Source organism: Jaculus jaculus, chromosome 1 (genome assembly GCF_020740685.1).
Source record: "Jaculus jaculus isolate mJacJac1 chromosome 1, mJacJac1.mat.Y.cur, whole genome shotgun sequence".
Lineage (NCBI taxonomy): Eukaryota > Metazoa > Chordata > Mammalia > Rodentia > Dipodidae > Jaculus > Jaculus jaculus.
Window position 1 is genome coordinate 185,940,137 of NC_059102.1, and position 288,358 is coordinate 186,228,494.

A 288,358-nucleotide genomic window follows, 5' to 3' on the forward strand; every position below is an offset into this window, starting at 1 on the left:
TAAGAACGAGTTAGAGGAAATGCCTGAGAAATATTTCAAAAGAATGATTATAAATATGTTCAAATAAGTCAAAGAAGAAATCAAAGGAATGAAAGAGGAAATCAAAGGAATCAAAGGAAACACAGGACACCAATTTAATGAAATAAAGAAATCAATACTAGAAATAAATAAGGAAATAGAAATAATAAAGAAAAACCAGACAGAGTTATTAGCAATGAAGAACACAGTTAATGAAATAAAAAAAAATTCTGTTGAAAATCTCACCAGTAGAATGGATGAAGGAGAGGTTAGAATATCTAAGCTAGAAGACCAGGTGGCAGATCTAATACAGTCCAACAAGGAGAAAGACAAACTAATAGAAAAGGATGAAGGGGAACTTCAAGATATTTGGGACACTAGGAAAAGATCAAACAAAAGAATTCAGGGCATAGTAGAAGGAGAAAAATTTCACTCCAAAGGCATAGTAGGCATCTTCAACAAAATCATGGAAGAAAACTTCCCCCACATTGGGAAAGAGATGCCAATGCAGATACAGGAATCCTTTAGAACCCCAGCCAGACAAAACCTGGAAAGAACCTCTCCTCGCCATATTATAATCAAAGTACCAAATACAAAAACCAAAGAAAAAATATTGAAATCAGTCAGAGAGAAAAATCAAGTTACCTACAAAGGCAAGCCTATCAGGATTACAGCAGATTACTCACACAAACTTTAAAAGCCAGAAGGGCTTGGAGTGATGTATTCCAAGTTCTGAAAGACAACTGTCAACCAAGGTGACTTTATCCTGCAAAGCTATCCATTCAAATAGACAGAGAAATAAGGACATTCCATGACAAAAGCAGGTTAAAGGAGTATTTGAAGACAAAACCAGCTCTCCAGAAAATACTTGATAGAATCCTCCATGCTGAAGAAAAAGAAAAGCACACATATAAGGAACGGGGATAAAACAAGCAATACTCAAATACTAGTTAACACAAAAGAGCAAAGGTAAAACTGGAAGAATTACAAAAAAAAAATGGCAAAAATGAATACATACCTTTCAATAATATCTCTTAATGTCAATGACCTCAATGCCCCAACCAAAAGACATAGGTTTGCAGACTGGCTTAACAAGCAGGATCCTTCAATTTGTTGCCTCCAAGAAACCCACCTTTCTACAAACGATGGGCACTCTCTTAGGGCAAAAGGTTGGAAAATGGTTTTTCAAGTAAATGGACCTAGAAAACAAGCACAGTTTGTTATCCTAATATCTGACAAGGTAGACTTCAGTCTAACATTAGTTAAGGAAGGTAAGGAAGGCCACTTTATATTGATTAAAGGCACCTTCAAACAGGAGGACATTACAATCCTAAAGATATATGCACCTAACATGCTGGCCCCCAAATTCACCAAGCTAGCACTGTTAGAACTAAGGTCACAGATAACACCAAACACAGTGGTAGTGGGTGACTTCAACACCCCACTCTCATCAACTGACAGGTCATCCTGGGAAAAAATGAAGAGAGGCATCTGAACTAAATGAGGTCATAGAAGGAATGGACCTAACAGATATATACAGGACATTTCATAGAAATGCTGCAGAATATACATTCTTTTCAGCAGCACATGGAACATTCTCTAAAATAGACCATATATTAGGACACATAGCAAATCTTAGCAAATACAGGAAAATTGAAATAATTCCTTGCATTCTATCTGACCACAGTGTAATCAAACTACACAGCAGTAGCAAGAAAGGCTATAGAGCATACATAAAATCATGGAAATTAAACAACACACTACTAAATGATGAATGGGTCAATGAAGGAACCAAGAAGGAAATCAAAAAATTTATAGAGTCAAACGATAATGAGAACACAATATACCAAAATATCTGGGACACAATGAAGGCAGTCCTAAGAGGTAAATTTGTAGCTTTAAGTGCCTATATTAAGAAATTATAAAATTTGCAAGTAAGTGACCTAATGCTTTACCTTAAAGCCTTGGAAAAAGAAGAAAAGGCAAACCAAAATTCTTTAGACAGGAAGAAATAATAAAGATTAGGGCAGAAATTAATGAAATAGAAACAAAAAAAAAAAAAAAAAGAAATCACTTTACATATCAGGCCATCTTCTGTGACACTTTTCTTTTTTGTAAAGACAATCTCTTATTCTTTCATTTTTTGCTATGATAAAAGATATTTTGCTATGATAAAAGACTGAATAAATTGTAAGAAAAAGGAATTTATTTCTCATGTAAATTTCAAGGTACTAGATATTTCACTGTCTGGTAAAGTTCCAGTCTCTGCTTCCAAAATGATACAGCAGCTTCTTGAATGTAGTAGTAGAAGTACGTCCTCTCATGACAGAGGGAGGAAGGGCAAAAGAGACAAAGTCTGTCCATCAAGATCTTTTATAAGGGTACTTAATCATATCACCTCAATATTGTTGCATCAGCAATGAAACTTAATTGCAGAAGCTTCCTCTTCTAATTTCTAATCTTCAACCAAGATGCTCAGTTTCCATAGAAATACTGCCTAAAAATTTCCAGAAATGATAAAAATTTGTTATCTTTTGTTCAGACTGAAATATTTCTGTCATTTTTATCTATCTGATTTCCTTAATTCTGCATTTTCTTAGGAATTTGGTATTGGGTTTCTAAACGTTTTTGGTTTTCCAAGGTACTTTTCGTATTTTAATTGATTATTATTAATAAGCATCACTCTATAAACTCAATCATTTAAACTCTGTTAAGACTTCCCTATGACTCAGTATGTGGTCCACATTGTTTACTTATAAAATATACATATCCTATCATTGTTTAATCTACACTTCAATGGGTTACTTAGTTTTTTAAGTTGTCACTTTTTTTTTAGTTTAAAGCTCAAAATAATTCATTCAGAAGCTTTTTTTTAATTTTTACTTATTTATTAAATAGAGGGAGAGAAAGAGAGATACCCAGTGCATTAGGGCCCCTAGTGAGTGCAGATGAACTCCAAACACTTGTGCTACCTTGTACATCTGGCCTATGTGGGACCTGGAGAAATGAACCTGGGTCCTTAGGCTTTGCAGGCAAATGCCTTAACTGCTAAGTCATGTCTCCACTCTAGATCCTAATTTTTGTCAAAAAAAAAAACATTTTAATATTAAAGACACAGCTTGTGGCAGTTTTTGAGGTTGGGCCTTTCTGAAGGAGGTGTGCTGCTGGAACAGGCTTTGTTGTTTTATGGCCAATACCCTTTGTGAGATCTCAACTCACTGTCTTATTTCTGTTTCTCATTTGCTGTAGCAAGGAGTGATGTACAGCCTCTGCATGCGCCATGCTGTGCCCACTGTCATGAAAGTGTCCCTCGCAACTGTATGCCAGAGTAAACCCTTCCCTCCCGTTAGCTGCTTTTAGTTAGGTGTTTTTTGTTTGTTCCCTACTCCACCCCAGCAATGGGAAGGTAACTACAAAAGTACACTCTAGAAAAATATCCTCATATTAAATACTTGTTACTTTAATAGCATGTAGTCATGAGTATTTTAACTCTGCCACCAACAGCTTCTATGCACTTTAGAGAAAACTTTTGGGTGTGAAGCTTGGAATATGTTTAACAATCTTGGAGCAGGCAGACAGCTCCCAGGCACCTTAGACAGAGCATCTTAGTGTTGGCGGCACACTTAGCTTGCCAGGCATAATATACTGAGTAAGGAAAAGCTGTTAGAAGATGAACAGTGCTGTTTTTCTTTTGCTGAATATGTATTTCTTTAATGAGAAGGGTTTGAAACACTCGCATTTTAAAGACTGTCTTCATTAGCAAACATTTATGACAATTGTTGAAATATTTTCTCCTCACTTGTAGATCTCCATAAGGATTCGCATGCTGGCAATAATGTCATTAAACATCTGAGATGGCTCTGTCAGTTTTGCATTAAGTTAAAAAAAGAGTTGTTTTTAAACAGCTAGAATATGTGCTCAAGCATGTAATCTGGAAAATGTTAAGAAATTGAAATATGAGTTAGAGCATTCAAAGTAAAGAAAGAAAGTTTCTGTTTCACATAGGAATCTTTCCAGAGCAAACATTTGTGAGAACATCCTGTTAGTGTGAGTCATGTGCTAGTTATTACAATAGGTGAGAGGAGGGAAATGATTAGCTTTTAGCGAAGTAAAATTCTTGGGTTACCAATACATACATGAATGAGGAATGAATGAACAAAAATGGTGATCTATGAGCTGGAGAGATGGCTTAACAGTTAAGCGTTTGCCTGTGAAGCCTAAGGGCCATGCTTCAAGGCTTGAGTCCCCAGGACCCACGTTAGCCAGATGAACAAGAGAATGCATGCATCTGGAGTTTGTTTGCAGTGGCTGGAGGCCCTGGCATGCCCATTCTCTCACTTTCTTTATCTGCCTCTTTCTCTCTCTGTCTGTTGCTCTCAAATACATAAATACAAATAAACAAAAAAATTTTAAAGATGAGCTATGAATAAGTATTTAAACCTAGGTTTACATGGATGTTAGTCAATCCCACATTGACTGAATGGCTGAATTCAATTCAAAGTGAAAACAATGAAAGCTGAGGCCTGCATAACTCCATCCATGATTTAGTCAATGTGCTACAATTTGGCAAATGAACAGGAGTCCAGAGGTAGAGATATGAGCTGGCCATATGGCAAGCAGATAGATAGGAACTATAATGAAGGCAGTGTAAATGTAATTCAGAATACTATGTTTGTCGGGATCAGTGCAGAGTAGAAAGCTACAGCCTATCATCCACAGAAATAAAAGTAATTTCAGGGTGGGAGAGATGACTTAGTGGTTAAGGAGCCTGTTTGCAAAGCAAAAAGGACCCAGGTTCAATACCCCAGGACCTACCTAACCCAGGCGCACAAGGTGGCACATGAATCTGGAGTTCCTTGGCAATGGCTGAAGGCCCTGGAGTTCCCATTCTCTCTCTTTCTCTCTCTTTCTCTCTCTCTCTCTCTCTCTCTCTCTCTCTCTCTCTCTCTCTCTCTCAAATAATTTGTTTTTAAAAAGTAGTTTTAACTTTTTTCTTCTTATTGATTTAAAACACTACCTGGATTACAACAAACATCATTTACATGTGTACAAAATGTTGAATCAGTTATTGCTTCAAATATACTTAAAGGTGTTTAGCTAGGTCTAGAAAATATATTGGATATTGGAAATCACAATTTATAATTATCACTATTTTCTTTAATTTATGGAGGCAACTACATTTGTTATTAGGTGACATTATTTGCATAGGCTCTATTTTTCTTTAAAATAAGATATGTTGTCAAAGTTTGCTTATTGCCTACATTGGTACACATTTTAAAGCCATAATAACAATAAATGATCATAGAATCATTTTATTCCACACACATATCAAACTTCACAGGAAACAGTAAAATCATTTAGATTGGAAGTTCACCTAAACATAAGGAAAAAAATCAAATATATTTATGACCTTGTTTTCAAATAAAACATTCACTAAATTGTATATTTGTCAGATTTTTGGACCATTTCTGAGACATTTCTTTCTGTCTGTACTACTATACCCACTAGATTGATGAGGGTTCTCCAGAGAAACAGGGTGGAGAGGAGACTGTATCCCAATACACACTCCTGGAGCTTCAGTGTAAGTCTGAAGTTTGAGACCCAGAAACTCTGATGGTGTAAATTCTATCCCAAAAGCCAACATTTTCAAGGCCATTGTAGCCACTACAGTTCATCTGAGTGTGAATGGCTGATAAAACCAGCATCCTATTTCAAACAATCAGATAGAAAGGAACCCGCTCTATTGAACCTTTAGACACTGCTGATGGGAATGTAAGTTAGGCTAGACACTATGGAAATCAGTATGGAGGTTCCTCAAAAAAGTCTGAAAATAGCTCTACCATTTGACCTAGCTATATGACTCCTGAGTACTTACTCACAGGGCTAAGGACTCCAAGTGAACATATCACAGAAATATTTGCACGTCAATGCTTATTGTGGAGTTATTTACTCTAACCAAAATGTCCATCAATACAGGCATGGATAAAGAAAATGTTCTATATATACACAATATAATCTTACTCGGCCACTGACTTCAAATACTAGACTAATAAACCTCAATTTGTCTTTTTACTCAAGGCTTCACTTGATTGCTTAAGGGACCCACACTTGTGTAGGCCAACTGCACTCCTCAGCTTATCAGTTCAAAGGTCACGTCCTCCAGAAACATCCTCACATACATACCCAGAACAGCTCTGAATGAGTGCTTCAGCACTTCATGGTGAAATCAAGGAAACATAAAATTAAAAATCAAATTTACACAATTTAAATTTTTTATAATAAGATTCAAATTTTATTGTTGAGTTTCAATGTTTATAGTGATCTAATTAATTCTAATCACTCGATGTGGTTATTTATTTTAATGAGTCAATATTGAGCAATGCAATGAAGAAAATCTAAAAACTATAAATTACATTATGAAAATGCAAAAACATGATATACATCTGTGAAGTCCAAAATATATGAACAATATAGAAAAAAAATGATCAGTATTATAAACTTCTCAACTCTCATGAGTTTATTAACACACCCAATGCGCACGCACACACACACAGACACACACACACACACACACACACACGCTTCAATTTAATGCATTTGTCAATTTAGCTAAGCTGGAACTACCTTTCCCTATATGTTATGTTATGTTATTTTAGTTTGTTATGTTCTATTAATTATATTAATTCTATATGTCTGGTTAAATATTAAAGTTTTTCATGTGTTAGATTTTGCACGACATAACAGACATCATCATGTGATCTTCAGAACATTAGTATTAGCATATTAGGAGAACTTGTCAACCTTCCACTCCTCTAGGTTCTACTTAATGTCACTGGAGTTTTCTGAAAGGCACTGCTGTATGGTAAAGTGGAGCAGACAACCCTGAAGGTGAGTCCTAGTGTCAATGGATGGAGAACATGAATGGTAACATGGCCCCACGTTGTTTGTGTGGGTGTCACTGGACCTGTGGGTTCCATGTGTCCTCCCTCATTTGTATTGTTTCGCAAGTTCTCTACTTCTACTTCAGCTCCTTCTAGTGCTACTGTGATTCTTATGGCCAGAGGCAGTCAAGCACTGTACAGTTAGAAAGAAGTCATGCTAAGACTCATATACCACCTCCCACCACTGTATATGGAATGATTGCTGCAGTGAATCCGTTACTTACGACTGTTCAGGTTCCAGAAGACAAGAGATGGATACAAGGAGGCTAGGCAACACCGCGACAAGCACTAAACCTTGTGCAAACTGGTAGGACATACTATAAAGAAAATATATTTTATATTCTAGGAAAAATGTCTAATTTTGATATAAAAACTCTCAGACGAATTTTTTAAATAGTCATGAATTAATTGGCCTGTATTATACAATTATTAAGGTCATAAGACAACAACCTTAACTTTTTCAGTACATACAGGGTTTTATGCTACAAGCGAAAGAAGAATGCAAAGATGCTACAACTAAACAATGACAGGTGTGGTGGTGCACACCTTTAATTCCAGCACTCGGCCCTTAGCACTCAGGAGGCAGAGGTAGGAGAATCGCCTTGAGTTCAAGGCCACCCTGACAATACATAGTAATTTCCAGGTCAGCCTGGGCTAGAGCAAAATCCTACCTCAAAAACCCAAAAACCAACCAAACAAACAAACAAAAAAGAACTTTAGGGAGATGGAGAGATATCTCAGTGGTTAAGGCACTTGGCTGCAGAGCCTAATGACCTGGGTTCAAATCTCCAGTGCCCACATAAAGTCAGATGCACAAAGTGATACATGTATCAGGAGTTTATGTGCAACAGCTAGAGGCCTTGCTGTGCCCATTCTCTCAGTCTGACCTTTTTTCTCTACCTTTCTCTCTGCTTTTAAATAAGAATTTTGATTAGATTCTAAGGAGAGTACAAAAATAACCATAAATGGAATTAGTGGAAAAAGTGACAAAATTACAACATAGGCTATTTATTTCATAACAGCATGTCATGATATTAAATTTTCTGATTTATATCATTGTAGTAAGGTTCAAAAAGGAATTTATCTCTGCCCCTTAGTTAATACAGAAGGAAATATTCTAGAATAAAAGTTCACCGTTGATGGGAGAAGGTACATGAGTCCCAGAGCAACAAGAGTAGCTAATGGAAGCTAGTGGTTTCTGGGAGAGGGAGAGCCATATCATGAGTGGTGTAGTCACTGTTTAAGTTCCCCATTATGAAATTAAAAAATAAAAACTTCCGCTCGTGATCGTGTAAGAAACTCTTATGCAACTCAATGGGTTAGAGTGAAAATGCATGAAAAGAGGGAGATTAATGGAGTAGATGAAGGGTGTTAATGGGACAGGGATAAGATAGAGCAACTGGGGAGAGGGAAAAACAAAAGCAAAATACATTACATGCATGTATGAAAATGTCCAATACGGAAAAACTAAAAACAGAAAAAGTTCATGCTTTGATAATTGAAACTTACTCTCCCTTTATGTTCCAATGACACAAGTGTGCATTTGTGTTTATATTTATGTAGGAAACAGAAGAGAACAAAAAAAGATCATGAGACTATAAAGACAAGGAAAGAGTGAGCAGGAGAGAGCAATGGAATAAATAGAACAAAAATTTAATGAGGAGTGAGTGTGCAAAGTTTATATGAGAAAGCCGGGCGTGGTGGCGCACGCCTTTAATCCCAGCACTCGGGAGGCAGAGGTAGGAGGATCGCCGTGAGTTCGAGGCCACCCTGAAATTACATAGTGAATTCCAGGTCAGCCTGGGCTAGAGTGAGACCCTACCTCGAAAATCCAAAAAAAAAAAAAAAAAGTTTATATGAGAAATCCTTGTGAGGCATTATTCACATAATTTTCTCCCATCAAAACACATATTTATCCATACTAAGTATATCCATAACAAATAAATAAAATTAAAAAATTACACCATAAACATGCATCTCAACTGTGATCCATAGTAACAAAAGTAAAAAGAGGCTATCCATCAGGTAAATGGAATGTGAACATGTTTATTAATTGCTGAAAGTATGTATTTAGCCAGTATTTTTAATGAATAAAACATATGTTAAAGGAAATATATATAATCAGTAAAACTCTAGGAATTTCCAAATAATTCAGCTAATTACATTGCAAATTTGCAATAATATATTATATATACATGTAAAAAGATACTGTTGGCAGATCACCTTCCTTTGTAGATCTGAACTGTGAGAACCATAAACATGTGTGTTCCTGGGTTCCTTTCCTTTGGAATGCTATCATCACTCTCAAACCGAGCCATCAAGCTTAAAGCTGAGTTATGAAGTAAAAGATGTGACTGTCTGCAGAAATGTTCATCATGATCCATTAAACTGTTAAAAGAAATGTCTCTGGATTCCAGAGGTAAGAATGCTGTGAAAATATCACACATGCTTGCTGATGTACTGTAAGAGTGTGAAATTCTAATTCACCAAGTCATATTTATTTCTGTTTTTAATTTTCAAAACTGCCTGTGTCTAATAATTTAAGTGCCTTCAATAAATTTTATGTACTCAATTATCTTAATCACTTTGAAACATAATACTAAGTTGAGAGGGAAGGGTTGAAAATTACTAATTAAGTACTGCATCATTCAGAGCCAGAAAATATTGAGAATTATAGAATATAAATGTAATGGTATACTTCAGGATAAGACAATCAAGTTAATTATATTATCTCATTAAAGATGAATATTGGGGCCACTTGTAATAGACACAAATGACATCAGCAGAACCTGACAAAATGTGATGGAAAGAGAATATCATGTTGTGAAATTTGCATCATCCATATAATGTTAACTAGATAGCATATTTTATATTTATTTGGGGATTATGACTTATTAGACATTTTTAAACAGTTACAAAAAATCACAGCAATTTAACTAATAGCATTTGAAAGTGTAAAAGATTCTATTTTTTTATTTCTCAAAAATAGATTTAACCCTTGAGGTTATGGGATAAGTAAACAAGAGTCTCTAGAAATTCCCCTTTATTTATATAATTATTTCAAATATCTCTGAAATCCCAGAGGTGACTGAAGTTAGTGTGTTGAGTAAACAGAGATAAACTGAAATTTTTGCATTTCTATTGAAAATTAGTTAAATGTATTAAATGAATTGGACAATCAAACCATGGAAAATATTAAAGAAAATTACCTTCCATTATCTTTGCTTATCATTGACCTATAGATTAAAGTTTCTGTGGACAGTCATCTTGTGTAGACTACAATCATAATGTTCTGGACACCTATGATATTAAAATCAAAGCTCTATGTAGGCTTTTATGCCCAACAAGCATAGTATCAAGGAAAAATTTTATTTAATTTTCTTTGTTATACATTCGAATTCCATTAAAAAAATCAGAGATAATATTCAAGTTTATCATGATGAGTAAGTTCTAGCTATCTGCCTTATACTATCATTCCCACAATAATACACTTAAATAAGTTAACAAGAAGCATATTCATGGCACCATGCATGGCTCATGCCAATAATCACAGTGCTCAGAAGGCTACAGGAGAATTACAAGCACCAGACCCAGCTTAGGTACACAGTGAGACTATCTCCAGAGAAGATGAATTGCGTGTTAAAGTATCTTGCCTTGAAATACCTTTTATTATTTATGATATAAAGATTTAAAACAAGACAGTTAAAATATAATACAAAAGTTATAAAGGTACAAACGTAAGATAAAATTACTGCTTGATACTGCAGCACAATATGGGGGAAATAACAAGAATTCTTTTGAAAAAAACTCTAAACTATACTAACTTAATTTCACAGCTAAACCTGGTTTTAACAATGAATCTAAGATTTTGAAATTTACATAGACAATAGCACTCTCTCTTAAGAAATAAGCTAATTGGGGCTGGAGGGATTGCTTAGTGGTTAAGGTGTTTGCCTGCAAAGCCAAAGGACCCAGATTCAATTCCCCAGGACACATGTTAGCTAGATGCACAAGGTGGCACACGTGTCTGGGTTTAATTTGCAGTGGCTGGAGGCCCTGGCACACTCTCTCTCCCCCATTTCTTTGTTAAATAAATAAATAAATTCCAATTGATCTAAAAAACAGGTTAATTTTACACTACATTTTCTAAATAACATTATTGAAACAAAATATACATTTTAAAAATAGATAAAAACCATTATATGCGTTACCAGAATATAACAAAAATGAAAATCCAATAAAAACACATAGTACCACCATTGGGATCAGTTTAATTAAGTCATATATTATACATAAGGCATATGACAATGAAAAATACATATTGCATATTCAGTCGTTACTCTTTGTAATACTAACAACTCAGTGTCATAATGATGAAGAAAAACTGCCACTATTAAATGTAAAACAAAAGAATCATATTTGCAGTAAAAGAAAATGACCTTATGATACTGAACAACATAAAATAAAAGGTCTTAAGTACTGGGTTGTTTGCTGAACTGACAGCTACTCACATTTTTTTAACATCTGAGGAGTTTCTGTTAAAAAAAAAAAATCCAAGAATTTCTTACTCAATAATGATGAAGGAGAAATTATGGAAGCAAATTTCAAAGTGTGTGTGCAATGAATCTCTCATCAGGTCTTTTAGTGTACATTTTCCTCCAATGAGTTCATGCTTCTCATACAATCAACAATCAAGAAAACGAGTGACAGAAGATGTGCTTAAAACACCACTTTGACAAATCTCTTAGAAGTTAAGCACTGGATTTTTTTTTCAGTCAATTATGACCTTATGTCCCCTTCACCACCCATTTCTCACTGATACACACACACGCATACACACAAACACGACTGGATTCTTCTCTGTCAAGAGGTTCAACCAGAAAGGAGAAATAATTATTTCTACAAAATGGACATTTCAGATGACTTTATAATCATGGCACCTGTACTTTTATTTCTGGCCCAGGCCTTATGGAAGGTCAGTAGGCACACAGTCCTGTGCTTGGCTCATCAGGACCCATTTCTTTAAATGAATAATGGCAGGTGGGGCCATGGTAGCCAATCGTGGTCTCTAGACATTTTATTATTATTATTATTATTATTATTATTATTATTATTATTATTCTAAGTAGGGCCTTGCTCTAGCACAGGCTGATGTAGAATTCACTAGGTAGTCTTAAGGTGGCCTTAAACTCATAGCAACCCTTGTACCTCTGCCTCCTGAGTGCTGAGATTAAAGGCGTGTGTCTTCATGCCTGGGTAGACTTTTAATCACATAAATTTATCTGCTGTATGACTAAGACCAGTCTATTATGTACCATCAAATATCTTTGCAGTCAGTGAATTTCTAAAGCCAAACCCAATTTGTGACATCTTCATTTAAAACAAAGAAATTAATATCTCATTAGGATATTTTAAAGACACATGTCACATTTCTTCAGTGCTGATTCAAGTTAATCTAGGTGAATACATTAACTGTTTGGATAAATTAATAGATTTATCTATTTTACACATGAGGTTATGACAAATTCCTCAAGTTCTCTGTGTCCACAGTCTACATGTGCTCTGTATTTTCAAACCTGTTTTAATGTATTATGTATACTGCAGCTGTGTTGTACTGGCATACTTTTATCTTTAGACTTCTCAGTTCCTTATATAATAGTTGCACTCACAGAAGTCTGCTTTGAGACATATTTTCTATGGTCATAAAAAAGAAAAAAGACTAAATGTTTCTCCCCTGAACTTTTTTTTGTATCTGTTTGGCTATGAAATGCATTGCAGACATTACCATGTGCATACATTGTTCCTTAGTGAATTAACTAGTCTCTGTGATCTTCAATACAGCCTAACTTTCGAGCATTTTCATCAATAAAAAACGTTTATGCCGGGCATGGTGGCACATGCCTTTAATCCCAGCACTTGGTAGGCAGAGGTAGGTGGATTGCCATGAGTTCAAGACCACCCTGAGACTACATACTGAGTTCCAGGTCAGCCTGGACTGGAGTGAGACCCTACCTAATAATAAAAAAAAAAGGTCTATATACTTCTTATTCAGCTGATTCTCACCCCCCCTCATCTGACCCATTTAGTCCAACCATCCTCTCCGACATCACCTCAAGATTAAAATTAATCGTACCTTAGCTGGGGAGATGGCTCATTGGTTAAGAGTGTCTGAGATTCCAGGAATTCAATTGCCCCAGGATCTATGTGAAAATCTGGGCATGGTCATGCATATCCATTATGGCAATCTGTGGAGAGTGGAGGTCAAACAGTCCCTGTGACTCACTGAGGAAAAAATATATATATATCAGCTTCAGGTTGAGAGAGACACATCACCTCAAGGAAGTATGCAATTGAACTATAACGAAGGCACCTTCTGGCTGCTCTTCCCACACACATGGTACATCTCTACACACACCCACCCACACACACACACACACACACACACACACACACACACAGGGTTTACACTACAAATAACAAACAACAGCAAACATAATCTACACACACAAGGGTAAAAATAACCTTCCTGGACTTCCGGTAAAGATGGCGGTGTAGGTACCATGCCAAAGCAGCCTAGCGGGGAAAAAGAACAAAAAAACTCAGCAAAATACACACTTTTACTAAAAAGTGAGGTGTATAGGAAATTAAAGCGGCAGCGGAGAAGTAGAAGAGTTATAGAGCATCCAGAGCCTGCACAGGCGGGAAAAGCGGCTCTGGCAGCTCGGCCAACTGCCGCGGCCACGGAGCAGCAGAAAACCGCCAGACTCGGCTCGAGCCGTGGGAAAAGCCAGGTGCCGGATTTTCCCCTCACACCGCGCTCTCCGCAAGTCGGGAAACGTGAGGGGAGAGCGGCAGCGAGCAACTGAGGAGCAGACAGCGAGGTAGAAGAACACGTGGAACAGCGAGACAACCAGAGCAGCCGCGGCTCCCTCCCCTCCCCCACTGCCTGAACCCAGCTCCAGTGAATAGAGCAGTGGCCCGGGACCCGGCCACGCCAACTTGGGCTGACAACGGGACCCAAGCAGGAGCAGAGTTCAGGAGCAACATCAGCGGCTCCAGCACCAGTACCAGCGGACCCAGCAGCAGCAGACCCAGGAGCGGCAGCAGCGGCAGATCCCGCAGCAGCAGCTTCAGGGGGAGCAGTGGCAGTGGACACAAGAGCAGAGCTTCAGCAGCAGTGGTGGCTCCGGCGGTGGCAGCTACAGCAGCAGCAGAGGCAGCAGCTGCGGCTCAGTTTTACCCGTAGGAAAAGCAAGTGCCCAGCTCCAGAAATCAGAACAGCAGCCTGACGACCCAGGCAGCAACTTGACTGAGACCAAAATCACCCAAAGTAACTGGGATTGCACCAGGGAAGGGTCTCACTTGGTCACAAGCTGACTTGGATCCCTCAACAGACCAGAAATCTAAACCTCTTTGTTGATAGAGGATCTGGTCATTATAATAACTACTCTTGCATACATACTCGGGGCTGTTTTTGATTGAATGTGTACAGTGTTTAGTTAAATTTTAGAATCTACCTGTATTTTATTCCACTCAGGCTGCTTGAATACTCCTACAGCAGGGAAACTCAAACGATAAGAACATCTTTGTAGATACTCTGAGAGTCTTAAGAGCCACACCTGATACCTTAAGGTCCTACCCTGAAAATATATTACATCAAATCAATGATACAGCTAAGAATACACAGCTAGCTAGAAAATCCAAGCATTAACTTAATCCAAGATGCAAAAATATATACATTATAACACAAGAAACACTAAAAAGCAAGACGATATAAATCCACCTAAAAGTATTAATGCATCAGAAATGTCCTCCAGTGAGAAAGAGTTAGAGGAAATGCCTGAGAAAGACTTCAAAAGAATAATTATAAATATGTTCAAAGAGGTCAAAGAACACATGAAAACAATCAAAGAAGAAACCAAGAGGAAATCAAAGAGGAAATCAAAGGAATCAAAGAAGAGGCAGGACACCAATTTAATGAAATAAAGAAGGCAATACAAGACATAAATAGGGAAATAGAAATAATAAAGAAAAACCAGTCAGAATTACTAGCAATGAAGAACACAGTTAATGAAATAAAAAACTCTATAGAAAATCTCGCCAGGTAGGATGGATGAGGGAGAGGACAGAATATCTAAGCTAGAAGACCAAGTGACAGACCTAATGCAGTCCAACAAGGAGAAAGACAAACTTATAGAAAAGTATGAGTGGGAATTTCAAGATATTCGGGACACTATGAAAAGATCCAATATAAGAATTCAGGGCATAGTAGAAGGAGAAGAACTCCACTCCAGAGGCATAGTAGGTGTCTTCAACAAAATCATAGAGGAAAATTTCCCCCAAATTGGGAAAGAGGTGCCAATACAGATACAGGAAGCCTTTAGAACCTCAGCCAGACAAAACTCAAAAAAACCTCTCCTCGCCATATTATACTCAAACTTCCAAACACACACACCAAAGAATATTGAAATATTGAAATATTGAAAGCAGTTAGAGAGAAAAATCAAGTTACCTACAAAAGCAAGCCCATCAGGATTACAGCAGATTATTCAACACAAACTTTTAAAGCCAGAAGGGCTTGGAGTGATATATTCCAAGTTCTGAAAGATAACAACTGTCAACCAAGGTTACTTTATCCTGCAAAGTTATCCATTCAAATAGATGGAGAAATAAAGACATTCCATGACAGAAGCAGGTTAAAGGAGTATTTGAAGACAAAAGCAGCTCTACAGAAAATACTTGATAGAATCCTCCATGCTGAACAAAAGGAAAAGCACACATATAAGGAACCTAGAAAAAACAAGCTATACTCAAATACCAGTTGAAAGAAGAGAGCACAGGTAGAACCAGAAACACACACACACACAAAAATGGCAAACATAAATACACACCTTTCAATAATATCTCTTAATATCAATGGTCTCAATGCCCCAATGAAAAGACATAGATTTGCAGACTGGGTTAAAAAGCAGGATCCTTGTAAGCATTTTTTGTTCCACTGCATTTGTAAATAAAGTTGGTAATGCATTTAAAAAAAAAAAAAAAAAAAGCAGGATCCTACAATTTGTTGTCTCCAAGAAACTCACCTTTCTACAAAGGATAGACATTATCTTAGGGTGAAAGGTTGGAAGACGGTGTTTCAAGCATAATGGGCCTAGAAAACAAGCAGGGGTTGCTATCCTAATATCAGACAGGGTAGACTTTAGTCCGACGTTAGTCAAGAAAGATAAGGAAGGTCACTTTATATTGATTAAGGGCACACTCCAACAGGAGGACATTACAATCCTAAACATATATGCACCTAACATGGGGGCTCCCAAATTCGTCAAACAAACACTATTAGAACTAAGGTCACAGATAACACCAAACACAGTGGTGGTGGGTGACTTAACACCCCACTCTCATCAATTGACAGGTCATCCAGGGAAAGAATAAACAGAGAGGCATCTGGACTAAACGAGGTCATTGAAGGAATGGACCTAACAGATATATACAGGATGCAGAATATACATTCTTTTCAGCAGCACATGGAACATTCTCTATAATAGAACATATATTAGGACACAAAGCAAATCTTAACAAATTCAGGAAAGTTGCAATAATTCCTTGCATTCTATCTGACCACAATGGAATTAAACTACAAATCAGTAGCCAGAAAGGCTATAGAGCATACACAAAATTATGGAAACTAAACAATCCACTACTAAATGATGAGTGGGTCAATGAAGAAATCAAAAAGGAAATCAAAAAATTTATAGAGTCAAATGATAATGAGAACCCAACATACCAAAATCTCTGGGACACAATGAAGGCAGTTATAAGAGGTAAATTTATAGCCTTAAGTACCTATATTAAGAAATTAGAAAGGTCGCAAGTAAACGACCTAATGCTTTGCCTTAAAGCCTTGGAAAAAGAAGAACAAGGCAAACCAAAAATCAGTAGACGGGAAGATATAATAAAGATTAGGGCAGAAATAAATGAAATAGAAACAAAAAGAACAACCCAAAGAATTAATGAAACAAAGAGTTGGTTCTTTGAAAGGATAAACAAGATTGATAAACCCTTAGCAAATCTGACCAAAAGAAAGAGAGAAGAGACACAAATTAATAACATCAGAGATGAACAAGGTAACATCACAACAGATTCCAGGGAAATTCAAAAAATCATAGGGACATACCATAAAAGCATGTTCTCCACAAAGTATGAAAATCTGAAAGAAATGGATGATTTCCTTGATCTATATGACCTACCTAAATTAAATCAAAATGAGATTAATCACTTAAATAGACCTATAACAAACATGGAGATCTGAACAGTTGTCAATAATCTCCGACTAAAAAAAGCCCAGGCCCAGATGGAATCACTGCTGAATTTTATCAGACTTTTAAGGAAGAGCTAACACCATTGCTTCTTAAGCTCTTCCAGGAAATAGAAAAAGAAGGAATTCTACCAAACTCCTTCTATGAGGCCAGCATCACCCTGATACCAAAACCAGGCAAAGATAGAACAAAAAAAGAAAATTACAGACCAATCTCCCTCATGAACATAGATGTAAAAATTCTCAACAAAATATTGGCAAACAGAATACAAGAATATATCAGAAAGATCATTCACCCTGACCAAGTAGGCTTTATCCCAGAGATGCAGGGATGGTTCAACATATGCAAATCGATAAATGTAGTACATTACATAAACAGGTTGAAGGACAAAAATCACATGATCATCTCATTAGATGCAGAGAAAGCATTTGACAAAATCCAACATCCCTTCTTGATAAAAGTCCTACAGAGACTGGGAATAGAAGGAACATATCTCAATATAATAAAGGCTATTTATGACAAGCTTATAGCCAACATATTACTAAATGGGGAAAAACTGCAAGCTTTTCCACTAAAATCAGGAACAAGACAAGGGTGTCCACTGTCCCAACTTCTATTTAATATAGTTTTGGAAGTCTTAGCCATAGCTATAAGGCAAGAGACACACATAAAAGGGATACAAATTGGAAAGGAAGAAATCAAGTTATCTTTATTTGCAGATGACATGATTCTATACATAAAGGACCCTAAAGACTACTAGCAAGCTGTTAGAGCTGATCAAAACCTACAGCAATGTAGCAGGATACAAAATAAATACACAGAAATCAGTAGCCTTCATATATGCTAACAACAAACACACAGAGTATGAAATCAGAGAATCACTCCCATTCACAATTGCATCAAAAAAAAAAAAAATACCTTGGACTAAACCTAACCAAGGAAGTAAAGAATCTATACAGTGAGAACTTTAAAACACTCAAGCGAGAAATTGCAGAAGACACCAGAAAGTGGAGAAACATCGCTTGTTCCTGGATTGGAAGAATCAATATCGTGAAAACGGCAATCTTACCTAAAGCAATCTACACATTTAATGCAATCCCTATCAAAATTCCAAAGGCTTTCTTCATGGAAATAGAAAAAACAATCCAAAAATTCATTTGGAATCACAAAAAACCTCGAATATCTAAAATAATACTGAGCAACAAAAAAGAGGCTGGTGGTATCACCATACCTGATTTTAACGTATACTACAGAGCCATAGTAACAAAGACAGCATGGTACTGGCACAAAAACAGACATGTAGATCAGTGGAACAGAATAGAGGACCCAGATGTAAGCCCAAGTAGCTATAGCCACCTGATATTTGATAAAAATGCCAAAAATACTCATTGGAGAAGAGACAGCCTCTTCAGCAAATGGTGTTTTGAAAACTGGATAAATATCTGCAGAAGGATGAAAATAGATACTTCTCTCTCACCATGCACAAGAATTAAGTCCAAATGGATTAAAGACCTTAACATCAGACCGGAAACTTTGAAACTGCTAGAGGAAAAAGTAGGGGAAACCCTTCATCAACATATTGGTCTTGGCAAAGACTTTCTGAATACAACCCCAATTGCTCAGGCAATAAAACCACAGATTAACCACTGGGACCTAATGAAATTACAAAGATTTTGCACCGCAAAGGACACAGTGAAAAAAGCAAAGAGGCAACCTACAGAATGGGAAAAAATCTTCGCCAGCTATATATCTGATAGAGGATTAATATCTAGGATATACAAAGAACTCAAAAAGTTAAATAATAAGGAATCAAACAAGCCAATCAAAACATGGGCTATGGAGCTAAATAGAGAGTTCTCAAAGGAAGAAATACGAATGGCATATAAGCATCTAAAAAATGTTCTACGTCACTAGTCATCAGGGAAATGCAGATTAAAACTACATTGAGATTCCATTTCGCTCCTGTCAGATTGGCCACCATCATGAAAACAAATGATCATAAATGTTGGTGGGGATGTGGAAAAAAAGGAACCCTTCTGCACTGCTGGTGGGAATGCAATCTGGTCCAGCCATTGTGGAAAACAGTGTGGAGGTTCCTAAAACAGCTAGAGATTGATCTACCATATGACCCAGCTATAGCACTCCTAGGCATATATCCGAAGGACTCATCTCATTTCCTTAGAAGTACATGCTCAACCATGTTTATTGCTGCTCAATTTATAATAGCTGGGAAATGGAACCAGCCTAGATGTCCCTCAACAGATGAGTGGATAATGAAGATGTGGTACATTTATACAATCGAGTTCTACTCAGTGGTAAAGAAAATTGAAGTTATGAAATTTGCAGAAAAATGGATGGACCTGGAAAGTATTATACTAAGTCAGGTAACCCAGGCCCAGAAAGCCAAGCGCCACATGTTCTCTCTCATATGTGGATCCTAGCTACAGATGACTGGGCTTCTGTGTGAGAATGAAAATACTTAGTAGCAGAGGCCAGTAAGTTGAAAAGGAGACATAAAGGGTGGAGAAAGGAAGGGAGGAGGATACTTAATAGGTTGATATTGTATATATGTAATTACAATGATTGTAATGGGGAAGTAATATGATGGAGAATGGAATTTCAAATGGGAAAGTGTGGGGGTGGTGAGGGAGGGAATTACCATGAGATATATTTTATAATCATGGAAAATGTTAATAAAAATTAAAAAAAAATAACCTTCCTTTCATACAGTATATCATTCTTAGAATCTTATTTATTCAAGGAACATAATAATTAGAAAGATCACCCACTTCTAGTATGTATAACCAATAGCCTATTCCTTTTATTGCTTCATACTATTCCATTGAATTAATGTACCATATTTGTTTATTTACACATTAATAGAAATTGTTATTATTTCCAATTTTTGGTTACTGTAAGTAACCTTCTATGAAAACAGATAACATGTTTGTGTTTACTTAGACATTTTTATTGTTTGCTAGGAAGATAGATAGGCACAGAATTTTTGAATTGCAAAATACATATTTAACTTTTGGTGAGAACTACTAAACTGTTTCCAAAGTAGCTGACCCATTTAATATTCCTGCCATCAATGTTAACAATTTCCAATTTTCCCATATCCTCATCAATTTTTGTTATTGACATGCCATCTTTGAAGAAGACCATTTATTTTTTTCTACAGTCGAGGCAAAATCTTCATCTCAGTGTTGACAGGAATTCTCCCAACCTTAGGAAGAAAGTAGTAAGACCCTATTGCTGAAGATACCAAATGCTTCAGATGCAGGACACTAAGAAATTGGACTAGAACTGAGCTGGAGAGCTCCTTTCTGCTGACTAGATGTCATAGTGCTAGAAAATGCTATGCAACCTGCTGAGGGAGCAATGCCATAACTGGTTTTAACCAGCAGTATGCCATTCAAGTTACACAACTCGCCGACTTGGCAAGATGTGCCCACAAGTGTAAAGGCCCATGTGAGAGTGCTTCTCTGAATTTTGGTTAGAGAAATTTCTCTTTTCAGATGGTAGTGACTGCTGTGGAAATTCAAACTCATCAACGTGTTGAGAAGAAATAACAGTGGTGTATTCAGCATTGGGACATCTCTATCACACCCTCCAAGACTCAGGGACTAAATAAGAAGAGGCAGTGGGAAGACTGTAAGAACTGAATTACGGGGAAAGGCATTTTGAATACTGTCTTCTAGACCCAAAACTTGACTTGGTTGTTTCATTCATGACCTCAGAGCAGCTATCATTACCTGCACAAGACCGGCATAACATTGAGCCCATCAACACGTTGACATAAATGATAAGGACAGCAAAAGTAGGACATCAAAATAGAAGACAGAAGAGTAGGAAAGGAGAAGGGTTCAGTGTATAGAAAAGGGGACAGGGGAATATATAGATTTTTTGATAAAATTTTTGATTTTAATTAAAAAATAAGAAATACTAGCTTTAATTAGTGACAAAAGTGATCCTGTACCAACTTAAAAAAAAAAAAAACTGGAAAGCAGCCTTTCATTGTTAAGTGTGACATTATCTATAGTGTTTTCATAGATGACCATTATAAGCTTGAGAAAATTCCCTTTGATCCTTAGTTTGCTGAAAATTTCAGTACATATGTGTTCATTATAATGTTCAGTGATGATCATGTAGCTTTGCTCCTTATTTTGTTAATATGGTACATTAATTATTTTTTTCTGTTTTAAGCTAATATTTACTTTCTATTCTACTTCCCTTTTGGCTATCACATGTAATTTTATAATATATTTGTGTAATAGAATTTCTTCTATTTTGTTGAGAAATGTGCATTTGTACTTATGAATGATATAAGCCCATAATGGTAATGAGATATTATTTGACAGTTTGGATATTATTAGCATCATAATATAATAATTGAGAAGGAATTTCTCTATCTATTTTCTGAGAGACTTTGTGAAACACTGAAATGATTTCTCTTTTAAGGATTTCATAGAATAATTTACTGCTTAATTTCTCTCAAATATTGATGTCACCCTGGGAACCTATCTATTCCAGTTCTCTTTTCATAATGTTCTATATACTACCCTATAATCTAACCCACATCAACTTGTAAGATGAGGATGTTTAAATCCATATATCCAATTCAAACACTCCTCTTGATATCTATATTTCTCTTCCTACCCACCTACTGGTGATTTTTTTTTCCTAACTGTTCACTAGCATTTCAAATAACCAAATCATCCAACCTGTGCTAATGGACTAAAAGCACCCACAGTTATGACATATACTTTGTGCTACCACATATCTAATAACTTCAGACGTAAAAAAAAAAAAAAAACAGCTCCATAATATTTCTTGGATCTTTCTGCCCTTCTGCTTTGACGCATTCACTTCTTATCATTTAACCTGTTCAAGTCCTGAGGATGCTCCTTCCTGTTTTTGAGCCAACCACAATTGTTTGAGCCAGGAAGTATCGATTAGAATATGAGAGTTGATTATAGGAAACCCTAGTTTGAGTATGAAACCTTTAGAGTATGAAAACAATAATCATAAATGTAAAGAGACTTTATAGTTATGGATAATAGTCAGAAAGAATAATAACAGTAACTCACTCTGTTGGTTTCTACTCTGTTGTTCAGATTCATTGATAAGATAAAAGTTTTCTATATGATTAATGGTATGCCTTTCTCTATCAAAAGACCATCTTAAGGGAGGCCATGCAATTCAGTGGCGGAATGCTGACCTATCATGCACAATACCCTGTGTTCAAGTCCTAGCACTGAGAAAAGCAATGCATCCATCCCTTCCTTAGTTATTTTTCTCAAGATATTTGCAATAATTTACCCCACAAGTCTTTGACATACAAGGAGAATGTCGAAAACATAAGCTGTAAATAAATTTAATAACTTGATGACTACCCATACCATTTCCCTGGAATACTCTGTAAAAGTGCTTTAATGTTCACCCAATTTCACTGGAATTCAAACCCTTCTTTCTTGAATTGCCAAGAAGGTGGGCATCTCCCTTCTAGAACACTTGGTGATATGCAAATATGTGGTAGACCTAGGTACACTTATTAATTCTGTATAACTAACTTGGGAATCAACCCTTAGATAGGATAACCATTTATTTACTGCTTTGAGAGCATTATAAAGAAGGTATATGTCTATTTTTAGGGATAGTTGTATGGTAGTTTTTCTCCCATTAGGTTAAACTATTAGGAAGAAGAGAGAGACAGGAAGAGAGAAACAGAGACAAAAAGATAGAAACAAACACAGAGAGAAGGAGAGGAAAAAGAAGGACAAAGCCACCCCACAGTTATGTGTGTGAGTATATGTGGGAGACACACAGACAGAGAGAGAGATACAGAGAGAAAGGGAAGAAAAAAAAAGAAGGAAAGAGAGAAAGAAAGGCTGCAGAAGATAAAAATTAATATCAAAGAAGAATGAGAAATTATGTTTGAATCATTAATCCTCAGAAACTATAGAGCAATATATTTTTTTAATGAATAGACATTAGAGTTAAAATCACAAAAAGCGATTACAATATATTTTATGCCATCTGCATGTACAGTATCAATTGGGCTGAGATGTTCACAATATATACTCCAACTAACTGCTGTTAATAAAAGTGCCTGCTTAAAAAGAAAGGCAATTTACTGTACAAATGAAACAACACTTAATACCAATTTCCAGTTGTCAAGGTAACAGCTGACTACAAAAGGTAAGGATTTTGCTCCTTCAGTTTATTTAGTCTGTACCTACATGGGGAATAAGTGGCAAAGTTAAACATCTATGAGATTACAATGCTAGGATCACATTTTTCCCTTGGCATTTATATACTACCATTAAAGTTATACTGCAACACCATTAATGAGCCTTGAATGTCTTCTTCTCTAGCTCTGAAAGCAAATAATTGCAGAGCATTTAGATTCCAAAACTTTCATATAGTGCTCTTCAGAATAATATTCTTTTAAATATTGTGAGATTTTTTTTCCTGTTTCAAAAGAAGTCACTTACTTCACAGTTAAAAGAAGGCTCTGTACAACCATCTCATGTGCATATAAATCCCATATAAAATTTTGAAAACTAAAATCAGTGTTACCTATGAAACCTTAAAAGAAGCACTCTGTGGTTTTGTGTCCTGATTTTCTGAACTTTAAAAGTATTTTTATAAGAAAAATGCTGGGGCTGAGGAGATTGCTCAGTGGTTAAAGGCACTTGATTGTACAGCTTGTCAGCCCAAGGTCAAGTTTTCTAAAGCCCATGTAAAGCCTGATACACAAAATGAAACATGTGTCTGGAGTTCATTTGCTGTGGCAAGAAACCCTACTGCAACCATATGTCTTCTCTCTTCTTCCTCACTCTTTCTCTCTCTCTCTGTTTGCAAATAAGTTTTAAAAATGTAAAGAAAAACATGAGATATGACCTATCTTATATGCTGTTATTCTTTTATTGTCTTGAATTATGTAAATGGTAAGTTTGTACCTACCATATAGCAAAACCTAGTTTCCTCTTATTAGCTACTAGTTGAATACCCTATATCAACAGGCTTTTAAAATCTGATTCTCTGGACCTAGGGAGATAACTGAGACAGTACAGGCCTTGCAAGTATAAGAACCTGAGTCAGTTTGATCCCCAGAACCCACATACTAAAGAAAACAAAACAAAACAAAGAAGTAGACATGGGGGTGCATGTCTCTAATCCCAGCAATGGGGAGGTAGAAATAGGCAGATCCCTATGGTTCATTGACACCAAATCTAGCCTAGTTGGCAAGCACCAGGCCAAGAAGAAAGTCAGTTTGGGGGGTTAAAAAAAAGGTGGAGAGATGGTTTAAAAGTTAAGCAATTGCTTGTGATGCCTAAGGACCACAGTTAGAGGCTCGATTCCCCAGGACCCACATTAGCAAGATGCACAAGGGGGTGCATGCATATGGAGTTCGTTTGCAGTGGCTGGAGGCCCTGGCATACTCATTCTCTCTATCTGCCTCTTTCTCTCTCTCTCTGTCTATCACTCTCAAATAAATAAATAAAAATGAAAAAGAAAGGTGGATGACACGCCTGAGAAACAACACCGAACATTGTCCTACGGACTCCACATATACATTCAAACATGCCCACACATACATGTGAACATACAAACATAATAATAAATAGTGTCTAAAAGATTCAGTAGGTATAACTGTTTCAGTCATGGATGAGAATTTCTGTTGTAGGCCTACAGTTTTTCATCATAATTATCTGTACAAGTCAGGATAGGCATAAATATTTGTTCAGTGAAGATGTGAGCTAGACTTGTAGTCCTGGAGGCATATACCACAAGAAGTAGTCAAAGCATGTCATGGGAACACATAGAAATGCAAACTCTTAGATTCAACCAGACCATTAGAGTAAGGTCACACCTTTTGTAAGTAGGCCAAAAGCCTGATTGCTTAAATCCTACTTGCTATAAACGTCTGCAAAGTTCAGAACCACAAATCTAGATTAGTGCTACCCAGACACATGTCTATTGGATGTTAAGAAAAGCAGGGCTGGAGAGATGGCTTAGCGGTTAAGCACTTGCCTCTGAAGCCTAATGACCCCAGTTCAAGGCTCGATTCCCCAGGACCCACTTTAGCCAGATGCACAAGGGGGCACATGCATCTGGAGTTCGTTTGCAGTGACTAGAGGCCCTGGCACATCCATTCTCTCTCTCTCTCTCTCTCTCCCTCTCTCTCTCTCTCTCTCTCTCTCTCTCTCTCCCTCTTTCCCTGTTTGCTGCTCTCAAATAAATAATAAAAATGAACAAATTAAAAAAAAAAACATTACAACCAGTAGTAATATATTAGGATATTTCAAATTTCATGACGATATTTAATCAGCATTTTACTCATGCTCTATTAAATGATGGCAATAGTAAATCTCTTTTTAAGATCTTTTAACAGCAAAATCAAAATCTGTAACTTAATGTTCATTCTTAATTATTTTTGTATGTTCCATGAAGATGACAGAGGGCTACTGACTTGATTAGTGAGCAAGCAACTAGTCAATATAAACCCTTTAGTCATAAGTAGAAAACTGACCCACAAGTAGAAAACTGACCCACAAGACTGAAGAAGTTTCTCTTAACTGAATTGGTGTAGGTAGAATTGAACATAATCTAAAATCTCTCTCTCTTTCTTTATCTCTCGATTCCACTGCTATTTTAACATATTACATCATTTCTCATGAATGACTGGACCATATTTGAAATCCTATGATTTTATAGGAGTCAAATAGAAATGTGTTCTTGAAACAGAGTTAGCAATGCAGAGTACAGAAAAGAGTTGGTCAGAAGGAAAGGATAAACAGAGCTGACAAGGTCTTGCAGATCCAATAGTCCTATACTGAGTAATGAGAACACTAAGAGGGATGTAATTGCTCAGAGGCCTTCATTAACATACATCTTCACTTAGCTGCCTTCTTTTAAAGACCAAATTTCCTTTCTCTGCATATGGTGCTGATCAACTACATGCAGTTTACATTGAATGCTATTTCTATTTGTAGAACATCATTTTTCTTAGTTTAGATGCACTTGATTATAGCTATGGAAAACTGACCAAATTAGGAAGATATTTAAAGTATGATGTTGAGTTATAGGATGAAAAGACACAGCATGAATTTAAAAAAAGCTGGCTGATTCAAAACAGCAAATACTATCTTCTTTATGACTTAATTCAAATGATTTTATGCATAAACAGAGCTTTTATAGCTGATGACATATTCTGATGAAGTTAAAAGAATCTAAGTATGAGGTAGAAGTAATAATAAAAGGGATACAGTATAGTTCACTGGAAGAGCATTTGCCCAGTGTTCAAAAGGACCTGGATTTGGTCACTAGAATGGCAAAATGTATATCCACAGGAGTAAATACTACAAATCAATGTGAGAACTCAAACAATAACCATTGTTCATGACAGTTTTGCTTCACAGTTATATGTTACTAGATTTCTCCCCCTTCACAAACTCCAGAGACTTATCTCAATGTGATGTTAAATGGAAAAGATGTCTGAAACTGATCGAAATAAGACAAGGAAGGTTTACAACATGATCAACTCATTTTATTTAGACATTTTTTAAACTTTATTTGACAACTTCCATACATATAGACAACTTTCCATGATCAAAATCTCCTCCCGCTACACCCCTTTCCCTTCTTCTGAAAACCCTCTTAACCAAATCCCTTCTTATTCGTCTTCTATTTTGGCTTCATCATTTTTCCTTCTTACTATGTAAGTCTTCTGTATGTAGCATCAGCCACTGTGAGGTCACAGCAGAAGCTACATAGTGAATGCCAGGTCAGCCTGGGCTAGAGTGAGCCCCTACATCAAAAAAAAAAAAAAAAAAAGAAGAAGAAGAAGAAGAAATAGCTCTCATATCAAGCTAAAAAATTCCTTCTATATGTCCATAAATGTTTCAACATACAAGTTCAAGGATATCTTGGGCTATGTAAAAGGGTTGTTTCAATAAATAAATAAATAAGTAAATTTAAAGGAGTGTTTTTCTTGATTTATTTATGTATGCATTCAACTCCTGTTAAATTAGCAAATACAGACTATTAATATGTGTCCATATTGTCTCTAGGGCTCTGAATTTAACCAGATTAAAAGAGCCATTTGTACACTTTAATGGAAGTGATGTTGAGGGAAAAGTGGAAAATGGCATTTAAGTAAGGATTGCCTATAGATTTCCCAGAAGAATAGGCAAACACTGATGTAAGCTAATGAGCAAAAAGAATTAAGGTTAATCAATTAGAGCACAAAAGGACACCAGAATATTTTCATGCAGAGAATGATTACTATTTTATTTTTCCCTCAAGCCAAACAAAATTAAATTTGAACCATATAAAATCCTCTTTAATTTCTTAAAAATAGTTTTCCTTAATTTGTTTAGTGGTGATGATTTCAAAACATTTGGGTTTATGTCTACCACAAATGCACAGAGTCATCACAGGGCAGCTTCCATAATTCATTTGCCCTTTCCATATTCCTTTTCATGCTCGATAAAGATAATTCATATAAAGTTGCTTTACAAATAACAACATGTTGTATAAATAGATGACCACCCACGAGGTCATGAGAAACTGTATTTCAATGTAGAAGGACCTCGGTTTATATAGACACTTCAAATTACAGAAGGTTAGATTTATTAAAGAGTGTTATTTTAAAAGGCAAAAGAGGGCTGGAGAGATGGCTTAGTGGTTAAGCGCTTGCCTGTGAAGCCTAAGGACCCTGGTTCAAGGCTCGATTCCCCATGACCCACATTAGCCAGATGCACAAGGGGGCACACACATCTGGAGTTCGTCTGCAGTAGCTAGAAGCCCTGGCGTGCCCATTCTCTCTCTCTCTCTCTCTCTCTCTCTCTCTCTCTCTCTCTCTCTCTCTCTCTTTCTCTCTCTCTCTCTCCCTCTTTCTCTGTCACTCTCAAATAAAAATAAAAATAAACCAAAAAATTAAAAGACAAAAGAGCATTTTTTTACTATATAGGTACACAGTAGTGCACTGTAAAGATTTAGATAACGAAATTTAGAGATGATAAATCATATGGACAAAAACATGCCAACAGTAAGTAGCTGCAGAATTGCACAGCTCCTACAGACAGGACGTTGATCAACAATGTCCTTGCCATCTGTCACTTCCCAACAATTCTTGGAGAGGCTGAGATGGTCAGGTGAAATTACAGATTTTGTGGATACTATAAACTTAAACTTCCTATTCTTCCTCAGCCTGATTTTACTTAAATATTTTATCTTTATTTATTTGAGAGGAAAGAGAGAGAGAGAGAGAGAGAGAGAGAGAGAGAGAGAGAGTTAGCAAACAAATTCCAGACACATGCACCACCTTATGCATCTGGTTTATGTGGATCCTGGGGAATCAAACATGAGTCCTTTGACTTTGTAGGCAAGTGCCTTAACCACTAACCAATCTCTCCAGCTCCCTTGACCCCGTTTTAACTTGCTTTTGCTTGAGAACAAATGCTACTTCATGAACCCAGAGTCAACTTCAAGCTCTTATTCCTGATTTACAATAACAAATCCACTCCTCTCTCCCCCAATACATCTCCACCACTGACTGTGAAACAACTACACTAGTTCATAGCATACAAGTTCAGGAGGGAAAGAAGACTCTAAGAAGAGATGCAGATTGGGAAAAATGTAGAAATAAGAAACAAAGAGCAGATTTTCTTTAATCATTAATAACTGCCTCTCACAGTTATTTAAGGGAGAGACTACTGCAGGTTATTTAAAGATAGGATTCTTAGGCTGGAGAAATGGCTTAAGCAGATAAGGTGATTGCCTATGATGTCTAAGGACCTAGGATTCTCCAGTACCCACATCACCCAGATGTGCAAGATGGCACATGTGTCTGGAGTTTGTATGTAGTGGATAGAGTCCCTGGTGTGCCTGTTCTTGCTCTATCTGGCCCTTTACTCTCAAACAAACAAACAAATATATAGATAAATAAAAATATTTTTAAAGGTGTGATGCATTAGGGTCATTTGAAGAGCTGTTTGAAAGAATGATAGTTCAGCACTGTCCCTAAAATTGACTGAGTGTATTTGAGATGCATCGAGAATGTTCTGCATGTCTAATAATATATCACATGCTGCTACTAGTAGTTATCCAAGGATCACTATTTTACGATTCTATTTTGTTTTCATTATAGGACTTCTTTTATCAACCCAATCTATTTATCTTAGGATTGTGTTGTTCCAGGACTTTTCCTGTTTTCATGGAAATGAAAGGAAATATTTACATGCTCGTGGTACACATCTTGTTGCAAAATTTAAATATATGCTGGACTGGAAATGAATGTTAAATTATTTGCTTCTGCTTGGTTGTTGTAAACCTTCTATATTCTCTTAGAAAATTTACTTAGTAGTAGAAATAACTGGGGAAAAGTACTCAACCATGCATTCAGAAATAATAATTACATAATAATAATAACACTATTGCATTGTGTATTTATTCATTTTTAAAATGACATAATACCTTGACACCACGGATATTGTTTTACAAAGGTAAAAGACTGTTGTGCTAAGATAAACCTTCAACATATTTGGCATAGCCTCAAAAAGGTAACGATTAGTCTTGGCTGTGCTCATGCAGCTATATCTCATCAGACTCATCTGAGCACATGAGAATATTTTATTGAGGAAAAAAGACCCCAATCATAGCAGATTTGTTTCAGAAGTTTATATAAACTTCAAATTCGCTGCAGGACTATTACTGTATACAGGCTGAGCAGAAAATTAAGCAGCAAGTAGAAAAGCTTTAAGAAAATGAATTGTCTAAGCCTCTTTCGTTTGGAATCCAGGCAGCTACATGCTCCTTCCTACTTCAAAATCAACTGTAGATAACCATTCTGACTGATCTACCTTAGTGGGATGGTTTGAGTCATGTATTTGTGATTAAATTCCTACTTAGTCCTGGGCTAGTTGAACCTTTGGGAGCTGGAGCCTTCCTGGAGGAGGAACATCATCACTAGGGGTGGGCCTTGAGGTTTATAAATCTGGTCTACAGGGTGTACAGAGCCTGTTCACTCTGACTGTTCTGTCACTGATGCATGACAATGTGAGCTGGTTACTTTTTTCTATCGTAACAAAATTTACCCTCGAAACTGTAAACAAGAAATAAACTCTTTCCTCCACTAGCAGCTTCTAGTCCGGTGTTTTGTCTCAGCAGTGAGAAGCTAACGGCTACAGTAGAAAGCTGGCAGCTTTACTATGTCTTGCACTGCGATTAGCCTGCAAGTCTGGACACCAATTAAGCAGCCATGCAGATTAAATAGGGTACGGCAGGACCCTATATCTTTTCAGTTTCTTGGCTCTGAGCTATGTGGCAAGTTGAAGTTGATATTAAATGTGTTCAAATATGCATGAATAATAAATCTCAAATTTTTATAAATTTCATGGATACATTTTAGTATGTTATCAAAATTCTTTATCAACATCCTGTTCTATGAAGAAGAATCCCATTTAATATGATCCACATAGTTACTAGTAGAAGAGATTACAGATATAATAATGTCCAAACGCATAATTTTTGTAGTGAACCTCTTAATCTTTGTGGATTTCTTAGTGCCTGAGTTTCTTCTGTGAAATGGGAGAAATGGTATAGCAAGTCCCAGACCAGATATGAACAGAAGACCACCCAAATAAATAAAAATTAAAAAGAAATTTTGCAGTTAGCACCAGGTGTGAAGCAGATACCAAATATTGGGACAACTTGACCTCAGGGTGAGAGCAAACCCCCAGATGCCTTTACTGGAACCCCGTCCTCATGCTTATAATTAATGCTCTGGGCTAATCTTTAATCTTATGGCTCCTTGGGAATGTCAAGATGGCTGAGTGGCCTAAGATGGCTTCCCTTAGGTCTGTTCACCAGAGGTTGTTTCAGTCCCCACTGGTCTTAGTAACTGAGTCAAATCATAGACTTACCAGAGCCTCATACTTGGTCCTAAGAACCATTAATTTTACTGAGGAAATTTTCTGTTGGATAAACTTGATTAGAACGTTTAAAGCACAGGGGTATACTCAATTCTAAAAGTAACAGAATGATGGTTTCATAGGTGGCAGTAATCAGTGTGGGGAACCAGGGTGACCAAGAAAACAAATTTTAATACAAGCAAGTGGGCAGCTGGATTGCAGAGGCAGAACATGACAACTTGTGCAGTCTATGTAATTTAAAACAATCTTTTCAAAACATATATATATGAACCTACATGCACATGAATCATGTAGTTGGGTCACCCTAACCATGGGTATGGGCCCAATTCCCTGAGTGTGGGTTCTCTTGTGTTACAAATTTTAAGGGAGCACCAGCAATGGCAGGTGAATATGGTTTACCTCTGTAAATCTGAACAAAGAGACACCTTCAAACAACCAGCACCACCCACATCAGCAAGTAAAAACAGCTAGAACTCTAAATCACTATTACATGTTAAGATGAGGAACTGAGATCTGTCCTTAGTGGTATACCTTCTTTAATAGATATATCAATGATAAATTGGATTAATACAGATCAATAACTATCAGGTAAACATAACCATTGAGAACTATTTTTGGATTTTCTTTATTTAAAGTCAGCAGTGGCTGACTACTCAGGGACAGGCAGAGGCAGAAGGCATGAGTTAATGTTAGAGTTTAGTATTGTAAGCCAGCATCAGATAGAAAAACCTATTAGTCTGGTTCTTTGTTTATATTGTAATATTTTATAGTTGTATTTTCTTATAGGTGACTAAGACCATGCAGGCTGCCAAGTTTAACTATGTGTTTTTGAGGTCAATATTGGCTCTGTAGGAGAGACTTTTAGGGAGCTGTGAGGAGTTCTATGACTCTCAGCATTGTCATCTGCTACGATAAATCAAGGCCATGCTCAGAAAGTGGCCCTCCCTCTCTTTTTTCCTCAGATATGACTCTCCTGTTGCAGATACATTGATTTGGAGTCCATCTCTGGGTCTCTATATCCTCCCTGATCAAGAAATAGGTAATTTACCAATAGCTAGAAGTTAGCAAGTATCCCGTTATCTCCTGTGGCCTTCTGACCTGGAAACAGGATCCAAAATATTGGTTATTCTTTTAACTCTGATGTTTTCAGTTGACTTTGGCTTCTACATATATAGACTTACCAGAGCCTCATACTTGGTCCTAAGAACCATTAAGAGATACTGTACATATCTGATTTGCAAAAGGTATTTAGTTTAAAATGTGCAGGATATATCTGGTTAGCAAAGCAGATCTGGACAGAGAATTATGCAATAGTATAAAATCCCATTTGGATTAGTATTTAAATTTAGTTGTCAGGTGACAGTTTAATCTATGTGTGGAACATAGAAAACATACACATTTTACATTTTAAGTATCTGTTAATTATACATACATGTAGAACATTTTAGTAGTCCTGTAAACAACATTTTACCAATTGTTTTATAAATAACTTTAAGCCAATTGATTTAATCTAGAAATTATACTTCAGGAAAAGAAAAGACAGTATAAAAACTTGCTATCTGTGTTTGAAAACAACTTTGGCTGCTCTATATACCTTTGTAGGTAACAATTGCCCCTAAAACTGGAAGCAGAGTAGCACAGTTTAAGATTATTTTTCTAAAGCAGGAAACATGTCTTAAGTATCAATACATCTATAAGCAATGAATTTGAGATACTAGAAATGAGAATAATTACTAGAGTAAAACCTTGACTATGACTGATTATATATAGCTTAAGAACAAAGTCAGGCCTGGTCATTGCTGAGCTAAACTAGCTTTATTTTAAACATACATTAGAGACATTTTGACAGACACAAAGTATTTTCTTAAGCAATTACCTTTTACCATTGAACAACTTTATAGCTTAACATAAATGTTAGAATATATAAAGCTTAGACAAACTATGTTAATGTCGGGCCAGTTACAAGCCCCAACCAACTGGGGGCTAAAGTAAGCCTAAGCTGTCAGGCAAGACTAAGGAGCCCAGGACACAAGAGGTCTCAGCAGACCTAGACCCCAATAATCTCTCCTTGAGACTGGTACAAATGGGGCCACTCCTTCCCTGCCCCTGGGACACTTGGACATCCTGATAAGACTTAGGTTTATGTTTCCCTGTGGCCATGTGACCTTTTATCACTCACCCAGGAGGTTCCTATATGGTAATGAGGTATCAGCCAGCAGCCTTCACATAGCCAATTCCCCTATGACCAGTATCCTATATCTTTTCAGGCCACTACATGAATATTTATAAGCCCATTCCCCCAACAAATAAATGAGCTGACCGCTGACACAGTCTCCCTGGTGTTTTTTCTGGTAACAGTCAAGACCTTGCTCCAAAGTTGCCTAGATGCCCCTGAGAAACCAATATGCAGCAGCCCCAGGGCAACCAGGAACCACATATGAACATTGTTTTTGTTCTGTTTTATTTTTTCGAGGTAGGGTCTCACTCTGGCCCAGGCTGACCTGGAATTCACTATGTAGTCTCAGAGTGGCCTCGAACTATGGAGATCCTCCTACCTCTGCTTCCCAAGTGGTGGGACTAAAGGCGTGCGCCACCATGCCCAGCTAACATTGCTTTTATATAATAGATTTCCCTTAGACATGGGGAGCTTCCTCAATTTTCCTAAGAACAAAGTCACACTGACTAAATCTCTTTTTATAAGACTTAGATTATAACCTCAGTGACAACCACCCAGTAAAACTAGCATGAACAAGACAGGAAACCATCTTAAAAGTATAGGGTTTTAGCCAGGCATGGTGGCACATGCCTTTAACCCCACCACTTGGGAGGCAGAGGTGGGATCACTCTAAGTGTGAGCTGACCTGGGACTACAGAGTGAGTTTCGAGCCTGCCTGCACTACAGTGAGACTCCTACCTTGAAAGGAAGTAAGTAAATAAAAACTACCCTAGCCTTTAACTTTTTCAAGAGAAAAGAACACATTAAGAAAAACTTTAGATAGTTTTCAAGGCTCTTCAATGATCTGACTGAGAAAAATAACATTAAGCAAATGAAATATAAGATCTAAAAGTTTCCACTTTCTTTTATATTCCATTACTACTTATTGGTTCAGCTGAATAGTTTTATTTATTCATAGGCAAACATCATGGACTTTGTATGAACCAAATTACAATATTCTGATATCTATAATAGTCTGATATTGACAAAAAGTATAGTTCACATATTTAAGGCACATGAGGATACAGACAGTAAACTATGAACAAAAGATCTGCTAACATAATTTGAAATAAGCAAGAAATTGATATTATGTAGTAACATTTTTGGCTTAAAGATGAAGACATGAAAAACTTTACAATTTCTAAAACTCATCAGACTCCCAAATACATTTATACAATATTTTCTTATTTTTATGAGGAGGTTTATCAAGTGCACTTTTCATACAGAATCCAGACAACCATCTCCCCCTCACACATTCATTCATTCAGAAGCTATGCTTTCCCATTTTAAATTCCTATTCTATTTACAACTCTGGAGATCAAAACCAAACCTCAAATTACTTCAAATATAATTTCAAACTTCACATTGAGGATTGTCCAAACCAAAATTTGACTAGTCTCAATTCTAATTTTCAATTTCCAATTTCCTACTTCCCCTGGGGTGATCAGGGTGTCCAGGTCACCCTAGGACTGTGCATTCAACTCGTTATGCAGTAGGGAGGTCAAAGGTTCCCTCTGGTGGCCATCCCACATCAAAGGATGGCCAGTATAATTCACAGAACTTCCTCAAATAAAAGGCATGTCCTGAAGCACCTAAGTCAGACACCCACTGTTGGAAGAGTAAGGAGTTAGTAAGGACGCATGGCAATGGACTAGATGTGGAGATTATCTGTCTCATGGCAGATTTTTGATTCTGCAGCTGGGTTCCTGGAAGATGCAAAGATTAAGTACTAAAGGACAAAACAAGCACTAAACAGAAAGACAAGGACATGTGGCCACACAAAATTGAAACTGACAGGGGTTGCCACCACCTGGGATTGAGGAAGTAGTGCTGCACTCAGCCTTCCACTGAATTCCCCTTACCTCCGGAGACTTGCAGGCCCGGTGACTCTCCGCTCACAGTGGTGTTGATGGACTCTGACTGCTATTCCTTTCAGACAGGGCCTGGAGAATGTCCCTGGGGCTGAGGAATGTCTCTCAGCTGCAGCCCCCTAGAGCCTCAAGAAATCAAAACTCTGGGAGAGCAGATTCAGGGGTCAGTTTAGTGAGAAAAATATAATGTCTCACAAGCCCCAGACCAGAAATGAACAGAAGACCACCCTAATAAAAATTAAAAATGAGACCCTTTATTAAGCCAGCTTACGATTGTCCCCTCAAGGCAAGGAGGAGAGTATCCCTGTTCTACTTTTACAGTGAGATTTTAAAGGAAAATAACACATTCCTTTACAATGATCTGAAATGCTACAAGCCACCCCCTTTACAGACAATTGTCTTCAGCAACAGCAAGCAAGCAAGCATAGTTACAAAAGCAGAATTTTTGCAGTTAGCACCATGTATGAAGCAGATACCAAATATCAGGACATCTTGACCTCACGATAAGAACAGACACCAGATGACTTACTGGGACCCATCCTCACCCTTGTAATTAATGCTCTGTGCTAATTTTTAATCTCTTATGGCTCCTTGAGAATGTCAAGATGGCTCAGTGGACTAAGACGGCTTCCCTTAGGTCTATTCACCAGAGGTTGTTTCAGTATTACTATATATCTCACTGGTACTATGTTTCTATATTGATTTTATATCATGGTAGATGTTATTTAAGACCTTCATACATCCGTGTATAAATCATTATGTTACATTGCAGGTTATTGGATGGGATGTAACTTGAACACTTAAAATGTAGAAGAGAATATAATATAACAAAATCTAGTAAATACTTACACAACAATATATAAATATCAAAGTTAGGTTTTAATATTTACAGTATTTCCTATCAAATTCAGAAATGAATGAAAATTGTAAACCAGACAATTCAACATATAATTGTGTTACCTTTTCCTCTATGTATCAAATGCAGAATAATCTATGTTATAGCTAAAATCAGAGGCATCTCTGCATCATATAAACTGCCCATGTAGAAAACAGGGTCTTTAGTATTCTGAACTGACTAGCTCCACTTTCCAAAAGGAATCAGCCAGTTGAATTATTTTATGGTTTCAATGAATGCTGTGATTACAGCTGGCCCCAGAGCCTAATTTATTTGTACATTTCCTTTTTATATTCATGATAGTGAAACCAAACAGAAGCTCTTCTTCTGCATGTCCATAGTACATAACATAAAGAGAGAACATAATGCTATGTATTTTGTTTCTAGTTCAGTTAGTTTTAGTAAGTATTAGTTACCTTTAACAGGTAGACACTAGTCTACTTTGGCATCCTAAGAAGGCTATGGTATAGTTCTTGTGCACTGTAAATTCACCAAATAAGAGTTTACAGACAATTCTGATTGTGAATGATTTCATTTAATTTCACCAAGCTCCACTAGCTCAGCTCACACTAAAAGCATACTGTCAACAATGTACATCTGTGAATCAAGCATCAAATGATGTTTGTTAGGAAAAACTAGAAATGTTTTAAGGTCTAAAAAAACTGGCAGATTAGCCTTGAGAGATTACAACCAAATCTTATCAGCAGTTTCAATTTTCACAGTAATGTTTGCAATGACCCATAGCTTTGTGTAAGTTCTTAGTGCAGACAGCATCCAAATTCTGCTCATCATCACCTAGTAACTGTATAAGCAAGGTTGAGACACTGTGCTTCAGTATACCTGTGTAAAACACAGGTTATTGACAGGTGGAATAAAGCCACTGTGTTAGTCAGCTTCTGGTTTCTGGGATAATCATATCAATGTTAAAGCAGCTTGTGGCAGGAAAAGGCCTGTTTTAGCTTAGTCAGGGACAAGTGTTCATCCTGGCAGAAAAAGCCCTGCAGGAACAGACAGTTAGGGTGTCACCTTAACACCAGCATGGAGGAAGCAGAACATGAAAGAGCGCCAAGTGGGCTGTACTCTCACACCTCATAGCATCACCTCAGGGACCCACTTCTTCCAGCAAGGCTCTACCTCCTAACAGTGCCCCCAACTGGGGACCAAGTTTTCACACACATGAGCTTATGGAGGGCATTTTCCATCCAATTGAGTACAGTTACCCAAGGTTTCATCTTCAAAGCCAACTGGAAATTGGAACTGACTTTTGATCAAGATAAGGCAACATGGGGGTTATCACTAGAAATTTATAATGTGCCACTTAAAGCCCAAAACTCCACCCTCCCAGATCATCAAATGGGTAAAGTTAGTAATGTTTTAGCCCTGATATTTTTACACAACTTCAAATAACTAAACAGAAGTGTTTAAATCCCAATGGAAACTTGTAAGGAGGTTGCCAAAAGCTTATGACTTATGACATAAATCTTGAAGGTTCCATTTAAAGTTTCCCCAGCATAGTGAAAAAGACTCTGAAATGACAAGTCTAGAAATTCCTCCCAGACCTTTAGGCATACATTCTGTGTTCTTGCCCTTATTAAACACTCCCATGGAATCTTGTGGACCCTTTCAATCACAAAGCCTGCTGATGTCTGTAGCGTTGGGATATAAGTCTATCATTCATGCAATGGTAAAGGACAAATGCGGAGTAGTAAAAATGAGGAAGGGTGTTTGTTTAGGAAGCACATATACTAAAATTGGAAAGATATAGAGAAGATTAACATGGCCCCTGCACAAGGATGATATGCAAATTTGTGAAGCATTCCATATTTTTGCAAAAAGAAAAGAAAAATGAGGAAGGGAGGATGGGGGATGGTTCAGTGTTTAGTTATTCATGTGCAAAGCCTGCCAGCATGGGTTCAATTCCCTAACCACCCACATAAAGATGGACAGGCACTGATTTTGCAGCAGCAAAAGATGATGGCATACTCACAACACACAGTAAATTATTTAACTTTTGTTAATGAGGAAGAGAGGAAATATGAAAGCATTGTTATCAGAATATGTTTATGATCATTGTTGGCATGAAGTGTGAAGCCAGTTAAATCACTAGCATGGTTGGGAAGAAATGACTATAAGGGATGCTGGGTAGGATGCAAGCTGACTGAAGGAGTTAGAGATCACAGAGGAAATTCAAAAGGAAAAGCCAACCAAGAATGATCTGCATTGGCTTGGGCCTTCCTCTTCTAGAAACAAAGGACAGTGAAAAGAAAACCTCTAGTGATTTTCAGGGTCACAGACTAACTGTGTGTGATTCAGGGTGAAAAGTCTCATGACTGTTGAGAGGATACATATTTTAACCAAAATAGGTGCCTTTTTGGACAAAAATCATTAATTGGTTGCACAGTGCCTGGGAGAGGGGAAAAAAGACTATAGATATAAAAGAATATTCAATGAGTGGTTCTGCCACTTTCTTAGCCTCTACTGAAATCAATGCTGTGCATGGGAAATCAAAAAGCCCCTTTCTTCTGGTCAGATTCTGTCAAGTGGGCAAGGGTGTTAGTGCTAACTCAGGACACTCATTGCCTGCAGCTTTTGCAGAGATGTGGACAAATCTGAAAAGCTATAGGAAGGCAAAAGCTAATAAAATGAATCTTGAAAAAGATAAATTTTGAAGTTCACCCTTTTAAATGAGATCTTCTTGAGATAGGTAAAATATTGAGACTATCAACAATCATTATTAGTTGTAATAACTATAAAACGTCTCCTAATTATACTCTCTGGTCAACACGTGGCAGGCGCTGTGACATGAGGTGTTGAACTCTTTCTGCCTATTGTTGCAGGTAAAATAGTCAAGGAAACTTTACCAGGGAAAGCGGTTCCCAGCATCTGTCAATGATTATTCAGAAGAGGGAAATAATATAAATTAGAAAACATTTTAGTAGAAACGTAACTTAAGTTAAATATTCATATGATTGTTTGAAAATAGCATTTGAACAGAAAAGATGGATGGGAAATGCTAAAATTGTGATATGTTATGTAAAAAGAAGGAGGTCTGGATGCCTGAAGATTCTCCAAAGAATTGAGGACAAGGAAAAGTTTTCTGGCATTTCTAGATACTTTTTCCTACCCTGGCCTTCATGGATGCTTTAAAAATATGATTTGTGCACAAAAAGTAATTTATAATTCCCTCACAATCCATGCCAGTTTTATAGGACCAGTGAAAGTAGTCCAGTGAAAGTAGTGTGATTCTGGTGAGCAGAACTGTGTCTGCATGCATCTCAGTCTTTTTACACTGGTTTCAGTAGACCAAACAGAGAATGTGAAGGAATTTTAGTCAGTTTCCTGAGCTCTGGTTCCAGTATTATATCATTCAAACCTGACAATGAAAAGTTAATGAGCAATTTAATTAAAGTGGAGATATAATGAGCACCTTCACAGACTATCATGTAATGTTATCAAAAGATGTAAGAATTTATTATCAAAATTTGTATGTGTCTGTCTTACCTGCCAGAATGTATCCTTAGGATGGAGCCAAGGTTAAAATGTATGCCTATTCCCTTAACTAAATTAGTAGGGGCACGTTGTCCTGAAAATATGTTCTTCATCCTCTTTTAATGGAGTGTACCAAATAGGAAACTAGAATTCTGTAAGCTCAGTCGAGTGGCTAATTTAAAACAATTAAAGAAGAATCAAGAATGGACTAGGGGTGCAAGAGATCATTTGGATTCAGATATATCAGAACTGACAAATCTCTTGTTAAATGGTCTGGGAGAAAGGCTGATGAATCCTGGAGATTCAATCTATACTCCGGAAATATTAGCAAGAAATAAGCCCATGCTTCAAGTAATACGCAGTATTGTATTAGCTCTTCACACCAGGCAAAAACTAAAGGAGACTTATTCTGTGACCAGTTTTGTTAATGCTTTCTCTTTCATTTCTACTTATGTAGAAATCCAAAGTCAATTTGCATTCATGTGAGATGGAGGAAAAACCACACATTTACTATGCTCCCTGCTTACCCTTGTACCTGATGAAACAGACCCAATTCAATTGGAAACTACTGTTATTCAATACATTGATGATATAGTGCTTATAGTTCAATCTTAACACAAAGCTAAAACTGAATTACACAGGTTCATTAATCATATTATCCCAGAGAATGGCTGATTAACCCAACCAGAATTCAAGACTCAGAAAAAGAAAATGAGATAACTGTTAGATATTAATTGCACAGGGATTCCCTTAGCCAACCAAAAACAATTTGTTTTTCTGCTAATTTATCAAAACAAGCAACTGTGATTGTGTTTTCAGGAAAAGAAATCATATAGAAACTTTGAGATATCTATTAGTCTGGACTCACAAAATTACTCAGAAAAAATAAAAATAAAAAACTGAATTTTAGTCCAGATTTGAGCAACAGCATAAATAGAGTTTTCCTTCTTAGTGTGTCAACGAACCATGCCACAATGAACTCTTCTTTATGACGCAGCTACACCATAGTTAAATTCCCTGTGCTCAAATGAATTTGGAAGTATCCCAAGAATCCGAAATTTGGCATGAAAGTCCGTGACTGCCACCTAGCGGTAACCCGAGGCATTTTCATCAAGGACATCCTGCTGCAAAGTAAAACACAATTTGAAAGCAGTTATTGGCTTTATTGTTTGTTTTAATTTAAACTGTTTGTAGTACAGAAGTATATAAACTAATTGTACATATTAAATGTGAATTGTCCTGGATTTACACATATGAGAAATCATATGCTTCTTACATATTTGTGTTTGGCTTATTTCACTTAACATAATGATCTCCAGTTTCAATAATATCTCAAATGCCAAGACTTCATCTCTTTTAATGGTTGAATAATATATAATTGTGGCTATATACCACATTGCTTTGATTCAAGAGCACCTCACTTGACACCTCTCTTGTTTATATCTTGTCTCTTGTACAGAGTCATTTATGTAGATGTACTCCTAACTGTGCTTAGTAATAAGTAATTCTACTTTTTTACTTTTCTGAAAAGCTCTTTACTGTTTTCCACAGTGCCTGTTCAAATTTACACTGCCAGTCTAAATGTGTAAGGGTTCCTGCTTCCTTTACGACCTCACCAGTGTTTTTTTTGTTTTTTGGTTTTTTTTTTTTTCCTACTATGATTTTGTTACTAGAAGTTCTAGACTGGTATGGTGTCTTCCTGTATCTTGATTTGTATTTCCCTGATTGTTAATTATTTTGAGCAATTTTTTGAAGTAATATGCCATGTTTGTTGGTTTGTTCGTTAAACCATCCTTGAATCCTTAGAGTAAAAGCATATGATTGTGATGCATGATTTTTTAATGTACTTTTTATTCGATTTCTTAGTATTTTGTACATTAAAGACTTTGGCCTGTAGCTTCCCCTTTCTGTTGTGTCTTTGTCTGATTTTAGTATTCATGTAATACTAGCATACTGAAATCAGTTTCAAAGCATTCTTCTCTCCCATCATGCTATAGTTTAGAAGGAATCCAGCTCCACAGTGGCTGGAGCTCATAGTGCTGGACGGCTACATGAGCTGCTGAGGAAAATGGCCACCAATACTGTGACTTGTAGGGGATCTTGCCAGGTAAGAAATCAACCAGCCAGACAAGATGTACACACCTGTGCAATAGTGGCACTCACCCTAGGCAGGTAACCTATGGTTCTCTGATCAGATAAGAGACTGGGTCAGTGGGAAGGAACTCATAATTCATACTAGGAACCAAGTCAGAATCCTGTACAAATGGGGACATGGACTCCAGAGAGCAGTTCCCACTAGTTTTTGGTCAAGAAAGAGGCTACACACATCAAAATCTCTCTCAATTAACTTTGCTTATTCGCCTTAAGCCATGCTGCTCTCATGCTCCATTGGAGAATCTGTTTGCTCTTGTACAGAAGGCAGAATACCAAGGAGAACCAAAATGCATCAACATGACAAGAAAATATTGCTGACTCCCTAACGTGATGAACTGCCTTTTGCACATCAGAGAGGGTCCAGGTGAAACCACAGAGAAATTGGTGAGTTAAGCAAGAGTGCCACACCCAAGGCAGCCTGAAAACTGTGCCAGGGAGATGGCAATAGACATCAAGAACATTCAAAACATATCAAAGCATAATTCCAGAAGTTGCTGAGAACTTAGCACTAAGCAGACTTGTAATATACCCAACAAGGCTTGGGGAACACTGCAGAAGACCGGTTGAAAAGATTGTAAGAGCCACAATGCAAAGGGAGGTGATGAAAGAGGAACACTGTGGATGTTAGAGGCCAAACATAGAACAGAAAATGCTGTGGTTGAGGTTGTATAAAAATAAGGGATCCGGGCTGGAGAGATGGCTTAGCGGTTAAGTGCTTGCCTGTGAAGCCTAAGGACCCCAGTTCGAGGCTCTGTTCCCCAGGTCCCACGTTAGCCAGATGCACAAGGGGGCACACGAGTCTGGAGTTTGTTTGCGGAGGCTGGAAGCCCTGGTGCTCCCATTCTCTCTCTCCCTCTATCTGTCTTTCTCTCTGTCTGTCGCTCTCAAATAAATAAATTTAAAAAAAAATAAAATATGTAAAATCTTCTTTAAAAATCTATTTTATCTCATATATCTCTATTCCTGATTTGTTTGAATTCCATTGTGCACAGAATATCATTTTATCCCTTTTTCAGTGTCCTTACAGGGAAATTGAGTTTCTTGTGAGCAGCATGTAATTGGGTCTAATTAATTTCCATTCATGTCAACTGGAGAACATTTATACTGAGGGTGATTTTTGAAGTTTCAGGTCTTATTAATACCATTTTGTTTACTTGTTTTCTAGCTTTGCTTAGTTTCTGTTTGCTTTCTCCTCTCATGATATTCTTTTGTGGTTAAGTGGCTTTCTCTAGTGGTATATTTTGATACATTGTTTATTTTTTGTGTTGGTCAGTTACAGATTTATATTTTGTGGTTACCATATGGTTTATAAAACATCTTAAAGTGGCAAACAATTTTGAAATTACAATTCACATAGTCCATAAAGACAGAAGAAATAAAAGAAAGATAAAATATGCATAAAAACTTGATATATATGTCATCCCTCCCTAAAACTTGAATTTGTGATGACCCTGCACTGGGATTACAAGTACACATCATCATGTCAAGCGTTTTTTTAAGGTGGGTTCTGGGGATACAATAGAGGTCCTCATGATTGTAAGGCAAGCACTTTACCAGTTGAGCTATCTCCCAGACAATTAAAGTAATTATTTTTAGTTGCCTTTATGTTCTTCCTATTAAAAACATAGTTTCTCCATAATGTTTATATTAACACATTCTTTATATTCTCACTCTTACCAGTGAATTTTCTGCATTTGGATGTTTCCTTCTTACTAGTTAGGGAGTTTTTCATTCCATTTGAAGAATTCCCACTAGTATTTCTTGTAGCATAGAGCCAGGAGTGTATGTTCTCTCAACTTCGCAGGGTTGTTCAAAAGAATAAACTAAATCATTTAAGATATGTAACTCAGAACAGGCACATTCAGTGCTTAAAAGAATATGTATGAAGGGCAGTGCATACTTGATTATAGAAATCTAATATAGTTGTTATTATCTTATAGTCATCACACACCATAATTGAATTTTGAATTACATTGAAAAAATGTTTCTTATCAAATAAAATTAAGATATGTGAGGCTGGAGAGATGACTAGCCATTAAGCACTTGCCTGTGAATCCTAAGGGCCCCTGTTCAAGGCTCAATTCCCCAGAACCTATTTAAGCCAGATGCACAAGGTGGTGCATTCATCTGGAGTTTGTTTGCAGTGGCTGGAGGCCCTGGTGCGCCCATTCTTTATCTATCTGCCTCTTTCTCTCTGTCTTCACTCTCAGATAAATAAATAAAAACTAAACAAAAAACTTTAAAAAAATGTATATGTTGAATACATATTGTTTTCTAATGTGATATAAACTTTATTCATAGATTCCAAGGTAATTTAATCAAGTTTAAGATTTTTCTTATGACCACATTTTCTTGGTAAGGACATATTTTTCCTTATTGCCAGGTTAATAATATTGAAGGTAAGATTCATATGTAGTTGTTACAAAACAAAAGAAAAAAAAGCATGCATAAAGCAAATGGTAAATATGATAAACATTTGATACTGTTTTCTAATATGCCTTGATTTAAATCCTAACATCATCCAAAGATCAATAATATTCAGAAGAGATCAAGTTAGCAACACAAATGTTCATTTTGCCTTAATAATTACAGTTCTATGGCTCCAAATTTCTATGAAATTACTATTCTACATATGTGAACTTTGTTTCAAGTTAATACACATGACTAAAACGCTTGAATTTAATTTTCTATGTGCTGAAAATAATTTTATAGCAGGTTACTTTTTCTGTTGACTTTTAATTAAATTTGTGCTGCAAGGATTTAGAGGTTTGATTTGACCAATAATTAAATAATGGTTTATTTTTATTCATAACTTCTATTGTTTCAAAATGGGAACTATTGATGAAGATTTCCAATTAGAGTTTTAAATACACCTCAGAATTTCACAATATGGTCAAATTTCAGAAATAAATATAATTTTTAAAATTATATATGTTTCATTTACTTAATATATGAACATATATTATGCCTTTTATATGGATTTATCTGATAGGCTGATTAATATTTGAACATTATTCTTTTTGCCAACCCATGAAAAGTAATACTGATATTTTGAGTAAGACAATGTGAAACATATACTGAAAGGTCTACTGCTATGTGTGATAGATAATCACAGTCAAGATTATCTTGTGTACAAAGACTGAGACTAAAATGATCAGCAGGTATAGTGTTAATAACACATTGTCAGTTTGTTGTGTGTGTGCAGCTGCAAATGTATCTGAAGGACAGTGATCAATGTCATGTGTCTCAAAAACATTCCATTTTATTTTTTTTAATTTTTATTGATTTACTTGAGTGAGATAGAGATAGACAGACAGAGAGGGAGGGATAAACTGGACACACCAGGACCTCTGACTGCTTTAAACGAACTCCAGACACATGCACCAACTTGTACATCTGGTTTACATGAGTACTGGAAAATCTGAGTATTGGAGAATGAAACACGGGTCCTTAGGCCTTTCAGTTAAATGTCCTTAACTGCTAAGCCATCTCTCTAGCACAAGTAGATGATAGACAGATAGATAGATAGATAGATAGATAGATAGATAGATAGATAGATAGATAGATAGATAGATAGAAAAAAAAATATATATATATACAGGATCTCTCATTGAACCTGGAGCTTATCAATTTGGCTATAATGACTTGCCAATGGTCGCCAGGGATCTGTTTGTCTCCATCTTCCTAATGTGAGATTAATACTACTTTGAAAGATTTTTTTTGTTTGTTTGTTTGATGTTTGTGTATGTGGGCATGCATGTGTCTCTGTGTGGGGTATATGCATGTGGGTACATGTGTTAGGGGGTACATAGGCATGTTCTGAGTCCAGACATTGATGTTGTTGAGTGCCTTCCCCAATATTTCCTCTTTATTCACTGAGGCAGGATCTTTTACTTGGACCCAGAGCTTGGTGCTTCAGCAGTTAAAGCTATCTAACTTGCCACTGGAATTCCTTATCATTCACATTGGAATTAAAGATGGATGTCACACCCACAAGGCTGTTAGATGGTTACTAGGGATATAAATTTTGGCTCTTATATTTGCACAGCAAAGGTTTTACAAGTGAAACAACTCCATAGCCTTAGGTTTTTTTTTTAATTTAATTTATTAGTTTTCAGCAAATACAGGCAGTTTGGTACCATTGTTTAGGCTCATCCATGATCTACCCCCTCCCAATGGACCCTCCTTGTTGATGTAAATGGGTCATGCATTGTGGAGTTAGCCCACAGTTATTGGTATGATAAACGTCTCTGCATATCATGACCCAACATGTGACTCTGACATTCTTTCGGCCCCCTCTTCTGCAAAATTTCCCGGAGCCATCTTGGGTTCATTTTTGATCTGCTTCAGTGCTGAGGTGTTGGGGGCCTCTGAGGCTCTGACTCTCTGATTTGGGAGGAGTTGATTTTTCTCTGTGTTGGTCTCCTTCCCCTTTGTGCTGGTATCATCAGGAAAACAGCATCCTTGTTTGTTTAGCCAATTATCCTTAGTTTCAGTCAGGCCCCTTTTGAGGTATGTTGGGGCAACTCTCTCCTTAGGATCTGCATCTATCTGAAAAAGAGAAGCAGATTCTCCAAGGGAGAGCAAGTTAGCACCTGGAAAATTGAGATAACACTTACTTTTTTGATAGAGAGTTTAATAGGTGTAGGCCCTCTTGTACCCCATGATTGATGGTAGCTTGATATTGGAGAGTGGACTTATGTTTGGGTATGGTTCTGACTTGTTTCCCAGCTCTAGCTATGGGTCTCATACCACTGAGGGGATCAGTTAGCCAAATCAAGAGCAGTTGGTTCCCCACCATGGCTGTGTGCCACTATTGCACTTGTGTGGGCATCACATCAGGTTATTTGTTGCTAATTAGGTTAGACCATGCTTGGACAGATATTGGTCATTTCTCCCAGTCGCCCATATAGCACCTTCTGGCACCAGACAAAACCTCCTCAGGGTGAAAGTGTGGAAAACAATATTCCATAGCCTTAGTTTTTAAAACTCTTATTTCTTTTTACTTTTGTGTGTGTACATATATATGTGTGGTATGTTTTATGTGTGTTATAGGGGGGTGTATGTATATATGTATACAGATGTATCTACCTGAGCATATGTATGGAGACCAGAGAAGAACACTGGATGCCCCCATCCATCACATATCTGCTTGTCTTGAGATTGAGTCTCTCACTGATTCCAAACTTGCCATTTTCTTACAAGCCTCCCTGACTCTCCAGTCTGCTCCCCAGATGACTGGAGTCACAGACATATGAAGCCCTGCACAGCTGTTTAGGAAGGTCTGAGTAATTGAATTCAGGCAGTTTCAGGCCATCTGAGGCCCTCAGGCTTGTACAGTAAGAGCTAATTGCTAACCTATCCCCTGGACTCTTAAGTTTCCTTAAAGGAAAAAAAATGCAGTGACGTATCACTGATCTTCAAGCTAACAAATGATGTGTGTGGTACGTAACTTATAAGGACTGTACTTTCAGTGACAGGACTTATTTTATAATTATTAATTCCCACAAAATAAACGGATTTGCATTCTAAGAAAATATCAACTTGCACACATATATATGACTTTAGTACTAAAATGTTCTTTGCTATTTCCTGAGATAGTGTCTAGAACTTTGGAAAACAAGCTTCATTTAACTAGGGTCAATTACTCTTTCAGAGGTTGATAGGCTACTCTATTTCTGTAAGTCAGAAATAAATTTGGGACTGGAGACAAAGATTAGCAGTTAAGGAACTTGCCTGTGAAGACTAAGGACCTACATTCGATAGCCCAGTACCCACATAAACCATATGCACAAGGTGGCACATGAATCTGGAGTTAGTTTTTTAATGTAAAATAATTATAAATTTGATTGTTTTTCAACTTGAAATTAAGACATTAATAAATCTCCATAATAGTTCTAAAGTGTCTACATCTGTCTACTTGCCAAGTCTTTTCAGTATACTTCAACATAATCAAAAATAAAATATTGGTATTATTATATTCAGGTTTGTTACCAAAAAAAATCTGAATGATAAATTTCCTGTTTATGTGGTTGCTAGTCTCAACTTACATTTTTTTTTTAACTCTAATGAGATGAAGTAAAGACTAAACCAAAATGACTTGGTCATTTGAGAAGTCTTTTTTTTTTTTTTGACCAGATATTAATTTCTTGATTGGTTGAGCAATTTAATAACTAATCATTCTAAAGCCAATTAATTTGTACCAGTGGTAAATTGATATTTTGGTGATGAATCATATTTGGTGCTGGTGAGATGGTTTAGTGGTTAAGTCACTTGTCTGCAAAGCCAAAGAATTGAGGTTCAATTCCCTAGGACCCATGTATGCCAGATGCACAAGGTGGCACATGCGTCTGGAGTTCATTTGAAGCTGTTGAAGGCCCTGGCTCACTCACTCTTTCTTTCTCTCTTTTTGTTGCTTTCTACCTCTTTCCAAAATTCTCATTAATAAATCTTTTAAAAATCACAGGTTTGTGTCACTCAGAACTTCACAATATTGAGTTCCTATGTTCCTATCAAAGCACTTGTGTTTGCTTTATGTTTGTATTTGTGTTATGCTCTTCATAACTTGCATCTATTAAAAGCCAGAAACCAGAATGTAAGCTGAACTTTTCCTTTATAGTCATACTCATGTTCTTAGCATACAAATTGAGAAAAATATTCAAGACAGCTTGATTTATTTGAAAAAATATTTATTAAAAAATGGCTGTTAATGTGTTTTATAAAGAAAAACACAGTAAGAGGGCACTAATTTCACACCTAGAGGCTTATGTATACAGATTTTTTTTTAAGTTGTGTAAAGGGAACTTACAGGAATTGTGTTCGATGTGAATCTTACCATAAATAATAAACATAAAATCTGATAAAAATAAGTTAACTTGGGACTGGGATAATGGTTCAATCAGTAAAGTTCTTGACACATAAGAATGAGGGCCTGAGTGTAGGTACACTGGGCATGTGTGGTGGCCTTCCTGTAATTCCAGTGCTCATTTGACAGGGACTGGTAGGGAAAACTGGCAAGCTAGACTAGGGAGGGCTGTGCTGAAGAGAGAGGCTCTGTCCCAAGAAATTAGGAGAGTGATGACAAAGATACTGGACAGCAACTTCTTCTGTCCACATACATGTGCACATGCACACACACACATTATGCATACTACATGCCACAAACACAAAACTGAAGTACCTCAAAGCACTAGAAACTATTCAATGTCACACAGAAACTGCTGAAAAACTTATTTTCTGTAAACCTGCTACAGTACTCCGAAATATTAAGTGTCATCTGTGTGGCTTTTACAATGGGAACCTAATCAACCTCCAAAGCGACAATGCAACAGAAACTATAACCTTGAGAGTTCAAGATTAAAACATGATGTAGAAAGTTAGAGGTAAGATGCTGGTAGCAAGAGAACTGGACAGAGAGAGAGAGAGAGAGATGACTCTTTGGTTGACAGGAGTATGCATTTGTTTAACATAACCAAAGTGTAAAAGGAAGGTAGAAATAAGAACCTTTCACACTTAAAAGACTGTGGCTTTGCTCCTTATTTAACTGCATGTATCTTGGGCCACATACAGATGAAGTCGCAGAAACAACAGCCTGGTTGCATCAAGTATCAAATGAAAGCTTGGGGCCAGAAATGTAGTGGGAACCTGTATGCGTTGCTAGAAACAGGTAAAACACAGACATGGCAGTGATGCGTCTCTGAATATAATCTCTGGACAGACTGTAGTGGAGTACTGAAGGCAGACAAAAGAAACCGGCCACAAGGAACAAGACAAGCAAAACTACAACTAGTAAAAATCAGAGAGCAAGAACAAAAGAGCTACAACATAATACAGAGAAGGCAAAGCTTCTGAGTGTGAGAAAGTCAACTGCTTATCAGAACAAAATTGTCAGTCCTCAGAGAGATGGAATCCTATCGAGTTTCTTGAGTGTATTTCCAAATATTCTTAGGCTTTAAAAATCTAAAGTCTCCGGTGCCATACAAAGGAATTTCAGTTGGTTCCACAAACAAATTTCAGATGAATTTTAAAAGCTCTCTTCAAAATCATCAAGGAACTGCAAATTAGAAGGACAATGATTCATCAGCACAATTTAGTGGCTAAAATCTTAAAGGGTGATGATGCTTCTTTTAGCATCGAGTCATTCTTACTAACAACAGTTAGCATCTTTAACATGTAAGTAAATATGTGGTACATCATGCATTGGATTAGTACTAAGTCACAAATAACAATAATAATAATAATATTAAAATTCTTGAGGCATACAACATGAAAAGGGATTTAACATATTGGGTGGAAATAATTCAAACAGAAAGAGTACGTATTTCATTATTCAAATTGCATAGTGCAATGCAGTCTATAGTGACAGATCGGCAGCTGCCTGGGATAAGAGGTGGAGGAAAGATTAAACTATGACAGGAAATGGAAAAATCATTTTGTGTGATGGAAATGGGAATCCTAGGTTGTGTTGTCAGTTTCATGGATGTGCATAACGAGGGAGGGGGATCCAGGAGAACCCAAAGCTCATGGATCAGGCAGCCTGACCTTTGTTTGCAGTCTGGCAGTTCCTTTGCAGTAGCAATTGACCCTGTGTTAGAGAAGGCGGACTACAGTCACCTTGAAAATACACTGTGACCTTCACATGTACACCATGGCATGCATACCCACACAGAGAGAGAGAAAGAGAGAGAGAGAAAGCATTTGTTAAAGCTGTGGCATATAAATGCTCTAGAAGAAAACATAGGGAGAGTGTCTCTGCAATGTTTGATCTAGTCAATGACTTCTCAGAGAAGCTGCCAAAATAACAGAAAATATATCTAATGAAAAAGCACAGAAAGGAAAAAAAATAGGTTAAAAGGGAAAGACAGAGTAAGAGAAAATATTGGCAAACCACACACCTGCCAAATGCAGTTACTAGTTGCATATTCCCAACACTTGCATTTTCCTATGTTGACACACCCATTTTTTAATTTTTTTTTGATTTATGTTTATTTATTTATTTGAAAGTGACAGACAGAGAAAGAGGCAGAGAAAGAGAATGGGCACCCCAGGGCCTCCAGCCACTGCAAATGAACTCCAGACGCATGTGCCCCTTGTGCAACTGGCTAATTGGGTCCTGAGGAATCGAGCCTTGAACTTGGGTCCTCAGGCTTCACAGGCAAGTGCTTACCCGCTAAGCCATCTCCCCAGCCCCACCCACCTTTTTAAATGAAGCATTAACTAGACAATTTATTGTATCTAATGGTCCAAAACTCATGCTTTAGATTCACCATTTCTCCTATTTGTTTTGATAGATGTTGATTTATGACTAGAGGAAATACTAATTTAGTATAGTAGCTGTTGTTATATTCCTCCATCATTGAAGTTGAATTCCACATTGAAATTTAATGCAAAATAAGCTATGTCCAAAGAGCAACATAGAATGAAATTTAAAATTAAGACAATTATAACAGATACATGCCTCTCCCACAACTCATCTTTGCTTGCTTCAACTTTTGGGCTTTTCTACCTGGAAGGCTCTTTCTTCCATTCTAAGTCACATTTCAAATACCAGTCCATCTGTGAAGACATCTTCATTTATTTACTGCCTGAGGTAACTAAATGGCTGTGCAATTGTCCATAACTTTGTATGTGATTTGCTCATGGCGCTTACTTTCTCATCTAGTATTCTATTAATTTCACTACCTCTTGAGCTATAAATCTTTTTGAATAAAGAAGTATCCATTTTTTTTTTCTCTTTAATGGTTACTATATCTTATTCTTTGACACAGCATGTATGTAACATGTTGAGATCATAGGTTCTGTCTCAGGAGCAGGTTCAGATAATGTTCAGAGGCAGGGATGTTTGGCAGATGTCTGGAACACATGCCTCCTCAATTATCTCTTCACCACAATGTGCTTCTCACAACCCAGTCCACAGAGCTGTCTTGGAGATTAACTTTATTCCTATAGAAATATGCGCATGCAACTGCCTGGGATATAGGAACATCTCAATTACTATTGTCATTTACAATTCTACAGAAAGTAGACACTCAAGACTTTGTAAAATATGAGTAAGTTCATCCCAAACATTTTAAAAATTATTATAAATATCCAAATCCACATAAAAATGGAATTATTTAATAAACAACCATTTCTTTAAGTTTTCAAAATTTTGCCATTTGGGCTTCATGCTTCATATGACATTTGTCTGGAAATGTAACAAAGCAAATCCGAGAAGTCATAGTTTCAACTAAGGATTTCTTCATTATTTGTCTTTGAAAGAGAGAGAGAGAGAGAGAGAGAGAGAGAGAGAGAGAGAGAGAGAGAGAAAATAGGTATGCCAGGGCTCAGCCTCTGCAAATGAACTCCAGATGTGTGTGCCCCCTTGTGCACATGTTTGACATTGCATCACTGTGTGGCTGGCTATGTGGGGCATGGCGATTCAAACATAAGTTCTTAGGCTTCACAGGAAAGCACCTCAACCACTAAGCCAGATTTCTAACCATCAACTAGGGATATTTTTGAATAATTAGACCTTAAATAACCACGAATAAATATGTATTCTAACTAACTATTGTCTGGTATAATCTGTGTGAATCTTGTCTGATCCCTTCCTCTAATGTACCTACCTACTAATATAAGAAAACTATGTCAGTCTCAATATTTTGGCCATTATCATTTTTATTGATACATTAACTCAGTAATTAAAACATAAGGTTCTCAACTTTTGAAAATAATCATAGGAAGGGTAATAATAGTTCAAAATTTATTTTATTAAGTTCCTAATTCTAAATGTTATGTTTTGTAATTGTATTATTTAATAATTACTAGATACTCAAGATGTACATGGAAAACATAAAACTGCTTTGGATACAAATACAGACATAACCACATATATAGTATGAACTCATAGATTGTAAAATCTTTGCAAACAGGTGGAAAAATCCTTTAAAGCTCCCACAATAACAAGAATATTCAGATTCTATTATATTTAATGCTGGGGAATTTAGATATTTTATAGATATTTTACTACTCATCATATATATGTGTGTGTATTCACATATGTGTATACATATCATATTAAATATCCTGCTTAATGATTTTTATTCATATTCTATATCATAATTATTTTGAGTAAAGTGTTGATAGAATTACAGATGCTGATCAGTTGATCTTGTTGTTTTAACAAAAAGTGAATGAGAGATGTGTTTTTCTTTCAGCCAAAAACGAATGGCCCAAGGAAAAACCACTTGCTGTGCATGAGTACCTGAATTATATCTCCAGAATCCACATACAAACCAGACACTGTGGTTCTTCTATAAACTCAAAACACACATTCATGCATCAATCAATAAAGGGCAAGTAGCAGTAAAATTCCATAAAGTTATTTTTAGAATGATGCATGAAAATTCACAAGGATAGACAGTTTCTAACATTTTGCAGGTCTTTGAAGGTTTCTTTTTTACTATGTTTCCTTAAGATGTGATAAAATAAAACATATACTTGACTTTGAAGTAAGAAAAATAATTGCAAATACATTTCTTCAAAGATTACTATTACTGGGTAATTATGTCCTAAATATATTATGTTGTAACAAGACAAAACATAAAATTGAAATAATCAAAGAATGGTCTAGATGCACATTGAACTTGAAATATGAACTAAGGCTGGGCCTGATGGTGCACAGCATGAATCTCAGCACTTGGGAAGCAGAGGTAGGAGGATCACCATTCAAGGCCACCCTGATATTACATAGTGAATTTCAGGTCATCCTGGGCTAGAGTAAGACACTACCTCAGGAAAAAAAAAAAAAAGAAAGGAAAGAAGGAAGGAAGGAAAAGAAATATGAACTAAAGCTAGGGCAGTGCAGAGTCAAATAATAAATCATTAACTCTGTAGTTAATCAACTTACCTTTCCATGAGTCATCACCTTTGTAAAAAGGTTACATTTCTTTCACTGTTTAACTAATATATATTTCTTAAATCAACACACAAGCAGGGGTTAGGCTAATGGGTCTATTTATTTTGTGCAATATTAATGCCTATTTACTTATGATTGATCACTAAGTATAAATATGGTATCTGGGTCATGCTATACTAGAATTCCCCCTACATCTCCTTGCCTCAGAGTGTGAGGGGAAATTTAACACTTGAAAGAACTTCAGCTCTTTCTGGCATCACAGGGAAACAACTCTGTGAAGCTGGTCACTTATTGAAACTCTTGTGATAGACAGTGAAGTTATTCATAATTGCCAAAATGTTTGGTGGGGAATATGTGAGTATAAATTACTTCTGTAAAACTTTCTTGTCTTTAGAGATTTGAATCACTTGGCATTGTAAAGAAGAAATATTGGTTTTAATTTGTCTTCATTAAAATGTTAATTAATGTTCAATGTAGCTATTAAATGAAGTTAATATTAAGTCTCAAATACATGTTAATGTATTATCCCACAGAGGCAATTTAAAAGTCACCTTTACTTTTATAAGTAACATGATTCAACATCATGACTGGCTATACTAAGGTTTTCATCTCCATATTTATTTCTAAATGTAAGACATTAAAATAATTTCAATGGCTATGCTCTCTTCAGGCACATTTGTTGAATGTAAGTAATGTATAATGAATTTACTTATTCCATTTTTTCTTATATGAATCATTTCAATATAAGTCCTCTGATAGTCTGCTAACTTTTGAAGAAATACCAATTAAGCAAATGTATGGTAAGAAAAGGTAACCATTGTGTATATGATTGTGGTAATTTTATATAAATGTACATGATGACAATGATTTTTTAATCTATACTATAAACCAAGACAGCCCTGAAAGGGTTTACAAAAAATGACATTTATTAAAAAATTTTGGCAGAAAAAATGAATTTGTTTACTCATTCACAGGTCATTAATTCCTATAAAAATGTATTTATTGGCAAACATTCAGGGGCAAAGGCATGAGTTAAAGACCACTCTGAGACTACATAGTAAGTTCCAGGTCACCCTGGCCTAGAACAAGACCCTACCATGAAATTATATATATATATATGCTTCATGTTTCAAGATAAATATTTAATGAGAATTTAAAATGGGGCTACTTTCTATCATTGGTAGTTTAACAATGTTACAATCATCGTAGATTTTTAGATGTCATTTGACATGAAAATTGTCATTGTTTCATTAATTGTGAGGCATCATATTTTACTATAAAGAAAAAATATCAGGTATCATAAGCCAACATAATAGATAATTCAATTTTCAAAATCCTGTGACTCTCCCTCTTTATTTTTAAATATTTTATTTATTTGTTTGTTTGTTTGGTTGGTTATTTATTTATTTAGAAAGAAAGAGGCAGAGAAAGAGAATGGGCACACCAGGGCCTCAAGCCACTGCAAACAAATTCCAGATGCATGTGCCACCTTCCTTTATACTGGTACTGGAGAATGAACCTGGATCCTTTGGCTTAGCAGACAAATACCTTAATTACCAAGCCATCTCTCCAGGTCTTTCCTCCTTTATATTTGGGTAAAATTATTTGAAACCATGCAGTACACAGTCTGATACTATTATTTACAATATTTTATCAAAAGAAGCTTTTAAACTATTTAAATTGTATGCTAGTGATTACTGAAAGTTATCTTAACACAAAAATTTTAAGAAATGTTATGATTTGCTCTTATACCAGAGGAGATAGAAAATGAAGATTAAAGACCTGGATTAAAACAAACATAAAAATTTGTTTTAAATATTTTATTAGCTATGTTAAAAATGAATGTTCTGTTTTGTTTTTTTGTATAATATCAGCAAGTATGGATAATAAAATAGTATTACATCTTCAATGTCAATCATATTGTGCCCAATTTTCTGTATTCAGATATATAGCCCATGTGGTTAGGATGAGATGTTAAAGTACTTACTACTTTTTTTGTAATTTTTATTAACATTTTCCATGATTATAAAATATATCCCATGGTAATTCCCTCCCTCACCACCCCCACACTTTCCCATTTGAAATTCCATTCTCCATCATATTACCTCCCCATTACAATCATTGTAATTACATATAAACGATATCAACCTATTAAGTATCCTCCACCCTTCCTTCCTCTACCCTTGCTGTCTCCTTTTTACCTTACTGGCCTCTGCTACTAAGTATTTTCTTTCTCACGCAGAAGCCCAATCATCTGTAGCTAGGATCCACATATGAGAGAGAACATGTGGCGCTTGGCTTTCTGGGCCTGGGTTACCTGACTTAGTATAATACTTTCCAGGTCCATCCATTTTTCTGCAAATTTCATAACTTCATGTTTCTTTACCGCTGAGTAGAACTCCATTGTATAAATGTGCCACATCTTCATTATCCACTCATCTGTTAAGGGACATCTAGGCCGGTTCCATTTCCCAGCTATTATAAGTTGAGCAGCAATAAACATGGTTGAGCATGTACTTCTAAGGAAATGAGATGAGTCCTTTGGATATATGCCTAGGAGTGCTATAGCTGGGTCATATGGTAGATCAATCTTTAGCTGTTTTAGGAACCTCCACCCTGTTTTCCACAATGGCTAGACCAGATTGCATTCCCACCAGCAGTGTAGAAGGGTTCCTTTTTTTCCACATCCCCGCCAACATTTATGATCATTTGTTTTCATGATGGTGGCCAATCTGACAGGAGTGAGATGGAATCTCAATGTAGTTTTAATCTGCATTTCCCTGGTGACTCATGATGTAGAACATTTTTTTAGATGCTTATATGCCATTCGTATTTCTTCCTTTGAGAACTCTATATTTAACTCCATAGGCCATTTTTTGATTGGCTTGTTTGATTCCTTATTATTTAACTTTTTGAGTTCTTTGTATATCCTAGATATTAATCCTCTATCAGATATATAGCTGACAAAGATTTTTTTCCCATTCTGTAGGTTGCCTCTTTGCTTTTTTCACTGTGTCCTTTGCAGTGCAAAATCTTTGTAATTTAATGAGGTCCCAGTGATTAATCTGTGGTTTTATTGCCTGAGCAATTGGGGTTGTATTCAGAAAGTCTTTGCCAAGACCAATATGTTGAAGGGTTTCCCCTACTTTTTCCTATAGCAGTTTCAGAGTTTCAGGTCTGATGTTAAGGTCTTTAATCCATTTGGACTTAATTCTTGTGCATGGCAAGAGAGAAGAATCTAATTTCATCCTTCTGCAGATATATATCCAGTTTTCAAAAACACCATTTGCTGAAGAGGCTGTCTCTGCTCCAATGAGTATTTTTGGCATTTTTATCGAATATCAGGTGGCTATAGCTACTTGGGCTTACATCTGGGTCCTCTATTCTGTTCCACTGATCTACATGTCTGTTTTTGTGCCAGTACCATGCTGATTTTGTTACTATGGCTCTGTAGTATAGGTTAAAATCAGGTATGGTGATACCACCAGCCTCTTTTTTGTTGCTCAGTATTATTTTAGATATTCTAGTTTTTTTGTGATTCCAAATGAATTTTTGGATTGTTTTTTCTATTTCCATGAAGAAAGCCTTTGGAATTTTGATAGGGATTGCATTAAATGTGTAGATTGCTTTAGGTAAGATTGACAATATTGATTCTTCCAATCCAGGAACAAGGGATGTTTCTCCACTTTCTAGTGTCTTCTGCAATTTCTCACTTGAGTGTTTTAAAGTTCTCATTGTAGAGATTCTTTACGTCCTTGGTTAGGTTTATTCCAAGGTACTTTATTTTTTTTTGATGCAATTGTGAATGGGAGTAATTCTCGGATTTCATCCTCTCTGTGTCTGTTGTTAGCATATATGAAGGCTACTGATTTCTGTGTATTTATTTTGTATCCTGCTACATTGCTGTAGGTTTTGATCAGCTCTAACAGTTTGCTAGTAGAGTCTTTAGGGTCCTTTATGTATAGAATCATGTCATCTGCAAATAATGATAACTTGATCTCTTCCTTTCCAATTTGTATCCCTTTTATGTGTGTCTCTTGCCTTATGGCTATGGCTAAGACTTCCAAAACTATATTAAATAGAAGTGGGGACAGTGGACACCCTTGTCTTGTTCCTGATTTTAGGGGGAAAGCTTGCAGTTTTTCCCCATTTAGTAATATGTTGGCTGTAAGCTTGTCATAAATAGCCTTTATTATATTGAGATATGTTCCTTCTGTTCCCAGTCTCTGTAGGACTTTTATCATGAAGGGATGTTGGATTTTGCCAAATGCTTTCTCTGCATCTAATGAGATGATCATGTGATTTTTGTCCTTCAACCCGTTTATGTAATGTATTACATTTATCAATTTGCGTATGTTGAACCATCCCTGCATCTCTGGGATAAAGCCTACTTGGTCAGGGTGAATGATCTTTCTGATATATTCTTGTATTCTGTTTGTCAATATTTCGTTGAGAATTTTTACATCTATGTTCATGAGGGAGATTGGTCTGTAATTTTCTTTTTTTGTTCTATCTTTGCCTGGTTTTGGTATCAGGGTGATGCTGGCCTCATAGAAGGAGTTTGGTAGAATTCCTTCTTTTTCTATTTCCTGGAAGAGCTTAAGAAGCAATGGTGTTAGCTCTTCCTTAAAAGTCTGATAAAATTCAGCAGTGATTCCATCTGGGCCTGGGCTTTTTTTAGTGGGAGATTATTGACAACTGTTCAGATCTCCATATTTGTTATAGGTCTATTTAAGTGATTAATCTCATTTTGATTTAATTTAGGTAGGTCATATGGATCAAGGAAATCATCCATTTCTTTCAGATTTTCATACTTTGTGGAGTATATGCTTTTATGGTATGTCCCTATGATTTTTTGAATTTCCCTGGAATCTGTTGTGATGTTACCTTGTTCATCTCTGATTTTATTAATTTGTGTCTCTTCTCTCTTTCTTTTGGTCAGATTTGATAAGGGTTTATCAATCTTGTTTATCCTTTCAAAGAACCAACTCTTTGTTTCATTAATTCTTTGGATTGTTCTTTTTGTTTCTATTTCATTAATTTCTGCCCTAATCTTTATTATTTCTTCCCGTCTACTGATTTTTGGTTTGCCTTGTTCTTCTTTTTCCAAGGCTTTAAGGCGAAGCATTAGGTCGTTTACTTGCGACCTTTCCAATTTCTTAATATAGGCACTTAAGGCTATAAATTTACCTCTTAGAACTGCCTTCATTGTGTCCCAGAGATTTTGGTATGTTGTGTTCTCATTATCATTTGACTCTATAAATTTTTTGATTTCCTTTTTGATTACTTCAATGACCCATTCATCATTTAGTATAGTATTGTTTAGTTTCCATGATTTTGTGTATGCTCTATAGCCTTTCTTGCTACTAATTTGTAGTTTAATTCCATTGTGGTCAGATAGAATGCAAGGAATTATTTCAATTTTCCTGAATTTGTTAAGATTTGCTTTGTGTCCTAATATATGGTCTATTTTGGAGAATGTTCCATGTGCTGCTGAAAAGAATGTATATTCTGCCGCCTTTGGATGAAATGTCCTGTTAAGTCCATTCCTTCTATGACCTCATTTAGTCCAGATGCCTCTCTGTTTATTTTTTCCTGGGATGACCTGTCAATTGATGAGAGTGGGTTGTTAAAGTTACCCACCACCACTGTGTTTGGTGTTATTTGTGACCTTAGTTCTAATAGTGTTTGTTTAACGAATTTGGGAGCCCCCATGTTAGGTGCATATATGTTTAGGATTGTAATGTCCTCCTGTTGGAGTGTGCCCTTAATCAATAAAAGTGACTTTCCTTATCTTTCTTTTTTTTTTTTTTTTTTAATTTTTTTTTTTTTTTATTTATTTGAGAGCGACAGACAGAGAGAGAAAGAGGCAGAGAGAGAGAGAGAGAGAGAGAGAATGGGCACGCCAGGTCCTCCAGCCACTGCAAACGAACTCCAGACGCGTGCGCCCCCTTGTGCATCTGGCTAACGTGGGTCCTGGGGAATTGAGCCCTGAACCGGGATCCTTAGGCTTCACAGGCAAGCGCTTAACCACTAAGCCATTTCTCCAGCCCCCTTATCTTTCTTGACTAACGTTGGACTAAAGTCTACCCTGTCTGATATTAGGATAGCAACCCCTGCTTGTTTTCTAGGCCCATTTGCTTGAAACACCATCTTCCAACCTTTCACATAAGATAATGTCTATCCTTTGTAGAAAGGTGAGTTTCTTGGAGACAACAAATTGTAGGATCCTGCTTTTTAACACAGTCTGCAAATCTATGTCTTTTTGTTGGGGCATTGAGGCCGTTGATATTAAGAGATATTATTGAAAGGTGTGTATTTATGTTTGCCTTTTTTTTTTTTGTGGTTCTGGTTCTACCTGTGCTCTCTTCTGTTAACTAGTATTTGAGTATTGCTTGTTTTTTCTAGGTTCCTTATATGTGTGCATTTCCTTTTCTTCAGCATGGAGGATTCTATCAAGTATTTTCTGTAGAGCTGCTTTTGTCTTCAAATACTCCTTTAACTTGCTTTTGTCATGGAATGTCCTTATTTCTCCATCTATTTGAATGGATAACTTTGCAGGATAAAGTAACCTTGGTTGACAGTTGTTATCTCTCAGTACTTGGAATATATCACCTCAAGCCCTTCTGGCTTTAAAAGTTTGTGTTGAATAATCTGCTGTAATCCTGATGGGCTTGCTTTTGTAGGTAACTTGATTTTTCTCTCTAACTGCTTTCAATATTTTTTCTTTGGTGTGTGTGTTTGGAAGTTTGATTATAATATGGCGAGGAGAGGTTCTTTCCAGGTTTTGTCTGGCTGGGGTTCTAAAGGCTTCCTGTATCTGTATTGGCACCTCTTTCCCAATTTGGGGGAAATTTTCTTCTATGATTTTGTTGAAGACACCTACTATGCCTCTGGAGTGGAGTTCTTCTCCTTCTACTATGCCCTGCATTCTAATATTTGATCTTTTCATAGTGTCCCGAATATCTTGAAATTCCCACTCATACTTTTCTATAAGTTTGTCTTTCTCTTTGTTGGCCTGTATTAGATCTGCCACCTGGTCTTCTAGCTTAGCTATTCTGTCCTCTCCTTCATCCATTCTACTGGTGAGATTTTCTACAGGGTTTTTTAGTTCATTAACTGTGTTCTTCATTGCTAGTAATTCTGACTGGTTTTTCTTTATTATTTCTATTTCCTTACTTATGTCTTGTATTGCCTGCTTTATTTCATGAAATTGGTGTCCTGCATCTTCTTTGATTCCTTTGATTTCCTCTTTAAGTTCCTCTTTGACTCCTTTGATTTGTTCTCTGACTTCTTTGAACATATTTACAATCATTCTTTTGAAATCTTTTTCAGGCATGTCCTCTAACTCATTCTCACTGGAGGTCATTTCTGATGCATTAATACTTTTAGGTGGATTTATATCATCTTGCTTTTTAGTGTTTCTTGTGTTATAATGTATATATTTTTGCATCTTGGATTAAGTTAATGGTTGGATTTTTCTAGCTATCTGGGTATTCTTAGCTGTATCAATTGATTTGATGTTATATATTTTCAGAGTGGGAGCTTAAGGTGTTAGATGTGGCTCTTAAGACTCTGAGAGTATCTACAAAGGTGCTCCTAGGGGTTGAGTTTCCCTGCTATGGGAGTATTCAAGTAGGCTGAGTGGAATAAAACACAGGTAGATTCTAAAAGTTAACTAAACACTGTACCCATTCAGTCAAAAACAGCCCCAAGTATGTATGCCAGAGTAGTTATTATAACAACCAGATCCTCTATCAACATAGAGATAAGATTTCTGGTCTGTTGAGGAATCCCAGACAGCTTGTGACCAAGTGAGACCCTTCCCTGGTGCAAACTCAGTTACCTTGGATGAGTTTGGTCTCGGTCAAGTTGCTGCCTGGGTTGTCGGGCTGCTGTTCTGATTTCTGGAGCTGGGCACTGGCTTTTCCTGTGGGGCAAACCAAGCCTGGCAACTGTGGCCCTGCAGATCAGCACCCCCGCTGCTGGAACTGCTGCTGCTTCTGGGTCTTCTGTTGTTGGTGCTCCTGGATCTTCTTCCGCTGGGGCCGCTGGTACCGTATCCGGAGCTGCTGATGTTGCTGCCAAACTCTGCTCCTGCTTGGGTCCCACTGTCGGCTCAAGTTGTCGTGGCCGGGTCCAGGGACGCTGCTCTGTTCGCTGGAGCTGGGCTCAGGCGTTTGGGGAGGGGAGAGAGCCGCAGCTGCTCTGGTTCTCTCGCTGCTCCACGTGTTCTTCTACCTCGCAGTCTGCTCTTCCGCTGCTCACTGCCGCTCTTCCTTCACGTTTCCTGAGTTGCCGAGAGCGCGGGGTGAGGGGAAGCTCCCGCATCTGGCTTTTCCCATGGCTGGAGCTGAGCCTGGCGGCTTTCTGCTGCGCCCTGTCGCCGCCACGGTTGGCGGAGCTGCCGGGGCCACTTTTGCCAGCCTGTGCGGTCTCTGGATGATCTGGATCTCTCTTACTTCTCTGCTGCCACTTCAATTTCCTATACACCTCACTTTTTTGTAAAAGTGTTTATTTTGCTGATGTTTTTTTGGTCTTTATTCCCCCCAGGCTGCTTTGGCATGGTACCTACACCGCCATCTTAACCGGAAGTTACCATATCTTACTACTTTTTTATTAGCTTTTTACTCAGTGAATACAATCAAGTTGGTACCATTGTTAGTCTCCTCCCTGATGGTGCCCCTTTTCAGGGACCCTCCTTGTTGTGGAATATGGGTTGTGCATTGTGGGGTTAGCCATCAATTATAAGTAGGAGGCAATGTCTCTGTGTATAATGACCCAACAGGTGGCTCTGACATTCTTTCTTCCCCCTCTTCCACAAATTTTCCTGAGCTATGTTGGATTCATTTTAGGTCTGCTTCAGTGATGAGGTCTTGGTAGCGTCTGTGTCTCTGGATATCTGGTTTCGTGGGAGTTGAGTGTTCTCTGTGTCTATCTCCTTCACTGTTGTGCTGGTACCAGTTTCACCAAGAAAACAGCACTCTTGCTTGTTTCCCCAATTATTCTTAGTTTCAGTTGGGGCCCTTTTAAGGTATGATGGAGTGGTTCTCTTCTTGGGATCTGTGTCTGTTGCAGTCCGGTTCGCATTGCTGGTAGAAATCACCCAACCAAGAGTAGCTTCTGGGAAAAAGAGGTTTATTTTGGCTCACAGGATCAAGGGGAAGCTTCACGATGGCAGGGGAAAACGATGGCATGAGCAGAGAGTGGACATCACCCCCTGGCAAACATAAGATGGACCACAGCAACAGAAGGGTGTGCCAAACACTGGCATGGGGAAACTGGCTATAAAGCCCTTAAGCCCGCCCCCAACAATACACTCCCTCTAGGAGGCATTAATTCCCAAATATCCATCAGCTGGGAACCTAGCATTCACAACACCTAGGTTTATAGGGGACACCTGAATCAAACCACCACAGTGTCTATCTGAAAAAGAGAAGCAAATTCTCTGACAGAGAGTAAAGTAGGCACCAGATAAATGAGATGTCCCTTGTTTGTTTTTTTGTTTGTTTTTTAGAGAGAATGTAACATGTGTAGACCCTCTTGTAGCCCATGATTGGTGGGAGCTTGACAATGGAGAGCAGGCTCATTTTTGGATATGATTCTGACTTGTTTCCTCGCTCTAGCTAAGGTACTTAATACATTAGCTAATTTCATTACTTAACCTCCATTTTACATCAGGTGTCCTCCAGCAATAGTCATGCATTCACCCAGTATATATTCCTAGAAAGTTTTATTTATTATTTCATTTTCCAAGGTAAATACTGAATGTGGACTTCAAATGGGGCTACTTTACTTCCCTGTCAATTACATAGTTTTAAGTTCATTCGGGATTTTAAGATCTCTATAGGCAAGAGAGTTCTTGTGTAATAATAAAAATAATTACTGACAGAGTTTCTGCTTAAAAATAGACTTCTAGACCCTTTAGTTAGAAGTTCTGGTTCAGGATATATGACATGTGAACATAATTATTTGATACATACACATTACCATTTCTGAGAACCACAAAGTAGTACAACACTGTCAGTTACAAAATAAAGATAGTTTAAATATATGTTAAGCGAGAGCCATAAAAAAGTGCCTACATGCCTATTAGAAAGAAATGTGTGGGCTGGAGAGATGGCTTAGCGGTTAAGTGCTCGCCTGTGAAGCCTAAGGACCCCGGTTCGAGGCTCGGTTCGCCAGGTCCCACGTTAGCCAGATGCACAAGGGGGCGCACGCGTCTGGAGTTCGTTTGCAGAGGCTGGAAGCCCTGGCGCACCCATTCTCTCTCTCTCCCTCTATCTGTCTTTCTCTCTATGTCTGTTGCTCTCAAATAAATAAATAAAAAATGAACAAAAAAAATAAAAAAAAAAAGAAAGAAAGAAATGTGTGATATTTTCACATTCCTACAATTCAGAAAAGTTCCTGTGTTACAATAAGTGCTTTTTTATTTAATAGCTATAGAAAATTGTTTCACTAGAATAGCATTTAAACATAAAAACGCTTGATAGTCAGTGATTTTACCTAGAGTGCTTTAGTCCTCATCACCTTCAATGAAAATACCATCATCCCCACTTTCCAAACTTCCTAAAAGCCAGGAAGTTGTCATGCAGAATCTTGTCTAATGTCAAAATCGGAAAAGACAGAGAGGGCCGGAGAGTTGGCTTAGTAGTTAATGTACTTGCCTATACGTCCAAAGGGCCCATGTTCAATTCTGCAGAACCCACATAAGCCAGATGTTCACGGTGGCACCTGCATCTGGAATTTGTTTGTAGCAGCTGGAGGCCCTGGCATGCCCATTCTTCTCTATCTGCCTCTTTCTTCTATCTAAAATAATTTTTTAATAATAATAATAATAAAAGAAAGAGACTGGCAAGGTGTTACAAAGCAAAAATGTTTCTTAATTTTTAAATTTACTGACCTATATTTTTGTGTTACTGTAGAATGATCCCAGGAATACTAGGCCACATCCTCTGCTATTCTTTTTTTTTTTTTTTCTTTCATTTCATTCTCAAATTCTCACTAAATTTCCCAGGCTAACCTCAAATTTGTGATCCTCTATCTCCAGTCTCCTGAAAAAATGGAATATGTTTGTAAACATACCAGCAAACAGGAGTACCAGTATCAAGTATCAACAAGTCGGACAATATCTGTTACTCACAATGAGATGCACAGCATTTCATCAAACTAGACTAGAATCTATGCATTAGACTTTATAGTGAATTAAATGTGGTGACAGAAAATTCCTCCATAAGTCAGGATCAAATTCTGGGCCTATTGTCCAAGAGTGAAAGACACAGGTGACATCACACAGGAGGCTGTTGATAAGGCAAGCTTATTTTCAAAGCAGAACTTTGCTGTACAAAGGTATTCCTGTGAGAAAAGTTTCTCTCCAACATATCTTTGATTGCTTATCTGTAATATGACTTGCTGAACAAATACTATTAAAAGGTTAGTCATATTTTAGATTGCTTTCACTATCACAAAACTACATTGTCTGAACTTTACACATTTGATTCAACAAAAGTTGGGAGTCACATGGGTTATGGCTTCAACCTTTACTGAAGCTTTGGTGGAACTAATAAGCATTGGGGTAGAAACAGTAACTGGAGTAACTTTTTCTGGAAGATATTTATAAGCATGCTATTTTTTCAGTATTGACAAAAATTGAATATTGTTATAACAAACTGTAGATACCTTTTAATGTAAGGGCTGGACAAACATGAGAATAGTGATTACCCATTATCAAACTCAGCCTTCAGCCTTACTATGTAGAATCTGTGTGACTGAGAATAATTTTTTTAAATATTTTATTTATTTGTTTATTTATTTATGTATGAGAGAGAGAGAGCTCCAGAGACTCTAGCCACTGCAAACAAACTCCAGATGCATGCATCACTTTGGGCATCTAGATTTACATGGGTACTGGGAAACTGAACCTGGGTCCTTTGCCTTTGCTGGCAAGCACCTTAACCACTAAGCCATCTCTCCAGCTCCAACTTTTTTTTCAAATCTTTAGCATTTAAAGTTTCCTGACTATTAAAAAGGTTTGAGTTACACATGGTGAAAAATAATTGGTATCACAGCACATCATAGGTACAGGCAGGATGATCAGGAGTTCAAGGTCATCCTCACCTACATAGTGAATTGGATGCCAGCCTGGAATACATGTGACTTCTAAAAAAAGATGGCACTGACCTTGGGGTGACTTAGAAGGCACCATGGTGCTCATAAGTGACAGAGGAATGCTCAACACTGAAATATTTCTATCACACCTTCCAAAGCTCAGGGTCCACTGCAGAAGATATGGTAGAAAGAATGTAAGAGCCAAAGGGAGGGTAGGACTGCTTACAACATGCTCCTCCAGGCACAAAATGGCCTGGATATCCATGACCTCACAGTGCCTGACACTACCCACACAAGATCATCACAATAGGAGAAAAATATCATGACATCAAAATAGAGACTGATTGAGAAGGGGAGGGATATGATGGAGAGCGGAGTTTCAAAGGGGAAAGTTGGGGGAGGGAGGGAATTACCATGGGATATTATTTACAATCATGAAAGTTGTCAATAATTTTTCTTTAATGGCTGGAGAGATAGGGCAGTTATTAAAGTGTTTGCTTTGCAAGCAAAAAGTCCAAAATTAAATCCCCAGAACGCTGTGAGGAAAAAAAAAAGCCAGACATGATGGTATGTGCTTGTAATCACAGTACTGGGCAGGCAGAGACATGAGAACTAGAGCTCCCTGGCCAGCCCACCTCATCTAATTAGGCTAAGTCCAAGGCAATGAGAGACTCTGTCTCAAAAAATTAAAAGAAAGAAAGAAAGAAAGAAAGAAAGAAAGAAAGAAGGGAGGGAGGGAGGGAGGGAGGGAGGGAGGGAGGGAGGGAGGGAGGGAGGGAGGGAGGGAGGGAGGGAGGGAGGGAGGGAGGGAGGGAGGGAGGGAGGGAAGGAAGGAAGGAAGGAAGGAAGGAAGGAAGGAAGGAAGGAAGGAAGGAAGGAAGGAAGGAAGGAAGGAAGGAAGGAAGGAAGGAAGAAAAGAAAAGCAGGTTCCTCCTCAAATGACTCCCAACATTGTTCTTGGGCTTACACATGCATGGGAAAACACATGTATCCCCCTCTCCTCAAATACACATAAAACACACATACAAAGTTATAATAATAACATAAATCTTTTAAGTTTCTTCATAATTAATCAGTAGATAAACACACAGAGGAGGAACCAGAACATAAAGGAACATTTCCAGGGCTGGAGAGATGGCTTAGTGGTTAAGCGCTTGCCTGTGAAGCCTAAGGACCCCGGTTTGAGGCTCGATTCCCCAGGACCCAGTTAGCCAGATGCACAATGGGGCACATGCGTCTGGAGTTCGTTTGCAGTGGCTGCAGGCCCTGGTGCGCCCATTCTCTGTCTACCTCCCTCTCTCTCTCCCTCTTTCTCTCTCTCCCTTTCTCCCTCTCTCCCTCCTTCTCTCTCTCTCTCTCTCTCTCCCCTCTGTCTGTTGCTCTCAAATAAATAAATAAAAATAAACAAACAAAAGACATTTCCAAAGGTAAGCTGCTCTTGAGTTTTATCAAATATTAGTGTCAAAGCCTGACTCCATCTCTGCTAACTCAAATTTTCTTCTTTTCAACAATCCAACATACTGCTTTTAAGCTGAAGTTTCTGTTTGTATCTATTAGTAGTGAATATATGCATGCATGTGATTATACCAAATTGTGTGCTCAAATCTGACACCATTGGAAGTTTCATGAGTGAAAGTACATTTTCTCTTAAACTCAGCAGAATCTTTATTTGTAAAGAACTTCTACCATGCAAAAACAAAAAATTCCTAGATTTACTCTCCAATTGCTACCAGCTTCTCCTTTTATGGCAAAACTTGACTAAAGTGTTTGCTGTAATGATATCCACTTCCTTTCCTCCCATTCTCTCTGAATCCACTGTAATCAGATTTCTCTCATAAAATGCCTTAACTGCTCTTAGTAAAGACAACATCAGCCTCCATCTGCTCCATCTGCCTGAACCCTGTGTCCAGTCGGTCCTCTTTAGCTTACTTGGTATGGGGTGTTGTCTTTGCTGGGAGTATGACTCCCCATTGCGCTATTCTTTAGTTCATAACTTCCAAAATCAGAGATTTATTTTCCATCTACTTGCATGGCCGTTTGGGAATTTATATCTCAATTTAACTCCTGTGCTTGAGCCTCAAATTCATGTACTCATTTCTGCTCATAAGTCTCTTATTAATTCAAGTAAAAATAAATAAATAAGTAACCAAACAAATGTCAAAAATCAGGGACTGGAATGAGGGCTGAATCTACCCCTTCCTCCCGCATTACTCAGTCATGACCCCTTCTTCATACCTTACCTGCTCCCTTGTCTTCTGCAGCCACCCCTACCTCTTCCATCTTAGAAATGCAGCATGGCCCCTTAATTCACAGGCATCGTCATCATTTTGAGGTGAGATAAATAACTGGGGTAGATAGGAAAATCATTATGAGAGGGTTTAAAAAATAACTTTGGTCTAGGCTTAGAGTAATTGCCAGCATATGAACAATAGTAATCAAGATGAAATCTATAAAAGCATTTGCATAGCTCTGTTTTCAGTATAGAGATCATATCTCTAATAGAACATAGTATCCACTTCTCTACATAAAATATTTTTTCTGGAATTCTAGCACTTTTAGATAAGCTAGATGTATTATTTTTATTTTTCACAATGCTGATATTTTTAGATAAAACTATCTGGAAAATGCATTTCAAAACTATACTTCCACTATTAATAGTAATACATGGAGACATTTAAATGTTAGCTTTTACCTATAAGCCTCATTTCAATTTAAGCTACATAATAATACCAAATCCTCCAAATAAATACAGAAAAGATGAGTAACTATACCGTGATTTTATTTGTCATAATTAACCATCCCATTTAACAAGCAGTACAGAAGGAAGTTATTAGATTATCACAAATCATGAACTTGTAAAAACACTTAAGTTGTAAGATAAAAGTCTTAAGAAATTATGTTTGAGAAATGAGTCATAGGTATTTTAATGAGTCATGTATTTCAGTAATTGGGTGGAGTGAAAAAAGCAGAATAGAAGGGAGTCTAGGGCTGGAGAGATGGTTAAGGAGCTTCCCTGCAAAGCCAAACGACCCAGGTTCAATTCCACAGGACTCATGTAAGCCAAATGCATAAGGTGGTGCATGTATCTGGAGTTCGTTTGCAGTGGCTAGAAGCCGTGGCACATCAATTCTCTCTCTCTATCTTTCTTTCTCTTCCCCTCTCTCTCTCTTCTCTCTCCCTACCTCAAATATGTATATAAAAGAAACTTTCAAAACAGGAACCTACTGCAGTAGACTACTACTGTTTTTATTATTATTATTATTATTCTGTAGTACAACCTCGCACCCAGAACAACACCCAAACTTCTATGCCCCATAGAATTCTATCAAAAAAAAAAATGTTATGTTCAGGAGTAAGTCAGGGTGATTAACTAAAAACAAAGAAATTACAGCAATTTTTAAGAAATTTTAGAGTTCATGCTGTCAATTTTCAAATCTCAGTCTCATTTTATTTATCTTTAATGATTCACATAACTTTGCTTTCCATTTGTGAACATGCATTTCTCCTCTATGGAGGAATTAAAAAAACTGAAAACTCTAAAAACCATTTTTTTCTCCAGCATCATATGTATTACAGCCTCTAGTTATGAATATTTTCTTTCTTAATTATAGTGTTAAAGTCCTTCATACATTTTGGTAATTTTCCTAGAAGAAAATTGAAAAGGAACAGACAATAGCAAGTATCATGTAGGAAAGTCATTTGCACATGAGAGTGTGGATTAAATGTGCTACAGTTATCGATAAAATGTGAATCAACTTTAGATTGGATATTCATCTTTATATTGTTGTTAATTTATAATGAAAAAATAGGATGCCTTAGTGCATCTTACCATGCTATTTTTTTTTTTTTTATCTTTTAAAAGCAAGAATTGAAATCCTTGTGGTGATACTTTGTAAGTTGTAGAGAAGGAAAGCATTTTAACCCAGGCAGACACACTAGTCCCAACACTAAGTAGAAGTAATGTTTTGAAAAGGGATGTAAATAATATTGTATTCTATAGCTCGTTCATTCTTCTGTTATTGCCATTGTTGTAATAGGAACCCTGAATTATTGTTTGATTCTTCAGCAATATAGAATATATGTACATGCTAGTTTAAGCATTCATTTATCGGCTAGGCTTAGAATGTCACTGTTTTAAAGAGGAAAAGAAAACAGACAAGGGTGGTTAAAAAAAAAAAAAAAGAGAAAGGTGTTAGTTCCTGGGGCACAGGTACCTTCTGTGTACCTTTCATCAGCTATTATGATGACTGGGAGGTGTTTAACCAGGCATGAGCTTGTATCTAGAAAAGCAAATATTCACTGTGAATTGAGTAGTTCCTTCCCAACAAAAGGGGTCAGATTCATGAACTCTCAATGATAGAGGGATTCGTAGTTTTGGTATGAGAATTGGGGTTGGAAAAAAGTTACAATTGAGCCTATCCCATTCTTCATTGTTCCACTCCATACATTCTTATTTATGCTCATCCCAGATATTATAAATATCAATATTAATGTTTGTACATGTTCCATACCTTTCCTCAAGATATGCAACTATTTCTACTTTTGTTATTTAGTAGACTGGTGCTTTTTCCTATGTAAAATACTAACATGGAGGAAAGGGACTGTTTCAGAAATAGGATAGAAATGCCTTCCAGAAAATGAAATTAGGGAGCAAATAAGACTCCTCAAAACAACAGGATGATATATAACGTGTGTGCCCTTGTTCAAAGAGAATCCAGTTTACCCCTCTCAGCTATGAGACACCATTTCTTTCTCCTATGAAATGCAGGAGAAGTAAAAATTTAGAATCTAATTTTTCTTCCTTTCTTTTCTTCCGTAATTCTCTTTGTATTTTGAGAAAATGTTCATAAGAAAACTCATATTGTCTAAAATTTTATATAGGTACTAATAGGATAGGTATCATAAACTCAACAGCATAATGAAATGGTATACTGGTATTAAAGCTATCTGGTTAACTTTTGCTGAATTTGGTTATATCTTTAATTGACATGTTATATTTTCTCTATGGTATTTTTTAAATGACATATTTTTCTCTTTGGTTTACATGGGCATGTAGATTAGATAAATTGTTTGCAAATGATATCCAGCACCCACATAAATGTAGGATGTGGCAGGATACCTCTGTGGTCCCAGCACTCAAAAAGAAAAGAAAGAAGGATATTGGGTTTGGAACAAGCTTGTCAATTTGAGCTATTATTTCTAGATTTTGGTATTAATAGAATTGAACTATTGCTTTTTATCTCTTCTGTCAACTGATTCATCTTTCACTTGACTGAAATCAGTTATGAATGTTAATGATTAGACAGAATGCATGAATGGTATGTTTCCTTTCACTGCCTTTTAAGTTACCATTTTGCTGGGTTGAAAACTTTTGAGGCCTAAACTGTTTCTGGATTCTAGAAGGAATCAAGTGGCTTCTCACCTTTTATTTTAAGCAAGAGAATTACTTTTGAGGGCAATTTGTGAATTTTTAAAGTGATCTGAATATGTTTAAATGTCATGCTGAGAATGTTAATTTTGTTCTTTTCATTACTAGTCACCAATATGAGATGAGCTAAATTTAGTTAAAGTTGTGATGTTTTATTATCTGATTTTTTCTGTATTTTCTTTAGTATTGACTTCTTTTCATTACTCTGTCATTCCATATGGACAGACATCATCTGATGAGGATACAAGGGGGTATTTAGGACAAATTTGTGAGATGAGGTGGACACAAATGAAAAAGTGGATCTATTAATATTCTATGCTCTGATAACAAATGATCACAAACTCAACTACTTAAGTTTGCAGAAGTTCATGCTCTTAAAGTCCTGGAGCTCCAAACGTTCACTAATTTCACTAAGATAAAGTTAGGTTATCATCAGGATTGGGACCTTCTTGGGAGTCTAGGCAAGATATGGTTTCCATGTGCTTTCTAGCTTTGAGGGATCACCTATATTCCTCAGTCATCCTTCCTTCATCAAGGATATCAACACAAAATGGTGTTTTTGTTACCTCATTTCCTTTTTCTTCTCTATTCAAAGCTCCTTCTGACCCACTTGTATGAAGACAGATGGAATTATATTTAGAACATCTTTAAATAATCCAAAACACATTTTCCATCTTGAGATACATAATGTTTTTGATATGCATGATTTAATAGTATCTGTAGGGACTGGAGAGATGGCCCAGCAGTAAAAGTCACTTGTCTGCAAAGCCTCCTGGACCAAGGTTCAATCCCCCAGCCAGCTATATAAAGCTGGACAGGCACAGCAAGAGGCCTTGGCATACATTCATACATGTGTAAGAGCACAGTGTCTATAATATATGTATAATATAATAATATATTTATTCACATATGCAATATATTTATGTGAGAACACAAAATAGATATATTTTGAGGAGAGTTAGTTACAAATTCCAGGTATTAGAAATTGCCTACCATGACCATGAACTTTGCATGGTCAGTAGCATTTGATACTTTCTTTTTTACTCTAAATGTTAAGTTTAGTAATCTATTAAGTTAAAGTTATTTTCAATTACATCTTCATGGAAATTGCTTCCCAAAATAGTAAAAGCACTTAGCTGAAACACTTTATGTCTTAATTGAAAGAGGATACCTGGGTGAAATAGCATCTTCTCTGCCTGTTTTATGCCTTGACATTCAAATTATAAGATTTTTAAACTCACTAATTTAGCAAATTAGATAATGTCTATAAATACTTTTGCATCAATTTATGATTAACCCTGTCTAAATATCACTAGTTGTGCTGGTACTTATAAATTAGGTATCTCCTAATTAAATTTTACTTTGATTAGTCTATATACATATTTATTTTCTTTGCATAAATGAGAATATAAGCTGAAGCCACAAGATTCTTTTAGACAGAAATTAAGATCAAAAAAGCTCTAGCCCTTCTCTGTCTCCCTAAAATCCTTCTTAAGCTAGGGAAATAAAGAATAAAGCTACAGAAAATCAAGGCTAATGGTCTTGTTAATTGCAGTTGTGTTTGTTTCCCTGGATTAATTAGTTTAGGAACTATTCAGCCAGTTCTGGTCTTCCTGAGTCAGATAACCCAGCAACAGTACAACCTGATTTCTTTACCCACCCAAATGCCATAACCAAATGAACAAACAAAAGCAGAAAAGAAAAGAAGAGAAAAAAGAAAGGACAAGAAAAATAAAAAAGAGACAAAACAACTTCTACTGGGGATTCAGGAGACAGGAGACCAGAAGGATTTACAGTGTGGTTCTCTGAACATAACTTGCAATTGAATACTAGATATCTTTCCAATGCATGCGAAAATTTTTGGATATCTTTCTTTCAGTACTTCCCTCTAAAACATACACAAACGCACTCCTTTCCTCTTCTCTTTAAACTGCCATAAAAATAAGAGCTTTTGCTTGTGGAAATTTGTCTATACCTGCAGAATCCTTTGGAAATAGATGGGATTTTTTTTTTCTTTTCAGAATCAAAGAGCTCAATACCACATGTTATTTGGTTTTCCATCAGTTACAGATATAGTGGAAAGGCAGTAGCCATGGAGTTGAGTGTTAGCTTCATGACACATCATCCCTGTGCTTTTAAACAACTTAGTATGTTTGAAATAAGATTTGTAATATCAGTCTCACAGAATTGTTCACACAATTACCAAGGAAATGCAAATTTAAAAGAAGTTTGAAGTATAGCCTGCTTATGTGAATAATTTAAATAAAATATTACTGTGTAAGCTATAGATTTCATTGTGGGACATGGATTTTTATCCTTTATAAAAATTCTTTGAGAGAGGCAAGACGCCTTTAATCACAGTAGTTGGTAGGCAAAGGTAGGAGAATTATTGTCAATTTGAGGCCACCTTGAGACTACATAGTGAATTCCAGGTCAGCCTGGGCTAAAACAAGACCCTGATTTGGAAAAAAAAAAATCATTAAGTCTATATTACACATCAAGCTATATATTCACTGCTTGGAAAAGCAAGGAGAAAAAAAAAAATTTCACCTGCCCTCTGGAAGTTTAAAACTTAAATATGAAGACAAATGCAAAACTGAAAGGCTGCATGTAATAGACACAAAGTGAAAAGTGCCACAAAACAAAATTAGTGAAAGTGTCATAATGACAATGCTTAAACTGAATTTGGAACTTTGGGTAGGACATATTCAACATTTCATGTAAATGAAACAGGTGAACAAAATAAAAGAATTAAGTTTTCCAAATTCATGTTAAAAACTACTATGAAACAGTCTCTGGCACATATGAATAAAATTCAGTGGCTGCTGGTGACAGAGCAGGCATGGAATCTCTCCCTCTTCTGAAAATTCTGTTTCCCGTGTTCCCCTTAGCAAGTTATATAACATGTCGGCCCCAACACTAGATATGTGCTATGTTTTATAGCCTCTTCTAATACAAAATCTTAATATCTCTAAATCCTTCTCAAAAAATAACTGAAACTTTCATTGCCTAAGTTACTGAATTAGAAATACCTGACAGTTTTAACTTTAACAGAAGACACTAAAGTATGTTTCATTTATAATTATTATATATGAAATTGTATGGATATATGTTACTTATTCTAAAAACCTATGAACATCCATTACATTAAAAAGGTGAAACCTGAGCATAATGGTACAAGCTTTTAATCCCAGCACTCCAGAGGTTGAGGTGGGAGGATCACTGTAAGTTCAAGACCAGCCTGAGACTACATAGTGAATTCCAGGTCAGCCTGAGCTGGAGTGAGACCATACCTCAAAACAAAAAACAAAAAAAAAAAAAAAAAAAAAAAAAAGTATATTCAAAGGTATTCTTTATATTGAATGATAACTGAGAATGGTGTAAGGCAAATGATTTTCCAACAGTAAACATAGGTTCAGACAAACCCATCATTATTTTTTGAATATTCACTTATCATTTTATTTGTGTGTATGTGTTTGGACAGTACACATACCCCATCACATGTGTACAGAGGACAGAGATCAACTTTGAGGTACATGTAGTCAGTTTTAAAAGGCTCTCTTATTGCTGAAAATGAACTTCCAGGCTGCAACAGAATGTCAAACTAATTATGCTGTGACCTTCAGATTTTCCTGTTCCCACATCCCATTGTAGGTTCATTGGAGTCACAGAAGTGTGTACCACCTTACATCCAGCTTTTATGTGGGTGCTAGGGACTTGAACCCAGACCATCAAACTTTGCAAGCAAGTGCTTCTAACCATCGAGACATATCCATAGGCATCCATCCATATTTTAAATCCATGCTCTTAGTGATGTTTGATTAATTGAATTCATAGTATGATGAAACAATATGAAATTTACTGATTTTTTTGTTTAAAATTTCATCTCCAATTTAATTAATGTCATCATACTTTTAATTATTTATTTATTTTGTGAGACAGAGAGAGAGAGAGATTGGGCACACCAGGGCCTTCAGCTACTGTGAACAAACTCCAGATGCATGCGCCCCCTTGTGTGCATGTGCAACATTGTGTGCTTGCATCACTGTGCATCTGGCGTGTGTGGGATCTAGAGATTTGAACATGAGTCCTTAGGTTTCTCAGGCAAGCACCCTAACCATTAAGCCATCTCCCCAACCCTCAACATACATTTTTAACATACAAATATACTTGTGTTGAACAGCTCTACTACTCCACATATCATAAGTCCTAGGTTTGGCTAACTGCAGATTTCAAATCCTTTGTTAATTTATAAATATCCAAATGTCTTCAAAGGCAATTCTGAAATAGTTGTCCCAGAATCATATGGGAGCAGCTGGTATAGATCTTCCACGATAACTGCTTTTAAAAATGTAACTTGCAGGGGCTGCGAAAATGAATTAGTGATTAAAGGCATTTGGTCTGCAAGCCTGCTAACGAGAGTCAGAACCCCAGCCCCCATCTAAAGCAAGAGGCAAAATGGTGCATGTATCTGTATTGCCAATGGATTTAGGGCTATGGGAGGAGGGGCCAGTAGGATCCCAGAGGCCAGGTATTATGGCATTCCCAATGGCAAACAACAAGAACAATCAAGTCTCAAACAAGATGGAAGGCAAGGATCTATATCTTGAAGTTATCCTGTGCCCTCCATTTGTGTGTCCTGGCATGCCCATGCATACGCACACAAGCACATACGAGCACACCAAAAAAAGAAAAAAAAGAATACATCTGGAAATTAAATACATAACTGTGGGTCTCATTCTTTTAATTTTTAGCAGAAATAAATCACATCATTTCATAGTTTATTATTACATTCTTGACATTACCAGCTATATATTGAAGTTCTTGTGATACTCTGCAGTTCTGCCATTGTACTCAAATTAGGGGGCATTGTAAAGCAACGAAAAAAGACAAAGGAGGATCATGCCCTTCCCTCTATGGACATGGGCACTAAGCAATGGAGGGACATGGCCTCCCTCTACGGACATGGACACTCAACAGCCCAGTGAGTGAAAATACTAGTGTGGCCAGAAGATCTTCACAGCTAAATCTGTGGGGTTTTGGACTTATAACTCAACATATATAATCTTTCCTTCCTCCCTTTCTATCTTATCTAGGGATATTGGCTGAAATCCTAAGCATGCTTGCACTGAAACATGGGGCTTTTTCACTATTTTCTCAATAAATCTCCCCAGCTTTACTTACAAAAAAACTCATGCATCCCCTTAGAGCTGAAATGATTATGTAGAATACCATCTGATGTTCAGTCAGGCAGTGGGAGGCCCCAGCAGGTGTATTCCACTCCAGGGAGGAAGCAACAATAATTCTGCAGGGTTTTGATCCCTTTGATATACACTGTGCTCACAGCTCCCCAAACTCCATAGGTAGGAACCAGTCTGCGGGATGGAGAAGTAATTGTAATGTGATTGCTCTCCAGAAGCCCTGGAGGTTCCATCTCAGCAGTGTCCTGTCTTTTCTAATATGCCATACTAAGGAATGGAGAACTCTTCCAAATTATTGAGAACCTGGCTGATATTTATTCAAAGGAAAGCCCTTAAGTCCTTACAAAATATGTGCCATACTAGAATGACTCCTTCCAGGCCATTTTTTTAGGTCTTATATTTTTAGAGTTTTGCTTACTTAAAAGTATATACATATATGTACATATATCTTAACAGAAAAAAATAGAAAATGTTAAAATGTGTAACAATTTTATTTATTTATTTATTTAGTTAGTTAGTTAGTTAGTTAGTTAGTTAGTTTTTTGAGGTAGGATCTCATTCTAGCCCAAGCTGACCTGCAGTTCACTACGTAGTCTCGGGCTGGCCTTGAACTCACAGTGATTCCTACCTCTGCCCACTGAGTGCTGGGAGTAAAGCCATGCACCACCATGCCTTGCTTGATTATTCTTTATTTAAGAAATATGTGATATCCAGTAGTAAAAAAAATTATAATTATTCATAGTTTTCTGCTTTTCATGGTTTATCACATAATCTTTAATATATAATAGAAAATAATATTATATTTGTACAAATAGTCAGAAATAATAGAAATTCTACTACTCACTACTCAAAATATTTCATGTTTATAATACTTGAATGTATTTATAGTTATTAGTAGATTATTTTATCTAATGTTTCTCTACAAACATTTTTTCATATAATGTGTGGGTCTCTCTCACTGGTATTGTGTTCTTAGTTCTAGTCATTTAGTACAAAAGGGAGTTAATGTGTCAGCTAATAAAACTATGTCAGGTAGAATTGCATTTTAGATGACCCATCCTAGGCTATGTTTACTCCCACAAGGCATGCCGTTCTGAACACATCAATATTTTGACATTGATGACAAAAACAATGGGAAAATAAAATAGAGGAAGGACTAGCTAGGAAGAGGAGGGTCCTCCGTGAAATGGGGGACAGGGTAGAGGGTACTAAAAAGGGTAATGGAAATATGATCAAATTACAGTATGCTCATAAAATTCGAGTTTTCAATTTAAAAACAAAAGAAATTTTAAAAAATATATCAGAGACCCCAAGAAGAGATTTTAAAAAAATCTGTCTCACACATCCACATAATTGGAAACTGTCTGTAACAGAAAATATGCCATCTTGCTTGCAGATGAGCTTGCCTTCAGAACTGCCTTTGTAATATAGCAGATTCTTCTCACACACAGCTGTGGTGACACAGTTGTTCTGCAATCACAAACTTTCAGATTTTCAACAGAGTTTATAGCTCTTCGGAAACATCTGCTCTTCTAGGGACCACATTTACGTGTGGATCATCCCTTCTCCAGGTGCCTGGGTTTAACATGTACACCTAGCTTTGCACTTTGAAAGAATATACCCCGGTAAGTTTACAGGAAGAACATCTTTTACTAAAAGACCTTTACCTGCCTCTTGGGTTAATGAATGAATTAACTTTGAAATATTTTATATATTTCCAACCATTCATTAGGAACTCAAAATGCTGGCTTTGAGAAACAGGAAGTACTGTCTAACAAATAATTCTTAACTGAAAAGGTACAGACAAATTAGTTGAGCATTAAAATGAGACTATAGAAGGGATGACATCCACCAGCTTAAGTCCTACAAGGAATTTGCAGAATTTAAATGTTTCATGCTGGCCTCCAAGAAGATTAGGAAGCAAGTCTCTGTCACTAAGCACTAATGTTGGTACAGTAGTTCCTGACCGTCATAGTGCCTCATCCTTTTTTATTTGCAAAATATGGACAATGCTACTTTAATATCAGAGTGTCCTTGGAGATGAAATATAATTCTGGGAAATACAACTTTGTGAGATATTTAAGTTTTTGTAAATTGCAGTGATTATAACAATTACAGCAATTCATGAAAGAAAAATTTTAGTGTAGTTATCAGAAAATTACTTATAGGAGATGAGACTTGAGTAGAACATTGAAATATATGTAGGAATTTTAATATATATGAAATTCATTTTTTTCTTTTTTTATTAGTTTTCTATTCTGCAAGTACAGGAAGTTTGGTACCATTACCAGGCTCATCCGTGACCTACCCCTTCCCCATTGGCCCCTCCTTGTTGATGTAAATGGGTTGTGCATTGTGGAGTTAGCCCACAGTTATTGGTACGATAAATGTCTCTGCATATCATGACCCAACACGTAGCTCTGACATTCTTTCCGCCCCCTCTTCCGCAAAATTTCCCTGAGCCATGTTTGGTTCATTTTTGGTCTGCTTCAGTGCTGAGGTGTTGGGGGCCTCTGAGGCTCTGGCTCTCTGATTTGGTAGGCGTGGATTTTTCTCTGTGTTGGTCTCCTTGCCCCTTGTGCTCAAAGAAATCTAGATAGGAAACTGTAGAGGCATTCCTGAATGTGCATACTTATAAAAAAGTTGTTCTTATTTTAACCTTGTTTCTAAGATACATGAAATTTCTAAGCAAATCTATATCACCAGTCAAAATCTAATTAAACATGAGATATTTTCACTTCAAAGAAAATACTATTTATATGCACTTCTTGAAAAAAAGTGCATTTACAAAATTCAATTAAGAAAATACTAATGCTTCAGAATAGGTAAAATAATTGCTTCCTAAGTCCACATATATTGTAATAGTCAAAAATGTGAGCTGTTACAGTGATAGCAGAGTATAAGTGTTATAGATTTTGATGGTATAATAATAATGTCTGTGACAATGTTGGAAGCAAGAAGAAAGGTATGAAAAACAATATGGGAGTTTGAATGTCCTCTTTTCTGTCACATTTGTATTTGAATCTATCTGAAAGTAGAACATTGTTTATAAAGTGTAATGACTCTGTTTTCTCATGTTGTTATGTCTTAGTTTAGCAGAAGAATGGGAGTTCTAAAATTAATATGCTGTGCTGTTTAACTAACTTTCAGTGATCTTGGATATTAAGTACTGTGTTCACATTCTAGGATACACACTGAATATTTTTCTGTATTTTATAAATGTGCATTTTTCTTCTTAAATATACTTTTTCACACATGTTTTAATTACTCGGCTTTTTCATGCTCTAGTGTCACTTTCTACTAATAAAATCCACTCCCTAAAATCCACATCATTAGTCTCTTCTGAACAGAAGCATATTGATATTGTGTCCAAACTTCCCAGTCTTATTAGAAATCAAAGGGTGAGAATATGATAAAAGGTGTTTCTGATATAGGTCACTTACTTATGATGTAATCATCTTTTCATTGGATTATCAAATAAGTAACTTAACCTGGAAATACACACTTAATATTATATCCAACCATAACATTATATATCATAGAAATAAGTTCAATTTGTATGAATCATAAATACTGAGAGACAATACCTAAAGCTGAAGTTAATGTATCCAAATTTCAAATTAAGTTTTCAATGGAACCTGTATAGTCAACATTCTCATAGTCTGTGAAAACAGGAAAAGGTGAAATCAGCAATTATTTTGCTTTCTTTTGTATTTATTTATTTACTTATTTGCATGCGTACATGTGTACATGTATGTGTGTATGAATGCCTGGTTCCCTGGTTCCCACAAACAAATGGGCCTCTGGCTTTACATGGGCTCCTTAGGACCTAAACTCAGGTCAGCAGGATTGGCAAACCGGTATTTTTAAACTGTGAATATCTCCCCAGCCCACAACAATTATTTTGAATTAAATTTGTCACTACTAATAATATCACACAAAACCTAACGTTTTGGCAACACATAGAGTAAGGATCAAGAAGACATTTGAAAAACATTCTCTGTGGGATCTTCATGTAAGATTGTTTTCAGTGCCCTAAGTTTGTGAAATGGAGATCAAGATGATGCAATAAGAAAATCAATCATGCAATCCAAATGACAACATCAGTAAAAGAGAATATTTCAAAAGAAGATTTTCCTGTGTGGACAATTATGGTGTAGATTGATTGCTGGCATTATTTCAAAAATATTTTAATGTATTGTATTTAGGCCAATACCATTTTAAATAGGGCCCTAAGATGATGACTCAGCAGTTAAAGATGTTTGGCTTATAAAGTCTGCTGGCCTGGATGGAATTGCCAAGTACCCCACATAAGAGAGACATAAAAATTGATTCAAGTGTCTGGTGTTCATTTGCAGTGGCAAGAGACCCTGGTGCACCTATGCATGCACTACATGTTGTATGTGCACACACACACACACACACACACACACACACACACACACAATTAAATAAGAGAAAGAAGAAAACAAGTAAAATTGAAACTATAACAATAAAAAAGAAAAAGAAGGGCTGGAGAGATGGCTTAGCGGTTAAGCGATTGCCTGTGAAGCCTAAGGACCCCGGTTCGAGGCTCAGTTCCCCAGGTCCCATGTTAGCCAGATGCACAAGGGGGCGCACGCGTCTGGAGTTCGTTTGCAGAGGCTGGAAGCCCTGGCGCGCCCATTCTCTCTCTCTCCCTACCTGTCTTTCTCTCTGTGTCTGTCTCTCTCAAATCAATAAATAAAAAATTTAAATAAAAAAGAATTACATCATCATATAATAATACATTATACTAATAACCTGTACAGATTTTTTTGATAACCACAAAAACATATAAACTACAGATTGGCAGATAACTGACTATGGACATCCCCAAACTTTCTTGGCTGCTGCTTTCAGAGTCTTCTTCTTTTCCCCAAAAGGAATATACTTTGGCTTTAGAGCACATACTCCAGCTGACTCTCAGTGATCCATTACTCCTCTAATGAAGTGGTTTCTGGGGATATTGGTTTAGTCTGTGCTTGAAATTGCCACGATAACATATACCTAATTCATAAATATATCTTATTGTTTTCTCCAAATACATTTTCTCTTTGGAAGCTCAAAGCTCTGATCTGCCAGTAGCTGATAGCACTCAGCACAATGAAGGCCATTAAAGTAAGTAGTAAGTGGTAATGTTTAAGTGGAACATTCATTCCCAACTCTTATTTCTCAAAACTCCTTAAATGGAGTGGAGGTGGGAGCATAATAGTTAATGCACAGAGGATTCTCAGAGCATTAAAACTACTCTGCATGATATTATAATGGTGGCTATAATAAGGATCACACGTCCTTATAAGCTTGTCCAAACCAGAAGCATATGCAAGCTCATTAGTGAGTATTAATGTAAAGGATGAACTCTGTGGGACTACTGTGCCCAGCAGGCTCATGTAACAATTACACCACTCTGGAGGAAGATGTTTTAATGGCAAGGGCTGTGCATGAGTGGAGAGAGAGGCATGAGGAGAACCCCAGCCCATTCCGTCCAATGTTACTATGAACCTAAAACCCCTCTAAAATAATAGTCTCAGTGAGTCCTCAATGAAAGAAATACATAGATATAAACGATTTCTTAAAGGGCACTGACAAATAGCAGAATTTCACATTTAAAGGTAGATGGCTAGTATTTCACAGATTGAAATCTCCTCCAGGACCACAGCATTGAAAAGGAAATGTGTGGTGTGGACAGGACTCGAATGAGAAATTTACATTAGAATATGTTACCTGAACATAATTTAATAAATGAAAGAATACTCAGTAAGACTAACAGAGTTTAATAGTTTGGTAAATAAAAGGCATAACTCCCACTGTCTACTAATAAGTACCTTCTGGGAGTAGAGGATTGACTCACAAGTGCTTTCTTTCTAGACAGTGTTCCAATAATCTGAGAACTCAGTGGCAAACTAATTTTTTAAATATTTTTTTTTGATTCTTTTTGTGGGATTTTTTTTTTAGACAATATTTCACTCTGTAGACCAGGCTATGTAGTTCTGGCTGATCTTGAACTAATGACAATCCTCCTGTCTCAGCCTCTAAAATACTGGGATTACAAGCTTGGACCATCACACCTGGCCATCTTAATTTCAATTACATGCATCTGTCCATGTGGACATTGGAGAAGCACATTCCACAAAGGCAGATATACTTCAAAGAATGCAAAATTAGCTCCACCATGACTATTATATGGTTTGGGGTCAACTTGCAGTGTGTAATTTCATGTTTATTTTTATCAATAAATGAGATCTCAGATGAGAGTTAATGCTTAAATATAATTCAAGAAAACAAGTTCCTAATGCTCCAAAATCCTTTCATAAATATTTCAGCAATGCCATATTAATATTCACTTAATAAGAAATGATGGCCTAGCCTTGTTCTGTTTAATAAACTAACAACAGGTTCTAGAAAGCTATATCTTCACCTAGATCACTCTACTGAAACACCAGCTCAATGAATGAGGTCTAGTAAGCTCATTCACCACGAGATAGCATTTTTATTTATTCAGAGCACACTGACAACAATTGTGGAGAGCTGCCCTTCACATTCATTAATTTTAATGGACAGCTCTCTGGTGTTGATGTGGTTATATGCATCCAGTCCTGGAAGTTCTAGTTGAAACAATGAACCATGTGGAACAAAAGTCTACCTTAAATGACAAAAGACAGAAGTTAAGTAGAATATCCATCAAGGCTTTGTTTCTTCTGAAGCTACAGTCTTCAAGTAAATCATCTCTATCCTATCTACACACTTCAGAGTTTTAGGAATCCCATAACCCACATCCAAACATTTTAATTTTCTCTCATATGATTTTAGGGCTTCTTGTGTGCAAAATAAATAAATAAATAAATGGCAGTGAGTGTCATTTCTAATTCATATGAATAACATGGGTCTTCCAAGTTCATTTCTCCTTTCAGTTTGTGCAAAATAGTCCCTAGCCCTTTTGTTTGTTAAGAAAACAGCTGTATTTAATTTGGTTCTTACATCTATCTGCTATTGGTTCTAGCATCTCAGCTTCCTATTTCAATAATAGACACCAACATGCAGAGACCACTGGATAAAATAAACTAAAATCTCTTCTCTACATTTAACATCCAATTAGAACAACTGTTTAACATACTTGTGCATGTGACCTAGAGTAATTTAAACATATAGAATATCTTCTGTATGCATTTGTGGAAACATTGAAGTCTTTCATGTGAGTTCATACAATTTCTTATGTTTTGACTTTCCCCACTAGGTCCAAGGAACCATCTTCCCAGCTCCTAATTTCAACCCTGTAATGGATGCCCAAATGCTCGGGGGGGCGCTCCAAGGATTTGGTAAGTTGAAAGGATTTCTACTTTTTATTATATTATTCCTTACTTTACCTTGTTTTAACTTTAGACTGTGGCTATAGTATAGCTCATGCCTTATAAAACACAAATTAAACAAATAACATGCTAGTTTGAGAAAAAAAAAAAAAGGAAAAGACTGTAAGGGTGCAGATAGCAGCACTGAGAAACTGCAAATCTCAACATGAAATGAGCTCCTCACATCTTTATGTGCTTCACTATGGACCAAAGGCCCTTACTTAAAATAAGACATCCATCCTGACCTATGCATTGCTTGGTTTTCTAGCCTGGTTCTATCGCTGCTGACAAAACCAGCCAAGTCAATACCATTGCCCCTAATGCTCTGTTGGTTCACACCTCATTAATTAGGCCAATAATCTTCTTGCCTGGAAAGCTATTTTCTCTCTTATCTACTTTTAGTCCAAATTCTCCAAAGAAGCCTTTGCCTTTGCCTCGCTCTCTGAGCACTCCAAGCTCTCCAACCAAGCATCCCCAGTTACTTTGCATTTGAGTTCCTTCGTCCTTGAAAGACCATTTGTTCTGGCCAGCCCGTCTCACCCACAGACAGGCCAAGTAAGGTCCTAGCACTTGGAGTTTAGCTTAATAAATGAACATCCATCCTAGAAGCCTAGAGTTTAGGAAAAAAAAAATGTAGAAAGGGGAAAATATGTTTAATTCCTTCTTGTAAATTTAATATTTAAGATATGACATGGAATTGTTAAGTATTCATATAATTTTCTTAACACCTATTTTGAAAAGACTTCTGGTAAGCAGGAATGGGGCATAAACAATGTGAAAGAAAGGATTATATAAAACATGCAAGGCTTTACATAAAAAAGCCGGCTCCTGACTTTAAAGACAAGGTTGCCTTTGTAGGAACTGTCTCTTTATGTAGGTGCATGGTGGTGTGTGTGTGTATGTGTGTAACATCTGTATCTTTTATTCACTAGTGACAACTCATAGGATAATAATGAAAGACTTTAAATATGCTCTTTACAGCTGGCTTTAGAAGTTGGTAATCTTTACATTCCTTTTAAAATATCCTCACTAGGAAAAGTGTAGAGACAAAGCAACTTTTTCTTAATGAGGATGAATTTTACTTTAAAATTACAAAAAAATAACCTTCCGTGGTAAAAATGTATTCATTTTAACCATCATAACATTTTGCTTATCATGTTATGGGCTGAAGAATTTCAGGTGGTTTGCGTATTAATGCACAGCATCTAGGGCAGCATGCCAGAGCACTGCTGATTCACATGTATAAGAGTCTGTCTACCATGATAACTTTGGGGAAGTAACTGAGCATGGCAATTAGCAATATTTCCACAAGCTATCCTGATTATATAAATCTAAAAGCAAAAAATAAATGGATTCTAAAACAAATGAAAATTAAGTAGTCTTTGCAAAAATTGTCTAAAGTTGCATATAAATTATTTATTTCAAAAGTCATGCTTAATTTAATTTTAATTAACACATTCAAAAAGTTTGATGTTCACTTGAAATTACTTTGGAGTACTTTAGTAAAGGAAAGTGAATAAGGGCTGCTATGGAAACTGAAAATTACAGAGTGATTCAGATACGTAGGTTGTGGGGATCTCAAGAGACCCACCAAAGCAGACAGCTAGCATGAATCAACAAATGTGGTCATTGTAAGGAAAACATCATGGAAGCAATTGAAAAATCTTCAATTTATCACTAAAATAATGTTCACTTTGAAATGCCTATGATACACTTACAGAGTTTTCTATAGTGACTTCTTTTCCTATATGCTCATGACTTACCTAGGTTAGCCCCAGACACAATGATGTGGCTCTATTCATATTTGGAGTATGCTGCCTTTCCTCTCAGAAGCCTCTCTCAGGAGATGTTGCTGATTCTATGCCTTCTTGCTAAATAAGATAGCTTTCAGACCATTTCTGTTCCTTGCATAAAATACTTTGATGTCTCTTCTATTTACGGGTGATGCAATCACCTACACAATGGTTGTTTATGACTCATAGTTTTCCTGTGATCCTAAGACCACTCGGAGTAGATTTAGTTTCCAAAAAGATGGTTGCTTAAAATTATTCTAAATGTGCATACAATTCATTTTTCCTGACCTACATTAAATACCTTCTCCTGTCAAACTAAAAATTATATTATATATTATTCAATATAGATCAAAACCAATACAAGAGAGGGGAGAAATGGAACTAGACTTCTCTGAAACAGAAAGAGGGAACAGCACAGAGCCAGCTATTGGTTAAGGTTGTTTTGTTTTGTTTTGTTTTGTTTTGTTTTGTTTTGTTTTGTTTTGTTTTTTCTTGGTCTTTGGAGGTAAGGTCTAGATCTAGTTCAGGCTGACCTGGAGTTCACTTTGTAGAGTCAGGGTGGCCTTGAACTCATGGCAATCCTCCTACCTCTGCATCCCAAGTGCTAGGATTAAATATATTTATTTATTTACTTATTTATTTGTTTATGTGAGAGAGAAAGAGGCAGAGAGAGAAAGAAAGAGAATGGGTTGCCAGGGCCTACACCTGATGCAAAGGAATGCCAGATGCATGTGCATCTGGTTTATGTGAGTACTGGAGAATCAAACCTGGGTTCCTTTGGCTTTGACAGCCAAACCTTAACTACTAAATCATCTCTCTAGCCTGTGTAAGCCAGCTATTGGAAGAGCACCTGGAGTGTTGGCATGAGGATGGTGCTTGACCAAAGTGCTCAGGCCACCTGTGATCACTGCTTAGCTCTTTTCGAGGTTGGGCTCCTCACACAGACAACAGTAGATAGAAACTCGATCATTCTTGACAGTGACACCTGAAAGGATGATTCTGATATTTTTAAAGAGATTTTTTTAAATGTTTGTTTATTTGAGAGTGAGAGAGTTAGATAGAGAGAGAGAAAATGGGCATACTAGGGCCTGCAGCTGACCCAAACGAATTCCAGATGCACTTGCCACCTTCTGCATCTGGCTTATGTGGATCCTAGATAATATAAATTAGGTCCTTTGGCCTTGCAGGCAATTGCCTTAAGTGCTAATCCATCTCTCCATCCCAAGTTCCAAGATTCTTTTTCTTTCAATTCACATATATGTTGAATAAAATGGCAAGTTTCATAATGACGTATTCATATATGTGCATCATGTACTCAGTTTATATCCACCTCCCTATTACCTTGTCTTGCCCCCTTCCCCCATCTGATCTCCTTCTTGAAATTTCCAAATAATCCAACTTCAACTTTCTTTATGTGTGTGTCAAATATCAGTGCTTGAGGAACATTCCCAGATTATAAAACTGACAAGAAGCTAGAAGAAAATTTACATCTCTCAAGAGCACAAAAAGCATTTACAATTTTGAGTTTTCTAAGAAAAATATCTGAAAAAAAAGTGGGTCAAGGGGCTAACCTTAGAAACCAGTCTGAATTATAGTCACACTAATGGAAAAATGAAGGTCATCTTGGCCACTCTACTATGACACAATGAGATATGATGATTGGATACAACATGATATGATATAGAAGTAGATACACAGTGTAGAAACAGGACTGGGTTATGGGTGTGAGAAACCATGTTCCATGATGTGTTCCCCCATGCCTGAGGTGTACACAAGTACCTTATGCTTCCATGATTTCCTTGTGAGGGCTGTGACAAGAGCAGCCACACCTCTTGACTAAACATCGAGAGACATATGGTTCCGACTTATCCCCAGCAGCTTGAAAGTTAGGGAAGCTCTTTTGTGGCAAAGTAGAATAAATGTCTGAAGAAACACTGCATTTCTTATGGGGTTTATCTATTAGTAGGTAGACAGTGTATAGTAATTGCATGAAAATGAGATTGAAAGTTATCTAGGAGTCATGAAGCATGGCTGTGTGATTTCTAATTTTTTAAAATTACTTTTTTTTTTCTTTTGGTTTTTCAAGGTAGGGTCTCACTCTAGCTCAGGCTGTCCTGGAGTTCACTGTGTATTTATAGGGTGGCCTGTAACTCACAGTGATTCTCCTACATCTGCCTTCTAGTGCTGGGATTAAAGGCATGTGCCACCACACCCAGCTAAAATTACTTTAAAAAGCCAGATGTGGTGGTGCATACCTTTAATACCAGCACTTGGGAAGCAGAGGTATGAGGATTGCCATGAGTTCAAGGCCACCCTGAGACTACAGAGTGGATTCCAGGTCAGCCTGGACTAGAGTGAAACCCTACCTCAAAAAATAATAATAATTACTTTAAAATACCATGAGAGATAGCACCTGCTCACTGGTTTTGATTCCTAGATGATGATCTCTTCCTCTCTACTGAAAAGTAACTTGACTCATCTTGAAATCTTGTTTCTTTCCAGAATGTGACAAAGACATGCTGATTGACATCCTAACGCAACGCAGCAATGCTCAGAGGCAGATGATTGCAGAGGCCTACCAGAGCATGTATGGCCGGGTAGGGACTCGCCCTTGACATGCTTCTAGAACAAACTCCTTGAAGCTAACTACCTCTCTTTGAGAACCTGAATAATTGATTTCCTCAATCTTACAGACCATAAACACTTCTGACTTCTGTTTTAATTAGAAACAGCCCATATTCCTGGGGACTGTTTCAAGACATAAGAGATATAAAATAAAATGAACATAGCTAGGAGTATGTTCACACACCCAGTTGACCATGTGTCCCTTTCAAAGTCCATTATAGCATCCTTCAAAGGAAAGTTTGAAAACCTTACACCGCCACTTGTTCCAACTCACTACACGTGTGCTGATAACACCTATGTGGGCATCAGTGGAGGTATGCAAAGGACAAAGGATCAGTGGGTCTGAAGTAACATATCTTCCTCCAGTTCTCTGAAGGTCCTCACCAATCTCTGCACCTAAGTGAATTCTCTAATATCTTTCCTTCTCTATAGCATATGGTTATGGAGACCATTAAAACCAAGTGGCAGTTTAAAAATAGTTTAAGGCAATAAAACTATCCATTGTGTTTTAAAGTAATCACATTCTAATTTGAAAACTAGTACCATTAAAAATCTCTTGCTTCTGTTATACTTTGAAATCACAGATTCAGAACAAAAACTCTCAAGGCCAAAAGGGCCTGAAATAGCTATTACGTTGTCAAGTGAACATTATCGATGGAACATAATCATAAAACTTTCACTGTTCAGACAGTCCACATAAATTGACAACTGTCTGTAACGCTCAGTCTTTGAATGGCTGTAACACATGCAATAAAAGGCAGTTCTGTGTTTTAGAATGAATTAATGACCCAAAAGGCTGCTACAAGTAGAGGCATGAATTGAATTAAGCCAAAGAAGCTGACTATTTTCCCCACACAAAACTGTTACCTCAGCATACGACTCCAAAACAACAATGCTTGTTTTCTTTAGGCTGCTAAGAGCTCATCACTGAAGTAGACTTAAAATTCACCCACCACGGCTCAGGGAATTTTGAAGAAGAGGCAGAAAAATTGTAAGAGCCACAGGTTGAAACATCATGCCCAGAGGTATCCCTCCTCCACAAAATATAGCTGACTGCTGCTCCCACAATGCATAAACTACAACCCCATGGGGAATACCTGAAACCCCACTGAAGAAGGTCCCCAATCATCGAATGGGGTCAGGAACAAGGAAAAAGAGGGTACAATACATGGTGCATCCAGACCAAATATATTGTTAATAATAATAATTTTTAAATGAGAAAGAAAAAATAGTTCAAAAATGTTAAAAGTTGTATAGTTGTATAGTAATATAAGGGATGCTATTTTTCAGGATTTTTTAAAAACTGTGTACATATGTGGAGTCAGAGTGTAATAGCATGCCAGGGCTTCTTCCCTCCAAATGGACACCCACCAGACACTCGCATCACTTATACCATCCGGACTACATGGTTGGCTTGGGACTTGAACTCAAGGCTGCATGGTTTACAAGCAAGCACCTTCAACTATTGAAACATCTTCCTAGCTCCCAGGAATATTTTTAAATATTCTCTTTATTTATTTACAAGCCGAGAGAGATAAACTGAGAGACATACAGAGAAAGAGAAAGAGAAAGAGTAGGAGTATGCCAGGGTCTCTAGCCACTGCAAGCAAACTCCAGATGTGTGCATGACTTTCTGCCTCTGGCTTACATGGAAGTTGGGGAATTTAACACAGATTGTTAGGTTTTGCAGACAAGCACTTTAATGCCGAGCAATCTCTCCAGCCCATGAAAATTATTTTTAATCCAAAGGTTTACATAGATATTAGCTTTGTATATGTCAAGTTAATTTAGGCTAAAGAACTTCTGTGTCAGGGTCTATAAAATTTTATCAAAGCAGACTAAAATAATCAAGAGATAAGATACTTAAACTCAATGTATTTAAAACCCACTGAAAAGCATATGCTGGAGCAAAGCACTTTCAGTATTCATAGAAGGTCATAGAAGTTTTGAAGACTTCAATTTGGTTGAACAATCCACATGCTTGGGTTGATCACTAAATTACAGAAGATAAGGAAAACACAGAACCAGATTTGTCTGTCACTTGTGAAATACTGTTATAATTAAATCAGTTCTTAAGACTTGCCATTTATGTTTCCTCTCACACACTTCTATTTTTCTTCACTTGCATGGTCTTGCCTCAGATCTCCAAGCTTTCCTTTTTTTAAAATTCTTTTTACTTATTTATTTATTCATTGACTTAAGAGAGAGAAAAGGAGAGGGAAAATGGACACACTAGGGCCTCTAACCACTGCAAATGAACTCCAGCCATGTGCAACACCTTGTGCATCTGGCTTAAATGGGTTCTGGGGAATTGAACCTGGGTCCTTAGACTTCATAGGTAAATACCTTAACCACTAAGACATCTCTCCAGCCCCTCTTAGCTTTTTTGTCTACACTACTGGTATAATTCTCAACTGATACACTAAGTTACTGCTTGGGACAGCTCACTACTTTGTCTGAATACAGAATAACTCAAAGTCTAAATGTTTCCTAAATGTCTATTCTATTCCTGCCACATATATATCCACTTGTGTCTTCACTCTGCAGGTAAAGCTTTCATGACTTTATTTCCACTGTCTGTCTTGATCCCTGTCTCTCTTCTTTATGCTTCCTCAACTATAGCCAAGAAGAAGTGTTCATGGTTATCTGCATCTCCCTGCCTGTTTCCTCACCATTCCTCTTATCACTGCATCTGTCTTCAGTGGCCCAATTCTCACTGCATGTGCTCTCTACTGCATCACCTTCCCACACACTAGACACAACACTCAGTGCACTCCCCTCAAATCCAGAAGAATAGACCCATACTGTTAACACAGCCTTCTGATACTTCTTCACAGTAGCTGTGTCAGTTACCTTTTGCCTTCTCATTGCTGAGACAAACATGGTTTGATGGAGGAAGGGTTAGTTTCCACATATAGTTCCAGGTAATAGTATATCATGGCAGCGGAAGCTTGAGAAAGTGAGCCACACTCAGCTCACAGTAAGGAAGCAGAGAGAGAAGGATGCCCACCATCATCAGCCAGGTCACTCCTTTTTATACAGTCCAGGACCATAGCCCATATAATTGGTGCTGCGCACAGATAAGGTGGGTCTTCCTGACTAAGTCGATGTAATCAATATAATCCTTCACAGGAATTTCCAGAGGCTAACGTAATCTAAGTAATCCTTCATGCTCTGGGTCCTGTCAATTTGACAATCAGCACAAACCACCACTGTACGTAATGGCATACCCATGAGCTTACTTATATGTGCTTCACATCACCAGCATCTAAAGTCTTGAAAACTGGCATCGTTTTGTTCATCCTGGAGCTTAGCTCAGATTTTTACTTAAGTCACTGTAGTTTCATAGTTTCATTGAGCTTTGAAAATAAATCCATTTTTTTTTACTCATGGTAATACAATACTTTAGGTAATCAACTTACAAAATGAAAAGGTTTATACTGGCTCACATGTTTGGGGGTTCCAGTGCATGATCTGTTGACTCTGTTGATTTTGGACCTGGGATGAGCCAGTACATTGCAGCAGGATCATGTTGGAGAACAAAATTTCTCACCACATTGCCTGGATGCAAAAGGAGAGGGAGAAGGGATGTACTGGTGCCTTACTGGCTCCTCCAAGGGCATGTCCCAAGGATTTAAGGAGCTCTTACTAGGCCCCACTTTTCAAAGGCTCCTCAACCTCCCAACAGTGATGCCCTGGGGACCAAGCATTTGACACATGGGCCTTAGAGGGACTTTGAAGATGCACACTACAGCACTTTTAATAATTTATGTTTTTTTCTTGAATACCAACGTATTTTCAAACAAAAATGAACAACCTAAGTCCTGAATAAAAATTGAAGCATTGGATTCTGGAAAGATTGTTCAATGGTTAAAGTCACTTGCTTGCAAAGCCTGCCAAACAAGGTTCAGTTCTGTAGTCCCTTTGCATTAGCAAGAGGTCGTGGCATGCCCTGGCATGTCCTCTCTCTCTCTCTCTCTCTCTCTCTCTCTCTCTGTTTCTCACTCTCCCTCTCCTTCTCCCTTCATAAATAAATATTTTTAATTGGACTGTTAAATAAATTGTGAAAATACCTGGAATGTAGCTGCTTGAAGAAATATTCACTAACTACTGCAAAGTATCAGTATATTTATAACTTGTACCTGTATCTACACAGTGACTTCTCTGGTGAGTAGAAATTAAGAAGTTTCTCTTTATAAAGGCTTGCATCAATGAGGACCTAAATAGCAAGCATTCTTTCTTATGGTAATAGAAAAAAGAAACTTAGACTTTAAAAGCAAATAAAATGGTTCCCTTGAGCATATTTAGACAACCAAAATGTTAGCCATACTTAATACTTCTTACCTGCCACTCATGCACAGTAAGATGAGGAGAAGAGAGATAAGGAATGGGAAACTGCCCTTTTGTTTTTAATTGCTTCCTAGCGGTCAAAACACTGCAGCACAGGTAATCTGCAGTTCCACAGGCAGCACCGAACAGCTCAATTTGCAAAGCAAGTCCTCATTAGCTTAATGTCAGGCCAAGCTGTGATTGCGGCTGAGCCTGCTGCAAAAGGCAAGTTTTCTTGGGAAAATAGGAAACCAGAGGCAGCGAGCCTGGGCAAAGTCACACTCCAAAGGTTGCATCTGAAAAGTTATTTATGTAACTCTCAGTGAGAATTTAAAGCTCTCATTAGGAAGTCTCTTTGAATGCTCCTCTTTGAACTTGCAAAGTTTAGTTATTTAAACATACAATTCAATATTTATCTTCCTGGCTGAAAGCACACTCTTCTTCCTACTGCCTTGTTAATACTCTACTACTCCCTTTTCTATATCCTCTGCCTCATGTTACATTCTAACCTAATTATCATTCCTGACTTCTTACAGTTTATGCAAAGAAATTGCTTGAGGACAGAGAACCTTTTATTTATTAGCCTATGAATTACCAAGAGTTACTACAAACAAGTAATTGGAGATTTACACTGGTTCATTCATTCATTCATTTTGTGTCTGTTGTGTAAGTACTTACTAGTTACCTGGAACAGTTCCATGGGCTGAAGAAACAGCATTGAATAGAACAGGCCAGAAGTTCAGCAGTGATGGAACTATGGCCTACTTGAGTGAGAAGGACCACAAATTGGAGAACTATGTCATCTTCATGTAGGCAATCAGTACTATGGGATTAAAAAGGAAGTGTGATGAGAAATAAGGAAGTGTTGAAGGTCTGGGTGAACTAAATGACTGTGAAAAGACAGAGAGGAATGGGCCACTGGGGTAGCATGAAGGGTGAAGTGGATTATGGGAGATGTGCTCATACAAGACTAGGGAACAAGGAGAATGCTAGCGAAGAGGAAATCATGAGAGCAATGAAGTGACTAGTTTCGTGTGTGCTGTTACAAGATGGCATTGTCCATTTGTTGAGAGAATTCAAGATTCAAGCACAGAAGGGGTAACTCTTATGTTACCATGGGAGAATGATGATGGTGACCTGGACGAGCCTTATAGCAGCAAAAGTGACAATTCTAGTCAGTTTCTGGAAATGCCGGTATGCTCTTCCTAAAGGCAGAAGTCATGGTCTGAGAAGAGCATTGTTAACTGGTTTTCTGGTTGTGCAAACATCACAGAGCACTAGTTCCCAGAGGCAAGAAAGTTGTCACTAGGCAATAGGAATTGCTCAACTCCATTTTGTTATTCTGGGATCACTATAATATATGTGGCCTTCAGAGAAAGACTGTATTTCTAAGTTAGAAACCATCAAATTGACTAATAATCAAATATAGCAAATATTAGAATAAATACAATATAATAGATAAAATTCCAAGCTGGGGACGCAGAATTGTCACAATGAGAGGAGGAGAAGGGAAGCCACTTTATATTGGGGTTACTGGGAGCTATCCATATTTTAATTGAAAGCAATTATGTAATATTTGGGGGTGGTGACATTTTTTAGAGTGATTGTCTTGTGTCAGACAATATTTTAAAGATTCCTCCTAAGTTATGTGCTTTGACTTTCTTTCCAGAGAGGGGAGAGAGAATATAAAGTTCAGAAGATTCTTGAGATCTTATAGATAATCCTTATATAGGATTTAAAAACTTGCAGTGAGAGTAGAGGTTTTCTGGTACATTTTCTCTCAGTAATGTTATGTTATTTCTATGAACTTTTTGCCAAGAGTTGGTAGACCTATGTACTCATATATACAACTATGCCTGCTACAAAATACAGTTGTTCATCGCCACCTAGTGGTAGTACTAATCTCAGTAGATAGTATTCAGTAGTTATGTGGAATGTTGTGAAAAGATGTTGCTATACATGTATGAAATGAGAGTAGTGATCAAGCAGATAAGATGAAATATTAAATACAAGATTTCTTATGCTCAAGTCATTGTTAACTTCAACATTTCTCTTATTATTTACATTTTTAACATTTTACTCTTTCTACACACATTTATTCATTCTTTTGTTTTTTTTGCAGATTCAGCTAAATATTTCACTTATTAATATACATATTAAATTTCTTCATATAAAGTTACATTCATCTACATACTACATTTCCATATATACACTTGGTATTCTCAACACCATCATAGAATTTAGGAAAAAAATATTTTTTAAAAAACTATAGATAGGGAAAATATGCTCATACAAAATGTTCATCTTATACTATTATTGTTAAAATATATCAAAATCACTTCAAAACTTCCAAATGACAGTGGTGTCAAGTAATTAAGCAACTAAGGGTTAGGGGAAGGTTCATAGGGTGGGTGCTGATACTAAATGTTTCACCTTTCTGTCAACTGCCTCAGTGCCAAGATCTTTTCACAATAATGGTGTATTGAATGAGTGTATTTGCACTCAAAGGCAAGCTTGGGCTACATATTGAAACTCTGTCAAAAACAAAAAGGAAAATGATCACATTCAGATTCCATCTGTTTGCAAATTCTGCCGAGCTAGTTACATAACTGTGCACAGATCTCTCATCTGCACAGTGAGGAGGAGGTCAAAGATCTTAGTTCATATGTTCACTGCATGGAAGGATTTCAGTTGCTCACATTTTCATAATAGGTTCTGGCAAGTACTGTATGATCAGCGGTGGTTATTGTAACCTTCACTGTCTTCTTCCAGATTCCCATGTCTGGAATCTTTTCCCTCCAACCTTGAAAGGAGGTTAGACTGACTGACATCTGAAGTCTCTATGAACACTTAGATTTAAAATAATATAATATCAATTATTTAATTAATTATTTCTTGTTTTTTTGCTAGGGCATTTCATATGCACATTCTACTTTTACTCAAACCAGTGTCGACTTTGTCTTCAATATCTCTTTTGATATCAATGCTGTCTAAATAAAATATGAATGATGGCAATATTGTTATTCTGAATTTATTATGATTTTTGGTGTCCTTTATAAACTTCAATTCCATTATTGAGTTACCTCAGAATCAAACTACTATTGTGTGGTTTTATTAGAAGTATAAGTGCTTTACCAATTTTAGCAACATACAGAAAGGTTTAAATATCATTCAGTTGATACAATTACTGAAAAGTAAGTTGACATTTTGAAAGAGTCTGTATATAACCTGAGTGTGATGGTACATGCCTTTAATTCCTGCACTCAAGAGGCAGAAATAGGAGGATTGCTGTGAGTTCAAGGTCAGCCTGGGAGTAAAAGTGAGTTCCAGTTCAGTCTGGGCTAGAATAAGAGCCTACCTCAAAAAAAAAAAAAAAATTCCTTTGCACTGGAGAGATGACTCAGTAGCTAAAGGCACTTACTTTGCAAAGTCTGACTGCCCAGTTTGATCCCCAGTCCACACAAAGCCAGAGGCACAAAGTGGTGCATGTACCTTGAGTTAAATTTGTTTGCAATGGCAGAGGCACTTGTACACCCATTCATCTTCTCTCTCTCTCTTTCCCTCTCTCTCTTTCTTCAAATAAATAATTTTTATATCTATGTACTATAAAAATAAGAAACAAAAATTTAAAATATCTTTTTAAAAAAAATTTATTTATTTATTTGAGAGAGAGAAGAAAAGGCAGATAGAGAGAATGGGCACACTAGGGCCTCTAGCCACTGCAAGAAAACTTCAGAACGTGCATCTGGCTTACATGGGTACTGGAGAAGTAAACCTGGGTCTCCAAGCTTCGCAGGCAAGCACCTTAACTGCTAAGCCATCCTTCCAGCCCTAATTTTTTTTAAATATTTTGTACCCATATTTTAAAACATAAAATTCAACACTCATTAAGTGTTTAAATTTCAATATCTTAAATAATGTGGCTATCAATTAAATGTCTGTGATTATTTAATTAGTTCACATCAGATTTTTGTTCAAAGCATAACCAAGAGCAAAAGAGATTTCTTAATGATGAAAACACTGCTAAAAGAGATTGCTGCAGTTGTAAAATCAAGTAAAATGCATATTGTCTTTAAGGCTTGGTCAAAAAATAAAAACAATCTCCCAACTAAAAGGACTTTGAGTTTAACATTTAAATATTTTCATTTGGAAATAAAAAGAGGGGTTGGATTTGGGGACTGTAGAAAGAAACTCCTTCTGTATTAGTATGACTAATAATATGTCCATGTGCACAGATCCTATCAGTCATTTTCAAACTCTCAAGTCCATTGTCTAGTGTGATGCAAAGATAGGTATGAGAAGCAAAACAACATGTCTTGTTATATGAAATGGCATATAAAGAAAGTTGTCATAGACTTCTTGCAATTACCCAATTTCTGTTGTCAGTTTGGCATGTGACAGTATAAAAGATGTTGGCTTCTTCGTCCACAGAACCTGGTTGGGGATCTGAAGGAACAGCTTTCGTCTCACTTCAAGGACGTCATGGTGGGCCTCATGTACCCACCGCCTTTGTATGATGCTCATGAACTTTGGCATGCCATGAAGGTAGTCACTGGATATAATAATATACCTGCAACAGACACAGGCTGACCTAACAATTAATAATAATAATACCTGTGACAGGTACAGAAAGGAGTCTTCCCTATGTTGCTCCTGTGTATTTATATGACTGGTGGAGATCTGAGAGTTATCTGAACTATGATGTAAGAATGGAAATGCTGTGCTCAGGGACTCTTAGGAAGACAGAGTCCCCGAGCCCTGTGGCTGGAATCAGCCTGCTCTTTGGTTGGACCAACTCTGACATAGGAACCATCCTCAAATTGAGCTAACAAAAGGAAAGAGTAAAATGCTATTCAAACAGTCTTTCCTCAATGTGTACTCATATGTTGAGGGAGATATGCTCACAATCATAGGAATCTTCAGACTCAAAATACTGAATCAAATGATGCTGTGATTTATTTTAATGACTTTAAATTAGTCCCCTATAAAAATGATTGCTCATGGGTAGCAGGATTTTTCTTCTAAAAAATTAATATTATTGTTTCCTAAAAGTTATTTTCATGAAATAACTAGACTGCAGCTTTGTTATAGCTTCTGTGATATAGGGACATGGGAGAGAAAGAGAGAACACTTTACTTCTCTGAGGCCAGCACTGAACACTGGTAGGACTGTTTGACTCATTCCAGTAAAATGCTGGGCAATGACCAGACGACCCAACTCTGTGAACCATGTGTGATAGGAATGAGGCAATAGACAAAAAATGAACTTAAACTATCACACTTACTGATTAGAATATCCATGGTGTAAAACTCATATGAATTTTAACTCATTGTGTTCTAAAATATTGTCAATCCCTAGTTCTTGCAAAATTATGTGAAAAAATTGTGAAAATGATGTTCTTTGTTCCTGTAGAGATGATGCTGAGTTGCTTTTTCAGTACTTCCTAGAATAAAAAAGTCCTCAGGCTTCTCTGGAAAAAGCTGTGTTGTCTGTAATATGTTTGCTGCAGGAAAACGCATCATATATACTAGAGACCACAACAAGCATACAGTTTAAATACTTAGAGAAACTGTCCTAAATTCCACATCTAAAGAGATGCAAGCACAGGTCCCCAAAAGATCCCTGGCCAATTGTAAGATCCAGGATCCAATTTCAGAACTGACATTCCAGCAACTTACAACTGATATTCCCTCAGCACAAGGAATACCAAGTTCCATTCCAGACACAAGTAGAAATAGTATCTTTTCCCACATTGTGTAGTCATAACCCATAATGTGTTGTTCTAAATAAAGTAACAGAAATTTTTGAAGATAATATTATCTTGCCAGGTGATCAACTAGTTAGGAAATGGCAGACCCTGATCAGAAATGAAGCCAATTTTTTGTATTCCAAATATACTTCCTATTTCCTCTGATACCTCTCAACACACTAGGAATGTCTTACTCCTTTGTTATACTTACAGTTAATAAGTATTCAAAATAAAAATGCCCTCATATTTCTCTCTGGCTCTCTAGGGAGCAGGTACTGATGAGAATTGTCTCATTGAAATATTAGCTTCAAGAACAAGTGGAGAAATTTTCCAGCTAAGAGAAGCCTACTGTTTGCGTAAGAAAAAATATATAGATATATTTATATTGTACAGACATATGAGTGTCATATTTTCCAAATAAAACCCAAAATGAGGGTGGGGAGATAACTTGTCAGTTAAAGGCATAAAGACAGATGCACAAAGTGGCTCATGAATCTGGAGTTTGTTTGCAGTGGCAAGAGCCCTTAACATGCTCAATCACTCTTTCTTCCTCTGACTCTCACTGTGCCTCACTCTCATTATAAATAAATAAAAATACTTTTCAAAGAAAGATAGATATTCAAAAACCCACAAATGTTTAAGTTTATGTATTTTGAATACTTTTCTAGAGATACTCATATGTTGGAATTAAGTCTCACTGTACTAAAGTAGGTAGTGATTTTCAGAGACTAAGGACTAGGAGAGAGGAAGAATGGGGAGAGGCCAACCAGCTCATACACAGATAAGAAGAGGAGGTTCTGACGTCTGCTTACATGGTAGATTGAGCCTAGCTGATAATAATATTTTGAAATGGATAACAGAGGGAATTTTAATGTACTTGTAAAGAAATAATAAAAACTGAATTTGGTAGATATCATTACACAATGTATTCATAGATTGAAACATCATATTGTACCCTAGGCAAATATACAATTACCATGTGTCAATCTAGAGTATGAAAATAGCAAACAAAAAAATTGGAAGAAGTATGACTTGGTCAAAACTAATTTGTTCATTATGAATTACTGATTGTTGCCATGTTGAAAATACAACAGTACCCTGGAGAATTGAGAAAGTCTTCCAGGAATATAATTAAAATTCCCTATGGGTTGGATGCCTTCATATGACAGGGATGGAAATGTCTAGAAACTTGCTTCAGAGGTGTGCATTTAGCTTGGAACTACATGGAACATAGACAAAATAAAGCAAAAGGCAGCCATTGCTCCACAGCTTCTGTAAACATATGTGTTCACTTTACATCAATTTCAATCTTTGCAAACTACCTCAAACTCAGATTTTCACACATCAAAATAAAAAGGGTAATTGTTTTTATTTTCAAAATGGCTTAGTGCCTTAATTTCCATTTCATTATGTATTATGCAACATTGAATGTCAAAAAAATGTTTCTCACAGTCACCTATGTTGCATCTGAACAAAAGCAAGACTTTCCCAAGGAGAATGAAGTCAGAATCTTCACTTAAATTATTAAAATGAGATGAAGCACTGGCGAAAAGTGCCAGCCTGGGCAGCAGTCTACAGGAATAGAATGCATAATTCTTGAGATCTAAAGCATGTGAAGTGACTCTAAATACTATTTGTCAATTTTAGAGCAAAATACTTTTAAGGCAATAGTTTCCATTAGTCGGGAAATTTCTTTGGCAAATAATTTGCAACCAAAAAAAAATGTGATAGGTTAATAGATTGATGGCTTTCCCTATGCTTTACACTCAGTGGCATTCACTTATGTAGAGCATATTGGTAGGTGGTTCTAGAATAAATAACATTTTAACATGGATAATTCTTTGCCCAGAATACAGTAGTAACCTTCAAGAGGACATTTATTCAGAGACCTCCGGACACTTCAGAGACACTCTCATGAACTTGGTCCAGGTATGGTATTTCAAAATTCATACCACTTTTTACTCTCTAAAAAAGACATTGCATTTTCCTTCAAATAGTGCATAAAATCCCTGTATATTATAGTTCTAAATTCTGTATTAACCTTTTCTTGCATATCGGTTATGATCAAAGCACTCAATTCAAACCTTAACATGGGGAATAAGTATGTTCCCCTATCACCTCTACTCTAAAGAGTTCTAGATCTATTCCAAATGATTATAAGTGCAAAAACATGTACAGATGTACATGTGTCTCCTGATAGTTAAAAAATAAACAGGGTTAATGTATAAGTCAAATTAGAATTGTATTTAATTTTTTAAATTCCTGAGTGGATTGGGAACTTATGTTGTTAAGGTTCAGCTTTATATTTAGCATTGTGTTATAAGTGAAACATATTTATTACAATAATACTGTGATATAGGCCTGGAGAGAGAGCTCTGCAGTTCATGTGCTTACCTGCAAAGCCTAAAGATACAGGTTTGATTCCCCAGTATACATGTAAATCCAGATGTAATAGGTGGCACATGCATCTGGAATTTGTTTTCAGTGGCTAGAAGCCCTGGCAAGCCTATTCACTCTCTATGACTCTCTCTCTTATAAATAAATAAATAAAGTATTTTTAAAATACTATGATATAAACTTTATTACATACATTTTACAAATGAAGAAGAGAAAATAGTAAGGTTTGGGGTTAAGAACATAGCTCAGTACATAGAGTACATGTTTAGCATGGGTATGATCTTTAGCACCACAAAAAAGTCACGTGTGTGTGTGTGTGTGTGTGTGTGGTGTATGGCACATGTGCATATATGTGGATGTGCATTTACATGTGTGTATGTGGGTGTGTAAAATTTCTATCTCTTTGATTGTTCCAGGAGCCAGTAAGCCAAACTCCAGAATATAATATGCAAGTCCCAGCATAGAATCCAAGTGCTGCCTATATAAATCCTGTTACACTGTACAATGTATTAAAAATCCAATTTTAATTTGAAGTTAAAGAAATCTAATTTCAAATTAAAATTATGTTTTGCCATTTCTCTTATTTTTCCATAAAAATAATGGTTTGCAATTATTCCTACCCAATTAAAATTTCTCAAAAACATTCTGCATATTAGCATTTCTGTAGAAATAATATTTAAGGCATAATTACCTTTTGCTTTGTGCCTACATCTTAATGTGCCTATCATCCTGATGCCAAAAGCTATTCAGAAATGCATGAAGAAAAAGTTAGTGTTCAGCTTTTAATCCACAATCCTTCTCTTTCTACATCAGAAACAGCCGAGGCTGGGCATGGTGTCCCATGCCTTTAAAGTCAGCACTAGGGAGGCAGAGGTAGGAGGACTGCCATGAGTTTGAGGACACTCTGAGACACTATATAGTGAATTCCAAGTCAGCATGGACTAGAGTAAAACCCTACCTTGTAAAATTTAAAAAAAAAAAAAAAAGGAGAAGAAAGAATCAAAGAAAAAGAAACATAGCTGAGCAATTAGTAAAAACTTGCAGTTAGAATAATAGGGTTTTGTACATGGTATCTGCAATTAAGAAGACTCCACTGCCTTGAAAACATAAGAATAAACAAAAGCCTTCTACAAGAGAATGAAGGTAGACAGTGCCCAAGAACTCACATTCTTAGATTAGAAGTTAGAATCTCCATAGATGGGGAGAAGGCAAGTACTTGCTATACAAGTGTGAGGACCAGAGCTTGGCTCCTCAGCACCCATATAAAAACTGTGTGGCAAGTGCCTGTAATCCCAGCAACCCCCACTTAAGCACACTAGAGGCAATGAAGAGTTATCCCTGGGATAAGATGGCTAGTTAACTGGCTGAATGTATGAACTCTGGTCTCAAGGGGAAGACTTTGTCTCAATAAAATTAAGATGTTTGGGCAGTAGAGATGGTAAGCTGTTAGAGTGCTTGCATGGGAAATCTAAGGACCCAAGTTTGATTCCCTGTACATATGTAAGCCAGATGCAAATGGTAGTCATGCATCTGGAATTCATTTGCAGTGACTAGAAGCCCTGGATTGCCTAATCATTCATATCCCCCCCCCCCTTCTCTCAGAAATAAAATAAAAACAATAGTGACAATCAATGTGAATCTCTGGCACACACACACACACACACACACACACACAAATACACACAGAAATACCTTTTATCTGCAATACTATGCTTCCAATACTTTCAGAATTGTTTCTAGCATGAACATTCCATGGCTACCATTTGCAAATTTGGAAAGATTCTTCCTGTCCTTACTCATTTATAAGGTTGGGGATATGATCCTCTTTAAAGTTCTATCTCTTTGGTGATGATAGTTTACTTATTTTTTTTTTAATTTATTTATTTGAGAGTGACAAAGATAGAGAGAAAGACAGATAGAGGGAAAGAGACAGAATGGGCACCCAGGGCTTCCAGCCACTGCAAACGAACTCCAGATGCGTGCGCCCCCTTGTGCATCTGGCTAACGTGGGACCTGGGGAACCGAGCCTCGAACCGGGGTCCTTAGGCTTCACAGGCAAGCGCTTAACCGCTAAGCCATCTCTCCAACCCGATAGTTTACTTATAGTATGAGTGGTTCATTAGCATTTAATTTGGGTTTATATAGCATATTTAAATGACAAACTCCCTCCCAAACTTGGAAAACGGTGATCTATTTGCTTCCAGGTAGATCCATATACCACTTAACTATATTCAAAGATCTTTCTAAGATGTATGTGGTGGTTTGATTCAGGTGTGTCCCATAAACTTGGGTGTTCTGAATGCTAGATCCCCAGCTGATGAAGATTTGGTAATTAATGCCTCCTGTAGGGAGTGTATTGTTGGGGTGGGATCATGGGTGTTATAGCCAGTGTGGTGGTTTGAATAGATAGCCCCAATATATTCAGTGTTTTATTTGTTTTTGGTTTGCATTTGCAGCCACCTGGCTGGATGCAGTGTCACTGGGTAGATCTTAAGGTGTGGTGGTGGGTTTCAGATTACAATCTAAAGATATACAAAGTGTGCCTAGCTGGAGCTCCTGGAGTGTACTGTGTGGCTTTTGGCTTTTGGCACGTGCTTCTCTCTCTCCACTTGGTCCTATGAAAGCGGGCCAGCTTCTTCTGCCATTATGGAACTTCCCCTGGATCTGTAAGCTTCAATAAATCCCTTCCTCCATAAGTGTGCTTGGTCTGGAAGTTCATCTCAGCGAACCTGAAGTTGTCTGCTACAGCCAGTTCCCCCTTGCCAGTGTTTGGCACACTCTCCTGTGCCTGTTGTCCACCTTATGTGGGCCAGGGAGTGATATTTACCCTCTGCTCATGCCATCGTTTTCCTTTGCCATTGTGGAGCTTACCCTCAAGCCTGTAAGCCAAAAATAAACCTCTTCCCCCACAAACTGCTTTTGGTTGGGCTATTTCTACCAGCAATGTGAACCTGAGTGCAACAGTGTATTTGTAAAAAGGTGACTTATGTCTTTGCATCTGTGCCCCTTTATTTCATAGCTTCAGTGCTATCTCAGACAGTAAAATCAACCTGGTAGTACTGCAAGGCCATGTCATAGATTACATGGCATTTCAAACCCTCCAGACATCTCAAGACACATTGCTCAGAAACTGCAGTTTCACCTTCTATTGGAATGGCATCAAATACCTAAAGTTTCTGCCTCTCTCCTCTTTTACTTCTGTTTGCAAAGTGGCCCATTATGTATTAAATTACTTTCTTCCTTATAATACTTGAGTAAAAATGCACAGCAAATGTCATTTCTCAAGTTGTCCTGAAGCCCAGAGCAGTTGCTACTGATCATCTTCATACCTGTAAGTTCATATCTTTCCACACTGCAGAAGCAGACAATGGAGGATTGCTCATGAAAAGTTTGAGACTCCATTATGGTGCATATATTTTTTTCTCAAATTTCAATGGCTAAACCTTAATCAAATAACCCTACTTAATATGAAGGGTAGCTACAAATTTCAGCCCATTGATTTTGTCTTCAGAGAGCTTGAAGTTTAGTCATTATCTACCGGTGTGCATCCAGATTCCAACAAGTGAGTACCACAGCCAAGAAAGAGAAATAAGCAACAGGAGCAGGTAAGGCTGAGATGGATAAGATAGCATGCCAGTAAATAATAACTAAGAGAAGTCTGTATTCAGCACACACACACACAAAAAAAAAAAAAAAAAAAATCCAGAAGGTAGAAAAGATGAACAGGAAGAATAAAATGCAGTTTTCCTTTAAAGTCCTCTAAATGGGAAAAAAAAAATTTACATTTTTACCTATGATTTCATTACTGAACATACCCTTATTCTAATCCTCTTTGAGAAGGCTAAGGTTTGAAAGCTTTTCGGCTGTACCTTTAATCTTACTCTTACAGTGATGATGATGGCCATAGCATCAAAGAGGAACTAAAACAGCATGCAAAATGCAAAAATATGCTACATTGCCCTGAATATATCAGAGCTCTATGTAATTAATGCTGCCATGAAGCCAAAGATAACACTATACTTTAATCCTTAATTCCTTCTATTTCTTTTTTTTTTTTTTTTTTTTTTTGGTTTTTTGAAGTAGGGTCTTGCTCTAGCCCAAGCTGATCTGGAATTCACTATGTAGTCTCAGGGTGGCCTCAAACTCACAGTGATCCTCCTACTTCTGCCTCCCGAGTGCTGGGATTAAAGGTGTGTGTCACCATGCCTAGCTCTATTTCCTTTTTGTTATAAAATATACATTAAAAATTGGCCAAAAATTTTTGGCTAAGCATTTATCTGGTGTGTGTGTGTATAGCACGTGTCTATGTGCATGTATAATTGTAGAATCCAGGTACATCCTGAATATACGTTGAAGTGATATAAGAATGAGAAATTTCAGCCAAAAACAACATGTATTTATGCAGAAAAGGGTTATTAGTAATTCCTCTATTTTCTTGCTCAGATTCTCTTGCTAAATAACTTCCAGTGTGAGAGCTATGACAATAAATTCATGGTGTCCCAGCTTAAACTATAGAATGAAGGAGAACAAGGAAAGATTCAGGTTGTGGTAAACTACAGAATATTTTCCAATTACCCAGAAACTTAGACCCACATCAGATGTTGACTTCTCCACCTAAAACTTCAGGGTTTTTACATCAGTAGAGAGATTTCTATGTTTGTGTTTTTATTATATAAATATTGCTTGATTAGCACAAGTATGTATGCAACTCAAGGAATAAAAATATAAACTTTCTATAGGAAAAGTAAATTTACTTTCTTTAGAATTACATATCTTTCCATTAGTTCTACATCACAGCTCAGTTTTGCCCCCTGTCCACTCCTGTTCCTTGTCCCTTTCTTCCATTGGTATTTCTTGCAAACATATTTAATAATAATGCAGAACTGCAGAAAAATAAATCATAAGGAAAAAAATCAATGAACAGTGCCTTTGTTCAGGTATTGAGCCAATAAATCTTATTCATAATGATAATTCCTTATTTCTTGTTTTATTTATTTATTTTGTTTTCAAGGTAGGGTCTTGCTCTAGCCCAGGCTGTCTTAGAGTTCACTAGGTAATCTCGGGGTGGCCTTGAATTCACAGCAGTCCTCCTAGCTCTGCTTCCCAAGTGCTGTGATTAAAGGCCACACCCAGCTTTGCAACTCCTTATTTCTAAAATTCAACAGTGATGTTTTAGTATTGATAGAATGTATATGTGAATATGTTTATTTGAACATGTAATAATATTATCTGTATAACCACCCAAATATTTTGAAGTAGCACATAACAATTTATGTGTTATTGCTAAAGTCTATCAAATTTGATTATAAATATATAGAATAAATTATTACTTCATAAACTTGATGTGTGGAGTCTAAACATTATTAAGAGTGTATGTGTGCATAGTGTGGTGGTGCACACATTTAATCTCAGCACTCAGGAGGCAGAAGTAGGAGGAGTTCTAGGCCAGCCTGCGACTATATAGTGAATGCCAGGTCAGCCTGGCTTAGAGCAAGACCCTACCTTGTAAAACAAAACCAACCAACCAACAAACAAACAAACAAAAAAGAGTGTGGGTACTTTTACTTTCAGAATCAAAAGAAGGATTTTTCATGTCTTTCATCTTTTTAACAACCTTAAAATTCAGACACACCCCTTTCTGTGAATTTATAAAGACAGGGGAAATTAAAGACTAAAAGCATGAAAGTATTCATGTAATGCAAAGTGCAGAAGAACCATTGTTATAGTTTCTTGGTGGGAAGATCTTACACTTAAATTATGCAGGGATTCTTGCCAGGACTGTTTTGAATAAAGTAACAACTTAGGGGGACATGTTCTTCTTGGAAATTATGCCAGTCATTCAGCTGGCTAACCACACTTCCTGAATGCTTTCTTGCACTAAATTTGTGGAGGGTCTAATCATCTATTAAATAAAGAATGGTTAGTCTCTTAGAGATCAATTAATCAACGTGATAATTAAATCAGAGACAGATGACAAGTGCTTTCTCAAAGAAAAGAAGGGAAGTGTCCTATTTGAAATTGTATTCCTTATTCCTCCCTCTGGGTCTCAGGATTATCCTGAGTGCCCCTTCTCAAACCTGTCAGCAAAGCCTCCAGGATATTGCTGTCTTCCTCTTCAGTGATCATCTGTACCCAACGTGTCAGTTCAAATATCTTCCCTTCACATTTTTATCTTGCCCTTACTTTAGTTCTGTATTCGTTTAGGCCATTTCTGGATCATCAACATAACTGACAATGGCATGCTCCTCTCTCAGGCTCTTACGTGACAAAGTCAGCTTGACTTTTCCTCTAAGGAAAATGTTGAGTCACAAACTCTCCTAATGCCCTCTATAAAGCTTCCAGGCTGCTTAAAGTACTCTTAGTAATTAACTACCCAGGAAAATAAACAGATGGACACCATGGCAAGTTAAGTGTCCAATAATACTATATTTTAAAAACAAGAGTATAGATAAACAGAACTGCAGAAAATTCTGAAATATTTCTCACAAACTTAACAGCATATTTAAAGATCTCACTTCAATGACCTAGACAACACTGCCCATATGCTTATGGGCTTTTGAAGTCTGCCCTCTAAATGTCATTTCTTTCTAATAGGGATTTCTTTAACACCTTCCAAATGCCAAACATGATTTTGACAATTGGGAATTAGCAAAAAACAAACAAAAGACAAAGATCTCAAGTCTTAATAAAACTTACATTAGCAAGGTAAATTTTACTTGTACAGACATGATAGGGAATTTTAAAAGATAATGGAAAATCACAATGTAGAAGATATGAATGGTAGAGCTGTGCAGGGCAAATAAAGTGCATTATTTTACAGATGGACAGAAGATCTGAACAATGATATCAGTTAAGGTTAAGACAAATGAAGAAAAGAGGTGTAAGGGGCTTAAAACAAAGGGTAGAGCTAATAAAAAGGAAGGAAAGATTAAAGCAAGAAAAGAATGAATGGTTCTGAGGAATAGCAAAGAATACACTGAGTGCTATGTAAGCAAGTAAAGCAAGTGCACCATGCCAAGAGATGAGCACCTGTTGAAGAAGCTGTAAGTGGAGGGATTATACAAGCCCTGACACCACTGCACACTTTGATGTTTACTCTGAGTGCAGTCATACAGAGGTAACCCTTTCTTGGGTTTTCAGTACAGGAATGAAGTGATGTTATTCTTTAAAATATCCATGATAAATTCTGTATTAAGAACAGGCTATAGGGAGATAAGGGTAGAAAGAGAAACCTAACAGGAGGCTGTCTCAGGATCAAAGCCAAGATGTAATGTAAGCCATGATGTACATGAGAGCATTAGCAATGATGCGGAGTGCCCTATCCTGGATGTGATTTGAAAACAGTGCCCTTATTATTTCCTGAATAATTTGACGTGATTTGAAAACAAAGTAAAAAGAATCAAGTATGACTCAGTTTTGTGGTCTTAATCACAAGATTTGAATTATTATTCTGGAAGCAGTAACAGGTTTTGCTGTAGAAAGACAGTAGGAACTGGATTTTGATTTTGTAGAATTTTAGATATTTCAAATGGTAATATTAATTTGGAAAATGGAATATACACATATGAAGTTCTGATAATATATTTCAGCTAGAGATATAAATTTGAATACTATTACAACAGATAGAATTTAATGCTACATTAATAAATAAGAATAGTCACAAAGGACTGTAAATGCAAATAGATGGTGAGAAACTTGAAGGGACCTAGAAAAATTAAGAGACTGCAAAGGTGAGAGGAGCTTTTTCACAAGCTTGGGGAGTTTGTGGTGAAACAGAGGAAAAGAAAAAGAGAATTCAGGAAGGCAAGTATGATGATGAGAGATGGTTGGTAGCATCCATGGTACTTAAAGATCAAAAAAAAAAAAAATGAAAGTTAACCATTACCATGATAAATTTATGGAATTAAATAAATAAAACTCCACAGAAGAGATAACACATTAATTACTTCTAATTATTTATTTCTTGGTGCAAATTAAAACAGAATATGAAAGGAAGCCAGAGGGTACTGTCTGAAAGGAAGAGTTCCTGTGGGGAAACCAGATCTTAGAGCCAGCAAAGCCACTTCAAACTAATAATTCCTCTTTCCCAAACAGACCTGAAGCAATTCACTTAATATCCTCTAAATTTTTACTTATTTATTTGCACCTGCACCCATGCACATGCATATGTCCATGTGTGTGTGCGCACACGTGTACACATGTATGCACAGGGTCTTTTGCCACTGCAAATAAAACACCAGATGTTTGTTCCACTTTTTATATCAGTTTTTACATAGTTGGTTGAGAAACTGAACCTGGGCCAGCATGTTTTACAAGAAAGCACATTTAACAGCTGAGAATATCCCTGGTCTCCTCTTAGTATCTTTACATTCTTTCACTGTAAAATAAGGAGCTGTAAACATATTTGTAGTTTACAGGTAAAACAGCACCAGTAATCTCACCACCCAATAACATTACTTATGGTTTGGTTTTGTTTTGTTTTTGTTTTTGTTTTCCAAGGTAAGGTTTCACTCCAGCTCAGGCTGACCTTGAATTCACTATGTAGTCTCAGGGTAGCCTCAAACTCATGGTGATCCTCCTACCTCTGCCTGCCAAGTACAGGGATTAAATGTGTGTGCCACCACGCCTAGCTAATAACATTACTTTCATGCGTTAAATATTGTGTTCTTGTCCTTGTGAGCATATACAAAAACTGTACCTATCATATACCTGTTAATACAAAACTTTTGAAAGTTAGAATGACAGAAGTGCACTCTTTTGCACCCCGTGTGTTAAGTAAGCAAAAGAGATGACACCAAAGGAGGAAGAGCAAGAAGAGGAGGAGGAGGAAGAGGAACAGGAGGGGAAGCATGTCTGACAGGCTCCTTCCTGTTTACCATCACTTGCTGATGCCCAACTTCATGGTTATAATTGAACATGCTAAATTATCAAGGGTTAGAAATTTGGTCAAAGGAAAATGTGGCTTATTTATTTCTATGTAAATTTATTGGACATTCCTAGATATGGTCAGCTTTTTGATTAGGAAAGAAAGGAGGAAAGGGAGAGAGGAAGAAAAAGAAGGAAAAGAAGAAAGAAAGAAAGAAAGAAAGAAAGAAAGAAAGAAAGAAAGAAAGAAAGAAAGAAAGAAAGAAAGAAAGAAAGAGAAAGAGAGAGAGAGAGAGAGAGAGAGAGAGAGAGAGAGAGAGAGAGAGAGAGGGAGGGAGGGAGGGAGGGAGGGAGGGAGGGAGGGAGGGAGGAAGGAAGGAAGGAAGGAAGGAAAGAAAGAAAGAAAGAAAGGAAGAAAAGAAGGAAAGAAAGAAAGGAAGGATGGGGCTGAATAAATGGCTTAGCCATTAAGGCATTTGCCTGCAAAGCCAAAGGACCAGGTTCAATTCCCCAGGACACAAGGTGGTGCATGTGTCTAGAGTTCATTTGCAGTGGCTGGAGGCCCTGGAGCATCCATTCTCTCTCTCTCCACCTTTTCTCTCTCTCAAAATAAATAAATAAAATAAAATATTTAAAGAAATAAAGAGTAAGGAATTAGGGAGGGAAGGAAAATAAAGGGAATGTAAAACACCTAGTATTTAACTTAATTTGGCAAACATAACTCATGAAGTGTTTTGTGCAGTCAATGTGATAGGCACACATTCAATCTCACTTATATTGTTATTGAGTTGACTACTCAACTGTCATAATTTTGACGATTACTTCTTTGTCTTTACAAGACATCAGTTAGTTGGTAGAGAGATGAATGTGTGTCCTATAAAACGTCTTGGTGACAGGAAAATGATAATGTTCTCAGATCATTAGGACATTTTCCGCATCCTTCCAGATCTTGGCTATGGAAAGACACTTCCGGGTAGTTCTACACAGATGACACATACTTTTTTAATGTCCACATATGTATGTTTCTCAGTGTTCGCTGTCAACCTGCACTGTTGGTTAATTTGTAATGCTTCCTCCATCTCTGTTTGGTCAGTATCAGGCAACATTTCAAGGCGAATTATCTTACCTTTACTCTCCTAGGTCTTGAAGGAGCCACCGAGGGCTGGCTCTGTTTCATGCGCAGTTCTGGCCAGTGCAGTCCCATGGTAGCCCCTGAACTGCTTTTCTTGTCATTATCATACACAAGTCCCTCTCGCAAACATTCTAGTCAGGTTCTCATGCGATGTAGAGACTGAGACTAACTCAGAGAAGTCCAATTCAAAACCTCCCCATCCTGCTCCTTTTGCTGTGTCACCGTCTCAGGGAATTCACCATCACAGGTCATTTTGTTACAGGACAGGAGGCGCTGTCCCCTGAGTATTACTCATAATTCAAAAACTAAGAGAGACAGAGAAAGAGAGAGAGAGGAAGCCTCCCATCCACATCTAGGTCCCCCAAATTAACTCTGATCACATACCATTGCCAACTCTTTCACCTGTCCTGCTTGAAGAAAGCAGGGACATGGTGGCTCTTCTTGCTTTGGTTCTTCCTCCTTCCCTCTGTTGGGAACCGCTGCATGGACTGTGTCTGTTAGTCACATGACAAGTGGTGGAAGTTAAGCCAAATCACAGAATATTTTCATTCAGAAATCCTTGACTTCAGAACTATTCTGTTGTTGCATAAGTCCCTTGTTTGCCAGCCCGATCCTTCCTCTGCATTTTTGCACTAACAATGTCAAATCCTTCCACTACAATCACGGCCTGACAATGAATGGGGGAGAAATGCTACACAGAGATAGAAATGAAAAATTCCTCAGTGTCTTCCAATGGGTATCACTGTTGCAAAGAAAAGCAAAGAATGAAACAAACGAGCTTTTTAGAAAATGTACCTATATAACATTTCTTAAAGACTTGAAGAAATGGAGATTGTTATTCCAAATAATAACAGATCTTTCTCAGAAATCACCAGAATGATTGCTAGGTCAGGGACATTCGTTCCAATCATCCTATATGGCCCCTTGATTAAGAATATCTAACAGGAAACCTGTGTTTATTTTACAGGGAACAAGGGAGGAGGGCTATGAGAACCCCGCAATGGCTGCTCAGGACGCAATGGTAACTAAGCAAGACTCTTCACCAAGGTGCAGGAGATTTTAGTGAAGTGGGCCTGGCTAACTCTGATGCTCCTCCCTGGTGTGACTTTCCAGGTGCTGTGGGAAGCCTGTCAGCAGAGGACTGGGGAACACAAAACCTTGCTGCAGATGATCCTATGCAACAAGAGCTACCCGCAGCTGTGGCTGGGTAAGGAGGAGTTGGGGTCTTCCCAGCTGTTCAACTGATGACGTGCTGTCAGGTTGTTAGCTGGGATTAAAAAGAACAGTTGGGCTGGTGAGATAGCTCAGTGGATGAAATGCTTGTGGCTCAAGCCTGAGTAACCCAGGTTCAATCCCCAGACCCCACTCTCCAAACCCTCACCCAAACAGCCAAAGCCACCATAATGGGCTTCTTGTACTGGCAACATGCTGTACTACCATCGGAGAGATGGTAACAAAGACAGGAAGATTTCTCAGAAATTCAAGATATCAAAGAACAACAAGACATAAAGAGAGAGAAAGAGAGAGAACATGCTTCCAAACTAAGGTGGAAGCTAAAGATCAACTCCCAAAACTTTACCTTGACTTACACACACCTACACATATAATCCCAAACACACGTACAAATAAATGAAATAATTTTTTCAAAAAAAATAAATATTACAAGTAAATATAGAAATAGAGGACAGTTGGTTATCTCGCAGACATCTTGTATCATGTTTATGAATGATGTTTATGTGAGTATAACGTATTTAATGATATGACTAAGGAATAATTATAGCTGAATTCTGTACCTTCAAATACTGAATCTTAGAAAACATCATTTTTCTCTCTATATATCTGCCTCTTTTTCTGTCTCACTCTCTCTCTAATACTGGGGAGTTGAACCATGGTTGTTTGGCTTTGCAGGCAAGTGCCTTAACTGGTAAGCCATCTCTCTAGCCCTTTAAAAAATATTTTTTAGAGCTGGAGAAATAGCTCAGCAGTTAAGATACTTGCCTGGAAAGCATAAAGACCAGAGTTCAATTCCCCAGTATCCACGTAAAGCCAGATGCACACCATGGCACATGCATCTGGAATTTGTTTGCAGCAGCTAGATGCTCTGGCATGCCCATTCTTTCTTTCTCTCTCCCTCATGCTCTACCTGCCTCTCTCTCTCTCTCTCTCTCTCTCAAGTAAATAAATTAATTAAATATGTTTTAAAGAAGGCATCTTTGTTTTTGAGATATATTATCTATATCTAATTAGGTAGATTATATTTGTCTTTAAAAGTATTTAGTGAGCACACAGTATTCAGTCCATAATGAGTCAAAGTCATAAATACTAGCATGACTTCTCAATCATCAGTAGTGCCTGTTATTCTTTGATATGCAATCCTATTATCTTCTACTTTGTCTCTCTCCATACTCCAAATCTGTCTTTCTATTACAAAAACAAATTAAATAAAATTAAGACACAAAGGCCTACAAAAATATAAAAGACAGCCTCTCCTAATTCAAACTCAATAAATTCACCTGATATGTGAGTTAAAGATTAGTAATAAGAACAATACCTCTGTACTTCTAAATTAATCTAGAAACAAATACAAACAAACATATAGCTAACTAACATAAAGCTTGATTAATAAGTTCTTGAGATAAGGAAGTTTAATTGAACATTACTTTATGTTAGTAAATTATGCCCCTATGAGTGATTTCTTATTTCTCAAAATATTCTTCATAGACTTAATGACCACGATTTTTAATCATCGCACAGAGATTTTTCACAACTTTTATATTTGAGCTTTAATGGGATGTTTACTGTTGACATATCTGATTATTATTTATGTCCTACAGAAATAAATGGTTCATAATGAATAGTTCATAATCTGTTTTCCTCTTCTTTAAACCAACAGTGAGTCAGTGAGTCCCACGGTAGGTGACCATTGTTCCCCAGAAGACAAGAGCAGATCTTTGGATTATGCCTGCTCTGGCAATTTAGCATAACCATATTGTTTCAGAGAGCAGATATGTCAACACCATTGGAAGTAGCATTGTGAAATAGTTTAGAGATTATTTTGTTTTTATTTTAGTTATCAATATATAAACAATATTTGTACTTTTTAAGTTTATGATATTTACAAAAGACTCTCCTTTGATTTATATCAATGTGTTGAAGTTTTCCAGGAATTTAAAACCATTTCTGGTCAAGACCTTGTGGATGCCATCAATGACTGTTATGATGGATACTTTCAGGAGTTGATAGTAGCAATTGGTAAGTCACAAGTTATGTGATGGATGACAGACCTACTATTCCAAAATAATTGCTGATACTCTCTGCCTGAATTAAAGGTACATGTGTGTACTCTTTATGGAGACGTTTTCCCTTAAATGTAATAATTTGAAAGATTTGTACACTCTATAAAAGGAAAGTATGTCAGCTAGTGACATAATGCACTAAATTATCAACCTGCTGATTTTAATAAACTGGCCTCTTCCCTACAATTTCATACCAGAAAGCATGGATATCTCAGGTGCCTTATCAAAGGAACTGACTCCTCACCTGTTACAAAATCCATGTTATAGTCATTGACTTCCTTTCTCAGAGAGCTCTGATTGTGATTTTCTTCTCTCCCATATGTAAATTTTTCATTACTTTTAATAAATAAATAAATCTTACTAAAAGGAAAAATACCTGCAGTCATTAATAAGCAATCCTGAAGGCTGTTATAATGGAGTCAATCTCCACAACTTTCTAAGAAAAGATGTATCCATAGTAGAAAAAGTGGAGGTACTTATTCCTGAGAATTATTAGATAGTACTCACATTCTATCCTGCTCCTTATTGTGACTTGACAACACACACTTCAGGAACTACATATGAAGAGTCTTTGTGAAACATCCCCCTAATAGGGATTCATCAAGTAAGCATGGGTATATGTGTTGAGTGAATGAATATTGTGATTTTGCACTCCTGGAATTATATTGGACATGCATGACATGAAGCTCAGAGATCACTGAGTTATTATGATTTATCTCATATTGATATTTTAACGTAGGGCCCCTTGAAATGGTCTGGTATGTCCTGTGAATCTCCTAAAAATATTTAATATGTGGTGATTTGTATGTCTCTGTGATTTTTTTGAGAATAAGGTCCATATACTCCATCAAAATCTCCCAAAAAGTAGTAGCCATGTATCACATTAAAGCACCTCAGGTTACAAAACTTAAACAGATTAAGTACACACATAAAGCCATATGCACAAAGTGGTGCATGCATCTAGAGTTCATTTTCAATGGCTTGAGGCCCTAACATGCCCATTCTCTCTTACTGTCTCCTCACTGTCTATCTGTTTGCAAATAAATAACTAAAATATTTTTAAAATAAGTGAACAATGAAGGTATGTTCTCATAAAATGTCTTCTCACAAACTAAAATCATTACTTGAACTACACAGAAAACACTGGTAAAATGATTTTTTTGGAAATAAGTTATGGTTTCTCTTCATTCACTCATTCATGTATTAACCTAATTTTTATATAAGCACTAACATATGGTCTATAATCCTCACTTGAAATTTAGTAAGAGCTATTATACAGGATCTAAGATGTTCAAAGCCATAACAGGCTTAATTAAGTGACATTTTGAATTAGTCTGGAATCATATGATGATTAATGTTTCTCTTTAAGGGACCTCAGATCTATTCACAAGTCCATAATCCATAAATAATCTGAAGCCTACTAAAGATCAACTGGTCTAAACCAGATTCCTAAGTCATTTTAATGCATAACATTCAGGAAAGTGGATGGATTGCATATGTTCTATTTTGTATTAATGCCTCCAATAAGAAAAGGCAGGTCATAATCTAGGTTCCTTCAAAGAACTATAATTTTCAGTTAAGAAGATAATTTGTTTTCATTGTGTTATATGAAGGAAGTAACAAGAGTCCCAAGAGATAGAAATAGATGAAATAAAAATATGAATAAAACATTACAATAGTGTCAGTTTATGTGTTTCAATAAGCCATACTGTCATCATTATTCTGTCTTGAAATAATAGTATTTTTTACTGTAGCAGAATATGAAAGTGTTATATTTGATTCTCAAATCCTGCAAACATTACACCTTATCATTCAGGCATATTCTTTGTCCTTTGATCTCTCCTAGTTCGCTGTGTCCAAGACAAAGCCAGCTATTTTGCTTATAAGTTATATAATGCAATCCATGTGAGTATTGCCCACCTATGTTTAAAATTTCTTGAGAAATAATATCTATTTTCTTAAAACTGACTTATTCCCATTATGTAAATTTTGATTTGCATTTTTTAATCTATATGTAAACACATACATTACAAAGAAGATGTGTCCAAGTATAAAAGAAATGTGTTATACACCAAAAGTAGATTCATGCAGTATAAATAATATTTGCTTTCTACAGCAAATTTAGGTATACTTAATATATGATTCTCTGGGTATCTTCCCCTCCTATAGTTTAGAGTCTCGCCATTTACAAAACCTGGTAATAGAAAGGCAGCTAAACATTTTCAAAGGCCCTTAAATCATATCTGTAAAAGCACAAAACATATGGCACCTAGATGAAAGTGTCAAAACATTACAAAATATCAGACAAAAATGCTACAAAAATGTTTTTCAAGTTTAAAAACACAAAATAATGCTAGCTATTATTTTTAAACATAAAATGTTATTTTCAAAAAGCAATTAAAGAGATACATAGACAACAATGAATTCTAGAAGCAGTTTTATAATTCAATGAGTATTTTTTTCATGTATTAGAGTGGTATCCAATAACACATTATTGGAAACCTTCATTTTTAAGGCCACAAAAACTTAAGTATATCCAATAGTGCACATTATCTAAATAACATTTATAAAATATTTAAAAAAACAGGGTGAGGGGATACCCAAGCAAATGAAGGCACTTACCTGCAAAGTTTCCTATCCAAAGTTCAATTCCCCAGCACCCAAATAAAATCAGATGCAATGAAATGCATGCATGGGTGATCCCAAGTACTTACAAGAATGGGAGGTGGAAGGTGGAGTGAGGAGAATCCAAAGCTCATGGGCCAGCTACTCTGTGCTTCCTTTGGAGTGTGGTGATTTATGTGCAGATTCAAGTGCCCTGTCTAAAGAGGACAGAGCACAGACTCCTAGAGACTGACTTCTAACCTTCATACCTGCATTATGGCACACATGTGCATGTACACACACATGCTCACATGCACAAATAAAGAAAAGATCCCACATAGGTACATCTGTCAAAGCCTTAAAAAGTAAAATAGAACTTCATAAAATACAATTACTATTACAGTAATTTTAATAATCGGAGCATAAAATTTTAATGAGATTATAATATCATACTTTTTATTTTTTATTTAATTTATTTTTATTGACAATTTCCATAATTGTCTACAATAACCCATGGTAATTCCCTCCATCCCCGCACTTGCTCCTTTGAATTGTACAAAATAATAGATTTCAATGTAGCATTATGATATATGTACATAATGTATTTTCAGAGTAATTGTTACAGGCCAACTTTTTTAAAAAAATTATTAAATATGCATTTTGGTTGGCAGAGGTGTCACAGTCAATGTTAGATTTTTTTTTTTTTTTTTTTTTTTTTTGGTTTGTTGAGATAGGGTTTCACTCTAGCTCAGGCTGACCTGGAATTCACTGTGTAGCCTCAGGGTGGCCTCAAATTCATGGCAATCCTCCTACCACTGCCTCCCAAGTGCTAAGATTAAAGGCATGTGCTCCCACGCCTGGCTAAATGTTAGATTTTTTTCATGTTCCATATGAATCCAGAGAAGGTAGAATTAAATGGGAACTTGATGTCTTTTTTTTATTTTTGGAGTCAGTGAATATATTTGAGTTGGTGCCATTGTTAGCCTCCTCCCTGTCCTCCCCCATCCACAGAGATCCCCCTTGTAGGGGTATATGGGTCGTGCACTGTGGGGTTAGCCTTTAGTTTCGGGTAGGAGGGAATGTCTCTGCATGTCATGACCCAATGTGTCGCTCTGACATTCTTTCCCGCCCGTCTTCAGCAAATTTCCCTGAGCCATGTTGGGCCCATATTAGGTCTGCTTCCATGTTGAGATCATGAGTGCCTCTGTCTCTCTGACTATCTGGTTTGGTAGGGGTTGATTTTTCTCTGCGTGTATCTCCTTCACGGCTGTGCTGGTTCCTGGTTTGCCAAGAAAACAGCATTTTTGCATGTTTCCCCAATTATTCGTAGTTTCAGCTGGGGCCCTTTTGAGGTATGGTGGGGTAGTTCATTCCTTAGGATCTACGTCTATCTGAAAAAGAGAAGCAGATTCTCCAACGGAGAGTCAAGTTAGCACCAAGTAGATGTGTTAACCATTGTTTTTAGAGATAGTTCAATTGAGAGTGGGTTCATTTTTGGATATGGTTCTGACTTTTTTCCAGCTCCAGCTATGGGTTTTGTTCCACTGAGCAGATCAGTTAGCCAAATTGAGAGCAGTTGTACTATTGTACTTGTATGAGCATCACAGGTTGTTTGCTGCTAAGTAAGTTAGATCATGCGTTGCTTGGACAGATATTGGTCTTTATCCTCCAGACGCTCATGTAACACCTTCCGGCACTAGTCACGCTAACTGTCTGGAGACTGACTCTCTTCAAGCTTCCAGCCATGTCACTCCATGATACATACCAACAGTGTATGGTGTCTTCAGCAGTAGGGTCTTACCACTAACCTGTAGTGGGTCCTCAAGAGCTCTGACATAAATCTGTCTTCTTTTAGGAAACCTTGTAGGTCTCTGTGATCAAAAGCTCATTGTGGATGATTACCACCTACTGGTACCAGGAGTTACAGGTCAGCAGCCAAGAAAGAGAAGGAAGAACTGGATAAGTGATGTAAAAGAGATAGCAATATGAGAGAGAAGAAAGACAGAGAGAAGCAGAAATAGGAGGAAATAATGAACAGTTTTTGTCATACCCTCTCCAGGGCCTTGTGAATCTGGTGTTCCCTCTAAGGGCCTGGTGGAAGTTCAGCCATTTGGTCTGTCTTTTAGGATGTAGAGTTTTATGGTACCATTGTCTTTTGGGCCCAGTTTTATGTAGACCCCCTCCCTTTCTTATCCTCCCTTCCCTCCCCACCCACCCTATTGTCCAGTTCTCAAGTGGCTTGGTAGGTATATCTGAGACTTGGGTAGATTCAGGTTAGGAGCTGTAAATGAGTGAAACTATGCAGTGATTATCTTTCTGTGACTGGGTGAGTTCACTGAGAATAAGCTATTCCAGGCTCGACCATTTTTCTTCAAATTTCATTGTGTCATTTTTCCTTACTGCTATGTTGAATTTCATTGTGTACATATACCACATCTTAATTATACATTCGTCTAGTGATGGACATCTGGGTTGATTCCAGATGCTGGCTATTATGAATTGAGCAGCTACAAACATGGTTGAGCAAAAATCTCTGAGCAGAGGCATGGAGCTTTTAGGGTACATGCCCAGTAAGAGAATAACTGGGTCTGTTGGTAACTCTATAGCCAGATTTTTTTAGGAGCCTCCATATTGCTTTCCAAAGTGGTTGTACCATCTTACATTACCACCAACAGTGGATGAGGGTTCCTATTTCTCCACATCCTCACCAAATTTATTTTCATTGGATTTTCTGATGTTTGCTATCCTTACTGGGGTAAGGTAGAATTTCATAGTAGTTGTAATCTGAATTTCCCTGATGATTATAGATGATGAACATCTCTTCAGGTGTGTGTTTGCAATTTGTATTTCATCCTCTGTGAACTGCCTGTCCAGTTCCTTGCCCCATTTTGTGAGTGAGTTATTTGACGTTATATTATTTATGTTTTTGAGTTCTTTGTAGATTCTAGAAATTAGGCCTCTGTTAGTTGGATATTCAGCAAATATTTTCTCCCATTCTGTGGGTAATCTATTGGCTTTGCTTATTGTATGTTTGTGTGTGAAGAAACTTTTCAGCTTCATAAGATCCCATTGGTTGAGTGATGGTTTAAGGTCCCATGCTACTGGGATTTCATTCAGGAAGTCTTTTCTCATTCCTAGATCATGGAATATTCTTCCTAACTATTCTTCCTATAGTAGCCAAGTTTCTGGTGTTATATTGAGGTCTTTGATCCATTTGATTATTGTGCATGGTGAGATGTATGGATCAAGTTTCAATTTCATGCATATGGTCATCTAGTTTTTCCAGCACCATTTGATGAAGATGCTATATTTTTGCCAGCCTATATTGTTAGGGCCTTTGTTGAATATCAAGTAGCTGTAGTTAATAGACCCAAAGTCTTGTTCCTCAATTCTATTCCATTGGTCTATACTCCTGTTTATACACCAGTACCATGCTGATTTATTAGTATGGCGTTGTAATATAGCTTTAGATCAGGTATGGTGATGCCTCCAGAGGTGTTTCTTTTGCTGAGGATATGCTTGGATATCTGAGGACTTTTGTTTTTTCCATATGAATTTTGAGATCAATTTTTCTATCTCTGTGAAGAACGATGTTGGGCTTATGGTGGGAATTGCATTAAATCTGTAGATTGCCTTTGGAAGGATTGCCATTGTTTCAATGTTAATTCTGGCTATCCAGGAGCATGGGATTTCCATTTTCTTAAGTCCTCCTCAATTTCTTTGTTTTTATGTTTTCATTGTATAGATCTTTTAGTTCCTTGGTTAAATGTTATTCCAAGGTATTTTGTTATTTTGTTGTTGTTGTTGCTACTGAAATTGGGATAATGTCACTTATTTCTTTCTCTGCATCTTTGTCATTTTCATATAGAAAGGCTACTGATTTATGTGCACTGATTTTGTATCCTGCTACTTTGCTGAAGGAGTTTATCACCTTTAAGAGTTTTGGCTCTCGGGTCTCTTACATATAAAATCATCTCATCTGCGAATAGTGCTAACTGGACTTCTTCCTTTCCAAACTGTATCCCTTTTATTTCTTTCTCCTGTATTATTGCTTGAGTAGGACTTCCAGTACTATATAATAGAGCACAGTTGAGAGTGGACGTCCCTGTCTTGTTCGTGATCTCAATGGGAATTCCTCCAGTCTCTCTCCATTAAGTATTACTTGGGCTTTAGGAGCTTTGCATATTGCCTTTATTGTGTTAAGATATAAACTGACCATGCTGATTCTGTCCAATGTTTTGATCATGAAGTGATGTTGTATTTTGTCAAAGGCCTTTGCTGTATCTATTGAAATGATCATGTGGTTTTTGTGTTTCACCTTGTTTATGTGGTGTATTACATTGACAGATTTCTATATGTTGAACCACTTATGCATTCCTGGGATGAAACCCACTTGATCAAGGTGGATAATGGATTTGATGTGTTGCTGAATTCGGTGTGTGAAGATTTTGTTCATCAGGGAAATCGGCTTGTAATTTTCTTTTCTTGTGGCATATCTGCCTGGTTTTGTTATTAGGATGATACTAGCTTCATAGAAGGAGTTGGGAGCTTTCCTTGATCTCCAATTATGTGGCATAGTTTGATAGAATTCAGCTGAGAAACTATCTAGTCCTGGACTCTTCTTTTTGGGGAGGTTTTTTATCACTATTTCAATTTTGGTGGGTGTGATAGGTTTGTTTAGGAGATTAATCTGCTCTGAGTTTAGCTTTGGTAGATGGTATGTGTCTTGGAATTTATCCATTTCCTCTATATTTTCCAATTTTGTAGAGTAGAGGTTTTTGAAATTAGACCTGATGATTCTTCCAGTTTCACTTATGTCTGTTGTGATCTCTCCTTTTTGTTAATTTGAAGCACCTCTTTTTTTTTTTTTTTTTTTCACTTGACCAAATAGGCCAGGGAATTGTCAGACTTGTTTATTTTTTCAAAGAACCTACTTTTTGTTTTATAAATTTTCTTAATTGTTTTCTTAGTTTCGAATTGATTAATTTCTGCTCTGATCTTAATTATCTCTTTCTGTCTGGAGCTTTTTGGATTGGATTGTTCTTGCTTTTCTTTAGGTGGATGGTTAGGTTATTAACCTGGGATTTCTCTGTCTTTCTTATGAAGGCATTTAGTGCTATGAATTTTCCCCCGAGGACCACCTTCATTGTATCCCATAAGTTTTGGTACCATGTGTTCTCATTGTCATTCATTTCTAGAAATTTCTCTATTTCATTTTTTTTTATTTTGTCCACTACCCATTCATTGTTTAAAAGTGTGCTGTTCAGTTTCCAGGAGCCGATGGAATTTTTGGTGAGTGTTTTATTGTTAATTTCTAGCAATATAGCATGCAGGGGATTTTGGCAATATTCCTAAATATATGGAGGCAGGCTTTGTGACCCAGTATATGATCTATTTTAGAGAAGGTTTTGTGTGCTGCTGAGAAGATTGTGTAGTCCATGGATTTGTGGTGGAATGTTCTATAGATGTACATTAGATTTAAATGTGCTATGGTTTTGTTGAGCTCTCTCACTTTCCTGTTGAGTTTAAGTTTGGATGATCTATCTATTGCTGATAATGATGTATTGATGTCCCCAACTATGATGGTGTTGGTGGTTATTTCTGTTTTATTGTTGAGTAAGTTTTGTTTTATGAATTGTGGTGCACCTGTGTTTGGTGCATAAAGATTTATGATCATAATATCTTCTTGCTAGATTGTTCCCTTGATCAGTAGGAAGTGGCCTTATCTTTTTTGATTATTTTTGGTTTGAAGTCTATTTTATCTGATATTAGTATGGCTATGCCTGCTTGTTTCTTATTCCCATTCACTTGGAATATCGTTTTCTACCCTTTCACACTGAGGAAATGTCTGTCTTTAGTGGCGAGGTGGGTTTCTTGACAACAACAGATTGAGGGGTCTAATTTTTTGTTCCACCCTGTGTGCTTGTGTCTCTTGATGGGTGAGTTAAGGCCACCTATATTGTAGAGTAATGACTGTGAGGTTTGTTTTGATCCCTGACATATTATGTTTGTTTATGTTGTTTGGTGTTTTCATGGACTTTGAAGATTTTTGTGCCTTCTTTGAGTTAGGTTATTGTGATCTGCTTCTTATAGGTACTTGAGGTTGATTATTTGATTCTTCTTTGTGGAGAATGGGTAGAAGTTTAGGGGGTTATGCCAAGGTGGAGCAAGCTGTCATGGCAGGCAGGGAAGGAACGTGGGGGCATGTGCAGCAGGACAGAGTGTGGAGGGTCAAGACTTGCCAGGGGGCGGGGTGGGTGTAAAAGAGAAGGTCTGAATTCACATGGGGTGAGGGTGGGGCCCTAGCAGAGCTGAACAGAGCAGGTCTGAAGACATATGCTGGAGAACTGCGGAAGAAGCATGCTCAGGGGCGCAGCAGAGCAGAGGGGTCAGAATTTGCATAGGAGCTACACTGAGCAGATTGATTTGAAGTCCCTGGTCAGATGTGGGCCAAGCAGAGTTGGTAGAAGGCCAGGGGTGGGCAGGGCAGAGTGGAGCAATTCCAAAGTCAGGGTAAGCAGGGGTGGGGTGGAGAGGGACAGGAGTTGGAGGGTGAAGACATGGGAGGATGCAAATCTTTGACCTTGGGGGAGAGGGGAGGTGTGGATCTTGGCAATCTCCTGTGCCTGAGGGCACAGGTGGAACTACTGGCCTTCCTTTCCTTGCTGGAAGTTACTATGAGAATAGCCTGAGGCTGGGACTCTGGTTAGGATGGCCATTTGGGTGATTTGGGGCAGGTGGATTACCTGAGAGCCTAGGAATCAGCCAATTCCCTTTTTTGCCCCTCTGCACCCTCCCACTGGCAATCTATTAGAGATTGCTTTCCTCCAAAAGTCCCAGTGACCCCTTGATTCCTTGCCTCTCCTTCCTGGGATTTGGTGCGGTTAGGTGGACACCATCTTGACCGGAAGTCCGCAGGTCAACTTTTTTACAATGGCCAGTTTACTGGAACAACATGTTAATAGTCAAGAATATTTTATTATGTATCTTATGCATAAAAGTACTTTTAAAAAGATTTTATTTTTATTCATTAGAGATACAAGGGGAAAGAGAGAGAAAGAATGGGCACACAAGGGCCTCTAAACACTGCAAATGAACTCCAGATGCATGTGCCACCCTGCGCATCTGGCTTACTTGGGACCTGGAGAATCAAACCTGGTTCCTTAGACTTCACAGGAGGCACCTTAACCACTAAGCTATATCTCTAGCACAGAAGTACTTTTTTGCTTAACTTAAGCAAAGTACTCCTTTGCTTAACTTTTTATTCTACTTCCAAGGAGAAAAGACTAATTCAATTAAAATGTATTTTCTTAAAATAGCATGTTTGGAAGTACTATATTAAAGTTTTAGCAATTTCTTGCCCAAGATTCATGCAATCCAATGACCGAATAATGCTGCACTTGTGAATGCCTTTGGAAAATTGATCACAGCTATGCAGATTCCAACTATGTCCAGAGTTAGGACTATTTTTCTAATAATTTACAAAACTATATTCTCTCTCTCCCTCTGTGTATGTGTGTGGGGGGGTGTCACAGTGGGGGAAGGGAAGGTCTTCTAATTCAGAAATAACTTGAAGTTAAAAAATGAAAATTGTAGGGTTGGAGGGATAGCTTAACAGTTAAGGTGTTTGCCAGAAAAGGCAAAGGACCCAGGCTCGATTCCCATGAAAGCCAGATGCACAAGGGGGTGCACAGGTCTGGGGTTTGTTTGCAGTGGCTGGAGGCCATGGCGTGCCCATTCTCTCTCTCCCCCCTTTCTCTGTCTAATGAATAAATAAACATAATAAAAAATGAGAGTTGTATAATCAAATAATCAAAATTTACGTATGAGAGCCATGGATATCAAAATAAGTCAAAAAGCTCTTTCTACCAGCTTGACATCCTCTGTGATTTCCTCCAAGTTGTCTAAGTAATCTCAAATTTAAAATAGAAATCTTAACTGATCATTGATTTTAATTACTGCACATTATTTAAAAAAATTTTATTAGTAGATCTACATTCCTAACACACAGGCATCAAAAAATAGATTATACTTACAGGCCACCAGATGTCCCCATTCTTCCATGTGAAACATTTCTTAGACATTGCTGGGTCCTCTTAACACAGTTGACTTTTTTCAGTATTTTAATTTGAATCAACAAACCTTTCAAGGACCCAAAATTCTGATTTTATAATCTTTCAATAATATGCTATATAATGAAAGTGTAATTCATATCTTTTCCTCGCAATGAAAATGTTTACCTAAAAATATCTCAGGACAAGATTTTCATTTAATAATCTAATGAGAAGAAGGTAGTGTGACAATTGACAAGAATGAAATGTTGAGGGTCTGAGATCAAGCCATGACTGGAACTTAAAAAGTAAACTTAGAGGCCTGGAGATGTGATTCAATTGATAGATGATTTTCCTTGCATTTTTGAAGCCTTGTGCTTGATCCCCAACAACCCATAAAGTGGGTTTGGAGGTATACCCTGTAATTTCAGCCTTCAGGATATGGATGCAGGAGGATTAGAAGTTGAAGGTTATAGGCAGCTACATAACCAGTATGAGGCCAGCCTGGAACCCCTGGGGCCCTATCTCAAAAATGAAAGCAAGGGGCTAGAGAAATGTTCAAAGTGATTGCCTGTGAAGTCTAAGGACCCATGTTCTACTCTGCAGATCCCACATAAGCCAGACCACAAAGGTAAGGCAAGTGCAAGATCGCAAATGACCACTAGGTGGTGCAAGTCTCTCTCTCTCTCTCTCTCCCTCTCCCTCTCTCTCTCTCTCTCTCTCTCTCTCTCTCTCTCACTCACTCTCTGACTTTCTCTAAAAGTAAAATAAAATAAATAAAAGGAGAAAATATAATAAGATAGATAGAGAATAATAGCAGGGTATGGTGATGCATGTCTTTAATCTGAGCATTCTGGAGGGGAGGCAGAGATAGGAGCACTTCTGTGAGGTCAAGGGAAGTCCAAAACTGCAGAGTGGTTTCCAGGTCAGTCTGGGCTAACATAAGCCCCTACCTCCTTGAAAACAAAACAAAACAAAAAGAACAATAAATAAATGTAAATTAATTAATTAATTAATGATAAAAGTGTAGTGTGAGTACATCGTAATGGAGAAGTCATCACAGGTCTTCTCTGAGTCCCTCACTTGGGCACTCTGTGCCCTGAGATACCACTGCTTGAGACTACCAGGAAGAAGAGCAAATTGGTACAGAAATGGAGGCCAGTCTATTTGGCACAGGCATTTGCATTTTTATCTCTATCTTTTAGGACTTTGGTTTCCACAACAAAACTGTAATCAGAATCCTCATTGCCAGAAGTGAAATAGACCTGCTGACCATCAGAAAAAGATACAAAGAGAGATATGGAAAATCTCTATTCCATGATATCAGAGTAAGTCTTCTACATATGATTTACTTTAAGCCATATTCCATCCTTTCTGAAATCCAAATAAAAGGTTCAATCTAAATGACTTGATGTTGAGACATACTAGTGGCATATTCTGACACAGATAATCTATTTTAGGAATTCAGATAGCCTTCAATACATCATCAATAGCTAACCTTGAAAACCTGGTCAGTTCAAAAATAGAACCCTGTGCTCTTGATTGGTTTTAGGGAAAATTGTGGTGTTCATATAAAATACTCATTACATATGATTGTTCATTAAGAATTAAATCCTTAAGTGCGCAAAATACAGAATCAGCCAGGTATAGTGTTGCATGTCTATAGTCCTAGCACTGTGAAGGTGGAGGCAGGAAGATCAAGAGTTCAAGGTCACTATCAGCTATAACTACGTTAAGGCCAACTGGGACTAACAGGGCCATGTCTCAAAAAGCAACCAAACAAAAAATACCTACTTAGAGCTCGTGTGGTTGTTTAAACCTTTAATCCTAACACTGGGAAAGCTGAGATAGGATGATCACCATGACTTTGAGGCCAGTCTGGTTTACAGAGTGAGTTCCAGTTCAGCCTGGACTACAGTGAGACCCTGCCTCAAAACCATTAACATTCTAACATTAGTTCAGCTCATAGAGGATAGGACAGTCCATCAGATATCAACTAGTAATATTATATATCCTTATCCCTTTAGAACTCTGAGGGCAGGAAATAATGACTCAAAAGTAAACAAGCCACTGTTCTTTCCCGACTCTACACTGACTGATTTATAATAAAATAATAATAACTATACTAGTAATAATTAATCTCCTCCTAAAGTTGAAGATTTTACTTTAGTGTACACTATTATGCATATAACACATGAGGCCTCCTCCACTTTATATAAACCACAAAGAGGAATCTTTTATTAAGAACATACTTTGTATGAGTATATAATGTGTTGGTACCATCTTTTTCCTCCTCTCTGCCCCCATTTCACTGGGGGTCCCCCTCAGTGGAGTTGCTGGTATTCCTCATGAGGTTGAGGGTTATGTGTTGTGGGAGCAGCAGTCGGTAATTTGGGAGAGGCAGTGACTCTGGGCATGACTTCCCAACCTATGATTCTTACACTTTTTCTGCCCCCTCTTCTACAAAGTTCCCTGAGCCTTGGTGGGTGTACTTTAAATCTCCTTCAGTGATGAGATCTTAGAAGCTCTGGATCTCTACTTTGGCAGGTGTTGAGTATCCTCAGCTTCTACCTCCTACACCCTGGCCCTGATTATCAGGAGCAGCATGGAAGCAGCACTCTTACTCATCTCCCCATTCCTCTGTGGATTCAGCTGTGGCTTGGCTGAAATATGAGGGGTAGTTTATCTCCTTGGGTCTCGCTACCTTCTGGAAAAAAAAAAAAAAAAAAAAGAATAGAGCCTCCAAGGGAGAGGGAAGTCAGCATAGGTTAAACTAGATAAGTGTTGAAATTTATGCAGATTTTGACCCTCTTTTAGCCAAAGACTAGTGAAAACTTGACACTGGAGAGCATAATCTTTGTCTCCATAGAATTCTGACCTGGTTCTCAGTTCCAGATATGGGTTCCTTTCCACTGAGCAGATCTCTTAGCCAGTCAGAAAGCCATTGGTTACCCACCAAGGCTGTGTGCTACCATTGCACTGGGGTGTACTTCTTGTCAGGCTGGTTGCTTCTGAGTAGCTTAGACCCCTGCTTGCTCGCTGTCTGGGTCCTGGCTCTCTTCCAGATTCCAACTAGGTCTCTCTGTGTTCTGTACTGGAAATATATCGAGTGCTTTGACAGAAGCATGTTATGTTTGGGGACTGCATAGGTCTCTCCAGTCTCTCTTTCTCTGTCTCCCTCCCTCTTTTTCTCTCTGCGGTGTCACTCTCAAATAAATAAATACAAATAAACAAAAAAAAATACAAGTAATTCTCGGAAGAGTCATAGTCCATGGGTCTTTTATACTGAGGTACAGAAGAATTATAGTTGATTCTTAGAAACCCTATGGTATTTAAGTCTAAGTGTGTTCTCTTTTCGTCTTTTCAGAATTTTGCCTCAGGACATTATAAGAAAGCACTGCTTGCTCTCTGTGCAGGTGATATGGAAGATTACTGACATGAATGAGAACAGGAAGTTGAAGGACCATGCACTCCTCTTTGGAGACTCCTCAAAATATAAACTTCCTGTCAAATTCATGCTGTTGGCACTGACAAAATCTATAAAATTAGATTTTCCCTTCTATCTTTAGAACTACTCTGAGGAAAAAAAAATCTACTATTAAAAATATATAATCCTGGATTTCTACCTATTATTCAATCAGTAATTAAGTTGTATATAATGAAATAACAAGAACATTGGAATAGATTTTATTTAAATGTGAACTATCAATATCCTATATAAAGTTAGAGTAAATATTGGATATTTAAGAATAGACTTCTGAATTCACTTTAAAGAATTCAATTTACTGCTATGGCATATGATATGGTATCATTCTAATCTGCATTTGATCTCCATTTTAAAAGTTCATAATTGAGGGTGGGGTGGCTCAGTTGTGAATCACTTGCCACCTAAGTGTGAGGACCTGAGTTATATCTCCAGACCCCATGTGAATGCATGGCATGGTGGCCTATGCCTGGAATCCCAATTTGAGGGAAGCAGAAACAGGCAGATCTCAGAGAAAGATAGCTTGGTAGACCTGCTGAGTTGGCCAGATGCCAGTTCAGTGACAGACCCTGTCTCAATTAAAAAAATGATGGAAAGCTACTGAGGAACACTCCAGAGGTCAACATGTACCTCCATGTGCATCCACACTGATAAGTAAGCACCCACACACATATGAGCATGCATACAGTGTGCGCATCACATGTACATACACATGCAACAAAAAAGTAATCAACATTTCAAGCCTCGAATAATCAGAATTGTAGACATTCACTCTATATCTCTTGCCAATAAAATTCTTACAAAAGAACAATGTTGGGATTCCTGTACAGAATTTAAAAACAATGCCTCTTCACTATAATATCTTTCTGTAGCTTTTTCAAAAATTATCAAATGAGTTTCTTTAGCTAACATGTTTAATTTCTTTGGCACATCATGCTGCTATTCAATAAAAATGGGGTTGGAGGGATTGCTTAGTGGTTAAGGTGTTTGCCTGCAAAGTCAAAGGGGCCAGGTTCAATTCCCCAGGACCCACATAAGCCAGATGCACAAGGTGGCACATGCATCTAGCAGTGGCTAGAGACCCTGGCGCACCCATTCTCTCTGTCTGTCTGTCTATCTCTCTCTCTCTCTGGCTCTCTCAAATGAATAAATCAATAAACTTTAAAAAATAAAAATAAATGAATCTAAATTTGGGCTTACGAAGATTCTTCATTCAAAAATACCAGTTCTGGACTGGAGAGATAGTTCAGTGACTAATTCACTTTTCTGTGAAGCCTAAGGATCCAGTTTCAGTTCCTCAAGTACTCACATAAGCCAGGTGCACAAGATGGTGCATGTGTCTGGAGTTCATTTGCAGTGGCTAGAGTTCCTGGCACACCTACTCTCTCTTTCTATCTGCCTTTTTTTCTCTCTCATAAATAAATAAATAATTTTTAAGAATTCCAATGCTAACTCTTTTAATTTTCATATATAAAAATTGTTAATTAAAAAGCATATCACACACAATCACATCTGAATAACTGCAATATAGAGAGAATCTTAATTTATATTATAAACACTCGCAACAAGCAGAATAGGGCCATTACAGATGGGGACAAGGGCCTAATGCAATAGTAAGATGTTGCTGTTGTGATAGAAAGAATACTGTAATCATGAGATCTGCAGGGATCTAAAAGATTAGCCAAAACAGGGATTTTCTTTCAGAAGTAAGGCTGGGTAAATAAGGCTACCAAGAATCCCATGTGGGAGAGTAGGGTGCAATGTATACTTTGGCTAGAGAGTTGACCCAGGAATTTATTGGTAGATATCCCGGGTCACAAATGATCTGTGATAAGGCAGTTATTCTAAGATGGTGTATCTGAGAATGCCAGGGAGATGTCAGGAGTAGAACATGGGTGTCGGATGAGGATGCTGATCAAAGCATAACCTTAGGATCCACCAACCCTAGGAAGCTGTAAGGATGGAAGGAGTCAGCTTGAAGTTGTCAAGTGGAGTGAACTCATGTCCAGATGATCATGGTGCTGAGAAGACTGTTCAGGTAGTTTTATGATGTAATGAAGAGGAATGTAGAATGGATATCAGGCATTATCTCAGGAAAAGAAGAGTAATATTCAAGCTTTATCTAAGTCACATGAACAAGAATACTTCTTGCAAAGATGCAGAAGGTTGAGGGAATTCTTGTCCATCTCTATTTTCCAGGTACATAGTACCTAAATATAATACTTTTAATCTCTTCTTGCTTTTGAGAAGGGTTTTGGAGAATGCCTCATTAGTTGTTTGAATGTTAATGCCACATTACCATTTTCATCAGTGCATAATGGGCTGAGCAAATTCTATTTTAAAAATGTGTTTACATTGTTATCATTATAATTTATTTTTAATCCTATCTAATTGGTTAGGTAATGTCCAGATACAGGAAAGCTTATCGTACCTGATAGAATAAATAGTAAGAATTAGGATTTGATGAAGTTAAAAGTATTTTCCATATTGAACTTAAAGAATAAAACAGAGGGCTGGAGAGATGGTTTAGTGGTTGAGCCTTTGCCTGTGAAGCCTAAGGACCCTGGTTTGAGGCTCGATTCCCCAGGACCATGTTAGCCAGATGCACAAGGGGGCGCACGTGTCTGGAGTTCGTTTGCAGTGGCTGGAAACCCTGGCGTGCCCATTCTCTTTCTCTCTCTCTCTCTCTCTCTCTCTCTCTATATATATATATATATATATATATATATATGATATATATATATATATATCATATATATGTAGAGAGAGATATAATATATATATATGATATAATATATATATGATATAATATAATGATATATATATATATCATTCTCAAATAAATAAATAAAAAGAACAATAAATAAATAAATAAATAAATAAAGGCATGTGTCACCACACCCGGTGCTGCTTCAGTTTTTTAAGAGAATAAAAAAGAACAACATCTAATTTAATAGCAATTTTTATGCTCTCAGCCTCATGTAAAGGAAATAAGAAACAATCGCTGAGTTACTGGTTGCTCCAAAAATTTAAAAAAAAAAAACAAACAGTGAAATCAAGTAAAAACTGCTGGGAAATGATCCTGACGTTAGAACCCCATATTTTCTTACTGTTGGTTTACATAAAAGTTGACTAGTAAAGAGGTGAACTATTTGCCTTAAAAAGTACAACTTTTAGGGCTGGAATGCTAGCTGATCAGTTAAGGCATTGGTGCACAAACCCAAAGGACTCAGTTCGATTCCCTAGTATAGAAGTAAAGCCAGATGCATAAGGTGGCACAGTATCTGCAGTTTGTTTACAGTGACTAGAGGTCCTGGTGGGCCCATTCTCATTCTCTCTCTCTCACACACACACACACAGATGAATAAAATCATCTTTAAAAGTTATTTTTTAAATACAGCTTTTAGTCTTCCTTATATTAATACATTTATATTAACAGTCAAATATTTGATATACATTAAAACTAGGGCCAAATATGAGCAGTATATGAGGAATTGGAGATAAGGCAGCAGCAAGGTCTCATCCATTAGCTGAAATATCCAGTCTTCACTGAACTGGGGAGACTCAATGGCTAAAGGTGCTTACTTACAAAACCTACTTCCTGGGTTCAATTCCTTAGTACCCATGGAAAGCCAGATGCAGAGTCACATGCATCTGGAGTTGATTTACAGTGAAAACTGTCCCTGTGCTTTCATTCACACCCTGTCTCTCTTGCACACACAGACACACACAAACGCGCATAGACAGTTAAGTAAAAATCATTTTTCAGGGATGAAGAGATGGCTTAGTGGTTAAGCACTTGCCTGTGAAGCCTAAGGACCCCGGTTGGAGGCTTGATTCCCCAGAACCCACAAAGGGGCGTACACATCTGGAGTTCATTTGCTGTGGCTGGAGGCCCTGGCATATCCATTCTCTCCCTCTCTTTCTCTCTCTGTCTCTGCCTCTTTCGCTCTGTGACTTGCTCTCAAATAGATATATGAACAAAAACTAATTTTTCAAAATTATTTTATTTAGTTATTGTACATAGAGAAACAAACAGAAGACACAGAGAGAGATAATGGGCATGCCAGATCACTTGCCATAGTAAATAAACTCCAGACACATGCACCACTTTGAGGTTCTGGGTTCTGGGGAACTGAACCCCCATCTTTAGGTTTGAATGCAAGCACCTTAACCACTAAGCAATCTCCCCAGCCCAAGCTTCCAAAAACAAAAATACTGGTCAAGGTGTGGTTCTGGCCATCATGGACTCATCTTTTGTTTCCAGTCCCTCCTGCAAGATGGAGATGGTCTCACAAGTTTTCAGAACTATGTGAAGTTATCAGGTTTTAGCCATTTCTTCCTCTGAGCATAAGACTCAGGGAAATTCCAATTCCTTGAGCACCATTGTTTCTATAGTCTGATATCCAAAGGAAATGGCACAAGCATCTTCAGATTATCTTCACTCCTAACAGGACTGGTTACAGGTGGCAATCTTGAAGACAGCTCTCTCTATATTCCAAGCATAGCGTGCCTTGGTGCCTGAATCCAGGAGAACAGATCTTGTCTATAACAAAGAATGGGTTGGTTTATTCTGATCTGTGTGGAAGCTTCTAGAATCCCAGAGGCAAGGGATTTGACTGCCTTCACCTGAGTTGAACTCATGGAAGAAAACAATAGTCATTCTCAAAAGAAATGGAAAGAAACTACTTGCATCAGCATTTTTTTTCCAGCATAGAGATCTTTCCCCTCATTAACTGAATTTATTTCATTATTGTAGATATTTGTAGTTAGTATGAGTAGGATTTTTAAAATTTCTCCTCTTGATAGCTTGTATTAGCAGAGAGAAATGCTACTGATATTTAAATGAATTTATTTTAAGTGACCCAACCTAATTAAACATATTTAGGTAATACTGTGTGACAAATCAATATATGTATACACTGTGTCATAATCAGATCAAGATACTTGGCATATCTATCATCTTAGATATTTCTCATGTTTTGTGTTGAAAACATTCAAAGTCCCATTTGCTATATACCAAGATATAAATATACAATTAAGGGCTGGAGAGATGGCTTAGCGGTTAAGCACTTGCCTCTGAAGCCTAAGGACCCCGGTTCGAGGCTCGGTTCCCCAGGTCCCACGTTAGCCAGATGCACAAGGGTGCACACGCGTCTGGAGTTCATTTGCAGTGGCTGGAAGCCCTGGTGCACCCATCCTCTCTCTCTCCCTCTATCTGTCTTTCTCCCTGTGTCTGTCACTCTCAAATAAATAAATAAAAAAATGAACAAAAAATATTTTAAAAAAATAAATAAATAAATATACAATTAATTGTTGCCAACTATATTTATATTTATTTTTTAACTCTATTTCTTTTAAGTCAATGCTTTTAGCTACACACACATGTTAGAGCACATGGCATTTTATACTAGGTTTATTTCACTTAATATACCATACTGTACTTCTTTTCATGTTGTGAATTACAACATCATATTATTGGTGACTGCAATAACATCCCATTGTCCATATACAGAATCTTTTCTCATCACTCTTCGTTCAATGAACATGTAGTCTTATTCAGTATATGGCTTACTGTGAACAGTGCTACAGTAAACATGCACATGCAGATGTCTTAATCTTGTTTGGTTCTTTTCCTTTGGACACATAACCAGTATTGGAATTGTTGGAGAATATAGTACCAGTTTTTTCAAGAACATCCATACTTTTCTTCACAATGGCTATCATAATTTACCTTCTCACCAACATTGTTGAGAGTTCCCCATTCCCTGCAACCTCTCTGGTATTTAAGAATTTTTTTCTTCATGGAGTCACTGTAACTATAGTGAGATGATATCTAATTTGTTTCCTTAATTATAGTGGATATTGAGTATTATTTGTATATTTATTGGTCATTTGTGTATCTTTTTCATTTTTATTTATTTATGAAAGAGAGAGAGGAAACTGGCACAGCAGGGCCTCCAACCACTGCGACAAACTCCAGACACATGTGCTACCTTCTGTGTCTGGCTTACATGGGTTCTGGGGAATTGAACATGGGTCCTTAGGCTTATCAGGAAAGCACATTAACCATTAAGTCATCTCTCCAGCCTTTGTGCATCTTTTTTAAGAAATGTCTTCTGGGCTGCAGAGATGGCTTAGCAGTTAAGGTGCTTGCCTACAAAGCCTAGGGATCCAGGTTTTATTCCCAACATCCCATGCAAGCCAGATACACATGGAAGTACATGCATCTGGAGTTCATTTTCAGTGGGTAGAGGCCCTGGCATGCCCATTCTCTACTTCTCTCCCTCTCTCTCATTCTCTCTCTCTCTCTCCTTCTCTCTCTTAAATAAAAATAAAATATTAAAAAATGTCTTAAGTTCTTTTGCACATTTTAAAAGGCTTGTTTGGGAGGCATAGGTAGTGTTGTTTTTGTTTGTTTGTTTGTTTTTAGTTCCTGGCCTATCCTAGATGTTAATATTTATCCAGATGAATAGTTAAATATGTTTTCCCCAATTCTGCTCATTGCTTCCTTTACAAAACATTTTTTTTTTAATTTGACACAATCTCATTTGTCAATGTTAGGTGGTGTTGCCTTGCTTTTCAGAATGGGGGGAAATCACATCAACAACAGTCTTTCCTTAGACCAATGCAGAAGTTTGCTATGCTTCCTGTTCCATTCATTCAAGGAGACACTGGGTGGGCAGGGATGGGGAACCACTCTGCACTATGAACTCACTTTGTCCAATGTAGAAACCATTTGTGTCTGCAGTACTTTTCCCCCATCATCAGGGAAGCTCATCATGATTAAAGAAATTCATTTATTTTGGTGTCTGCTTGTGGTTTCTCTTTTCTGGAGGGGTCAAGTGATCATCATAGGCTCCATTTGGAACTCTGGGATTTTTCAGATTTTTGCCACTTGAGTAGATTTTTTGGAGGTTTTTGGTGTCACAGACTTAAAGCCAGATAATTCCATCTCTGCTCTTTGCTTATGCCTTACTCTTAAACTTTCTCCACAGAACTAGCTATTTGTTATTCTTTAAGTTTGAGAATTAAAAAGAAAGCCTCCCATTGGATTCACCACAAGGAAGCTAGTTATAATTCTGCTTTTTTAATGTGGCACAGACATGTAGGAAAAAATTATCTTCATGTCTCAATCAAATTAGTAAAGACAAGTGATAAGTGGTAATTGATGTGACAATACATTTTATATTATATAAAATTTCACTGAGTCAAGACTAAGAAGTCACAGAAATCATCATATTTTTCTAAATGTTATGGTGTTCACCATTGTTATAGTGTTTACATTCAATAATGAAAATTAGCTTTGCCTGAAGAAGCAGATTCCTAACATGCTATATGAATTGATAGATAATTTCTTGGTATTAGAGTACTATTCTACCTTCAAGAAAAAAATGAACCATATCTGCATCACTAAGCTAATATTGTCTACTTATAATGAGATAAACAGGAGGGTTATTCAATAAGATACCTGAGTGGTAGAAAAAAGTTATTTCTTTGGCTTTGAAGCCAAATGGTGTATGTTCCTGGCTAGGCTCTCACATCAACTAGCAATGTGATAAAGGCTAAAGCTAAGTTTATGAAAATGATTATATAAAAATAATTATATTTATACATATATATAGTAGATAGATGTGCGCAGATATATTATTAGATACATAGATTTCACAAAAATAATGTTTCATCATTTCAACCATCTATCTATCTTTAACATAAGAAAATCATCAGTTATGTGTTTTCTTTTAAAGCAGCACAAAATTGATATCAAAAGACTCATGTGTGATTTTACAAAGTAGCTTTTTATTAGAATATACTGTTGCAATAATCATATGCATAAGCAGTACAATATATATATATATATGTGTGTATATATATATATATATATATATATATATATATATATATATATATAGGGGTATAATATATTTTACCTTAAGGATACCACAATCATTTTTCCAGCTTCATTTTGTTTTTACAAATCTTAACTATGAGGGAAAAATATTTTAGAAATTTACAATATATTTGTTTAGGTAACACAGAGGAAAAATAATTCCGGCAGTCCTATATAAAATCCTTGCATTTTCTCAGTCAGTCCTCAATAAATCAGAAACAAAAATATTCCTCCTCAGAGATAAAAAACAAGCAGCCAAGATCCTGATCCATTCAATAATTTGTCCAGGGGTACTCATGACAGAATACAATAGGTTTGACGACAACTCTTTGACTCCAAAGTGCGTGCTCCTCCCCACTTTGTCAGGTGTGGTTTCCTGACAAGGAGCTCTTGAATGCATGGCAATACTCTGGGTGCTCTGAGTAGTCTTCATTTTCAGACTTTACTGAGCTTTTCCAAATAAGTTTCACTCAACTGTTCAAATGCTAAGACTACATTGTCCTCTTCATTTTCACACAGTTCACGCAAGGAAACACTGCAAAGGGAAATGTACATATGTATCACTCATTTTAGAAGTGTCAAGTATTATAAAAAGGGATTTCCCATACAGGATGAAATGGGACTAGAAAAATGTAAGCAATGTTGGTATAAGACAAATATATTTTAAAATCTTATACAAAGAAAAAGTGAGAAAGAAGAGATGAGCCAAGTTGTGCCAGGCAGTTTCTTTGTCACCAACAGTGCATGAAAATCCATCAAATTTCATGTAACTTGATCCCTCCTCTCTTGGATAGAACAACACAAATTCTACATATACACATATATATCCTATGAAGTCATTTTAATGTTTTTCTGCTAATGTGTAATGGCATATACGAAATCCCATGGACAGCTACACATGAGGAAAAGAAATTATTCCTTTATTTTCTTAGATATGTGACTATTTAAGAAAAATAAGATGTGGTTAGCAGAATGATGTTCCCTCAAGGATATCCTCATCTAATGGCCCAGAAACCAATGATCATGTAAGGTTACATGGCAAAGAGAAATTACAATAATGAGTAAATGCTAATTAGTTGACTTAAGGTGAGGAAATTATTATAGAGTAGCTAGTTAAGACTAATGTAACTCTAAACTATAAGAGAGAGGCAAGAAAGAGTTGATGTCAGAGTAATACAATGTGAGCAACTGGTAAATAAAGAGGCTTAATTCCCTCAACCAGCCATTAATTGTTCTGAGCCAAGAATGTGGCCAACCACTACACTTGGGGAAACATCATCAAGAAGTTTGTCCTCCAAAGTTTCCAGGTATCTAATTGCCTCCAGTAAAACACATTTTGTACTTTTGACCTCCAGAATGGTAAGATGATCAATTTTTATTGTTACGTAACCATTAAGTTTGTGACAATTTGTTTTGGTATTATTAACAAACTATTGCAGCCTGTTGAAGGATAAAAATCATCAAAAGTCTTAACCACCAGTGAACTGTGCAAGCTACATAGCTGGCCAGCCAGCCAAGATATGCCCACTGATATAATAGTGGCAGGTCTGTTATGAGGGTAACCAACTGCTCCCCAATTCAATCGGAGGCCATTTTCATGGTAAAGAATGCATGCTCACAATGAAAACATAGTCAAAACCCAATGGCTAAGAGGGGTACAAACACCAGGGGAGATGATACTGCTTTCATTTGGCTACATGAATATATTGTGCCCACCAAACTGCCCTCTAATTACTTATGTCTGTTCATTCACGCTAGTTCTACTCGCATTTTTGTTAGAGAAGTCTCTCTTTTCAGATGGTGATAGCTGCAGGGAAGACTCAAAACTCATCAAAGTGCTGAGAAGATGTGGAGTGTTCAGCACTTAATAAGCCGTCTTTATCACACCCTCCAGTTGATCAAAGACTATAGTAGAAAATGTGAGAGAAAGAATGTAAGAGCCAAATGTTGGGGAAAAATGATTTTGAATGTTATTTTCAAGACATAAAGTGCTATTTTATGATTTCGCAATGGCTGTCATTATCTACACAAGACCTGCATAATTTGGGCCATCCAACAGATTGTCAACATGATGAATAAAGGACACAAAACATCAATATAGAAGGTGGCATAGTTGGAAAAAGTGGGAGTTCAATGGAAGAGGATGGGGAAAGTAGTACAAATGAGGGTGCTAGTAGGGAATTGTGTTAGATTTTTAATAAAATTTTTTTAATAAAAACATACTGTGGTGGTTTGATTCAGGTGTCCCCCATAAACTTAGGTGTTCTGAATGCTAGGTTCCCAGCTGATAGAGATTTGGGAATTAGTGCCTCCTGGAGGGAGTGTATTGTTGGGGGCGGGCTTATGGGTATTAAAGCCAGTTTCCCCTTGCCAGTGTTTGGCACACCCTCCTGTTGCTGTGGTCCATCTTATGTTGGCCAGGGGGTGATGTCCACCCTCTGCTCATGCCATCGTTTTCCCCTGCCATCGTGGAGCTTCCCCTCGAGCCTTTAAGCCAAAATAAATCTCTTTTTCCCAGATGCTGCTCTTGGTTGGGTGATTTCTAACAGCAATGCAAACCGGACTGCAACAGTACGGTGGTACCGAGGAGTGGGATTGCTGCTAGACACCTGACTATGTGGCTTCAGCCTTTTGGAGCTGATTTTCAACAGGAATGTGGAAGGATTTGAAACCTTGGCCTAAGAGATGCCTTGCAGTGCTGTAAGTACAGCTTGATGGTCTATCCCAGTCAGAGCTGAAAGACCTGAAGGCAGTAAGAACTATGTACTGTGAAGTTTGGCTTATGAGGGAAAGAAAGAGCTTTGCTTGGACTGGGCTAGCAGTTTGTGTGAGAAGCTTGCTCTCATGCCCGTGTCCTGAGAAGTTGTGCAGGGTTGCTTTGCGTAGAAATGAACTGATGTGAGCAGAGGGATATGGCACAGAAAGAAAAATCTTTGGGTAAACCCTGCCCGTTCAGCTGCAACTGAGAAATTACAACCTTTGAGACTGGGCTAGCTGACCTGCGCTGGGGCAACAAGAAGAATGTAGACTCTTTTGAAAGGGGCCTGGGTGCTCAAGGAGTGTCCTGTTCTTTAAAGTCTGCTTTAAACCCCCCTGGATTAACAAACTGGCACCCTGCCTGGTATTGTGGAGTATAAGAAATGCAGGAAAGAGGGCTATTGAGTTTGCAACACGGTCTTGTGTTTTGAAAATGGCCATGGGCAGTGTGAAGCGGGTTTGCTGGTTGCCTGCATAGAGACCCCATGGGGCCATGAGGATGAACCGTGGCTTGCAGTGGAGACCCAGTGGAGATGCTGGGACCATGATATGGCTGCCGAGGTGCTGCCGGCCCCGATGAACTTTCCCAGGACTGTGAGTAGCCTAGCTGGAGGGGCGGAATTGGAATGCCAGAGACTTGTTGCTGGTTAGATTTATCGGACTTGAAGATTTGTCACTGGCTAGAGTTGCTGGACTTGAAGTTACAGAGTTTGATGTTTGCCCTGGTTGTTTTAAATCTTGTGTTGGTTCAATGTTTCTTTGCTATGCTCAATGCCATCTAATGCAATGTGAATATTTATTCTGTGCCATTATGGGTTTTTTGAGATTATTTTTGGTATTACGGCTCAGTTAAAAGATCTTGAACTATGGGGATGTATGAACATCATTGGAATTGATAAAAACTATGGGGACTTTTAAAGTCAGACTTAATGCATTGCATTTTACATCATGTATGATTATCAGTTTATGGGGCCAGGGGCAGAATGTGGTGGTTTGATTCAGGTGTCCCCCATAAGCTTAGGTGTTCTGAATGCTAGGTTCCCAGCTGATAGAGATTTGGGAATTAGTGCCTCCTGGAGGGAGTGTATTGTTGGGGGCAGGCTTATGGGTATTAAAGCCAGTTTCCCCTTGCCAGTGTTTGGCACACCCTCCTGTTGCTGTGGTCCATCTTATGTTGGCCAGGGGGTGATGTCCACCCTCTGCTCATGCCATCGTTTTCCCCTGCCATCGTGGAGCTTCCCCTCGAGCCTGTAAGCCAAAATAAATCTCTTTTTCCCAGAAGCTGCTCTTGATTGGGTGATTTCTAACAGCAATGTGAACCGGACTGCAACACATACCAATCTTTGAAACAAAATTCTATTAACTGCCTATCTTGGGGTAAGGCTGCTTTATGAGGTCCTTAGACTTTTGACCAAATTGATCGCATTTTTACCAGATGAGTTTTCAATTGTTTCTATTTAGTTTTGTATATGAAAAAAATTCTGCAAATAGGTCTAAAAAAGAAAGAATTCCAGTACCACTAACCCTGTTTCCTGTTTGCTCTGAAGGGTGGTAATATAGAATAGAGATAATATTCCTTTCATGTTGTTAAAGTATTTCTAATTTTTATTTACTTATTTGACAGGGAGAAAAGGGAGGGGAGAGAGAAAATGGTTGCACCAGGGCCTCCAGCTGCCACATACTAACTCCAGATGCATGTGCCACCTTGTCACCTTATGCATCTGACTTACATGGGTCCTGGGGCCTGAACCTGAATGTAGGTCCATTGGCTTTGCAGGCAAGCATCTTAACCACTAACCCTCCAGCCTAATATTTCTTTAATATAAAGATTTTTCAAATGAAATGTTCCAATATTAATCTATCACACATTATGGCCCAATCATATGTAGCCTTTCTCTGTTCTCAGCTATCACTGTACAATTTTCCAGAACTCTCATCAAAGCCTCATCAACAGAAAAGGGTATGTCCCAATTTCCTAGTACAACCTGTGGTGGTTTGAATGCCAAATACACCCCATAGCCTTATGTATTTGTGGTTAAGCCTCATGCTTAAAAAATAAAAGAACCTAATGTACAAGTGACAAAAGGAGAGAATATATATAAAAAGAAACAATGCATATAGCAAAATCAAGGACTGAAAACGTACACAACCTGACACTGTATTAGCTTTTCATTATTTGAATTCTCCTTGCCTGTTCCTAGGTTTTCATTTTTTTTCCTAGTATTTTTACTGACCTACCATCAAGAATGACCAAGTCTCTGTCTACAACACTGAATTTTCTGTGTTACAGATGAATAACTGATGTATAGATGTTTCCTCTTAAATGATGTCCTCCAGATATACCATGACAGGTACAAATACTAACTCAGTTTTGTTCTCATCCTGAAATTCAGTCTTTCTTCTCTATCTCCTATGAGTCATTAACTAAAATAGAACCCTTGGCCATGTTTACGAAGTTCACAGAATTTGGCTTTAAATTCTTTCAGTTTTACCTCATAAATATTTTTTACAGTTATTCTTCTATTTGCTTAAATATATTTCCTTAATTCACATCTCCATTCAATTGCTCCTGCATTACTATCAGAGTTTGAGGCAATGTACTATATCTGAGCTGCTCAAAAATTCCAGCCCAAACTCTGTAATGTGACAAATGAGATGCTACTGTTATAAATCCTAATTCCGTTGGTGCTTTTAACACTCCAATACCTTCTCTCATCCTTATCCTAACTCCTATATTCTACATGTGACCATAATGAGCTCAAATCCTATCCCTGGATTTGACACATCTGTTTTCTGCAATTTGATGGTCCTATTTCTTCTGGTTCCTGCTTTCAGACATAGTCAATGAAATTACTTGAAAGTCCTCTGAATCCCAGAAAAGTCTGTAACTCTCCTATCTTCCATCAAAGCATTTACTGTATGTATTATGTTGGCAAGTTTGTTTCATTCACTGCATTGGAAGGTTTTTTTTTCCTATAAAATGTAAGGACAGAGTTAACGATTGCTTATACCTTAAGTACTTAAAAGTGTTTCAAGCCATTAATACTTTAGCCTTAATTGTATAAATATACAAGGGTCTCTGCTAAGCCTGACTTCTAACACAACCCCAAGGTGTCTGATGTTTTTAGCTTTCTCTGAAAATTATAACTTAGGTAGTTATGAGCCAGGTAAGAAATACTCTAGCTAGAAATGCTACAGTTGGGCAATGCCATTTCCTTCGGCCATAGTATCCCCCAAATTTTATGCTGCATATGAAATTTTCAAATGGGCAACATCTGCAGTGTTAAGTGCATGTAGTAGATTTGTAGATTTAAGATTTTTAGCCAGGTAACATTATTAGATGGCTGACAGAGCCTAAAGATGGTAGTATCTTTATAAAGTTTTATACTGCTTGAGTCCCTACTGAAATCTGTTTAAAATGAATACAGAAAGCCAATATGAGCCTGGAGAAAGTACTGGTTAAAGCAAGAGAATCAAGAGTATGCAAGTGGGTATAAACTGGTGACCTGCTAAAGTATCAGGGGGCCTCTGGTGTATCATGGATATACATGATACTTAAACTGTGGCAACTGAGAGTTGAAGTAGAGTTGGAAAGATGTCTCAGTATGCAAGCATGAGGACCTGAATTTGGATCCACAGAACCCATGTAAAATGCTGGACAGGCTTGGTGGCCTGCCTAAAATCCAAGTACTCCAGAGGCAGAGACAAGGCATTCTGAAGACAAGCTGGCTAGCTAGAGCAGCCAAATCAGTGAGATCTAGGTAGAATGTTATTAAGAGAAACACCCATCATCAACCCTTGGCCTCCACGTGCAAGTGCTCACATGGTCATGCATATGTGCATGTACCCATACATGCGAACAAACCTACACATGCAAAAGATTAAACAGAGTATTGTCTTTGTGAGTCATTGATACTTTGGAATATTGTGTCTTAATATCACACAGTTCCTGTCTGCATGGAAATTAGTTCCAAAGAGACATTGGGATGCACTGTATAATAGAACACAGGCAAGAAGTTCTATAGACCCCCTGGGAAACTGAAATGTATAGCATGTAACAAGCTCCTGAGCCCCTTCACACACCTGGCTCATAGGAAGAGCTCAACATTTTTGAATGGCAATTAAATTGTTGAAAAGTATAAATTAAGTATTTAAATATATAACATACCTGATAGATTTAATGGTAAGTCCAAAATCTTTCAACAAGTCATAGGCTTCCCCCCCATGTATCCTAAACCACAACAATAATAGAAAAAAAAATATTGGTATCAAAACATTATTTACTAATGTGACAGCTACTTTATTCATAATAATATGTCAGGTTATAAAACAAAAAGCCCTTTATGTTTCTGAAGGCTGTTAGATTGTGTGAGTACCTGAATTTGATAAGCATTGTTTGAACTTTTATGTTGTATGTATTGAATACTTGCTGTGGTATGTCTGTCTTCACATTGTGTGTTCAGCACGTCAGTCAAATTCTCCATTCTCAGGTATACCAAAGAGTGTTTTCCCCTGCTTATGCTCCTAATAATAGGCACTTTTTTTTGTAGACATTCAAGCCTTCAGCTCCTGAAACTGTTTGTGAAGGTATTCTTTACATTGATAAGACTACTTTTGAAATACTAAATTATCTCCTGTTTCTTAGACTTACTAGTTTCCAGTGGCTGAATGGTAGAAGTCACCATCAACATCAACATACTGTGGAAGTGTTAGTTTGCACAGGAGATCTTGAACACAGACCTGATGTGCAAATTACACACTCCCAATTATATACTTCCTCCTCACAGATATACATAGCATGAAATTACTACTTAGTGTTCTAAAATACCTAATAATAGATAGAGTAGTTGAATACACAACAAAATATATCTGTGAGTATTTACAAGTAAATCCTTACAGTATACCTTCATATCAAGTCAGTTGGCCTAAATAACAATATTGTGCTGATAAGTTACAAAGAAAAATAGTAGGGAATGTGTCATTGTCTCTTGTTATTAGTGAAAGAAAGAATCTAATATGATTCACATGCATAATCTAGACTTGAAAATTATAAGGAGAGAATGACTCTAAAATTTACTGAAAGAGAGAGAGAGAGACAGAAATGAATAGCCAACCAGACATACCTATTGTCCTGGACTAATCCTACCAGCGATCCATGTTTGTAGAAGTCAAGGGCATATGCATTCAGTGGCATTTTTCTCCCAAGACTATCCAGTCTCCATGGACACAGCACAGGAGCTTGGTTGAAACTGACACCAACTGTACGCAGAATGACCTAAAAAAGTAGGTGTTACTTGCTTGGAAAGAAAGCTTCTCATGTCTTACAACTTGTTATTTTCTTTCCCCTAGTGCTTTTCAAGCAAGCTTTTCATGGTGAAAGAGGCCCCTTCTACTCTCACTAAGACATGGCATCTTAGAGGATGGCTTTTCTCTACCTTTGAAAACGACTGCTTTCATAACACACACATTGAAGGTAAGTTCCACCCTCTAGCCGCTGGAATGTAGCAAGGCTGACTTGTAAACAAATGCTCACTTAACATGTTAAGAGTATTCTAGTTGGTATAGAGTACAACCCTTCTGTAAACAAATCCTTTGTGTAAAGTTGTCTTGCTTTAAAACTCCAGCAGTCCCAAGCATAAGTGTGAAGAAGGTCATGACCTTTATTATAAATATCTTTTCTGTGCATGGTGCTTCAGGGAACTGGAGCCTTGCATGCTGCAAGGGAAAATTCAACTGAATGACTCTAATGATTTCACAGTCAATTACCATATAAAATTGGGGAGAGAAAAGGAGGTAAAAGAAAATAAAACAATAAAAAGAGGAAGATTTCTGGAGAGATGGATCAGTGGTCAAAGGCACTTGCAAATCTGACAGCCCAGGTCAATTCCCCAGAACTCAGATAAAATAAGATATACAAAGTAACATATGCATCTGGAGTTTGTTTTCAGTGGCAGGAGGCTCTGGCATACCCATTCTCTCTGTCTCTCTCAAATATTTTTCAAAAAAATAAAGAAAGCAAATAGTTTTCTATTTACACTCATTTTTGCAAACTGTCCTTTAAAGGGTTAATAGGAATTTATACTACTATACAACTAGTAATTCCATAAACTGGTCCAACTTTCTAGAAAAGTTGGTAGTAGCTGGCAGAGTTCAATATTTTACTATTTCACTAATGACACAGAAAATTCACTTAACCTGGAAGATCTATACCTAAGAGAAATTTGCACATGTGTACCAGACATTTTTAGTAGTACAATTAGTCACAGCAAAAACTAAAAACAGATCAAACATTCATCAATGGGATGAAGAGAGAGCAATAAGTTATTTTATACTAACAAGTAGAAATAGAGGAAATCAAGTTTTATGTCCCAACATGGATGATTCTTAAGCCACAGCACTGAGTACAGAACAGACCCTTTCAGAAAACTATAAAGTAAACGCCTTCACTTTTGTAAAATTCAAAAAGAAACATAAAATAGTTTTGATCTTATAATATGGATTTTTTGGAAACATGAACAAAAAGTTCAGAAAATTTTAGGTAGGGAGAGTCAAGGGGGCTAAGGAAATGAAATAAAGGAGAAACATGTGGGGTCTGCAGGGCATCCTAACGCTTTTCTTCAGTCTCTCTACTTGTTATTGAAAGAGATGTAATTGTGCATGCTTAATAATCAATGATAAAAGCAAGATACATTTGGCAAGATTACAACTTATATTAGTAAACAAATTAGTATAAAGTGAGTTGGGTAGGGCAAAAGGCATGTTATGATCAAGCAATAATCTGCAGCTACCCACAGCAGATGACAGAGAACCATCCATCTTTTTCTCAAACTTCATCAGTCACAGCTGTGAGTCTGAAGCAGGCCATGGCCTGTGCTTTATATGTTTCTCCTGACTGATGGTGTTGGCGTGTCAATTAGACATAGATGTTATATTCCAACTGTGTTGGTGCCCCTCCAAAGCCCCACAGAAAAATGAGCATATTGTAGGGAAACCAACAGGGAATGGCACATTTTATAAATTTAGTTGGCTACATAATAACTACAAAGGGAAAATGTTCTTGATACAGGATCTCACTTCCTAGCCAAGGCTCGCCCAAACTTCACTATTCAGCTCAAGCTATCCTGGAACTCATAGCAACCCTCCTGCCTCAGCTTCCAGAGTACTTGGAATATAGGCATAGGCCACCATGCTTATCCTAGAAAGGAAAATAATAATGTTTAGAAATTAATATGTCTTTTTCAATATAGTGACAACAAATATCTCACATATTCAATTAGTTCTTCATAATCATCAGTACAAAATAAAGGAAACAGAAGAGACGGTTTACTGGGTAAGAGTACTTCCTGTTCAAGCATGAGGGCAGGAGAGGGCCTGAGACCTAAGACCATGTCAGTTCAATCGCCAGCAGCCATGTGAAAATGAGGGCATGCCACATGCGCTTTAACCCCAGTTCTGTGTTGGACAAAGATAGGAGGAGCGCTGGGGCTCACTGGTCACTGAGCAGTTCTGCCTCAGGAAAACTGGGAGAGTTGTAAGGAGGCCCAGTGTTCTCCTGTGACCTCTATACATGTGATAGACATGCACACACACACACACACACACACACACACACACACACACTGCATACACGAACAAGCAAAAAAGAGATAAAAAATAAACAAACCTTTCTGAAAATGACTGTTCTCCTATATCATATAAACTATCAGCCTTTATGAATTATATACCAGAATTCCATATTCTTCAAAAGCAGTGTACTGCAAGACACCTCTCAAACTTGAATTAAAGCCTTACTAAGGTTTCCTAATAAATACCACCCTTTGCTTACATGATCTGAAACTCCTGGTTTAAGCAAGTCACCATCAAAGTTCCCAGAGAGACAGACAAATGGTGAAATGGCCACTCTTCCTTCCCGGCAGCTCATCAAGTGAGACACAAGTGGGATGTCTTCACATTCTTTCCCAGAGAATTCTGAGCATGATAAATTGGGATAGATTTATTTTAAAAATCAACCACAAGGTCAAACCTCATACACTTGCTGTAGGGAAGCCATTGGACATTCTGGGGACCACCTCAATGAAGACCAAGCAGGTGCACAACACAGCCTGACATGTGACACATATGATGAATGTTAGCTATTAACTAGCATCCTGCCACAAGTGTGTGTGTGTGTGTGTGTGTGTGTGTGTGTGTGTGTGTGTGTATGCCATATGTTAGCTGTTTTCATCAATAGGAAGAGAAAAGCATGAATTTTAACCCTTGGCACTTTTCCCTGTTGAATTTGGACTTGACCTTGGAATCTTTCAAGGCAGGGTATCCCAAGCTATTACTATTAGTAGGTTTGGAAATGGCATTTGAGAAGACATACTTTCCAGCCACAGTCTTGGAAAACTTCAGCTCCTATCATCAAGCTGGGTCTACTGTGTCACCTGGTCCTGTATCACCTGCCTGTTAGCCTCAGATGTTGCACCATTACCATCTGCCCTTACCATGCTGCTTCTTGCCTTAGTGGTCCAAAGGTCTACACCAACTTGTTTCTTTCTTCCTTTGTGGGCATGGGAAAGGCAGAAACAATCCCATTGTTCTAAGACAGAGTGACCTTCCCAGAGATCCAGCTCTCAGTGATAAAATATGTTGCCTTTTCCCATCCATTGACAATGCTGGGGATCAAAGCCCACCACTAGCTACATTACCTAGGCGTCAGATAAAATATTCTTGGTCAGGACTACTTATTTCTAGATTTTCAACAACAGAACAAAATATACTTACTTATTTTTGACAAAGGGAGTTGATATTCCTGTTTCATATCAGCCAGTTTGGACACAATTTGTAGAAATGAGGCAAAGTCTTCTGTAATTTGTATGTTATATTCATGTAAGGCAGCACTGAAGTCCTCAGGGAGGTCATCAAGAAATACCTAGAAGACAAAGGCTTTTCAGAGAGAGGCTCATTGTTTATTCTGAGTGCTTGAGTTTGATCCCTCCAAAGCCCTAGGTAAAAAGTTGGACCCTTAGGCTGGGGTTATTACTCAGTGGTTAAAGGTGCTTGCTTGCAAAGCCTGCTGACCCAGGTTCAAGTCTTAGTACCCATGTAAAGCCAAATAAGTAACAAAGTACATTCCTCTAGCATATTTTTACAGTGTCAAGGGATCCTGGTAAGTCCATACTCACTCATTCTCCTCTTTCTCTCTCTTGCAAATAAATAAGTAAATACTTCTTTTTACAAGACTTATGTCTTAAATTGGGTGATAATACCTAATGTTTTTGCTGTTTTTTTTTTTTTTTGAAACATTGGACCCAAAGTAGGCTACTATCATCCCAGCATGCTGACAGTGAGATGGGGCAAGAGAACTTTTATCATTACATTATGTTGACAGTGAGCTGTGATAAGGTTGGATTCTCTCTTCCCAATATGTCGACAGTGATATGGGACAAGGTGGGCTTCTATCATCCCAATATACTGGTAGTGGGATGGAAGGCTAAGACAGGAGAATTTCTCAGAAGTTTGTTGGGAGCATTGCAAAAGAGCAGACTAAGATCCATACAGAGAAATCCTGCCTTAAGAGTGCAATAGTGGCACACAGCCATGGTGGTTAACCAACGGGAAACAAGATAGAACCATACCCAAAAAATGAGTTTGCTCTCAATTATCAAGCTCCCACCAATCTTGAACTATAAGGCCTACACCTATTACATTCTCTCTATCCTTTTTTTCTTTTTCCTTAGGAGAGTACCACCTCCTCACACCTCGCCCCAGCTGAAACCATAGAGTAACTGGGGAAATAAGCAACAGTGCTGCTTTCTTGATCAACCTGGTTTCAGCACAAGGATAAAGGAGAGAGACACAGAGAACACTCAACTCCTACTAAACCAAATATCCAGAGACACAGAGTCTCCCAAGACCTCATTACTAAAGTAGACCTAAAATGAACCCAACATGGCTTAGGGAAATTCACAGAAGAGGGGGCAGCAAGGTTGTTAGAGCCACATGTTGGGATATTACGCACAGAGACATTGTGTCTTCCCCATAACTAATGGCTACCCCCACAATGCACAACCCATGTTCCCCCATGAGGAGGGTCCCTTCAGAGGGGGAGGATAGGAAAGAGGCTAATGATGGTACCAACATGGCTGTTTACACACTATGTACATAACTAATAAAGAAAAATATGAGATGGAATCAAAAGGACCTATCCAAACATTATCCTTTGACTACCACATTCACACCACCATAAGTATGCACATCCTTCCACACACAATATGCACACACATGAACTTGGACACATACAAAACACTGAAATCTTATAGTGTAATTCTGTACTTATCTATTTATTCAATAATGCTACTCACTATTTCAGTCTGTTCCTGATGAAACTGAGATACAAATCATTTTTGTTTCTATTTGCACATATAAAAACAATCTTAAAGCTGGAAGAAGCCATTCTGCATTCAGTTCAATGGGAGACAGAGAAATCACCAAGGAAGATACTCAGCAGTGGACACTGCAAGCCTTATATTTGGCCAGCCAAGCCAAATGAGCCAATGGGTGCAATAGTGGCACATCTGTCATGGTGGAAACCAACTCCCCTCTAATTGGACTGGAGGCCTGCTCCATGGGAAGGAATACATCCCTGGTACTGAAAACCTACAACAGGAGTAGCCATGAGCCATAGGGGTGTAAAGTCTGCTGCTGTTTAGCTAAATGTATGTACTATGCTCATCAAACTGCCAAGAAAGCACTTCTCTTAAATGTTCAAACCCATATATTAATGCTACTCTCAGTTTTGGTAAAGAATCTTCTCTTTTCAGATGGCAGTGACCTTGGGATTACTCAGAAGGCACCATGGTGCTGAGAGGAAGTGACAGAGGAGTGCTCAGCACTGTAATATCCCTATTTCACCTTCCAAGGCTCAGGGTCAATTGCAGAAGGGGTTTGACTGAAAGAATGTAAGAGCCAAAGGAAGGGTAGGACTCCTTGAAACATGCTCCTCCAGACACAAAATGGCCTGGATATCCATAACTTCATAGTACCTGACACTACATACACAAGACCATCATAATAGGAGGTAAAAGATCATGACATCAAAATAAAAAAAGATTGAGAGAGGGAGGGGATATGATGGATAAGAGGAAAAGTGAGGGGTAGGAGGACATTACCATAGAGTATTGTTTACAATCATGGAAGTTGTTAATAAAAATAAATTAGTTTCAAAATAATCTTAAACCTCTTTATGACACTACTTAATCCACTACTGTGACACTTATTTAAGTCTAAAAATAGAAGCATGCCCTCAAATAGCATTGACTTAGGAGTATTTCAAAGAACCTAGGGACTGGAGAGATTGCTTAGTGGTTAAGCTGATTTCTTGTGAAGCCTAAGGACCCAGGTTTAATTCCCCAGTACCCACTTAAGCCAGATGCACCAGATGGTACATACACATGGAGTTAGTTTCCAGTGGCTAGAGGCTTGGGCAAGCCCATTCTCTCTCTCTCTCTCTCTCTCTCTCTCATAGATAGACAGATAGATAGATAGGTAGATAGATAGATAGATAGATAGATAGATAGATAGATAGATAGATAGATAGATAAACTATTAAAAGAAAAATATCTAGATAAACATGTTGGACATCAAGTAAGAAGATAAACAGTACTCCTTAAAACAGGTTTCCACTCTGTTTTCCTGTGGTTTTCTATTTTTTTATCTTTAAGCCTTAAATAGCTTCAAACATGTCTTGAATCAAATACAAACTCATGCATGCAGAAAAATCTAGCCTCTTTACTCTGTAAGAGTTTCGATTGATAAATGATGTAATTCTTCAGGTCTTTTAAAAATCTATCTTTTAAAGCCTTTTCCTATAGGACCACAAAAGTTTATGTAAATATGTCAGAAATTTCCTATGAAAGAAACTCAGTATGTGTTTCTAGTATGCATATACAGCTCCGTATGATCTCCACAATCTTTATATGACTCTAAGTCTTGCTGGAGTGATCTGCTGCACAAAGTAAGTCCAATGCTAAATGTGTTTCCAGAACTGGCAAATGCCGTGAGACAAAACTACTACATGGGAGCTTCCTATCACACATTGGAATATAGAATGCAGAATGCAGAAGCTAGTCCATACTGTTTTCACAGCTCCCAATTGCAGGAGAACTGACACTGATCTACTTACTTTGAATTTGATCAATACATTTAGGAGAAAAGCAGAATAGGTTTGTTCAGAACGTTTTTGTCATATTGTTTTACAATGACTTTTGTTTTGTTTTTATTGAGGTGGGGTCTCACTCTAGCCCAGGTTGACCTGTAATTCACTGTGTAGCCCCAAGCTGCTGTCAAACTCATGGCATCCTCCAACTTCTGCTTCTCAAGTGCTGGGATTAAACACGAGCATGTCAAGCTGAGTTGTGCACCACCACACCCAGCATTATGACATTTTTAAGAATAGAGATGCGGGCAGGGAGAAGAAAAATTATGGTGCCAAAATCTGATATGTCCATACAAATTTTCTACTTAATAAAAAAAAGAGAGAAAATAAAAGTCAAACAGTGCCAGCAAATAAACTTGAAAACAACAGCCACAAAAGAATACAAATGATAATTTTTCTAAGTTAACTATGAAAATATTTAAACAGGATAATTAATATTTCAAGAATGTACAAACAGGGAAAAGCATAAAGACAATCGGTCTATGACTATTTACTAGTCTAAGGTGGGAGCTGTGAGGACACAATTTGTAATTCAACATTTCCACATTAGATTGTGTACTCTACCTATTCTTATTCTGCTCTTTTCACAGTGGTTGCCTAGTGTACCCAGCCAATACTTCTTTCTCAGCTCCTAGTGAGGAACACTGGTAATAGTATTTGATACTGATTTCATGATGGCGATCATGATCAAGAAAATACTTCAGCAGGGCATGGGAACCACTCTCCCGATCCCAGCATTCTGTCGGCTGGCATGGGAGGATCAGTGTGAGTAGGACGCCAGCCTGAGACTACATAGTGGATTCCAGGTCAGCCTGTGTCAAAGTGAGACACTATCTTGACCAAAAAGAAAAAGAGAAAAAGCATGCTACAAATAAAATCAGAGGATACTTTCTATGATTTCTTCTCTGTGATTTAAGGAATATTTCCTAGGTAACTGCTTCAACATTTTTCAGTGATGGCATTTTCACACATAGTCTTATCTCAAGGTAGGAATGATACCAAAGGAACTGCATATTGGACAATGGGGATGGCTCTTATACTTAAATGTTTTTTGGGTAGAATCTATTTGAAAATAATAATTAGATAATAAAATATAAAAACACTTTACCTTTGATTGATGAAATTTGATGTCAACATCTTGCAACTTTGCTGGAAGATACCTTCTTCCAAAGAGATTTGCCAACACTAACACTAGCTTTTCCATTACATCTTCAGAAAAGCGTTTTGAACCTGTAAGGATCAAAGTTTCTTGTTATAAATGTGGAAAAGGTTGGGCTGCACGGATGGCTTAGCAGTTAAGCCATCTGCCTGTAAAACTAAAGGAACCAGGCTAGATTCCCCAGGACCCATGTTAGCCAGATCCACAAGGAGGCACACATATCTGGAGTTCGTTGGCAGTGACTGGAGGCCCTGGCATGCCAGTTCTCTCTCTGTTTCTCTCCTCTCTCTCTCTCTCTCTCTCTCTCTCCATCTTTGTCAAATAAATAAATAAAATATATATATTTTTTAAATATATGAAATATATTTTATAATATTTTATAATTTCATATATGAAATATATGAAAAAGGTATCTGTTACTTTGTCATCTGTAAGTGGACACTTACATCACATATGTCATAGAAATAAAATCTATGAGACAAATATATTAACTGTGTTATAACTATACCACTAATGGTCTTCTTTTGTGCTATTATCACTCTCCTTTCTACTATAATTCAGAACTTTGTTAGCTCAAGGACTACTAGCCCAAGTCAGGCTACTTTGATTATTTTAGTGCATGGTCAGATCTCATAATTATGTCTTTCTAACCTATTCAGACATTTCTAATGACATCTCAATGCCTGATAAGTGAAAAATAATTTACTTAGCTTAACATTTATGGCTTTTCAACACTCAATGCAGAAGCAACTTTCTTTGTTGATAAAAAATATATTATTATTTTTTATTTATTTGAGAAAAAGAGAAGATAGAGAAGCAGATAGAGATAAAGAGACAGAATGGACAAGCTAAGGCCTCTAGCCACTGCAAATGAACTCCAGAAGCATGTTCCAGCTTGTGCATCTGGCTTTATGTGGGAACTAGAGAGTAGAATGTGGTTCTTTTGGCTTTGTAGGCAAGTAATCTGGACCCAAACGGCAATGGTACCATAAAATTCTACTTCCTAAAAGACAGACCAAATGGCTGAACCTTCACTAGACCCTTACAGGAAACACCTGAACCACAAGACACTGGAGAGGGTAGGATCAAAACTGACCTAAATCTCCTACATCTTCCCTCCCTCCCTCTCCCCTTCTCCCCTTCTCCCCTTCTCCCCTTCTCCCCTTTCTCTCTCTCTCCTCTCTAACTGTTCTATATTTGTTATGTTTTTCTTCAATTTCTTAGTGGGCACTGACCTGTAACCCCCACTTCCAGCTTGGGGCTACCATCCACAATGAGCTTTTGATCAGAGAAACCTACAAAGTTTCCCAAAACAATGACAGACTTCTGTCAGAGTACTTGATGACCCACCAAAGGCCCTATTGCTGAAGACTCCATACGCAGCTGACGCCTAAAATGGAATGGCATGGCTGGAAGACAGGAGAAAGTCAGTCCCTAGACAGTCAGTGTGTCTAGTGCCAGAAGGTGCTACATGGGCGACTGGGGGAAATGACCAATATCTGTCCAAGCAACTCATTGTCTAACCTAATTAGCAACAAAAATCCCCTTTAAAAAAAAAAAAAGCACCTTTCCAACCTAATCTTCTTGCAGCTCATGGAAAGATATTTTCTCATCCTTGAACTTTTTTGCTGAACATGAACATTATGCATGGTTGAAAAATTGAAAAACTGACATTTGCCACATGGGAATCTACAGTCAAACTAGTTATACTTGTATCTTGGTTCTCATATTTATGCCTCTATTTCCTCACTTACAAAATAATGTTAGACACATTATATGTCTCACAGAAGTTTTCAAATTTTTATACTCATGTTTGTAAACACATTTATCTACCCCTTTCATTGTTTATAAAAAAGCCAAACTTCATAGTTGCATACCATCTATTCTCATACAGAATGTTTTGAGGAACAAAATTTCCTGGCTCGTCTTATTTTCCCAATAAATACACATTCAGACCATAAGTGCAAGATTTATTATGCTACCAAATAATGACAGAAGATAGCTATATATATAAAAAAAATCACTGAATTCTCCATGCAGTGGAAAATAACACAAATTGAAGGGAAATATGATTAAGAGGGAAATATGTATTTTAGGGACATAATAAGGAATTTACTTTTAAAGGTATAAATCAAAATTTACATGATATGGGCCAAAATTAATATGGATAAAGAGAAAACAAGATTCTAGATTACATAATTAATGTAATATCAGATATTTAAGTATGTTATACAATTATATCTAAAAAACAGGGTTAGAAGAAAATATTCACAAATATTTATAGTGATTATTTTTGTCTAGCAGAAGTCTTTAAATTTCATTTTTAACATAATGCTTTTGTATTTTCTTGTGAAGAAAAATATTACATTTAATTACAATAAAAATATTTTCTAAATATTGTATATTACTCAATGTGTTCAGAATCCTAGAAGCAAAGAATTAACACTTTGTTGAGCTGACATCATAAAGATATAAGAAGGATTTCTGAAGTTCTAGTTTTCTACAAATTTGTTGGATAGATGTGTGTGTGTATTAAACACATATATAAACACAAATATACATAATTTTTATATTTTAAACCCTAAGCTTACCTTTTATAGTTTGCTGACAAAGATTATGGAAAAGGCCTTTTACAAGAAAACTGACAAAAACAAGATTGGAAGGTTCATGGTAATGTAGGTGTGATACCAGACCAGCAAATCCCATGGGATTACCTTCTTGATCAATATATCCCTGAAAGAGAATTATAAGTTTGACTCAACTCATAACATAGGTAACAAGTTATTTATTCATCATCCATTTGAAATAGTATTTAATGTCAATCAAAAAGAGATTAGTAACCATCACCTGACCCAACTGCAATAATTCTGTGAATTATAAGTAACATCAATCATTGGGTATTATCTTTTAAAGATAGCCAGAGTTCAGCTTGGGAAAAAAACTCTAGTAATAGAAAACTACTATTTCACAAAACATCGGAGCAGGGTCTTACCTCTTTCACGAGGAACTGCAAAGAAAACATGAAGTAAAGCTGTAACATCTCTAGGATTCTGGGTTGTTTGAAAGACATCAAGGAGTGCTTGAGCACTGACAATGCCTACAATGAATAGCACAGTGGTTCACATACTGTTGAGCATATTAAATGCATTTATGGCATTAGAGGGTCAGAATTATCAACATATATTATCTCACAGAGAGCAACAATGCATTAGATTCAATTAGATTTCCTAGCATTTAGTTTAGCATCTCCTTACAGTATACATTCTTCTTTTAACAAAGCAGAGCATTCAAAACAAACTTGTCATAAATAAAAATACATTTCCAAGCAATATAACAATGAAAACCATTCCAGTTTAAGAGCTTATCTTGCTGAAGTTGTTTGGGAGAGCCGATTAGATATCTGCCATATGGTTGCAAAAAATATTAGAACTAGCTTGATTGAAAAAAATAAATTAAAATATCATTTGGTTTCCATTGTCAAAAAGCACTGATGTCTATGTATCTTTCCACTTCCAACTGAAATCTCCAATGAAAGAAAAAGTTCCTGGTATCACCAGGAATCTGTCTGTTTTAGACCTGGAAGACTATAGAACCTTGGAAAAGTCTTTCTATAAGGCCAGTGACCTTACTTCTACTGAGGACAAAAAAGAAAAGGGGGTACATTCTGCATCTCCTTCACAGTAGGGTGACATAAAAGGCACTATCCTATCTTTTTACTTTTATGTTGCATTAGTTAGAGAAAGCAGCAGTCAAAAATAGAAGCGTTGTAAGGGGTAAGGAATGCAGTAGCTCACTGTGTCCTTACAGGCATGGCCCCTATAAATAAAGTCTTACTGACATGCTATATTTATATTTTCCTTGCTAAAAATCAAAAATCAGAGAAAAGATTTATTTTGGCTCACAGTTTCAAAAGTTACAATTCATGGTTGTCTAGTCTCATTGCATTGGCACTGTGCTGAGGTTGTGCATCTTAGGGACCGGAGCCAGAGACACCTCACCTCATGGCACCCAGGAAGCAAGGCCTCCACCTGCTTCCTGTCCTATCCTATCTGCAGCCCCAGCCTGTTGGATGGTACTGCCTACATTAAAGGTAGGTCTTTCCTCTCTGCCTTATCATTTCTAGAAATACCTTCAACAACACTCCCTAAGTGTGCTTTATAAATTTCCCAGGAACTTCATAACCCAATCAGGTTATCAAAATTAACCATCATAGATATTAAGAATCCTCAAATATTATATGTTGTATTTTAAAATAATGGGGGCTTAAGAGATGGATCAGCAGAGAAGGTGCTTGCCTGCAAAAGCAAAGGTACTAGATTCAATTCCCCAGGACCCATGCAAGTCAGATGCACAAGATGGCACATGCATTTAGAGTTCCTTTGCAGTGGCTGGAGACCCTGGCACTCCCATTCTCCCTCTCGCTGCCTCTCTTTCTCTCTTTGCTTCTCTCTCTCATAAATAAATTTGAGCAAGTATTTGAATAGCATTACATTGTACAGAGTTCACCAAAAAAATTTCATACAACCTACTGCCTAAAAAACTACATTTTTTGGATAGATGTATCTTTATTCATAAATGAGATAGATAACTTATGATAAATTAACTCGATGAGAATATTGATCAGCTTCCTAAGATTATCATCATGCCAAAAACATTTGTTAAATACCTAGAGAATAAAATATGGCAAACAAATATATCATTGGCCTTAGCATATATACTTTCTAATAGAAAATAGAGAGGAAATAAATCACATTATTAAGGCAAAGAGATGGCTATAAAGATAGATGCACACAAATGTTGCTATACAAACATTATATATAATTATGTACTACAGTGTATAATATATAATTATATGTAAATATGTATGATGTACAAATATATAATAAACAATTATATATAATTTATTGTACACTCTCCACTGATTTACTGTATAACTTAATAAGGAGTATTTTGAATGAAGCTATCAGAGGAAGTATTCACATCTTAAAAGGGATGGTGAGGGCAGATATCACTGACAGTAATGTTAGAACAAAAAACTTAGTAACTAAAGAGGCAAAGCCAAGCACAAATCTGAAAGTAGATCTTAAAGTAGAAGAATAGTGGAACCCCATGTTGGAATCCTGGAGGTTATATAAGAAGAGGGGAAAAAGGAGACAGACACATGCATGGTTTCTGTCTCTGCCATGTAGCATCCTGTACTGCCTTGGGGTCCTGCCAGCCAAAAGGCCATCACTAAACACAGCCTTTCAACATTGAACCTCAAGAATTATGAGCTAAAGAAGACCTCTTTTCTTTATAATTCACTTGATCTGTGGTAATTATATTACTACCGATAGGAAGTGGGCTAACACAGGTTCTTTTAACAATATATCTTCTTAAAAGTGGAAATCAAATCACCTAATTAAAAATTTTATGTTATTGTTCTTGGACACAAAAGTTTTTAAGTGTTTATTTATTTGCAAGAGATACAGACAGGCAGAGGTGGAAGGGGACAGGGATCGAGAGAATAAGCCTACATCAGGGCCTCTAGCTACAGCAAAGGAATTCCAGATGTATGCATTTCTTTGGTGCACAAAAATTTCTGTGATCTTAAAACATCAAGAAAAATTTAGACCATATTCTGAAGCCTAACTACATAAAACTTTATCTTTAAAAAGTTGTAGAGCTATGCCTTATAAAAATGAATGACAGAAACCAAGAGCCTTGGCAATGGCCTATAATATTTTGGGGCATCAGGTACCTCCCTGGCCAACAACTCTCTGAAAGGTTTCCCATCCTTGCCACTGAAATTTTTTTCTAGTAACAATCTATGGCTTCTGGGTGTGCCATTGTCCAAGAGTAGGTTTTCATGTAACTTATTCACACCCTCTTAGATTTTGATTGCCCTCACCCCACGTTTCTTTACTCAGTCTCTATCCCTGACCTCACTTAAGTCTTTCTACCGCCATTAAACATTGCAGGACATGGCTGAGGCTCTTGGGTTCCCACCAGAAATAGATAAAGACTCCATATACTTGTGCTGCAATGTCACTGAGAAATCCTGGTGGAGCTGAGCTGAAAACCTCCTCTGTGTAAACCCAACTGACAGAAAGATGGAAAAGGATACATTGAATGCAGTTCCATGGTGCAGAGAGAAATCTCCAGTGGAGATAAAAAAAAACAGAAGACACTGCAAGCCTTAAATTTGGCCTACCATGCCAAATGAACCAACGGGTGCAATAATCACATGTCTGTAATGGGGGAAACCAACCACTCTCTAATTGGGCTGGGAGCACACTCTACAGGAAATAATACATGCATGAATACTGAAAACTTATGATGGGGGAAGTCATGAGCCCTAGGGGCATAACGCCTGCTGGTGTCTGGCTAATGGCATATACTTTGCTCACCAAACTGCCTGGTAAGCACTTCTTTTAATGTTCATACCCATATATTAATGCTACTCTGACTTTCGGTAAAAGAATCTTCTCTTTTCAGATGTTTGTGACCTCTGGGATGACTCAACAGGCATCACAGTGCTGAAAAGAAGTGAGAGGAGTGTTCAGCACTGAAACATCTCTATCACATCTTCCAAGGCTCAGGGTTTGTTGCAGAAGAGCAGGAAGTATTTAAGAGACAAAGGAATGGTAAGACTGCTTATGATGCAGTCTTCCAGACACAAAATAGCCTAGATACCCATGCGCTTGAAGTACCAGACATTACCTACACAAGACCATCAAAATAGGAGGAAAAAGGCTGGAGAGATGGCTTAGCAGTTAATTGCTTGCCTGTGAAGCCTATGGACCCCAGATCAAGGCTCGAGGCTCCAGGACCCACATTAGCCAGATGCACAAGGGGGCGCACACATCTGGAGCTTGCTTGCAGTGGCTAGAAAACCTGGCGCACCCCTTCTCTCTCTCCCTCTCTCTCTCCCTCTCTCCCTCTTTCTATCTTTGTCACTCTCAAATAAATAAATAAAAATGAACACAAAAATTTAAAAACAAAAATATATTTTTTAAAATAGGAGGAAAAAATGATGATATCAAAATAAAAGGGAGACTGATTGAGAAGGGCAGGGATATGATGGAGAGTGGAGTTGAAAAGGGAAAGTAGGGGAAGGGAATTATCATGGTTTATTGTCTATACTTATGGAATCTGTCAATAAAATTATATATATAAGTTATATATAATTTTTATTAATTGTTATTATCATTATTATAAATTGTTGCAGTCAGGTTCACATTGCTGGCAGAAATCACCTGACCAAGAGCAGCTTTTGGAAAAAAGGGTTTATCTTGGCTTACAGGCTCAAGGGAAAGGTCCATGATGGCTGCCCAATGCCAATCATCTATCCACAAATTCTTTCCAGTGATAGAAACAAAACTAATTCCTTTCCTCAGCTTTCCCAATCTTCTCTATAGAACATTGCAAAATAATAAAAGATGATAGAAGTAGAGGGTTATTGCTATAGATTTGTAAAAAGGCAGCAGAGCCAACCTCAGCCAGTCAGCAGTAAAGGCTAAATCTTAGGCAGGGCGAACATGGTACCTTGGCCTTGCCATCCTCTGGGTCATCCGCCTTGGAAGCCAGGAGCATGAGCCGTAAGATCAGTGTTATGCTGAGGGGGAATTGTCCTCTCAGCTCAGGAACTTTGGATTTTATAAGTCTTCCTATTTTGGGCAAAGGAATGTTAAAGAAATATACATCTCCCAGCAGGTCTTGACCTCGTCTTCCAGCACGACCAGACATCTGAAAACAGGATAGAATCAGGCTGCAAATTCCTCCTCAGTACTTCTCTTATCATAGTACAAGAATGAAGCCTTTTGCATTGCCCTTGAACAAATAAAGTATGCCTATGTCCAGTCCCTAATTAACTGAAATGAATTTTCAACTCTGTAGGGCCTATAAAACTCACCATATCTGAGGAAGAGATGATAAATATGTGTTATTTTTATTCACTTATTTAATGTCTGTAATCCTACTAGGTATTTGCACAATGTTATATAGAACAAAAGTCAAAAACAAAAACATGCACCCTGATTCCACACTAAATTACATACCAATTTGTCTTCCTATTCATTTCTCTTCCCCCTCCCCCATTTCTCTCCCATCCTGTCTCTTCTGTCCTCTCACATACCTGTGTGTTGAGTAATTAAGAACAAAAGAAAATCTGTGTACCAATCAAAGAAATACATGAGTGGCATAAAATTCCTAAGTGCTACTGGTGAAATGCAAACTTTTTACAGAGGTTATATTAGTTCTATTTTGATGAGTGATTAGAGGGCGCTAGGTCCACTTCTGTTTTCATATACAGACTCAAGACACTATAGGAGGTACGTGAAGTCGCTATCCATATTCAGTAGGAAACTGGTGGGTGGGGAATTTAACAAACATGCCTATTGTTAAATACTCAGGTGTTGAAGATCTGAGACTCAAATCCTAGCATTTCAATTGCCAAGTTCATTATCCATATTTCCTAACACTCAAGCTCTAGTGACCTAAATATAAGATTCCTCAAAATAATGGAGTTCATATAGAATACAGCAATACGGGTAGAAATTAAAAACACTCAGGGTAGTAAATCCGTGGATAATTATAAAGCATTTGTATCAGGCAGAAACAAAGCTACAAGGAAAACAATAATTGTTTTTGAGAAGTAGGGAGAGTGGCCCTTTGATAAAACTTAGCTGTTAGCCAGACATGATTGTGAATAGCTATAACCCCAGAACTCAGAAGGCAAAAGCAGAAGGATTTCAAATTCAGGTACAGTTTGCACTACATAGCAAGTTCCCGGCCAGCCTAGGCTGCATTGTAAGGCTTTGTCTAAGGAATATATATATGTGTACATAATGTGTATGTATATGTGTGTGTGTGTGTGTATATATATATATATACACACACACACACATATATACATATACATACACATATACATATATATATGTGTTTTATATATATAATATATATGTTATATATAATACATAATATCTATATGTTATATATATATATATATATACACATATATATTAAAAATACTGTTCAGAGTAAATGCATACGTAAATGTTAACAAATCACCTTTTATATGTATCTGTATTTTACACATCACTTCATTTAATTTAAGTGTAACAGGATAATAATTGTCACAAGCATTCTACAGATAGGAAAGGAGTTTCAGCATTTTATCCAAGGTCATACACCTGATTATCAATAGTCACATAATCATCAAATCTGTGCCACCCATAACAAATCAGCTAAAAATCATAACTAATGAATGCCAAGGTTAGCCTTACCATTAGTTGTAGCATGTTTGTAAATTAATGATATACACTTTTCGTACTATGTTATAGTGTATGTCATTAACATATTAAGCAAGGTCGTTCACAATACAATACCTGTCTGAAATTTAAAGCATCCAGATAGACTGAGTTTTGAGCAAATACCACAGATTTACAAGGCATGTTGATTCCTAAAGCCAGTGTTCCAGTAGCTGTCACCACCTATGAAAGAAGGAAACAATGACGAAAAGAATCAGTTTGTTGAAAGTAAGAGTATGACCATGAGACAACTAGAATAAACAACTTTCAAAGTGTGTTCTCTACAACAAAGCTATCACGGTTTTCATCATAGCTTTTATACACTAAGTCATTACACAATTATTAGAAAGTGAACAACTACTATTAAACTATTTTAGGCTCATCTCTCTACCTTGCATTTTTTTCTCTTTCTTCTTCTAGTTTTCTCTATCATCTATGTATCTTTACCTATCTATCTACCTATCTATCTACCTACCTACCTACCTACCTATTTACCTCTCTGTTTCTCAGTCTATGTCAAAATTTAAGATGGCTAATCTATAAAAGCATATAATTTCATATATTACTCAAGATTCAAATTCACTAAGAAATTATCTGAACCCTCTTTGTGGATTTATCTAGACTATCATCATGTCATCTTATTGGACATACAAAAGAAAGCAAGGGATTGGTTTGAAAGCTCTTCAAGGTAATCATCCTCTTGTCTTCTCTCAACAAGAGGAGAAAGAACATTTACTAGTAAGGAAAATACAAACTCTCGGAAAATCAGATACAGGCCCCAACACAGAAAGTATTCTTGTTCTTATTTTGGCTATTACATTACAAGAGATCTGACCAAAAGTATACTATAAATGCACATCCAAATCAATGAAAGAATGTCTGGAGCCCAAACTATATAAACATCAGATAACAGTCCCTACATATAATAAACAAAAAATGTACCAAGATCAGCATAGGGATATTTTACAATAGACATATTTGGGAAAATGTCTTATATATTTTTTTATTCTTATGAAAAGGATAAATCTGATTCAAACCCTCCTCCCCAATTAAATGACATGATAGATATGCAATGACATCATAGGTGGTAACCAAAATCTACAAAACCTGAAGACATTATCATATGAAAAAGAAACTGGCTATATTTCTGTATTGCATGAACATTCACCTTTGTGTTGTCACAGCTTCAAGGATACAATGAAAAATTTACCCTTATATATCCTTTCCTGAAGAGAATTTCAACCAACTGCTTTTCTTTGGCAGTCATGGAGCTGTGGTGGTATCCAATACCCCTTTCTGCCAGTGCTTGCAGTTCTGCACCTTTTCTTTGAAATTTTACTCGATTAAATACCATCTGCAATGACTAAAAGAAGTGAGAGCTTTAGAGATCTTGACATTTCTAATCTAAATTTAATTTAAATCAATCACGAATGTTTACATGAATATAACACATATTCTCAGCTGAAGAGATGGTTTAATGGTTAAGGTGCTTGCATTTGAACCCCAAAGACCTAGGTTTGATTCTCCAGGACCCACAGAAACCAGATGCACAAGGTGGTGCATGCATCTGGAGTGCATTTGCAGTGGGTGGAGGCCCTGATGCACCCATTCTATATACTCTGCTCCCACTCTCTTCCTCTCCTTCCTTCCCTCTCTGCCTGCAAATAAATAAATATTTTAAAAAATAAACAGTACATATTCTGCATAACAGTTTGGTTAAATGAAGTTACTGTCAGACATTCACTCTACATAACAAAAAAGAATATTTTATGGTAGTCATAGTCAGTTCAAGAAAAGTCTTCCCAGGTTTTTGGGTGGGAAGACTCAGACTCACTCCACCTCTAGGGTAGAATGTTTGGAGGAAAAACAAATAACCAGGGATAGAAGATAGATAGGTAGTAAGTAGGTAGGTAGGTAGGTAGGTAGGTAGATAGGTAGATAGATAGATAGATAGATAGATAGATAGATAGATAAGACAATAGATACATAGATTGATAGATGATAGAGAAAGAAAGAAAGAAAGAAAGAAAGAAAGAAAGAAAGAAAGAAAGAAAGAAAGAAAGAAAGAAAGAAAGAAAGCAAAAAAGAAAGAAAGAAAGAGGGAGGAAGGAAGAAAGGGAAAAGAAAACCATGAACCATGGAATACAAAGCAATGCTCACAAGGAATTAGCAAAACAGAGCAGTTTATTGGTCAAAATATCTCTAAACATTCAGAAATATTCACTGTGATGGTAACTAGTTTCTCTGTAAACTGTGAAATTAAAACCCTTAATGCTCTCTGTCCTCACTACCAAACTGAACAAAACATTAGCTAGACATCAGCAGCTTGGATAGTCTCAATGTAACGAGATGATAATGGTGATACTAAAATATCAAACCTGTAGATCATAATACATTGAAATTTTAAATGGGCTCATCGATTAATACTCTGATCTAACTTGATTTAGCAATTGCACAGAGAATGCAGGTTACATAGATGTTTAATAAATATTTAGAAAGAATATATATGCATGTATGTATGTATGTATGTATATGTGTGTGTATATATAAATATAAATATATAAATATATATGTGTATATATGTGTGTGTGTGTGTATGTAAAATCTCCATCCACTTACATACATCCTTGGGTAGATGCGAAATGAAACTTAAGTCTCCAAAATCAAAATACTGGTTGGTGACTAGGTTGATGCAAGTATAGTGACCCATGTATTGGAAAGTCAAGGGCACATTAAAATCATGGTGTAAATACATGGCCGTGAAAACTGAATAGATCAGGAATTTGACAAAATAAATGGAATACATGATAAAATGAACACACACACATGTGCACATATATGTTTGTTTGTATACGTGCAGCCATAGATAAAAGGGACCAAAGGTTCATCTTGAAGGGCAGTGATTACTTCTTAGTGATGGCATTGCTTTTATTGTTACTAACTGTAATATCAAAAGTGTCTGCTGCCATAGGCTTAAGTTGTAGAACCAAAAGCTTTCAAAGGTGAAATGGCAATCAACTTTGCAATAGTCCAGTGACATTTTGGTGGAATGGAAAGCTTCTAGTGTTGAGAAATTCTTTCAATATCAAAGTATATTAATGTACATGAATCCAATTTTCCAAATAAGGCATGTAATACTGATGTCTATAATTCAGTGGAAAACATGTATACTAGAAAGAAATAGTACAAGGACAGACACTTGGGTGAGCTGTTAAGTACCAAGAAATAATCTACAAATCTTTAGCCTGTGCTTTTAGACTATGCTCTGTATAGCCTTTGATAGTTATGTGTAGCCAGAGGTTCCTATCTCCTACATGACCAAACTTACAGTATGAATCTCATCAGTTATGTTGAACACTATTATATAAAAGACTTTTTGTGGATGAGTGGCATAATCTTCTGGAGAACTGGGCCTTTCTGGGTACTGACCTCAGAGTCCATTGTATTTTGATCAGCATACGTGCAATCTATAGGGATTTCCATGTTCTTCTCCAGGCTCCTCACTAAACTGCTGTGCTGAGCTTCATGTATTAAGATTTTGTCCAGGCATCTGCTTTTTTTCTGGCCTTTTTCCTCTCTTTATAAGAATAAAATTTCAAGAAATAAGCATTCATATACAGCCACCACAGGAAGTCCAAGATTTCCCAAATCACTCTTACCAACAAGACTTTCACTACTGCATATATCTGTACTATCACAACTCAATCCCCTGCCTCTAATGGATTTACTCCTCAGACTCTGGAGCACATGACATGTTATATTCAGTTTAGTGTTGCTGGGGAAAACACCCAAATATAACCAGTTTATGGGAGGAAAGGGTTTGTTTCATGCTTTTAGATTTCAGGGATGTTCCATCAGGGCAGAAGAAGCTGGCTCACTTGCATAGATCCATAAAGAGAGATAAATAATCAAGAGCCAGCAAGTATAAACAGCCAGCAAATACCAACAGAAACCATGAACAGCCAGAGCTCAAAACTTGCTGTAAACATACCTTAGAACTGGACTACAAGCTCTGCCCCCAGTGACAGACACCTCTTCCAGCAGGATGCTGGAGACATAGGTAGGAAGCTTAGCCATAATCAAAAATCCCTGAGACTTTGGAGAACATACATTCAATTTCAAACTACTACAAGATCCTTTGAGATAATTCCATGGTGATTTATTATTTTTCTGTGATGTTTGTTTTCCTTCATTTTTCCCATATCACCTTGCTTCACATTGCTGGCATGATAATCACTTTTCCTCTTCCCAAGCCTTCTCTACACTGAATTTGAAAGAAAGACATGTTCTCCTTGCTCTGAATTGCCAGTTCTGGGCCATTCTCCTTCCTCCTTGGTATGATTTCTCAGCTTCACCCAAATGTTTACTAATAGCACTTGGCTGCACCATTCCATGAAGGATTGTCCTCAACTGCCAAATCCTTCTGAGAAATCACTATCTCTGCTTGGAGACTGACTGTGATGAAGCATAACAATTGGGGTGGGGCAATCCTGTTCTAATCCAGATTCTAGCCAAACATATGTCCTTGCTTGTCTTCTTATCACCCTGTCCTGCTTCCTTATGGCTTCCTTATGAGCACATCCTTCATCAACTCTCTCTCTCACACACACACACATACACACACACCCTCCTTGTTAGCATGTGCTACCAGGAAATCAGACCTAAAACACTCCTCCATAAACCTGACATTGATTCTGGGATCATCATTCTCTATGACCCAGTATCCCTCCATATAATTGTCTTTCATATGCAGCAGAGACAATTTTATTTATTTATATTTTTGGTTAACTGTGCACAAGAAGCATATCTAAACATGAGAAAATGAGCTAATTTATGTTACACCATCCACTGTTCTCATCTCCAACTCGCATTATCCTTACCTGGAGGGAGAATACCATGACTATAGAAAGGCCTAGCCCTATTTGCAAAGATTGGATTAAACCACTTGTAGAGAACAAACATTGTTTGCTAACTCAGTGTTTAAAACTTTTGAGACATATTTGTGAAATAAAGTCCATAGAACACAGTTGCACCTACTCTGAATACCCTGAAAAACTAGCGGCTGATTAGAATTTCAATGTAGAGCATTTTGATGTAGAATTGCAATGGTGCAGGTCCACAGCCAAGTTATCTCGGGTTATCTCATCCCCTTTTATGGTCGTTTAATATCTAGCTCAGTATCACTCTAAAATCCTGTAACCAAATATATCATGTTGTAATGTACTACCAGATCATTAGCTTCCATCAATCCAAAGGCTGAGAGTGTTATCAGATAGTATCAGAAGCCTACGAGACCTCCATACATTACTATAATCCATCCATCTGAAGTTTCTACCAATGTATTTGAAAAGTGTTTTGGTTTATGACCTTCTTATGTTCTGTAACTATAAAAATGTATACTAAAGCTGGATGTGGTGACACACACCTTTAATACCACCACTAGGGAGGCAGAGGTAGGGGTATTGCTGTGAGTTTGAGACCATTGTGAGAATATAGAGTGAATTCCAGGTCAGCCTGGGCTCGAGTGATACTCTACCTTGAAAAACAAAAAAAAAAAAAAAAAAAAAAAAGTTGACTACACGGGGACATAGAATTTGAGGTAATCTGAATGTGTTCTCAAGCCACAGTCACTAATTTGGCTCCAGAATAAACAATTATTCTCACTGAGGTGAGACCTGCATGTTTTGTGTCAATGTATTCTATCCATCAATCTGGACAAATATAGTCCCATAAGAGTCAGTTCTGGGTGTATCTATCTCCTTTGCTCGACTGTATCCTTCTCTTATGCAAATGAATGCAAATGAGAAAGGGTAAGAGTGATACTCCCTAATTCAGAAGGCCAGAAGCAAAGACAACCCCCACCCTCATTATAATTAGTGTTGAACAAGACACTAGACACTCTTCATTTTGATAGCTTGAATCATTGGTCACTAACCCAACTTGAGGTAAATCAGTACTCAAAAAGGTTACATCCTGCACATTGTTTACCACAGAGCTCATCACCTCCCATATTCCACTGAGGACAACAGCAAAGATGGCAAAGACAAAATAAGCAGAAAGATCCACACACATTCTAGTTTGTTCTTGAATGTGGAATACCTGAATTAGAGACATAACAAATGTTTCTTTGAACTTCATGGGAAATACCTATGATTCACATAAATTTTTCTGAAACAATTATAATCTGCCAGTTTATAGATAAGAAAATGCATGCTTCCTGTCATATAGAAACAATCTGTCTGAACATTATCTTCTGGTCTGTGGATTTCATTCTTCAAATTCATAGGACAAGGATCCTTGAAAACCCTAAATTATCAGTGCATTGGTGTACAAGGAACCCAACATTCCTGTATCATTGTGGAAACATTAATGAAGATATAAGCGAGTTCATGCAAAGAAATAGATCGAAATGCAAGCCATGGGAGCTCAGTTAATGTCAGTGGCAGGATATGAAAACAAAGAAATGAAATCAAGATCATCACATGCCTGTTAGTCAGGGAGTTAGACTTCATCAGTGAAATAAAAGAAATGAGCTGGAGCAGGCAGTTAAAGTAACTAGGCTCCTGAACATACAAAAAGATAGGAAACTGCACTTGCTACAGATCAAAGGATGACATGGATTCTTACCTCTTTCCTAGTTGCCTAAGCCTATTTTTCCACATGAAATTTGGGCTACTCTTGGGAGAGGGGTCGATATGTTGTGGTTGGTCAAATCTAGACCCCAGAACTTGGCTAGCCTCTTCCTGAGACATCCTCTAGCCCTTACCCATCAGCTGTCCCTCTGGTTCACTTGCAACAGAAAGCAAGGCCCACTACTATAAGGTTATAAATACCTTTGCAAGAGGAGGGAACATGCTCAGAGCTGCCTCATCACTTGGAAACTTTCAGCTGCTGATCAGTTTTTCCTCTGCTGGGTCTGGGCTCAGCAGAGCTGAATTGAAGGGAGAGTCCCTAGCTCTTCCTCTCCACATGGAATCTTTATTCCCTCCATCTCCCCACAGGGCAGGAGCTCTTTAAGCATTTTTTTTTCTCTCTCTTTTCTTTCCACAGATTATCCAGGACCTCCACATGGTATTTCTAGCCATGTAGGTGTCTTACCTTGGCTCTGTACTTCCCTCAATAAATATAATGACTTAATAATTATCCTTCTCAGTCTTTTTATTCAATTCCTGGATTAAAATTAGAAACAAACATAGGGTTTGGGGTTCAAGGATTTTCCTTAATCCTGAATACCCCATTACAGGAGAAAGAAAAACAATGAGCATGGGGTAATGTAATCAATTGGAAAGTTTATGAGAACCCTTTGCTAGATTGGTGAATAGTGAACCTCAGAGTTTTATCTGGAAGACCTTGGCAACCATGGTCCATGAAAGAGATAACAAATTTCCAACCCAGACAGCAACTAAATAAAGATGAACAGGACCACGAAAGAGAACAGTTTGCCCCAAGTTGACAGAATTACACCCTGAGATCAAGGAAGAGGAGACATGATACCAAAGCCCTTCTAATCATAAAATCAGCACTATACTCCCATCCCTAGCTCATTCTACAAATCATGCTGTGATAGTATGTCATAAGCCAAGACAATGTGTGTGGACAATGTTGAAACCTTCTGAGGGCTGACAGAATAATAGTTCACATATAAATCACCATAATGATTACTTTTTAGGAGACTATGTCAAGTTGCATGATCTATCTATACTAAAATACTTTGAACTGCCTCTGCCAATCTTAAATAAATCTGACCTATGGACAAGGAGTGTGTAGTGCTGGTCATTTCCTCTTATCCTATTCTCCATCAAATTTGCAAAACAATCCAAGAAATACTAATGACTTCTTTAGAGAACATATTCAGTGTATATTTTCCACTAGGACACATGAGGAGTTCTAACCCTTAAATGAGCAGTTACTTACATTATCTTGTGTTTCTCCAAGGATTTTTTAACTTTTTGAAGTTTGCTCTCCATGTCATGGGCTACTTTATCAGCTTTGGGTGGTCTTTTTGTCTCCTGTTTTTTCTCCAGATAAGTAAATGTATCATTAGCACATTTTTCTACATCGTGTATTTTGAATCTGGAAATGAATGAATTTTTTTAATATCATAATGATTCCATCTATCTTAACTATATTTGTTACTTTCTCAGTACTGTCACCTAATAACAAATGAGAAGCAACTTAACAGAATGCAAGTTTTATTTGGCTTGGAGTTTGAAGGGATCCACTCCTTCATGGTGGGGAAGACATGAGAGCAGGAGCAGGAAGCAGTTGGTCACATGGCATCCACCATCAGAGAGCAGAGATGGGGACAGGCTACAAAACCTCAAGGCGTGACCCACTTCTTCTAGCCAGGCTCCACCGTCTCAAGGTTCCACAAATTTCCAAATATGCCACCAGCTGGGGACTAAGTGTTCAAACACATGAGCCTAGGGAGGACATTTTATACTCAAACCACACCACTCACATATAACTGCTGAGTTTTTAACCTATATCTTTCTTTACTCTGAACTGTGGGTTTTTCAGGTCCCAATTCTTTTAATTAACTACCTTGCAATGAATCTTGATTTCCCTCCTCCAGTACCTTATCCCCATGATAAAAACAAAAACTAATAGTCATGGAACTTATTCATATAATAGATATGCCACAGGCCAGAAGACAAGAAAAACTGTCATTCCCTTCATCAAACCCTTCTGAAAGATGATGAAGTGATGTGATAAGCTCTCATAGATGTGGCTTGCATCTTCACAAAATTTCAGTCTCATGATCTCTTTGGACTAAACAAAACTGTATATAACAAAGGGTTTGTAGTTTGCATTATACATTGAAGGAGGCAGCAAATCTCTCTATTGAGGCTTTGAGGACTCCATCAGACTTCGGCTGACTACCCAGAAGTCTGTCTGGATACTGCCCCCTTGCTATTTGTATAGCCCCAGGGTAGCTGGATACCTAATGGGCTATTTTGGAAGAAAGAAGTTCCTTCACACTTGCTAATCCTTATCCCTACCCTCTCTCCTTGGATATAACCTTCTGCCCCCAGGGCTGGGCTTGGGCCTCACATTTCCATTTCCAGAGTCTCCTCTGCTGAGATGTAAAGTGTCCCTTTACACTAGACTCTCCTCCAATAAACTCTAATTCTCTTTCATATACAGTCCTACTTGTCCTATACCTTTTGTAATATATATTACCCAAGATCTAGTGAAAAATACCAAGACTTAAATCTACAGTAGAATTTATCCTTTCATATTGTTAAATTGTTCCCTTTTAAAAATATTTTTCTCTTCTTTTAATATTTTATTTATTTATTTAAGAGAGAGAAAGCAGAATGGAGAGGAAGAGGCAGATAGAGAAAGAGAGAATGGGCATGCCAGGGCCTTCAGCCACTGCAAACGAACTCCAAATGCATGTGTTACCATGTGCATCTGCATCTGCCTTATGTGGGTCCTGGAGGATTGAACCTGGGTCCTTTGGCTTTGCAGGCAAGTGCCTTAACCAATAAGACATCTCTCTAGCCCTAGTTCCATTTTCAAATATTTTACATATGTACATTTCAGAACATGTCTCTGCAAATTGCACAGTTTTTTTTTAAATTTTTTATTTATTTATTTGAGAGCTATAGACACAGAGAGAGCACAGATAGAGGGAGAGAGAGAGAATGGGTGTGCCAGGGCTTCCAGCCTCTGCAAACGAACTCCAGACGCATGCGCCCCCTTGTGCATCTGGCTAACGTGGGACCTGGGGAACCGAGCCTCGAACCGGGGTCCTTAGGCTTCACAGGCAAGCGCTTAACCGCTAAGCCATCTCTCCAGCCCAATTGCACACTTTTGACATAGTAGCACTTGAATTACAGGACTTGGGAAATAGTAGATACTGATATGCAGTAGGAACAAGGTAGCTTTTTGTATGATAGGTAATTAGCTAGGGGCTGGTCCACAGAAATGTGGATGCCACCTTGCCTATTCTGGAAGGATTAGAACCTATATCTGATCTAGTCTCATCCAAGGTGGCTGAAAACAACAAACTCAGAACCACTCCTTAGCAGCAGTTTGTTCGCAGTTTCTCTGGTCTAGCACCTGCCTGTGGGTGAGTCCCTTTTAAGTCAATGCTCCTCTTAGGCCCATTACCCAATCAAGACCCTCCCTACACAACTGAACCTGGTAATGAGGCTCATTCTAATTAAATGTCTTATTCATATAAATGGGCCTGAAGCATGTGGGTCATTCTTTCTTAGCTTCTTTCTTCCCCTATGTGAGGGGGATTCTCTTAGTCTCCATTCCCCTCTTTAATATTCAATTAACTTGTATGCTACTCTCCTATTTATATTTCATTGGTCAACTTAATTCTCACTCCCAGCAGAAATATCCTAAGGGTATAGAGGAAAAATGTTAGCAGCCCACCACCAAGGGCACAGACATAAAAGTCTTGGCATCCTTTCCTTTAATCCCATTTCTTCTTATAACCTCCCCCTGCCTTTCCCCTCACACAGGTTTGTATGCTTCTTTGTCTCTGTACCTCTTCTTCTCTGTTTCTGCACCACTCTGCTCAAGTAAGCACTTTTCTCTCTCCTATTCTCTCTTTCTCTCTCTCCCCCTCTTGTCCTCCCTTCTCTCCTTTTCCCTCCACTAGTACCCTCCTTCCCACTCCTGCCAGCTTGCACCTCCTATTCCCCTCTCACTGACCCACCATATCCTGCATGCACACCTCAGATCCCCCTCCCTCTTCAAAGCTCCCAGCCCTGAGAGGCAGCAGCCAATTCTTTCTCCTCACCTCCCCTTTACCTCCTCTAGTCTGAAAGACCCCTCCCTGAGCCCTTAATGAATCCATTTCTGGTTATACATATATATATTTCCACACTTTTTTCAAGGTATGGTCTAACTCTAGCCCAAACTGACTGAACTCACAGCAATCTTCCTCTACCTCTACATCCTAAATTCTGGGATTAAAGGTGTGCGCCACCATGCCTGACAATAAAACCATTTCTAAAGCTGTGGTCTCGATGCCGCTATACACACATGTCTGTTTTACATTTATATTTATAGTGCAAATGTATTTTATATTTACATATGTGTGAGTATATGAATAATGAGATATTTTTCATTTCTAATTTTCAACCATTCTTTTAGAAATATCCCAGAGATACAGAATGATTCTTGCTTTTACGTAGCATCCAGGGCTATGCTTCAAAGGGATGTAAATGAGCTGCATGAATTATTCATGGAAGAGAATTTCTCTTTTCCAAAATGCAAAGACAAATGGAGATTACTGCAATATCTAAAATTTCCAAATATGACCTTACATTTACCCATTATCATTAGTTTTCAATTATACTAACAATGAGCATTCATTAGTATATGTTTGTGTACTTGTGAACAAGTTTAATTAAACTTTACTACTTGAGGAAGATGTTGTGGCTTTACTTATATGAAAATTCCATGCCTTAAATATAGTTTGAAATTGTCTACAGTAAGCAAAATATTCTGTTCTGATCACAAACTGCATGATAACTGACAGACCAGGTTATCAACTATATGAAGTACACTATGTGAATTATACTTTTGTATTGCTTTATCAAAACTAGATCTATTAAGCTGTTTTATTAAATGTTAAGATATTTTATTCTGTAACATAAAATTTAGCAAGATATCAATGGCTCTAGGTCATTGTTTGGTTAGTTTTGTAAAGAATCTAAGTATGTTCTAAAAGTTACCACAACCTAAAATAATAATAGATCACAGCAAAACAAAATAAAAAGAGTAACAAGGGCTGGAATGATGGCTTAGAGGTTAAGAAGCTTGCCTGAAAAGCCAAAGGGCACAGGTTTGACTCCCCAAGACTCATGTAAGCCAGATGCACAAGGGGGCACAAATATCTGGAGTTCGTTTGCAGAGGCTAGAGGCCCTTGCCCACCCAGTCTCTGTCTGTCTCTCTCTCTCTCTCTCTCTCTCTCTCTCTCTCTCTCTCTCTCTCTCCCTCCCTACCTATTTCTGTATTTCTCTCTCTCAAATAAATAAATAAAAATAAAAATATTTTAAAAAGGAATAACAAAATTAATGAAGAAAACACTTCACAAGAGATGAGCAGGGTGCTACATGTCTATAATTCTAACATAAAGGAGGACAAGACAGAAGGATGAATAGTTTAAAGTCAGTCTGAGATACTGTCTCAAAAACAAAATAAAGTATTGAACCAGACAAGTGTAATGGTGTGTGTGTGTGTGAGATGTGGCATGTGTGTCCAGTGTGGTATATTGATGTGTGTGTTTTTACCATGCATGTAGAGGCCTGGGGACAGTGTCATGTATGCTCTTCTATAACTTGTCCACATTGTTTCCTTGAGACAGAGTCTCACACTGAACCCAGAACTGCCATTTTTGGTCAAACTAGCTGAGCAGTGAGACCTAGTAACTCTTCTTTTCCGTTCCCCACAGGATTGGGGTTGGAGGCATGCATGGCTATACCCAAATTTTTATATGTGTGCCAGGAGGTGAACTCTGACCATATCAGGCCCTCGGGCTTGTACTGTGAGCCCTCTAACCCTCTGAGCCTCCTATCCAACCACAAAGGTGTATTTTTAGATGTCATATGTACTTGAATAATAAATGAGCACCAGGAATTGTAATAAATACTAAATTATAGCAAAGTAGTTTGTATAGCTCTCCCTACCTTAAAGGAATTGGTCCAGTACAAATAATAAGTAATTGTTCAATAACTTACAAAAAAAATAGTGCAGGTAACTTATCCATTTTCCTTAGCTTTTCAACTAGCTGTGGAAATAAGGACAACATATTTCCTGAGTGATAATCTGAATGAGGACTCAGTTTCCTCAGCACCATTTTGGCCTGTGTCATGAATAAAAAAAAAAAGTTTGTATTAAGTTACAGTTAGTGAAAAAGGTAATTTTACTTCTGGGTAAAATATTTCGTGCTTTGCTAAAACACATGAAAATTACCTTCTCCTCATTGCCATTTTTAATCCAGTTTGTCAACTCTGCCTTTAAGCTCTCCTCATATTTTCGAACATCCAACTTTTTAATGACTACTTTATCCTTAAAATGAATAAACTCCTCTGGACACAATTTCTGCAAATGAAATATCATAAATTTCATAAAATCATGCAAGAGATTCTCAATTATATTTCTCACATATAATATTATAAGCTCTTGAGGGTAGAGATGGTTGAACAATTGGCCTCCCCATAACTTTTATTATATAACACTCTAATAAGTATAATTCTTCAAAATAAAGCATATAGGGCTACCAAGAGAGAGGAAAAGAGATAGCACCTAGGACTGAGAAGAAGAAGGCAAATCTGATGAAAAAAATCAAGAGGACCAGAAATTCAAGGTGCAAGGAGAGACTAAAATTCTACAGTATCCCAGAAGTTAAAGAAGCTATTCCCAGGCACCAAATCACACTGCATTTATAGACCAGCAATGGCATTTTGCAAGTGACTCTACAGAAAGAGAGAGTGCATTTCTCAATAGTAATGGTTGTCCAAAATAACATTTATTCCATGAATATTACTTGCCTGGGCCTTGGGCCAACTGTCCCAAGTTTGAAGCATGGTGTCATAAAGTTGGACACTTTCTCGTGGTGAAAGTGCAAGATCAGAAGGAAATCCATACCTTTCAATCTATGTTTAAAATAAAATAAAATTGAACCTTTAGTTTAGCTTTTTTTTTAAATAAGGTATCTTATTCTTTGCTTCACAGTACCTATTAGAAACTCAAAGACACTTGAAAAGTGATGAACTAAAATGTTCAAATGCTGAGAGAGATTAAGTGCTAAGAAAATATTGTCCAAACAAAAATAATTAGTGTCCTGGAATTATGGAAGCAGAAAAAAGAAGTTCAAAAAAACTTAAAACTTTTCAATTAGGATAATGTTCTTATGCACTGTTTGTATAATTCAAGCCAGAGTATCAGGAAGCTAAGGATTTCAGTACAACTTATATCTTGGAGTTGAAACTGAAATTAAATTATGAATATTATTCTTTACATTTATGTGTACTCCCAGGCTAAAAAGCATAAATAATTGCTTTCATTCAAAATAGGACCCATATCACCTTCAAAGATCTCAGACCACTATCAAGAAACTCCTTACGACAGGTCACCAATTAAGCTCTGTTCTAAGGCTTCTAAATATAGCCATCATTCTTACCATAAATATTCTTAAGTGGATACACACACACATACAGAAAAAAATTCAGATTTTTAAAGGTCTTCATTACAGTATTTTCTGATGGGCTCAAGTACTAATGCTACAAATTCATTACATGTGAAACCTTTATTCTGATAAGCATTTGCTTTAGAATGAACATTTATGTCCTCTCCAAACCTGTCTATGAAACCTAATTTGCTGTGTGATGTAAATTTTTCATTTATAGTACAATTAAAAATGACTAGATTGATTTTTAAGTTTTGTAACATCCAATTATTAAATATATTTAAAATTATTAAATACTTTTAAAAATTATGATGCTAATCTTTATCTTTAATATAGAAATGAAAATGCATGTACTATATCCTGCAGATTAGGATGAGAGAAAATAAAATCGATATGGCCACACATTTTGAAAACTTAATATGCAAAGGATTACATGAAAATATCCTTTTTATCATTAAATATTGGCAAAATGGTATAGACTGCATCTTGCCAAAAGCCTAACTGGGCACATAATTCACCATATTAGCATGTTATTCTTTTATTAAAGTTGTTACTTGTGAGTAGTTATTTTATGGATTAATTAAAGTTTTTAAGATATCAAAGAATCACTTTAAGTTTTTTAAATACTGATGATCTGTTTTGTTAGCTACAATAATTATGACTCTGTTATAGTGGCCTCAACTTCCTCATTGCTAAAATAAAAGAGAATTATGTCCTTGTTCATATTTAGTTGTGAGAAATATATTACATAATATTCAGTAGATATAAGAGCCCTAGCAAAAGGCCTGGTAGATGATTGATACATTATCTGTCAACATTGTTGATTAATTATCATCTTATATTTCATATTTTTATGGCCCAAAGATAGAAACCCAGTATTTACATCACACTGTAACTGGCAAAGATGAAAATCATGAGCTAATCTAGGCAGAGAATGAAGATAAATAATAGTAAATCTTTTACTTTTACTTATAAAGACAATAGTATTATAGCATAATGCTATTTTTGTAAAGCACACTGTCTTGAATGGCATAAATAGCTGAAAGAAACAATCAACATTGAGCAGCAAGAGATGGCATTTCTTTCTCTCAAGGACTTCCTGGAGCTGACAGCTCTTCAGACATCAGCAGCTTCTCTGGTATGGCATGATAATTGGTGGCAAAGGCCAAACAGTGCTGCTCTTTGCCAGAAGCAAGATATATATGGTAGAAGGCAATCCCTCCATGGTGATGCCTCACTTCACTTGGATTAAGGTCAGCTCACTTGCGCTGTCATGTCTCTTCCCTTTGGAAATCACATTGTCTGATCTAGCTATAAAGGAAAGAGCCAGGTCAATGATTCTTCTCTTTATGTTGCTACAATTTATTGTTTTGTTTCTTACCACTAAATTCTTTCACATTCATCTGAAAAATACTAGACAAAGATGGTAGTTATTTACTCATCTCAAAGGTCTGTTTTTTAATCACTGCTTCTTTAGGAAATGCCTATAAAGTACATGCCATATATTCAGTTACTAAAATACATTTCGTAATATCAAAACCCTTTGTATTTATTTACCCTGCATTCCTGCTACCAAACTCTAGAAGTCTTAAGACTCATATAGCAGCATGACCTTTGCAAAAGTCACCCAGGTTCAGAGCTCACTGCAGCAGACCTGCTGCTTTCCAGTCACTCCATTAATAGCTGCTGAGAGGAGAGGGACAGCACCGGCATCCAAATTGTCCTTTCAGTGACTCACAACATTCATGGCTGCTTAAGGATAATGTGATGTACTAGAATCATCTTACACAAAATAAATAACTTTTAAATATTTTGAAAAATGCCAGATAATGCTAAAAATATCATTTAAAAATATCTGATGTCAGGAAAGGAGAAAGGAGGCAGGCAGGGTTGAAGGGAGTGAAGAAGGATTCTTTTGTTACATGTCTAAATTTTAATGTATATTCTAGGTTTGGGGTGTGAGTTAGGCACAGGAATTTTTCTATTTTATTTGGATTTAGAGATTAGAAGAGGACATTGCTACCAAAAAAAGAGGAGCTTCTCTCATAAAATCCTACTAGAGAATAACCACATTAAAATTCATTTAGTTGTCTTGAGAAGCCACTGAAACATAAGCCCTAAGACAATCAAGTGATGATCAGTCATTCATATCAGCATATGAATTGAACAGAACTTTAAGAACATAGTGGAATTAATGGGTCTGCGATTATGGTTGGCTCCCATCATTTGGCAAAATAGTGAATCAGCTAAGTTATTTATGCCTCCCTTCCTTTATATGTGAAGTAGGAATTATAGTAAGCCTGTCATCAGACAGTTATTGTAATGGTAAAAGTGGCTGTAATGGTTTGAGTATAGTGTCCTCCACAGCCTCATGTATGTATGATTAAGCCTGATTCTTTTGTTGTTGTTGTTGTTTGTTTGTTTACTTTTATTGATTTATTTGAGAGCGACAGACAAAGAGAGAAAAAGGCAGAGAGGGAGAGAGAATGTGCCAGGGCTTCCAGCCACTGCAAGTGAATTCCACACGCGTTTGCTCTGGGTCATGGGGAATCGAGCCTCAAACAGGGGTCCTTTGGTTAAGCCTCATTCTTGATCCCCAGCTGGTGAAGCCTTTGGGAGTAGAGTCTTGCTGAAGAAGGTGTGTCACTGGGGGCAGGCTTTGAGTTCTTGTAGTATATTCCTCCATCCCTCCCACCGCCACTGTCAGTAGTAAGTAGCCCAATCTCTGTTTACTCCCTGCTGATACGTGACAACAGGGGTAGTTTCCTGTTCTGGCCATGCTTTCCCCAGCCAAAATAAACCTCCTATAAGCAACTTTGGTTGGGTGCTTTCTCCCAACAACTTGGAGGAATTACTCTAAATGTGTAAATCTTTTAAAAACACAAAGCACATGTTCAATTCCAATTGATTATCCTTCTTAAACAGATAACCATTAAGCACATTTTATTTACACAGCAGTTATTCCAGAAAACAGTAGGACTGACTAGTGTCATAAGTGCTAAAGATGTGGAAGGATTGTGAAAAGGTTTCACCTTACAGGAGGTGAACAAAATCTATGAAAGGTGAACAAAATCTGGACAACTGGCATTTGTCACATGCTGTGAAAGCATGCAGGACATTGAGAATATCCAATGAATTAATGGAAAAGATACTAACATAAGATTATAATTCCTTGGTTGTCAAGATACAAAACTATATACTTAGACTTTTCTAAAGAAATCCACTAAATCCTTTGAAAAATAAGAATTCTGTTCAAGGAGCTTTAATGTGGAATTGGACTATGTCATTTTTCAGGTTCTGCAAAGACAAAACAATGCCTTTAGTTTTAATGGGCAATGGGGGTTTAAATGAGCCCATCATGGGAAGAAGATGAGGGAGAAAGAAAAGTGGATGTAAGAAAATTTTAAGAAATTTCTCACTAACAACATCCTGCCCCAACTGAAGTCCTTTTAAGGTCTCCATCTTATTGATTACCAGCAAAAAGTCATGATATCATCACCGTAGTAGTGAAATATTGATGACATTCCTACATGTATTAGGAATTGTCCATACCGAGTTGTAGTTTCACTAGAAGAAGAGGTTATGGCCTGTCATTACCATTTGTTTAGTGGTACAGAAGTGAGTGAGTGAAGAGAGACAGACAGACATGAGTGTTGACAAAAAAAGAAAAATAAAAAGAAATAATTTCCAAGAATCAATGCAACTAAGAAAAAAACATCAAGTTAGCCTGTTTTTAAGTTTTTCAGCTTTGTGCTTCAGTTACACAATGCACACTATTATATTTTCAGTTATAATATACATATAACTGGAAACAAGCATGGATGATGTTACTACTCACATGGTCTGTTGTTAGTGAAGCACACGGGTGAAAATGATCAAAGCAAATGTCATTCTGTCGGACTGAGCATAGGTACTTTTCTAAATCATTATATCTCTCTCCATAGAGCACTGAAAAGGAATAGTAAAGCTTGAAAACTTGGCAGATATTCAATAAGTGAAATAATTTCAAAGTCCAAAAGGAGGCTGTAGAGCTAACTCAGCAGATAAAGGCATCTGGTCGCAAAGCTTGAAGGCCTAGTTTTGATTACCCAATTCCCATATAAAGCCAGATGCACAAAGTGGTGCTACTTTCGGGAGTACATTTGCAGTGGCAGGAAGCCCTGGCCCACACCCATTCCCATTCATTTTCTCTCTCTCTCTCTCTCTCTCTCTCTCTCTCGCTCTCGCTCTCGCTCTCGCTCTCGCTCTCGCTCTTACTCTCACTCTCACTGTCTTTCCTCTTTAAACTATACAAATATAATATTTCTAAAGAAATTATAAAGCTAAAGAAGGCAAAATTAATAGAAAAATATAAAACATACCAAGTCGAACTTTATATGATTGTTTGGCTTGAAAGTAGTCTTTGCAAAAACGGCCAGCTTTTTTTCTGGAAACAATACTTTTTTCAACAATACTGTCTGCTTGTTTCCAGTACCACCTTACTGATTGGAGCCACCTTGAAAAATAAATTGACATATTACTTGTGCTTTTAATTTGAAATGTCCCCCCATGGGCTCATGTCTTAAGTGCTTGGTCCACAGCTGTAAATCCTGGTTGGTAGAAATAAATCACTAGGAATGGACCCTTAAAGGTCATACCTGCCCCTGATTATGATCCAGCCCCCTGTGCTTCCTGGTGGTTGACATCTGAAGAAGTTGCTACCTCAAACTCCCACTGACATAGATGGAGTTGCCCTGTCATGCCTTCACAATTATAAATGATGGAAACTTCTCTGAAATAATGAACCTAAAGAAACTCCCCCACTTAAGGTGTTTTAGTCATTGCAACACAAAAGTAACTGATAGATTATCTAGAAAGAAAATGAAAATGCTTTCCATGAAATTAAATAGTTTAAATCAAGAAAATATCATGTGCCTTAACAATTGCACAGAAGAATTGGTTCAAGAGCCAGATAATCTGAGATTAAATCTCAGCTTCCTTGATGCTAGCTATGGTTCTTACTTGAATTGCTTAATAATTCTGTGTTTTGTTTACATTTTAAGAGGAATATAATAGTGGAATTGTATTATCTAATAATGATAATAATACATTATATAAATCAGAGGGACAATGTCATCCATAATAAAGTAGCACATGCAAAGTATTTGGAATAGTACATGCTATATATGAACATGGCAAGACTGGAGTAGTTAATAGTACATAGGAAACATTGTAAGATTAGAATAGTACTTTCTATGTAGGAGGTATTGTAGGACTAGATACAGTAATTTCTAGTAGTAGGCAAAAGTCAAGGCCAATGACAAATGATACACAGCTTTCAAGTGACAGCTTTACTCTTGTTCCAAACATACATCTCTACAAAGTAGAACAATAGATCTTAGGATCCATGGCTGAACATACCACTACATGGATTTGTGTTTTGCTTCCTGACAAAGGACAGAAAGGAAATAAAAAGAAAGGGAATGAAAGGAGAAAGGAAAGGAAAAAAATAAGGGAGATATAAAGCTGCCATTTATTATTAATCATTTTGAATTATGAGGTGGTATTTCTACTTAGTTGCTAATCTGGCTAGAGGAGCTCTGGATGTTTGTTTATGGGTAGCAGCCAACACTTAGCAGAAAGTGTTAGAAAGGCAATAGGTTGAAGATTCAGTGATAACTATTAACGAACAAAAAGTTTTGAAACTTTTCATAAGCCATGGAGGACATATGAAAAATAAACTTTCAAAATAGGCAAACATTTTTCCAAAATAGAATCCAATCCCTACTGAGTAAGATGTTCAGGGTTACTTATGGTAGCTGAAAGAGCCAAAAAGGGACATCGGATTATGACAAGGAGATGTTCCCAGATTTCTGCTCCAATTTCTCCACCAAGACAATGGACCTGTTTAAAAAAAAAAAATCTCCGTTTAAAAGTTCACTTAGGGGGCTAAATATATGTCTTACTGGTTAAGTTGCTTGCCTAAGAAGCCTAAGAACCCAGGTTTCATTCTCCAGTACCCACATAAGCCAGATGCACAAAGTGGCAATGCATCTGGAGTTCCTTTGCAATGGTTGGAGGCCCTAGCATGCCCATTCTCTCTCTGTCTGCCTCTCCCTCTCTTTCCCTCCATATCTATCACAAATAAGTAGCTAAAATATTTTTTTTAACTTTAAAAAAATGTTCACTTAAAATAGCAAATTAAAGTACCACATGAAATCTTAAACTTCTCATATGTACTTTTCTATTACCTACAATTTACTATGCCTAATTTACATAAGTATTGGTTAAATCCAAGCAATAAAATATTTGGGCACTTGAATTTTACCCAATTAACATAATGAATCCACCAGTAATACTCTGTATTTTACTTTCAAAACCATTCTTTCAGGCCTACACATTGCTTTGCATGTTTACTGCCAGCCCAGCCACCATCGCCTATCCATGGCTATACTACAATATCCTCCTAAATATTACCCTAGCTCTCCTTCTGTCTCTCTACATTCTTGATATAATAGTCAAAATGATGTGCTTCAGATATAAGATAGGTCTGGTCACATCACCAGTTATTAAAGTTGTTTTCATTGTTATAAAATGATTATAAAGATTTGAATAGGGGGCATGAGGCCTGGCGTAATTTGGTCACTGGGGTGTCTCTGGCTTCATCTCAAGCCACTCTTCAACTTTACTATGATCCATACATATCTGTCAGCCTATTTTTTGTTCTCTAACACATTCTTCCTAGCCAAGTACTCACAGGATTTTCCTCTGTGTTTTAACACACTTATCAATAAAATCAAAAACAACAAATACAATTATCTCCTCCTAATCTGTAGAGTGCAGCTTAATGTCACTCCTTGAAAAAGACCCTGGAGGTCCACCCAATTTGCCAAATACTTCCTTTCCATTATTTTGATCATACCTGAATGTGCTTTCTTTTGCCATAGTGTGCACTCATTTATGGCAATAGGCATTGTGTGCTCATCTGTTTATCTTTCTCAGTTAAATTGTAATCTCACACCTGGATAATCCTAGCACTGACACAATGCCAATATACACTACTGAGTCACACCCAGTAAAGGGAATCAAAGGTCAATTCAATTGGAAACACTGTTCAGAAAAAAAGTGCTTCCAAATCTGAATTCCATCTGAGGGAATGCATGTTCCAAAGCACCAATGATTTTCACTATACTTCTTATGTTTACCAAGAAATGGGGAAATAATATCAAACCCACCTCATCAAATATAACATATCTGATCCTTTCCACCCAGTTTTGGCGATGAGGGGCTAGCAGAAGAATCTCAAAGCAGGCAGGCACTGTAACAAGTACCTAAAAAAAATAGTAGCATCAACTGAGGTAACATTTTGAGCATTTACTATGTTCTGTCATAATTATAAAACTATATGAGATAAATTTATGAGTCCTGAATGTATCTACCCAATAGGCTACATTACTTCTAAGAACTGGATTCATTCAAATAATGATGTATTCATTTGAATCACAACAAACTTGAATTTTCTTAAGTCAAAAATGGTAAAATATCCAATCTGAAGTTCAAATTCCTGCTTACAAGCCACACTTGTTTATGTTTACTCATCACAATTCTGATTCTTTAAAATCCAATACTAAAATAGAGTTTGGATTGGGAAATGTTTGCTGAGATTTCACAATGGTCAATTAGAGAGAGGAGCCAAACAGTCAGACCTGATGACACCTTAGCCGAGCTTGTTCAAAATATTCTGCAATGAATATTGCCTATCAGATATGTTCCACATCAAGCAGGAGAACCTATTATTTATCCACTCTACCTAGCTCAGCCACAGGATGTGGACAGTGAAGACATAACAGCTGGCTTCTTGCTACATGCCCCTTATCTGAGCAACAAATTCTTCTTGAAAAGCAACCTGGGTAGCACATCACTAGGTCTGCTACACAAGTTCTATGAGCATGTTCTGCCTTTTCATTTTGTCTTAATCATCTGTTAGCTCAACAAGGAGGAAATCAACCTTTAATTTCATTCACACAAGGTTAAGGTACACTCCTAATAATATACCATTTTAAATTATGAATTTTTCTTTAATTATTAATTAATTTTTAGCTTATAAAAATATTTGTTTAATTTGAATCCTATTAGAAACCAACATGGCATAATGAAGAATAAACTGAAATCCTAGAAAACGAGTTTTATTTTTCACATTCTTTGGAATGTAACAGAACTATATTTTTCTCTAAAGCCATTTGGATTTTCATCAGTTCGAGAAAGTTATTTGTACAGGTCTTGGGAAAATGTTGGATTTTTCATTAAAGAGATGTATAAATACTGTTATATAATTTGATATCAAGTTTACTAATGTCATACCTGGCAGTTGAGGGCATCGTGACGATACTCCCTTGTAAAAACACCACACAAAGTTAAACCATTTGGCAGATTTTTGGCATAACGGTGCACAACAGTTGCTGCCACTTGATTAACAAGTGCCTGATGGGCAAGAAAACAGATTCATTGATCACATGGGCAACAGTTCATGGAACAATGGGGTTCCAAAGGGTGTCATGCTACGAATGTAGAAAACTTAACCACCCCTTCCTGTACCCGTCATCCAAATGCTCTATGTTAAAAAGCTTTCTCTTTGAAATATGTGACTGAGCATCTATCTAAACTGTATTGATGAACTTCAACCTGAAGTAAAACAGAAAAACATGAATTCGGCATGTAGAAGTAAAATAGGGAATGTTTCCTATGTGTCAGATAAAAGAAAGTTTGCATAGTGAAATAAGTGGAAGATTAACTTTAAGAGAATCTGCAAATCTGCCACAGAAAGAAGGGCATGTAGAGTGTTAAGGGTGGTGTAGCGTTAGGATGACTGGACCCCTGAAGATGTAAAAAGGACATGAAAGTTTTTCTTATTACTTGCCTATTTCCAAAGAACTGTCTTTCCACTAATAGTCAGGACCTAGGACCCCCTCCTGGGAGAAAGATCTTTCATAGGATTTAAGCATTGTGTTCAAGTTCAGCCCCTCAGAATTCTGCTAGAGCTAATCTCTTCCTGAGACAGCCCCTAGTCCTAACCAACCAGCTGGTCCTCTGGTTCACTTGGGCAAAAAGACACTACCAGAAGGTTAGAAATACCTTTACCTGGGGAGACAGGCTCTCTAGCTCTCTGACCACTTGGGAATTTCCAGCTGTGGGTGAGTCCCCCCCCCTCCCCTGAGCCTCCACCCACCCTCCCATCCCTGCTGGGCATTGGCTGACTCAGGCTTGGCTCAGGCCCAGGCCCAGACCCAGGCAGAGCACTTTCTCTCCACGAGTTCTTTACCTCCTCCAGATCCACACATGACAGGAGCTCCTTGAACTTTCTTTTTTTGTTTCTTTCCACACATTTTCCCCCAGATCCCTATTGGTCACATGGACTCCTGGGCCACTCTTGGTCCACATGGGCTTCTGGCCTCCACCTGATGTACTTCTCCCCACTTTGTTTCCCCTTACCCCTCGACCTTCCCCTTTGTGCACTCCTTTGTAAAAATCAGAATAAAATGTGGTATTTTAAAAATCATTATCTTGAATCTGGAATTGCCAATTCTTGGGTTAGTTTGCAGATATGAACTAAGGGCTTGTGGTTCCAGGAAGCACCCCAGAACCCCACTTTCCTCATTACAATGTCATTTGTGGGGAATTCTCTCAGATTTTGGAAGCTTGAGCATATACATGAATTAGGAGAACATTGCTTAGGATACCCTAGACAGCAGACACAAAACATCTATTTCATGCTTATGGAGATATATATATATTATATTATAATATATATATGTTACATAATATATATATTATAATATATATATATTACAACATATTAATATATATACTATTATATATGTAATAGTGACAAAATTTTATAATATAACAAGTAAGATAAATTTCATAAGATAATGATGAAGTAAAATTTAAAATACAACTAAGCAGTCATTAAAAAGTGGCATCAGCATGTATTTTCATGTCAGTGGGAGGGCACGGGGGGAGGGGACAGGAAATGGTGGATCCCCTAGTAGATGGGTAGCCCAGTCCTCCCACCAAATAGCCACTGCATCTGGTGCCACTGCCGCCATGCTCCGATCGCATGCCAATCATATGCAGATCGATCCCTGCGTGTGGAACCTTAAACTGCTCTGCACACTTGCCCATATTACTGCTCCTGCCATTGTACATTCAGCGAGCCCAGTCCCACAGCAACAGCCACACAAGACCACACTGTGTCTCTCACTTGCACCAGCTCAGGTGCAATCCCCTACCTGTCTGCCATGCCGGCCATCCACCATTGTCCTGTGGCGGGGGAGCGCAGATTGTTTCTGGGTCCCAATGTTCCCAGCCAGAGTTTGGGCTGCTTCAGTGCTTGGTACCTCAGTCCCCCTCCAAGCTCGAACACAGGAAGCTTTGGCGCATTACCATTTGAGAATTCAAGCAACTTTAGTGCCCCTGTTAGGTAGTAGATAGGTGGCTTTGGCAAGTGGGAGCCAAAGCCCAGGCTGCTAGGCAACTGCAACAGACTACTTCAGATTCCCATTGCGCTAGAGCCCAGGCTGACCCACCCACCTACGTGCCGTACACTGTCATGGGCAGACCACAGTGCAAAAGAAATAACATGAAAAATCAAATGCGAGAAAATCCAGTTAGATTGCCCAGTCCTACAATGAATACATCTAACCAAAACATAGAAGAATTATTAGGATCAGAACATCAAATTGAAGCTATGAGCAATGCAACCCTGACCAACCTTCTGGTAGGACTTGCAGGAAAGCAACAAAGGAACGATAATTGTGTAAATGCTACCATCACTAAGCTAGAATAAATAGATAAGAAAATGGAAGGAGTTCAAAGAGTTAATAGATTTGAGGGAGAGGGGGAAAAAAGACCTTAAAAATCAGTTAGCCATACTAAATGAAGATATAAAAAATGCAAGGATGAATTTCAAGAATCATCAAGAAAATCAGAAAATGATGTGAAAAGGGAGCTTGACAGAGGGATGGAAATGAAACATAGAAAAGTAGTAGAAAATGCAATCTTAATTGAACAAGTCCAAAAATCTCTAGAGGCTCTCAAGAAAAGAGTCAGCAAAGTGGAGGATAGAAACTCTGATCTGGAAGACAAGATGGAAGAAACAGTTCGAGAGTTCAAAAACTTCAGTAAGTTCATAAGTTTCTGTAAACAGAACATGAGGGAATTGTGGGATACATTTAAACTTCCTAATATCAGAATCACTGGAATACCAGAAGGAGAAGAATTTTAGACCAAATGCATGGAGAACTTATTTAACAAAATAATTGAAGAAAACATCCCCAGTCTCTTAAAAGAAAGGCCCATCAAGATACAAGAACCCAACAGATCTCCAAACAGACAGGACCAAAGGAGAAGCTCTCCAAGACATATCGTCATTAAGACTCTAAACATTGACACCAAAGAGAAAATCCTAAAAGTAGCTAGGGAAAAACAGCACACCACTTTCAATGGTAACCCCATCAGAATTACTTCAGACTTCTCAATGGAAACCCTGAAAGCTAGAAGGGTCTGGAAAGAAACACTCCAAAGTCTAAGAACCTATGGCTTCAAACCCAAACTACTTTACCAGGCAAAAGTATCCCTCATAATAGATGGTGAAAGAAATACTTTCCATGACAAAACTCAGATTTACAATTATATGAACACAAAACCAAACCTACAGAGAGTATTTCAGGAAATTCTCCACAGAGAAGAAACAAATAATCAAACTCAAATGCCTATAAGAAGCAGATCACAATAACCAAACTCAGAGTAGGCGCAAAAAACTTCAAAGCCCATGAAAACACAAACACACATCTACCACCACAATATGACAGGGATCAAATCAAATCTCACAGTCATTACCTTAAATATTAATGGCCTTAATTCACCCATCAAGAGACACAAGCTAACAGGATGGATCAAAAATTTAGACCCATCAATCTGTTGACTTCAAGAAACCCACCTCACCATTAAGACAGACACCTCCTCAGGGCGAAAGGGTGGAAAACAATATTCCAAGCAAATGGGAACAAGAAGCAAGCAGGTGTAGCTATATTAATATCAGATAAAATAGATTTAAACCAAAAATAATCAAAAAAGACAAAGAAGGCCACTTCCTACTTATCAAGGGAATGATACATCAAGAGGATATTATAATCATAAATCTATATGCACCAAATACAGGGGCACCATAGTTCATAAAACAAAACCTTCTTGACAATAAAACAGAAATAACCCACAACACCATCATAGCTGCGGGCTTCAATACACCATTATCAGGAATAGACAGATCATCCAAACAGAAACTCAACAGGGAAGTAAGAGAGCTCAACAAAACCATAGATCATTTTTAGACCTAAAGGTTATCTACAGAACTTTCCATCCCAAATCCACAGTCTACACATTCTTCTCAGAAGCCCAAGGAACATTCTCTAAAATAGGTCACAAAGACTGCCTCCACATATTTAGGAAAATTAACATAATTCCATGCATGATATCAGATCACAATTCTATAGTGCTAGAAATCAACAACAAAAGATCCACCAAGAATCCCAAAGGCCCCTGGAAACTGAACAGCACACTTTTAAACAATAAATGGATAGTGGATGAAATAAAAAATTAAATTGCAAAATTCCTGGAAGTGAATGACAATGAGAACACATCATATCAAAACTTATAGGACACAGTGAAGGTGGTCCTCAGGGGAAAATTCATAGCACTCAATGCCTTCAAGAAAAACACAGAAGGATCCCAAATCAATAACCTAACCATACACCTAAAGGCACTGGAAAAAAAAAAATCCAAACCAAAGAGCTCCAGAAGGAAAGAAATAATTAAAATCAGAGCAGATAAATGAGTTGGAAACCAAGGAAACAATTAAGACAATTGACAAAACAAAGAGCTGGTTCTTTGAAAAAATAAACAAGATGGACAATCCCCTGGCCAATTTGATCAAGCAAAAAAAGGAGAAGCTTCAAATTAACAAAATTCAAAATAAAAAAAGGAGAAATCACAACAGACCTAAGTGAAATTGGGAGAATCATCAGGACTTATTTCAAAAACCCCTACTCCACAAAACTGGATAATGTGGAGGAGATGGATTTAAATTCCTGGATGCATACCATCTATCAAAGCTAAACTCAGAGCAGCTTAACCACCTCATTGAACCCATCACACTAATGGAGATTGAAAAAGTAATAAAAAACCTCCCCAAGAAGAATAGTCCAGGACCAGATGGCTTATCAGCTGAATTCTATCAAACCTTCATGGAAGAACTCAAACCAATCTTCCTAAAACTGTGCCACACAATTGAAGAACAGGGAAAGCTACCCAACTCCTTTTATGAAGCTAGTATCACCCTAATTCCAAACCCAGGTAGACATGACACAAGAAAAGAAAACTACCAGCCTATTTCCCTGATGAACTTAGATGCAAAGATCCTGAACAAAATCCTCTCAAACCTAATCCAACAACACTTCAAAAGCATTATCCACCTTGACCAAGTGGGATTCATCTGAGGAACACAGGGGTGGTTCAACATACGGAAATCTGTCAATGTAATACACCACATAAACAAGGTTAAACATAAAAGCCACATGATCATCTTGATAGATGCAGAAAATGCCTTTGACAAGATAGAACATCACTTCATTATCAAAACATTGGAGAGAATTGGCATGGTTGGAACATATCTTAACATAATAAAGGCAATATACAAAGCTCCGAAGGCCTAAATAATACTTAGTGGAGAGAGACTGGAGGAATTCCCATGAAGATCAGGAACAAGACAAGGTTGTCCTCTCTCACCTCTGCTTTTCAATATAGTACTGGAAGTCCTAGCTCAAGCAATAAGACAGGAGAAGGAAATAAAAGGGATACAATTTGGAAAGGAAGAAGTTAAGTTAGCCCTATTTGCTGATGACATGATTGTATATTTAAGAGACCCAGGAGACTCCATCCCAAAACTCCTGAAGGTGATTAACTCCTATATCAAAGTAGCAGGATAGTAAAATCAATGTACAAAAATCGGTAGCCTTTCTATATGCAAATGACAAAGATACAATGAAAGAAAAAAGGGACATAGTCCCATTTTCAATAGCAACAACAACAACAAAAAAAAAACCTTGAAATAATGTTAACCAAGGAAGTGAAAGATCTCTACAATGAAAATATAAAAACACTCAAAAAAGAAATTGAGGAGGACTTGAAAAAATGGAAAGACCTCCCATGCTCCTGGATAGGCAGAATTAACATTGCGAAGATGACAATCCTACGAAAGGCAATATACAGATTTAATGAAATTCCAATTAAAATCCTTACAGTGTTCTTCACAGAGATAGAAAAAATGATCTAAAATTTCATATGGAAAGGCAGAAGACCTCACATATCCAAACATATACTCAGCAGAAGAAATACCTCTGGAGGCATAACCATACCTGATCTAAAGCTATATTACAAAGCCATAGTAATAAAAACAGAATGGTACTAGCATAAAAACAGGAGTATAGACCAATGGAATAGACTTGAGGACCTGGACTGTGGGTCAAACAACTACAGCTACTTGATATTTGACAAAGGTCCTAACAATATAGGCTGGAAAAAAGACAGCATCTTCAACAAATAGAGCTGGACAAACTGGATAACCACATGCAGGAAATTGAAACTTGATCCACACATTTCACCATGCACTACATTCAAGTCCAAATGGATCATTCTCAGTGAACTTACCAAATCACAAAAAAAAAAAAAAAATCACCACATAGTCTCACTCACCTACAGCACCTAACCAGAATCTACCCAAGATACCTTACATACCAGCAAGCATCTCATGGACTAGACACTAGGATGGATGGGGAGGGAGGGAAGGGCATCGAAGGGGTAGGAAACACTAATCTAGATTCAAATGGCAATGGTACTATATAATTCTACTTCCTAAAAGGCAGACCAAATGGCTGAACCTTCACTGGGCCCTTACAGGAAACACCTGAAGCACAAGAACTGGAGAGGGTAGGATCAAGTCTAACCTAAATCTTCTACATCTTCCCTCCCTCCCTTTCCCTCTGTCTATCATCTCTCTACATCTTGTATATTAGTTATCTTTTTCCTCATTTTCTTAGGGAACACTGACCTGTAACTCCCAGTACCAGCATGGGGCTACCATCCACAATGAGCTTTTGATCAGAGAAACCTACAAGGTTTCCTAAAAGAATGACAGATTTCTGTCAGAGTACTTGATGATCCTCCAAAGGTTAGTGTTAAGACCCTATTGCTGAAGACACCATATGTAGCTGACACATAAAATTGAACGGCATGGCTGGAAACCAGGAGAGAGTCAGTCCCAGGAGAGTCAGAGTGTCTAGTGCCAGAAGGTGCTACATGGGCGACTGGGGGAAATGAGCAATATCTGTCCAAGCAACTCATGGTCTAACATACTTAGCAGCAAATGACCTGTTGTGATGCCCACACAAGTGCAATAGTGGCACACAGCCATGGAGGAGGGGGGCACCAGCTGCTCTTGATTTGTCTAACTGATCCCCTCAGTGGTACAGGACCCATAGCTGGAGCTGGGAAACAATTCAGAATCATATCTAAACATAAGCCCACTCTCCATTATCAAGCTACCATCAATCATGGGCTACAAGAGGGCCTACACCTATTAAATTCTCTAAAAGAAAAGTAATGGTTATCTCATTTGTCTGGTGCTAACTTACTCTCCATTGTAAAATCTTCTTCTCTTTTTCAGATAGATGTAGATCCTAAAGAAAGTGCTACCCATCATACCTCAAAAGGGCCCCGGCTGAAACTAAGAGTAATTGAGGAAACAAGCAAGGGTGCTATTTTCTTGGTGAACTGGGTACCAGCAGCAGGGTGAAGGATATCAACACAGAGAAAAATCAACTCCTACCAAATCAGAGATCCAGAGACCCAGAGGCCCCCAACACCTCATCACCAAAGCAGACCAAAAATGAACCCAACAGGGCTCAGGGATATTTTGTGGAAGAGGGGGAGGAAAGAATGTCAGAGCTACATGTTCAGTCATGATACACAGAGACATTTATCCTACCCATAAGTGTGGGCTAACTTCAGAATGCATGACCCATATACCTCAACAAGGAGGGGTTAAGGGGAGGGGGTAGGTCATGGATCAGCCTAATAAAGGTACCAAACTGACTGTATTCACTGAGTACAAACTAATTAATAAAAAAAGAAAAAATACTTCCCCAAGTTCCCATAATTAGACAGATTAAAAGATAAATCCTACCAAACTTTGAGCAAATATACAACACCAGTACTTCTCATACTATTCCACAACAGTGCTCACTTGATACCAAAACTGGGTAAGAACAAAACAAAAAAGAAAATTATTGGCCTATTCAATCCTCAACCTGATGCTTGCAAATTGAATTGAAGACCATCTTATATAGATATACATCACAAATAAGTTTTGTTCATGTCAGGGATGCAAAGCTACTCCAACCTACACAAATAAATAAATATATTACTCCATTGTGGTGGTTTCAGTGTGAAATGTCCCTTATAGTCTCACTTGTTTGTGATTAATCCTCATAGTCAATCACCAGTTGGTAGAGACTTTGGGAGGTGAAACTTTGCTGGAGAAGGAGCATCACTGGAGATGTACCTTGAAGTTTATTCATCCCACCCTACTGAGTGTTCACAAGGTAACTCGACAATATATGACAATATATGATGCCCAGCCTCTGTTCTTCCATCCTTTATCTTCCATGACAAAACTTCCCCTAAAAACTATAAAGTGCAGCAAACACTTTGCTCCCATAAAGCTGCCTTTAATCAGTTGATTTTTGTCTGAGCAACACATAGATAACTGCTACATACATAGAAGTAAGAATACCAAGAACATTATCATGTCAAAATAGGATACAGCCAAGACATTGAAAAGTTCAACATGATCAAAGTCCAAAATACAAAATCATCTTGAAAATCCAATAGCCCTCTCTTTCTTGCATTTTTGACACTCCATAGTCCCAAGTGGGCTACCAAACTGTTAATCTAGGGAGGAATAAAGCAGACTACAAAAGCACCATAAGTAACTTCAAGAACTGACCCATGGGATCACATGAAATAAAAACCCTTCTTTAATTGCACAGGACACTATCAGCACAGCAACGAAACAGCCTACAGACTAGAAGAAAATCTTTTCAGGCTCTACTTAGTATCTAGAATAAATAAAGAGTAAGGAACTGTAAAAACTGAACAGAAATCTAAACCTCCCAGGCAATAAGTAAGCTAATGAAGTGAATAGACAGTTCTCAAATAAGGAAATAAGAATGACAAATAAATATTTTTAAATGTATTGGCATCCTTCAGAGTAAGCAAATTAAAACTACTCTTATTCCAGTCAGCCTGGCTAATAAAAAGAAATCAGATGACACAAATTCTGGCAAGGGTGTGAGGAAAGAACACTTAATCACTGATGGTATGACTATAAACTGGTACACCCACACTATTTATTCCTCAAAGAAAAAACAAAGCTAAAATCAGGACCCAGCTGTATCATTCCCAAAGATGTCTAAGTCCTAGAGTAGAAATACTTTCACATCCATATTTCTGTACTATTCATAATAGCTGTGAAATAGAGCCACCCTAAATGTCTACCAACAGATAAATGGCTATAGGAAATGTGGTACTTATGCATGATGGAATTCTAATGAACCTTAAAGAAAATTGAAATCATGATAATTGCAGGAAAACAGAGTTGGGAAGTATCTTTAGAAAGGAAATATTACATTTTCTCTCATATGTGTAACTGAGCTTTTAATTTTTGAACGTGTGTGTAGATGTGGGTATAGGTCATGAAACTATAAAGGGGACCATGAGAGGGGAAAAATGAGGTAGGGAAAAGGGGTAATAGAATGGAAATGACATGAAAGTGGAATTGTGTAAAGGAAGGTGAAGGATGGGGAGTAGGGAAGGGATAAGAGGATCAAAGAAAACAAAGTACTATGAAGTATTATGAAATTGCTATAAAACATTACTTTGCTTATTAAAACAAAGGTAATGAAAAATTTAAAGAAGATAAGGAATAAAAAAAGATGAAGATCTATCACATATCCATGTCCAATATTTTTCAAGAAGTAGTTTATGAATGACAAGAATACTTTTTCCACTAAACCATTACCTTTGTTGGGGCAACATACACAACCACCCCTTCATCACTCTCCTTCAACACCTTCTCCATACAGTAATAGGAAGCATAGGTTTTGCCTGAAGACGTTGGGGCAACAATCACTGCAGACTCATAGTTATCCACAACATCCAGGAGTTCTCTCTGTAAGGTTCAAAGCATGATTTGAGTCAACAATAAAAACAAGTGCTACCAAATCAAACATGTTAGTACACTTACAGTATGATTTTTGAACATCAATGATTGGGACCTGCAAAGACAAAATAATAACCAAAATAAAAACCTGGTGACTGCATGCCATTCTTGCAAAGGACATAATCTGTTTGCTTTGGAGCAGACAAAATGTGGAATGTAATGATTAAAATTTAAAAAATGAAAACATGAGGAAGTTTTTTTGGAAAAGAAGGAGGACCATAAAGAGGAGTGTGAAAGCAAAACAAGGGTGTGTGATGGAAGACATGATCAAGTACATAATAAACACTGACATAAATGTCCTAGTTAGACCCAGGTTTTTAAAATTTTTTTGTTATTTTTGTTTATTTATTTGAGAGAGACAGAGAGGGACAGGAAGAGGCAGATAGAGAGAGGGCAAGAGAATGAGCACGCCAGGGCCTCCAGCCACTGCAAATGAACTCCAGACGCATGCGCCCCCTTATGCATCTGGCTAACGTGGGTCCTGGGGAGCGAGCCTCGAACCAGGTCCTTAGGCTTCACAGGTAAGCGCTAAACCACTAAGCCATCTCTCCAACCCTAGACTGTTTTTTAAACAATGAATATATAATAATAAAAGAGAAACATCACTCATAAAATGGAGAGTGAATAGGAGTAAGATATCTTGATATTGAAAATGGTTTTGTGGTTATTTGTCAGTTAGGAAATGCAGAACAGCTTTAAAAGATACAATTCTAAGAAGTAGCCAATACTTATTGTATGATAGTAAACAAATGGCTGAGGTAAAGAAATACCAAGGATTCTGCATCTTCCTGCTTACTCTCTGCTTTGTGTATAGACAGTTGCCAGGTACCTACTCTGGAGGGCATGTGGGAGACTCCTCTCTGCATCCTCTGGTTTTACCCACCAAGACAATGACTAATGAAATAAACTGAAAACCTACATACGGAGTAGAAGATGGAAAACTCCCCTAAATCCCAATGTGCCCCACATACTCCTGTGACTCTAGAGCCCCTCAAAGCTACACATCAGAATGAAGTGTGCACAAAAAATTACAGTGTATATATAATCATTTGGGAGAGGATTTGACTGCCTTGGAACTACACTGAAAGGAAGAACTGGTTTCATGAGAATTCAGCAAGGATTTTTTGTAAGATACCCCACCATTATCAAAATAAAAAGGAGAAAGTCAGTGCTCAGTTTGCATATGATTTTATGTCCTACAAGAGTCATGGTATTAAAAGCTTGTCACTAGGGTCATAATACTGAAAGATACTTTCAGAGGTGGGGCTTTCTTGGAGGCCATGGCCATGGACAGTAATATTTATGGGAATTGTTGGTAGTTCTCTAAAGAAGATTGTTCAAAAAGCCTGAACCCAGCCCTAGCTAGATTTCTGTTTATTGTTTTCAAGATGTTATGTTTTCTAACACAAGCACTCCTACCCTCAGAGGCCCTCAAAATAGCTAGGAAATGGAACATGCACAGATGTGCATCGACAGATGTATCATCCTCAGAGGACATCCAGTGAATGGGACCACCTTGCCTCCAACTGTGGTCCTCTAAAAATGGAAGGCTGCCTTAACATATGTCATTATCATAATTAAAAGGTGATTTATACATTCTGACTCAATGTACAATTTTTCATTTTTCAAAGTGAACACACTCAGCTTATCAGCATTCTGCATTTTGCATGTATGCTTCCAAATTCTGCAGCCAGCAAGATTCTCTCCTATCTATTTATAGAGGAATATCTGCAGTAGTGGCAAATGTTATTTATAATTTTTTGTCTAAATAATTAACTCTACTGTTTACCCAAATTTGTCCATGCACAATTATACTATTTGTTTTGATGGCTTATTGACATGGGAAACCCAAAACCTGGTTCATAATGATACAACTGTATAAAAAAGACATCTTAAAACTTCAAATCTATATATGTGAATTAAATACTTACTTTACTTTCTCTAAATGTGAAAGTCTACAAAAGGCATTTAAGACACTTTTTTTTTTTTTTTGTACTTTTTGAGGTAGGGTCTCACTCTAGCCTAGGCTGGCCTGGAATTCACTATGTAGTCTCAGGGTGGCCTTGAACTCACGGTGATCCTTCTACCTCTGGCTCCCAAGTGCTGGGATTAAAGGCATGTGCCATCACACCCGGCCCTGAGTCACTACATATTTTTAATAAAATGACTTAATATTCAGAATTCCATTGGGCTGGAGATATAGCTTAGCAGTTAAGGTGCTTGCCTACAAAGGCAAAGGACCCAGGTTCAACTCCCCAGGACCCACATAAGCCAGATGCACAAAAGGACGCAAATATCTGGAGTTCATTTACAGTGGCTAGAGGCCCTGCAGCGCCCATTCTCTCTCTCTCTTTCCCTCTTTCTCTACCTGTCTATTTCTGTATCTCTCTCCCTCTTTCAAATAAATAAATAAAAATAAAGTATTTTTTAAAAAGAATTCCAGAGCCAGGTGTGGTGGCACAAACCTTAATCCCAGCAGTCGGGAGGCAGAGGTTGGAGGATCGCTGTGAGTTTGAGGCCACCCTGAGACTACATAGTTAATTCTAGGTCACCCTGGACCAGGGTAAGACCCTACCTCAAGAAAGAAAAAAAAAAAAAAATCCATGTCAAACATATACAGAAATGAGTAAGAAATTCATGAACTTACATGTAATAAGAAAACATAATTTATTTTTTCATTCACATCTTTACCTGCCACGTGTCAGGAATAAAATCTGCAACCCTGGAATCTGGATCCTTTCTTTCTTCTCTTATCAAATGTGGACCCATGTATTGTAGTTGAAACCGAGCTGGTCCAATACCAATTGAATATTTTTTGTGCTTCTTCTCTATTATGTCATCTGCTACATTCTATATTGTTTTAAAAGAGCATTTTGAAAAACCATTATTTAAATAAACATTTACAAATAAATTATGACTGAATTCCTCCTATGTGAAAAAGCATTTATCACCCTTTAAACTTCATGATAGTGTTATCACTTAAATTACCCATTTAACTGTGAATAAATTAGTAGTTATCAAGATTTTCAAATATTTACTATGGCATTTGTGAGTACAATCTGATATAGTTAAAACAACCAATCTCTATACATTTAAGTTATTGTGCTAGTAGAATAACATATATGCTTAGAATTTTTAAAGATCTACAGAAGCCTCACATTTACTTTATATAGGCACCTTTTGCTCCAGATCTATAATTATCAATGAATTCAAAATTGTGGCAGTTGTATTAAGAAAAATGATATTTTCACTAAAAAATCTAGAAAAGGTAACTATGTTTCAAAACAGCACACACACACACACACACACACACATATGTAGGGGGGTGGGCATTTTACTAAAATGAAGAACTTCCAAAACAATATTACCTGGGATGGGTAGAAAGACTTTGCCAACTCATCAAATCCTAGGTACCTAAGGCATCGGGCTATGAGTTTCTGATCTGCCTCTTGCAGAAGTTCTGAGTACTTGTCCAGCAAGGAATGGATCCTTTTCATCATTTTAACAGCTATACTTAAATCTTTTGTTGTTTTACCTTGGTAAAGAATAGATAATTAAATTGTTATACAAGCCATCAAATTAATAAAATTTTACTACCCAAGATTAGTCAACTAGCCTATTGACCTTAATTAAATTTAAATTAAAATCACACTTATATTTGGCATTAATGCAGGTTAGGGAGTGGGAAAGGCTAAATAAATTTGAAAATTTCAATTATCAATCATCTATTATGGCCATCAATCACTGAAAGCTGGGATCAGTGCAGGAATAAAAAGTAAAACCTGAGCCGGGCATGGTGGCGCACACATTTAATCCCAGCACTCGGGAGGCAGAGGTAGGAGGATCACCGTGAGTTCGAGGCCACCCTGAGATGACAGAGTTAATTCCAGGTTATCCTGGACCAGAGTGAGACCCTACCTCAAAAAACCAAAAAAATAAATTAAAAAAAAAGTAAAACTTGGAAGATCATGCATGAGTAAAGTAACATTGTGAAAACTGAACTTTGTAGAAGGAAATAATAAATCTTTTCTCCCTCTCTTTTTTTTATGTTTTCTTTACTATGCTCAAGCAAACTAGTTCTATAATCTTTTATATCTGGTTTAAAATCTTAGGAGCATTCATTGAGCCCTACTGTTGACCTTAGATAATATTTGACATAATCCTTTCAATCAAATTCATCTATCTCAACAGGCAGCTCCAGAGTTTGATAAGCCCTCCCAATGTCTTTAAAGGCATGAATATGCTTTTTATTCCTCCCCTCTGCTAATATTTTCATGCACATCACATTTCTTCTAATCAACATACTTTTTCAACCTATTTAACAAATATTAACAACCCCCAAATGAATGTTATGAGAGGTTACTATGGACATATAGTAGAGTTTTTTCCCTCCAGGAACTTTGGGTTCAGTTAAGACATAATATGAGATTGACCACATCAGATTTAAAACTACAGTTATTATGTGAGCCTAACTGCCCAGGAAGGCCTTGGGTAAGGACGTTTCATGGACTGGATTTGGAGGATAGGCAGAATATACATGGGAGAAAAATAAAGACAAGAGCACATGTAATAAATACTACAATGTGGTTGCCTACCCATCACAGATCATCAAAATGTCCTTTTTTTCTATCTCCATATTACTAGGAGTTTCAATGTGCCCAAGTTAAAGTCTGTGCTTATCATCAACCCTTGTGGTAAGATGTGGCTTGTGAGTAAGTTCTGACTGTGATATTAAAAGCTGTTGGGCTGGAGAGGTTAAGTGCTTGCCTGTGAAGCCTAAGGACCCCGGTTCGAGGCTTGATTCCCCAGGACCCACGTCAGCCAGATGCACAAGGGGGCGCATGCATCTGGAATTCGTGTACAGTGGCTGGAAGCCCTGGCGCACCCATTCTCTCCTCTCTCTCTCTCTCTCTCTCTCTCTCTCTGCCTCTTTCTCTGTCGCTCTCAAATAAATAAATAAAAATAAACCAAAAAAAAATTTTTAAAAAGCTGTTGATGGTTATAAAAGTTCGTGTGAGAAAAGAGAAAAAGAGCATCAAAAATAACACTCACAACCCCATCTTGTTGTGGTTTGAATGTAAAATATTCCCATAGGATCATGTATTTGAACACTTTGTCCCAAGATGTTGGTAATGTTTGGGAAGGTTGCAGAACATTTATATCATGGAGCTTTGCTGGAGGAAGTGAGTCTATGAGGGCCTTGGAGTTTTACAACCTAGCCCCACTTCTTATTATTCTCTGCTTCCTTACTGCAAATGCAATGTGACCAGCTTAGCCTACCACTCCTGCCACCATGCCTTCACTGCCATGAAAGAATGTTTCCACCAAGAACTGTAAGCTGACATGAACCTCTTTCATTCCTTTATTTGATTCTGGTCAGGTATTTGTTCACAGCACAGAGAACATAACTAATACCAGACTATTGACATTTGCTAGAATATCTGCAAATTTGCTACGTTCATTTTGGAATATTAGGCAACTGGAATGGATGTCAAAGGAATGCAAAGATACATGTTCCTAGATAGCCTATGATGCTATGTGACTTCCACAGCAGCCCTGCACTTCCCATGATGCAGGAGAACACCACTGAGAGTAAGATGCAGGAGGGCTGTGGGTGTGTCTATGTGTGGAGGTCAGAGAACAGCTTTTCCTGTTTGTCCTCACCTGAGGCAGTTTCTGTCATTCCAACTGTTGCTTCCTGCTGTTTTCTCCAGGCTAGCTGGTCCACAGTTGTCCTGACTCTGCTTCCCATCTCACTATAAGCATGGTGGAATGACAAAAGCCTTCCATAGCTTCCTATTTTTATGTAGTGTCTGGGGATCTGAATTCAGATATTCATGAGTGCTGTATCCGCTGAGCTGTCTCCCATGCCCGTTTGTGCTTATGAATGTGTTCTCTTTGTTGTTAGTGTCCTCTGAAATGTCATTGCTCATTGATAACATAGAGGCAACCAGAATTTTATAAAGTCAGAAAACACATGTAAGTCTCTTATAACACAAGATTTCTAACTAATGAATAACCATCACTAGTGCATCTGTACTAATTCTCCAACTCACCAAAACAAGGAGATAGAATTAGAAATCACATACCATCCCCCCTAAAATGCTCCTTCCATGTCTTCAAGCATGCCTCTAACCCTGCAATTTCAACTCGAACTTTCACTGGGTTACTCCTACATGATCTCAAAAAAACTTCCAGGCTCTTCACTCCAGTGTTTAAGTTCCTTTTCATCTCTTCTTTGATAGCAAATGACAGGGCATTCCATTTTTCCTCTTCCTTCTGTTCTTCCTTGGCATGTAACCTTTTCTTATTCTCTCTAGTAATTATGTCAGCCTTGCTCTCCTGCCAAGAAGGAAAGAAGCATATATTGCAATAAGTTGGAGATATTCCAGGATGACATTTCATGACTGGGATATTTTTAAGTGTGTTTTGCTTATTTTGACCATCAACCTTTTCTTGCGTAGACAAAACATCTGCTTTTTAAAAGTTAAGACTGTTAATTAAAAATTATGATCACCTAATTTAGTAAGATTTAGTGAGTAAAAAGGATCTCTGTATACAATTTCCTTGTTTTCGGAAGAGTATACATTATAGATAAAAGAGACTAACTACTGTTCTTTCATGTCTCCACGCAGTCGTCCTGCTGCCACCTGAGAATGCCATCATGCTTTTATTGCATGCATCACCTGCTGGCTCCCAACTTGATCACAATATGTCTACTATGAAGTCTTCTCTGAGTGTTTCAAGCTAGTACCATGTTGTATTCCTCTGCAGGGCATCCGTCAAAGCACTCTTCAAGATTTACTGTGCCTGTCTGGCATGTGTCATTCTTCCCTCAAGCCAATTAATAATATTTTAGCTTTTACAAGCATTAATCTTTGTGTATGTGTGTGTCCCTGCATGCATGTCTTCATGTGTACACAGGTGCATGTTTGTGTGGGAACACATGCATAAGTGCAATGCATATGTGTGTAGGCCAGAGGACAACCTTGGGTTTCATTCCTTAGGAACCATCAACCTATTGTTTGTTTTTGTTCTGAGGCTGAGTCTCACTAGTCCACTGACATGTAACTTACTCAGAAGTCCAGGCTGTCTCTCCACCCCAGCCTCATGAGTGCTGAGAATACAGGGACTTTCACTGGTTTGAAAAATTCTAAATAGGCTGGACACGCTGACCAGCAAGCTCCAGGAATCCATGTCTCCCCCTTCTCCAGTGCTAAGATTACAGTTACGTTATAGATAAAAGTTATAGATATTTTTACTGAGGATTCTGAGAGTAAAACTCAGGTCTTCATGCTTACAATGCAAACACTTTACTGATCAAACAGTCACACCAGACCAACTCTTTAATCTTGCAAGTGTTCTATGGATTGGACCCACTTGGCAGTTTTTCTCCACAGGACAATGGTAAGCCTTAGACTTCAGTTTTTTACAGTCTTTACTGCACATTGAAAATGGAGACTATTAAGCTGTTGGTAATAGAGTATATTTATAAAGTGCTAAGAGTGTATAATTTATTTGGCATAACACTGATATTTATTTCTTATAATGGGAAGGGGGCTGCCAAGATGGCTCAGTCAGTAAAATCTTGCCATACATGCATGAAATTCTGAGATCAGATTCTCAACACATAGATTAAAAAACAGATATGGGGGCTGGAGAGATGGCTTAGCGGTTAAGCACTTGCCTGTGAAGCCTAAGGACCCCTGTTGGAGGCTCGGTTCCCCAGGTCCCACGTTAGCCAGATGCACAAGGGGGCACACGCGTCTGGAGTTCGTTTGCAGAGGCTGGAAGCCCTGGCGCGCCCATTCTCTCTCTCTCCCTCTATCTGTCTTTCTCTCTGTGTCTGTCGCTCTCAAATAAATAAATAAATAAAAATTTAAAAAAAATAGATATGGAAGCACAAACCTTAATACTACCCCAGAAAGTTGGACACAGGTGACCCCCATGGCTTGCTAGCTATAGTGTAGCTGAATCCACGAGCTTCTGTTTCATGTGTATCTGGAGTTCATTTGCAGTGGCTGGATGTCGGGAGGTCTTGGTGTGTCCAATTTCTCTTTCTCTCTCTCTTTGTCTCCTGCTCTCACTTTTAGTTCGCTCTCTTTCTCCTTTTTCTCTCTTTCCTTTCCTGCCTCCCTTCTTCTCTCCTTCCCTCTCTCCCTCTCCGTCTCCCTCCCTCCCTCTCTCTCTCTCTCTCTCTCTCTCTCTCTCTCTCTCTCTCTGTCCTTGCAAATAAACAAATAAAAATAGTTTGAAAAGTAAAGTGGAGTGTGATAGAGGAAGATAATTATGATGGATTATCAATGATGTCCTCTGACCTCAACATGTAAACACAAAAAATCCATACACATGTGTCATATATATATGAACATGCATACATACCATACACATATATTCACATGTAAAGATAAAACATAATGGAAAAAAAACAAGCATTTGACTTTCCACCTTCTAGATTGTGGCATATAAGAATTTTTCCCAATTTGCCATTTTATAACAGAGAAAGGAATAGAGGAGGAAGAGGAGGAGGAAGATGGAAGCAAAGGAGAAGAGCACTGACAGTAGCAGCAACTAAACTTCCAACAAGAGCAAGAAATGTCTTCTGATACCAGGAGAGAGAAGCAATGATGGCAGGGGCAGGCTCCATGAGGCTCCTTTCTGATTAGTCTAGGAAAAACTAACACAGCCTCCACTGCTAACTGGACCCCCAAAGCCATTCAGGAGAGAGCACTGAGAACATTTTAATTGTGATTCATTATTATACTATTTTGACTAGAACACAAGAGACCCATTCGATAAGTCCTCAAATATATACTTGTACCTGTCCCACAGAGTGCTGAAACTTGCACTCCTTGCTTGTTAATTATTAGCTGGATAACTGGGAAAAAAAAAATGACACTTTTAAAAAAATCTTGCCAACATTTCCCCAAATAGAAGCTTTAGAAATTAGACATTTAAAAAAAAAAAAAAAAAAAAAAACCTTCTTTTGAGGCTGGGGAGATGGCTCAGTAGATAAAGCACCAGTACCTGAGTTCAGATTCGCAGTACCCACATGAATGTTGGACTACAGAGCCTGCATTTCTAAACTTTGCATGCCTGTTAGTAAGAAGGGAGGCAGAGACAGCCTAGCAAAATATGGTGCCTCAAATCAGGTGGAAGGTTGAATAATGACAAAGAAAAGTTATCCTCTGACCTCCAATGCACACTAGAGCATGTGGATGCCCATGCAGACATACATATGAATAAGCACATAAGCATAAGCATGAATAAGCATAGCTAAGAAAAAGAAAATACAGTTTTGTTATCTTTGCAGTCAGCAGGGGGATCTTTTACGCTATGCTTCATTTCTTTTAACTTTAGGCTGACTTCATTTGACAGGCATGAGAGAATTTTATTATTCTAATATATAGAATAATAACATACAATGCATATTATATATTATTTATAGTAATGATACACTCTATAATATATAGAATAATAAAACTCTAATATATTAAATCATCTATGGAGGCAAGGTATGATGGCACACACCTTTAATCCAAGTATTTGGGAGACAGAGATGGGAGGATTGCTGTGAGTCTGAGACCAGCCTAGGACTACAGATGAGTTCCAGGTTAGCCTGGGCTAGAGTGAGAACTTACCTGAAAAAAAAAATATCCAGGCTTAGGACATATTTCTAATAATATATGCCCTTTTCTAATCCCCAATTCTGAAGTTTACCAAAACAAGGTAAATCTTAATATGTTGCCCATTTGTTAGAAGACAGCAAAGTACAACCTTCCCATTGCGTGGGCACATTAGTAAATGCACTTGTAACAAAATTTTCTGCAATTATATTAATAGAAATATTAATTTATACTTTTCCCATGCAAATTGTATTCCAGAAATGTTTCATTTTTCACTCCCTAAATTTTATATTCAACATGGTCCTTATAAAAGGGATAGGAAAATGGTGCCCAAGAAAAGGAAAAACTTAAAGTAGCAGGAAAATAGCCCATGCAAGAAGAGAGTAAATAAATAGGTAAAAAAAAATATTGGAAAGGTGGTACGTTAATCATTTAAATACTTTTGAAGAATGCAATCTGTATGATTGAAGTAAAAAATATACAAGTAAGTATTCAATGTTTATTTTTGCTATATATGCACAAAGAATTCATTGTCATTAACTTTTTAATGTTTAATGTTTTAAACTTTTTAACCCAAGGCTTTAGTCACTTAATTCTGTTTCCTTTTCTAAATAAATACATGTTATTATATAGCAAGAATCATAGATAATTTATGTGCAGGTTAGACTTTCTTAGCAAACATAACAAATATGATCACTTATATAAAATGGAAGGCCACTTGTGGAAAAAAATCACCAAAACAGTGAATAAATGGCAAATTAGAAACAAGTGATAAAAATAATTAATCAACTTTTAAAAAACTTACATGTGTCTTTTTACTCTTGGTTTCATGGAAATCCTTCTTAGGCTTAGTGCTTTGAGTTACGATGAGTTTTGAAGAGACTGATTCTAACGAGTTCCCATAAAACCTTTGAAAACGTTGATATGTTTGCAAGGACCCAAGAGCCTTAGAGTCCCTTGATTTTGCTTAAAAATAAAAAAAAAAAGACTTAAAATGTGACATTACTATATATTTTTCAGTATCATTCTAGCTAAGTTTTCAGACTATCCCAAATACACTTGCACATTTCTTTCATATTTATTCTGTAATTTATTCAGTAATTATTCTGATTACTTTAGCCAAAGAGTACGTCTTAAATTAGATGATCTCTTTCCTGTACAATAATTTTTTTTTTTTTTTTTGAGGTAGAGTCTCATTCTAGCTCAAGGCCGACCTGAGTTCACTATGTAGTCTCAGGGTGGCCTTGAACTCATGGCGATCCTCCTACCTCTGCCTGCCAATTGCTGGGATTAAAGGCTTGCACCACCAAGGCGGGCTTGTACAATAATTATTTATCTTACTTAATAAGCTGAAAAAAAAAATTGTGCCCTACTTTCCAAACTGAATGCACAAGTGATACATAAAAGAAAGACAGTTTACAAGTACTGTCTCTATCATGTGCCTGTGAATGAGTTAAAGAGGAGAATTAGGCTGGCAAGATGATTGACAAGAATAAGACCCTGAAAAAGTCAGACATGACCTCACAGACTTGTAACCCTGGCACTGGCATGAGAGGGAGGGTGGCAGAGAGATCAGTGGACCCTGGGCTCACTAGTCAGCTAGCCTAACTATAAAACTGGGAGCTCCAGGTTCAGTAACAAATTCCCTCTCAAGGAAACAAATCAGAAGGGTAACAGAGGTGGACACCTGACGCCCTGACTGGCAAGCATGGGGCACATGCACCTGAACACATGCCTACATGCCACATGCACACACACATACTGCACATACAGAAAAAGAAAGAGGAAAACTCAAGGGAAACAACAAACATCTAACATGTTCTTACTCCTTCCATTACTGGATAGAAAAAAAAAAAAAAAAACTTCTGGGGACTATTGCCACTAAGCCATGAGTTTGATAAGTGAGACTATAAAGAATAAACAGGACAAGCCTTTCATCCCAGCACTCAAGATGCAGAGGTAAGAGTATTGCTGTGAGTTCGAGGCCACCCTAAGACTCTATAGTGAGTTCCAGGTCAGTTTGGGCCAGAGTGAGACCTAGATTTCTTAAGCTAAAAACAGTCTTTCCTTGCAGCAGTGCCTGAAAAATGAGACAAGTGCCTCATGTATGCACTTCCTCCTGAGGCACCTGCAAACCTGTGTGTGAGTGAGCATCAGGAAGCAAAATGGGGAATATCCTTTACCATCCTTCAGGTGTGCGTATAAATATCTTATAGACAATTCTTATTCAAAAACTGTTAATAAGCATTCATAGAGTGATGATCTGGGGCTGCAAAATAAAGGGCACACTATAAAGTATGTTTAAATTATACAGAACTCACAGTCAAAGTTGCACTTTGTCCTTTCATAATCATCACTAAGGGGCCTATGAGAATGCCAGTGCAGAAGCTCATCAAATTCCCTCTGTTTAACCAGTGAGGTGACAATAGGATCATCTCTGTAAAACAGAAGAAATACATGTGTATATTAAATCACATGCCTCCACATATAACACCGCTCCTTTTGCTGTGTGATACAGTGCAGGCGACAAAGCACAAAAAGCACTTTACTCAAGACTTAGGAAACCAGAGCCATTCCGTGTCTCCAGCAGTCTCATGGCCCTCCACCTACATTAATTCACTCATTAAATTAAGACACATGATCACAGTGGTTTGCTCTCCATTTAAAATCATAGAGATGTCTACCTAGAAATGGTCAAAGGGCATTGAAAATTTTGAACTAAACTCATTATGTGTTAGAAACATATATGCAATGGAACTTATTTAATCCACTTATTTAATTCCAAAAAATATCTTCTGAGGTTGCAGTTCCAGCTCCCGAGTCTGGCTGCGTCCCTGATCGATCAGCTTTGTCATGCCTTGGCTGTAATAAACATTTTTTTTGGGTTTTGTTGAGCTTGAAAACAAAAATCTTCTGAAATAGAGCTGGAATTTATTAAGAGAAGCCTTCTTCAAATAATATTTAACAAATAACTAGCCATTCCAACAAACATTTGTGGAGGCATATTTTGACCTTACCTTTTTAAGAAAGGCAAATCTTTCAAAATGTCTCCAGCAAATGCATCAACCACAGTAGATGACACTGGAATAAAACCCAAATTAGGCATCTTTTGCTGGGAGCCATCTGTAAACAAAAAAAAACTTAAGATTCAGTCAAATGTAAAACTTTCACCCATGAAGATAACACATCATTTTTCAAAACTTCACATTAAAAAACTTTATGACTGGCTGTGGTGGTGCACACCTTTAACTTCAGCACTTGAGAGGCAAAGGTAGGGGATCCCTGTGAGTTCAAGACCAGACTGGGGCTACAGAGTGAGTTCCAGGTCAGCCTGGGCTAGAGAGACCCTACCTCAAAGAGAAGGAAAGAAAAGAAAAACTACTTTTATTTTTGCTTTAATTGTCTTCCAATTCCAATCCTGCCCATAAAGCTACCTCCTACATTAAATCATTTTTAGCACCATAGACTATAAATAAATTGGGAATATTTAAACATATAAGTAGGTAGATTAAATGAATGGAAGGAAATACATGAGAATGATGATGAAAATATAGAAGACAATGATGGAAAGATAGCCAGCGCAGTTCTGTTTTTTTGTTGTTGTTGTTGTTTTTGTTTTTGCTTTTTGTTGTTTTTTTTTTTTTTTTCTAAGTTAATGTCTCTGTCTAGGCCAGGCTGACCTGGAATTCACTATGTAGTCTCAGGGTGGCCTGAAACTCACCGTGATCCTCCTATATGCATGGAAAATATCCTTATCAACACACCCTAAGTTCTCAGCAAACTTTCCTTCTGACATTCCTCTTGAATATTTTTCTCCATAAAATTCATCAAATGGAAACATTTTCAATGATGCTATAATGATAAATCAATTTTTGTTTTCCTGAAAATCCACATATTACTCACTCATCCTTATATATTTTAAATATGAAATGCAATTCTACTACATTCTGACTTCCATCATTGTTATTTATAAATCAGTTATTTGACTTATTTTTCTTCCCTTATAATTCCTGTGGTGTGTCTAGCAAAAGTATTTGTGTGTGCATGTGTACATGCATGTAATTTACCCCGTTTGTGATGCTGAATGTGCAGAATCTTGTCTTTCCTCAGCTCAAGAAAATATCTGCTCATTATTTCCTCAAACATTATCTGACTCACATTAAGTTCATGCCTGCCTTCTGAATTTCCAAATGAATAAAAGGTCAGCCTTCTTCCTAATATCCATGCTTTTTACTACTCTGTTCAATTTTATCACGTATATTTAAGGTGCATGCCATGTTTTGACATACTTATCTTGACAAACACAGCTGGGCATAGTGACAGAGGCCCGTAATCCCAACACATTGAAGGCAAGAGGACCAGGAACTCAGAATCACCCTCAATTACATAGTGAGTTTGAGGATAGCTGGGGCTACATGATACCTATCTCCAAAAACACCAACAAAATAATAACGTCAACACCAAGCACATAATAGCAAAGATGCAATACAGTGAAGCAAGGTAACATGCCCACCATCTCATATTATTATCTTTGTTTTGATCCCTTGCCTGTTTTATGGTGATAAGAGTACATACACTCTCTTTATTTCCAGATAGTTACCACACAATGCAAAATTCATTATGATAAGCTATAGTCCTAATGGATTGCATTAGATTTCTAGAGATACATTACTGCAAATTTATATCATTTGATGTAATCCTGTCAACATTGCTCCCCAGATAACTTCCTACTTGTTCTCTCTTTCTATGTACCTTTGTTAGATTCCACATACAAATAAGGCTATGCTGTATTTCTCTTATGGTAACAAATTTATTTCACTTAGCATAATGACTATCTTTCCATTCAAATTTCTAAATGTGAATAATCCTTTTTTGTTTTCCTGTACTGGAAACTAGACCCACAGCCTCACACATAGTAAGCATACTCTATCAATAAGCTAAATCATCAACCTTAAATGTGAGCAATTCAAGTTTTCAAGTTCATAAATTCTGGCAATGACTTATCAACCTTCTAGCTATTCAGTGACAATATTCTTAATTCTTCTTTTTTTTTTTTTTTTTTTTTTTAGTTTTTTGCAGTAGGATCTCACTCTAGCCCAGGTTGTCCTGGGATTCACTATGTAGTCTCAGGGTGGCCTCGAATTCACGGCAATCTTCCTACCTCTGCCTACCGAGTGCTGGGATTAAAGGCATGCACCACCACGCCTGCCTAATATTCCTAATTCTATCACTTTAAGTTTTGAACAATGTTTTAGAGTCTTTGTTATTTTCTCATGCTTTCAAAATTTCACATTAAATGTCTTAAACATTTTAAACTACATGCATATGGAACATATGCAATAACTGTGATGATTACAAAATCAGAAGTAGTTACACGCTCTAATGCCGCACCTTCCTGTGCTCTTAACTTTTTCCTCAATTTAATAAATTGTATTTGGGTTCATATTTGACAAAGAATATATTACCTTTGATTGGTGATTGATTCTTTTTAAGAAAATGAAGTTTTGTTGTTCTCAAAGGAAATGGTTTTACCACATCAAATGTTCTTACTAACTTTGACACGGTGCTCCAGAGGTGCTCATAATCCTTTGTGATGGCATCTCCTAAGTTTAAATGTAGGCCTAAATAACAATTTAAAAGAGTAAATATGAAAAGAAAGTCACACGTGTGTAGAAGCATACATCTTGATTGAATTCATGAGGTTCTGGAATATGAGTCAGAGTGAAATTTTCTGTTTGGTTTACACTGGCCCTAAGTAAAAATGACCACTAGTGTTGACTAGGTAGTGGCAGATTTAAAATTAATTTTGATTTTCTGTTTAATATCTAAATATTAAAATTATAACAACCTTCAATAAAAACAGATGTGGAGATTTAATGATTTTAAGATCATAAAAATCTTGTACCACATATAACTCTATAGCAATAAAACAGAATAAAACTTGATCATTACAAGATGAGAACATTAGTAAAATATCATTAAATATGGGTAGAAGAAATGACTCAGCCATTAAGGGGCTTGCCTGCAAAGACTAAAGACCATGATTCAATTCTCCAATACCCATGTGAAGGCAGGTGCACAAAGTGGTGCTTGAATCTGGAGTTTGCAGCAGCTAGGGGCCCTGGCATGCCAATTCATTCCACTCTCTCTCACTCTCTTCTTGAAAACAAAAAATTACAGATATATATATACAGGTTTCTCCAGGTAGGGTCTCACTCTAGCCAAGGCTGACCTAGAGTTCACTATGGAATCTCATGTTGGCCTCGAATTCATGGTGATCACCTACCCCTGCCTCCTAAGTGCTGGGATTAAAGGTGTGCGCCACCATACCCGACTTTAAAAAGTATATATTTTTTTAATATTTTTTTGTTCATTTTTTATTTATTTATTTGAGAGCAACAGACACAGGGAGAAAGACAGATAGAGGGAGAGAGATAGAATGGGCGCGCCAGGGCTTCCAGCCACTGCAAACGAACTCCAGACACGTGCGTCCCCTTGTGCATCTGGCTGACGTGGGACCTGGGGAACCGAGCCTTGAACCGGGGTCCTTAGGCTTCACAGGCAAGCGCTTAACCGCTAAGCCATCTCTCCAGCCCTAAAAAGTATATTTTTAAAAAGAGATCATTAAATTTATAAGCAGGTAATCCATCCCAATGCTTAGGATATTAAGAAACCAAATCCTACATGTCAAAGAACTTTCACTAATGCTTAATCAATTGCAGTTCTCTGAAAATGGGCTTTGTTTTTCTTTGGCTTATTAAGGAACATGGAAAATTATAAAAATTAAATAAAATATGGCTTGGGAATAGTAAGTTTAATAAAAGGGTACTCATTGGGTAAGAGCACTTGCCACTTAAGCATGAAGGCCTGGAAAATGCTAAGACTGGCAGAGTTCCATTCCCCAGCACCCAGGAAGTACCTGGGCATGGCTATACATGCCTGTAACCGCAGTCCTGTGCAGGTGAGAGTTCTAAGAATGACAGGTCCAGGTTTAGAGAACTCAGGGAATGAATGAGCCATAGAGGAGAGCACCCAACACTCTCATCTGGCCTCTGCAGGCACCCAGGGCACACGTGCATATGTCACACACACCACATCACACACTATACCAACACCCTCGCACACATGAAACCACATACACCACATCACACTATACCAACACCCTCGCACACATGAAATCACATACACCACATCACACACACACCACACCAAAACACTTTGTATACATGAAACCACATACACAACACACCAACACATTTCACACACATGAAAATAATCAGTAAAAGAAAAAAAATGTACAAAGACAATGTAAAATCTTTTATCTTTTGGAAAAAATTACAAAAAAAATTCCTAAACATGGAATAGTATTGAAATTTTATGTATTGGAATTTTTATGAGGAAATATCATGTATGCATATAAATAAAAATGTCAAAGATTATGTGAAAATGTCAAGTACATAATTGTGTTTTTAATAAAAATGCTTCTGCAGTAATTTTAAATTGAAATACAATATTCACTCTGCAGTTAAATAAAAATTATAAATGAACAAAGACTGGAAAATAGAAAATAATTACTATGTTATATGTTATAAATATAAAATTATTTTAAAACTTTAAATCCATCATCACATTTATCTCTGAAAGAAAACATAGTTATGGGCTGGAGAGATGGCTTAGCAGTTAAGCGCTTGCCTGTGAAGCCTCAGGACCCCAGTTTGAGGCTCGATTCCCCAGGACCCACGTTGGCCAGATAAACAAGGGGGACGCATGTGTCTGGAGTTCATTTGCAGTGGCTGGAAATCCTGGTGCACCCATTCTCTCTCTCTCTCTCTTAATCTCTCTCTCTCTCTCTCTCTCTCTCTCTCTCTCTCTCTCTCCCTTCCTCCCTCTTTCTCTCTCTGTTGCTCTCAAATAAATAAATTAAAATGGACAAAAAAATTTAAATGTAGTTATTATATAAATGGTAGTACCTTTTTCATTCTCATTTTCATAGTAATAAGCAATATTCTTCAACAAAGGCTCATCACTTAAATCAGAAAGATGAGTAAAATTCAGATTCCAAGATTCAAAACTGTGTATGTTATTTAGGATGAAATAGTTACACCAATTTTTCTGAAAATTGAAAGTAGAACAGTTATTTTGCAATTTTTGTAATAACAAAAAGTGAAGACTGACTTTATACACATCTATAACCTAACTGGAATATAGGTTGGCAGACCTGTTCCCATACTTAGCAGCATATAAGCAACATCCAGGCTGTATAGTGATTAATGCTTTGTTTCTTTAAAAATTAAGATCAAAATTAACTCAAAATAAACTCAAACTGAGAATGTCAGTGCATGCCTGAAATCCAACACTTGAGATCCCAAGGCACTGTCTGTGGCCATTCCACCCTCGACATGGTGAAAGCTAAGCCGGGTCAGGCCTTGTGGTAGTTTGAATAGATGGCCCCAATATATGCAGTGTTTTATTAGTTTGTAGTTTGGATCTGTACCACCTGGCTGGAGAAGGTGTCACTGGGAAGTCCAGCCCTAAGGTGTAGTGGTGGGTTTGAAATTCCAATCTAAAGATAAGGCAAAGTGCTTAGTTGCACCTGGAGTTCTTGAAGTGTGTGTGCTGTGTGGCTTTTGGATTTTGGCTTGTGGCTTGTGGTTTCTCTCTCTCTGCTTGGACCTGTGAAAGCAGGGCCAACTTCTTCTACCATTATTGAACTTCCCCTGGATCTGTAAGCTTCAATAAATATCCCTTCCTCCATAACTGTGCCTGGTCTGGAAGTTTATCTCAGCCAACCTGAGGCTGTCTGCTACAGGCCTGGTTATACTTGGATGGGAGAGTCTAAGGCAAGGGGATTACTGCAAGTTAGAAGCTAGCCTACGTTGTGTAGGCCTGCATGCACTACAGCAAGATACTATCTGCCTCAAATAAATAAGAATAATAGTGATAATGATAATAATTTTTGTATCTGGAGTTAGGAACATTTTTATTTAATTCTTCATGAATGTTTTTCCTCCTACTATAAATCTTGAAATCTACAGAGCACTTCCACTTTCTGGTTTGCCTCTGTTCTTTACATAGATTTCAGTGTTTTCCAACTTTACTTTCAGTTGTTAAGAGTTGGTGTTAAGAGATGTAAAGATGATGTAAAGAAACTCAGTCTCTCACAGTCAAACATTCCCATCCAGCTATACTGGGGATGTCTCCACCAGATTGATAGCTGTGCAGCTATACACCAGCAAATGCTTTCCTGAAACCACATTTAGTTCAGGTCAGAATAACTAGGAGTCTATTTCATTCAACAACACTATCCATGGAGTTAAACTGAGACCAATAAAAGTTTTCCACCCCCAAACATGTATGCTTTCGATGTGACCAACTTATTCATCTATACCACTGTGGAAATTTCATCCAGCATGCTCCAAGACACATATAATAGAAACAAGTTGCCTGTTGTTTTAATTATTTTAGAATCAGTGTTTCTTTAAAGCTGAAATTAATTTTAACCACTTTTTAGTGAAGTGAATATATTCAAAACATGATCATTTTGACATGAAATCAGTGCAAAAGTATTAATGGATAGTTTACATATATTACATAGCTCATGAAATCTATCATTTTGTTTAAATATTCAGAATCCAGACTGCTTACATTTCAACAACTCCATATCCATGTATAGTTATTGACGACTTCATTTGGCAGCCTGGCTCAACCAGGTATGTCAAAGAGACTACCCAGAATAAAGACCCAGTTCAGAATAAAGGTACAAATATCAGAGAACCAGAAACCTCCTACCCGCAATGTCTACATTTTATCTAAAAGTGAGAGTCTTTATAAACAGAGCTCCACCGAGAGGCATAGATAGGATGGTTCTGACTTCAGTAGAAACCTCCTGGAAAGCTTGTTACATAAAATATCAATGGTTGAGCATCTGACTCAGTAGCTCTTGGGTAAGGCTAGTCTCTGAGGGATTTTCATTTCTAAGAAGTTTCCTGGCACTATGATGCTGTTGTTAGGAAAAATACATTTGGGATCCACCTCCATGTAGGATACTTTCCTTCCTGCTCCCTTCCCTTAATGTCACTCAGTAGTGACATGTGACAGCAAAAGAGCAAGGGTTCCTTATCTTATTTGCTTAAACCTCTTGTGTGTGATGGGGAGGGAGCTTTGAACACTGTCTTCCTTCAGTGTGTGACCTGGCTGTTGCATTCATGACCTCAAAGCAACTGTGGCTGCACAAGACCTGCACAATATTGGGCCCACCAGCACTCTATCACATTCAGATCAATTCCTCTCATGCACGACCTCCACACTTCCCATGGCAGACTTTGACAGAGACACTTATGTAGCTGTGCTCATCTCAGTAAGAAAGAGCCACCCACCACTCATACTGGCTGTCCCTAGGTCTGTATTCATCCCTCTCCAGTATGCTATACATTAAGCATATCCAGATCATTCAGTGCACTGCTCAGTGGCAGTTCTTCCTCTCCACATTTTCAAGATAAAGGACAACCCACTTCTTCACCTCTAGGATGCACTGTCCTTATTGCAAGTCAAGGGCATTTTGAAAAGCGAAAGTGTCATTAATCTGCTAAAAACAATTCAGTAGATTCTCAATAAGCTTGTAATGAATTTATCCCAACTTATCTATAAATCAACAAAGATGTATTACCTTACTCAACCCCCCTCCCCTTATTCTCTCTGTCCCTGTTACACTAGATGGACCTCAGTTTTTTGGTCACACTCTCTTCAGGACACTCACATATGCTGTTGATTCTCTTAGGGTCTGGTTTCTCCACTTTGCTAACTCCTACTCATCCTTGTGGGCAGTCGCTTTGCTTCACTTCTTAAGAAAAACCATTCTTTGGAGGCTTGGTCAGACCTTTTCATTTTCAGTTACTAATACACAGTATAAGAATTTCCTCCTTCATAGTGAGTGTTAATATTCAATATCTGTCTTCTCTACAAAATGTAACTCTTGCAAGATTTAGGGTGGGATGGGTAAGAGTGTTTTTCTCACTCCATCCCCAGGCTGGAACAATATATATGTACTAGGTAAATGTTTGTGAATTAGATTCTGAGGTAATTCAATACAAAGCACTTACCTTTGGTATTTTGACTATACATATCAAGATTCAAAAACAAAAGTCTACTAATCTCATTTCCGGGATTACTCGATGACTATAAATTTCAGGGAAAGGCTAACACATAAAGAAGGTGACAATATGTACAATGTAGTGATGTCTTTTTAGTATTCCTTAATAGAGAGATAAGTAAGGAAACCATAGCACCCTGCTACAAGATAACTAGTAGTCATTAAATGTATTCATTAAAGAAGATGTTAACCAGTGTTTGGAAAGAAAGTAGGAAACGTATGAAAAGAAAAAAAATATGTCTGTGGATATAGCCAATGTGAGAAACAACAAAAAAATCTATGCATTTAAAATGAAGAGAATAAATCAAATTAATAACCTCTGCCAGCAATGCTTTGAGTCATGGGTCTGTGGAGCAGATTTTCTTTGGTTTATGCTTTCTGTTTTACTAAAGTCAGCAAATTTCTTCACATAATCTATAATGTGTAAAATAATGCAGTATTGTGTTGATTTATTCAGTAGCTCTTTAAAGCAGAATATAGTGGTCACCAATAATCTCCTAGTTAATGACATAAAAAAATTCTAATCTTGTCAGAGATTGTAAGAATGGATATTTAGAGAGGATTTTGTTAGGATGTATGTTTGCCACACCTTTGGTATAACTAGATCTAGTTTGGCATACTAGATATAGTTGGTGAAGCTAGGCCAACGAATTAGACCATTAAATTTTTAAAGACTCCTCCAAAATTCTAACATTGTTTCCATATAAATCTGTTCTAAAGGTTACTGAGTTTTTGCTGGATCCATTGAAACAGAACTTATAAATTAAAGAAGTGTATATTTACCATTTGAAAGAAGGTATTAAGGTCCTTAGACCAAGGGGAAGTGATGAATCTTGAGCAAGCTCTTTGAGAAAGAGGCAAATGGAGTAGAAATACCACAGTGAGACAATGCAGCTTGCAAAAATCTTCCATCTCCTGCAGGGTTGGGCAATTGCCTTTCACCTAAATAAAATAAAAATGAGCCAGAGAACAGGAAGCTATGAAACTGTATAGTCAGGAGGCAGAATCTCAGATGCTGCCACCAACTCCTGCCTTGCTCGTGAAGATTTCACACTTGTGCATTTCTCGCTCTACTTTCACTTTTTGAGACAGTACCATTCCTCACAAATAAGCTAGGCTACATTCACACATTTGAGATAAAAGGGAATGGGAATTTCCAGCTTTGAGCAGTTACCGTAAGACAGGTTTATTTTGCTTTGCTTTGTTTTTTGAGGCAAGCCCAACAGACTGGCCTTTTTTTTATTAGAAAAAGAACAAGAGTAAGAGAGAGAGAGAGAGAAGTGGCACACCAGGGCCCCCAGTCAAACACCAGGTGCATGTGCCACCTTGTGTGCATGTGTGACCTTGTGCACGTGTCACACCGTGAGGTCTAGGGAGTCACACATGGGTCTTCAGGCTTTGCAGACGAGTACCTTACCACTAAGCCATATCTCCAGCCCAAGTCAGTTTTTAACATTATCAGGTAAGCCAAAGTTGGCATGAGCTAATCAAGCAGGTAATGAAGTGAGGATCTCACAGGACTCTGGGTTCATGGAGCTGCACTCGAGATGTTCTCTTCTGCTCCAGGCATCATACTTTAAAGGTGATGTCATAAATTACTGGGTGAGGACAACAGGGTGGCAGCCTATCTAAACAGTGCCCAGTGACAACAAGAGTACAAAAGTAGACAGAGTTGACGTGAGGAAACAGAGAGGCCATCTTTATATTCGTCTGTGTCAGGGAAGTCAGGAAGACTTCATCAATCAGCTCACCTCTGGAGAGCAACAGAGGGGTAGTAGTTAGAAGGTCCAAAGAAAACATAGCACACTTAAACATGCAGAAAGGTTGTACTAAAATTAAACTTAAGGAGTTATTGGAAAGCAATGCATTAAAAATTGCTATATAAAAGAAGATAGGTCCTGTCAATTTCTCAAATTGTAGATGAGATAAAACTCCCTATTTCTTGAGTAGGGACTCCTACATGGTTAAGAATCCCCAGTACTCAGACTGCGTAAAAACAGTAGTATGCACATGTGTGTACACATATATGTATCAGTCCCTATCCATGTACATGAAGAGATAAGTGTTCATTTTGGAAAAAAAATATCCCAAATGGCACCAGATTATTGGCCTTCCTGGTAATAAATGAGCCTAAAACAATGGTGCCCCACACGCTAGTATAATGCCAAGAAACTGCAGCATGAAACTCCCTTCAAAGCACTGTATGGTGCGGTGACATCTGCATAAGACATACTTGAATTCAATCTGCAGTGATACTTAATATCTTTGATTGAGAATGTTACCTGGAATAGCTTATACCCAGTGCTCCCAGATGTGAAACAGTAATAACAATGCCTGTCTTGAAATACTGTTTTAAGGACTTAATGGTACAGTGTATACAAAAAGCCCAAGATATATTAGTCTACCACTTTTCTTGTTGCCCCTCTCTGTAGACGTTTGAGACTAAATACCTACTAAGTGAAATCCATGAAGCAAAAGACAAAATTGTTTAACAATATGCCAGATGTTTCTCTTAGAAACATAAATTCTAGGGGGTGGTGCTACTATTTTTGAGGTTATGTAAACAACTAAGGGAAAAGCATGAGTATCATTTCAAGGAACCAGTTGAAGAAAAAAATAACAAAATATTAGCCGGGCATGGTGAAGCACGCCTTTAATCCCAACACTTGGGAGGCAGAGGTAGGAGGATCACTGTGAGTTCAAGGCCACCCTGAGACTGCATAGTGAGTTTCAGGTCAGACTGAGCGCAGACATGTGTTTCCCCATAAAGTTGCTACTGCACCTGCTGGTCATCGGCTCTCTGGCCAGATGTAGTCTTCCTTCGGTTTTCTAAGAAGCAGTGGTACATCTCCAAAGCCAGAGAACAGGAAGTGACACAAAGGACTCGTCGGATGTCAGATCCCTCAGGCCAGAGTTGCTTAAGCAGAGATATAGTCTCACATGCCTATCACAGAAGAAAGTTTTAGCATGTCATGGTATTTAGAAAAACATATGTGATTGTGCTAGAAGAAACAGGTGCTTATGATTACATGGGACTATAATTATGTGTATTAAAATACTGTAAATGTGGGGCATGATGGCACACCCCTTTAATCCCAGCACTCTGGAGGCAGAGGTAGAGCAGCTTGGACTCAAGTGAGACCCTACCTCAGAAAAAAAGTGTAAACAAAAATTTTCATGGGAAGATTTCAACAAAATTTTCAATGAAACCCCAAAAATATAAATGTATAAAGAGCTCTAAATCAACAAGAAAATGCCTATCCTTTAATATGTATAAATCTCTAATGAAACACAAATAATATTTAATCAGAAAAATGTTTATCTTCTTCAGTAATAACAACGGCTGCATTTTTTTCCACTTCCAGGTTACCAAAGTACTTTTTAGTGATTATAGGCAGCACTGAAAATTATATGACAGATACTTGTACTTTGCTAATAAGAGTGCAAATAGGTAAATGTTTAAGCAAAGGCATTTGATAACACATTTAGCTATTATACAATAGGCTAATACTTTTTGATTCAAATTCTAGAAATCAAGCCAAAATTATTAATACAAAATGTGGCCCAAGGTGTATGTTCCAAGATGGTTATTGTAGAATTATTTATAAATCTAATTTCCTAACAATTTAAATATTTGTCATTAGAGAATATGCCCTATAAAATACAATTTGTAAAAAAAAAAAAAAACAGTTTTAGGTTTTATAAAACTATCTTTATTTATTTGTTTGTGAGCAGAGAGAGAGTGAGAGAGAGAGAAAAAAAAAAGCATGAGAATGGTGTTCTAGGCCTTCTTGACACTGCAAATGGACTCCAGATACATATACCACTTCATGCATCTGACTTCACATGGGTCCCATGGAATTAAACCCAGCTGGCAGGCTTTGCAAGCAAGTGCGTTTAACAGCTGAGCTATCTTCCCAGCACTATTTTGAGGTTTTTGAGGCAAGGTCTCACTATAGCCCATGCTGACCTAGAACTCATTCAGAAGCACAGGCTGGAGTTAAACTCATGTTGATCTTTCTACCTCCACCTTCTGAGTGCTGGAATTAAAGGCATGATCCACCATACCTAGCTACAATTTGTCAAGAAACCTTTAATTGAATTTGAAAATGTTCACGGAATAACGGAAAAGGAGATTGTGTGTGTGTGTGTGTGTGTGTGTGTGTGTGTGTGTGTGTGTATGCAACACACCATCAACATTAAAAAATGCACTCATGTCATTGAAGGATAAATTCAAACAATGGATAAATTACTACTATACCCTGGCACTACAAGTAACCCAGGTATAATGAGAATGAAAATTATTCAGATTAATAATAAGACCATGGCACACTAGAATCTAGCTATTACACTTTATTAATGAAGTTTAAAACATCTTATAATGTGAACCAAGTTACTTAATTAGCTGCAAGAAATTTTCATATTTTTAAATCTTTTTTAAAAAATGTTTTTATAAGATGAGCATGGTGGTGCACACCTTTAATCCTAGCACTTGGGAGGCAGAGGTAGGAGGATTGCCACAAGTTCGAGGCCACCGTGAGACTCCATAGTGAATTCCAGGTCAGCATGGGCTAGAGGGAGAACCTACCTTGAAAAACCAAATATATATATATATATAAAAACATATATATATATATATATATATATATGTTTTTATATATGGCTGAAGAGATGGCTTGGCAGTTGAGTCATTTGCCTGTGAAGCCTAAGGATGTAGGTTCAATTCCCCAGTACCCACATAAGCCAGATGCACAAGACGACATATGCATCTTGAGTTTGTTTACAGTGGCTAGAGGCCTGGCATGCCAGTCAGCCTCTCTCTCTCTCTCTCTCTCTCTCTCATATACAAATAAAACATTTTTAAATGTTTTTATATTAAAGGGTGTGTGTGTGTGTGCGCACATACAGGCATGCCAGGGTCACTTGCTACTGGAAATGAATGACAGTCTGGCTTTAAATGGGTGGCTAGGGAATTGAGCCTATTCTGGCAGACTTAGTAAGCAAGTACCTTAACTATTGAAACATTTCCTCACCCCATATTCTTTAAATATTATCTTATAATATATGCATAAATAGTTTTATACGACTTTCATGTGATTGGAAGCAATAGAAGCCATAGTAATAATCTTTTCAAAACTACTGAATGCTTTTACAACATATCTAGCATAAATTTAGCATAAAATCACTGCATTAGCATTAATTGGGCAAGGAAAGTACTAGTATTGGAAAAAATAGTAATATTGAAAAGCTATGGGGAAGGTGAAAAATAACCTATTCTAGCTTGAGAATACATCATAATCCTATATCCCACTTATGCCAACTTTAGCCTTTGTAGTAACCAGTGAAATATTATGGAAACTTCCAGTAAATACAAAGGAAGAATATTAGTGAAAATGTACTGGAATAGCCCTACATGTGAAACTGCTGTATTTTTTGAAAGTAACTTTCAGTTTGGAACATAAAATTATTTCTAGAAAGTCACTAGTATGTCAAAATGCAAACTGAGATTACATAACTAAAATTACAATAAAATCACTAAATTTCATAGTGGATGGCATACATTTTAACAGAATTGTCTATGTATCATAATCTTTAGGATATAGTTAAGGAAGTAATCAGAAATTTTCAAACAGAATCTAAGACCATAATAAGAAAATGATATGACATGGCTAAGTATAATTGGAATGCAGTTACTTTACTATCATATATAATAAGGAAGCAAAAGAGTCATCATGTAATTATATTTATGTATTCAATTCACATTTGTATATTCATGACAAAAACAAATAGAAGATGGGTATTATGGCATACACCTTTAATCAAGCCCTTGGGAGGTAGAAGTAAGAAGATCACTGTGAGTTTGAGGCCAGCCTGGGACAGTACAAGAGTGCGAAAAGAATAAGAAAAATTATCTCTTTCTATTGGTAGTTAGAATAATAAGTATGGAAAACACTATAGAATTAGTGGTTATAAATTAACCCAATAAATAAACTAATGGGTATGGAGAAGTAGCTCAATTGGTAAGATGCTTGCCATGTAAGCAATGAGAACCTGGGTACAAATCCCAGAACCCACTAAACACAAAATCAAAAATGTAAACGTTAGTCATGATGGCAAGCATTTATAGTTCCAGGATTAGGATGGCAGAGACAGGGAAATCTCTGAGACTTGCTGGCTAGGCAGTCTAGCCCAATTGGTGAGCTACTTGCCAGTAAAAGACTGATTTTTAAAAAGATGGCTTACTGTTTAAGGTACTTGTCTGCAAAGCCAAAGGATCCAGGTTTGTTTGCCCAGTATCAACATGAAGGCAGATAGTGCGTGCATCTGAAGTTCATTCACAGAGAAAAGAAGCCCTGGCGTACCCATTCACTCTTTTTAGCTCTCTCTCTCTCTCTTCCTCTCCTCTCCCTTGCAAATTAATAAATAAAATAGATTTTTAAAATACTAATATAAAAAACTGCACATACATTCTATAATCTTGATAAATATGTTCCTCACAAGGCACAGTAAACAATTTTAAAACTACATCACATAAAACTGCACATTAGAACTGGAAAAGAAAAATCAATATATAATAGATAAATAAATTGGGATGGCTAACAACTGGAGAAAGAAGTGATGAAGAAGGACAAATGAATCTATGTAGTAGAACTAGAGTGAAAGACAGCAGTATGAATGTGTGTCACTTAATACAGATTTGCAAACAAGTAGACATTTCAGTATATAGACATATTTAATTAAAATAGAGGCCTGGGCTGGAGAGATGGCTTAGCAGTTAAGCGCTTGCCTGTGAAGCCTGTGGACCCCAGTTCGAGGCTCAATTCCCCAGGACCCATGTTAGCCAGATGCACAAGGGGGCGCACACATCTGGAGTTCGTTTGCAGTGGCTGGAAGGCCTGGCGCGCCCATTCTCCCTCTCTCTCTCTCTCTCTCTCTCTCTCTCTCTCTCTCTCTCTCTCTCTCTCTCTCTGCCTGCCTTTCTCTCTCTCTCTCAAATAAATAAATAAATAAATAAATAAATAAATAAATAAATAAATTTAAAATAGAGGCCTGTGTATAGAATAGGGTTACTATTCGTATACTGCCTAGCTTGTCTGCTGAAATAACACTAGCAGAGGAACAATACTATACACAGATCTGGCATTGACATATCATTTCCCAAGAAAAACAACTAAATTTTCTTGGAGAAGTGGCTAATTTCAGTGCTGGGACAGAAAACTATATAAAATGTAACTAGAGTATATAGGAGTTTCAAAACAGGAGGGAGAAAGGACTTAAAAAAATGAGAACATAAGTGTCAAACTAAAGGAGTTTGTAACTTATCAGCCTGGAACAATTGCAGTGCCAAAACAATCCTAGTACCGGATTTCAATTTATGATGTGAAGTATCACTATCTGTGTTGACATGAGTAACTAACCAGACCAACAGTTAAATGCAGGGCTAGGAATATTCTCCACAGCAGCATTACCTTTAGTGACAACAAGAGACTGGAATAGGTATCAGCACTGGCAAAGCTATCAGTAAGACTTTTGTGGGCAAGAACTGATCAGCAAAAGTTTAAGAAGCAGCAGAATGCGCTCTCTTAAAGACTTCTCCAAGGAACAATTAGTTACAAAGAGAAGATAGCTTTTGAGGAACCAAAGCTCTCTAGGCTAGGAGATAGAAGTATCACTGTGAGTTCAAGACCAGCCTGAAACTACATAGTGAATTCTAAGCCAGTTTGGACTACAGCGAGACCCTGTCTCTGTACCCCCAAAGAAAAAGTCAAGTTCATGAAAGACATGGAAATATTGAGAACAATTACAAACTGAAACATTCTATGGAGACATAATAGCTATATGGATATGCTACTCTGGATATAACCCTGAAAGAGAAAAAAAAAAATAAGTGAGTGACAAAATCAGTGAGATTTAAATGAGGTTTGAAGCTTGTTTAATAATATCATGACAATATCAGTTTCTTCATTTTGATAAATGAGTCATGTCATGGTGAACTAGAAATTAACACCAGGAAAAGCCTGGCAAGAATGTGTAAGAGCTATACACTAAAATATCCAATTTTTTTCTTTAAATAAAAAATTAGTTCAAATGCAAAGTGTTTCTAAGATCCATTACCTTTTCCATCATATTGATGCGTCTTAAATCTCCAAATAGTTTTGCTAATGCTAAATCTTCACACTTTTCCAATTCATGAAGCAGGGTTCCGTAAACACTCCTAATCTTTCTTTCATTCTACATAGCAGAGGAAAGTTGGAAAAGTTGTCATAATTAAAACATGTATTTATTTTCCAAGTACAGAAACTCAGAACTTTCAGATAAAGTTATGTTAAAATATAATTCTGAGTTTAAACATTGCACTATTATAGTTGTAGACAGTCAGGAACATTCTGAAAGTCTGCCAAACAATTTGATTTTATTTTTTTTTCAACATAGTACAGTTTATGTCTTAACAGTTTCATAAGGGTACAATGGAAACAACATTAAAGTCATAATTCAATGACTTTCAGTAAATTTACCTGGTTGTGTAAGCCATCATTACAATCTAATTTTATAATATTTATACCAATCCCCACAAATGTACCTGTGCATTTTACCATTTTATATTTGAGCCATGCACATAAATAGAGAACACCATATTCTTCCCATAGGTACCTGTCATTTGACAATGGCCATTACCAACATTTTAACTGAATTTCTACTAGTCCTCAAGAGGATTAGTTAAATGTATTCTGTTTTAGGTAGTGCTCCAATTGATTAAAGTAATAACCTGCTTCAGGCAATTTTCACCAAATTAGGAAATTATTTATTATTATTATTATTATTATTATTATTATTGTTGTTGTTGTTATTATTATTGGCTTTTTGAGGTATGGTCACTCTGAAGCTCAAGCTGACCTGGAATTTACTATGTTGTCTCAGAGTGGCCTCAAACTCACACTAATCCTTGTATCTCTGCCTCCCAAATACTGGGATTAAGGATGTGCACCACCATGCATGGAGGAAATTTATTATTTTATCAGGATAAAATTCTTCACTTAAAAAAATTATTCTTAAGGAAAGATTGGGCAGGCAGCGCATAGTATGCTTATAAAACTCAGACTCAGAAACTGTTCTAAATCAACAGGCTACTAACTACTATCTGGACGTGGCAAAAAAAAAAAAATTGCTTTATCAGAATACAGTGAACTCAACTAAGAAGTATACTTCCTTCCAATGTAAAAAATGAAGCCCATTCCTACCCACAGAAGATAAAGTGAGAAATAGTTTAATGATATAAAACTAAGTAGCAGAGGCTAGTTAGCCAGAAAGGAGATATAATGATATGAATTTTAACTAAAGCAAAATAAACTACATTTTCATGTCATGACAGTCATCTGAATGTGTCCAAGTACATAAGGGGAGTAACACAACTCTCAAAGTTAATTGATTTAAAATTACTTTGATGAGATATGAAATGATATTCATTTGTATAACTCATTATAGTAGTGAAAAAATAAAAGAAACTGGATTTATTTATAAAATGGATATTCATTTTTTTATTCTAAAAATTCAACAAAGTAGTTATCAAATATACCAATATGGCAAAACATGATATGTTGGTGGTCTGCTGGTGAACATAGTTGCCTTCTAATATAACACAGTAATAAGGTCATTGCATTTGAATCCTAAGAATTCAAAAAAGTTAATAAGATTATATGAAGAATTAAACTGTTCCACCATGTTCTCTCTAATGGCAACCACATCAAGTACCATATTGCTGGTGTACCTTGACAACAAAGGCATAACTTTTACTTTCAATTTAATGCATTTCTGGTCTTCATTAGTTTGTAGACAATATACCACCCAGGGCATAGGAGACAGAGTCATACTGTTTCTTTCAATCTTTGCTGTATTCGTTTGCTCATTTGGTATTTCTATTAAACAGGTTACCTATGTAAATACTTACTTCTTATCTGTAAAACACTGTAACTTGTCTAATGAGATCTTTATGGAGATCAAATACTAACCATCCATACAAAGTGCCAAGACCTATTGTCTGACAAAAGGCACTCAATATGTCATTACAATTGTATTATAACAATCACTATTATTATTCATTTGTATATTTTAAACCTACAATAGTTCTTATATGGGAGATAGAAAGGAAACAGAATCAAGTGATTGCGAAAATTATATAAAATCCTAGAAGAACATTGTTAGATATAAATTACCTTCTTGAAAAATTCTTGGGTTCTATACAAGCTTGGCATATGGTATGCATAAAGACGAAGAATGTCAGATGCTTGCCCTGAAAAAAGCACAACATCTATCTTCACTGCCCAAGATCGAATGATTAAAAAGTTGAAAAGGTGTGTTTGAAAGTGGTTCAGGGCTTCATCTGCAACTATCAGGAAATACGGACAATTCTCTTCTAAGAAAACTCTCCACTCCTCTGACAAGCATCCAGGAAATCTAGTCCAGACATCAATGGCTGTGTTCTTCTGAAGATGGAGAATTAAAGCAGTTCTCAAAGAAAGAAGTTGAGGGCAGCTGAAGTAGGCCCACTCAACATCCTGTGGAGGAAGAGAAAATGTGCATTGTTTTGAAATTATCATTTAGTATTTTTCTAATTTAGTTGGTCAACACATTATTTAAGGACATTAAATGAATGTTATATAACAGTTTTATTCTGTCATAAAGTTAAAAGTGACCTAAAACTTTTCTCTTTCAAACAAATTTATACAAATAATGGGCAAAATGTGCCATTACATGCAGTAGAAACATGCCTGTTATGGGGGAAACCAATTGCTCTCTGGATTTGAGGCCACTCCACGGAAGGGAATCCATGCCTAGTACTGAAACTCTAATAAGAAATCCAGGGCTGGAGAGATGGCGTAGCGGTTAAGCGCTTGCCGGTGAAGCCTAAGGACCCCGGTTCGAGGCTCGGTTCCCCAGGACCCACGTTAGCCAGATGCACAAGGGGGCGCACGCGTCTGGAGTTCGTTTGCAGAGGCTGGAAGCTCTGGCGCGCCCATCCTCTCTCTCTCCCTCTATCTGTCTTTCTCTCTGTCTGTCGCTCTCAAATAAATAAATAAATAATTAAAAAAAAAAAAAAAAAGAAATCCATAGCTGGGGAGGTCATAAATGTTCCGTGGAAACTACTACTGTTACTTGGCTGAATGGATATATTATGATGACCAAAGTGCCCTCTAATTACTTATTTTTATGTCTATGCATTATACTCTCACTTTTCATTAGAAAAGCTTCTCTTTTCAAGCAGTTATGACTCCTGTAGGGATTTAAAATTCATCACAGTGCTGAGAAGAAGTGACACAGGAGTGCTTAGCACTGAGACATCTTTATCCCAACTTCCAAGGCTCAGGGACCATTGTGGATGAGGTGGCAGAAAGAATGGAAGTCTCAAAGAAAAGGAAGAAGTGATTAATAAGAGGTCCCAGACACAAAGTGGCTATTATATTCATGATCACACAGTGGCTGGCACTACCTACAAAAAACCTGCATAATATGAGGGCAAAAAAAATGACAACAAAATAGAAGAGTTGGAGAGAAGAGGTTCACTGGAGAGGGGACAGGAAAAGGTGAACAAAAGAAGGTGGTGGGAGATGATTAAAATCAGGGTTCATTGTGTATATGAATGGAGGCTATCAATAAGTTTTTTAAAATTATGAAGTCAGTATTTGGAATTTAAAATACCTGTCCCTTATAAGCAAGCCCTTTGTACATTCCATTTCCAGTTTCCATTTAGTTTCCTCTCCAATCTCATTTCAAAAAGAAAAAAAAAGACAGAAAAATATGTAAAATGTAAGATGTGGGTAAAAATTCTCTCAAAGGGGGAACTCAAGTGGACCAATTCATTCAAAAAGATTATTTCAGGCTGCCATGATACTCTTTACATGAAACTAGATTGTAAGCATCACACGCAATCTCTGGCTCTTTATTCAAAATCCTCCCAGCAAGAAAAGCTCAATAGTATATTAAGAATGTGGACTGAAAAATCTTTAAACAAACATACAACCAAATCATTCTCAGCAAACTTACCCAATCACAGAAAAAAAATCGACACATAGTCTCACTCATCTGCAACACCTAACCTGAATCTGCCCAAGATGCCTTACATACCCACCAAGCACCTCATGGACTAGACAATAAGATGGATGGGAGGGCGGGGAGGGAATCAAAGGGTGGAAAACAGTAATCCGGACCCAAACGGCAATGGTACCATAAAATTCGACTTCCTAAAAGACAGACCAAATGGCTGAACCTTCACTAGACCCTTACAGGAAACACCTGAACCACAAGACACTGGAGAGGGTAGGATCAAGACTGACCTAAATCTCCTACATCTTCCCTCCCTCCCTCTCCCCTTCTCCCCTCTATCTCTCTCCTCTCTAACTCTTGTATATTAGTTATCTTTTTCCTCAATTTAATAGTGGACACTGACCTGTAACCCCCACTTCCAGCTTGGGCCTACCATCCACAATGAGCTTTTGATCAGAGAAACCTACAAGGTTTCCCAAAACAATGACAGACTTCTGTCAGAGTACTTGATGACCCACCAAAGGCCAGTGGTAAGACCCTATTGCTGAAGACTCCATACGCAGCTGATGCGTAAAATGGAATGACATGGCTGGAAGCCAGGAGAGAGTCAGTCCCCAGACAGTCAGCGTGTCTAGTGCCAGAAGGCGCTACATAGGCGACTGGGGGAAATGACCAAGATCTGTCCAAGCAACACATTGTTTAACCTAATTAGCAACAAATAACCGGATGTGATGCCCACACAAGTGCAATAGTGGTACACAGCCATGGTGAGGAATCAATTGCTCTTGATTTGGCTAACTGATCCACTCAATGATACTAGACCCTTAGCTGGAGCTGGGAAACAAGTCATAACCATACCCAAACACAAGCCCACTCTACAATATCAAGCTACCATCAATCACGGGTATAAGAGGGCCTACACCTATCAAACTGTCTATCAAAAAAGTAAGTGTTATCTCAATTTTCCGGGTGCTAACTTACTCTCCGTTGGAGAATCTGCTTCTCTTTTCCAGATAGATGCAGATCCTAAGAAGAGAGCTGCCCCAACATACCTCAAAAGGGGCCCAACTGACACTAAGGACAACTGGCGAAATAAGCAAGGGTGATGTTTTCCTGTGAACCAGATACCAGCACAAAGGGGAAGGAGATCGACGCAGAGAAAAATCAACTCCTACCAAATCAGAGAGCCAGAGCCTCAGAGGCCCCCAACACCTCAGCACTGAAGCAGACCAAAAATGAACCCAACATGGCTCAGGGAAATCTTGCGGAAGAGGGGGTGGAAAGAATGTCAGAGTTACATGTTGGGTCATGATTTGCAGAGACATTTACCATACCAATAACTGGGGGCTAACTCCACAATGCACGACCCATTTTCATTAACAAGGAGGGTCTAATGGGAGGGGGTAGATCACAGATGAGCCTAAATAATGGTACCAAACTGTCTGTATTTACTGAAAAGAAAACTAATAAATTAAATTTTTTAAAAAACTATGTTTTAATTTGTAGTCAGGGGAAAGATTTATAAAATAATTTAACAATTTTAGTTGCAGCCAAATGTGTTGGTGTTTATCTGTAAACCTACCATTTGTGAGGTAGAGGCCCAAGGATCAGGTGTTGGAGGTTAGCATCAGCTACAGGAGACCCTGTCTCAAAAAACTAATGAATAAAAATTAAAATTTTAGTTTTTGACCTCAGATCATAGAAAATTCAACTGCCCCATGTTACCTTAAAAAAAATGATGGCAAAATGTCCTCCTTTATTAGTAATATCCAAGAGGTAGTTCTCAACCACATAGAAGAAATGGAGGTGCTGTCCAGGCTTTAGTGATTTCTCAGATACACATGAGACAAGTAATGAATCTCCATCAATCAGAAAAAATTCGGATTCAACAAAATCATTGAATATGCTGGAATAACTAAAGTAAGAGTTAAAAAATTCATATTTAGATTAAATAATGTCCCAAAAGCAGCTATATATAATAACATATGATACATACTAATATGGCACATATATAATATGTGTACCTACTGAAACAGATGCAGATCTCAATGGATATACAAATGTAAAGACAAGTAGATACAAGGAAAATAGGAAGTATTGCATATAATGACACAGCTCTTTATTCATACAAAAATACTCACTCAGCACTTAGGATTTTGTGCAAAATTAAGTGTGACATTTCCTGTAAAGTAGTACATTCTTCTAAAAAAAAAAGAGAGAGAGAATGGGTTATGTTCAGTCAGTTCTTTTAAAGGGAGCTCACAGGAATTTTAGAAATAAGATTAGTAATACAATGATTATAATTCTGCTAGATCTGACTAAATTAGATTGTATAGTTGTATAAATATTTTAAATTGAAAATTACCCATTCTCACTGCTACTTGCACCTCCAAACCGAATCGACAATTATTAAAAAAAATAGCAAATATATTTCCTTTATTCTGATTCTTCTAAATGGCAGTTATTTCATGACAATGGTGTGCCTGAAAAAAAAAAACAGAAAAAATAATAAAACCTCCTTTCCACAGTCATATTCTAAACATGAGGCAACAAAAAAAAATGAGAATGAACAAATGAGTATATGTTCAGTTTTCAAGAAACAAAATCTATCAGGAAAAAACTATTATTAATCATATAATCTATCTGCATCTATAATAGAAAATTTCAAATGTGACCAAGTCAAAGAGGTGAGAAGCTTCCCTAAGTAAGTCATGCTCAAAATGAGTTCTGAAGGGTGAATAAGGAATAAACAAAACAAATAAAATGGTATCCAAGGCAACAATAGTACCAGAAACATCCCATGTAAAGACTCTGTGGCAGGAAGGAACGTGGCTGGAACTAGGTCCCTAAAAGAATCTAGCAGGGCTGGAGCAGACAGTAGAAGGAAATGATAGCTCTAGAGATGTCTTGAGAAATACACACATCAAGAGTTTGAGCAATGTCTTATGTTGCATTAACCTTCTCATTTCTGGAACAAAACTCCTGACCAGAAGCAGTTTATGGAAAGAAAGGGTTTATTTAAGGCTTGCAATTTCCAGGGGAAGCGTTATCATGGCAGAAAGAGGCTGACTCATTTCATCATACATTCACAACAGAGAGTACAAAGGGACAAAGCTCAAGATGGCTCTGAATACATGGCTGGCTAGGCTAGACTCAAGATCCACCCTCGTGACATTCCTCTACCAGCACAGCTCCACCTCTCAAAGGTTCTATCAGGTGGGGATTGAGTATGAGGCTTAATCACAAACACATGAAGCTTTGGGGGACGTTTTCCATTCAAACTACCACAGAGTCTACAAAGGTAACTGAGAAAGTACTACTAAAGAGGCAAAAGGAAAGACATTGGAAAATCTGATCATGGAAGCCAATTGCTGAGACATTGTTATATAGGATGTCAAGGCTGTTAAACATTAAATAGGTTTAGTTAGATGATCAATGACAGAGAGAGAGAAAGATAGATGATAGAGACAGATAGATGGATAGGTAGATAGATGATAGAGACATGCATGCAAGCATACATACATGGACGGATGGATGGCCCTATCAAATGACTGACAGATAAGTATAGATTTATATTCCATGATATTAAAGAACAAAAGCATACAATGACAGTACACAAAATGATAATAAATATTAAAATGATTAAGAAAGTGTGTGACTAACTGGGTGTGGTGATGCATGCCTTCAATCTCAGCACTCAGGAGGCAGAAGAGTATCACTGTGAGTTCAGAGCTACCCTGAGACTACATAGTAAATTATTCCAGGTTAGCCTGGGCTAGAGGGAAACCCTACCTCAAAAAAATAATAAGTGTGGGGGCTGGAAAGATGGCTTAGTAGGTAAGGCACATGCCTGAGAAGCCTGAGGACCCCTGTTCAATTCTCCAGGTCCCACACAAAGCCAGATACACATGGTGGTACATGTGTCTGGAGTACATTTGCAGTAGCTAGAGGCCCTGGCACTCCCATTCTTTCTCTCTTTCTCTCTCTCTTTCTCTTTCCCTTTCTCAGTCTCTAATAAATAAATAAATAAAAATAAAATCTTGGGCTGGAGGAATGGTTTAGCAGTTCAGGCATTTGCCTGCAAAGCCAAAGGACCCAGATTTGATTCCCCAAGACCTACGTTAGCCAGATGCACAAGGGGGCACATACATCTGGAGTTCATTAGCAGTGGCTGGAGGCCCTGGCGAGCCCTATCTTTCATCCTTTTCCTCTCTGTCTCTCTCCCTCTTTCTCTGTCAAATAAATAAATAAAAATAAAATATTTTAAAAATAAAATCTTTAAAAAGTAATAATAATAAGTGTGTAACTATAAAAGTGAGCAACTTTGGGTCTGAGAAGATGACTTAGCAATTAAAGGCATTTGATTTCAAAGCCTGCAATTCCAGGTTCAATTACTCAGCCACCCATACAAAACTGGATACCAAAAAGTAGTAAATGTGTCTGGAGTATCTGCAGGTGAAAAAGGCCCTAGCACATACACACACACACACACACACACACACACACACACACGAGCACAAATAAAAATTTTAAAACTTAGCAACTTTTAGCTGGGTGTGGTGGTACACGCCTTTAATCCCAGCACTCAGTAGGCAGAGGTACAAGGATCACCATGGGTTCGAGGCCACCATGAGACAACATAGTGAATTCCAGGGCAGCCTAGGCTAGAGTGAGACCCTACCTTGAAAAACAAAAACACCAAAAAATTTAGCAACTTTGAAAAAAGAAGTTTTTTCTGTGGGCTGAGACATCTAAGAAAAACTTGGAGGCAGGAGCATAAGGCATGATTCCTTATCCAGTTATTGGAGGACTGACTTGAGGTGAGGTTGGAAAGGCTAGTTTGCATGAGATTAGAAAGGAATTTAGAGAATTTTCTAAAAACAAAAGATCTCTGTTCCCCACTTGATGCAGTTCACCTCACTATGTCAGCTGGACGTTTACTTCCCATTCTGTACAAGTTCAAGTAAAGAAAGATGAACCAGTGATAACTGAGTAGGTGACAAAAAATTAGCTTCACATATGATTCAAAATAAAAGCGTGCTTCAGAGACTGGAGAAATTGCACAATGGTTTAGGAGCTAGTTTGCAAAGCCTAAAGGCCAGGGTTCTATTCCTGAGTACCAACAAAAAGCCAAATGCTGAGAGTGACTCATGCATGTGGAGTGTGGAGTTTGCAGCAGCAGGAGGCCCTGGCACATTCCTTTCTCTCTCTCTCTCTCTCTCTCTCTCTCTCTCTCTCTCTCTCTCTCTCTCTCTCTCTCTCTTCCCCTCCCTCTCGTGTGTGTGTGTGTGTGTGTGTGTGTGTGTGTGTGTGTGTGTGTGTGGTGTGTGTATGTTTCTTTCTGTCTGCAAATAAATAATATTTTTTAAAGTGCTCCAGAAAGAACAGTGTCTAGGCTGGAGAGAGAGCTCAATGAGTAAAATGCTTGCTGGGCAAGTGTTCAGATGCTCAGAGCCTATATAAAGCAAACAAAGTGGAAAGCATCTAAAATACAGCTATCCTAGATTAAAGTGGAAGGCAAAGACAGAACACTGAGCAGCTCTTGGGACAGCTGGCAGTGTTGAACAACAAGAGAAGTCAAAGTGGCAACACCTACAGTTGTCCTATGACCTCCTCACACATACCATAGTACATACATGTCCACATGACCACTCATGTATACATGTACACACAAAGATTAAAACAAGGAAAGTGTCTGCTTCTATGTGATGGTATGTTACTTCATAGGTTTCCTAATATTCAGTGCCCTACTGTGTTTGAAACTATTTTTTAGAACTGTTTTTATAAGTAACTAATTGTGTCATTTTTTAAATAGGCACACCACAGTTTATAAAACAAAATATACTTGACAACAAAACAAAAATAAATACCAACACCATCACAGTCAGTGACTTTAATATTCCACTATCGTCAATAGACAGATCATCTAAGAAGAAAATCAACAGGGAAATAATAGAGTTCAACAACACTGCAAATCAACTAGACCTAACAGATATCTACAGGACTTTCCATCCCAGTTATACATAATACACATTCTTCTCAGCATCCCATGGAATCTTCTCCAAAATAGAACATATATTAGTTCATAAAATATGACTCCATAATTTCAGGAAAATTGAACTTGCTTCCTTCATCATATAAGCTCATGATGCTTTAAAGCCAGAAATTACCAAGAGACATATCAGAAACTCCACCAACTTATGGAGACTGAACAACACACCTTTAAACCATGAATGAGTTGTGGCAGAAATCAAAAAGAAATTGTAAATTTCTAGACTTGAATGATAATGAAAACACAATCTACCGAAACTTATGTGACACAATGAAGGTAATCCTAAGGGAAAACTCATAGTGCTAAATGCCTTCATAACAAAGAAGGAGAGATCCCAAACTAATAACCTAACTGTCCAGTGAAAGGCATTGGAAAAACAAGAAGACTCCAACCCCAAGAGCTCTATACAGAAAGAAATAATCAAGATCAGAGCAGAAATTAATGATCAGGAAACTAAGAAAACAATTTTTAAAAATATGAAACAGGGCTGGAGAGATGGCTTAGCGGATAAGCGCTTGCCTGTGAAGCCTAAGGACCCCGGTTCGAGGCTCGATTCCCCAGGACCCACGTTACCAGATACACAAAGGGGCGCATGCATCTGGAGTTCGTTTGCAATTGTTGGAAGCCCTGGTGTGCCCATTCTCTCTCTATCTGCCTCTTTCTCCCTCTCTCTCTGTCACTCTCAATTAAATAAATAAAAATGAACAAAAAGTAGTTTTTAAAAAAAGATGAAACAAAGAGCTAGTTCTTTGAACTAATAAGATTGATAAACTCCTGGCCAATCTGATCAATTAAAGGAAGAAATCTCAAATTAACAAAATCAGAAACGAAAAAGGAGAGATCACAACAGACATCAATGAAATTGGAAGAATCATCAGGACATACTTCCAAAACCTCTACTCCACAAAATTGGATATCTGGAAGAAAGAGATGAATATCAAGCCACATACCACCAGCCAAAACTAAATTCAGAGTAGATGAACCTCCTAAACAAACCTGTCACATCCATCAAGATTGAAAAAATAATCAAAACCTTCCCAAAAATAAGATTCCAGGACTGGATGTCTTCTCACCTGAATTTCATCAAACCTTCATTAAAGAACTGAAACCAATTTTTCTCAAAATTTTTCACATAATTGGAGAACAGTGAATGCTCCCCAACTCCTTTTATGAAACTAGCATCACCCTAATACCAAAACAAGACAGAGATACAAGAAAACTATAGGCCTATAATACTCATGAATTTAGATGCAAGATCCTGAACAAAATCTTGCAAACCAAATTCAACAACACATTAAAAGCATTATCCACCTCAATCAAGTAGGTTTCATCCCAGAGATGCAGTGATGGTTCACCATAAGAAAATCAGTCAATGAAATATACCACGTGAATAAACTTAATCACAACAACTATGTAAACATTTCAATTGATGCAGAGAAAGCCTTTGACAAAAATACATCATCACTTCATGATCAAAATGCTGGAGAGAATAGGCAAGGACAGTTTATATCGCAACACAATAAAGGCTATATAGAAAGAACTTAAAGCACAAATAATACTTACAGGGGAAAAACTAAAGGAGTTTCCACTGAGATCAGGAACAAGACAGGGGTGCCACTGCTCTTCAACATAGTACTAGATGTCCTAGCCCAATCAATAAGACAGAAGAAATAAGTAAAAGGGATACAAACTTGAAAAGAAGAAGTTAAATTAGCCCTATTTACAGATGTCATGATCTTATACATAAGTGACCCAAAAGCCTCCATCTCAAAACTTCTAAAGTTGACTAATTCTTTCAGCAAAGTGGCAGGATGCAAAATAAACACACAAAAATCAGTAATAGCCTTTCTATATGCAAAGGACAAATATACAGAGAAAGAAATCAGAGGCTATCCCATTTTCAATAGCAAAAATTAAAAAAAAAAAATCAAATAGCCTACTCCAAAAATGGCACAGAAAACTGACTAGGGAGTTCTCAGAGGAAGAAATGCAAATGGCTAGCACATAGTTAAGAAAATGTTCAACAACCCTAACCACCAGGGAACTTCAAATTAAAACAACTATGAGATTCCATCTAACTCCAGTAAGATGACAATCATTAAAAATAGTGCTTGTCATATCAGTTTAAAAAAGTAAATAAGAAATATTTCTTGATATCTTGATAGGAAAAAATAAATGTTCAGAGGATGGAAGGGAGGGAAAGTGGTAAGGGGTTTTGGAAAGGAATCACAAAACATATATTCATATTTCTAAGGTGATCTATCTTAAAACTAGAAGTCTGTGTCCAAACAGCCGTCCATGTCATTGGGAAGGCAAAAAGACAATAATAAAGGCACCAACAAGTTGGGAATTTCACCATCTATATATCTTAAATTATAATTTTGTTTTAAAAACTAAAATGTGGGAGGTATAAATGAAGATAGTCAAAATCAGTGAAACTGATGTTGGTCCAAAAGATTTGAGGGAGCTATATAAACAGCGTGAATTTTGTAGAATGTATTTCGCAGTGATGCTGAATTGCTTTTCCCAGGTGACCATATATATAGAGTCTACTATAAATCATAAGTAATCATTATTATAACTTTACAACTACTATTTACGGTAGATTTCCACTTTTGACACAGCTTGGAAACAAAACAAAAGAATTAATGCCACCACAAAATACAAGAAAACAAGGCAAACCTCAATGGTGACAATGCCATGAAGATTATCATAATATCGCAACCAAATTGAGAGACTCAGCAAAGGGTAATTAGAAGAATGTGCACTAAGTACCTCTACTTTCACAACAGGAGGTACAAAGCTAGTATCCAATGATAATACCTCAAAACACACTAAAATATACACTAAGTGCATAATACACTTAAAGTGGTTTCTGAAATGAAGTTGTTATCCCACCTTTCTGACAAGCACTGTACATTTGGGTTACATAACAGTATATAAGGAAAGTTTCATTTCTAGATGTGACCCAGCTAATAAATAGAGAAGAATAGACAGCATATCATCTCCCAACACCTGATGCATTCACTGGTATTGGTATTTTAAGTGACTATATGACAAAAATAGAGGCACATCACTTCTCTCTTCCTCAAAAAGTCAAATTCGAATTTGGTCAAAACTCTAATAATAATTTACAAGGCATTTAGAGAACACAAACCTGTGAAATTACATAACAAGAATTAGGGAAATATCTCCACAAGATAATATGTAACTCTCACATATTTAAAAACTAGAAGGAGTCTGGAGTGGTGGGGCATGCCTTTAATCCCAGAACTTGGGAGGCAGAGGTAGGAGGATCAACATGAGTTCAAGGCCACCCTGAGACTACAGAGTGAATTCCAGGTCAGCCAGGACTAGAATGAGACTCTACCTCAAAAAAAAAAAAAAAAAAAAAAAAAAAAAAAAAAACCCTAAAAGGAAGTGAAAAAATTAAAACTGATTTAAATGGCATATTATCTCACCACGGCACTGTCCAAATTGTATTCATATTATGAGTTAAGAAGGTAGAAGAAAATTGAGGAGAGAAGACTGGTCAGAAAAAGAAACAGGGAGGAGAGGGAAGTTGGGAAGGAAAAGGAATGGAGCAGAATGTTGGAGCTACTGCTGGAAGGATTGAAACTCCTGAAAAAATGTGAGTCAAAGAAATGTCCTGTCACGGTGGGTTACCTTTAAGATGCTAAATCTGTGCCACGTTGGCACACACACCCTATAGGACCTCTTCCACTTGAGTGGCCCAGGCAGTGACTTAATGGGACAGTCTCTCAGGTGAGTGAGTTGCACTATATTGCATAAGACAGCAAGCATCATTATAGACAGAGGAAGAGTCTCCTGCTGGCTGGAAAGGCACAACCACTTTGTGAGGAGACCTACATGTTGGAATCTAATGGTTTAGACAAGAATTACCCTCAGCCAACAGCTAGCATAATAAGGGAACCTCAAATAATAACGTCTGCAAGAAAATCAATTATCCCAGGGCCTGGGAGGAGAGGACAGCCCTGGCTAACACCTTGAGTTCAGGGTAGTGAGATGCTGAAAGACAGAACTCAGTTCACCTATGCCTGGACTTCAGTCCACCGAATTTGTGAAATATAAATTCACATGGTTTAAAACCACCAAATGTGGGAAACCAATGCCTGACCCTTTCATACGATTTCATCCGAATACATTACTTACATTATTAACAGAGAAGAAACAAGGAGGCAGGAGTACTGCTGCAAGTTCAAGACAAGTCGAGACCTTAGCCACATAGGTAGATAGTACCAGACAACCTGGGACTAGGTAGAAAGGAGAGCAAAACAGAGAGGGAGGGAGAGAAGAAGGGAGAGGAGGAGGGAGGTGGGCAAGTGGGGGGAGGAAGAATCAAAGGAAAGAAGGGTAGAAAAAAGAAGGAAAGGAAGGAAGAAAGGGGAAGAGAAAACAGAGAAGGGGTGGGAGAGGCAAGGATGGGGTGGGGACTGAAAAAGTAAGGGTGCCTCGGATTCATCTTGGAGCTCTGGTGCTTATGAAGGCCGTCATTCTGCATATTGGCTTAATGGCAATGCCCAAGTTTTATGGACCATGCTGGCACCTGATGTCCCTTTGTTACCCACTAGTAGAGAAGCTGTCTGCTGAGCCTGCATTGGGCTTCAAAACCCAGCGCCCGCCCCGCGTGTCCCTTAGGTCTGCAGGCGGGCGCCTGCCCGCGCCCACCCGCCCAGCACCACCGCGGTCTGTGCATCACCGCTGCCGTCTCCGCAGGGACAGGAAGCCCCCAGGCCCTGCACTCAGGGGTCCTTTCAGCCTTGGAAGCAGACGCTGAACACCCCGCATCGGCCTCGACACACCCCTCACCTCCGCTCCACCGGTGAAGCCCCACCCTCTTGTCCGGCGGAGCCCAGACCCAAACCCCACCTGCTGCGTCCTCTGCGGAGAGAAAGCAGAGCAGAGCAGAGAGGCTGGACTGGCAGCTTCTACGCCTCCCGGCAGCCTTTTATGCCTGGGGAATAGGTTTCGGTTTCCGTTCTGCCTTGAGAAACGTTAGGTTTCAGTTTCATAGGATGAGGTATGTAGGGGAAAGCGGCTTTTACCACCTTCCTCTTCCACAGCATGTCAAAAACAAGCAGAGCGTGATGGCTCCAGTCTTTGCCGTGAGTTCAAGGCCACCCTAAAACTTCTTAATTCCAGGTCAGGCTGGGCTACAGCGAGATCCTACTTTGGAAACAACAACAAAAAAAAAAAGTAAAAAACATAGGACTAAAAAGGCCAAGGCTGTGTAATTTGGGCATAAACATAGAGGAAATTGAGGCCTAAATAAATAAATAAATAAAAACAAACTGGGGACATCTAAACAAGACAAAATGAAAGACTGTAAAAATAAAATACATCTAGCAATGTGGAGTATGAAATTCCAGTGAGATGTGCCTTCTTGTTTTCGCACTATACAAAAGAGAGATACGAGAGAGAGTGGCGGGAGGGAATGTTTATCATGGGAGAAACTCATCATTATTTGGAATTCTATTTGTAATTTTCATGGTCGAATTGAAGAAATATTAAATATTTACCTGAAAATGAAGCCTATTGGTTTCTGCCTAGATGCTGTTTGCACCTCCTTTTAACTGTTGAATCTTGAAATGTAGGTTAGACATTTGCCCCTTTATTGTCCCTGTGAGCTCAGCTTCAAGAAGCTTATAATATACTGAAATGTTAGAATTTTCTCCTTGGGAGGCTTATGTTAGGAAAGCAGTAGATTTAGGTCATTGTGAAGACCATAGAACCAGAGACTGTCTGCTAGGGAAAGAAAGATCAGAGCCCATCCTCCCTCCTCCCCAGGGCAACCAGAGCAAAGAGTCAGCTTGTTGAAGACAAAAGAGGGATTGGTGAGAAGGGGCATTGTTTATGCCCATCTGCCCATTAGTTACTTGTTTATTTGGAAATTGCAACATATTTATTAACAGTGGAGAAGGAAAACAGGTGACCCTGGAATTTAATGCACAGTGTATCTATTTAATGTATGTTGACTTCATGTTCACCATTTCACTGATAGTTTGTATAATGTCCTTCCTCCTCCCTCCTATAGAGGTCAAGGTTCTAATTCCCTGTTTAACCTGTTCATTGGCATAGCAACAAGGTAATTTGCAGCCATCTAAAGTGAAGGACATACAATAGGGAACTTATCCTGCAATGGACAAATGGACCCACAACAATATAATTTGAAGGAGGCAGGGATCCAAAAAGGATATGTGATAAGAGAAGTAGAGCAAGTGACAGACTGAAGATGAAGGAAGGGTGGAAAGCTGAAGGGTGCAGAGGTTGTCTACAACGTAAGGACACAGTCTGCTAGAGCTTCTAAAAGCCACCCCTGACAGCGCCTTGACTTCAGCCCAGTGGAACTGATCTTCAGAGCTGTGTAAAGAATAAATTTGCCTTCTGTTAAGCCACCAAGTTGGTGATAATTTGTTACGGAAGCTATAGAAAGTGCACTACTGAAAGCTAATGTCAAAGGAAACTAATGACATATTTACTAGAAGCTACAGATGTTTAGGCAGGAATTTGGCTTAGAGGCCTAGGGAAGGAAGATCTAACCTCCAGCTGCCCTGGTAACATAAGAAAGGGAAAGATCACAATTGTTCCGCCATTCAATTTTATTTTCTCTAATATTGATTAACTTATTCTAAGAGAAAGAGAGAGAGAATGGGCGTGCCAGAGTCTGCTGTTACTGCAAAGGAACTCCATACAGATGCGCCACTTTGTTCATTTGGCTTTACATAGGTACTAATGAATTGAATCTGAAACATGGCTTTGCAAGCAAGTGCTTTTAACCATTGAGCCACTTCTCTGGGATTTTAAACACCATATGAAAAGAAGGAAGATGGAAATATTGGGGCTTTTGTTGAAGGGAAGCTAATTTGAGTCACACCTGGTCTTGGATGGGGACATGACTCTCTAAAGGACCCAAAACACAAGACTATGGTTCCTTCAGTAATCCAACTGAACCGATTGATCACCTGGTCAAGAGACCACACCTCACCTATAGATATGGAAATGATATGAGAATCTGAGGTATATTTTAAAGCAGCAGAGCCATTCACGGATTTTAGTTGGGATTAACTCAGGGGTTAGGGTGCTAGACCATCAGTCACACAAAATTTCCACTGAGTCAGTGGCTTCTAGGTTCTTATGAATTTGATGAATAAAATTCAAAGACCATAATGAGTGAAGTTTAACAAGATCCTTTGTGTGTGTGTGTGTGTGTGTGTGTGTGTGTGTGTGTGTGTGTGTGTGTTTATTTTATTGCCAAATTTAAGAGAAGGGAAGAAGGCAGAATTCCTTCTGTAAGGTAGGAGGGAGTCCCAGGGCATGAGAAAGACTACCATGGGAACTCTGGTTGAGGTTTTTCATGGGAATTTCCTGGATAGGGGCTGAACTGGTCAGTCTAGTTCCAGTGCCAAATATCCAAGCACTTCCAGGAAGGTGTATCAATTCCAGGACTCCTCATCCTTCAGAAAAGAGAGGAATCCCATTTACATTCTTAATGAACAGTTGTTTTCTTTTATAATTACTATTATTATTGTCTATATGATTTAACATGGTTGCTTTGGCTTTTAATTCCTTCAGCTTTTTCAGATGAGAACTCAGTAATCCTTGACTCATCCTTCTTTTCCATCTTGCCTTAGTCGGCCTTGTTACTACAACAACGTGTCACAGCCTGGGTCACTTATAAAGTAGAGAAACTGATTCCTCGTAGTTTTAGAGACCAAGAAGCATCTGGAGAAGGATCTTCATGGCAAAGATACACACGTGCAGAGGGAGAGATAGAGAGGGAGGGAGGGAGGAATATAGAAAGGGCAAGAGGGCCATCTCACAGCCTCTTTTGTTATTAATCCATTTGTGAGGATGGAGCTGCTTCTGGATTTATTTTTTTTTTAATTTTTTTTATTTATTTGAGAGAGACAGACGCACAGAGAGAAAGACAGATAGAGGGAGAGAGAGAGAATGGGCGCGCCAGGGCTTCCAGCCTCTGCAAATGAACTCCAGACGCGTGCGCCCCCTTGTGCATCTGGCTAACGTGAGACCTGGGGAACCGAGCCTCGAACCGGGGTCCTTAGGCTTCACAGGCAAGCGCTTAACCGCTAAGCAATCTCTCCAGCCCTGCTTCTGGATTTATTAAGGTCAGAGACTTAACGTCAAGAACCCCACCAAATCAGTCTCCTTCACCAAAGTAGATATAACAATTAAAACAGTCAATAAAGAAACTCAAAAATGGAAGATTTATTCAATGTGGCCATATGGGGAAAACAAAGAGGTCAGTGACCAACCCTAGTCCAATCCCCAGGTTTAAATAGAAACCAAGAGGAATGCATCACTAAGAGATCCTAGCCAAGGTGTGGTCCCACCCAACCCATTGTGTCCTCTCTAGCTTCCACGGGTTGTTTTCCCTGAGGTAATTTCCTCTGCTGACCAGCATCAGGCTTCACCCTTTTCTTTAACTAGCATGAGATGCCTTGGAGAAATTCTGGAGGTTTTGTAGGGGAGGGTTAGAGTCATTGTTTCAGTAGTACGATAACGCAAGTATGAAGGTAGTAGTATGAAGGGCATAAGAGTCTTAAAATATGTTTCCAGGCTGGTTACAGATCCTTTATCACCTGAACAAGCACACTCATTAGAAACCATTGCACAACACTATTGCACTGGGAATTGTGTTTTCAGCACATTAACCTGGGAAATAATCATTCCACAGTACACCCAAAGGCACAGAAGCTTGAGATTGGTTTGGTTTTTTTCCACCTCCACTATCTTCTGTTTCAAGATTAGAACTCTGGGAAGAATCAGATCTTCAGAATGATTTAGGAGACCCCCAGGCTTACAAAACCCAAACTTTGAGTCTTTTCCAAGTTATAAAAGAATTGAAAAAACGTGGTCTTAGAGAATAGTAAATTTATTTAGGGAGAGTTAAGCTAAGAGGGAAAAAATAAAATAAAAAACAAGAAAGCCACCAAACCAAAGGAAGTCCCCTCCTTCCAAGAAGGGAGGGAATGGAGAAAATATCATTTAGAGGTTTGGATCCAGTTCTTTTATAAATTAGGCATCAAATTAGGACGAGCCCCATTGACAGGTTCAAGTGTGAAGAAGGCCCCAGATTGCCTGATGTGGTTCAGAAAGGGAATAGCCACAGAGACTAAGCCCAAGAGAAGCTAAGAAAGAACCTAGAACTGCTGCTGCCTATAGCCATCTTGGATGAGCTTGAATCAGATTGGAGTTCTAGTCCAGCCAGTGCAGAGTGACTTCTCTCTCTTTGGGCCTGTCCCTAGCTAAATACTTACAAGACAATGCTCCTAATCCATGTCACTCCTATGCCCTACACTTTGTCCAGAAGTTTTATATCACTCTGTCCTGCACATTAGCCTCTTAAGATTCCTGAATATTGGTCTTGTCAGGGTGAACTCTCTGAGCCAACACATCACCTTTCCTTGATCTAACATCCTCAACTATTTGAGCCTTACTGCCTTTCAACTTTTTGACACAAAACACCCAGCTCTCCCCTCAAAGAGAAGAAGAGGTAGTTTATTCTATAACTAAATATGAGTGACACAGATTTAGGTTCCCACAAGTTCCATGTTCCAAAGCGTTAATAAGTTCATGAAAGTTTTATAGTTATAGAACAAAAGAAAGCCACAAACCAAGGACCTTTTCAAATTCATTGGTGGAAACATCAGAAGGACTGGCTATAGTAAAGTCTGAGGAAATCTCTGCTACGTGCTTCAGATGTTATCTGATGACATTCTTAGCCTTTGGGTTAGAGGAACTTGGCTTCCAAAAGGGTTTCATCTTGTGAACTGATAATCAATCACAAGGTCAGACACAAAGGTGGGAAATAAATGGCTATTAAGGTATAAAGGTAACCCCAGGTAATTTGGCTCTGATCCTACAATATTCCATCTCTCCATGACTATGGATTGCTCTCAGTCTACTCAGCCTTGTCTAGAGTAGAGATAGTGCTTGAGGGGGCAGTTTAGCGCATATTCTACACTTATTTGGAGTTTCATTAGCCTGCAGAAAGCCTGTACCTGTACACTGAGGAAAAAGACACAGGTTCTATTTCATCAGGCTGTCCCTAAGCCTATGAGCAAGTGAGAACAGAGAGTATCAGGTTCAGTAGAGGCCAGTATGTGAGCAAGAAATGTCATTTAATGATGGGCTGAGGAAAAGTCATATTTATTTGAGGTGGCCATACGTAAGTTCTAAAGACTTTCGGAAGGCATGAGAGGAGGTTGTCAAATTTATTAGATGTGAGGGACTTTTCTGAAAGCTCAGACTGGAGGCCCCACTGGCTTCAATTTGGTTGGCTTTCATAACATATTCCTAGAGACATGACATCTATGGTAAGCAGTAAATAAGGAATATGATACCTCCAAACCCCCAAAGTCTAAAAGATGCTGGGTTTTTTGCATTGTGACTGGTGAGGCAAGCAGTAGCCAAATTATGACAATGTCAAAGATAGGGAAGTCCTCAGTTCATGGAATGACTTTCAACAATTTAGCCAGGTTGACAGGTTTTTGCCCTTTTGTGTAGAGCAGTGGCTTTTTGGTGTTTATGATGAGTTGTATTTCTTCAGTGGATGTTTCCAATGAATCTCCTCAGAGGACAGTGCTATACCTGTGCTCATGGAAAAAGATGGATAAGGAAAAAATGTTTCTTGAGCAATTGTGTCTTCCGAAGCGTAACAATGCATAGCATGGTAAAGACACATTTGGCTTCTCAGAGCTGAAGGCAACTGGCAGCTGGCTGTGGGGCTGCTGAAACAGGCAATGGACATAGTGTATAAAGCAGACGTGTAACAGCAAGTTACCAGTTTTAGACTGGGAAGAAAGTGCATTTTATTAATGCTGATATTAGGCATGAGGACTTAAGAAGGCCTATAGCATCAAGGTAGTGATAACCCACTGTAAGGAGCCAATTTTTTTTCAGGCTAAAGAGCATGCCATATTAAGCTATGAAATATAGGAGTAGTGAGGACAATCACTCCTACATTCATTAGATCTATAATGAGTGGCAACTTTAGCAACTTAATTATAATATTTTTCTTTTGCTTTTTTTCCCTGTTCTGCTATGATTGTCACTTCAGAAGATTATCTGACTCATGCTTCTGTTAAATAAATAACCTTGACTGTTACTTAATTCTGCATCTGTAACAAGTTTTGTAAAGCTAAGATAGTTGAATACGCTATTCAAATTAAAATTGCCAACATTTGGGATGACGACGATTGCTCAGTGGTTCAAGGTGTTTGCTTACGAAGCCTGCTGGCCAGGCTTTGTGCCCTAGCACCCATGTAAAGCCGGATGCAAAAAGTGGCACAAGTATCTGGCATTTATTTGCAGCAAGAGACCCTGGCCTACCCATACACATGCATGCCCCTGTGCACACATGCACACACACACACACAGGACGATAAATAAAAGAAAAAAAAATTAATGCCAACATCTTTCCTTCCAAAGATAATTCAATATCTATTATGTTTGTTTAAGTTTGAATTGTGTGACCATAGATTTAATATTGAATGTACAAATCGGGAAATAGTTATTGTCACAATAAACTCATATGTGAACCTACAGAAAAGCTATATGCCAACAGCACTTGATTTGCCTCTTGAATCTTCACAAACAAATACGGTGCTTCCTTGCTGAAGAGGCAATCCATTCAAATAAAAACACAGAAGCAAGCACACTGGCTCTGGGATGTCTCTGCCACAGGCTTTTTCAACACCTGTTGAGAGGAAACATTAAGAGCTAAAGACGTGCTGGTTCTCTGGAAATTCCTTCCTAAAATAGTTTCCAGAAAGTTGCTAGACCAACAGAATTGGCAGTGGGTGGGCCTTGGGGCTCCAACTGGCTCAGCATCTGTCTTTAATGGTTGGCATTTTTTTAGTACTTAAATCCTTCTGAGGCTCAACAGCTGATTTCCTCCTTTGTCCTACACTTCCTTTCTGATTTACCAGGGAGTGGCCACACATCCTTCCATGCTCCACTCCTTTGGGAAGCAGCCACTGAGAGGATACACAGCTGTCTGCAGTTGTCTGGTGGGGGCCACTCCACTCACAAGTAGGGTATCGCCTCAACAAGTACAGCCATGAAGTATACAAAATGCAAACTGGAGAAGAAACAGAACACTGTTGGTTTTTAATGTGAAGCAAAAGAGCGTCAGAGCCCTTCTAAATATTCAAATAACTTGGCCGATTTATCTTTGTCCTCCAGTGAGGAAAAATAAAGAAGACAGCAAACTATCTTATCCAATCAAGTCTTTATTTTTATTGCCATTCAGTCTAAACATTAAAACCTTCAGCCATAAAAAAAAAAAAAAAGATGTGAACATTTTGGTTACTTTTCTTTTTTAATGGGAAATGTTAATTATGCTGCATTCATGTACATTATGTATTTTTATCACTCGCCCTGCATCTGCACCTCCCTTGTCCCTCTCCCACTGTTCCCCTCCTCTTTCCCTGCTTAGTACTTCTCCTTATTCTTCCATGTCCTTTATTTGCTTTTCTGATGGCTCAGTGAGTTTCATTAGGGTTTCTTATAGGATCCTGAGTGAAGGGTTGTGCACAGGACCATGGGCTACTCACCAGTGACTACACCACTGAAGAAAATATCTCTTTCTCCCTCACTTTCTCTCTCTCTTTCTGCCTCTCTTTCTCCCAGCAAACATAGCTCCTCAGAGAAGCTTAAGGCTTTGTGAACCCCTCTTTGCTAGTTTCAATTAACTGTCTAAAAGACCTCAGAGAGGACAAGGCTTCCCAATACCTCCTCATGACAGGCTCTTGACAGCCCCATTCCTGTGCTGGCAATCACAACTGTTGTCACATCAAGAGTACAGTGGCAATGTCATGCTCCAAGGATATCTTTCTATCACCTTTGTACTCTTCCTCTGGATCTTATATGTTTTTACTCTCTCTTCTACAGTGTTTTCTGGTGCTTTGATTCAGGTGTCCCCCATAAACAGGTATTCTGAATGCTGGGTCCCTATCTGATGATAATTTAGAATTAATGCCTCCTGAAAATAGTGTATTATGGGTAACAGGTTTATGGATACTACAGACAGTTTCTCCTTGCCAGTGTTTGGCACACTTTCCTGTGGCTGTTGTCCATCTGATGTTGGCCAGGAGATGATATCCACCCCCTCCTCATACCATAGTTTTCCCTTGCCATGATGGAGCTTCCCCTTGAGTCTGCAAGCCAAAATACACCTTTCTGTCCCAGAAGCTCGTCTTGGCTGGATGTTTTTTTTTGTTTGTTTGTTTTTGTTTTGTTTTGTTTTGCCAACAATGAGAACCTAACTGCAACAGGAAAGTTGGTACCAAGAAGTGGTGGTACTGCTGCTAGAAATATGACTGTGGCTTTGGCCTCTTGGAACTGCTTTGCAGGAGGAATGTGGGTGAATTTTAAAACTTGGCCTAAGAGATGTCTTGCAGAGCTGTAAGTACAGCTTGGTGGACTATTCTGGTCAGAGTTGAAAGACGGTAAGAAATATGGACTGTGAGGTTTGGCTTGTGATGGGGAGAATAAGCTTTGTCTGGGCTGGGTTAGAAGCAGTTTGTGTAAGAGGTTTACTATTATACCTGTGTCCTGAGAACTTGTGCAAAGTTGCATGGTGTGGTGGTTTGAATAGAATAGATGGCCTCCAATATATTCAGTTGTTTGTTTGTAGTTTGCATCTGCTGGCTACCTGGCTAGAGGCAATGTCACTGGGTGGATCTTAAGTTGTCTTGATAGATTTCCAATTTCAATCTAAAGATATGCAAAGTGTGCCTAGCTGGAGTTCCTGAAGTGTGCTGTGGCTTTTGACCTTTAGGCTTGTACTTCTTTCTTTCTGCTTGGTCCTGTGAAGGCAGGCCAGCTTCTTCTGCCATTATGGAACTTCCCTGGATCTGTAAACTTCAATAAATCCCTTCCTCCATAACTGTGCCTGGTCTGGAAGTTTATCTCAGTGAACCTGAAGCTGTCTACTACACATGGTATAGAAATGGGCTGGTGTGTGCAGAGGGCTATGGCACAGAAAAAAATCTCTGGGCTGAAACTTCTGCCTATTCAGCTACAATTGTATGACAGATTACAACCATTGAGATTGAGCCAGCTGACTTGCATTGGGGCAACAGACAGAATGCAGTATTTTGAAGGGCCATGAATTCTGAAGGAGTGTCCTGTTCTTCAAAGTTTGCTTTAGTCCCCCCTGGACTAAGAAAATACCCCCCATCTGGTATTGTGTAGTATGAGAAATGCAGGAAAGAGAAGGTCATTGAATTTGCAGCACGGTTTTATGTTTTGGAAATGGCCATGGCCAGTGTGAAGTAGATTTGCAGGATGCCTGCATGGAGACCCAGTGGAGCCTTGACAGTGAACCATGGGTTGCAGTGGAGACCCAGTGGAGATGGTAGGACCACAAGACAGGTGCTAAGGAAAACTGCCAGCCACAGATGTTTTCCAGGTCTGTGAACAGCCTAGCTGGAAAGGTAGAATTGGAGTCTTGTTGCTGGTTAGAATTATCAGACTTAGAGACTTGTCACTGGCTAGAGTTACTGGACTTGGAGCAACAGAGTTTGATGTTTGCCATGGTTGTTTTAAATCTTGTATTGGTTGAATATATCCTTGTTATGCCCAGTGACATCTTTTGCAGTGTGGATGTTTATTCTGGGCCACTGTGGGCTTTTTGAGGATTATTTTGTGCTATTATGGCTCAGTTAAAAGACCTTGGATTATGGAGATGTTAGAAAATTATTAGGATTGTTAAAAACTATGGGGACTTTTAAGGTTGGACTGAATATATTGCATTCTACAGCATGTATAGTTATCAGTTTATGAGTACAAGGAGCAGAATATGGTGGTTTTACTCAAGTGTCCCCCCCATAAACTTATGTATTCTGGATGTTGGGCCCCAGCTGATGGCAATTTGGAATTAAAACCTCATGGAGACAGTGTATTGTTGGGGGCAGGCTTATGGATATTATAGCCAGATTCCTCTTGCCAGGATTTTGTACACTCTCCTGTGCTATTGTCCACCAGATATTGGCCAGGAGGTGATGTCCACCCTCTGTTCCTACCATCATTTTCTCCTGCCATCATGAACCTTCCCTCGATTCTGTAAGCCAAAATAATTTTTTGTTTCCCACAAGCTGCTCTTGGTCAGGTGTTTTGTTTGTTTGTTTGTTTGTTTGTTTTTTGGTTTTTTGCTAGCAATGCAAACCTGCCTGCAACAGAAGGGGTGATACAGATTGATGGATAAACATTCAACAGCCTCTTATTCTCAGCCCTTTGACCAGTTATGATTCTGTTCTGTTACCACTGCCTACTACAGAAAAGATCTTCTCTGACCAAAGCTGCTGGCTCTGTATTACTTGGAATTCTCTAGAGAAACAAAACCAGTACAATGAATTTGTATTATAAAAGGGATTTGTTGTCTTAGATTACAGAAACTGAGCTGGGTAGTCCAGCAATAGAAGTCTTCAGGCTTGAATATCAGGAAACCAGTAGCTGCTCAGTCCACAAGGCTGGATGCCTCAGCCCTTCCAATGTAGCACTGACAACCTGAAGGATGCCTGGAGAGCCCCTGGTGTTAAGTCCACAGAGGAAGGCTGATGAAATTCAGTTCCGATGACAATGAAAGACAATCGAAACAGGGCAGATGCAATTTAAGTGGATAGTGAGGGCAGCCAAGTGAAAGGAGACTGTGTTCTCTGGGAGCTCTTTATATATTGTCCACCACAGGAAGAGCTGCCTACCCTAGAGAAAGGATGCCCTCCCTTAGTTAATCCTTCCTGGAAACAGCCTCACACACTCGCCAGAGGGGTGTGTCTCTTGATTCCTAATCTCATCAAATTGACAACAGAATTTATCCATCACATGCAGTAATATAATTACTTAGAAGATATTTGATGTGCACATAATGTCCATTTAGCAAAACAGCAAAAATAACTTCCCCACTAAGTCCTATAACCTCTCTGCCACTGGCTTTTACTTCAGTGCCTGGCATGGACTCTCTCCCATGGGGTGGCCCTCAAATCCAATAGGCACTCAGGAGGCAGAGGTAAAAGGATCACTTTGGATTTGAGGCCAGCCTGAGACTACATGGTGAATTACAGGTTAGCCTAGACTAGGCTAGAGTGAGACCCTACCTTGCAAAACCAAAAAAAAGGAAGGAAGGAAGGAAGGAAAGAAGGAAAAAGCAGTTGGTTACCTTTATCGCATTCCATTATTGGCATAGTGAGCCCTTCTTGCCAGGACCAGAGCTAAGGCACACTGTGGAACTATCCTCACAGCCTACCTACTTGGCACTGCAAGAGCTAGCCAGTTCCAACTTTATTTCTTTATATTCTTCAACCCAAATGAGTGCTGTCTTCAGCAACGGTGTCTAATCACCTACTTTTGGTGGGCAGATAACAGATTTGGCAAATGTATTTTTGAGCAGGGTAGGGAAAAGCTTCCAAGGTCTTTTAACCAACCACTTATTGGAAGGTAGCCTAACCCTGGCACAGGAATTTGAAAACCTATGATTTCTGTGAGTTGAGTTATCCATCCACATGGGTATGTTTAAATTCTTTTGTTTTATATATAGGTTGTTTTAGAGATTCGGCCTCACTCTAGTCCAGGCTGACCTGGAATTCACTATGTAGCCTCAGGGTACCCTTGAACTCTCAGTAATCCTCTTACCTCTGCCTCCCAAGTGCTGGCATTAAAGTTTCCTGTGACTTTCCAGATATCCTTAGTTTTGAAAGAGACTGAGGTTTTTAAGTAATGCATTCATTAATAAACATAAGTAATATTCTTCTTCCAATTAGCATGTTCTAGTGAATTTTTTCCAAGCTATTATCACTTTTTATGACCATTTTAAATTCCATGAGTTAATTAAACTATACCATAATTGGAGATTTATATCATTTTCAAATTTTTCTATTATAATGTTGGCATGAAGACTATTTCACACATATCCTCAGGGTAAATTAAATAAAGTCTGTCCTATTTGTGAGCATAGCTCTGAATGTATAGACCAACTCAGAACTTTCACATCCAGGAGTGGGCTAACTGTTTGTGGGAACAGAACCTGAGAGCTACGCAAGCTAACTCCTGGTGTACCCAGCCCAGGAGGGGGCTAGCTGCCTGTAGAAGCAAGCTGAGAAAAAAGAAACTGAAGCTTGAAGTTGGGTGTAAGCCACTGGTGACTCTACTACCTCTGCTGTTGCTGCAGGTCTGATGGTCCTATGGCCGTGGCTTCTGTGCACAGGCACTTTATTGACCAGCCACAAAACCAGTAACGTGTGAACAAGTAGTACATTGTACGAGCAAAGGGCAAGAGACTTTCAACCTTGAATAATCCCTAAACATTTACTAAAAGCATGGGTTTAGGGATACGACTTGCCAGACCCTGCTGACCCAGAGCACACATACACTCTGACCAAAATGTAATCACATTAACCCCAGCTGTTGTCTTCAGCAGATCTGTGGGTCCTTAGTTACTGACTTCATTGTCACAAATGCCGTGGTCAGTACTTCATACGCATGCATGTTTGAGTACAGTGTCTCATCAGGGCTCTGCGGAAATTGGGCAAAGAGCACAGCAAACTTGCATATTGTTTTAAGCCAGCAAGGTGTATTATCCTTATCCAAAAACAGATGACAAACTGGATTATTACTTACTTTCATTGTGCTGCTGGAGAACAAACTCCTTTTAGTGCTTTGTGCACCATAGGCAAGCACTCTAATATTGTCTACACCCCCAGCCTGTAATGATAAGTATTTTTAGTATTCTGGATATAGAACACATCCAAATGTATTGGTAAAACTGGAGAATTAAAAGTGAACAGAGATATGCCGGGCATGGTGGTGCACACCTTTAATCCCAGCATTCGGGAGGCAGAGGTAGGAGGATCACTGTGAGTTCGAGGCCACCCTGAGACTCCATAGTGAATTCCAGGTCAGCCTGGGCTAGAGTGAGACCCTACCTCGAAAAACCAAAAAAAAAAAAAAAAAAAAAAAAAAATTGAACAGAGATATAATAAACAGAAGCAGGTCAAATAGAAAGTAGTAGGTTTTTGTGTGAAATAAATGAGAGCCAGTGTCACCCTGAATTGAGGGTGAAGAAGAGAATCAAGAGCACTAATGGGTCCAATCTTTTATAATTTTTTGTTTTAGTTTTGTTTTTCAAGGTAGGGTCTCACTCTATCTCAGGCTGACCTGGAATTCATTATGTAGTCTCAGGGTGGCCTTGAACTCACAGTGATCCTCCTACCTCTGTCTCCCAAGTGCTGGGATTAAAGGTATGCGCCACCACACCCAGTTTTTTTCCTTAATTTTTTAAAAAAATATATATTCTTTTTAAAATGTTTTATTTATTTATTTACAAGGAGGGAGGGTTATGGAGAGAGAACATGGGCATACCATGGCCTCTTGCTGCTATACACACACACACACACACACACACACGTGCCACTGTTATATCTGGTTATAGGTGGGTATTGGGGAATTGAACCCAGGCCAACAGACATTCCAAGGCAGTATTGTAACAGCTGAGCCATCTCCCTAACCCCCAAAGTCTTGATTAAATAATATAGATATGGCACAGGCTTCAACAGAGAAGGAATTTTCTTTGTGTTTAATTAGAAGGTATCTTGGGATACAAAAAACAAAATCTGCACAAATCAAATAAAAAAGAAAGCAGGAAGGGGATGAAGAGAGAGTATGCTATAATCTTGAGGAAATATCTCAACCTATGAGGTCTGGGGTGGTACCTGGGCAGGCCCAAAGTTGGGTAAACAGGCTGGCAAATGCCTGTTGAGCAGACTTCGGGGACTATATTTTGGTGAGCTGAAAATCAACATATTACATACCCTCCCAAATGACCTGGCATGGTCACATGTAACTTTTAGCTTGGCCACTGGCCAATTTTGTTAGAATCTATATAAAAGGCCACCTCACACATTGGGTGAAGACAGTCTGAAGTAAAAGTATGGTTACTCTCATTGCTGCTCCTGGGGCTTTTTTGAAAAATCCATAATCTCACCTTCTCAGCCCTCTCTTGCCGAGGAGCTCAGACCTGATGGACCTCGCATGAGGGATGAAGTGAGCTGTTTCAATATTGTTCTGAATGAAATGTTGATGTCCTCCTGAAATACACATGCTGAGAGTCTATCCCAAGATAATGGTATTACTAGTGGATGGTCTTTAGGAAGTGATTGAGTGACAAAGATGGTATTATGTAGCTATTTCCTCTGAATGGAAACATTTCTTCCTGGAGAGAAGAGAAGGGATCATAAGAATCAAGAAGCCTGCAAAACATTTAAAGCTCAGGAAGTTCTTAAAATTTCAAGACTCACAATGCCCTTACCTACCTTATAGATAAGGCTTATATAGGTAAGATAGGTAAGGCTATATAAGCCTTATAAGGGCATTACCACTTATATAGCCAGATACACAATGTGTGTGTGTGTGTGTGTGTGTGTGTGTGTGTGTGTGTAGCAGCAAGAGGCTATGGCATGCCCATGCTCTCTCTCCCTGCCCCCTATCCATCTATCTATCTATCTATCTATCTATCTATCTATCTATCTGTCTGTCTGTCTGTCTATCCTAATATATGCAATAAATGATTGCAGAAGAGGAGATTTGCATGAAGATGCCTGCATACATGTGCTGGCTAGTCCACTGCTGCAGGTTCCATGAGTCTTCCCCATTATGCAGGGAGCAACCTTGAGTTACCCATCCTTTTGTTAAGTAACCCTTTAATGATGAACAGAGAAATAACTCAAATAAACATTAGTCCACCAACCTAGATCAGGGTGGAAATGCTTCTTTGGTTTGTTGTCAGTACCCTATCTGACAAGATAGATTTCTGTTCATGTTTTGCCAGGAGAAGTCACACAACAGAAGGAACACTCATATATGGGACCATAAAAATGACAGCAGCAAAATGTCCCTCACCAGTTCTACTACACGAGAACTTACAAAGAAGATTTCACAGTCAGCTTCATGTTGTTGGGGTGAACTCCTAAATGGGTCACAGTTTTTTATTTGAGGCTTACAGATCCAGGGGGAGTTCCATAGTAGAGGAAGAAGCTAGCCTCCTTTCACAGTCCATAAAGAGAGAAATACCACCAGCAGCACCACAAGCAAGCACCCTCCAGGAACCCCAGCCAGAGCTCAAGCACTCTGTATCCCTTTACACTGGAACTCCAGAGTTCCTCCCACAATGACATCTCTTCAGGGCAGCTGAAAACCCAAGAAGCTTTAATAAAACTGACCCAATTTAAACTACCACAGAATCTATCTGTGAACCAGTAAATGGGCCCTCCTCAGACAACAAATCCCCCAGCACCCTGAGAGATAGATCTGCACTGTTTATGAACTACTTTGTCTAAAGTAATTTGTTCTATAATCTCAGACTAAACAATTGTAGGGGAAAGCTCAATCATTCTTTCAACAAGAATATAAGAAGCACTATGACTTGCTAGGAAATATGTTGGCAGTAAGAATACACAAAGATATATGCTCAGATTTTGCAGTAGGAAAACTTACAAAATAGGGCAAAGAAAACTCTATAAACAGCTATAATACATGATGGTGGATTACAAACATTTCATGGTTCAAAGTGGAGTGGGAACAGAAGAAGATGAGGAATAAGTTACCTGAGGAAATCATCACAAACCAGAGTGAAAATGGATTTGAAACTGAAAAAAATAAAGTTAAGTCAAGCTGTACATGTTAGCAAAAAGGAAAGGCCTTGAGGCAGATGCACTATCTAGAACATAAATTTAGGAAGTGGAGAGCATTTCATAAATAGAAAACTATAAAAGTTTAAGTTTTATAATAGACAGTAGCAAGTTTGAATATATTTCTGACAATGACTTGTGAAGTACTTTAATCCCTCAATGGCCAATTTAAGTAAATTTATTTTACATTTTGTACCTATGGCACAAACATATAGATGAATTTCTTTTAAAAATAAAAATTTATAAAGGCATGCTAGTTAGCTGATTAAGTTCATGCATCAGAGAAATAAAGACTGGGAAAGTCTACTATGCATAGTATGTAAAGACATAAAAATGAAAATAAAAGATAATTCCAAAATTCCAGGCATAGTTCTACATAGTGTAAACATTTTAATTCATTAAACCCTCACTATGATATTATGAGGGGATAACAATGCTATTTCTTTTATGTAGATAAGGAAATAAACTTGAAAATTTCAAAAGCTCTCCAAGTCCCCAAAGCTTAATAAATAGTCATACTTGAGACTGAAGAGATAGCTTAGCAGTTATGGTATTTGCCTGCAAATCCTGAGGATCTGAATTTGACTTCCTAATACCCATATAAGCCAAATGCATATGGTGGTACATGCATCTGGAGTATGTTTGGAGTGACTGGAGGCCATAACAAGCTCAAGTCTCTCTCCCTCTCTCTCTCTCTCTCTCTCTCTCTCTCTCTCTCTCTCTCTCTCTCTTCTCAAATCAATAAGTAAATAAATAAAAGATTTTAAAATAGTCATATTTCGCCAGAAGTGGTGGCGCATGCCTTTAATCCCAGCACTCGGGAGGCAGAGATAGGAGGAATGCCGTGAGTTCAAGGCCAGCCTGAGACTACATAGTGAATTCCAGGTCAGCCTGGGCTAGAGTGAGGCCCTACCTCAAAAAAAAAATAGTCATATTTCAATCAGAATCCAGTAAATTTAGCTCCTGATGCCATATTTTGTCCACTTATTTTTACTCTTTAACATTAGATTAGAAAGTCCAGGTTTGCACAAGAGATTTCCATGCATATCACATTTGGGCAGCTTTTTGTCCCCATCCTAGTCCCCTCATCTCCTTCCTCCTTTCCCCACCATTCTCTGTTTTATGGAGCATAATTCATAGTAGAGTCTCTATAATTCTTGACTTTGTCCAGAGCAACCTATATGTACAAGTAGATGTACATATATTGTAGATGAGCCCTCACCATGGCTGGACCAGTGCACATGCATTCATTCTGTTCAATCTAGTCTTTTCAGAAACTATTTTGTGGCAGTTGTAGACCAAGCTTAGAAGATTGATTTTCATCCTTCTTTTGTTGCCTCAATTCGTGCTGCTTCCCCTCACCACTTAGGCATTTCAATATAATCTGTTACACGTTGTACTAATATAGGAATATTCTTCTCAGCACAAAGAATGGTCTTATATAAATGCACATCCCATAAATTAAACCACAGCTGTCTAAACATTTAAAACAGCATGTTTCTGTATCTATCCCTGGCACTTACAAGTAAATATTTAAGAAGGGTCATGCAGCAGCAAAACTCACGGATGTCATGCAGAGTTAGAACACACTGTAGTCACTCTATTGCTTTCCAGTTACTCCATTAATAGGCTCTGGGGATAGAGCAAGGCACATGACCAAAAATGATGATCTCACCAAATCTCTAAACTACTGTACTCACAAGCTGCTGAAGGATATCCTATCTTCAACCACCTTAAGTAAAATAAACCATTAAAACTGGACCAAGGCACAATGTTGTTAGATACTTCCAGGAAATGCTGTGCTGAATACAACAGATTATCATTAGAAGGCTTTAAAACGGTATGTCTTTTATCTTATGTCTCTTTTCATGCATGGATTCAGGGGTGAAGAGAGGCATGAGAGACCACAATGTCTTTCATCACATTTGGGATGAGTCATTGCAAAGCAAAACAACAACAACAACAACAATAAAGCTACATAATGGAATATTCTTTGGAAAACCTCCAGAATACAGAGTCACATCTGTACAGATTTTGTATTTCTGTGATCATCACAACTCCATGTCCATGGGGCTATGCCATTCAATACTTCACTGTGCTTTCAACACACAGACTTTGCAGTATTAATCCCATTAGCTGGCTCCATGAAAACATACAGTTTTTTTTTTTTCATTAAGGAATGAAAAGTAAAAGAAGACATGCAAAAAATAATAGCTGTATAACTATATTATATTTCATAAAACTGTAAGTGATAATATACTATTGGAAAAGATGAACTACATACGGAGGTCATCAAAAGACTCCTGACTATATTCCTACATTAACGGAGACATGGAATATTAATCAAACCTAGAAATCTATAGCTTGACATCTAAGGTGAAGCATTCTAGGTAGATACATTTATGATTTGAGTGGAAAGGAAAGTGAGCCTGGGTTATAAAAAACCTTGAATGATATTCTAGGAAGTTTAATATTTGTTTGTGTCCAATGGAGATACACCACAATACAAGAGAGGTAGAGTTGGGGTGATTAATGGAAAGGTAGAATTTTGAAGCTAACATAATACAAAAAAGACCAGCTATTGCAAATGATGTTGTGCCTTTGAGAAGCTAAGAGAACAAGGCTTGAAATAGGATTAAGAAAAAAAAAAGGGGGAGTGGGAAAAAGCAAGAGAATTTAATAAGTCATTCCACACTCACTATCCAGTCCTGCAGTTGAACTCTCAGTCCACCATGAAAAAGGGGTCATGACAGGATTCCCATGTTACTGGAAAATGTCTTTTCCTTGGTAAGACAATTTGCTAACATGCAAATTCTGACAGGAAGAAAGGGTGCCTACACAGAAGCAGCTGTGTCCATAGTGACAGGGAAGTGAAAGACCAAAGCTGATGGTTGAAAGCAGCTAGGGAGGGAAAGGCAGTGACTAAAGGCAAAGAAAAAAAATTTAAAAATTAAAATTAGAATTCTCCATTACTTATTCTCTATAGGAAAGCTCTAAAAGGGTTCTGGGGAGATGATTTTGCAGGTAAGCATGCTTGCTATGCAAGCTTGAGGCAAGGAGTTTGATGCCCAGCACACACAGAGAAAGCTGGGCAGAGTTGTGCATGCCTGTCATCCCAGAGCTGAGGGCAGGCGGACAATGAATGGGACTCCCTGGTCAGCCATTCTTACCTCTCCCCTCAAAATGGAACTCAACTCACAGAACTAAGTAGAAGAGTGAAAGAAAAAGACACCTGACATCTTCCTTTGGCCTCCTCGTGCATGCACATGTGCATCTGCACACACACACATATAATACATTTGTGCACGCCCATATAGTACACACATATAATCAACTGTGTGAGTCACATGGCTACCTAAGATAAATTGAGCAAATTTCTGTATATTCAAGATAACTGTAGGCTGGAGAAGACTTTGTAGACCCAGGGCTTGGTCTTGAGTCTTTATATACCAGTTATTTCTTCAACTAAATGTGCAATGTAAATGTAAAGGTGTAAAGATGTGCACAGACTCCTGAGTAGCAGCAGATAATTTGCCCAGGTGTCAGAAGAAGAAAGCCTAAAAAATGGGAGATAAAAAGATCTTAGGGATAATGGCCTGGCTATGGGAGTGAGTGCCCAGCTGAGCAAATCTTTCTGTCTGAAGCCCATGTCTATTGAGTCTGTCCACAACTCAGGACTCTAAACAACCAGGAGAGAAAGCCTGTGCATCCAGCAGCTACCTCAGTGTTCTCTTTCCTGGAGCTTGTGCAGTGGGCTGTGAGTGGGGTGACCATGGTAACAGTGACTAAGACCCCCTACCCCACCAAACTGACTAAGCTGCTGCCCTCATTGAAAACCATACCTACTAGCAGCAGAGATCTATGTGACAGTCTTACTATGGTCCAAGCCTTTGGGAAAACCAACCAACCACTTGGTGGCCAATTGGTCCCATTAGATTCTTTCCTTGCTGACTGAAGAGGGCAACAATTCATCCTTCTGAGGGACTGATACATATTTTTCTTTCTCTGGCACAGAGCATGGGGAATTAGCTGCACACAATTGCACACTCTAAGAATTCCCTGCAGGATTGCATGGGATCTCAGTTCCTCTCTATGATGAAAAGAATTCAGAGGTGTATATTCTGCACTAGCTTCTATAAGTTTCTGGCTGCATTAATCTTTAGTTACCAACTGTGACATAAGCTTCTTGACACAACTGTTATTATAATAATCTTATTATAATTAACTGTTATTCCCTTTCCTGTCTTTTTTCTAATCTGCTTATCAGTGACTCCTGAGAACTCCCATCATGAACTACTTGCACTCAAATATTTGTCTTAGCACCTACTTCTTGTGGATATTGGCTACTTGTTAGAGAATGGTGCAATCTACTTAGTGAACATGTTTATTCCTTCTGGAAACTAACTCCATTCCTAAGATCCTATTAGTCATGCTGTTTTTTTTTTTTCTCTAGTTCTTCAAACTAAACCACACTCTTCTCCCACCTCCACATGTAATAATTGGGGTTCAAATGGAAAAAGACTGGGTGAGGAAGCAGTTGGATCCATAGTGGAAAGTTTTTCAAAAGGATATTGTTGGATACCACTAAAAATGAAATGAAGATAGTACTAAAAACTGTCACCATATTGGTGAGTAAAAACAATATGGTAGGGATGGAGAGATGGCTTAGCAGTTAAGGTGTTTGCCTGTGAAGCCTAAGAACACATGTTTGAATCTCCAGGTCCAACATAGCCAGACACAGTGATACAAGCATGCAATATCACACATGGTCACAAGGTGGTGCATGCATCTAGAGTTTGTTCATAGTGGCTGAAAGGTCCTGGCATGCCCAATCTCTCCCCCCACCCCACCTCCGCCTCTTTCTCTCAAAAATAAAATAATCTGGGGTGAGGGAGCTAGAGAGATGTCTTAGCAGTTAAGGTGCTTGCTCACAAACCCAAATGACCAAGGTTCAATTCCCCAGTGCCAGTATAAACGGAGATGCACAAGGTGGCACAGATGTCTGGAGTTCATTTGCAGTGGCTGGAGGCCCTGGTGTGCCCATTCTCTCCATAAGCCTCTCCCTCTCTCTCTTTCTCTGTCTCTCTCTCTCTCCCCCTTCCTCCCTCAAATTAATAAATAAAAAATGGGGATAATATAATTTTTTAAAAGTATGGTAGCCTGTATATGTAAAGTTTCTGTGAAATTGAAGGGGCAGAAAATAGAATGTATGTTGAATCACTCACACATATTTAGTGAACACCTTCTATGTGTCAGGCATTATTATTCTCAATGACAGAAATGTTATGAGGGCAAAGTACTCTCTGTTGCATTCAGAGAGCAGAAAAAATTTAAACAAAATAAAGTTTTAAGAAGTTGTGCTTAGTGCTTTCTTTACAAAGCAGAAGAATTGTGAAGAATTTTACTAAAGATTAAGAGGAGGTTCCTCAGTCTGGAGGATGGCCTAGCATCTAAGGAGGAAGTTCCTCCAAGGAAGTGTCACTTCAGATAAGCCTTTAAGGTATGCTTTACAAAGAGCCATGGAAAGACCATTTCAAGAAATTGAATAGGGCTGAGGAGATGGTTCAGCACTTAAAGTGCTTGCTTGCAAAGCATGCTGACCTGGGTTCAATATCCCAACACCCTTGTAATGCCAGGTGTACAAAGTGGTGCATGTGTCTGGAGTTTGTTTACAGTAGCAAAAGTCAGCGTGCACATACCCCTCTCTCTCTTTCTCTGTCATACACACAAATAAATAAAATTTTTAAAAGAAACTATATAGAGCTAGAGAGATTGATTAGTGGTTAGGCCCTTGCCTTCAAAGCCAAAGAACTCAGGTTTGATTCCCCAGGACACTTGGAGAGCCAGATGCACAAAGTGGAACATGTGTCTGGAGTTCATTTGTAGTGACTAGAAGCCCTAGAATGCCCATTCTCTTTCTCTCTTTATCCCTTCTTCTCAATCTCTCTCTCTCTCTCTCTCTCTCTCTCTCTCTCTCTCTCTCTCTCTCTCTCACTCACTCCCTCTCTCTCCCTCTCTCTCCCTCTCTCTCTCTCTCTCTCTCTTTCTCTCTCTCCCAAATAAATAAATAAATGAAATGGAACAAAGAAATTGAATAGACAAAGCACTCCAGTAGGAAAGGGTTTGGTGTGCTCTAGAAACAGAAAAGTCCACTGTGTCAGGACTTGGGACATGAGTTGAGGTTGGATAGTTAGTCCAGGGCTGACTCATTACATGGTATGAAGGAGGAGTCACATGCTCGCTATAATCAGGACTCACTGCTGCAAGATCTGATTAAAAATATATTGCATTTAAAAATTAATAGAGTAGGGATGGGAAGATGACTCAGAGAATAAGACAGCATGAGGGGCTGAGAGAGCCTGGGACTGAGTGTTGTCCTTATCATTCACAAAAAAAAAAAAAAAAAGTACATGGCCATGCGGCATGTATCTCCAGTCTTGTGGGGCGTGGAGATCAGAGATTCACTGGAGCTCACTGATCAGCCAGTGTGACTCAATAGGGCAGGTCTAGTTTCAGTGAGAGATTCTGTCTCAAGGAAATAACCATGAGTGATAGGGGAGGACACCCTTTCTCCTCAGGCCTCCATACACATGCATACACCTCTCACACACCACGCCACACCACAATACTGTATACACACGTCAAAGAAAAGAAAAGAAAGGAAAAAAAAAAGAAAAGAAAATTAACAGAATGGCTACAAAGTTAAAATAAGTTAGTTTGCTAGACAATAAACAGAATCTCAAGTTGAGTAGCTAAGAGACTCCAGAATACTCAAACTCCAAAGAAATTAGATAACAAAGTTGAAACAAGAGAAATACACCAAAATAAAGACTGATTAAAGCCTATAATACATTTCACAAAAAAATCAGGAGTAGGTACCTGAATAGAAGTTGTTACAACTCATTAAAAGTATAGCATGAGACAATGTAATTTCAGATGACTAGCTCATGGCTAAAAATAAAATATTTGAGTGTGTATGTATGTGCGTGTGTGCCACAAACATCCAAAAACAAAGAAAGTTTACCTAAACATATGCTGATAAAATTTCAGTGCTCCAAAGAAAAAGTAAAAACAAATGCAAAAATCTGTCACAGAAAGAGGACATTTTTAGCTACACAGGGATGGAATGAAAGAGGAAGTAGAGCAAAAGGGAAAATGCACAAACTCCCAAGGTAACAAACCCGGGAAGACTTACTAATTATCTCACTAGCTGTGTTGCCTGAAATAAACCTGCAGGTGAATTATCGATGTATGCTAACATCACAGAAATGTACAAGATATTAGCAGTCTGGGTGAAACAGAATTCTACTACCAGAACTCACCAAAAATCTTTTTTGCAAAACTAACCATTCCCGTAATTATAAGAATTCAAGAGAAAAAAAAAAAAGTTAAACAGAAAGGCTAAAAGGGAAAGAAAGGAAACTATAACAATTTTTCCTAAACTGATGTATCTACCAATTGCCCTGTGAGTACTTTATTGAAATTCTGATGGAAGTAAAGAGAATTAGTTTTAGAATTAGCTCAGACAGCTCTCTACTGAAACTCATGCTCCTCCTCCACAGTTTACAGTTGTCCCTGAGCTGTAGCTGCCTGGCCCATGGCTAGATTTCCTCCACAGTTTACAGTCATTCCTGAGGTATAGCTGTCTGGTCCATTGCTAGATCTCCACAATTTACAGTTGTTCCTGAGCTGTAGCTGTCTGGTCCATGGCTAGATCTCCTCCACAGTTTACAGTTGTTCCTGAGGAGTAGCTGTCTGTTCCATGGCTAGATTTCCTCCACAGTTTACAGTTGTTCCTGAGGTGTAGCTGTCTGGTCCATTGCTAGATCTGCTCCACAGTTTACAGTTGTTCCTGAGGTGTAGCTGTCTGGTCCATTGCTAGATCTGCTCCACAGTTTACAGTTGTTCCTGAGGTGTAGCTGTCTGGAACATGGCTAGATCTCCTCCACAATTTACAGTTGTTCCTGAGCTGTAGCTGTCTGGTCCATGGCTAGATCTTCTCCACAGTTTACAGTTGTTCCTGAGCTGTAGCTGTCTGTTCCACGGCTAGATTTCCTCCACAGTTTACAGTTGTTCCTGAGGTGTAGCTGTCTGGTCCATTGCTAGATCTGCTCCACAGTTTGCAGTTGTTCCTGAGGTGTAGCTGTCTGGAACATGGCTAGATCTCTACAATTTACAGTTGTTCCTGAGCTGTAGCTGTCTGGTCCATGGCTAGATCTTCTCCACAGTTTACAGTTGTTCCTGAGCTGTAGCTGTCTGTTCCATGGCTAGATCTCCTCCACAGTTTACAGTTGTTCCTGAGGTGTAGCTGTCTGGTCCATTGCTAGATCTGCTCCACAGTTTACAGTTGTTCCTGAGGTGTAGCTGTCTGATCCATGACTAGATCTCCTCCACAGTTTACAGTTGTTCCCGAGGTGTAGCTGTCTGGTCCATGGCTAGATTTCCTCTACATATTAGAGTTGTTCCTAAAGTGTAGCTGTCTGGTCCATGGCTAGATCTCCTCCACAGTTTACAGCTGTTCCTAAGCAGTAGCTGTCTGGTTAATTAATAGATTTTTCCAGGAACTTTCATTCATGACAGTAGCAGTAAGATTAGTTCTTACTAATGAAGGAAGATGGCAGGATATTTTTAAAATTTATTTTATTTTAGGGCTGGAGAGATGGCTTAGCACTTACAACACTTGCCTGCCAAGCATAGGAACTCATGTTCAAATCTCAAAGTCCCACCTAGCCAGATGCACTGAAACAAGAGTGTCATGTTGCACATGTACCACCAGGGGGCACAAGCATCTTGAGTTCATTTGTAGTGGCTGAAAGCCTTGACACACCCACTCCCACCCCACCCCCGTCTCTTTCTGTCTCTCCCAAAAAACAAAAATAACAAAAATTAAATTATTTATATATGACTCTTTTATCCTATCACCTCTGCTCCAGTTTCCATGGGCCCCACTTCAGTGGGGGTAGGATATTCACTGTGGGGTCATAAAATCCTCAGTCATTAACTGTGTGCTAGAGGGAAACCATGTCTTAGTGTATTTCTACCTACTATTTGGCTCTTACAGTATTTCTGCTCCTCTTCTACAATGTTCCCTGAACCATGGAAGGCCTGTCAGCATCTGATTCAGTGTTGAGCTCTCTGTAGTCTCTAGAGTTCTGCTATGATGGGTTTTGACTGACCACCCTGTCTGCCACCATCACCATGGAGCTTTTGATCAGGCCAGCAATAAGAGCAGTATATATGTCGTCACAGCTTTCTCTGAAATTTCTCCTGGGCCGCATGTATCTTTTCTCTTATTGATGAATGTTTTGGATGTTGGTTCTCCTCTGTTTTCCCTGCCTTTTGTAAATTAGAAAAAAAAAAATCATATTCCTGATCAAGACCAAGAGCAGCTTGGGTGGAAGGGGATATGCAAAGTTACTTGAGGGACTTTTTAGTGTGCAAGCCCACTCTTCTCCACAGAGCAGTGGGAGCGTCTCTCTGAAGTCTACAAGTTTCCTGACCATGGGATTCTGACTCAGTTTCCAGTACCTGATGTGAGTTGTCTCCCACTGAGCAGGCCTCATGCCCAGTCAGAGAATAGTTGGTTGATGGCAGGGCTTTTGAAAAGTAAGTGTGCCTTGTTTATTCTTACTTAACTTTAAAAATCTAGGAGGAAGGCTGGAGAGGTGACTCAATGATTAAGTGTGATTCTTGCTCACCATGAAGGGCTGAGGGGGCCTGAGACTGGCCTGAGTTCAAATCTCTAAAACCCCACATATACAGTAGAGGTTGACCATACAAGTCTATAACTCCAGTCTTGTGGGGTGGGGGGAGGCAGAGACAGGAGAGCAATTGTGGCTCACAAATGGCAGCTCTGGGACCAAGTAGGAGACTCCATGGCATGAAAAAACAGGTAATGGAGAGGGATTTATGATGTTTTCCTCTAGGTACTAAAGTAGGCCCAGAGGGTGACACAGGGGAGTGATGATGTGCCACAGGTGAAAACCATATGAACATATACACACCATATGCACACTATACCACACATACTACACATACACAAAATAACAGAGACTATTATGACTCCACAGGTTATAAGGAACTAGATCCCTAAACCCATATTAAACACTCACTGATCAAGATATAAATTTCTAGTGTGTTATGTCACTGAAATTTAGAAATCCTGTTTGTGACATACTTTAGTATCCTTTTAACTTATACAATTGGTACAAAAGTGGACTGAAGTGCTTACCCACATTATGTAAGTGTATAACACTACAGAGTGAGCCCTAACTCAAAAGAAACATAAACAAAAAAAAAAAAAAAAAAGAAGAAGAAGAAGCTGTTGCCAATGGGGCAAGAAAAAGAGAAACATTCTAGGAAAGACCTGGCTGCTTAAAGGCACCATGAGAAAGAAGAGAGCCAAGAAACATGGCCTTAAAGGCTATTTCTTCTGAACTCTCAAATAAGAAAATGATATGACTAGAGAAAGTGTCTTGCTCAAAAACAAAACAAAAGCCATAATGAGTTAGTTATTTTTCCATTAAATAAAAGTATTTAGCAAGACTATTATTTCAAATGAAGTAAAGATAGATTTCATTAATTTCTGATCTATTCTTAGGAAAGAAATATAAAATCAATCGTTGTAATTAGTGTTATAAAGAACCAACTAGAACAAACAAAATGAAATGTTGGAAACCTTTAGAGAATGGTATTTCCAGATAAACTATAGATTCCCCTACAAAGGGGGTTGTCCAGTGAAATGACCCCAGACCTTCACCCTCACAGGGTAGAAAATGAGCCTGCAGTATGGAGGGGGGTAGAGACTTCAACCTCCGATAGTGGGATCCCTGGAGAATAATTAAGAGAGGCAATGCATTGTTAAAAGTTATAAAGCTAACCATGGAAACAATTCTCTAAGTGTAATAAGTATTGGAAGATATAGAATTATAAATATGTAATAACCAAGCAACCAAGAAATTAAGTATCAGTATATATTTATAGTATAAACCTCAGGAGAACTAAAACTGTGAGGCCATGTATGAAAGGGCAAGTTGTACAGAAGGACATTTGTTTTTATTCATTTTATTTTTACTCTATATCATATCCTTCTTGCTTAAAATAACCTAATCAGTTATGATAGGGCATAGAATGAGATATCACACAATTGCTAAATGAGGCTGATGTGTACTAATAAATCAAGTGTGAAAACGTGTGGCACTCTGACACATAGCCAAATGTTTTTAAAGTGTATAAGTCTGGAGATGGACACATGCTAGGAAATACATGATGGTGATGATGAAGATAGATGATAGATAATATTAAAGATCAATATAGATATACACATTGTTGACACAAAAGACACAGCTTTCACCTCAAAGGAGATAAGAGACAGTTTATTCTGGTATTAAATATGAGTGGCCATGGCTCAGGAAACAGATTTAGCTTACCCCAATTCCACATTTCAAGGTGTTACCAATTTCTTGAAGGATTTATAGGTACATCAAATATATGATATGCAAGTATCTCCCATTCTGAGTTTTGTTTGTTTTTATGCTTTGTTCTTTTTTGTTGTATTTGTGTGTTTGTTTGCTTGCTTGCTTTTTTTTTTTTTTTTTTTGTTTTTTTGAGGTAGGGTCTCACTCTAGCCCATGCTGACCTGGAATTCACTAGGTAGTCTCAGGGTGGCCTCCAACTCACAGCAATATTCCTACTTCTGTCTTCCCTCCTGAGTGTTGGGATTAAAGGCATGTGCCACCACTCCAGGCATATGCTTTGGGTTTTTGAGACAGGATCTCATTTATCTCAGCACAACAGAAAGTCAAGAATGAAGGCACTTTTCAAATATATTGGCTGACTATCAGGTAAGCTGGTTACCACAAAGCTAGGGGACAGGATCTATACCATATGCATCAGATGCTATCTGATGACATTCTTAGCCTTTGGGCAGGTGGAAGCTTGAGATTTGTTTGTACATTCCAAAACAGATCACAGCTAATAAAATTGATACCAGGATGTTAGGTCAAACACAGTGGTGGGCAGTGATGGCTACTGAGGGACTAAAGATAGCCCAAGGAAATTTGGCTCTGATTCTGCAATATTCCATCATTACAAGAGATAAACCCCTATCAGTCCATTCAGCCTCATCTAAGGCAGTGAAGCACTTTCCAGGAACTTCACTTCACAACAGATATATAGATTATAGACATATGGATGATGGATTATATAATACACAACTGATAGCTGGGAGATACATGATAATGAGAAACATTTTTGTTTGAATACAGCACCTCTCTGTATAGTGCAGGCTGACCTGGAAGTCATAATTAGTTCTCCTGCCTTAACAACCCCAATGCTGGATTATTAGCACACTCCCTCACACTCACCTCTTTACAAACTTTCTGCATAGAATATCAGGAGAGATAGATGCACACAAAATTATTCACATTATCTTTTGGTTAGAAGCCTGAAAAAACTGCCCTCAATTATATTTATATGCTCACAAGCTGGCATACATGGTCTACTGACCTGAAAACTTTAGAATCTTTACATAATACACTATGGTCTACAGGAAGATCACTCAAATATTTGAAAACCTCCATCTCATGGGTATGATGCTCGGAATCTAGTGATCTCCCTTTTCAGATCATCCTGTCCAATCCCTCCAGATGGAGAGCTCTGTTCCACCCCTTGCCTCCCCCACTACAAGATGACCCCACCAGCACCAAGTGACCTGCACCCATTCCTCTCTAGGGAACTCAGACACTGGGCATGCTATCTGCCCCATGGGGAGAGTACGGAAGAGAAGGGACCTGGCCACAGAGCTGCAGTGAGAGCACCCTGGAACCTTAGATCCTGAACCCCGGTACTGGACTGGGTGCTTCCAGCTAGAGCAGTTTCTACACACCCACAGGTTGAGTTTCAGTTTACTTTGCCTTATTCTTTTTGGTTTCTCTTTCCCAACTCTGTAGGAGACAGTATATTGATCTAAGATTAGTAAGTCTTAACTAGGTCAGTAGCTGATTCAGTGATAGGAAGAATGTAGGAGTTGGGGACGGGTCAATCTGGGACTCAGCAGATATGCAGGAAATGAAGAGGTTGAGAAATTAAGCACAGGATACAGTGGACCCTGAAATTCCCAGGTGAAGTGTGGAAATTTCTGTGCCTGAGAGGTGCTGAGCATGCGAAAATAGAGGAGACCACGTGGGCTTAAGTTCACTTTGTGACAAACTCCCAGCGGCGTTTCTGAGCAGAGTGAATGTCTGTGATGATGAGCACATACCGCCGACGAAGACTGGATTTTAGTTTTATCATTACTCTTGTTAACGTTTGTGACTTGGATTTCAACCCAGCCTCTTTTTAAGGCCTATTGGTGCTGTAGGCACTTAATTCCACATCATACATGTGCAGGGTATATTGACATTTAAGGTTTTGTAGTGCAATTTAGTTTAAATGGAGAATGCTGCAAGCCAGCAGATTTTTATCTGCTTTTAAACGTTTATTGGAATATTACCAAGGTCAGTAATAGGAATCATTATTTATTCTCACAGTGTTTGAACTCATTTTGTCAATACTATCTGGGAAATATTCATTAATGCAGATTGAGAAATGGTCATTGGTGTTTTACATCATGAGCAAGATAAACTGTATCAGTTTTATGTATAATTATATGTTCACCATTTACTCTCTTCTTGTTATTATGGTGAGGATTTTAAAAGATTATACTCACATTTCCTCTCCCCTGCTCCCATTCCCCAAGTGCCCTTCTTCAGGGGATTTACTGGTAGTCGCTATGGTGTCCTGAGGGCCTCAGTCAGTCTCTGTGGTGGAGGGGAATTCTTACCAACCATGTGGCTCTTACAATCTCTTTGCCCCCTCTTCTGAAATGTTCCCTGAGCCTTGGCAGGCATGTTAACAGTATCATTTAGTGTTGAGTTTTCCGTAGCTTCTGGATTTCTGCTTCCATGAGTTTAGAGTGAAGATAATGTCATCTCTCTGGAGCTGGTTGTCCAGCTGGCAGGGAGAACAGAACTCTTGTCTCACCACTTCCTCTGTGGTGTTTCCTGAGCCCCAGTAGATGTGGTAGAAATGACAGGTCTCATGGTAGGTAGTCAGCTATCTTTCCTTGTCATTTGATGAATCGTGGATCTCCCCAGTATTTTCTGCCATCTACAAAATAAAACAGATTCCCCTTCCAAAAGTGAGAGCTGCTTGTATTAAAGGGGATAAGCATAAATATTTGGGAGACTTTTCAAATGTGTGTTCTGACTCTTCTTACCCAAAGAGCAGCGGGAGCTTTTCTCTAGTCTACAACTTTCCGTAAGATTCTGACTTGGTTCTCAATACCATGTTTGAGTTCTCTCCCACCGAGCACGTCTCATGTCCACTCCAAGAACAGTTGGTTACTCCCACAAGCTGTGTGTCATTACTGTACAGGTGTGTACTTCCTGTCCAGCTGGTTGTTTTTGTACCTTCAGGATCTCCTGCTTATTCACACTGTTGATGGCCATTAGCCCCTAGGAGCCCCCCTAGCATTTTCCAGGGCTAGCAGGGCTAACTGGCAGGAAACTGGGGGAGCCAGTGATTTTGTCTTTAATAAAAGCAGAGCAGATATGTTACTAGTTGAAAGAGTGCAGGAGAGCAGAGAAAAAAGTGTTTGTCAGAAACTGGAATATCAGGGTTTTTTCTAAGTAAAAATAGGCATCATTCACTTATACCAGGTTTTATTTTTTAATTGAAAATAGTTATTGTGTGTGTTGGTGAGGATGGTAATGAGGAGAAAAGGAAAATAACTTGACAGTTGAGTTTGCAAATTTCAAGTTCAAGAACAGCATGGAGGGCTATATGGCTAAAACTGAAAGTCCAGGGAGAATATAGGGTCTCAAAAATAAGAGAAGAAAGCAGATAGTGTATGACCCAAGGAGCAAAATAAGGACCCTTGCCTTATTTGAATGAGATAGGAAAATATATCATGACAAATAGGTTGAGAATTTTAGCCTTACTTAAATTTCACTCTTAATGAAAACTGGAATTATAATTCATGCCTGTGTGTTTCTTTTTGCACATATACACTTATTTTCTTTTTGTTGTTTTTGTTTTTGTTTTTTATTTTGTTGTTGTTTTGCACTTGGATTTTTTGTTTGTTTTTGGTTTGAGTTTTGCTTGGTTGTTGTGCACATTGCTTTTGCAAGGCTGAGGATCTCCCTCAGGACACAATGCATGCTAGATAAGCGCTCTAACATTGAGCTATGCCCTCAGCCTTGCATTACATGTAATTTAAAGAAAAAAATTAAGAAATGAAATTTGCATAAAGTAGTATAACAATTTTTATTTCTGACGTGTTTGACAACCTACCATTTTACTGTGCTTTTCTTTTCTCTTTTCTTTCTGAAATGCTAATATGATTATTGTTCTAATGTCTCTTCTGACAGATTGCTTGGAAAACAAAATGAAGTCAAGATAATTCAATATATGTTTAAGATTATAATGTCCACAATGTTTCCTGGAAAAGTTTATCATTCATTTTTAGGTTTCAGTTGTATAATCATAATATAATATTTAATTTATAAAATGAAAGTAATATATGCTATTATCAAATGCATATGCCTGTCTACAGACACTAATTACCAGGTCTTGGAAATAATCAACTTAGCTTTTATTCCACAGAAAGTTTCCTTGAATAATGCAAAGAAAGTGACACAAAAATAATTTTAACAGAAGTCAAAGGAGCACACTAGGTCTGTGATGTTTCTGCCACAGGCTCTTGTGACACCTGTTGACCAGTCAATCAAGGAAACCTCCAGGGCTGAAGATATGCCCGCACTGTGGAAATTCCTTCCCAAAATAGCAGGAGCTGAGCACATTGCTGGACCAACAGAATTGGCAGTGGGTGGGCCTTGGGGCTCTGTCTGGCTCAGCAACTGTCTTTAATGGTTGGCATTTTTTCAGTATTTAAATCCTTCTTTGGTCCAACAGCTGATTTCCTCCTTTGTCCTGTTCTTCCCTTCTGGTTTCCCAGGGAGTGGCCACCACATCCTTCTACCATCCACTCCTTTGGGAAGCAGACACTGAGAGGCTCACTCAGTTGTCCGCAGTTGTCTGGTTTTAGCCAAGCCACTCATGAGCTGGATATTTCCCCACTAAATACAGCATGAAGTATGTCAAATGCAAACTGGAGGAGAAACAAAACACTGAGGTTAGATTTAGGTCAAATAAATTATGGAAGCCATTTCTTAACATCCAGTTATCTTGTTCAGTCTGTCTTTCTTTTGTAGTGAAGAAAAAGCGGGGAGGAGAAAAGGCTTATACAGTATAGGAAGGCCTTCATTATTTTTGAAATATCACACCAACTCAATATCAACTTTAACCATGCAGAGACTCTTCATTTTTAAAGTAACACTCAAATCACAAAACTTACATTCTGTTTAATTTTTGTTGTTAAACATTTCAGGAAAAAAAAAATCACTTGTTATGCCTATTTTAAAATTCTATGAGCTTACTAAGTCATTCTATAAATTGTACTTTTATGTTTCTGGAGATTTTTCTGTCTTATAAATAATATGGCACTTGACATATTCTTGCATGCAGTGTCACTGCAGTTAGGAATATGTCCTTACAGTTGATCTGGGATAGATAAAGGAGATCAAAGGACATGACATTTTCAAGGTAGCCAGATGACGATGAAAGTTTGTCTGTGCAGAGTAAGGCCCAGTGGTGACTTGAAAATCAGAAGGCAAGATCTGGTCAGCAAGAGAGGGAAACCTGCTGAAACAATTTAACACCGATATGGCTTATTTTTAATCCCCTAAACTGAGATCTGCTAAATTGAATTTACTTACTTAATTATTCTCAATTTTATATTCAAAGACTTCAAAAAATTTTTCTCTAATAGTTTAATGAATTCATCTATAAAAGTTTTCAAATAATTGAAATGATATAAAAATGTTATGTCACATGTTTTTCCATGTATATGTGGCATATGTATATAGTATACATATGTATGTATATCAGTGGGTATATGTGAAGGGGGTGTAGAGAATATATGTGCACATGCATGTGGAGGCCAGAGATTGACATGAAGTTCTTCAATTACTTTCCTCATTTTTTTGTGAAAAGGTCTCGCACTGAATCTAGATCTCACTGATTCAGCTAGACTAGGTGGCAATCAAGCCTCAGGGATCCTTTTGCCCCAACTCCCCAGCACTGGGACTATAGTCATGCCCTATCATATGTTTTTTTGATTTTTAAACATGGGTTCTGGGGATCCAAACTCAGATCATCATGCTTGCCTGACAAGCACTTCACCCACTGGCTAGCTCCTCAGCCCTGTGATCGTGTTTTTGTTAGCATGTATAAAGGCAATAAAATACACATTTCCAACAAAAACTAAAAGAAAAGGAATTGAAGCTTCCTTGAATCTTACCTTGTAGCTACATATAATTTGTAATCTGTGCCTATTTCATTTAATTGTATATTTTGCATGTCTTTTCATATCATTTATTTTGTTACTTTTGTCAGAATGTACATTTCTAAATTTAGATTAAAGGGAAGGCACAGGAAGTAAGGACAGTGAGAGTCAAGATAATCCCTGATGCCAATTCAAAGGCAACCATATGGCACACGTAGGAGTAAGGCTTCCATTCAGCCCTTTCCACCACATACTCAGTCTCATGCGTTTTCCCTAAAATTAGCCATGATTTCTTTCTAGGAACACTTAGAAGTTTTGTTTTGTTTTGTTTGTTGTTTTCTGAGGTAGGATCTCACTCTAGCCCAGGCTGACCTGCAATTCACTATGTAGTCTCAGGGTGACCTCAAACTCTCTTCAATCCTCCTACCTCTGCCTCCCAAGTGCTGGGATTAAAGGTGTGCTGGTTTACTTTGAAATTTTTCTTTCATATACCAGGACAGAAAGTAAAACTGTACATAGAGCTATATGAGAATGCTCTTTGTACTGCTATATATGTGTGTATAATCTTAACTACGTTCCCCTAGAACATGTGTATTACATCCTTATTTATGCATTCAACTTCAGTCTTCCCCAATTCTTACCAACTAAAGGAACTTTGACTTTGCTGAATACCTGAAAGGGAAATCCAGTTATTTAAGCTATAACAATGGGTAAGTCTGGGAAGTTGGACAAAGCCATATAGGAATATAATATTTACTGCCATTTCAATGGACTGTCTTCCCTCATAAGAATAGGATAAACCATTTTATCTAATTCATTATTCCATCCCAGTACTTGGGAGGCTGAGATAGGAAGATTGGCATCAGTTTGAGGCCAACCTGGGGTTACAGAGTGTGTTTCAGGTTAGCCTGGGCTAGAATAAAACCCCACCTTGAAAAAAAAAAAAAGATTAAAGAATTATCTCACTTCTTGGGTTTCCCCATAATGAATCTGTTCCTCCTCTAGTCTGCTACTAGTATTATCTTCTGCACCACCTTCCTGAATATTTTGCTATGCAAATTTTGTATAGATAAAATCTCGTGTTCCTTTGTCTAGTTCCACAGAACAAACTTCCATTTGGAATTGATTATTCTCCTAGGAACCAATGCAGAAACAAAACTGATATTGCATTCCATTTAACCCATTGTTATATTCTACCCTCATCTTCCACAAAAGTTAAGATTTGCATATTAGTTGTCAGTGTTATATGTTACTATATTGTATCATATATATGGAGGTTAAATCTGTATATGTGTACCACAAACATGCATACACACACACACACATACACACACACACACACAGATATATGTATATATGATTACATGATTACACTTCAAAATACAATGTTAAGGTAGAACCATTCTCTTCTCACCCCCCCAAAATTGTGAGTTTTCTCACTCCCATAAATTGTGAGTTGTTTTTTTTTTTAACTAAGAATAGAAATTACAGTTTATCCAAAGACTTGGTAAGAATCTATATAGGTAGTTATATGAGTTTTCCCCTTACTTTTTTTTTTTCAGTTAAGTCCAACAGACTGGCCTATTTTTTTATGAGAGAGAAAGAGAGACAAAGGAGAGAATTGGCACACCAGGGGCCTCTAGCCACTGCAAATCAAACTCCAGTCGCATGTGCCACCTTGTGTATCTAGCTTATGTGGGATCTGAAGAGTCAAACATCGGTCCTTAAGCTTTGCAGTCAAGTACCTTAACCACTAAGCTATATCTCCAGCCTGACTTTTCCCTTTTTACTTATTAATATGGCGAATTAAATTCTAGATATTTGGATGGTGCTGCAGTCACATTCACATTGGTGGTAGAAATCACCCAGTGAAGAGCAGCTTCTGGGGGAAAAAAAAAAAGGATTATTTTGGCTTACAGGCTCAAGGGGAAGCTCCATGATAGCAGGGGAAAACAATAGCATGAGCAGAGGGTGGACATCACCCCCTGGCCCACATAATGGTAGACAATAGCAACAGGAGAATGTGCCAAACATTGGCATGGGGAAACTGGCTATAACACCCATAAGCCCACCCCCAACAATACACTCCCTCCAGGAACCATAAACCTAAGTTTATGGGGGACACCTGAATCAAACAACCACAGATAGTAAAACAACCTTTATGCCTGGACTGAATCCCAATTGTTCACAGTATCATGTACCATACAGTTGGCTCCTATTTGTTAAAAATTTTTCCAGTTAATATATTACTCTTCAAAAGTATAGTATATGTTTTTCTTGGTTTCTTTGTTTAATGTGACAAATAAATAACATGTTGATAATATAATAATGTAATGGTATAATTTTGTCATTGTAAAAAATATGCACTTACTTTTACTAAGTTCAGTAAAATCTGATCTGAAATTCATGTCATTGGCTTTTCAGACTGAATAAAACCTTTCTCTGTACTTGTATGCAATAACTAGATTGAAAATGAGGTTTCTTAGTAAACATCATAAAACATAACTGTATTCAACATTCATATGTAAGTGCAGATTATTGGATCCCTCCTCAATTTCAACTCTGTTTGAATTTCCAACATAATAAGTCTTTTTTTCTCTAATCATTTTTTGTACAGACACACAAATTAAAAAATACCCCAAGACCATAAGCAAATTATCAGAAGACCACCCACAGGCTCAAGCTCTTCGTAAGCAGCAGATTTCACCACAGCTCATGAAATTGAACTCATGAGGGCTAAACCTAGAGTTCACTGCTATGTACAAGTCTCAAGGACATCATGACTCTGTAATTATTTTGTTTCTTGATTCATTAGTTACTGTTCTGCTTGCTGCCCTACAAACTCCATTTGCTAGTAGGATGTACTAAAAGTGAAGGAGAAATACCAGAATGCTCTACAAGAGAGAAGTATGTGCAATCAAAGAGCAAGCAGACTGACTCCTCAAGACTGGGGATTTTAAGTTTCTTGGACACTGGAGAAAGAATTGATCAAAGGAAAGTAAATGAAAAAATTTACAGCATTCCTCCACATACCCCTTACACCTTTACCTATTGTCTTGGAGCTTGTATTTTCTCAAAAGGCGCTTTTAAACAAGCCCACCCAAACTCATATGTTTCTGACTGACCTGAAATGGGTCATACTGATAGCATGAAAACAGACTGCAATGCAGTCTGGACAATTTGATGAGGACAAGTGGGTGCAGGGCTCAGTGAATAAAGAGTTTGGTGCACAGTTATGAGGTCCTAGGTTTCTAATACCCACAACCCACATAAGGGCAGCTGCAGGAGCATACATTTGTGTTTCCAGTGCTTCTGCAGCAAGATGGGAGGCAGCAACAGGAAAACCCCTAGATACCTGCAGGCCAGCTAGCGTGGTGCATGAAATGAGACTTTGCCTCAAACCATGTGGAAGGCAAGGCCCAACACTGGAGGTTGTTCTCTGATCTCCACAAGTGTATACTGACACGTGCGCCCCCACACTCACACATATGAACATACATGCAGACCAAGATTTAAAAAAAAAAATAAAGGAAAAGAAAACTTGATGCAGTCTCTTAGAGATGTTTAAGGTCAAATGGCAGGGTATTTGAATTTCAATTCTGAAATGGTGTCCAAGTGTGACTGTGGGATTGGTGAGTTAAATGCAACACATATGTAGTACACAGCCTCCAAAATGACCAACAGTGATCTTGCCAGATTATACTGGGCCTCAACACAATCTCCTCCTGACATTAGTGGGGATGACTTGAGTAACCAAAAGGCACCCCAGAAAAGATCAAGCATAATCTAAAGGCTCAGTCAGCAAAGATACGGTTTATACCTTGCTCTTTGTTGAACCACTTACTCTAGAAGAACACAACTGCCACAATGTGATATCAGTGTTCGTGTTCCCTTTTTACATTTCTTATAGATTCATCCCTTCCCTGACATTGTACCAGAATGTAGGAATCAGGTAATTAAGAAAAATGTTAGATTGATTGCATCTGTGATTCTCTGTGAAACTTGCCAGTAAGGTCCCATGTTCTGTCAGAACAGAGGCACTCATCTCCTTCATAAAAGTGTCCAAGGCCATTGTGCTTGAGGATCAGTGCCCAGCCCCTGCTGTGCCCAAGTACTTGTTCTACCCTCACATGGGCACCATGGCCAATCACATAACCAACCCAACACACCTCTGTCCCTCTAGGCTCTAAGAAACCAACTTTCTTCCTGGCTATCATCTGATAGGCTTCCCCTGAGAGCCCCAAACCCTATCCCATCTCCCTTCAGATAATCCAAAATCATGTATGCAAATCAATATCATCTGGAGATTCCTAAAGGCTACCTGTACTATTTAACTTTCTAATTTCTATTTTTAGGAAGTATGAATTTCATCTTGTGCCAAGAGCACTAAACATAAGAAAACTCATCCACAGTCCCCAAGAAAAGAAAAAGGAAACAAATGCTGGACTAAATGTGAATGACTACCCAGCAATAAAGATGGACAGATTCACATCAGGTTGTCACTCTGTAAATACCCATTGGGTTGCATGCTCATCCTGGATCTTTCCAGAAACTGCAAGAATAGTCTCAAGAATCTTTGTCTTTCTTATAGTGTCCTTCTTTTTATAATGTTAGCTATCAATCCAGTTCCTCATGTATTCTAGCTGAACAGTCCATGACTAAGCTACAAATTCAGTCCTTGCTTATGTTTCACTAAATGAAAAATTTGGGACTCATATACAGCTTTGTAGTAGCACCAAGTACAAGGCTCTACACTGGATCCTAGCACTTCAAATAAAAGAAGAAGAAAAATAAATTGTTAGCATGAATGTTGAGCACACACATGAGGCCAAGACAAAAAATTGTACTTAAGATTTACAAGTTATTGTCAGAATATGCTCTGGTCTGTAGGGACCAGTTTAGTAAATTGTACAAATTTACTGAAAAACAATGGGTTAGGTAGTATGGATACCCATAACTAATGCCAATATGTATCAAGTCACTGTTTGCTATATTCCCATCATTCCTCCTTGTTAAAAAAATTTAAAAAAAGTCAGGTGTGGTGGTGCACACCTTTAACCCCAACACTCAGGATGCAAAGGTATAAGAATTTCTATGGGTTCAAGGCCAGTCTGGGACTACATAGTGAACTCCAGGGCAGCTGGGCTAGGTACCTTGGGGAAAAAAAAAATGAGTACTAGGTTTAGTAGTCTCTATCTCCACCCATCTCCAACCAAACTTTTCCACAGATTTCTTCGGGTGCTTCCTCACTGATACAGTCTGAGCTTTGGGTCCCTGAAGCTAGGGGCTGTTTCAAATTCCCAAGATAACTGGCCTCCTATCTTCCTCAGGCTATGTAAAGTAGAGATGGAAAAGTGAACTCTGGAGCTCCTAATGGATTCATCCAACTATCTCCATCTTTATCATCTGCCTCAAGCACTCCTAGCAATATCAGTTATCAATTACAATGATTTATGAGGAAAGGTCTGGGGCATTCAATTCACAAACCTTTCTGGAATTTACTTCCTTCTTAGCAGCATCTCATTCTGAATGCTTTTTAAGTTTTGTAACCTGGACTCATCTTTGTATTTACTATTTTTTACCAATTTTATTTTTCATTTATTATCTTTCCTCCTGATTTCTATACTTTTCAGTTTGTGATATATTATGGGATAAGGGGCAAATAAGGCTAGAAAGATTGCTCAGTGGTTAAGGCATTTTTCGTGAAGCCTAAGAACCCAGGTTCAATTCCCCAGTACCCATGTAACCCAGATGCACAGAGTGGCACATGTGTCTGGAGTTTATTTGCAGTGGCTAGAGGCCTGGTGTGCCCATTCTCTCTCTATCTGCCTTTTTCTCTCCCTCAAATAAATAAAAAAAAAGTTTTAAGTGTTTAAAAAAAGGCAAGTAGAACATTTGTTTAATGAATGCTATTTTGAATATTTTTGTTCCCTCCGAAATTCTTTTTGAAACTTACTCACTTACTCCTTAAATTAACAATATTGGAAGGTTTGCCTTTAGGGGGTGATTCACCCATACACAGGGTTAGGAGACTTTATAATAGGACTTAATGGAGAGAGTTCAGCTCCCCCTGGCCAGTCTATTTTCCACACTATAGAGTGCCCTATTCTCTCTCTCTCTCTCTCTCTCTCTCTCTCTCTCTCTCTCTCTCTCTCTCTCTCTCTCTCTCTCTCAATCTCTCTTTATTTTTATTTATTTATTTATTTTGGTTTTTCGAGGTAGGGTCTCACTCTAGCTCAGGCTGATCTGGAATTCACTATGTAGTCTCAGGGTGGCCTTAAACTCATAGCGATCCTCTACCTCTGCCTTCCAAGTTCTGGGATTAAAGACGTGCGCCACCACGCCCGGCAAGAGTGCCCTATTATCTATAGGCTATAGCAGTCAGGATGTTATCTTGGAAGCAGAAATGGGACCCTCACCAGACAACTAAGCTGCCTGAATCTTCGTGTGCCTCCTCACTTGCCAGCCTCAGGAAGTTTATACATTTCCCAGTCTGTGGTATTGTCTTACAGCAGTACAAATGGAGTAGGACAATTAGATTCAAGAAGGATTTTTCCCCTATAAAGTATACATTTCAAAATCATTTGTTAAGTAATCTTTATAATGGAGTTAGTGCTCACAAGTTTCAAAGATCAATTATGCCTGTATTTTAATCCAAAAAAAAAAAAAAACCCTTATAAACTTCCCACTATCAGGAAAAATTCCTTTAGAAATGAAACAAACTCAAAGGTAATGGTAGTAACCAGACCCAAAAAGAACCCAGTACTTTATAAATGATCTGGAGCCATTTCTGGGATTGCCTTTGTTCTCTCAGATTTGGCTCTGCTAGATGAACTTTTCAGAAAAGCCCTCTGTTCTGGCTTCCTCAACTTGTTATTTACAAGAGGAAGATCTTAGATTTTATGTGATGCTACAGAATAATTAGAAGGATATTTGCGACACATTTTCCCCCATCATCTTTTCTTTTCTTCTTCTTCTTTTTTTTTTTTTTTTTTGGTTTTTTGTTTTTTGTTTTATGAGGTAGGGTCTCGCTCTAGCCCAGACTAACATGGAATTCACTATGTAGTCTCAGGATGGTCTTGAACTTACGGTGATCCTCCTACCTGTGCCTCCTTGGGTGCTAGGATTAAAGGTGTGTGCCACAACACCCAGCCCTTGTGGCATTTTTTATGGTTTTAAGAAGGGCATACTTGTCCTGGACGATATGCATTCAGCATTGATTTATTTCTTCCATAACTATTGGTGGACTTTCTTGATATGGTAGACACCAAGCTAAGAACTCAGTGGGACATCTGTAAGAGTCACTGTGTGTGTTCATGCCCAGGTCATTCGACATTGACATATGTCTTTTTAACATACACCATAGTCATTTAATAATCTTTAATTAACAGCATGAGGTAAGAAAGTGGTTGTACTCTCCAGTCAACTTAACAGTGGCTTAATTTGTAAATAGTTACTGGATTTACTATTTTAGAATAATCCCTCACATACTTATAGCAGAAGAATCTTCCTCGAGAGTGCCACTTTTTCTGCTTGGAATCACAAACTATACTTGTAACTAATTAATAATGTGCCAAGCGAGCATCCAGCTACAAGAAGAGAGTGCAGTTTATGTGTTTAAACCCCGTGTGCATTGGATTCATAAATATAGTTGCTTCTACACTACTCGCCTTAATTTCTAAGAACCCAATCTCAGCCCCCGGGCAGGTTCCCAGCCCGCTGCTGGGATTACTGATCATCGTACTCTGCTGAAACATGAGTTCAGTTACCAAATATAGCCGAGTAGAGTAAGAGGACAGATGAGAGTTTCAGGCCACAGCCTTCTGAGTGATCACAGATCAAGCAGTCCTTAATGGATAGACAAGGCCAACCTCCGCTCTCCCAGAAAGAAGGAAGGCTCATGTGAAATCCATCAATTTTGAGGAGGCTTCAAACTGAACAAGCACTGAAAAGGTCTGTAAGGTGTGTCTTCATGTATCTACTAATCTGTCATCATTTTAAGGACTTTTTAAAAGGTCAAAAACTTTCACATAAATCTTTAACATTTCAAATAATTACCTTATACTTGTGTAAGTGCCTAAAATGACAAGTTTGTAAGGCTTGGCTTGAACTTGTTAAACCTTTCTATTTCCATTTTCCTAATATAATAAAATATTTGTTTGCAGAAAAAGAAAAAGAAAAAGAAAAAAAAAATGGATCAGTAGGTTTCCTGAAATAATGATAGCATTTAGAAGATGCCAGATGGATGTTTTTCTTTTACTTTGAGAGGACAAATGCGTTTCTTCGGTAGTCTTTTCAAAACTAGGTAATACAGAAGATTTGCTCATTGGTCTTATCTCTGCCCATGCCGTCATACAATTACCATCTCTATTATAATTTCAAGCATGCTAAATCATCGCAACCAATTCCAGAAGGCTTAATTGTATTTATGAATCAAATGTGTCCAAGAGAGAGAGTGTATATGTGTGTGTGCGCATGTGTGTGCGTGTTATGTTTCACTGCAGTTATCTTAACCCTCACCCATATTTAAATGAAAAACTGATAGTTTAGTTTAAAATGGAAGACTGTATGCTTCCAGTAACATTACAAAGTTGTTTTGCTTGGTTGTTTGCCTTTCAAAGGATTTGTTTTTTTTTTCAAGGTAGGGTCTATTCTAGCCCAGGCTGACCTGGCATTCAAGATGTAGTGTCAGGCTTGCCTCGAACTCACAACGATCCTCCTACCTCTGCCTCCCAAGTGCTAGGATTAAGGCATGTGCCATCATGCCTGGCTCAAAGGATTTTTTACAATAATTTCTAGGGTATAATTGAATCAGTTAACATAGTAGCAGCAAGTATGTTAGATTATATCAATGTATAAAATTTACAGGTCTATATTTTTCAGAGGAAGCTTACTATGGGAAGCTACAGTGTAGATGATAAGGGTCATTTAAATTTAAACATCACAGCATAGTTCAATGTCATGTTTTAAGTAATACATGAAATTGTCTTGAGTCCCACTTATAAGGTTGATACAGAATGATTTCAGACTCATATTACTTATTAGCATTTTTTAAAAGTACTAATATCCTTCTAATATGAATACTGTGGCCAAATGTAAAGCCCATCACTTGGCAGCATAAAAGTGCTCCAAATCTACTTAGCCATGTGGGTACAGAAAGCAAGCCCATTTATATTCTATAAATAGTGACCACTTTTCCTCAAAGAAAGAGGTTGCATAATCTACTTAGTTATTCATATTTTTTTTAGAAATAATGTATTTATTTCTTTAAGAAAAAGAGAAGGAGAGAGAAAGAGACAGATAGAAAGAATGGGCATGCCAGAGCCTCCAACCACTGCCAAGAACTCCAGATGCATGTGCCATCCTGTGCATCTGGCTTTAAGTGGGTACCGGGGAATCAAACCTGGGTCATTTGGCTTTGCAGGCAAGTGCCATGACTGTTAAGCCATCCCTCCAGCTCCAGTCATTCATATTTTTATGATCATTCTTTTTGGCAAATCATTGTTAGCAGTAGCAAGGCTTACGAGACTTATCCAACATGATCATTTCTGTAAATTATGATACACACCTAGAATACAAACTTGTCCTCTTGTATCCCTGTTCTCTGTATCTATTCTCTGGCCAAGCTTCTCTGTTTCATTGTTAAACTGAATATTGCAATTGCCAGACAGCAAGCCTCTCAGGATAAGTATCCAGATTGCACCAGTTGATGACTATCACTTTTATTTCTTTGCTGTGTTTGAAAAAAAGACTGTGAAGAGAAAAGAGGTTTAGAAAATAAATCTCACAATTCTTTCAGAGACAGATACCAACTAAAATCTATAAGGCCAGAGTGAATCTCCAGTTCTTTAATATGTGGCTGTATCTTGACAAAATTCCAGCAAAGAAATCAAAGTTTGACTATAATTTATAACTGAGGGGTTAACACATTGGAAAATACTGGAAGGACTTTGGTAGATAAATCCTGACTTTATAGTGAGACATGGATGAAATGGAAGGGAAATCTAGTTGTCTAAAACAGCTTCAACAGGGTTGCTGAAGCTGACAAAGTGAAGAGGACAGAATTTATAGGTCTGCTATGACATTCCATGAGAGGTTCTTGCAACTGAGATAAAATATCCTATTTGGAACTGATGCAAAACTGTAAGGCATAAATGACATACCTTCCTGAAATGAAAACTTATTTAGTGATCAGGAAGGAAAAGGGTCTTCTGTATTTATTTAAAAACAGATGATGGGGCTGGAGGAATGGCTTAGCAATTAAAGCGTTTGCCTGCAAAGCCAAAAGACCCAGGTTCAATTCCCAGGACCCACATTAGCCAGATGCAAAAGGGGGGGTGCATACATCTGGAGCTCCTTTGCATTGGCTAGAAGCCCTGGCACGCCCATTGTCTCTCCCTCCTTCTCTGTCAAATAGCTAAATAAAAATAAAAACAGCTGATGAAGTTAGGTGGTTTTTTTTGGGGGGGGGTGTTTGTTTTTCCATCAAACACAGGATCCATAATCCTTTCAAGTTTGGCTTTTGCTCTATAGGTTCTTTTGGGGCAAAAATGACTAATGTTGAAAGGAAAAGGTAAAAGAAAAGGAGAAGGGAGGAAAGATGCCACAGGCAAGAAATTTAGTCTAGGGATTAGTTGTGATTCCAAAACAGGAAAAACAAGATTTAAAGTCTTTTGTTTGTTTTGTTTTGTTTGAAACAGGGCCTCACTCTAGCCCAGGTTGACCCAAAACTCACTGTATAGTTCCAGGCTGGCCTTGAAATTACAGCAATCCTTCTACTGCTGGGACTGAAGTTGTATGCCATCACACCTGGCAATTTAAAGATTTTCTGCTTTTGTTTTCATAGTTATGTTTTTATTCAAATACTCGAAATATTGAATCTTCAAATCCATAGTTTCTATACCTTTTTAATAACTGGGAACAAATAAAAGTGCTCAGTTTAAATGTTTAAATCATCTATCATTTAATGCTTCTCTTCAAAGATGATGAAATAAGCAACAAATATACCCCCGACTGCCCCACTCCCATGCTCCACTGCACCAAACCCATCACAGAAGCCATCGGGGTTCTTGCTCTGTGTTCTTTCCCCCATTGGTACGTATTTGTCATCATGAACACGTGCATTTTGAGATGACTGGTGAAATGTCTCTACTTCCTGGACTTCACAAAGCACCTGCTCGGAAAATGGTGGATAGTCCTGGTAGATGATATGCTAGAGGGTCCCTGGAGCCTGTCTGCCTTGTTCCAACATCATTTTTTTTTTTTCTTTTAAAAAGGTAGCCACCCCTTAATGCCTCTAAATCTGTGCTCTTATCTAAGTTCTTAAGATAATTAACTTATCTCCAGGGGGAAAGGGAAACTTGGCAGCTAAGTGCAAGTTTCAATACTAGCCAGCTATCTCCTAATGGTTCAAATTTGGGCAATTATGTAAAACTTTTTGGTATGGTTTGGGGTGATAGAAGCAATAAAATAGAAGGATGATGTCTACCCTACTGGTAGTTCAGACAACCAAATGATTTAATATAAAAGCATATAACTTAGAAACAGTCATTAGTAAGCCCTGAGAAGCCCAGTTTTTACTGCCTGATTGAATTCCCCTTCACACTATATTGTTCATGTACATGACTCTTCTTACATCTTTCTCATATGAAAAAAAAATCTTTCTCGTATCAACAGCCAATAGTGTCTTACTTACTTTGGGAAGAATAGTCTGCAAGGTTTCCCACAAGCAATTTTTTTTCTACCCTTTCTCTTTTTTTTCTCTCTCTCTCTCTTTTCCTTTCTTTCTTTCCTTCTTTCTTTCTTTCTTTCTTTCTTTCTTTCTTTCTTTCTTTCTTTCTTTCTTTCTTTCTTTCTTTTAAGGTAGGGTCTCTCTCTACCCTACGCTGACATGAAATTCACTATGTAGTATCAGACTGGCCTGGAACTCACAGTGATCCTCCTACCTCTACCTTCTAAGTGCTGGGATTGCAGGCATGTGCTACCATGCCCAGCCTTACGAGTAATTTTTGGCTGACAATATAAAAGTTTCTTCTAAACCAGGCGTGGTGGCACACACCTTTAATCCCAGCATTTGGGAGTCAGGGGTAGGAGAATTGCCATGAGTTCAAGGCCATCCTGACACTACATAATGAATTCCATGTCAGCCTGGGTTAGAACGAGACCCTACCTGGAAAAAAACAAAACAAAACAAAAAGTTTCTTCTAAATATCAGTAGTTTGGTTTTCAGACAATATATGCATAAAGTCAGCATCTTTAAAATTAAAGGTTATTCATAATTTCTAATTGTGCCCATCTTTTCTATCATGCACACAGTCCTATGACTGTGACATGTGAATGTGTGTATACATTGAATACTGTAGCACTCAAAAGTAAATGTCCCAAATCCTGAGATAGTAATGCCAATATCATTGAAGATGATGAAATTGTTCTTGTTAGAATGTGTGATATAAACCAAATACAAAATTTTCAATGTAAATATATATTCTACATTTTATGTGATAACTTAGTATCATGGAAATCATAATTTTATTTGAATAATAAATAATTTTAAATTAAATGAAAAAAATCCAAAGAAGAATAAAATATGTGTAGGAAGCTAACAAAATATGAGGTCATACAAGCTTTTATTTGGAAGCAGCAATGCTGTAAGATAATGACCAATGCTTGGGAACAGTTCAAGGCAGTTGTGAATTTCTGATGCCTTGTGGTTTTGTCCAACCCTCCCAAATACTTGATAGTATTAAGAATTTAGCATATAAGTTCTAGAATTCACCTGGAAGATTTGCCTGCAGAGTGCCATGAGGAGACAAAAGCAGTGGACTTCCTTGCATAATTAAAGGAAAACTAAGGCCTCACTAACCTGAGCCTGTCCTTCTCTCCAGCTGTGTGCCTTCCATAATAGGCATAATAGACTGATGCTGACAAACAAATGTGCATCCTATTGCATTTCATAGTGCTTGTATCTTAGCATCTTTCAAAGGTGATTTGCAGATGGATGCAATAAAAGTATAGTGTAACTGTCCAAAATCCATCAAAATAGGATAAGAGGCCACCTATGTATAAAAACAGAACCATATATTTTTTTCTTTCAATTTGTTTCTTATGTCTTTCCTCCTACTAGAATACTACTAGCTCTTGGGCTGGGAATGTAGCTCAGTGGGGATGTACCATGCATGAAGCTTTAAGTTCAATTTCCAGCACACTACGAAAAAGAATTAAAGGTAATATTGGGACGTTCTCTCTGTGGGGGCCTGTGGGAGAGCATTCAGCACATAGTAGGTGATCTAATAGTTAGATGATGATTAACATATTTGTACTTTTATGATTTAAAGTTGAACCACAAATATTGTCAAAAAGAGTTACCAAGCTTTACACAATTCTCACTGCCTAATCCAGGTTGAGTATTCCTTATCTGTAATTCTTAGGACCAGAAGTGTTTCTGACTTTGTGTTATTTTTTAAATTTTGGAATAGTTACATCTGCATAATGAGATTCCTTGGTGATGGGAACCAGATCTAAACACAAAGTTCATTTTTTATATGTATCATAAGCACTCTACTGACAGTTATTGCCCCAATCCCTTATATTTTTAATGCTTTATTTTTAATAATTATTTTAAACACACTCATGCATGGAACAAAGTTCCTGAGTGTGGAGTTTTCTACTTGTTATGTCATGTCAACAGTTCAAAAATTGTTCAGCTTTTTGATGATTTTGTATTTCAAATATTTGGATAAAGATGCTAAACCTAGGATTGCTAGAAACAGTGATTGTGTTTGTGCTTATGGTTGTTTTTCATGAAAACCTTTCTTAGATGGTAATAAGACATGGAAGAATCAATGTCATTGTGGCTAAGTTTCTAGTGTGCCTCTCTGGCCTGTGAGTTCTTTACTGTACTACAATGAGCATGCAATGTGCATATTATCTGCACATGTTAACATTTCTGTCATGAGCAAGCTATGTCAATAGCATGTGTCTTTCCACAATGTCAGAATTGACTGAAGAGTAATAAATTTACAGGCAAAGTATTCCTCATTTCACTCAGTACTCATGGCCAATGGCAAATATAGGTGCCCAATCTTAGTTATTAATATTACCTCTTGATGACCTGTTATACTTCACACATGTACATCAGAATGGCTAAGGAAGGGTTAAAGAGACTGCAGGGTTCAGAGGCACTCTACTGAAAGGAGAAGCAGAGAGCTAATGCAGATGCAAGAAAAAGCCTCTGCGGGGAATCAGATAAGAGCCACAGGCACAGAGCTATTCAGGGTACAGAGCTGTCAAATGCAGGTGTGGGTGACAGGCAGTTTTTGAAGTGGGCCATGTGTATGTCACAGGCAAGAGAAACTGCACTTGAGCTGGAGCCAGAGGACAGAGGCTATGGCAATTTTGAGGGTAAGCCCCATGATAAGTGACTAGTACAAGGCACCATGTATCTGCTACATATCAGCCTTGGGCTCTGTTTGTAGTTACCTTCTCTTTTCTGGCACAACCCACCAAAGAAAAGCAGCTGATGGGAGGAAAGTTGTTTATTTTGGCTTAGTCTTAAGGGAATGCTCCATGACAGCAGGGGAAAGGTGTGGCATGAGCAGAGGCTGCCACAGGAGGCAGAAGCACTGCAGTTTGAAAGTGAGCCAAGTTCTATCTAGGGCAAAGTGGCTGTAATGCCTATAAACCTAATCCCAACAACACACTTCCTCCAGCAAGACTCCACCTCCCAAATTGCCTTCAGCTGGGAACCAAGCATTCAAAACACATAAGTTTATGGGGACACTTAATGCAAACTAACACAGGGTGTTAACTTCTTTTATAGCCCCAGGTGAAGGCATTATATCTGGTGTGGTAGATAGGCACATATGTCTGCTGTTTCTGTTATGATTTAATATATTTACATAGGTAAGTATTTACTGACTCAAATTATCAGTGTACACCTCATGACACGTTAGCAGATGATAGTTGTCTTTTTAAATATTCATACAGTGATTCTACCTTAGAACTAATATTCAGATGGAGTAACTCAGGTCAAAACTGTTGCTTTAGGAACTGGAGAGGCGGCTCAGAGATTAAAGTGTTTGCAAAGTCTAACAGTCAGGATTTGATTCCCCAGCACCTATGTAAAGCTAGATGCATATGGAGTTCGGTTGCAGTTGAAGGAGGCCTTAGTGTGTTATTCAATCTCTCTCTCTCTCTCCTCTCTCTTACAAATATATATATACAAATATATATAGGTGTTTCAAGATAGGCTCTTGCTCTAGCCCAGGCTAACCTGGTATTTGCTATGGAGTATCAGGCTTGCCTCAAACTCATGACTATCCTTCGACCCTGCCGCCCAAGTGCTGAGATTAAAGGTATGTGCCACCATGCCTGGCATAAAAAATGTTTGTAAAAAGGCAGTTACTTTATAAAATAGAATAACTTTGGTTGGGCCTAGGCACAGACTGAAAGCTATTGCTCTATTTAATACAAAGCTCAATTTCTTTTTTTTTAATAAGTTTTTTTGTTTATTTTTATTTATTTATTTATTTGACAGCGACAGACAGAGAGAGGAAGAGACAGAGAGAGAGAGAGAGAAAATGGGTACGCCAGGGCCTCCAGTCACTGCAAACGACTCCAGACGCATGCGCCCCCTTAGGCTTCACAGGCAAGCGCTTAACCACTAAGCCATCTCTCCAGCCCAAAGCTCAATTTCTAAGTTAGATGTATACATTACCATGTGTCATTGAAGACTGCTAAGTTCTCCCCACAAAACAGAGCCCAAGGAATGAACAATGATTAATTAAAAATATAAAAATGTGTTGGGTATGGTGATGCACACCTTTAATCCCAGCACTCAGGAGGCAGAGGTAGGTGGATCACCATGAGTTCAAGGCCACCTTGAGACTATATAGTAAATTCCAGGTCAGCCTTGACTAGAGTAAGAACCTACTATATCTATAACTATATCTGTCTATATCTATCTATCTATCTATCTATCTATCTATCTGTCTGTCTGTCTGTGTGTGTGTGTGTGTGTGTGTGTGTGTGTGTGCAAACGAAGACAAGACATCCTAACTGAGGAAGAGAAATAAGACAAGTAAAACCCTCTGGCAGTCTCTCCTCATAAACACGGCAAGCAGAACAGCTACTCATGCACCAAATATGTTCATAAGAGGGAAGGATATCAGGTGAGAACTGGTGTTACCTCTTTTAGTATAAGAAAGTGAAAACAAGGGAACAAAGAAATGACCCTGTATGGCCCTCCTCTAACCCAAGCAGCTCATGAAAGAAAGAGAGAGGGAGGAAGGGAAGTAGGGAGGGAGGGAAGAAGGAAGGAAGGAAGGAAGGAAGGAAGGAAGGAAGGAAGGAAGGAAGGAAGGAAGGAAGGAAGGAAGGATTCCCTGCTATGAGAAGACAGACTGAAGGAGGCCTCCACATCAGGAAGAGACCTAGGAGTTGGTGGTAGGACAGACCCAGTTTACACCCATTTCAGCTCCAGCTTTTTGGGCCTGGAACACACTCATCCTTCCTGTAAGACTGCAGGTAGCCAAGGGACTGTTCCCATCTCCTTGGCAGCACAGCTCTTTCAGTCAAATGCTTGGAAATGAGTGTTCTACAGCTACTCTGCCACCAGGCAGAGACCTGTCCCCAGTGGGATGGGGTCACATTTTCATCTATATCTATATCACTGCCAGTGAGGCATGGGCCACAATGCACTCCTGAGACTAAAAAGGTTCTTGTGGCTGTGAAACTCAGATGCTGCTTAGTGTGCTTTTACCAACACAACTCCAACTCCAGTCAGTATGATCATGGTGAGAGACCCCATTTATTGATAGCAGGACAGAGTACTAAGTCTTCGTCATGGAGCTAAGTGCTAGGCTAGCAAGATCTAACACTATACAGATCTTAACTACCCCATGCTTCACCTCCATGCCTGCCCAAAAATAGAGACTTTTTTTCTCCGTTGCCAAGGGAAGACATGTCACCTCCATCTTCTGGTCCCCCATCCCAGCTAGCATTACCTGTGGCACTGAGTCCTCCTCAGCAGTAGGCAGCCCACAACAGTATGGGACTTGATCCTAGCTCAGTATTGTGCTGGTCTTTGCAGGCTGCATGCTCAGGGTATGACACAGTTCAGTGACATTGACAGCAATGGGTATGACACAGGAACCTGAAGATGGGCACTTCCCACAGCTGAGCAGAATCCTGTGATGCCTGGCCGCTGAGAAGTCAGTGTGGATGAATCTAGACCTAGCCTGGCCTCAGGAAGGGGCCTGTAGGTTCAGACTGCTATTTCTAGGTGCTCTCTTGTTTCTTCCTGGGCTCTGATTGCCCTCTAGTACTGAAACTGTGACTACACACCAAGAGCAGACTCTTGGAAAATCTGAATGTTGG

General features: G+C 37.8%; 2 protein-coding genes and 1 non-coding gene across 4 annotated transcripts; 2 read left to right on the top strand and 1 right to left on the bottom strand.

Moving 5' to 3' along the window:
- The first annotated feature begins 37,923 nt into the window (after positions 1 to 37,923).
- LOC123458167 lies at positions 37,924 to 38,030 on the top strand. The gene has a single exon (XR_006635465.1). It is a non-coding gene; the product is annotated as a U6 spliceosomal RNA (small nuclear RNA).
- A 15,961-nt stretch (positions 38,031 to 53,991) lies between these two features.
- On the top strand, positions 53,992 to 128,255 carry Anxa10 (annexin A10). Of its 2 annotated transcripts, none has more exons than XM_045141503.1 (12): positions 53,992 to 54,098; positions 83,737 to 83,818; positions 88,144 to 88,238; positions 97,027 to 97,140; positions 98,610 to 98,700; positions 100,194 to 100,273; positions 111,706 to 111,759; positions 111,852 to 111,945; positions 113,895 to 113,990; positions 115,881 to 115,939; positions 125,895 to 126,017; positions 128,057 to 128,255. In XM_045141503.1, the coding sequence occupies exons 1-12, from the start codon at positions 54,081 to 54,083 to the stop codon at positions 128,123 to 128,125; spliced, it is 975 nt and encodes a 324-aa protein (XP_044997438.1). In that variant the 5' UTR covers positions 53,992 to 54,080; the 3' UTR covers positions 128,126 to 128,255. The 2 variants fall into 2 exon arrangements, with proteins under 2 accessions (XP_044997438.1, XP_012803938.2); XM_012948484.2 differs by lacking the exon at positions 53,992 to 54,098 and adding an exon at positions 54,318 to 54,429.
- Positions 128,256 to 136,093: 7,838 nt separating this feature from the next.
- Ddx60 (DExD/H-box helicase 60) lies at positions 136,094 to 237,801 on the bottom strand. The gene is made up of 38 exons (XM_012948492.2): positions 237,761 to 237,801; positions 229,184 to 229,301; positions 228,960 to 229,020; positions 228,544 to 228,733; positions 224,991 to 225,332; positions 222,895 to 223,011; positions 217,562 to 217,723; positions 215,563 to 215,721; positions 211,601 to 211,742; positions 209,096 to 209,251; positions 206,648 to 206,753; positions 205,952 to 206,067; positions 204,436 to 204,596; positions 200,094 to 200,346; positions 197,373 to 197,539; positions 196,696 to 196,854; positions 193,804 to 193,953; positions 183,972 to 184,091; positions 182,846 to 182,941; positions 181,399 to 181,514; positions 179,993 to 180,126; positions 179,470 to 179,579; positions 174,994 to 175,098; positions 174,416 to 174,544; positions 174,181 to 174,305; positions 169,387 to 169,545; positions 164,902 to 165,049; positions 162,683 to 162,835; positions 161,551 to 161,655; positions 159,707 to 159,907; positions 155,172 to 155,276; positions 154,771 to 154,912; positions 152,129 to 152,250; positions 147,588 to 147,735; positions 146,647 to 146,789; positions 143,945 to 144,096; positions 142,990 to 143,052; positions 136,094 to 136,599 (listed from the first exon to the last, which is right to left on the bottom strand). Exons 2-38 carry the CDS (start codon positions 229,185 to 229,187, stop codon positions 136,500 to 136,502), a joined length of 5,121 nt encoding a protein of 1,706 aa, XP_012803946.2. The 5' UTR covers positions 229,188 to 229,301; positions 237,761 to 237,801; the 3' UTR covers positions 136,094 to 136,499.
- Between the last annotated feature and the right edge of the window lie 50,557 nt (positions 237,802 to 288,358).

Coding starts and splice junctions, on each gene's coding strand:
- Ddx60 (XM_012948492.2), bottom strand. Junction 215,722..217,561: donor AGAGAGCCGATGACCAGCAG/GTGCAGTAGCAA, acceptor TATTTTATTTAG/GTGAAAGGCAATTGCCCAAC. Junction 180,127..181,398: donor AACCCTGAACATCTTACTCA/GTAGGGATTGGA, acceptor TTATTTTTCAAG/GTGGCTCCAATCAGTAAGGT.
- Anxa10 (XM_045141503.1), top strand. Junction 111,760..111,851: donor TGGCTGCTCAGGACGCAATG/GTAACTAAGCAA, acceptor GTGACTTTCCAG/GTGCTGTGGGAAGCCTGTCA. Junction 113,991..115,880: donor GGAGTTGATAGTAGCAATTG/GTAAGTCACAAG, acceptor GATCTCTCCTAG/TTCGCTGTGTCCAAGACAAA.